Genomic DNA, 264,199 nt, shown 5'->3' on the forward strand with positions numbered 1-264,199 from the left:
TAGCATCTGAGAGAAGAGTGATGTACCCCTCAATGGTGAAAAGGATTTTACAGTGAATACAAAAACGTATTTTTTTGTATATTTCATGGAGGAACAGCTAATAAAAATTAAAGTGATACTAAAGTCTTGTTTTTTTTATAGGTAAAACATGTTATACTTACCTGCCCTGCAGGCCCGGATTGGCTAATCGGGAGCACCGGGAGGATTCCCGGTGAGCTGGTCGGCATTTTTGGCCGCGAGGGCCGCTGTCATGGCAGTGGGTTGATGCTGTCCCTAGGCTGCCTGCACTCACAGCAGCCCCACTCTTTTTTTATTTATTATATAACCACAGCGGCCCCATATCTCCCGGGGTGTCAAAGACCTGTGACCCGAGTGTTCGGCTCAGGTTATCCCGGGTCAGCCGTCACCTTCCAGCGGGCGGCGCTCGGCCAGTAGTAGGTAAGTTTTGCCGTGTCTCTCTCTGTTTGCAGCAGCAGCGTGTGCAGTGTGAGGACAGGAGAGACCGGCTGGATCCCGGGCTGTGTGTGTGAGAGTGTGTGCAGGTCCTCTCCTCTCCCTGGCCGCCGCCCTCCCTCCTCACCATGGACTATGACTTCAAGCTGAAGCTGGCAGGAGAGCGGGTGGAGGACCTGTGTTCAAAGCCAAGAGGAAAGATGGGTGAGTGACTGAGGGCCCTGATCAGGCCCGGGGGCCCCTGGTGAGCCATGGACGGGCCTGACCCGTGTGCAGGGGGCCACACTGAGCCCCAGGAAGGGGGAGTGGTAGAAGGACATCTCCATATTTTTTCAAATATACCCCATCATTATATATACACAATTCTCCATAATTATCCATACCCCATTCTATGTATAACACCCCATCATTATAGCTACACCCCACTATACATACATCAAATTATGCCCCACCATACCCATTATACCACATAGTTTATTATATATATATATACACACACACACACACACCCACTATAGAAAAACACCCCATAATAATATATATATATATATATATATATATATATATATATATATATATACACACCAATACACATAACACCCCATGATTATATGTATCCTACTATATACATTATACCCCACTATATAACTAATATCCTGTAAGTATATCTACACCCCACTATATACATAACCCACAGTGATATATACCTCACTATATACATAATGCCCCATAGTGTGTGCCTGGGCATCAGGCTTTTATTTTTGTTTCCTACTATATACGTAATACCCCAATACCCCATGGTGTTCCTGGACATTAGGGGGGATATCGTATTATATATTTTCACACCACACGCATGCATACATTGCTATTCCGCAATATTTTTTTTTTTTTTTACATACTATCCTATAATTGGTTTGAACACAGAACTGGTATATATCCCTCTACATATTCATGATGCCCCATTGTGTGCCAAGACAGACAGACAGTGACAGAACTGGCATATATTATATATACCATTCCCTATAGTGTAACTGGGCACAGAGCTAGCATACTGTATATCCTACAATATTAGGATCTAGTGCCTTGTGGTGTACTTGGGACACACATCTGGGTAATATGTTCCATTATAGAATGCCCTTTATTGTGTCCGGGCACAATGGTTGCATATATCCTACAATACTGTGTATACATAATGCCAGTGGTGGGACTCAAAAATTTTAGTAACCAGTTCCGACATTCCCAGCAGAATGACCAGTGTGCCCCCTTTCAATGCACAGTGACCAGCGTGCCCCCTTTTAATGCAGAATGACCAGCGTGCCCCCTTTCAATGCACAGTGACCAGCGTGCCCCCTTTCAATGCAGAATGACCAGCATGCCCCCTTTCAATGCACAGTGACCAGCGTGCCCCCTTTTAATGCAGAATGACCAGCGTGCCCCCTTTCAATGCAGAATGACCAGCATGCCCCCTTTCAATGCACAGTGACCAGCGTGGCCCCCTTTCAATGCAGAATGACCAGCATGCCCCCTTTCAATGCACAGTGACCAGCGTGCCCCCTTTTAATGCAGAATGACCAGCGTGCCCCCTTTCAATGCAGAATGACCAGCATGCCCCCTTTCAATGCACAGTGACCAGTGTGCCCCCTTTCAATGCACAGTGACCAGCGTGCCCCCCTTTCAATGCACAGTGACCAGCGTGCCCCCCTTTTAATGCAGAGAGACCAGCGTGCCCCCTTTCAATGCAGAGAGACCAGCGTGCCCCCTTTCAATGCACAGTGACCAGCGTGCCCCCTTTCAATGCACAGTGACCAGCGTGCCCCCCTTTCAATGCAGAGAGACCAGCGTGCCCCCTTTCAATGCACAGTGACCAGCGTGCCCCCTTTCAATGCAGTGACCAGCGTGCCCCCTTTCAATGCCCAGTGACCAGCGTGCCCCCCTTTCAATGCAGAATGACCAGCATGCCCCCTTTCAATGCACAGTGACCAGCGTGCCCCCTTTCAATGCCCAGTGACCAACGTGCCCCCCTTTCAATGCAGAGAGACCAGCGTGCCCCCTTTCAATGCACAGTGACCAGCGCTGCGTGCCCCCCTTTCAATGCACAGTGACCACAGCATTGCCCCCAATCATTGCAGAGTGCCACAGCATTGCCCCCAATCATTGCAGAGTGCCCATAGCATTGTCCCCAATCATTGCAGAGTGCCCATAGCATTGTCCCCAATCATTGCAGAGTGCCACAGCATTGCCCCCAATCATTGCAAAGTGCCCACAGCATTGCCCCCAATGATCATTGCAGAGTGCCCACAGCATTGCCCCCAATGATCATTGCAGAGTGCCCACAGCATTGTCTCCAATCATTGCAGAGTGCCACAGCATTGCCCCCAATCATTGCAGAGCACCACAGCATTGCCCCCAATCATTGCAGTGCGCCACAGCATTGCCCCCAATGATCATTGCAGAGCGCCACAGCGTTGCCCCCAATCATTGCAGAGCGCCACAGCATTGCCCTCAATCATTGCAGAGTGCCACAGCATTGCCCCCAATCATTGCAGAGCGCCACAACATTGCCCCCAATAATTGCAGAGGGCCACAGCATTGCTCCCAATCATTGCAGAGCGCCACAGCATTGCCCCCAATGATCATTGCAGAGCGCCACAGCATTGTCCCCAATCATTGCAGAGCGCCCACAGCATTGCCCCCAATGATCATTTCAGAGCACCACAGCATTGCCCCCAATCATTGCAGAGCGCCCACAGCATTGCCCCCAATGATCATTGCAGAGCACCACAGCATTACCCGGAATCATTGCAGAGTGCCAGCGTTCCCCCCGCGAGACCCGTCTACTTACCTCACGGACGGTCATCACGGCAGCTTCTCTTCAGTCCCGGCTCCCCGCGTCTCCTCAGTCCTCCCGCCTCCTCGGCCAATGGCCTGCTCCCTGATTGGACAGGAGGAGGATCCTTGTGACAATAGCGAATTTTCATTCGCTATTGTCAAAGAATGGGCGGGCTCAGCCTCGGGGCGCACTGCTCTGCTGCTCCCTGGCCGCCAGCTTAGAGGGATCAGCCGGTTCTGCGAACTTGCAGAAAGTTTGCAACCGGTTCCATAGAACCGGTGCGAACCGGCTGAATCCCACCACTGCATAATGCCCCAAACTTGACACCGTGCTGGTGCGTACATACAGAATACTAATTCCTAAAGAAAATAGATTCTGATACTGTCCTGTTATTTACTGTTCTAATAAATCTTCACTGTGAAGCAAAACTTAGGCTACTGTATTTGCACTGAATTGGAAATGATGATATTTTCTGAAAAATACAATGAATTACAAGGCTGTAGAGAACGGTGCGCCATTGCAAACTTATATGCTGAGGTTTTTAATTACATTGTTTTAATATAGTCAGTCGTGAACTAAAGTGGGCCGGTCTAAGGCATGAAACTCCAGGGCTGAAAATGAATCCCACTCCGGCCCTGCTGCCCTGTGTAGTGGTTTGGCACAGAGCAGCCCAGATCCTCCTCTTCTCGGGTCCCTCTACGATGCTCCTGGCCCTGCACTCCTGCTGAGTGTCCCCACAGCAGGAAACTTGCTATGGGGGCACCAAAGCCGAGCCGCAGCTCCCTGTGTCCATTCAGACGCAGAGCCCCGGCAAAGCCCCGATCCCTCCTTTACCTCATTGGCTGACTGACAGCAGCGGGAGCCAATGGTGCTGCGCTGCTGTCACAGCCAATGAGAAGGGAAGTCCCAGGCAGCTGAGACACTCCTGCAACGTCGCTGGATCTAGCTGGACCTCAGGTAAGTTTTAGGGGGGCTGCTGCACATAGGAGGATTTTTATCTCAAGGCATAGATTGCATTAGGATAAAAAACCTTCTGCCTTTACAACTCCTTTAACCACTTGCCGACCGCCGCACGACTATCTACGTCGGCGGTCAGCCCCTCACAGGCAAAGTGACGTAGGGCTACGTCACTAGCTTGTGAGGGTCTAGGGAGCGAGCGCGCGCCGCCGGAGGCGCGCTCCCGCGTGGTCACGGACCCCCCCGCGCATGTGACCGGCGGACCCGATGTCCGCCGGTCACTCTGCGATCGGCGGGGGAGAGGGAGAAAGTCAGGCGGCTTGTGTAAACAAGCTGCCTGTCATTCTCCCCTGTGTATGAAGGATGATCATACGGTTCTACTATGTAGAACTGTTGATCACTCTTCATACATCTGAAGCCACAGCCAATCACAGTAGAAAGCACGCCCCTAGGGACACACATAGCCCCTCCCTTTCAAAAAAAGTTAACCCCTTCACTGCCAGTGTATTTTTACAGTAACAGTGCATATGTATAGCACTGATTACTGTAGAAATGTCACTGGTAACCCCAAAAGTGTCAAAAATTTCAGTCAAGGGTCCGATCTGTCTGCCGCAATGTCGCAGTACCGCAAAAAAATCGCAGATCGCCGCCATTACGCGTTAAAAAAAAACAACAAAAATGACATAAATCTTTCCCTTTCTTAGTAAACGCGATAACTTTTGCGCAAACCAATAAAAATACGCTTTTTGCGATTTTTTTTTACCAAACATAGGTAGCATAAAACAAATTGGCCGAAAATGTAAAAAAATTTTGATTTTTACATTTTTTTTTGGGGAATTTCATATAAAAATATGTAAAAAATATTGCTATTTTTGCAAAATTGACGCTCTTTTTTTGTTTATAGTGCATGATCAAAAAATTGCACAGGTGATCAAATACCATCAAAAGAAAGCTCTGTTTGTGGGAAAAAAAGGACGTCAAATTCGTTTAGGTACAGCGTCGCACGACCGCGCAATTGTCCGTTAAAGTCACGCAGTGCCGAATCGCAAAATACCCCCTGGTCGTTTAGCAGCCAAATCCCCTGGGGCTTAAGTGGTTAAAGCGGAGTTCCGCCTCCCCCTCCAAAAATTAAAAGTCAGCAGCTACACATACTCCTTGTGCCAGATTCTGATCCCAGTGGGCCCCCCTTCCCCACATGCTGGCATCTGTTGTCACTCTTTCAATCAGAAAGGTCCATAGTAACCCTTTTGACAAGAGCAAATGATTTATCCACCAAAGGTTCCTTTTGATCCTGATGGGGATCTTTACCTTTGCTTCTAGGGTTTTTGGATTGTCATCCCAAACCTTCAGCAGGAAACTCTGGAGTGGCCTGAAATGGAGCCTTGCCCATTGAATGGCTGGCATAGTTGAGGTTAGGGTCCCTAGGGTTGACATAACCTTTTCTGACCGACAACTCCTGATTTGTCTGTAGCATAGATACTACATTCTGGATTTTGTTCTTCTCTTCTGGAAGGAAGATTCTATGCTCCATAGATTTTAACTGGTGACCCAGAAACTATACTAGCTGAGCTGGAGTGAAGTTTGACTTTTGAAGGTTCACATTCCAACCCAGGGTTTCCAAGTGACTGCGGGCTTTGTCCAGGTCTTCTTGCAATCTTTCCCTGGAAGGAGCAAAGAAGAGGAGGGCGTCCAGATATGGGATTACTGAGACTCCTTGAATGTGGAGAGGAGCAAGGCCTTCTGCCATTACCTTAGTGAAAATCCGAGGGGCAGATAAAAGGCCGAAAGGGAGGGCTTTGAATGGTAGATGCAGCACTTCTTTCCTCATATCCACTGCCAACCTCAGGGATTTCTGGGACTGAGGGGCTATAGGAATATGTATGTAAGCATCTATTAAATCGATGGCCATGAAGCACCCTTTGGTCAACAGATTTCTGACAGTGAAGATTGAGTCCGTTCGAAATCTTCTGTAAAGGACTGACCTGTTCAACAGTTTTGGGTTGAGGATGAGATGAAAACTTCCTGGTGGCTTCCTTACCAGAAAAATATGGAATAGAATCCCTGTCATTCTTCTGGTGATACTTGACTCACAACCCCCTGTCCTTTAACAGGTCCTTCATAGCCAGGGCTTTTGTTGTGTCCTTTGGGAGGTTTGTGACAAAATATCTTTCTGAAGATCCGAAAATTCTATTTGGTATTCCTGTTACAGTATGGCTGAAATATATTGATTTTCTGTCACAGCTGCCCAGCAGGGGAGGAATTTTTGAAGTCTTCCTACCAGAGGCAACAAATTGTCATTGTGTTTTGTTAGCTAATGTAGGAGTATGAAAAAGACACTTCCTTTTCCTTTAACCCTCTGCGCTGACCAATTCTTCCTTTTCCCTTGGGGCTTGCTATCTTGCTCGTGAGCCCTTTGAGGTTGAAAAAGCCGTTTAGTTGGTTGTTTTCTCTTCTTAACAGGGAATGATCTCTTTTTGTCGGCTGTCCTATCTAAAACCGAGTTTAAATCAGGACCGACCAGCAGATCCCCCATAAATGGAAAACCACAAAGCTTGCTTTTGGATGCTGCATTCACCTGGCCAGGTCTTCAATCAAAGAGCCCTTCTGGCTGAGTTAGCAAAGGCTGCAGATCTTTCTGTCATCCTTACGGATTCTGCTGATGCATCCACAATGTAGGCTATAGGCTACAGCTATTGACAGACTGGAAAAAGAATCAAGGATCTCTTGTTTGGGTGAATATGCAATAATATGCGTTTTGAGTTGATTCATCCAGATTTCTAGATACGCAAGTAGTCGTCATAGCTGGCTTGAGATTGCCTATGATGGATTGCTAACCTTTTTTAGGTTGTTGATCCATCCTTTTGTCCATGGGATCTTTTAGTATTCCCATGTCCTCAAATGCCAGGTCAGTTGACCCAGAAACTTGGGAAAAAGCTGCATCTAGCTTAGGTACTTTATTCCAAAGTGCCTCTGGGTCTTCATTAAAAGGAAACCTCTATTTATGGGACTTTGGGAAAAGTGTTCTCTCTGGTTCTGCCCATTCGTTTTTAATGGCCTTAGAGATAACAATGTATATAAAAGGTGCGACCTTTAGGCTCCCCCAGACCTGCATACATCCGATCATGCAGAGACAATTTTTTCTCTTCTCCCAAGCCCAAAGTAGCAAACTGCTTTCAACAAACCATCAACCTGATCTAAACACAGCTTGTATTTTGGGGGTATATCTTCTACCCCTTCCTCCTCTTCTACATCCAAATCTTCTTTAGAATGAGAGGGGGAAAGTCCCTCTTGGGTAGGAGGACCTCTCTCAACCTCCACCATAGGGTGTAACTGTGAGCCGTGAGAGGATTGTGAGGTAGATGGCTGACTTAAGGGTGGATTTGTTAGCGAAGAGCAAAGGGATTGAATTGTAGCATCCAGCTCTTTTTTATGTGATTAAATCTCTGCATGCAGTAGAAGCTTCCTTTTAACCAGGGAATTAATGCATGTCTGGCATAGTGTTTTCTTCCAACCTTCAGGTAGCTTTGCTTTGCATGAAGGGCATTTCTTTTTAGTCGTCAGGTCAGAGTTCTTAGTCTGTCATAATGAGAGAAAAAAACAAAAAACCCATCCCAGGGAGTCAACCATTTCTCATCAGGGTCACCCCAGGTGCACAGGAAGCATAAACAAAACTCCAAGTGCCCAGCGAGGCCCCCACCCACCAGGGGGGAAAAGAAAGGAGGAGAGAGACCCCAGAGTAATCAAGGCAAGATACACAATCCACCTCTTACCTGGGCCCTGCTGGTGCCTGTCCCACTTGCTGCCACGACCACGTCCATAGCGGTGTTGCAGTGTCGACACGTGGCTAGGAACAATGGTTCCAGACTCCAATAGCGCCCTGCGCCGGACCGGAACTGTGCACCAGCTCTGTTCCTCCCCTCTCCCCCTGCTATTTCCTGGTGGAAGTGACACCTCGTGCCTGCTCCACGAGCGTTGCCCCTCACCAGATACCTCACTTCCGTATGGGAGAGTAACTACTAGAATCCAAAAAAATGGTGGTGGCACCTGTACAAACAGACTGGTGGGCGGGACTAAGAAAAAAAGGAAGTCCAAAGCCGGTGTCTGCTGCTGCCAAGGAGCAGTGTTCATCTGAGCAGTACAGGCTCCCCTGAACACCGAAGGAGAAGGAGCCCAGTCAAACAACAACTCATGCGGTATGGGAGGAACGGCTCTCTAAGAAAACAGTAGGTATGGTGGAGCAGGAAGCCTGGTCTCTTAGGACAGCACCTAAGAGCTCCTGACTCCCCACCAGGTGTTCCTCTGCCGGAGGAAACACAAAATCTAATCAGCTGTGGGGAGAAGCCTCCCTTTAAAAGTTTGGTGGAAGTGGCGTTTCCTTTTGGCAAGTGGGAGGTGAAATCTCTCAAGGTGCTGTCCTGAAAGACGTTAAGGGACAGAGTGGTTTTGTCACCAGTTGTGCTTTAGATAAATAGAACTCCAGAATCAACCAGAAAACACATTGCTGCTCAAATACCATGCAAAACAGTTGCTTCTTATTCAAGAATTTCCCAGTCCAGCACTTCAAATCAGGTGCCCTTGCATGTGTACTGACATGAGAGCCAAACGAGAGCAGAATGAGAAGTGACAGCCAGGATGGGGGGTTTCCAGTTTTTTTTGTAAATTAAGTCACAGATCAAATGAGACTTTGTGACATGCTTCGACCTAGAACGGCCAAGCAGCAATAAAACGTGCCACTGCACCCATCAATTTCACTAATTTTAGGCCTCATGCACACTGGATGTTTTTACAGCTGCTGTTTTTGGCGTCGGACATTTTTTTCTTCAGCCAGTGAACTCCCCAGCATGTTCTCCTATGTGTCCATGCACACATAGGGTGTTATCAGCAGTTTTTGGCAGAGGTTTTTTCTGAACCCCAGAACTAGTGGGTTGTGAGGGGAGTTTTTCAGCTATAAAAACGCTCTAACTCTAAAAGCTGAAAAACATCAAAAAACGCTGAAAAGCACGGCTATTCAGCGTTTATTAACGTTTTTGAGTCAAAACCTTTTGTGGAAGTATAGTTTTACTAAAAAAAAAAAAAAAAAAAAAAAAAAAAGCTAAAAACCTCTACTGCAAAACAGCTTGAAAACTCCTTCTACAGCTTTCTACTGGCGTTTTGATAACGTCCAGTATGCATGAGGCCTGAAGCCCCATACACACGTACAGATCGTTGGCTGAACGATCGGCCGTCTTTTGTCCCCGGGCTGTCGTGTCCGCTGAAAAGTGCAAAAGACTGCACACTAATTTTGTCGGCCAACAACAGCCGACTGCAGAAGTGATGTCATGTGATGGTTAACTTTCCCTGTGTTTTTTCTTTTCTGAGCATGCCCAGTCTTGCAAATCTGCTGTCTGTCGGCCGAATTCTGTACTGACTGACGAACAATCGGCCGCTCTGGTGTCGGCATACAAAAATTTTAATGCTTGCACGACAGATTCTGTTCGGCCGAAAGTGCGCTGTCGGCTGTCGGAAGCATCATACTAACAAGCCGCAAATCGGCCGATCGGTCGGCGGCCGAATCTTTTCGGCCGACAATCTGCACGTGTGTACGGGCCTTAACACTGCACTCCTCAATTTCACTAATTGAGAGAACAAACTCAATAAAGCGAAAGCTTCTGTTGTTTGGGTGTATTAGCAACAGACAGAAAGCAATCTTACAGGATTCCTTCTTTTAGAGAGGGCATAACATCCACATCTGGTAATGGCTATGCATAAAGGTTCTGGCTGAACCAGAGAAGCTCGGCCATGTATGTGTTGAATGTAGAAGCAGAGGGAGAGGGAGGAATAGACGTTAGTGGTCCCCAGCTGAGACAGCAGTTTGCTTGCACATGTATAACAACTCCTATTCTACCTGTCTAAGTTGTTATGGCAAAACAAAATAAATCGACGTATTAAGATCCAAATATAATGCCCCAAATGTACTACAGTACCAAATGAAATAGTTGTAGCAATGCTCTGGCCAGTGCTGTGTCCACACAAAATACTGCAGTAAATTCTGGAAAGAGACTCCACTGACTCCAGAGAACATTAGATTCAATACCTGCATCTGGGTTGGTGCTGTAGTTTAGAAACACCCTCAAACATGAAGTCCAAAAACAGCCTTACTAGTTGAGCGAAGGACAGACCTTTAAAGTATTTACCTGACTGCTAGATGGCATTCACCTCAGGGAAAACCATGAGATTGTGGTCGGTTTACTCAGGGCTGAAGGTGTTGGCTGCACTAGCAGAGTCTCCTCTCCCTGTGCAGCTTGTCCAAAGGAGGAACAATTTCACCTCAACTTGACACATGAAGGTTGGAGATCTGCTAATTTGTGCTTTGAGTTTCTGTATTGCCGTGCATGCCGTCTACTGATTAGGGCTGCATCATTAAAGTGTCACTGTGACAGGAGTCACTTTGGTTGGGGGGCCTGTGGCACACAGCTTACCTAAGAGAGTTTGTGAAATCCCTCTCTAAGCCCCCTAGGCCCCTCTTATGTTTAAGTAACCTTGTGTCTATTAAGGACACAGGGTGACCCAGAAATGATGGACAGGTACTTAATGGACACTGAGAATATGGTTTGGATTACTTCCACTGGGACCTGCAATATTGATCAACCATATATCTCAAGAAACATATGAAGACTGCTTCACAGTCAGACTCATAGCAGATGCCAATATCATCAGCTCAACCACCTGTCTTCCACACATTGTTGAATATGCTGATTTACTCACCTGTCATCTACTGTGGGTTCTGTTTACACTTATGATAATGTGCATTGTACTTCAGGAGCTCGAGGACAGCAGTCTGATAGTTAATTGTCTCCGGTTGATTGCATCATTGTCATCTATTAGTTACTGGTGGAAAAGTAGAATACAGTTTGTGTTGGATGTTCCTTAGATATGCTAATTATATTTCTGTACACAATTTCATCTGCATATGATATTGTAATCAGAAACCTGACCTGGTGTGGTAATTTGATCAGTAGGGGGAGGTTTCCCTGTGCTGTATATATTGTGTGTGAGACTGTTCAAAAAGATTGTTGTTGGTTATACAAGCTAAGTTCTGTCTAGTTTTGTATGGGGGGCGGATAGAATATCTGATATCTATGTTCAAGACTGATCGAAGCTGTGTTCTGACAGAAGCCTACAAACACAGTGTGGGTCACGGTTCCGTTACATTGGTGGCAAGCGGTGGGATGCATCCTGCAGTCTGGGACATCCAAACCTCCACTGGGACCCAAGGTTCGGATAGCAGAAGAGGAGAGGTACAGATACCAGCTGCCATGGAAGAGGCATTCGGAAGGAGGTTGCGAGAGAAATGCGGATACAGCACAGGGGACCAGTGTCAGGGCAGGTCCTGCTAGGATAGTATGATTCAATTGGCTTAGAACAATTTGCAGCGACACCAGGGAAAAATCCTCCCCTCCATCAAGGAAAGGTGCTGGTCGCAGTATGGATTGCAGGTGCTGTTTTTGGGAGATAAACCGCACAAGGAGCATACAGCTGAGTTAAGCTGGTCTGGGAAGAGATGCTATTGGAAGAGAGCTAGAGCCCTCCGGTGGCATGTATCCCAAGCATGCCCAACAGAAGGCTTTGGCTATGGCAGCCTGGGACTGTTGTAGGGGAGGCTATCAGGGGACCCTAACTTTGGGAGCAATTTGGAGTGGTGGTTAAGAGGAAATTTTGGATTACAGAGAAGAGATCCTAAACATCTCGGAAGTGTTCTGGGCACTGGAAGATATGGAGTTTCTGGCTGTTCAGGAATGGGAGCTGGAGATGGCCTACAGACAGCTGCTGGACTCTGCTCAGTGCCAGGGCTGGGCTCCCCTTGCCTGGGAATATACAGAAGTAATAGCTGACAGTCCAGAAATCCTGACTGAAGAATAGACAATGTGGCACGGTAACCGTGTGCTTTGCGCACCTGTACCCACAGCTATGGAAGTGGAGCTCTTACAGCAGATGTTCCTGCACAGGACAATCTTGGATGAAAGAATGCATCGGTCAAGCAGCTGGATAAAGGTACAGGAGATGGAGCAGCCAGCTCATCTTCCCAGCTGCAGTTTAAGGGCTTGGGAGAAGAGGAAGCCGTCCTCATTTCCCAGCCATGGATCACAGATTTAATTGACTTTTCATCGAAAGGTGATGAGTCCCCTGCCAAAGTGTTGGAGCTGGGCCCAAGGGCCACCTGCCCGTGCCCTAAACTTTTAGCAATTCCACAGACTGGGGATTTAATAGACATTACTGCTGAGGAAGAACAATCCAGTGAACCTACAGCAGAATAGCGGGCTTCCAGGCATTGCGCTACTGACCTCTGCCTGCAACAATTGGTGACCCAGGAAGATGTGTGCAAAGGCCACTGACTTTTCAGTTTACTTCCCTGCGGAACAGCTGGCATCAGAGCCTAACATCACTGAGCTTTGCCCAACACCAACAGCAGCTTCAGCCTCCCTGAGAGAAAAGGCAGCTTACCTGTACAGAAAGGAAACCCTCTTTCGATCGGGACTTTATGGCAACACAACATAGTTTTAGGCCAAGAAAGGTCTATTGAGACAAAATTTCATAAAAATTCTTGATTTAAGAAAACAGTATCAAAATAATATCATACATCACATAAATTCATTAGCAAGAGTACATGTAGAAAAGTAATACATGCTGAGTTGCTAGTCAGTGGTAAAACATTCCAACGCGTTTCTAGATATAATGTATATGTATCTTCATCAGGGACTTGTAATACCAGTTCTGAAAACTACAACAGGCAATGAGCTACAAACTTTTCAAAAATAGATGTGAAAATCATATATACAGAAAAAGAAGAAAAGTACAAAAAAAAAAATACCATATAGCAAGAATACAGTGTGTATATATATATATATATATATATATATATATATATATATATATATATATATATATATATATAGCAATGTGCACCAAGTATCCCAGTTCGGTCCCAGTCATACCTGTAGCCCTCAGGTTGAACAGGACCATCCACCACCGCCTATTGATGCAAGGGCCAAAAATAGTAGGGAAAAGAGCCTCCTCTTGGAATGGATATCTGCATGAAAATATATATGCATATACATATCTAATGTTGCACATATGGAACCATACATGCTGCTCTCATGCCACTATACCTTACCTCTCTTTAAAGAGGGGGGCAAAAAGGAGGGCTGTTCTTAGAAGTGTCCTGTCGGTACTTGTGGTTCTGTGTGTATTCCCAGGGACTTCCTTCAAAACAAAGAAAGAAGGGGGAAGAGAAAGAGACCCATTGGAGACTACTATTTTAGTACTTGAAAGTATATAAGGAGGTAAAGGGCAGCCATTCACTCACCATGTAAGACAGGGGAGGCTTAAACTTACTATTCCTATAGCCGAGGGAGAGGTGAAAAGTTCACCTGTCTGAACTAAATCCGTCCTTTCGCCAAATAACCAGCCGTGTTGCACGTCTGGGGGATGTATGCTCCCGGCGTCTTAAATACACTGAGCATGCACGGGGCGCTGGTATGTTAAGGGCGTGAGGACATCATCTCCGCCTGGGATTGCCAGCAGGGACGACCGCTGACCAAAGTTTGGCCCAGGCCTCCACCGCCAGAGGGATTACTAGCGATGGCTCCCTGGGGACACCTCCTCTCCAGATTGTATTGGCGGAAAGATGTCGCGCAGGCTGACAGGGAAAGTGGACCCATATAAAATGAGAAACCACTATTAACCTCAATCCATCCACTCCCAGAGTCCGGAAATAAGGAAGACATATATCCATATATATATATACATACATACACACACATACACACACACACACACACACACACACACATATATATATATATATATATATATATATATATCACACACATATACACACACACACTGTATATTTGCTTTATGGTATTTTTTGTATATTATTTTGTGTAATTTTTTTTTTTTTGTACTTTTCTTCTTTTTGTGTTTATATATGATTTTCACATCTATTTTTGAAAAGTTTGTAGCTCATTGCCTGTTGTACTTTTCAGAAGTGGTATTACAAGTCCCTAAAGAAGATACATATACATTATATCTCGAAACACGTTGGAACGTTTACCACTGACTAGCAACTCAGCATGTATTACAAACTTTTCTACATATACTCATGCTAATGAATTTATATGTGATGTATGATATTATTCTGGTACTGTTTTCCTATATATAGAATTTTTATGAAATTTTGTCTCAATAAAAATACAAGGAATTTTTACAATAAACCTTTCTTGGCCTAAAACTATGTTGTGTTCGTTGCCATAAAGTCCAGATCCAAAGAGGGTTTTCTTTCTGTACAAGTTAATAGGGATGAAGGCAACCTCCATACCCCCCTCTATGTGGATAAGTCTATAAAAAAGGCAGCTGACCTTCTGCTACACCACTGACAGGGACATGGGATTTCCTGCCAGAAAAATCTGAGGAGGTACAAGAAACGTCTCCAGCTGAAGCGCTGACAACTGGACAGAGGGTTCAAGACCTCTGCCCCACACATGCAGCAGTTCCGGAGGCCCAGTGTGAGAAGGGAGAGGAGGTTGTTGTCCTCCCTCCCCCCCAACAGTCAGTCAGAGCGGAGGAAACTGTCTTCCCTCCCCAGCCAGGATCTGGGAGACGGTACCAGAGAAAGGTTGTCCCAACAGCCAGATGAGGGTAAGGAAGATGGAACAGCTGACTCCCCCTCCCAGCAGCAGGCGGCACCCCAGAATGACGACACCAACCCTGCAGAAGAGCTGGCAAGAGCAGAGTGCAGCTGGCCTCTGCCCTCAACTAACAAATAATGGCTTTCCTGATAAAAATGGATGGGACTACAATCTCCACTTGTACACCGCAGAGATGCTGGACAGTCGGCCCAGATCCCCAATGGCCTGACAAAGTGAACCCCACCACCCTGTCTTCTCTCCAGGCTGAAAGGACTCCCAGGAGAAGATCCAAGTTCACACTTCTCCCCAGCAGCGGGTATGTTCTACGAGAGAGGCAGAGGTTGTGTAGGTGAGTAATGCTCTGTTCGGGACACTTTGTTTGGGGTACTGTGTGGGTACAGACATTGAGGGACGGGAACTACAGACTAACTTCGAAGTCAACCCGTTTGGGGTCTCATCCTGTGGTAATCTCCTTCCAAAAGGGAAGAGATGTGACGGGAGTCACTTTGGTTGGGGGGCCCGTGGAACACAGCTTACCTAAGAGAGGTTTGGAAATCACTCTCTCAGCCCACTAGGCCCCTCTTGTGTGTAAGTCACCCTGTGTCTATTAGGGACACAAGGTGACCAAGGAAATGATGGACAGGTACCTAATGGACATTGAGAATATGGTTTGGATTACTTCCAATGGGACAGTAATATTTATCAACCGAATATCTCAAGAAACATTCACACAGTCAGACTCCTAGCAGATGCTAATATCATCAGCTCAACCACCTGTCTTCCACACATTGTTGAATATGCTGATATGTAGATTGTCATCTACTGTGGGTTCTGTGTTTACACTTATGATAATGTATATTGTACTACAGGAGCTCGAGGACAGCAGTTAATTGGCTCAGGTTGATTGAATCATTGTCATCTATTAGTTACTGGTCGAAAAGCAGAATACAGTTTGTGTTAATTGTTCCTTAGATATGTTAATTATATTTCTGTACAAAGTTTCATCTGCATATGATAATGTAATCGGGCACCTGCCCTTGCTGGTAATTTGATCAGGAGGGGGATGTTTCCCTGTGCTGCGTATATTGTGTGTGAGACTGTTCAATAAAGTTGTTGTTCCCTCTAGTTTTGTATGGGGGGTGGCTAGAATGTCTGATATCTTTGTTCAAGACTGAAGGAATCGTTGTTCTGACGGAAGCCCACAAACACAGTGTGGGTCGCGATTCCGTTACAGTCACTAAACCCACATAATAGAAAACTATCAGTAAATGCTGTATTACATGCTGTTCATACTCAGTCACTATGAGATTCGTTTTCTGTATTATGCAAAAAAATGGGGACTAGTTCAGCCAGGGATTTTTGAAGCTGTGGTGGCAACTCTGCACATGCAATTTTTTCCAGTGAGTTTCTATGCTGAGCATTTCCTCCCTATCACATCTGAGCAGCCCATGTGACTATAGGGACTAGGGATGTGCCAATTCTGTTTTTTTTTTTTTTTTCTCGGCAAGTACAGATGCTTTCGGTCAAGTACTCACCGATAACGAGTACCGATACTTTGTGGTGAGATTTGCGTCAATACAAAAGAACTGCAGGGGATGAAAAAGCTTGGCTAGGGAATGAGCTGCAAAAAGAGCCTGCTGGTTAGATGCAAGTGTAAGAGAGAAGGGGAGACCGTGGGGGGGGGGGGGGATTGGTGGAAACGAACCGGAACAGTATGTGAAAGGGGGGGGGTTCACGAGAGTGGGATGAGCCTGCCGGGGAGGGGGGGGGGCAGGACAGCTGCAGAGAAAATTTAGAGTGCTGTCAGCTGGATGGGGAGTGAACTGTCAGATGAGCCTGCTGGCTGTGCAAGTGTTCAATCAACAGAGCCGGCAACGACCACTGCACCCGGAAATTACAGCTGCCGTCAGGGCTCATCACTGCCGGCCGGGGGAAACGCTAGAAGAGGGCAGAAGTATTCCACTAGAGCTGGCGGTATCGGATTAAGCATTGGAGCATTTGCATGAGTACAAGTACTCGTCCAAAGGGGCATGACACAGCTTGTGACTGGCAAAAATCTGCCCTTGCAATGCTTTTATCACACCGTGCTATTTCTACAAAATAATAAAGAAGTTATTTCAAACACCTAGTTTTGACCATTTAAAACAGCTTGATATTAAATTTTTTTTTTTTATTCATGTGACCAGCAGCAGATGACTAGAAGGTCCTGCTTATGTTTTTCTGCAGACAGGCTGGGAAAGAGCTGGGTCCTGTGAGCTGTACAGGAAAAAAGTACTTCGATTTTTTTTTATTTTTTGTTAAATTAATTACAGCGCCATCATCCACATACAGAAATAGAAGGGAAAAATGTAAAATAAAGCGTGTTTAGTAAGTGCAGCTTAAAAAGGAAAGGAGGGAGAAAAAAATTGTTCAGGCAAAACACCCCCCCAAAAAAAAAACAACAGGTCCTAGACTGGCCCAAAATCCAAGTAGGAGCCTTTTCCGTATATATCCTGAGATAAAAATAAACAGTAGGGTTGCCCCGTATGGCCAACTTGCAAATGACAAAGTATAAAGCTAGGCCAGAAGCAAAAGAATTGTAACTCCATTACAAAATGATCAATCGGCTACAGTTTCTTCTGTAGCAAATGCCACCTTATATATTAATATCAAACAGAGGAAAAACCTCAAAACAGCACAAGCCTCCTAGGTGCCCACAACAAGTGTTCAGAGTTGGGGACAAGAACACCGCCACAGCCTTGGATCGTTAACATTAGATACAGTTGTGTTCAAAATAGTAGCAGTCCAACATCACTAACCAGGAAAATGAGTGTTTTTGGTATAAATTATATTTCTACATGGCAAAAAATTTACTAAAAGTAGTGAAGTAGTAGTGTAATAGAGTAATATAAAAACAACAGACCCTATAGTCATGACATGCATGCGGCTGATTCTGTGTATTTGAATCATTAATTGAAAGGAGCGTGTTCAAAATAGTAGTATAGCGATCAATTAGTGATTTCATTAAGTCTGTGAAAAAACAGGTGTCAAACCGGTGGCCCTTATTAATGGATGAAGGCAGCAAATGTTGTACATGCTGGGTATAGTGCATTTCTCTCTAAAAATCTCAGTAAAATGGGTTGTTCCAGACATTGCTCAGAAAAACACAGTACTTTGAATAACCGCTTGCCGACCGTCGCACGACTATTTACTGCGGCAGTCAGCCCCCTACAGTCAAACCGACGTAGGGCTACGTCGCTCGCCTACGAGCCTCTAGGGGGCGAGCGCGCGCCGCTGGAGGCACGCTCCCGCCCCCCGCTCGTTCACTGACATCCCCGCGCGAGTGACCAATCCATCAAATGGATTGAAGAATAGCCAAAATGGCAAAGACTCAGACAATGATCAACTCCAGGGTGATCAAGGAGGTCTAAAGATACCTGTGAGTACTGGAACAATTAGAAGATGCCTATGTGAAGCCAAGCTACTGGCAAGAAGACCCTGCAAAGTCCCATTGTTGAAAAAACTATGTGCTGAAGAGATTACAATTTGCCAAAGAACACATTGACTGGCCTAAAATGGCGCAACATTTTGTGGACTGATGAAAGCAAGATTGTCCTTTTTGGGACTAGGAGACACAAGCCACATTACACCGTGAAGCATGGTGGCACAAGCTTTAGGATAAGGGAATGCCTCTGACATTACAGTGTGGGCCTAATTATCGCATACCAGGGACCATGGATCAGTTTGAAAACGTCAAAATACTTGAAGAGGTCATGCTGCCTTATGCGGAAGAGGAAATGCCCTTGAAATTGATATTTCAACAAGAGAATGACACCAAACACACCAGTAAGCAAGCAGCATCTTGGTTCCAGACCAACAAGATTAATGTTATGGAGTGGCCAGCCCAATCCTCGGGCCTTAATCCAATAGAAATCTTGTGGGGTGACATCAGAAATGCTGTCTCTGTGGTAAAACCAAGAAATGCAGAAGAATTGTAGAATGTAGTGCAATCATCCTGGGCTGGAATACCTTTTTAACGCCATGCAACACAGTTGTTCTCAGAAACAGTGGTTATTAAACAAAAAAATTAGTTCAGGGATTCACAGGAAAGCTAAATCTTCAAGCATTTTTTTCAGTTTATACAGTAAATATTTGAATTTCTAAAGAAAAATGCACACACTACTGTTTTTTGGAAAAGCCAATATTTTGTTTTCTTCACTTTCTGTAAAGTAATAACAAATTTGAACCATTTTTCTTCAGGTTTTCATTTGCAATAGACTGTGCAGTGTTCCCAATGCATTTTTGTGTATGGAAATAAAAACCATTATAAGCATTTTGAGCTTTACTCACTTTTTTAAACACGCTATTATTAACACAACTGTATATTGGACTAACCTGATGAGTGCACAATTCTATGCAAACTAGACACATACTGGTAACACTGCCAACTGTAGGAACACCAGAGAAAGAACACCAGTATACTCAATGAACTGGTAAATCTTGTCAGAAAAAAACTTCCAAAAATTCAGGACTGTTCCAAAGAGAGAACACCAGTATACCAAAAGTGGAACGGCTTATAACTTATCTCTCCTTTAATGGACCAACGGTCCTCACTAACATATTCCAGGTGCCGAGCTGTGGCTATCTTCATTGGCCAGCGCAGGATGACATCGCTCAGTCATCCCGTCACACATGATATGTGCCAGAATGTAAACAGAGCTGTTTAGTTGACATTCTAAAGTATACTGCAAGCAGGCACTTTATTTTACTGCAGAATGACATTGCAAGTTACATAGTTAGTCAGGTTAAAAAAAGACAAGTCCATGTGGCTTAACCAATAAAAAAACAAAAAAAAAAAACAGTAATGAAAACTCAACCATACAATCCCATATACACAACCCTATAACCACAGTTGATCCAGAGGAAGGCGAAAAAACCCCAGCAAAGCATGATCCAATTTGCTACAGCAGGGGAAAAAATTCCTTCCTGATCCCCCGAGAGGCAATCGGATATTCCCTGGATCAACCTTACCTATAAATATTAGTACCCACTTATATTAAGGACATCCAGGAAAGAATCCAGGCCTTTTTTAAAGAAATCTAGTGAGCTAGCCAGAACCACCTCGGGGGGGGGGGGGGAGGGGGGGGGGTTGGTTGTGGAGTCTATTCCACATTTTCACAGCTTTTACGGTGAAGAAACCTTTACGTATTTGGAGACTAAATCGGTTTTCCTCTAGACGTAAAGAGTGCCCCCTTGTCCTCTGTGCTGACCTTAAAGTTAACAGCTCAACACCAAGTTCACTATATGGACCCTTTATGTATTTATACATGTTGATCATATGCCCCCCTCAAACTCCTCTTCTCAAGAGAGAATAAATTCAGTTGCTCTTATCTTTTCTCATAGCGGAGCTCCTCCATGTCTCTTATCAGTTTGGTTGCCCTTCTCTGCACTATCTCCAATTCCCCGATATCCTTTTTAAGAACTGGTGCCCAAAACTGAACTCCATATTCCAGATGAGGTCTTAGTAATGATTTGTACAGGGGCAAAATTATATCTCTCTCTCTGTAGTCCATGCCTCTATTAATACAAGGAAGGACTTTGCTTGCTTTGGAAACCGCAGCTTGGCATTGCATGCTATTATTAAGCTTAGGATCTACCAGAACACGCAGAACTCCGCTATGGATTCCCCCAGTTCTACTCCCCCTAGTATGTATGCTGCATGCACATTCTTAGCCCCCAAGTGCATAACTTTACATTTATCAACATTAAACCTCATTTGCCCAATGAAACAGTGCATTCAGTGCAGTCAGCTTGTAAGTTGGACACATCCTGTAAAGAAGTTATTCCACTGCAAAGCTTGGTGTCATCTGCAAAGACTGAAATGGTACTTTTAATCTCAGACCCTATGTCATTTATAAAGATATTAAAAAGTATGGGTGCCAACACTGAACCTTGGGGTACACCACTGATAACCTTAGACCATTCTGAGTAAGAATCATTAACCACTACTCTCTGAATCTTTTAGCCAATTTTCTATCCACTTGCAAACTGATCTTTCTAAGCCTGTAGACTTTACCTTACACATTAGCCGTGTTTTGGGAACTGTGTCAAACGCTTTTGCAAAATCCAAGTATACTACGTCCACAGCCACCCCTCTGTCCAAGGGTTTACTTACCGCCTCATAAAAATAAATCAGGTTTCTTCTGCAGTAAATAGCCATCCTGCTCATAGTTTTTAATCAGGGGACCTTAGGTTCCGCTTTAATGAACTGAGAAAACCTGTGCTGACTGGAAAGACTTCCAGGATTTCAGAATAAGGCCTGAATCCAACAGCAGCTGTTGATGGTAGAAAAATCATAGCTGAAGAAAAAACGTTCACTCTCCCGATGACACTAGTGAAAAACTGAAGCATGCTGGTAGTTGGCAGGGCTATCCAGTGCTGGCCTACTGTTTGTTTACCAGTGTCAATTTCTCCTGTAGGTAGCAGTAAAACCTAAAGATTGAGGATTTCCTCTATGCCTCAGTGGACAAGAAAACAAACATGATTTTCTGTACTTCTTGCAAAATCTTATGGTCAATTGAAGGAAACAGAAAAACAGATAATTGGCAGTTTTTTGGTAAAGCAGTACTATGGGGGTGAACAAAGATAGCAAGGAGCAGGACCAATGTTCCTCAATGGAAACCAAGAAATAGATTTTGCACTACTTACAAATATCCAATATTCTCTCATATTTATTGAGGGATACAGGAATTAGGATACAGTCAAGATGTTTAAAAGCAGTGGTGGACAACATAGCATAAAAACATTACAGGTCTCACTAGGAAGATTGGGACCCTCGGCAGCCCAGGAGCTGCCAGGAAGGACCACTGCTCAAATCTGAACGAATAAGGTGAACCCCCCTACCAGATAAGAAAACTGGACAAGGTGACAGAAGGTAAAGCAGGGAGAATCAAGCCTGATGCTCAACACCAGGATGAAAGGGGTCACTGCCAAAGGGAAATGACTAAACATGGAAGGAACACGAAACCTAAGCGAGAAGCTGAACAACCAGAACCCATCAAAAATAGTTGGGCCAATAAACTCTCAAAGCTTCATCACTGGACTGTCATCACTCATGGGACTTTCATTGAGGACTATATTTTGATTCTCTATATATTGTATTTACCACTATTTTATGTTAGCGTGGCAATTTTGTATTTTGAATAAAATATGTATAGAGGAGATGCGTTCCTGCATTCGACTGTTTCCAAGTCTTTTATAGAACAAGGTTTTTTTAACATGTACGCAATAAAATAATTGTTTTTCACATAGAAATTTGTGTCTCATGCCGTGCCTTCACAGTCCATCCTATATTTGTACAAGTATTCTTGTTTGTTCTTTCTCTGATGTGCAACTAAGTTTTGAGTGCCAAACATTTACAGCTCGGACCTTACCTTTCTGTATAGTCACAATCGATTCCGTGGCATTCAGAAAACTTGGAGACTGGTGTCTCTAGAATGATCCTTCATGGATTTAAAAAGGCTCACCACACATTTATCCCCTTTGAACTTTAGGAAAAGATGTTAGACAAGGATGGTTGTGTTTGGGACAGAAAAACGTGCGTATGTACCCTGACTATTCCTGCTGTACCACACTAGCAAACAAATGACCAATGACAGGGAAAAGCTCCTCTATCCCCACCCCCTGGCTCAGCCCACATTGCCACTTTTCCCTTTCCCTAATGAGAGTCATAAAGAGAGGCCAGATATATAACCCCTACAAATTCCCCCAGCGCTGAACCTCCCTGGAAGATGCAAACACTACTACAAACAAGATGACAGAAGTGCTGATGAAGTGGATTTTTAAAAACTACCAACCCCCACAATCGTCTTTATACAGACCACCATTTTTTCTAAAACATCACATGCATTAGAAGAAATAAGACAACATTTTTAAAAATATTACATTTGTTTACTCACAGACTTGTTAAAACTTTGAATGTTTTATATACATTATTTTATACGGTTAACATAATTAAGCAACAATATATATTATGGCCCTTGATAACAGCCTATTATATGCAAGAAAACTCTTTAAACAGCAAATATGGCGTACGTTTTATTCTATTTACAATACATTTGTTATAAATATAATACATCATCATTTATGGAAAAGCAGACTTTTAATCATACTGATGTAATCAACTCAAATTTTAAAGTTATGTAATAAAGCGAATAACTCAACTTGAAAGACAATGTAATGGAAGTGTAAAATAGTGCATTCAGTACTGAGATGAATTAAACTGTTAACAAATGCAATGCAAACGTCCATTAGATTTAGCTTTTGTCTACACACAGAGTGAATTTAAATTTTAAAACACTCCCAAATAAAGTCTAGCTGCATCTCCGGGGGGAAAAAAAGCTGTGAAACCAAAAGTGCAAATGACATATCTTACATGAAGGTGTGCAAGGACACTACACAGTTTGAAAGAAAGGATAATGCTTTAAGCACATGGTAACCAAATTAAACATTTTAATTTAGTACAAGGAACCTTTTACTTCCTTGGCAATATTTAAAATGAGTTAACTGTACAAAGCAGGGAAGTGATGTATCAGTTCCAAGTGTCTTGCATAAAGAAATATTATTCAACAGTCTTCATGAAATTCCTATGGGATCTCTGGTGCACTAGATACCGTAGAGGAAAAAGCGGTTAGTCCCAAGCTATGGGAAATCTAATGGTACACTTCCTCCAATCCTTAGTTGTAGATCACTCAGACATTATTGATGACAATTAGTGCTGGCATCGAGTTTTGTTGATTGGTTTCAAAGAGTGTAACTTGGTTGGCCAGCTTTGCAAACACTCTTGGCGTCCCAAGATTGTAGATTCCAGAGTGCACAAAACACGCTTTCAGATGCAGACCGAACACTTCGTGGCTTTTCAGCAGAAGTTTGTACTGAGTTTGTCCCAACCAGGTGAAAGATCCATGAATTTCTAATGCTTCAGGACTGTAAATCAAGTTAAGAATAATTAATAGGACCCTTTGTAATTAGGGGGAAAAAAAACAAAAAACTTATCTAAACGTTAGCTTTCTATCCACAATGTTCCTTGTGCGGAACTGATCTTAAAGAACAAGTAACCTTAACAAGAAGTTCTGCTGCTGGTAATTTTGAATACTTTAGTATGCTCAACCATTACCAATTTAGATTTTTTAGAATGTAAACTATAAAACATATATAGTTTTTTTGTTTTGTATTCTAGTAAATCAAGACAACTAAACACAAAACCCAAGTTTTGCTTAAAAAACCCTGTTGAATAAATTAAAGTGATTCTAAAGGCAAAAGTTTTTATTCTTAACCAGTTCTGGACCAGAAGGATTTGCCCCCTTAATGACCATGCCATTTTTTGCGGTTCAAGCACTGCGCTATTTTAACAAACAATTGCGCGGTTATGCAACGCTATACCTAAATAAAATCAATGTCCTTTTTTTCCCCACAACAAGGCTTTCTTTTGGTGGTATTTGATCACCTCTGCGACTTTATTTTCTGACTTATAAAACTAAAAAAAAGCAACAATTCTGAAAAAAAAAATGCTATGTAACATTCCCCAAAAAAATGTTTAAAAATCATTTTTTTTCATTCTTTAAGGACAATTTGAATTCTGCTATTTTTGTTAACCAAAAAATCGCAGTAAGCGTATTTGGATTGGTTTGCGCAAAAGTTATCGCGTCTACAAACTAGGGGAAAGATTTTTTTATCATTTTTATTTTTTTGAATAGTAATGGCGGCGATCTGTGATTTTTAGCGGGACTGCGACATTGTGACAGACAGTTTGGACCCCTGACATTTTTGTCACTTTTGGGGGGACCAGTGACATTACTACAGTAATCAGTGCTAAAAATATGCACAGTTACTGTAATAATGACACTGGCAGAAAAGGGGTTAACCTATGGGGTGATCAAAGGCTTAAATGTGAGCCTAGGGGAGTGTTTTTAAACTATGGAGGGAAGGACTTGTGAAATGATCATAGGGACCTGTGATCCTATATAGAAGGATCACAAGCACTCTATGATCATTTTAGAGAGAACAGTCAGCTGTGTTTACAACAGCTGACTGTCTTCTCTCTCAGCGGGGAGCGATCGCGGGTGCAGGTACAGGTTCAGCGATTCGCGCAGCCGAGCTAGCCTGCAGCAGTATATACGCGGCGGGTGGTCGGGTGGTTGGCTGGCAAGGGGTTAAAATAATAAAAAAAAAAGGTTATACTTACCCGCTCTGTGCAACAATATTGCACAGAGCCGTTCCTAACCTCTTCTGTGGTGGTCCCCTGTCCACTCCTTTCTGCAGGCTCCCCCATAGTAAGCAGCGTACTAAGGGAACACCAGTGTGAGAATGCAGTCGATCGTACTGTGTGCGTCCACAGACACACAAGGTAACTCGGCCATGCCGCTACGCCCCAACTGCTGCCTGTGTCTCCTGTGAGCACTGGATCCTGGTTTTAAAGGCTCAAGACTTTCTACCTTCATGCATTCTATGCCCCCAGCCCCCCTAATATGCAAATGAGCTCCCTCTCTTCCAGTGATGTGCATGAGAGCTGAGCTTTTCCTGGGTCTCTCATTCCTCATTGGCTCAGACAGCAGCAGGAGCTGTTGGCTCCAGCCAATCACAGCCACTGAGCCAATGAGGACGGCGCATGGGGGGGGGGGGCAAGGCCCAGCAGCAGCTCTGTGTGTCTTAGGAAAGCTTAGAATGGGGCTTGGGAGCTAGCTAGCATGCACCAGTGCCCCCAAAGCAAATAGCTTGCTATTGGGGGCATTGGTTGAAGAGGAGGAGCCAAGTGTGCCAGCAGGGGACCTGAAAAAGAGGAGGATTGGGGCTGCTCTGTGCAAAACCATTACACAAAGCAGGAAAATGTAACATGGAAGCAAAGATCCCACTGCTCAGAGGTGAGTCGGTCAGGCTGTACAATCCAAGCTGTGTAATCACCAGGGTGGGATGTACGCCCTGTCACTGCTGCAGAATGAAGATGAAAAAAAAAAAAAATCAGATGGCTGCACTCACACAAAACTATGGAATTCGGCTTTATTCAAATGATCGATAAAAGCATTGGTGGATGAGCATTCAGACAGGAGAGGAATAGGTTGACGCGTTTCACACGATAAACATGCTTTGTCAAAACTAAGTAAATATAACATGTTTGTTATTATACAGAAAAATTTTTTTGCCTTTAATGCCAGAAATGCATAAAGGCATTACAGAAAAAAAAAATGCCCAAAAACTTTTGGCTTTAATACCTTCAGAACCAATTTAACTGCAATTTTGTTTTAAATCATTAATCTCCTTCCCCTACCTCCACTCTTTATTGCCTTCAAAAAAGTAGAGGCGGGTGCCTATACTGTAATGCATATGTGCAGAGCCTTGCTCATAGAAATCGATAGCACAGTGTACTTAAGTAAACATAGACCTAGGTATTTATCCCCTCTATTTATTTCAACAGCTATAATATAGAAGTCTGGCCCCATTACTAATCTGAACACTGCCTGAAACCGAGTAGGCTGGGACACAAACCGCAGAGCTTCTGCATCTGTGTTCTCCATCAGGGAAAAGGAGATTCCTGACAATTTGATACAAAGAAACGCTATAAGGTAATGATTCGTCAGAAACTAAACCTGTGTGTTTTATAAATACGTATTTGACTTATCTTTTGTTCCTCTGGTAAAGTAAATCTGGTAATATGTAAGTCTTAATAACATATTTCTGTTTTTTGCTCCCTTGTTAGTCTGTTAAATTTACATTGACAGTGCTGTCCTGTGCAGTAGTATCTCAATTATCTTATTTTGTCTCTTTTTCATCCAATTTAGTTTAGCTGGATTACAGAACATCTCCATGTAATGGAGATTAGGAGTTATAGATGCTCTGAAGTCTTAACACACTACCTGTTCTAGGGAGACAACACTGCCACTTCCATAGATACAGTACAGTGAGTTAGTGTTGTCATCCTAGGAAAGGAAGTGTGTTACTGGTAGGATCAGGGAGCAAATATAAATGAAAGCCTTAAAAAGAAACCAAATGCAGCCACCAGATATAAAAGTATGGGTAAACTGCAGGATATTACATTTTTGTTTTTGGGTTTAGATACACTTTAATGCACAATTATAGTAACCCTTCCCAAAAAGGCATTAAATAAAACAGTAAAACGCTTACCCTGTGGTTTTGTGTCTTAGATCAATTATTACATCAACTTCTGCCTGAGAGCTATTGGTGAGCACAAGCGTGACTGGAACTAAACAAAGACTGTAGAGACAGACAAACCAAAAATCCAGATGAATAAAATGGCACAGAGGCTTTGTGGTAAATATAATCTGTACCAATTAAAATGCATTACATGTCTTTATACAGGATAATCATATAGGTGATCAATAAATTAGTGATATAATGCATACATTATAAAGCTAGCTCTGGTAACTTTGAAGTGGAACAAACACAGGCTGTATGTGTATGCTCTTTGATCACCCACATCTTCTGACTGTTTAAAGCAGAACTAAACAGAACTATGCCTTAAAAAAAAAAAAAAAAGAAGAGTGGGTAGTTTTTTTTATTGTGGGAAACATTACAAGGGGAATTGATTAAAACTGGAGCATGGAAACCAATTCGCTTACACCTTTCATTTTTCAAAGCTTAAAATGATTGAAAAGGGTATTTATTTTTTTTTATTAGGCCCCATTCACACAGCTTTAAAAAAAAAAAAAAAATCGTGATTTTTGACTTACCATAAAATCCATATCTCTGAAGTTCATTGACAGCTCCTCATCTTCTTGACTACATGAGCCCCTCCTCAACCCCTAGTGCTGATCCCCGGGTATTTCTCTTCCTGATCACTGCACGGTGTGTAGTTAGTTTGGTGCATTACGTTTTTTTGTGGGGTTCTCTCTTCCTCTCTGCTGTAGCAGCGGTAGTGTCCTGTGCTAGGTCTTGTGCCACCAGTGCGGTGGGGATTGTCCCTTGCAGTGTGATACACTTATTTTGTGTGGGTTCCCCTCTCCATTAATGAAATCCCTGGAGCTTATTTCACCCCGTTCCCCTCTTAGAGGCTGCCAGGCCCTCTGGGTCCCGACAACTGACTGCACTGTTGGCGGTCCTGGAGTCCTTGGTGTCCAGGGTAGATTTGGTCCTGGAAAAACTTGCTAGCAAAAAGCGCCCCCGCCCCCCCCTTCACCTGCATCCTCTGTCTGATCAGATCCTGAATCTTATTTGGCTGCCGCGGATGCGAGTTGTCCTTCTGGGTCTGCATCCACACACCCTGTAAATACGATTCCTCTGCTCCTCTAGTCGAGCATGAAAAGGCGCTAGTGGATGTGCTGATGTATCAGTGCAGGAAAACTTAAAGATAGGGGATGCAACTAACGCAGCATCAGAGGCACGGATCACCTTTGGCACCCACAGGTCCTCCAAGGCGGCGAAGGAGTTTCCCCTTTCCCGCTTTTTTTGAAAATATTGTCACAAAACAGAGGGGGTGTCCAAAACACACTTTTAATCCCTAAGCGTTTTGCAATCTGGAACCCTTATGAGGATTCCCTCCTTAAAAACTGGATTTTTTACATACCGTAAAATCCTTTTCTCTGAAGTTCATTGTCAGACGTAGCTTCATATTTTCTTGACCATTGGGTTATGCTCCTCCCTTCAGGAATAGGACACAAGGCAGGAAAAAGCTTTCACCACGCCTATGGGGCTGTCCCTGTAGGTATAGCCCCAAACACTCTGCTACAGTTTCGCTTCAAGCAGTGTTTAGAGAACAACCCCATTCCACTCATAATCCATTCATAGGGGCGGGGGCTACGTCGGTCAATGAACTTCAGAGAAAGGATTTTACAGTAAGTAAAAAATCCAGTTTTCTCTATCGTTCATTGACAGACACAGCTTCATAGCTTCTTGACTATTGGGATTTCCCAAAGCAGTATTTGCATGAGGGGTGGGAAAAACAACACAAAGAAGAACGCAATTCCCCAAAGGCTAAATGTAGCCAACAAGGTAACAAGGAGCTCAAACTGGAAAAACAGGAGCTCACCTAGAAAAAAAAAAAACATACACCCTCAAAGAGAAAAAAGTTCTCTTTTAAACAGCAGCCTGCAAAACCTTGCGGCAAAATGAGGCATCCGAAGATGCCAACACATCTCCCTTGTAGAATTTTGTAAACGTGTGTACTGATGACCTATTTGCCGCTTTGCAAACTTGCATCACTGACGCCTGATGGCGAAAAGTCCAAGAGGCACTCAGCGCTCTAGTAGACTGCGCCTTCACTGGGTAAGGAGGAACCTGACCCTTCAGTGAATAAGCCTGAATCACCATCCCCCTGATCCAACTGGATATGGTCTCAGAAGACGCAGCCAATCGTTTGAGGTCCTTCGGTAAGGACAAAAAGAGTCTGATTTCCTGAAAGATTCAGTAGCCGCCAGGTAAACTCTAATTAATCATTGCAATGATTAAGCACTATTGTGTGAAACGCGTCTCTGCTGATCGGTGTGTTGCCCTGCAAGTCTAGTGTCGGATCTTTTATTTTTCAATAAATACGTTTTCCTGCTACTGGAAGTGCCACATCTCCTTTCTTATTGATCGTCCAGCTACCCCAGTTCCGAAATCCCCCATTGGCACAGTAATGCCAACATCGGAGTCAGCACCTTGGTAAAGACCCTGGGGGCGGAGGCTAGACCAAAGGGTAACGCCGCAAATTGATAATGCTCCTCTCCTATAGTGAAGTGGAGAAAATGCTGGTGCCCAGCGTAGATTTGGATGTATAGACATGCGTCCTTGATATCTATGGAGGCCAAAAACTCTCCCTGGTGTAGGGATGCCACTACCGTGGAAATGTACTCCATTCAAAACCTCTGTACCCACAAAGTGGTTCAAAGCTTTGAGGTCCAGGATTGGACGCACTTTGCCTTCCTTCCTGGGCACAGTAAACAGGTTTGTATAAAACCCTCAAAAACCCTTTGCACCAGCAGCTCTTGTACCGCCTCTTGGAGATCCCTGAAATGGTCTGGAGATAGGCGCAGATTGAACAGGAAGAACCTGTCCGACTGTCAAGACTGGAATTCGATCTTGTACCCTGATCGGATCAGTTTGTGAATCCATTTGTTCTGAAACAAGGAAGTCCATGGTCCTGGAAAGAAGCGAAGATGTCCCCCCACCCCAGAATCGTGTGAGGGCGCCCCTTATGCAGACGAGGTTTACCTGACCATGTCTTCTTGGAACTCCCAGAAGACGTGAATGGCTTATCTTTTTCCTACAACCCGGAGGTACGAAAAAGCCGCCTAGGAGCAGTAAAAGAAGTCCCCCGTCTAGCACATGGTGCCTTGCCCCTTAGAGGATTGAGGGAGAAGAGTACTCTTCCCACACGCAAGGCCTTTGATCAACTCATCCAGGGAGGATCCAAACAACCTGTCCACCGTAAAGGGAAGGTAAGAAAGAGCCTTTTTGGAAGCCTGGTCCGTAGACCAGCTTTTTAGCCACACCATGCGTCTAATAGCAATCCCCACCGCTGACACTCTGGCTACCAGAGGAGCCGCATCCAGGGACGCATCACATAAATTACAGAAGTGCTAGAGTCATTTGATCCAAGAGCTCAATCAGCCCCGGGAAGAGCTGTTCCATTTCCAAGACACCTTTTAGTAACGTCACCCATTCAGTGGCGGTCTGCTTTTCCGCACATCGGCTGAGGAGGACATGTCCTCTTCGCCATCAGAATGTGATGACACAGAGCCACCAGGGTGGGGTGTTTCTGCGGCAGCCACATCTGCCTCTGAATCTGAAAATACAACGGAGGGAGGCGAAGGCAAAGGCGCTTACGGCTAGTGTTAAAAAGTAACACTAGGCTTTCCAAAACTGCTGTAAAAGCTGACAGGGGCTGCGACCCAGAAGGTTCCGCAGTCGCACTGAGGGGGTTTGTAGGTGAAATTTTTTCCTGGGACTCCACTAAATTTAAAGAGATGTAGTGTCACTTTAAAAAAGTTGTAAAAACACGATCGCACCGCTGCGCTGGTGGCACAGTAAGTCCCAGCCTAACAGTCTGTTAGCAGTGTGTGTGAGGAAACCCACAAGAGACCCCAAAAAACATTACCAAACCGATCAGGAGGCTTGCAGGAACGAACTGTACAGCAGAAAGAACGATCTGATACAGGAAGTGAAAGCACCTGGGTCGTGCCTAGAGTGTCTGATGCCTGCCTATGCTGTCCAGCACCATGAATCACGAGAAAATGGTCGCCCAATGCATTCCTATAGGGAAGATTAGAAAATGGCTGCCCATACATTACAATGAGGGATTCCGATATTAATGCAGGGCAAGTCTACAGCAAAATGGTGGCCCCCATGCAGTCTCCAGGACCTCCCGTAGGACCCCCCCCAGAGAAAACGCCCCCCCCCCCCCAGAACAGTCGCAGCAGCCGCAATATAGCCGCCCCTCAAAAGGCAGGAACCTGTTATGGGGGGGGGGGGACAGCTAAGGGGGGGCATGGTATACCTGAGAGGCCGGGGGAACTGAGGGATACCAGAGGGTCCGACTATTCCATGGAGGGGGCCCACGTCCACCCCGAGACTACCAGAGAATTGGGGGGACACTTACTCACCATACCACGGAATCAGGTGGGCCCCACTCTAAACAGACTACCTCCCACCCGGGATGGGGGTGCTGCCAGCCAAGGGTTACGCTGCGACTCAGGACGTTCTATATCATTTGCGTCCCAGCGAGATGGTCAACTCGCGGGCTTGTCCCCATCCATCAGGGCTCTGTCGTGGCGAGCCCTAGTGCTGGACTATACCCTGCTCACACTCGCTGGCCAAGCTGGGAGACCTTAAGGATCTAGAATATCCAGTCCTAAACCCAGCCGGCTGTTGCTTGTAGTCCTCCAGGAACTCTACTTAAGAATAAATTACAAAAAAAGGTTCCTAAAAAATAACAGCTAAGTCCGAAGTAACAGCAGGGAACTAGGTCCTACACCTAAACTAGGCAGAAACAAACTGAGGGCTGCACCAGAGTGTGTGGGGTTATGCCTGCAGGGACAGTCCCATAGGCGTGGTGAAAGCCTTTTCCTGCCTAGTGTCCTATTCCTGAAGGGAGGAGCATAACTCAATGGTAATCACTGGTTTCCAGAAACATGGACCTTCCTGATACAGAACAAGTGGGTCCACAAAGTCATTCGGTCCGGCTACAAGATCGAGTTTCGGTCTTATCCTCAGGAAACATTCTTCCCTTCCAACCTGCGCTTGACCCCTGATCGTTTAGGGGATCTCTTTTGAGCAGTGCAAGACTTGCATTTCAAGGGGTGATTGTTTGAGTTCCAATGATGTTTTTAAGGTTTTTACTCTAACCTGTTTACAGTTCCCAGGAAGGAAGGCAAGGTCGTCCAAATTCTGCACCTCAAGGCGCTAAACTGCTTTGTGCAAGTACAGAAGTTCCGAATGGAGTCCATTTGCACGGTAGTGGCATCCCTACACCAGGGGGGATTTCCTCGCTTCCATCGACGTTAAAGATGCCTACCTTCACATCCCAATGTGTGCCGGCCACCAGGGCTTCCTCTGCTTTGCCGTGGGCGAGGGGCATTATCAGTTTGTGGCGTTACCCTTTGGTCTCACCTCTGCTCCTTGGGTCTTCACAAAAATTTAGGCCCCGGTGCTAGCATTGTTGCGTCAGCGGGGGAACGCGGTACTGGGGTACCTGGATGATATGCTTTTGCAAGCAGTCTCCGACTGCTCTTCTGGACAACTTGGAGATTACTCTGCAAACTCTGCGTGATTTTGGTTGGATTCTGAATCTTCAGAAGTCTGCTCTAGTTCCGTCCACCAGTCTGGACTATCTGGGTCTGACTCTGCACTCGGCCTCAGCCAGGATGCATCTTCTCTGGAAAAACTCCAGAAATTGCAGGAGGCAATTCAGCTTCTGCTGTCCAGCAGACGGTCATCTCTTCGGACTTGCATTCGGGTGCTGGGTCTGATGGTGTCTACCTTTGAGGAGGTTCCGTTTGCTCAGTTCCACACGCGATCTCTGCAAAGAGAGATCCTGGCAAAATGGAACATGAATCCTCAGTCTCTAGACAATCTGATCCTGTTGAGCCGGAGTACGAGAAGGTCCCTGGTTTGGTGGCTTTGTTCTCTGGCACTTTGTCAGGGAAAATCTTTTCTTCTCCTTTACTGGACGGTCATCCCCATGAATGCCAGCCTGTCCGAGTGGGGAGGCGTCCTCAGCACGGATTGTGCTCAGGGGGGGTCTGGACTCAGGAAGAGTTAAGGCTACCGATCAATGCACTGGAACTCCAAGCTATCATACTCCTACACTGCAAAAAACATACACTACACTCAGATCCATTGCACAGAATCCAAACGTTTGAGTCTGAGGACATGTATATACACGTAAGCCAAAGAAAAAAAATGACAGGATAATTGTTATGCATTCTATTTACTGATCATTACACAGGAACTTTTGTTCCTGATCATTATGTTTTTTTACGGCAGTGTTACAGCTGTGTTGAATAGGCCTAAAATAAAAAAACAAAAACAAAAAAAAAAAAAAAGGTTATACTAACCTGCTTTGTGCAAAGGTACTGCACAGAGCAATCCCTAATCTTCTCTTTTTCTGTCCCCCATCAGCGCTTACTGATCCTCATTGCCGCAGGTGCCCCCTCAGCAAGCCAGGTGCTAAGGGCAGCCGTGCGGGTGTATTCCCAAGCCGGGCTGTGTGCATCCATATACACAAACACACACAGCACCGGCAAGCCATGCCCCCGCTTCACTATCATAAGCTCCTGCTGCTCTCAGTGTCTCCTGTGAGACCAGGAAGAGGGGAGTGGTGCTGCAGCCGGGACAGCGCTGGATCAGGTCAAGTAAATGCTTAAGGATGGGGTGGGTAGATAGGGTAGTGGGGAGTTTTTTCTTTTTTTTTTTTATCTTAACCAATTTAAAACTAGCCCCTTTCATACTTCATAAAAACTGTATTTTTTGCTAGAAATTTACTTAGAACCTTATTGCTTTATTGAGATTTCTACATCCATTTTGCTTATGTGGATGCAGGAGTCTGTCAGTTTTTTTTTTTAGTTTCTTTTTTTTAGCAAAAGCAGAGCCCATACCCTAAATACTAAGCAACTGCAAAGCTATTGTTGTGGTCAGTCCTGATGGTTTGTTATTGCACAACTCGAACACTGGCACATGTGTAATATAATTCATGCAAGGAGGAAAAGATTTGTTTTGAACAATGAAACAAAGGTCTAAGTGTCTTTTGAGATAATCTGCAAAAGTTTTTGTAGAAAACATTTACAGTCACGCTTCTGAATGATTTAAGTCTGTAGAATTACAAGTAGTAGGAGAATCTTTGATCCCAGAGTTTGAATTTCAATAGTTGCCTACGTTATTGCAGGCATTAACTCGGGGTAGAGGTCACTCAGTTTTTGTTAAAAGTTGACAGAACATATATAATTGTGACATAAGACATTTTGTGATAATTAGTTTTAAAGGCAAAAAAAATGTGTCTCTAAACTTCTAACCAGCCAGAGCGGATTGTCCTAATAAAAAAAAATGTAAATGTTGCTCATTTGTAGCTATGATAACTAGGGCACGCACTTTATTTGTACAGAACAGAAATGTAAGTTTCTGTTCATGTGATTGGCTTATTGTGTTTACCAATGATTTTTCTCGTGCTACAACATTGGTACTGATCATGAGACTACAGGAGACAGATTATTCTTCGCAAAAATGAAGAAGTGAATGTAGGGCAGATAAAGAGTCCAGACAAACAGCAAGAGGTGGGCTCCTGCAGTGACACTTGCCAACATCATTGTACAGTATAAAACCGTTATGGAGAAATCAATTTTCTGGAGTTTCATTTTACAATAACAAATATCACTTAGGCCCACTCTGAACAGAATTGTAAGGCTATTTTCACACTGCTCTGCTTCAAAAACGCATATGTGCATTTTGCATTCATTTCAATGGGGAGGTGCGGACCCACAACAGACTGATGTGAAGTGCTCCATAGGATAGAATGGTCATACATTTTTCTTTTGCTTTAAGTAAGACAAAAAGGGAAGAAAAACTGATCAGTGTGAAAGAAGCTTTAAGTGGTAAGAATTCCAAACTGTGGCACCTAGGAAAGTCGTCGTGAGCTAAGCACACCAAGAACAATTATTTCACAAACCTTTTTTGGTGGAACGGATGATTAAAAGATTCGGGGTAGTGAAGGCTTGTTTTTATTAGATTGGAAAGCTGCTCTGGTGATGGACGCACTGGTGCAGTTGTATTCTCAGACCTGTTAAATTTTAACAGTACCATCTCCGGCTGTTCCTATATGAACAGTTATAAAAGAACAAAGAGGATATGTTTATCAGCTATCAAGGCTCAAAACGAAATTTGGGGAAACAATAGGACCTAGGAAAACATGAAAGAATCACCTGTTTTTGAGGGAATGACATTGCTTCAGTTCCAACAGCATGTAAAGTCACATGATGTTGACCTTCCAAAATTAATTGCTTGTTATCTTCAATAACATATGCCTGAAAGATAAAATGAAGGCAAAGATGTCATGTTGGTGCTATGACCAGAGGCAGGGTACCCTGGACCAGTGCTTTTTAAAGGGTCAGCACATTTTAAAGTGTAAACCTGGGAAATACAAAATGATGAATACATGTAATCTACATATAGGCTGTTTTAATGAAAAGTGCATGTCAAAGCAAGCAGTCAATCTAAAGATACAGAAAGCAAAGTTAATATAAATATATTGATTTTAAATAGTGTGTGTAGTGTGTGTCAAACAAGGCTACCCTGAAAAAGACATCATCTGGATTGGAGCATGTGCTGCCCATTCCACACACAAATACACCCCATACCATCAGAGATGAAAGCTTTTGAACTGAGTGCTGATAATAAGTTGGAAGGTTCCTCTCCTCTTTATTCAGGAGGACTGCTTGCCAATGTTTAAACTGAGAAAATGTAGCATTTGCAAAAAAAAAAAAAAAAAAAGGAAAGTTATGGCAGCAACATGTCTCCAAAAAGTTGGGGCAAGGCAATGTTTACCATGGTGTACATCCCCTCTTCTTTGTAAACGTCAGGGAACTGAGACTAGTTGCTGGAGTTTTGGGAAAGGAATGTTGTCCTATTCTTGCCTGGTATAGGATTCTAACTGCTCAACAGTTCTGGTTCTTCTTTGTCATATTTTTCATTTCAAGATGCAACAAATATTTCCAAATGTTGAAAGGTCTGGACTGCAGGCAGGCCAGTTAAGCACCTGGACTCTTCTACTACGAAGCCCGTGCTGTTATCATAGATGCAGTACACAATTTAGTATTGTCCTGCTGAAACATTCAGGGCCTACCCTGGAAAAGACATCGTCTGGATTGGAGCATGTTCTGCTCTTAAACCTGGATATAACTTTTAGCATTGATGGTGCCTTTCAGACCATTTTAAATGAGCTTTGGCCCAGAGAAGATGGCAGTGTTTCTGGATCATGTTCAGATATGGCTTATTTTTTGCATGATAGAGCTTTAATTTGCATTTTTGGATGGCAAATTGAACTATGTTCACAGACAGTGATTTTTTGAAGTATTTCTAAGCCCATGCAGCGATGTCCATCACAGAATCAGGCGGTTTTTATTTTTAGTGCTGTCTAAGGGCAAGAGGATCACAGGCATCCAATATTGCATTTTGGCCTTGTCCTTTGCACACAAAGATTTCTCCTGAGTTTCAGAATTTTTTGATATTATGAACTGTAGATGATGATATATTTAAAGTCTTTGCAATTTTTTACGTTGAGGAACATTATTTTGAAATTTTTAGATGCAGCTTTTCACAGATTAGTAAACCTCAGCCCATCTAAGATGCACAATTTATACCCAATCATAGTACTGACCCGTTGCCAATTAACCTAATTAGTTGCAAAGTGCTCTTCCAGCAATTCCTTGTTAAGAGGGACTGGAATCTTTAGAACAACGTAAAGAAATCATAATTAGACCAGCAGATAAGGGTGGAGGGGTCATATTTATGAACAAGGAGTTTTACCATGCACAATTACAGGAAATGCTGGGTAACAATACTACGTATGTTCAGTTACCCTGTGACCCAACGCCTGGATTTAAAAAAGATCTTAAGGCATTGGTTGACCAAGGCTTTAAGAGTCGGGTATTGACAAAAAAAGAAAATAATTATCTTGTCCCCAGTTCTTGCCGGATACCCATAATCTATACGCTGGCTAAGATTCATAAGGACCCTAGTTGCCCTCCACCTCGCCCGATAGTCAATGGTATTGGGTCGGTAAATGCAAGACTTGGTCAGTACTAAGACACCTTCTTGCAGCCGTGTGTCCTTTCTCCTAAGGTATTTTTGAGGGACACCAAAGACCTGCTGTTGAGGTTGGATGATGTGTCCTTGAGGGACGACTCAACCGCTTTCTTAGTGACGGCGGACGTGTCGTCCCTCTATACTATCATCCAACATGATGACGCCCTCTTGGCCCTTAATTGGGCCTTGAGCAATCGTGATGAAGTACCGCATGAACAAAAGGTCTTCATCCAGAGGGCCCTAGACTTTTGTCTGGGCCATAATTATTTCTGGTACCAGAATAGGTTTTACAGCCAGAGAACAGGTGTCGCTATGGGCGCCAAATTTGCCCCCAGTCTTGCCAATATATTTATGGCTGAATGGGAGGACAAATTTGTATTTAATGTCAATAGACCTGCATTAAAATACTAATCGCAGGTTTATTGATGATATCTTTGTTTGGGATGGTCCTGAATCCTCGTTGAGAGAATTTATGAATCACCTCAACACCAATCAGAATATTATCAAATTAGACTTTCTGTGGAGTCAGGAGGCAATACATTTTTTGGATGTTGTCATTTGAAGGCAGGATACCAAGTTCACCACTAAAGTGCATTTTAAGCCAACTGATAGAGACAATTGAGTACTGTCCGTAATACTTTTTTATTTGCACTAACATACAATTTTTCAGGACAAGCTTTTGGGGTATGTCCCCTTCATCAAGAGTACTGCTTGGATCTTGATGAAGGGGACATACCCCAAAAGCTTGTCCTGAAAAATTGTATGTTAGTGCAAATAAAAAAAGTATCACGGACAGTACTCAATTGTCTCTGTTGCAAGTGCTCTAATATGGCTACAATGACCTCAAGCAAGCCAACTGATAGAAATGGCTATCTATCAGTTCAGAGTGGCCATCATCCCACTTGGCTTAAAAATATTCCTCGTGGCCAATTTATGAGGGTCAGACGGAATTGCACTTCTGAGGATGACTTTGTGGCCCAATCAGGGATATTGAAGGATAGATTAGTGATGAAGGGCTATAAAGGGGAAGTTTTGGATAAAGAAATTAAGAGAAAATTGGAGGCCCCAAGGCCTTTGTGTTTGGGGAGTAGAAAGAATGCGATTAAGAATCAATCTGGGAATATGAAGGAGTAGAGTTTCCTCTCAGATTACTCAGAGGATTATACGAGAGTCAAATCTATTTTTAGGAAACATTGGCCCATCCTATGCATGGACAGGACTTTGGGGCCTGTTCTACCAAAGACACCTTCCTTTATTTACAGGAGGGCACCGAATTTTGAGACAAAATTGTCAAAAAGATTCTGGACCCTCCAAATACCGCCTTCTTCCCTAATAGAAGAGGATTTCACGCTTGTGGTAGGTGTAGATCCTGCTACTTTACTAAATCCAATTTGAAAAAACAGGAGGAGTTCCACATCCCGGCTATCAAGAAATCATTTAAAATTAAAAACCTCATATCATGTGAATCGACACATGTCGTTTATGCACTTATGTGCCCCTGCAATTTGCTGTATATTGGGCACACCAAGAGAACTGTGTAGCAAAGGGTAGGGGAACATATAAGCAATATTTTAAAGGGGAAGAAGGAACACAGTGTATCTGCACACTTAAGGCAATTTCACCAACGGGACCCGAGGGGCCTGCACTTTTGGGGAGTGGAGCGTGTTTCCCCCTCATGGAGAGGTGCTAACTAGGTAAGAGAGCTCTCCAAGTGTGAGACCAAGTGGATCTTTCTGACCCAGTCTCTTGATTTAGTGGGCCTCAATATAGAACTGGATTCTGCACTGCTTCTGCTACTAGTGATTCCTAATAGTAGTCAGTGTGCAGTTGTGGTAGGATGGGAACTGTGCAATTGTGCCCGGTTCCTTCCTGTTACTTTATACTTTTAGTGATATTTCCGTTTTGTTTTAATTTTTTAATGTAATGTCTCATTAGTTTTGGGATTGTTTTATATATGGGGGATGGGTGTTACTCATTATTCAAGGTTTACTTGAATCCCTTAATCTCCTAGTTTATCCAGAGGGTGACCCCATTGTGATTTGTGTGGTTACCTTTTTAAAAAAATTTAATTTCTCTAGCGCTCATCGACAGACGTAGTCCTCGGTGATACACCACCTTCGGGTTATGTTACCTCCGCAGGAGCAGGACTAGACAGGAAATTAAAAAGCTTCTGGCCACACCCTAGGGGCAGTCCCAGAGGGTATATCCTCTCTCTCTCTGCCTCAGCAAATCAGTTATTTTCTGTCTAGTTAGGAGTAAGGACCTAGACACCTTGGTGGGATCTTAGGTCCTGGCAAGAATTTTTTCTTAAAGGATTTTTTTTAGACAGCTTTTTTCTCCAGTGTTCCTGTGAGATCTTCAAGCAAGAAAGCTGAACTGGGCGACGGGCTGGATGTTGAGATCCGGTGGTCACCCCAGTTCAGCCTACGAGCGCGTGCAGGCCATAGCTCCGCGCTGGGTCGGCCGCGACAAAGTCCCATTAAAGGACTGTCCACGCGAGTTAAACGTCTCGCCGAAACGCCAAAGACCATGAGTCACGGCGTCCGTATCGGTCGACAGCCCTCCCGCCCCGGTGGAGAGGGGTACTGTCAGGAGTTGGTGCCCGCCTGGTTCCGGTATGGTGAGTAGTATGTTCCCCCTTTTTCCCGGACGGGTTTTGTGGTGAACGCGGGCCCCTCTCTGTATGGTAAGAAAGAGTCCTTTCTATCCTATAACATGTCACAAATCCTCCTACTTTGAGTGTGATTTATGTGTGCAAAGCCAGGAGGCTTGGCTTGGGAGCTAACAATCTATTGTATACATGTTTTAAAGATGTAATCTGTGGCATTCTGGGAATCTTATGGGTTAAGTATAAGCTACCTACCAGTCAGAAGCCACGGACATGTAGACTGCCTTCCAAATCAGATCTCCAGCTATTAGCAGGCCTCCCGAACGGCCACGCGGTCCGCCAGGGCCGGTACCGCCAACCACGCCATATCCCCATGCAGAAGAGTGTTGTGTGCCCTGCAGGACACCGCTATTCAGTTTAGGCCGCCGCCATTTTTTTTGCTGGATCGCACGAGCCGCCATTTTGGCGTAGCCTCGTGTCTCCAGCATGGGGGCGGCCATGTTTGAGGTGATCCTACACCTCGTGGAGCTTGGGGGAGGCGCCGGAAGGCCTGCAGAGGGGCGGAGCCGCCTCCTTTCTTCCTGGGCAGCCAGCCAAAAGACTTCCTGTTTGTCAAGACAGCGCTGTAAGCTGTTGCAGTTTAACTCTGAGCATCAAGTGGTGAGCCTGGGGGTCTATCTCTCTCTCTCTCGATCGATAGGGATCCCTAAGCAGGTAACACTAAGGGGCTTTTTTGTGGCGCTGGGGGTCAGAAGAAAAAAAAAAAAAAAAAGTTTTTCTCTTTACTTTTGAATTATATTATCCAGGAAGTAACTGGAGTTATTATGGACCCTGCCACACATATTCCCCCACCTGTTTCCCTCGAGGGGGCCTCGGGACCCGCCGGTGCACAGAGTATAGAGCAATTACAGAGCAATTTTGGAGTCTATGGTGGCTCGGGTGGAGGCGGCCTGTCAGGGACGGGGGTCAAGGAAGCGACCCCCGCCTACCCCTATACCATCTGACACCTCTGACTCAGATTCAGAGATGGTCACGGCAGTTGCAGGTTCCTCTGCAAGGGCTGTTATCCCAGGTAAAGCCCCCTCAGACAGTGAGGAGGACGCTTCTTCTCTTGCTATAATTCAGGAAGAAGCATTGGTGGACGCACTAGTTGTGGCAGTGCAAGAAACCTTAAAACTTGAGGCTTTACCGGCAGAGGCAACTGAAACAGAGAGGCCTTTTGGGACTAATAAGCCCATCAAGACGGCGAAGGCTTTTCCTGTACCTAAATGTTTTGGTAATCAGATTAAAGGAGAATGGGAGCATTCTAAACGTACCTTTACTATTTCCAAGCGTATTGCTAGACGCTATCCGTTTGAGGAATCCATCATTAAGAAATGGACGGTACCACCAGTGGTGGATCCGCCTATTTCCAGGCTGAATAAAGCCACGGTTATTCCAGTGGAGGACACTTCGTCCTTTAAGGATCCGGTGGATCGAAAGATAGAAGCAGAGTCCCGCACTATCTTTTCTCTGATAGGGTCAGCATTTAGACCAGTAATCGTTATTGGTCTAGTTTCCCAGACACTTACGGAATGGGCGAAGATGGTACGCCAAGATCTTAGGGGAAAAGATATTCCCCAGGAGACATCTGATTTGATGGAACAGATCATACAAGGGCTACGGTTTATCTGTGACGCAGCCTTGGACACTACTCCCCTATTAGGGCATGCATCTAAGTTAGCAGTGATCCTCAGACGTGTGCTGTGGTTAAAATGCTGGTCAGCTGACCTAGGTTCCAAAAAGACCTTGACCAATCTCCCCTTTCAGGGGAATCGTCTATTTGGAGCCAACCTAGATGAAATCATTAAGGATGCCACTGGGGGCAAGAGCACTTTTTTGCCACAGGCTGCAAAAGCTAAGGGACCTCGCAACAAGCGAGGACCTTTCTTTATCGCCCATAAAGGGCGCCCGGCTGGTACTAGCGGGAAAGGCAAGACTCCTCCAGGAGGGTTCAAGAAGGGGACCAACCCAGCCAAACCCGAAGCAAAGGAGTACACAGCCTGAAGGTGCGCCCCCACCCGGTTTCAGGGTGGGGGGACGTTTTCACCGGTATTCAGGACATTAGATCGAGCATCAACCACTACTACCGGTGCGATTCTTCCCTTCCAACATTTAAGTACCACAGGAAGCGGTAGTTACCGTTCCCTGAAAAGATCTTTTCCTTTACCTTTTCCTAAGATTAAGTCCCGATACCTCACAGGAATCGGATCTGGTTGACCAGATAGGCCAAGTAGCCTCTAGTCGGGTGACTTCGGTCCCTGAGGTTCAACCAGAAAAGATCACCTTTCCTGATAACTATCAGGTATCTGATAAATGTGTGGGAACAGTAAACGACCAGACTTTCTCGGATGGTCGGGGCCAGATACCTCTAGGGACGCCTGGTTCAGATCCAATCAGCGCCAGTGGTCCTAGAAATTCTAGGCTGGCCTCCTCAAGCCGGCCTGGCCGACTTGGACATGTTAGTCGCAGACGTTCCGTGGGAACTTCGTCTCAGGGAGTGTCTGTGGTCTCAAGGACCAATTTACCTTCGTGCTTTACAGTCGCTGGTTTTAATGGCCTAGCCATTGAGACCCAAGTACTGAAGGACAGAGGTTTGTCTACTTCAGTCATTCCTACCCTTATTAAAGCAAGGAAAGCGACTTCCAGCAAAGTCTATTATCACACATGGAAGACTTATATTGCGTGGTGCGAATCTTTAGGATTTCCTCCACGTACCTATTCGGTGACTCGAATATTGGCCTTTTTGCAACAAGGGGTTGAGCAGAAGCTAGCCTTGAGCACCATCAAGGGTCAAGTTTCAGCATTAGCAATCTTCTTTCAGAAGCCTTTAGCTACCAAATCCTTGGTGCGGAATTTCATCCAGGGGGTGCGGCACCTGGCTCCTCCAGTCCGCGCGCCCTTACCGCCCTGGGATCTTAATTTGGTTTTGTCGGTTCTACAGAAACCTCCCTTTGAAAACATCAGGGAGATTCCCTTGCTTACTCTATCCCAGAAGGTGGCCTTCTTGGTGGCTATTACTTCTGCTCGCAGGGTGTCAGAACTGGCTGCATTATCATGCCAGTCACCATACCTAGTGATTCATAGGGATAAGGTAGTACTTCATCCTAAGCCATCTTTTCTTCCCAAGGTGGTTTCAGATTTTCATCTGAATGAAGATATTGTACTACCTTCCTTGTGTCCTCAGCCCAAGCATCATCGGGAACATGCGTTGCATTCCTTAGAGGTGGTTCGGGCAATCAGGGTATACCTGAAAGCTACGGAATCATTCCGTAAGACGGATTCACTTTTTGTGATCACGGATGGCCCCAGAAAGGGTTTGCCTGCATCTGCCGCGACCATTGCCAAATGGATTAGACAAACGGTGGTACAGGCTTATTCTATTAAGGGTCAGAGTCCTCCGTTCCCTGTTAGGGCGCACTCCACTCGAGCGCTCAGTACTTCCTGGGCCTTTCGCCATCAGGCGTCAGTGGTCCAGGTATGTAAGGCGGCCACCTGGTCGTCGGTACATACATTTACAAAATTCTATAAAATTGATGTGACGGCATCGGCGGATGCCTCATTTGGCCGCAAGGTTTTGCAGGCCGCAATTTGAGGAAAAAAATTTGTTTTCTCTTTTTTTGGTTGAGTCTCATCATTAAGGATGAGCATTGTAAACTTCTAGTTGGCACCGGTTGGGCTTTCTAGATTGGGATTTGATTTCCATTTTCCCACCCCTCAGTTGTGATACTGCTCTGGGACGTCCCGAAGGTGGTGTATCACCGAGGACTACGTCTGTCGATGAGCGCTAGAGAAAAATGGATTTTTGTAAAATCTTACCGTAAAATCCTTTTCTCTTAGCTCATCGACAGACGTAGTCCCCGCCCCTCTATTTTGGAGTTGGGTTGGGTTAAATTCTCTAAGCACTGCTTTTTCACATAACTGATTTGCTGAGGCAGAGAGAGAGAGGATATACCCTCTGGGACTGCCCCTAGGGTGTGGCCAGAAGCTTTTTAATTTCCTGTCTAGTCCTGCTCCTGCGGAGGTAACATAACCCGAAGGTGGTGTATCACCGAGGACTACGTCTGTCGATGAGCTAAGAGAAAAGGATTTTACGGTAAGATTTTACAAAAATCCATTTTCTTGTAACTTTTATTTTTATATTGTTTGGATTCACTTAGTATGTGAACTTGATGGATTAGGTTTGCTTATTGCACAATCCAGCCCTGGTGCATGTATGAGTGGACAGTAGAAACTATGGTGTTATTGCGATATTTTTTTGTACTTTATATAGCCAGCTACCCCTTTAAATTATTATTTAAGATGTCACTTGCCTATTGTTAAGTTAAACTGATAATGGGTGGCGATAGTTTGCAGTGGCAGAGTACAGCTAATAGTCCCCTTACTATGCCCATGATTTATTTACATGGGGCTTACTTCAATTATTAACTCCAACTGGTCTGCCCTCTAGTGGTGCTGTGATCTGAATAGGATCTGTTGTGCACTGGCAGAGGACGGGTTAAATAAGCAGTTGGTTAGTAGATGTCCGCTCATACTAGCAGCGCTATGTGTATCGATCAGCTGTGCTTGGATTGAGCGAGCGGCCGGTTTCTGCCTGATTTGTTTGAGGCGGTGACTGGCCACTATAAATTGGATTGCTGTGCCGTCTAGGTCACGCCCCCAATGACGAAGTTGGAAGTGACGAAACGCGTCGGGGGATGACCAAACAGCATCCATAGTTACTGTGACAGTGGTGGAGGAACATCCGGAGGAACTTGTACTACAGTGTGGAGCCTGGAACTAGCGTCCGAAGGGTGCCCACCTTGCCAGCTGTATCTTTGTGCATGTTAATCATCAGTTTCAAGTGAGTGCAATGTGTTTAAGTTGTGTGAAAATAAAGGAAAATTAAACGTTATTGCACTAGTGGAGGTTATTTTATTTCCACATGTACCGGAGTATGGCCCCGTTTCCACTAGTGCGACTTGTTGTGCGTCTTGACACATGTCAAGTCGCATGACAAGTCAAAACCTATTAATTTCAATTAGGACCGTTCTAACTGCTGCGACTCAAGATGCAGCGACTTCAGAAAAGGTTTTTGCACGACTTCAGTGAGACTTGTCCCTCATAGAAGGAAGTCGCACTGAAGTCCCCAGAAGTAGTTGCAAACAAGTCGCACTACAAAGTCGCACTTGAAATCACGCGACTTTGTAGGCGCATTAGTGGAAACATAGCCTAACACAGCCCTGTTTTGGGAGACTGAGGTTTGATGCTGCTGAGATCTCTGCAATCTATGCCCTCTAGGCTTGTTCACGAGAGTATGTAAGCATCTCCTTTTGGTGAGTGTGGAATTCAGGCATTCCCCCGACACGTTGGTGGTGGAGAGTGGGTGATCCTCATAATATCACGTCCATCAATACTCCTGGGATTAAGTGCACATTTTATTCAAGCTCATGGACTTTACACGGACTGAGGATGATGGTTTATGATTTTTTTTGGATTATATGTTTTTAGTCATTCTTTGAGGTCCATGTTCCACATATGCTTATTAATATTTATGTGGTGGTGAGGCGGTTTCCACCATCCCTGTGCTACTGAAATTTGTTTGATATATTGTATTACGGTATCATTTACCAAATTTCTCTTTTTGTAATTCCTTGTTAGTACTATTTATTTTGCCAGCTTTTTGGTTCGCTATCTCAAATTTTTTTTTAGATCTGTTGCTACCATAAATTTCTAAATTGCCTTATTTTTTTCTTAAAAGGGTACATTTTCTCAGCTTAAACATTTGAAATGTTGAAGGGTTGAGGATTAGAGTCATTATTCTCACCAATAAAAAAAGTATATCTTAACAGCATAACTCTAAAGCTTGAGGATGGCCAAGGTATAAATGTTACTGGGATATAAAATAAGAGATGGAGTGGCGCTAGATCCTTGAAAAAATAAACAAAGCAGAAAAAACATTGGTGATTAACTCATATTAGTGCAAAAAAACAGTGCATCCAAAAGTCCCAGAGATTGTGGTTCACAATGCTTTTGTCTAGGTTTTAAAGTTTAATTATTTTTGTGTCACATATTGAGAGTTCACATCAATATCTTCACAGTTTAGATTTATTCAAGGCGCCACTCAATCTCTTATTTATACTTGATTATATATGTTGGGACACTACAGGTGTTGGCAGTTTGAATCCATCTATTATTCATAGGATATTATTTTGATACACATTTGTTGAAGGTATCACAATTTTCTTTCTATTTTGACACATTTTTACAGGGTAGCACACAAGTTTTTTCACCTTTCAACCAATAAATGTTAATGTTCTATGTTTCCTTAATTCATGGCTACCTAATATTCTAGTATGAGAATTTCTAAGGGGCTAAACACACTAAAATTTATAAAGGATTGTTTATACTGACATTTATAAATATACATTTTATACCACATTTACTGACTAAAATTGTATCCATTTTGCATTTCCTGGCTCTGCGTCGAGCCATCAAGACTGCGGGTCATTTCCGCCCCCTTGACTACTATAGGACATTCCTGAACAGAAGCATAAAAGACAGGCAAGTAACTGGTACAGGTGTTCATAGTTCATCCTCGTTGGTGACTCGTGGTAGAAGGTCCTCTTGTTGGGGGTAGTTCCCCTGAGATTGGACACTCCCTGTGCCGGAATATGGTAGTGGCATATCATGCTGAAAGCCTTTTTTACTGTATATGCGGCGGCGGCGATCCTGGGCTCTCTCTCCCATCTTTCTGCTTTTCGGTTGGGCATGATTATGGCGACAAAGCGTGCGTTTCACACAGGTTAGAGGCCTCCCATCTAAAAACCAGCTCCCATTGGTGAAGTGGGCTGGCTGGGCGGCGCTCACCACTTCACCTTCTGGGTTCTCCAGCTCTCCTGCATTCAACCAGGAGCAAGGTGGGGCATGACATCATCGCTCTGCTTCTAAATGGCCGATTCCTAGGAATCTGATTTGGCTGGGGAGCGGTTGGCTCTCATTGGAGGAGGAATGGGGGCTTCTTTTTAAAACGCCGGTCATTTTTTTATGCTGCTGCTGCCCTGGCTGTCACCTGGTCCCATGCTGGGGAGTTTTTATCAGCCTGGGTGCCGGGTGTAGCCTCTGCTTTACTTCCTCCCCTCCTTTCTTCCAGCACTTCTGTGACTGTCTAGTGTGGCTGCTTTGGACTAATCTCCATCCTTGTTCTGCTGTGTTCTGGTGAGCTCTATGTTTCCCTAGGCCTTTTTTTTTTTGTTATGTTAAATCTTCTTGGTTCTTATTCTTCCTCTTAGCCCAGGATGAGCTTGCGGGCTCCCGAGGATGAGGCACTGAAGCCTACAGAAAGGTAGGGACGTCCTCGTGCATTCCTGTTGTGGTGCTTGTATTCCTGATTGGTATTTAGCAGTCCTTATTGCAAGGGGAAACGCTCTTCACACAGGCCGCAAGAGTGTGATATTTTCGTCTAGTGGACATTGTTCCCTGTCTCTCCGATCTTGTCATTCCAAAGCAAAGTTCAAGCAACGTCATATGCGCCGGCCCGCCTTCCAGGCATCGCCAAATGGGCTCGTCCATTATTTAGAGGCCGGTCGCTCCTAGTGGCTCAATTTTGTAAGTCATGCTTCAGGGAGGCCTCTCAAAGCAGCCATGTAGTGAATGAGGATATCAAGCTATATATTTATAGCTTGATATCCTCATTGCCGACCGCCAGCCGCACATATACTGTGGCAGGCTGGCTCAGCAGCAGGTATGACGATTTGTGGGAGCGCTCCTGGGGGGCAAGCACGTGCCGTCGGCGGCATGCGCCCACTCCCACTGGGCAGTGGGGATGCCGATCCACGGGACCGGCCCCCCAAATTGCCACCGGGCACCCGCGATCGCTTCCCGCTGAGCGAGAACGACGGTCTGCTGTTGTAAACACAGCAGACAATTGTTCTCTCTGAAATGATCACAGAGCGCCTGTGATCCACCTATATAGGATTACAGGTCTCTGTGTTAATTTCACAAGTACCTCCCCCGTTTTTTTTTTTTTTACTAAAAATACATAGCAGAATACAAATTGGCCTACAAGGATGAAAAAAATGTATTTTTACATTTTTTTTGGGAATGTTACATAGCAAAAAGTGAAAAATATATATATTTTTTTTTAAGAATTGTCACTTTTTTTGCTTATAGAGAAAAAAATAAAAAACAAAACAAAACAAAAAAAAAATATTGCACAGGTGATCAAAAACCACCAAAAGAAAGCTTTATTTGGGGGGGGGGGGAAGGACATCAATTTTATTTAGGTACAGCAGCAGCGCAATTGTCTGTTAAAGTAACGCAGTGCCGAATAGCAAAAAATTGCCTGGTCATTCAGGGGGCCAATCCTTCCGGTCCAGAAGTGGTTAAGGAAGCTGTACAGGAAAGTGTGATGAGTCTCTTGCCTACTTCTTCCAGAAAGGATAAGCTCATGCACCAGCAGGAAGAAGGGTCACCAAAACCAGTTGTCAGTGGTTTGGATGCAGACTCTAGCAGCGGAAGATGAGATGGAGTTGGTTTTCTTTTGATTTTTCCGTGGCTCCCGCTTTCATTTCTGCAGTTAAGCAGGCTATCTAGCGGGAGGAGGATACTTCGGTCTCTAAGGATCATAGGAAATACTATCCTAACTTGAAGAGGGATCTTCCCAAGTTTCCTTTTATGGAGGAAATAAAGGAACTGATGGAGGAGGATGGTCTTCGATTATGGAGTCAGTGTTAAACTCACATCTGGATGAAGAGGCAATATATTCTAGTCTTCAGGGTCTCAAGTTGTCTGCAGAGTTCATGGCAGAAGTAGCTGTAGATATGGTAAGATTCACTTATTATGGCACATTCTGTCACTGCCAGACGGGCCTTCTGGTTTAAGCACTGGTCCGTGGAGTCTGCCTTGAAGCAGGGCCTATGTTTTATTTAATTTACAGGGGGGGACACTCTTTGTAAAAATTCTGGAGGATGTGATCTGTCGGGTGACTGGAGGGAAATCTGGCCTTCTTCCCCAGGATCAGAAGCATCGAACGCAGCCCTTTTCTGCAAATAGGTCTTGAGAACAGTTCAAAGACGAGAGAGCCTATCGTCCAGGTAGAGAGTTTAACAGCTTTACATGGCGTCCACGGAACTCCTTTATGGATTGGACAAAGTCCAAGGCCTCTAAACATTCCAAAACAGCAACCAAGTCCTTCTAGTTTGCCCACCCAGGTTTTGCCAGTGGGGGAAAGACTACCTCTTTATGGCTAGATCTGGGGGGAAAGAGTATCAGATGCATGGGTCTTGAAAGTGATTCGCATAGGGCTTTGCTTTCACTTTGAAAGTCCACCTCCAACAAGGTTGTCTCAACAAGAATCCCCATATCTTCGGAAAAGCGAAAATCGCTAGAATTATACATTGCAGAATTGCTAAGTCTGCAGGCCGTTATTCCGTTACCAAGGTCGGAAGAGGGAATTTATTCCCCTTTGTTTCTCGTTCAGAAATCGTGAGGCAAGTGACGCCCGTTTTTTACCTCAAACACCTGAACTCTTTTCTCAAGCAGCAAACCTTTTGCATGGAATCAATTAAAACCAAATCCTCGGTGGTGCGGAAAGGTGATAGAATGACATCCATAGATCTCGAGAACGCCTATTTTTCATATTCCGGTGACCAGGGCTCATCAACGATTTCTCAGGTTTGAGTTCAAAGGCAACTTTTTCCAGTTCAGATGTCTACCCTTTGGCCTCAGTTCGGCCCCAAGAACCTTTTTGAAGGTTCGAGTGATGGGTATTGCCTTCTTTTGCGAGAAGGGCATTTTCAGATTACATTATTTAGACCAGGGGTGGGGAACCTTTTTTCTGCCAAAGGCCATTTGGGTATTTATAAAATAATTCGGGGGCTGTACAAAATTATCAACTTAAAAATATGCCTGTTATATTTGGTCAAACGTTTAATTAAATCACCCCTAATATGATGGCTGCAACTGCTTCTCTTTGGTGAGGTGTGTGATGTTAGCTGGTATTGATGATGTTGCTACTTGCAACTGGTTTTCCAGGTTTGCGTCGGTCAGTCTGGAGTGCAGTCGACTCTTTGTGGTGGTATGTTTTGAAAAGAACTGCTGGCGGGTACTGCTGGTGGGTATAGCTGACTGGTACTCTGCTGTGGGTACTGCTGGCTCAGGCTGGTACTGTGCTGCTGGTACTGCTGTGGGTATTTCTGGCTCAGACGGGTACTGCTGGCTCAGGCTGGTACTGCTGTGGGTACTGCTGGCTGGTATTGCTGTGGGTACTGGTGGCTCTGGCTGGTACTGTGCTGGCTGGTAATGCTGGCTGGTACTGTTGTGGGTACTGCTGACTCTGGCTGGTACTGCTGTGGGTACTGCTGGTCTGGCTGGTTCTGCTGTGGGTATTGCTGGTTCTGGTTGGTACTGCTGGTTCTGACTGGTACTGTTGTTAGTACGGTTGGCTCTGGCTGGTACCGTTGTGAGTTCTGCTGGTTCTGGCTGGTACTGCTGGCTCTGGCTGGTACTGATGTGAGTACTGCTGACTCTGGCTGGTACTGCTGGTTCTGGCTGGTACTGCTGTGAGTACTGCTGGCTCTGGCTGGTACTGCAGTGAGTACTGCTGGCTCTGGCTGGTACTGCAGTGAGTACTGCTGGCTCTGGCTGGTACTGCAGTGAGTACTGCTGGCTCTGGCTGGTACTGCAGTGAGTACTGCTGGCTCTGGCTGGTACTGCAGTGAGTACTGCTGGCTCTGGCTGGTACTGCAGTGAGTACTGCTGGCTCTGGCTGGTACTGCAGTGAGTACTGCTGGCTCTGGCTGGTACTGCAGTGAGTACTGCTGGCTCTGGCTGGTACTGCAGTGAGTACTGCTGGCTCTGGCTGGTACTGCAGTGAGTACTGCTGGCTCTGGCTGGTACTGCAGTGAGTACTGCTGGCTCTGGCTGGTACTGCTGGCTCTGGCTGGTACTGCTGTGAGTACTGCTGGATCTGGCTGGTACTGCTGTGAGTACTGCTGGCTCTGGCTGGTACTGCTGTGTGTGCTGCTGGTGGGAAATGCTGGCTAGGAGAAGCGTAGCGCCGCCACGCAGGAGGAAGAGGCGATGTTTCCTGTATTGGTCACAGGTGGAGTGCATTTGATATCACTCGGCCTGTGACTCACTCAGACTGTTAGGATAGAGCCGGAACTATACAGGAAGCATCAGCTCTGTTCTGACAGATCAGCTGAGAGACAGACCCAACTGCATGGGGGGCCGGGCCAGATGACTTTGCGGGCCGCATACGGGCCCTCGGGTCGTAGGTTCTCCACCACTAATTTAGATGATATCCTTGTTTTGGCGCAGTCCATGAAACTTCTCGTGAATCACCATGAGTCCTATAAGCCCTGGCAGTATTCGGATGGTTGATAAATAAGGAAAAAACTCATTCCATTTCAGAACTTCATTTACCTGGGTATGGCTTTTGACACAGTCCAGTACAAGATTTTTGTTCCAGAGGACAAGGTGGATTGAGTCCGTGCAGAGGCCGTGGAAATAAGGTCTTTAACCGTGGTCACAGTTCGCCAGGTACCTCCATTTTTCTCCCAATTCTTCTATCCACAAGCTCTAGCCCAAGACGGTTTCAAGCAAGTTTAATTGTTTCTGCCAATTGCTCTGATCCTCAGGTCATTACTAAAGATCATGGAAGGAGGAGTGCCAGCTATTATGATAGCTCCATTCTGGCCGAGGAAGCCATGGTTTCCCCTTCTTCCTTTTATGTCACCTGGTGGCGTGTCCTCCAATCAGACTGCCTCTAGCCAGAGACCTTCTCCTTTGCAACAGCCACACTCACCCCAACCCAGCCTGCCTGGCCTAGACTGTGTGGGACAAACTGCAAGACCTAAACCTCTCTGACTCAGTAATGTCCCCCGTGTTATCAGCCAGGAAGGATTCTACCAAAACCACTTATTACAGAGTTTGGCAGAGATTTGAAGCCTTGTCTGTTCAACGGGGGTTTTCTTTCCGTTCCCCCACAGTGGCTAATATACCGGACTTCCTACAGTCCGGCCTTGACGCAGGACTAAGCTACAACACCCTTAAAGTTCAGGTGTCAGGGCTTTCAGTCCTTACTGATACACCATTGTCAAAGGAGTCTCTGGTGGTCTGGGTTCCTCCAGGCAGCAATCAAAACTAGCCCATCTATTCGCCCCATCTTTCCAAAATGGGATTTGCCATTGGTTTTGAGTGGGTTGCTGAAGTCACCCTTCTTGCTGGATTCAGACAGTCCATTATGGTACCTCACTTTGAGGACAGTATTTTTACCAGCCTTAACCTCGGCTAGATGAGTCTCAGACATTGCGACTTTCTGCTGCAAAGAACCATACTGCACCTACTTCCCGGAGCGTGGTGTGCGGCCTTCCCCGAGTTTCCTTCCTAAAGTCTCCTGAGATTTCCATTTATATTGGGAATCAGTCCTTCCGGCCTTTTCACCTTCTCCACCAGACTTGGAAGAGCATAGATTGTCTAGCCTAGATATGAAATCTCTACATTAAATGTATTTGGCCAGGACTGAGCTGTTCCGGGAGACGGATGCTCGCTTTGTATTCCCAAAGGGACCTAGGATGAGGATGAGGATGAGGATGGGCATGCCGCCCCCCCCCCCCCCCAAAATGTAATCTCTACAAGGATAGTAAAGTCCATTTAAACAGCAAACTCCCAGATAGGCCTCTTCCCCCCCCTCAGGAGATCCAGGCACACTCCACAAGAGCAGTCTCATTCTTGTGGGCAGCTTGGTCCAAGATATCAGGAGACGTGGTCTGTAGAGCAGCGAGTTGCAAGTCCCCTAATACCTTCATAAAGCACTATAAGCTGGATGGCGTCTCGTCCCGATACGCTCAGATGGGGGCTTCTGTGTTCTCTACGGCCCTGTCAAGATTTTAAATATTTTCTGTAGCAGCACCTGGTGTCTATGTCTTTTTCCCTCCCTGGGTTTTGTTAATTAAGTCTCGCAGTCTCGATGGCATGGCACAGTGCCAGGAATATGGAAAATCGTTACCAATACTTACTGTAATTTTCCTTTCCTGGCTCTGTGTCATGCCAGGAAAGGAAAATTACAGTAAGTATTGGTAACAATTTGCTGTTGTTTTGATGTAAAGTACTGAAAACAAGATCAAACTTCCAAAGTTATCACAGAAGCCCTCCATTTTGTTGCTTACCTTCCACAAAACAATTAAATGGAGATTAACTTCACTGCACTTTTGTATCAACCTGACTGCTTCATCAGGGGTTGATTTTGCAGGCCCATCTGTATGCGAATGCGTTTTTTTCTTAAAATGAACCAGGCAACTATGGAAAAAGAAGTCTGCGCATGGGGTGGTCGAACTAATTATCTGCAAAACATAATTTCAAACAAGGTTTAGGTTTTACATTTTTTCTAAAGAAATCAGAAACAAGATATCAAAATAGTAAGAAAAGCAGGTGGTATTAACATAGCTGAGAAGAGTATACCTTGCACTTCTAGTAACACTGGTACAGATGCTAGCAGTGATCTGAAAGTGGATGTAAACCAGAATCATGAAATTTTACCTGTAGGGTTTACTTCTCTCTCTCCAAAGCACCTGTGATTTTCTGCTGCCCAGTTCCTCTGTTATCAGCATGATAACTTCTGACAGGTTCTCTGACACTGGAGATTAAAGCAGCTGAAAATTTGTGTTGGAGTGGGTGCTATAAATAGATTAGTAAAGAGCTGGTCTATTCACAGCACAGCTCTGCAAGTATCTTCGTTCTTCTGCCTATGTAGAGGGGAGGTGTGTGCCTTTCCCCCAATTAGCTGTATGCCAGGACTCCACTCCCACAGCTGAAACAGGAAGAACAAATTCAACACGATGTGCACTTTCTAAAGAATATAGCAAGCTGAAGACAGCAGATATAAGTTAAACTTATGTAGTGAGATTTGTTTCATCCCTCTGTATCATCTTCACTGGGTATATGTGGGGGTTTACATCCACTTTAATCTTGAAGCAACATTAGCTTCTATATACCACTAAGATTTCAGTGCCTAGTGCTCAGCATTGAAGCTCTTGGCCCCAAAAAACCAAGGAGAACAGCAATAAACATGAGCAGCCAGAGCTGGGTATGCTAATGAGATGATTACAACAATAAAGTCACAGTGAGATAAATTAGATGATGAATTAACCTGCCAATATCCACCAAATCATTAGCTTTAGCTGAACATGGGGTGAGGTGATTTAAAGGAAATCTGGAAATCCTGTTTGTTCAGGAGTGCTCAAAAAGCCATTAGGCTTTTCTGGCACGAAGATGGGAACTTCAAAACTAGCACCAGTACTGTAGCTATAATTCTCCATGGGAGCTACTGGATTTCAGCCATCAGAAGTCAGCCTGAGAAATAATAGGAGCCATTTACAGGAGAAATGTACTGTACTGGGTGAGAGGATGGCCAAAAAGTTAGAGGGGCTTTTAAACTAGGGAATGGGGGGGAGGGTACAGATGTAGAATTAGCCAGTGGAAAGCAAGTTTCAGAGGGCAGAAATGGGGGCATTAGCGGTAGGGTGTTCGGAGCTCCAAAACCCAGGGTGGGTACGGGGAAAAATGAAGAGAGCAGCCTAAAAACATCAAATGAGGATAAATGTAACCGATCAAAATTACGAGGCTTGTATACCAATGCCAGAAGCCTGGCCAACAAGATAGGGGAGCTGGAGCTGCTGATGTTTGAGGAGGACTTAGATTTTGTGGGGATAACTGAGACTTGGTTTGACAGCTCTCATGACTGGATGGCGACCATTCAGGGGTATTCCCTTTATCGCAGAGATAGAGAGGGTAAAAAAGGGGGAGGGGTATGTCTGTATATTAAGAACAGTATACAGGTAAATATGAGGGACGATAATAATGATGGAGCTATGGATGAGGCAGAATCCCTATGGGTAGAGCTTCAAAGGGAAGGCACGGTGGGGAAGGTAATATTGGGCATATGCTATAGGCCCCCCAGGGAGGAGGGTGAGGCGGACCTCATGTTACAGATAGGATTGGCAGCAAGGATGGGAAATGTCATTATAATGGGGGACTTTAATTATCCAGATATAGACTGGGCAGAAGGCAGAAGGAACCGCGCACTCAGCCAAGGCTCGGCAGTTCCTAAATGTTTTGCAGGACAATTTCATGGGTCAGATGGTGAATGCACCGACAAGAAACAATGCGGTACTTGACCTACTGATTACCAACAATACAGACCTGCTCACGGATATAGAAATACGGGACAACTGAATTTCAAAAGAGCCAATTTCCCTAAACTGCGCTCGCTGCTAGAAAATATCAAATGGGATAGAACCCTGGGAACAAAGAACACGGAGGAAAAATGGGAGTGCTTCAAGAGCATACTTAACAAGGGGGTGGGCCAGTGCATTCCACAGGGAAATAAATTTAAAAGAGCAAAACTAAACCCTGGGTGGCTAAACTCCAACATCAAAAAATACAAGACTGAGGGGTCATTGGCAGCATTTAAGCACTACAAAGAGTGTAATAAGAAATGTAAAGACGAAATCAGGGCGGCTAAAATAGAACACGAGAGACATATAGCAGAGGAGAGTAAAAAGAACCCCAAGAAGTTCTTTAAGTATATAAACAGTAGGAAGGCGAGGCCAGAGCACATTGGCCCCATAAAAGATGATAAAGGAAAAATGACCACTGAGGACAGAGAAAAGGCGGAAGTGTAAAATAATTTCTTTTCTTCAGTCTTCACAAAGGAATCGGGGGGCTACACGAACCTTGCTTGTAAGGCCGAACTAAATAATACACCTCAGGAAGTGCCGCCATGGCTAACAGAGGATAGACTTAGAGCTAAACTAGAGAAACTTAACATAAATAAATCCCCGGGACCGGATGGCTTGCACCCGAGGGTTCTTAATGAGCTCAGCCAGGTGATTGCCAGACCATTATTCTTGATCTTTAAGGATAGTTTACAGACGGGTATGGTGCCAGCTGATTGGAAAAAAGCCAACGTGGTACCAATATTTAAAAAGGGGCCGAGATATATCCCGGGTAACTATAGGCCGGTCAGCCTAACATCAGTAGTCTGCAAGATTTTGGAGGGGATGTTAAGGGACCACATACAAGACTTTAGTAATGAAAACGGTATTATAAGTAGTAATCAGCATGAATTCATGAAAAATCGTTTGTGCCAAACCAATCTATTAACCTTCTACGATGAAGTGAGCTGCCACCTAGATAAAGGAAAGCCTGTGGATGTGGTGTATCTGGACTTTGCAAAGGCCTTTGACACCGTTCCCCACAAACGCTTACTGTACAAACTAAGGAAGGTAGGTATGGACCATAAGGTGAGTACCTGGATAGAGAACTGGCTCCAGGGGAGAGTACAGAGGGTGGTGATTAATGGGGAGTACTCAGATTGGGCGGGTGTGGAAAGTGGGGTCCCCCATGCTTCTGTCCTGGGACCAATCCTGTTTAATTTATTCATAAATTATCTGGAGGAGGGGATATCGAGTACAATCTCAGTATTTGCAGATGATACTAAATTAGGCATGCCAATATCTTCTATGCAGGATGTGGAAACCTTACAAGCGGACCTGAACAAAATAACGGGGTGGGCAACTACATGGCAGATGAGATTTAATGTTGAAAAATGTAAAGTAATGCGCTTGGGGGCCAGAAACCAGAAAGCAAGCTACTCACTAGGGGGGGAACCTCTGGGTGAGTCTAGGATGGAAAAGGACTTGAGGGTACTGGTAGACAACAGGCTTGGCAGTGGCATGCAATGCCAAGCCGCCGCAAGCAAAGCCAACAGAATACTGGGTTGTATAAAAAAGGGGATTCACTCCAGAAATAAAGAGATTATTCTCCCGCTCTACAAGACTCTGGTCCGGCCACATCTGGAGTATGCTGTCCAGTTCTGGGCACCGGTCCTCAGGAAGGATGTGCTGGAACTGGAGAAAGTCCAGAGAAGGGCAACAAAAATAATTAGGGGAATGGAGGGCATCAGCTATGAGGAAAGACTACAAGCACTGAACCTATTCTCTCTGGAGAAGAGACGATTGAGGGGGGATATGATATCACAAATACTGTACTGGCGACCCGAGCATAAGGAACAAACTATTCAGAGAAAGGAGATACAATAAGACACGTGGCCACTCACTAAAACTTGAGGAAAGGCGGTTTAACCTTAAAGTGCGTAAGGGGTTCTTCACTGTAAGAGAGGTAAGGATGTGGAATTCTCTTCCACAAGCAGTCGTATCAGCAGGGAGCATTGATAGTTTCAAAAAACTATTAGATGGACACCTTAAAGACCACAACATACAGGGGTATACAATGTACGGTTAAAAGCAAACACACACACACATCATAGGTTGAACTGGATGGACTGATGTCTTTTTTCAACCTCACTAACTATGTAACTATGTAATGTACAACATGGAGGGGGACCCCAAGAAAAATAGGATTTTTGTACTTACCGTAAAATCCTTTTCCTTTGGGTTCAATGGCAGACACCGCGCTCCATATTCAAAACCATAGGGTTATATTGCCCCCTACAGGAGTAGGAAACTAGGCAAAAAAAAAAAAAGACTTGGGGATGTATACCAGCTAGGACTACCAGTAGGCATAGCCCTCTCTGCTATGGGCTCTCAGTTTAGTAACAAGCAGTGTCTGAAGTATCAAAACTCCATAGAGGGGTGGGTGCTGTGTCTGCAAATGAACTCAGAGAAATGTATTTTACGGTAAATACAAAAATCCTATTAACTCTTTCGTTCATTGACAGACACTGCGTTCCATATTCAGAACCATAGGGACGGCTCCAAGCAGTGCCAAAAACATGAGGGGTGGGACAAAAAAAATCCCAAGGCTAAACACAAGAAACCAACCAGGTAACAGGAGCTCAACAAAAGACTGGAGGCCAACCTGAACAATACACCTCCAAGAGGGAACAGCAGCCTGCAAAACCTTGCGGACAAAAGAAGCAATTGCAGATGCCAAAAAATCCACTTTGTAGAACTTAGTGAAAGTGTGCACCGACTACCAAGTGGCAACCTTACAAACCTGTGCCACTGAGGCCTGATGATGGAAGGCCCAAGAAGCACTAACTGCCCAGGTAGAGTGCGCTGTTACAGAAAAAAGGAGGAACCTGACAATTCAAAATGGGTGTATTTGCACGCGGCTATGTTTTGCTATTTAGTATAAGACTACAAAACGTACAAAGCGGATCGCTCACACCTATACGCACTCTCTAAACGTGTATGAATGTGCAAAATTATATTCAAAAGTGGTGCTGCGCTCCCAGGAAAGAGTGTTTTTTTATTTAGTGTTTAATAAACTAGTTCTTCTAAAAGATAAAGCACTATGTCCAGCTTTCTCTCTTTATTATTTGGGCGTATGGAGATAAGTGTAAGAAAAGGAGGTTTCTAAACTCAAGATTGCCACCAAAAAAGAGTGAAACAGCATAAAACAGATCCCCAGAGAGGGACAAAGGCGCATATAGACCATTGGTTGGTCTTATCCCCCTAGGTGAGGGCATTATCAATAATGTATGTGGATGACTTGAGCACATAGTGGTGAATACTAATTAAGGAAGCAGTCATTTGGATAGGTGAACACAAACCTGTTTTTTTATGAAAGATTGAGCATATGCAAGCGAATTCAAACCAAAGGACACTTTATGGACTGATGCATTGTTTGTTTTGTTTATGTTATATATGGTTTAATATGATATGCTGACTCTGAAATTTGCTATGCAAACAAATTTAAAGGGATACTAGCACATTAGCATTTGGTAGCGCGGCACCACTTTTTAATATAAAGGAGGAACCTGACCCTTGATAGAATAGGCCTGAGTCTGCCTGATCTATCTGGAAATGATCACAGAAGAAGTGGACAGCCCCTTTCTAAGCCCATCCTTTATCAAACAGTGAGGCTGACCTTCAAAAAGACTCGCCTGAACCACATCCAGGCATGCAACACAAATTTCTTTGGGATGAGCAGGCCTGAGACACAAAGAAGGCAACATAATGTCTTTATTCAAATGGATGGGGCCCTGCGATACCGGAAGTGAGTTGAATACGAGCTCGCCGCTCGTGGATGCTACATTTGTCTACTTGGTTTTAAAAGAGTACCTTTGTTACCTTAAATAAATCATCCTAAAAACGTACTACACCATGGAGTCTATTTCCACATTTAATACGAAGCGAACCGGACACTAAAGAGAAAAGGCATCAAAAAGGAATCACACATACCCTGAATGTATAAAAATTGTCTACAACAAAGAAAGACCTGTAATGCTGTTACTTTACAGCAGTAAGGCGAGCGGCTTGCACACCCTTAGGTGTATGTTGCACTGAAGATTTGCATGGTTTATCTCTGATCCACTAGGTGCTGTCACTAAGCTTGCAGTTTGGATTCAGAGCCTGCTGACACTAAAGACTGTTATAATAATTAAATTAATTTATTATCTGTTATTGACATCTGTATATTTCTCACTCACAACTTCATAACATTTGAAGGACACTTTTAACATAATGTATTAGTTTTTATCATTCGTTTGGTTTTATTTACTTGATGTATATTTATCACGGTTTTAATTTTTATTATTTCACAAGTTTTTACATTACACCAGCCCTGCAGCTCAACATTCCTTTCCTATTTGTTAGCTATGGCTTTGCTATTTCTATGTTTGCCAGCTGCTTGGGTGATCCCTAATATTTCCCTTTGGAGATAAGTGATGCAAGACTCTTGTGCTAATACGCACTAAGGAATGCATAGCTAGGGGTCGCTGAGAGAAGACTGCCAAGGCAGACACCTGGCCCCTGATGGTACTAAAGTTCAACTTCTGCTCAACACCTCATTGGAGGAAGGTCAAAATACGAGCCACCGAAAAGGAACGAGGGTGAACATCAATCGACTCACACCACAAAATGTACTCTTTCCACGGACAATTGTAAATCTTTCTAGAGGTAGACTTCCTAGTCTTCAGCATTGACGGAATCATCAACCAAAGCAAACCTCTATCCCTCAGCAACTTGCTTTCAACAGCCAGGCCATCAAAGCCAGCGATTGTAAAGCAGGATGGAAGATGGGCCCTTGGGACAGCAGGTCCTTCCCTAGAGGCAGCCTCAAAAGGGACATCAGCAACCAAGCACACTGGGTCAGCGTATCAAGACAGGCAAGGCCACCAGAATGACCGGAATTCCTTCTTTCTCAATCCTGTGGGGAAGCCTCGGAAGAAGCTTGAGAAGAGGGAAGGCGTAGATTGGATGATACTGGCCGCACAGGGCCAACAGAGCGCCTCTAGCGTCCGTCAGAGGATCCTGTGACCTTGCCACACACCTTGGTATCTCTCTGTTGAGCCATGATGCCAGCAGGCCCAACTTGGGGGTGCCCCACCGCAGCCTTATCTGATGAAACACGTCCAGATGAACTAATCGCTCTCCCCACTGGAGAATGCCAGCTCCCCAGAGCCGCCAACACACTTTTTTTTCCGCCCTGGTGGTAGACAAACCATCACCATGGCATTGTCTGACTATATATGTACTGGGAACCCCCAGGGCTGATCCATCCAGTGATCCAGGTGCAGCCTGATACCCTGAAGTTCCAAGACATTGATTGGCAGTCTTGATTCTTCCAGCGTCCAACAACCCTGAGCTGAGCTCAGCCCCAGGATACCTCCCCACCTAGACAGACTGGCATCCATCGTGACCACTGTCCATTACTAGGGGAGAAAAGACTTGCCCTGCCGAAGAGTCAGAGAGCGAAGCCACCAGACCAGGGAATGCCTGGTTTCCCAGGTCAACTGCATCGGATTGTCCAGAGACATTGGACACTTGTCCCATTTCACCAGGATCTCCCTCTGGAGGGACCTTGTATGGAACCGTGCAAACGGGACCGCCTCGAAAGTAGATCCCATCAGGCCCAGCACTTGCATCCAAGTCCAGAGGGAGGACCTTCTGCGGGACAGCAACAGATGAATCGCAGAATGCAACTTCTGGAGTTCTTACAGAGGAAACACTTTGGCCAGAGCTGAATCCAGAGTCAGACCCAGATAATCCAATTTCCTGGACAGGTTCAGGGAAAACTTCTGGTAGTTTAGAAGCCAACCAAACTCCTTCAAGGTCTGAATAGTGATCTCCACATCATGCTGATGAGGACTCCGCTCGCAAGAGGTCGTCGTCCAAGAAGTCCAGCACAGCAATCCCCCATTGACGTAGCAACGGCAAAACTGAGGCCAACACCTTTGTGAAGACGCAAGGAGTGGAGGCGACACCAAAGGGTAACTCCACAAACTGATAGTGCTCCTCTCCCACAACAAAGCAGAGGAAATGCTGGTGTCGGGAACACATTGGAATGTGCAATGATGTCGATAGAGGCTTGGAAATCACCCTGATGCAGGGATGGCACCACCGTGCGTATGGACTCCATTCTGAATTTTTGTACTTGCACAAAACAATTTAGGGCCTTGAGGTCCAGAATCTTACGAACCTTCCCCTCCCTTCTTTGGGCCCATAAACAGGTTTGAATAAAAACCTTAAAACTTTACCGGAACAATCACACCCTGAAGCAATAGGTCCGGAACTGCCCTGAAGTGGGCTTGCAGCCGGGCTGGAGACAGACGCATGTTGGAGGGAAAGAACCTTTCCGGAGGGCAAGTATGAAACTATCTTGTAACCGGACAGAATTACTTTGTGGACCCATTTGTCGTTCACCAAGAAGGACCACGAGCCCAGAAACCAACAAAGACGTCCCCCCACCCCAGGTATGGGCGCACCCTCATGCTGAAGGGGCCTTGTCCGCGAGTCTAGAGAATCCCGCTCTCTGCTTGCCAGACAAGAGCCACTTGGAACCTCCCGAGGAGGGCTTGAAAGGTTTCGAACCCTTGTCAATGGACCCTGAGGTCGAAAAAAAAAAATTTGTGTGCCAAGAAAAAAGGGCCGCGCCTGCGACAAGGCTCTATTCCCTTCCCAGATTGTGGAAGAAAAGTGCTCTTCCCCCGTGAGACTCTTAATGATGTCACCCAGAGTAGCCCCAAAAAGGTGATCGCCTTGAAAGGGCAAATCCGTAATCGCCTTTTTTTTTTTTTTTTTTTTTTTTTTTTTAGAGGTTTGGTCCGCAGGCCAACACTTAAGCCACAACACACACCTAAGCACCACTGCTGAAACAGATAGCTTCAAAATCAAAGGGGCAGTGTTCAGAGAGGCATCGCAGACAAACTACAGCCTCTAAATCAACTGGTCCCCCAACTTAACAAAAGGCAGGGAGAATCTGCTCACCCCCCCAGATCAAGGCGCAGAAGTTTAACCCACTCAGTTTTTGCGACACCAGGGCAATGGCCAGGACCAGCCATAGTGCCGAACCAGCAATAGTGAACATATTGTGGGCCACAGACTCCTCTTTTCTATCAGCCGGATCTTTAGAGGCTGGGGGGGAAATGGCACTAAGATGGCAACAGGGACTACATTAAACAGAGGGGGGCCTGGGGGGAAAGGGAAACAGTAAGGCCCAAACCTCCCAGGGGGTGCCAGCGTCCACCCCCCACCACATTCAAGGGGAGAGGGGAGACAGCTTACTCACCATACTACAGAACCAAGCAGACACCACTCAAGACAGAACTCCTCACCACCGAAATGGGGGGCTGTCAGCCAGGAGGAATGCTGCGACTCGGGCCAAGATTCGGTCAAATTCAACCTCACGGGGCATTTAACTCGCAGGCCAGCCCCCATCCAGTGGGGATTTGTCACATCCGACATAGCGCAAAGCTCTGGTCTGAGCGTGCTCGCTGGCCAGAGTAGGGGGACCACTGGATCCAACTATCCAGACCCTCACCCAGCACAGCAGTTGATTGTAGATCTCACAGCAGAAAAAAAAAAAAACAGGAGAAAAAAATTAAATTTCAAAGAAAAAAATTGCCAGATCCAAAGATACTGGCAGGGAGCTAGGTCCTTACTCCTGACTAGGCAGAAAACAACTGAAGGCCTATAGCGGGGGGGGGGGGGGGGGGTGTATACCAGCTAGAACTGCCCATAGGCGTAGCCAACTTTTTTTCTGCCTAGTGTCCTACTCCTGTAGGGGGCGATATAACCCTATAGTTCTGAATATGAAGCTCTGTGTCCGTCAATGAACGAAAGAGAAACAGGATTTTTGTTATTCTGGGATAATCCCTATATGGTGGCGCCATCCCTTTTTAAACACATCTTTTAGAAAACTGCTAATTGCACATTTTAGAACAAAGATAATGCATAATAATCATACTGTATATGCTATAGCCAAGAGAGCGAGTAAAATAAATCAACCATACCTGTTCACCTCCAAAGACAATGTCCCCAAACGTGTATCTGTCTAATAATTTCCCATCATCTAAAGTAATCATATAGAGGCAAAGAAAGTTGTTAACATTTACACATGGTCAAAAGCATAGCTAATTATTTGCACCAACTAAGAATATCCAAGTAGTGATTTGTAATCTTTACCTAGGGAGGAGAATTTGCATCGAACAGCTTTGAAGCACATTTTGGCCCTTTCTCTGCCGCTTAGTTTAGTGTCTAAAAAGGAAATTAAAGTATTGAATTACTTTCCTTTACATTCAAAAAGTCATAGGGTTCAGTTATGTAATCTTTAAATCCAATTTATATTTATTCCATTCAAACCCTTTAATTTAATTAGCACTATGTATAGGCAGAGTAAACCTTTTCCTCCTGCACTCTATTTTAGGCTAGAACAGAGACAATTTACAGCTGACCTTCGGGAAGATAACGAAAAGGACACCTAATGCTGTTATCTATGCAAGAAAATAAATCTACAAATGTATTTTTCCTTTTAGGTACATGAGTCTCTACCTAAAAATTATGATTTAAACTTCTCTTTTTAGCACCTTTAACAATTCCTCTATGTGTCTTTATCATCAGAGAAGTTATCAAACTTTCTTCAGAGGAAGTAACTTGGACTACAACTCTACACCAGCACAATGAAGCGTACTATGGCCTCATGCACACAGGAAATTTATAAAGTGTCTAAAGCTTTTTAAGGACGTGAAGCTCTTGGGAGTTAAACCATTTCATTGGCCAGAATAAATGATTCTGCCCATTGAAATAAATTATTGCTCAAGCACTAGTTTTTAGGCGCGTTTAGCAGCTTTTAGTAGTTTCAAGCGTTTTTTCTGCCCAAACTCTGCTGCTCCTGGATGCACTGCTGGTGTTTTTTTTTCCCTGATTCAACAGCCTCTAAAAGCTCCTGCCACTACACCCTAATAAAAGCCTATGTGTGCATGGACACGTAGAATAACAGAGGGGCGTTAAGAGGCAGGAAAAAAAAAACGTCAGACGCCCCTAGCAGCAGCTGTAAAAATGTCCAATCTGAAGACGCCTTAGAACTAAAGTATAACTAAAAGACAGAACTTTTTTTTTTTTTGTTTGTTTTGCATGGAGTGGAGAGGGATTAGAGCACCTGTTAGTTTTTATTGCTGCCTGTGCCCCCATTAGGAGATTCACCCTCTCTCTTTGTCCTGATTACCATTATCATTGTAAGTGAAAGTAAAAGAAAATTCCATATTTTGGATTGTCCCCAGAAAAGTAATAGAGGGGAAATCTTCCAATAAGGACACTATTTCTGGTGACCTTGGGGTCCCCAAGGCATTCCCTTAATTTGCAGGGATTTCCTGTCACTTCCTGTTTCCAAAAGGATACAGATAGTGGGAAAAGAAAAATCTAAGAGGGGTTATAACATCTTCCCTGGCTCAATCCAAAATGACAAAAAAAAAAAGGTTTTGCCTATAGTTCTACTTTAAGAAGAAGCTCGGGATTGGTTTTAATTTGGGTTCTGGAGAATAATCAGGAAGGAAGCTGTCAATCCTGCCCACTGCCACCCAACTTATTGCGGCCAGGGCATTCCCTACTCTGTGCCTGTGCTTACACAAAAGGGGTGGGGTTGCTCCTGAAATTATTGAACTAATATGGCTCCCTTATCCCATAAATCTATGTGAATACTCAGTGTACTATATATTTATACTGTACACACACACATATACTTAAATACACACACACACAGACATAAAATATAAAACACTTCTATATAGGTGATACCACAATCCCTACATCCGTGCATATCGGAGGACACTGCAATCACAGAGCATGCATGCCACGAACACAGGAGGCCATCATATGTCGGCCTCTCAGAACTAGCCGCCGCGCAGTAGCCATCATTTGGCTATAGCGCAGTCAGCAAGTGATAAGGCACATAACGGGGCATACCGCACAATCATCATATTTGGTATGGGGGCTATAGTCTACAAACAAGTATGCCAATTAGGGTTGCCACCTCATCCCTTTAAACCAGGACACACAATTACACAGTTTCTGCAGCTGATTAAGGTGGTAACTGAACTCACTTAGTGCCTTATCTGCATTATATTAGCCTGAGAACCTGTGTAGGGCATATGTGTCCTGGTTTAAAAGGGATGAGGTGGCAACCCTAATGCCAATGACATACGTAACATATGGCTGCAACAACCACTTTGCCAGAGAATGTGGGAAACACTTTTCAGTACATTGATAGTGAAGGAGACAGAGACCAGTGGTCTCTTAAAGAGACAGACACCGGGTGTTTACTAATGGGAAGACAACCTACCAGAGAAAGATTCCAGGAAGAAAGCTAATTTAAACCTAATTACTTAAGTGATACGACTAGTATTTGGGGAATGGCATGACTGCTGAGCTTGGCTGGGAGCTGCCTAAAGTATTGTACTTCATGCAGGATATCAAAGTATGGGTTCTGTGTAATAACAAAAGAAGTAGTGTTTGAATCATTCCTATACATCTCTGCATTGCATATAAAGATTACACCCTTGTTCATGAAGTTGGCTTTAATGTTTAATTGAGCGTTTGCTGACCACCCTTATTAGGGGGTCAAAGGCATTCCAGTAAGCCTTGTGTGAGAGAGACTGGTGTCACCTTGGGAATCCTATGAGTCTTTTCATCTCCATCACATATAATGACAATAAAACAGTGCTTACACCTAAAGCAGTAATAAACAGTGTAAACAAAGTGTTCATGTGCATTGATTATTATTTTCATACCCACAATAAAGTGCTTAGAGTGGTACAATATAGAAGTGCAATGGTGTTCCAAGTAATCCACAAAAATTACATAACATGCATCAGTGCTTCAAAAATGTCCATAAATATACAAAAGTGCTTGGAAGTGAGAAAAGTGCTAGAGTGCTTCAGCGCAATGAGGCAGTGCGGGATGTGTCCCTCCCCTCCTGTGTCCCCACTCCCCGAAACAATGGACCCTCAGCTTTTCATTCTGAGGGTCAAAGAAGCTTTGAGCATGGAAAGGATCTTTGTTCCACCTGTAGGATGCATTTTTTTCAGCGAGTGGGGACACAGGAGGGGAGTGACACACCCCACACCGCCTGATTGAGCTGAAGCACTTTTTTTTTCTATATTATATTATACCACTCTAAGCATTTTATTGTGGGTATGAAAATAAATTTTTTTGCACATGAACACTGTATTACACCATTTATTTCTGCTTTACGTGTAAGCGCTGTTTTATTGCCATTATATATTTCTGAGTTTTTACTTAGTGAACAGCAGCTACACTTTTTATAATATTATCAATAGTTTTTACATAGCTTGGGTTTAATATTAATTTAACCACATCTCCATCACAGCTTGTGGGACTTCATTTTGACTGTTCTTAACGATCACTTCTTTTCTCTGTCTTAGGGCAATTTATGAACACTTCTTTTTGTTTTGTCTGTTTATGTCATTGATTTCACTGTACAAAACGTATTGGTCATTTTACATTAATGATAGTGTCACAATTATTTTGAATCACTTCATTATGTTGTAATTTTTTGTTGCTTCAAAAGGACATAGATGACAGTAGATTCGCTCCAATGATTGGTTTACACTAATTACTTATGTGTTCGGTCCGTTATGGGAGGTGAGCGCATAAAAGCATAGGTGGTGGGAACCATTGGCATGCAGGTGTGGATTGATAAGATCATTGAGCATGGAGTAGAGGAAGACACTGTTTGGATAAATAAAGAATTTATGGGACTTTTTGCACTTATGTAGGGATTGTGGTTTCACCTATACAGAAGGGTTTTATATTTTGTATGTATATACATTGTACAAGGAGTATTCTCATAGATGTATGGGATAAGAAAGCGCCACATGATATTTTGTTCATTGATATGTCTGTGGAAACGAGAATACATAACAATGTGAGCAGCACCCTTGTAGTTTAAATTGTAATTTAGTCAATCAGATTCCTCCCCCCCCGAGGGGATCACTAGTATCACACAAAGGTTTAGTATTTTGGAGGGTTTTCACTGTATTCAGATTTATTTAGAGTGGTAGCTCAGAAGTTTTACTAGCCTTACATATTAGGTCAATGAGAATAGTCGTTTTATTACGGTTTGAAAATTATGAACATATAAGAATAGCAAGTTAAGCAAAAAGGAGAATGACTAGAAAAAACAACCTTTGTCTGCAGCGGGATTTACAGACTTTTGCAGTTTCCAGTTCTTACTGCTGCTTGACACTTGAACGATATGAAATTCTTTCACACCCGCTTCACTCTAGAATGAAAATAATAATCAATCAAGTAAACCAAGAGTAAAAAATACCTCCACATCTACAGAAGCCAGACAGCACTACAAATTGGCTTTGTGAATACCTACTTTCCTTAAAGTAGATGTAAACTTGATTCATGAAATTTGACCTAGGCACATACAGTATCTCACAAAAGTGAGTACACCGCTCACATTTTTGTAAATATTTTATTACATCTTTTCATTTGACAACACTGAAGAAATGACACTTTGCTACAATGTAAAGTAGTGAGCGTACAGCTTGTATAACAATGTAAATTTGCTGTAACCTCAAAATAACTCACAAAAACACACAGCCATTACTGTCTAAACCGTTGGCAACAAAAGGGAGTGAAAATGTCCAATTTAGGCTCAAAGTATTAATATTTTGTGTGGCCACCATTATTTTCCAGCACTGCCTTAACCCTCTTGGGCATGGAGTTCACTAGAGCTTCACAGGTTGCCACTGGAGTCCTCTTCCACTTCTCCATGACGACATCAAGGAGCTGGTGGAAGTTAGAGACCTTGTGCTCCTCCACCTTCCGTTTGAGGTTGCACCACAGATGCTTAATAGGGTTTAGGTCTGGAGACGTGCTTGGCCAGTTCATCACCTTGGGGTTGTTATGTTGGAATACTGCCCTGCGGCCCAGTCTCCAAAAGGAAGGGATCATGCTCTGCTTTAGAATGTCACAGTACATGTTGGCATTCGTGGTTCCCTTAATGAACTGTAGCTCCCCAGTGACTGCAGCACTCATGCAGCCCCAGACAATGACACTCCCACCACCATGTTTAAGTATAGGCAAAACACACTTGTCTTTGTACTTCTCACCTGGTTGCCCCCACACACGCCTGACACCATCTGAATCAAATAAGTTTATCTTGGTCTATCAGACCACAGGACATGGTTCCAGTAGTCCATGTCCTTAGTCTTCAGCAAACTTTGCGGGCTTTCTTGCGCATCATCTTTAGAAGAGGCTTCCTTCTGGGACGACAGCCATGCAGACCAATTTGATGCAGTGTGCGGCGTATGGTCTGAGCACTGACACGCTGATCCCCCACCCCTTCAACCTCTGCAGCAATGCTGGCAGCACTCATACCTCTATTTCCCAAAGACAACCTCTGGATATGACACAGAGCACGTGCACTCAACTTCTTTGGTTGACCATGGCGAGGCCTGTTCTGAGTGGAACCTGTCCTGTTAAACTGCTGTATGGTCTTGGCCACCGTGCTGCAGTTCAGTTTCAGGGTCTTGGCAAGCTTCATGTAGAGCAACAATTCTTTTTGCAGATCCTCAGATAGTTCTTTGCCATGAGGTGCCATGCTGAACTTCCAGTGACCAGTAAGGGAGAGTGAGCGATAACACCAAATTTAACACACCTGCTCCCCATTCACACCTGAGACGTTGTAACACTAAGTAGGGATAGACCGATATGGTTTTTTCAAGGCCGATACTTTGGTCACAATGTATCGGTATCGGCCGATATGGGCAGATATTTTGTACATTTAAAGTTTTGAAAAATAAAGACAATTTTTGAAACAAATCTGGTACTGAACATGTTAATTTTTGTTTAATGCTTAATGGCTGGCTTGCTGGCACCCTATGGTGGGTGGCTGGCTTGCTGGCACCCTGTGGTGGGTGGCTGAATGGCTGGCTGGCACAGGGCCTGTGGGTGGACGGCTGGCTGGCACAGGGCCTGTGGGTGGGCGGCTGGCTGGCACAGGGCCTGTGGGTGGGCGGCTGGCTGGCACAGGGCCTGTGGGTGGGCGGCTGGCTGGCACAGGGCCTGTGGGTGGGCGGCTGGCTGGTACAGGGCCTGTGGGTGGGCGGCTGGCTGTCACAGGGCCTGTGGGTGGGCGGCTGGCTGGTACAGGGCCTGTGGGTGGGCGGCTGGCTGGTACAGGGCCTGTGGGTGGCTGGCTGGCTGGTACAGGGCCTGTGGGTGGCTGGCTGGCTGGTACAGGGCCTGTGGGTGGCTGGCTGGCTCGCTGGTACAGGGCCTGTGGGTGGCTGGCTGGCTCGCTGGTACAGGGCCTGTGGGTGGCTGGCTGGCTCGCTGGTACAGGGCCTGTGGGTGGGTGGCTGGCTCGCTGGTACAGGGCCTGTGGGTGGGTGGCTGGTACAGGGCTGTGGATGTGGGTGGGTGGCTGGCACCGGGCTGCTGTGGGTGGGTGTATGACTGTGATACAATCCCTCGAGACTAGTCCTGACTCCAGATGAGGCTGTCCAAGGCAAGGGAGGTGGCCTAAGAATGCAGAATGACGTCACAAAAATATCGGTAATATCGGCCAGTTCCGGGGCGGATACCAATATATCGGGGGAAAGTGCATATTGGCCCCCAACATATTGGCCTTGCCGATAATCAGTCTATCCCTACTACTGAGTGACATAACACCGGGGAGGGAAAGTGGCTATTTGGGCCCAATTTGGACATTTTTACTTACTAGGGGCGTACTCACTTTTGTTGTTAGCGGTTTAGAAATGAATGGCTGCGTGTTGAGTTATTTTGAGGGGACAGCACATTTAAACTGTTATATAAGCTGTACACTTACTACTTTACATTGTAGCAAAGTGTCATTTCTTCAGTGTTGTCACATGAAAAGGTATAATAAAATATTTACAAAAATGTGAGGGTTGTACTCACTTTTGTGAGATACTGTATATCTGCTTGTGTTTTTTTTTATCTCTCTCCAAAGCACTAAGTCTGGTGGCTTCTCCTGCTCTGTTCTTCTGTTATGATAACTTTTGACAAGTTCTCCTCAATTGAGAAAACAACTAGGCTGAATTTTGTGTTGGGTGGGTGCTATAAATAGATTAGCCGAGAGCTGGTCTATCCAGAGCACATTCCTTCCTCCCTCTGCCTATGTGGAGCGGGGGTGTGTGCCTTTCCTCCAATCAGCTGTCACACAGTGTTTGCAATGACTACACTCCCAGTGCTGAACAGGAAGGGAAAATTTCTAACACAATGTGCACTTTCTAAAGAACATAGCAAGCTGAAGACAGAAGATATGCATGTAAAACTTGTGTAGGGAGATTTGTTTCATCTCTGTGTATCATCTGAGGCTGTTCACTTCACTGGTTATATATGTGAGGGTTTACATCCACTTTAAAGTTGCTATTTGAATAAGCAGAAGCAGGCAAGCCTCCCTCTGCTCCTTTTATTTGGACCAAGGAACACGCTGCTCTGGGGATATGTGGTGTCATGTGAGGAAATGCCAGAAATAGACTAAACCTGCGTGGCTTTATGGGTACAAGGGATGATTTGAGATTTTGCATTTCAATTACTAAAAGCTGATACAATGTTCATGTTGCAAGTGAAATTGCACTCCGCAAGGAAACTTTTCCCAGATCTTAGTGAATTCAATTTACATACATGATGGGATGATTAGTCAGAAAAGCTTCAGTTAATTTGCCAAGTTAAAAGAAAATAACAAAATTATATCTGTACTTACTTAATAAATTAGAGTTTGGCAGCCAGCACCAAGAGGTTTGATTATACACCAGCAATACATGTTTAAAACAAAGGGTGCAGCGCCAGCAAAAAGTCCCAAAAACACTATACAATTGACACACATTGCAACTGGCAAAGATGTTGAAGGAAATCCCTACACCGACTGAAGTGAGAAGAGTGCACACGTCAACCCAGTGGAAAAAAGGGGGGGCAATCCTGCTTACCAGATGGTGTTGACACTTAAGGTCAATATCTGCATGTAAGAAGCCAAGATTGCATGGATCCGGAATTGACAATGGCATCTACCTCCAGTTTAGTGATGTTATCCCTGATAAGAGAGTACCTAGTGTCAATGGCCATCATCCCGGTAAGTAGAAAAAAGGAGGGTACCCCCAATTGTTTGGGACTGTGAATGCCACTTGACACTAAAAAATGCAACTAAGGAGTAAAATATCAAAACTTTATTTTATACAAAGAACACAGATTGTCAATACAGCCAATATACAATTGGTAAGCGAAACAAGTTAAAATTGCATGCAAGGACAGATCACCCTCAACATTGAAGACTCCCTGGTACAAATGGTGAGGAGAACCGGAAAGGACCCTATGCGTTTTGGGTATATACCCTTCTTCAGGGGTCAGCCAGAGTTCAGAACATGAGATGTGCCATTGGGATCATCATATAGATGGGGATGAGCTGTCAATTAAAAATGGTAAGTATACCGATAGGAGGAAATGCCTAATTTCCAATACGCATAATTTAATGGGAAAGTGTACCAAAAGAGGTAAAAGATGGCCGCAGTGCCGTGAGCCAATGGGTGCCACAATGATCCACAGAAGATCCAATAGGGACAGCCCCAATGAAGTCCTTACAGAGGTAAATGGAGGGATATTATAGACCTGCAATAGGCGAGTAGTTGCATGGCAAGAGGTCATGCGATGTGGAATGTGGGTATTGGCCCGGTATACAAAGTATTTTAGAGTATAAGTATCTGTAGAGGCTGGCATTTCCAGCACGGACTACAGATACTTATACTCTAAAATATTTTGTACACCGGGCCAATACCCACATTCCACATCGCATGACCTCTTGCCATGCAACAACTCGCCTATTACAGGTCTATAATATCCCTCTATATACCTCTGTAAGGACTTCACTGAGGCTGTCCCTATTGGATATTCTGTGGATCATTGTGGCACCCATTGGCTCACGGCACTGCGGCCATCTTTTACCTCTTTTGGTACACTTGCCCATTAAATTATGCGTATTGGAAATTAGGCATTTCCTCCTATCGGTATACTTACCGTTTTTAATTGACAGCTCATCCCCATGTATATGATGACCCCAATGGCACATCTCGTGTTCTGAACTCTGGCTGACCCCTGAAGAAGGGTATATACCCAAAATACAAAGGTTCCTTTCCGGTTCTCCTCACCATTTGTACCTGGGAGTCTTCCATGTTGAGGGTGATCTGTCCTTGCATGCAATTTTAACTTGTTTCGCTTACCAATTGTATATTGGCTGTATTGACAATCTGTGTTCTTTGTATAAAATAAAGTTTTGATATTTTACTCCTTAGTTGCATTTTTTAGTGTCAAGTGGCCTTCACAGTCCCAAACAATTGGGGGTACCCTCCTTTTTTCTACTTACCGGAATGATGGCTATTGATACTAGGTACTAGGTGATGAGACAACAAATCTCCTCTATAATTTGAGGGTCAACACCATCAGATAAGCAGGATTGTCCCCTTTTTTTTTGCACATGACGGGATGGTCAGGAGAGCTTCAGTTAATTTGCTAAGCTAAAAGAAAAAAACAAAATTATATCTGAGCTTAGTTAACAAATTTGAGTTTGGCAGCCAGCACCACTGTGGTGACGTGTGCACTATTCTCACTTAATTCGGTGTGGGGATTTCCTTCAACATCTTTGCCAGTAGCAATGTGTGGACTTTATATATATAGTGTTTATGGGACTTTTTGCTGGCGTTGCACCCTTTATTTTAAATTTGCTAAGCTAAACACCTGATTTTTATTTGTTACATTTAGCATAACTAAAAAAACAAAAAGAAAAATCACTGCCTATATTTTATTTGATCTTTTCTTTAAACTCCAAAATTAAAGTTTTCCTCTGCTACAAGAGGTGATGCTTACCATGATTAACTCTGTCTGTAGTATTCTGTCAGAAATCATTACAAATTGTAAACCTCATTTGAACACTGTCTGTTTGAAAAAGGGTTAAATATCTAAAAGCTAAGTTTGCTAGTATTTGTTAACCTTCTGTAGGTTTTGTTTTCAAAGCTTTCTTTGTTTCAAAAAGTTTTCTTTGTTTTAGAGCCCATTCAGACAGGGGGCGACACGACTTGCTGGGGCGACCTGTGAAGTTGCGGTGCACAGCGTGCACCGCGACCTCGGCTCGACATGCACGGACTTCATATAATTGAAGTCAATGCAAGTCGCCTCCAGGTCACCCCAAAGTAGTACAGGACCCTTTTTCTAAGTCGGAATGACTTGTGTTGCTCCTATTAGAACAGGTCATGTGCTAATCAATGGCAGGCGACCGACCGCGACTTGTCAGTCGACCAAGTCGCCTGACAAGTCGCGTTGGTGTGAATGGACCCTTAAAGTGATGTCCGATATTCTGGATTTGTAGCTGTAAACATAGAAACATAGAATGTGTCGGCAGATAAGAACCAGTTGGCCCATCTAGTCTGCCCAATATAGCTTAATCCTATGAATAGTCCCTGGCCCTATCTTATATGAAGGATAGCCTTATGCCTATCCCATGCATGCTTAAACTCCTTCACTGTATTTGCAGATGCCACTTCTGCAGGAAGGTTATTCCATGCATCCACTACTCTCTCAGTAAAGTAATACTTCCTCATATTACTTTTAAACCTTTGCCCCTCTAATTTAAAACTGTGTCCTCTTGTGGTAGTTTTTCTTCTTTTAAATATGCTCTCCTCCTTTACCGAGTTGATTCCCTTTATGTATTTAAAAGTTTCTATCATATCCCCTCTGTCTCTTCTTTCTTCCAAGCTATACATGTTAAGGTCCTTTAACCTTTCCTGGTAAGTTTTTTCCTGCAATCCATGTACTAGTTTAGTAGCTCTTCTCTGAACTCTCTCTAGAGTATCTATATACTTCTGGAGATATGGCCTCCAGTACTGCGCACAATACTCCAAGTGAGGTCTCACCAGTGTTCTGTACAGCGGCATAAGCACTTCTCTCTTTCTACTGCTTATACCTCTCCCTATACATCCAAGCATTCTGCTGGCATTTCGTGCTGCTCTATTACATTGTCTTCCCACCTTTAAGTCTTCTGAAATAATTACTCCTAAATCCCTTTCCTCAGATACTGAGGTCAGGACTGTGTCAAATATTCTATATTCTGCCCTTGGGTTTTTACGCCCCAGGTGCATTATCTTGCACTTATCCACATTAAATTTCAGTTGCCAGAGTTCTGACCATTCTTCTAGTTTTCCTAAATCCTTTTCCATTTGGCGTTTCCCTCCAGGAACATCAACCCTGTTACATACCTTTGTGTCATCAGCAAAAAGACAAACCTTACCATCGAGGCCTTTTGCAATATCACTTATGAAGATATTAAACAAAATTGGTCCCAGTACAGATCCCTGAGGTACCCCACTGGTAACATGACCTTGTTCTGAATGTTCTCCATTGACTACAACCCTCTGTTGTCTGTCACTCAGCCACTGCCTAATCCACTCAACAATATGGGAGTCCATGCTCAATGACTGCAGTTTATTGATAAGTCTTCTATGTGGGACAGTGTTAAAAGCCTTACTAAAATCTAGATATGCAATGTCTACTGCACCTCCACCGTCTATTATTTTAGTCACCCAGTCAAAAAAATCTATAAGATTTGTTTGACAAGATCTCCCTGAAGTAAACCCATGTTGTTTTTCATCTTGCAATCCATGGGATTTAAGATGTACCACAATCCTATCCTTTAATAGGGTTTCCATTAATTTGCCTACTATTGATGTCAGACTCACTGGTCTATAGTTGCTCAATTCCTCCCTACTACCTTTCTTGTGAATGGGCACGACATTTGCCAATTTCCAATCTTCCGGGACGACTCCTGTTACTAAAGATTGGTTAAATAAATCTGTTAATGGTTTTGCCAGCTCACCACTAAGCTCTTTTAATAATTTTGGGTGTATCTCATGAGGACCCCGTGACTTATTTGTCTTCACTTTAGACAGCAATCTTAGAACTTCTTCCTCTGTAAAGACACATGCATCAAACGATTCATTAGTCATCCTTTCAAGTGGAGGTCCTTCTCCTTTTTCTTCTGTAAAAACTGAACAGAAGTATTCATTAAGGCAGTCGGCTAGCCCTTTATTCTCTTCTACATACCTTCGGTCCTTTGTTTTTAATTTAGTTATTCCTTGTTTTAATTTCCTTTTTTCATTTATATATCTGAAGAATGTCTTATCCCCCTTTTTCATAGACTGAGCTAGTTTTTCTTCTGCCTGCGCTCTAGAAGTTCTTATAACTTGCTTGGCCTCTTTCTGCCTAATCTTGTAGATTTCCTCATCTTCATTGCTCTGGGTTTTTTTATAATTACAAAATGCTAGCTTTTTATTTTTAATGATTTTGGCCACTTCTGCTGAGTACCACAGTGGTCTCTTCCTTTTTTTGCTTTTACTGACAAGTCTAATGCAATTTTCTGTTGCCTTCAATAATGCACCTTTTAAGTAGTCCCATGTCTCCTGGACTCCATGTAATCCGTTCCAGTCTGATAAGGACTCATTTATGACTAATTTCATTTCTGAAAAGTCTGTTTTTCTAAAAACTAAAACTTTTGTTTTTGTGTGGTGTGACTCTTTCACAGTTCTTATATTAAACCACACTGACTGGTGATCACTAGATCCCAAGGTTTCGCCTACAATGACATATACTGAATCCCCATTTGTGAATACCAAATCCAAAATGGCCTCCCTCCGGGTTGGCTCCTCAACCACTTGTTGCAGAGACAACCCCAGTAGGGAATTTAGAATATCTGTACTCCTGGTAGAACTTGCTATTTTGGTTTTCCAGTTTATATCTGGAAGATTGAAATCTCCCATAATGATAACTTCTCCTTTCATTGTCATTTTAGCTATTTCTTCAACTAGTAGATCATCTAGTCCTTTAACTTGACCAGGTGGTCTATATATCACACCTACACGAGTTACTGCATGATTAGCAAACCGCAACGTAACCCAAACTGACTATGTTGGCCTCACCAACTTGTATTAGGTTAGATTTAATGCTATCTTTCACATACAGGGCCACTCCTCCTCCTTTCTTGCCTTCTCTGTCTCTTCTGTATAAAGAGTACCCTGGTATGGTTATGTCCCAGTTATTTCTTTCATTAAACCATGTCTCCGTAACAGCCACTAAATCTACATTCTCAGATGCCATTATTGACCCAAGTTCAATAAAAAGGTTGTAGGTTTTTTTAACTCCATTTTTTTTTTTCAGTTTCTTTTTGTGCCCCACCAGCTACATTTTCCAGATTGTATATCCTCCTTTTTTAGTATTGGGCACAGCGACAGTCTCCAAACACACCCTTTTATATTCTATATAAAAGTGGAGTTTCCCCTCTAGCATATAATGCAGAAACTCAGTATGGCCCTCCTCTGTCAGCAGGGACAGATGGAATTTCCTCGTATTTCAAATTGTTCAGAGTAGATCTGTCTGAGGCCGGCACAAAACACCTAAAAAGGTGAGAATGTTTTAAAAACGTATTTATTTTCTTTTAGGTTCGCTATGTGAATGTAGACTGAAACATATAGTGGCAAATTTACAGTAAAATTAGAAATCCACTTTAAAACACCAGTGTGTTTTGGCACTATATGGTGTCTTCTCTGAAGACAAGTTGTTTGGTGCGAATCATGTAAAGAAAGTGACCCCTTTTTATAAAACGGATGGTAGCATCACCATTATAAAAAAAAAAAAAAAAAAGGAAGCGCAAGAATTTTCCAAGATCCAAAATGTAATGTTTAATACACTGAATATTTACATTGAATTGTCGTTCTCTCTCTCCATCCACACCTACACCCCCCCCCCCCCAAGTCTAAGGAGATTTTTCAGACTCTTGAGATCATGCAAACTTCAAACACATTTGATTTACAAACTTGAAACGAAGCAGCAACAAAATCAAGTGTTCACCCCCAAAAAAGTGGGCCAGTGTATAGTTGCTTACCATGTGCATGTTCTCCACATCTACAAATACAAGCATATTGCCAGCTTTGCTTTCTTCATCTTCCAGTGCATTACTCCTAGAGACAGACGCCCGCACATTCAGTGACTTACTGGTACATATAACCGCAGTATGCCTTAAGACACGATGTCTAAAAAAAGGAACATAATAAATTAAAAAAATTTGAAGACTTTCAAAACCTTCTCTATATATGTGACTACGAATACATAATTAGAAACTATTTCTGTGCACATCAGAAGTAAACTATGACTCCTACTACTGGGTAACATAGCATGCAGATACCGCCGCACACTGTATTCAAGTCCAATGTAAGGTGAATGAAAAACTTGCTTCAGCTCAGATCCTAGCCTATCGGTCACGCTCCTCTGACATGTTTCACCCATTGGGCCTAATTGTACTGCTACCACTGGCCTACTGTTCATAGAGGTCTACTACTGGCCTACTGTTCATAGAGGTCTACTAACTACTGGCCTACTGTTTGTAGAGGTCTACCAACTACTGGCCTACTGTCGAAAGAGGTCTACTAACTACTGGCCTACTGTTCATAGAGGTCTACTAACTACTGGCCTTCTGTTCGTAGAGGTCTACTACTGGCCTACTGTTCGTAGAGGTCTACTACTGGCCTACTGTTCTTAGAGGTCTACTACTGGCCTACTGTTCGTAGAGGTCTACTACTGGCCTACTGTTCGTAGAGGTCTACTACTGGCCTACTGTTCGTAGAGGTCTACTACTGGCCTACTGTTCGTAGAGGTCTACTACTGGCCTACTGTTCGTAGAGGTCTACTACTGGCCTACTGTTCGTAGAGGTCTACTACTGGCCTACTGTTCGTAGAGGTCTACTACTGGCCTACTGTTCGTAGAGGTCTACTACTGGCCTACTGTTCGTAGAGGTCTACTACTGGCCTACTGTTCGTAGAGGTCTACTACTGGCCTACTGTTCGTAGAGGTCTACTACTGGCCTACTGTTCGTAGAGGTCTACTACTGGCCTACTGTTCGTAGAGGCCTACTACTGGCCTACTGTTCGTAGAGGCCTACTACTGGCCTACTGTTCGTAGAGGCCTACTACTGGCCTACTGTTCGTAGAGGCCTACTACTGGCCTACTGTTCGTAGAGGCCTACTACTGAGTTTTTAGGTCACTGATCTTGTCGCAGCAAAAAAAAATAATATTTAAAGCATATCTAAAACAAAAATGTAATGTATTGCAGCTTACCAATCCTTAAATGTGGTGGCTGCAAGTATTTTCTTTTTTCCTTTATTTTCACCTGGTGATGCTGTCAGTAAAATCTGCTATTTTTCAACTTCTTTTAACAGACCAAGCTGTCCAGCAAAAGTGACAGTTTGAGGGTTGAGACAAACCATTTAACATTAACAGGGGTGCTTACAGTGGTCAGATTTTCTTCATTTAGTTAAAATCTTTATCCCAAAAGGGAAAAAAAAAAAATGGATTTTTGTAAGATCTTACCGTAAAATCCTTTTCTCTTAAGCTCATTGACAGACGTAGTCTTCTTGATTCTCAAGAGCTGGGTTATGTTGTCTCCGCAGGAGTAGGACTAGGCAGAAAGACAAAACGTTCTGGCTCCACCCTAGGGGCAGTCCCTGAGGGTATATCCTCCCTCTCTCTGCTACAGGGAATCAGTTCTGTTTTAAAGCAGTACAGAGAATTTAACCCAACCCAACTCAATGATAGAGGGGCGGGTACTACGTCTGTCAATGAGCTTAAGAGAAAAGGATTTTACGGTAAGATCTTACAAAAATCCATTTTTCTCTATCGCTCATTGACAGACGTAGTCTTCTTGATTCTCAAGAGCTGGGACATCCAGAAGCAGTGCCACAAAATGAGGGGTGGGATTGACAGAATCAAAATCCAATCTAGAAGGCCCAACCGGAGCCAACCAGAAGTATCAAAGGACTCATCGAGTAAACAGATGAGACCTACCCCACAAATCCTCGAGGTAGACCAACAGTCTCCTCAAACAGTGGCCTGCAGGAACCTTGCAGCCAGAAGAGGCATCTGACGATGCCATCACATAAACCTTATACAATATTGTAAAGGTATGAACCGACTACTAAACAGTCGCCTTGAAAACCTGAACCACTGACGCCTGATGGCGGAAGGTCCAGGAAACTCTAAGCGCCCGAGTAGAATGCGCCTTAACAGGGAACGGGGGATCCCGACCCTTAGATAAAATAAGCCTATACCACCGTCTGTCTGATCCATCTAAAGATGGTCGCAGCAGAACAGGCAACCCCTTCTTAGGGCCATCCGTGATCACAAACAGTGAATCCGTCTTACAAATTGAATCCGTAGTATTCAAGTATATCCTGATCGCCCGAACTACATCCAAGGAATGCCATGCAATTCTCGAGGATGATTGGGCTAAGGACATAGGAAGGACAATACACTGTCCTTAATCAATGAAAACTTTTAAACCACCTTAGAAGGAAGGATGGATTCGGATGAAGAACAACCTTATCCCTATGAACCACCAGATCTGGGGAACAACAGGATAATGCAGCCAGTTCTGACACCCTGCGTGCAGAAGTGATAGCCACCAAGAAGACCACCTTCTGGGATAAAGTAAGCAAGGGAATCTCCCTGATATTTTCAAAGGGAGGTGTCTGAAGAACCGACAGCACCAAATTAAGATCCCAGGATGGTAACGGCGCGTGCACTGGCAGAGCCAGGTGTCGCACCCCCTGGATGAAATTCCGCACCAAGGAATGAGTAGACAAAAGCTTCTGAAAGAAGATAGCAAATGCTGAAACCAGACCCTTGATAACACTCAAGGCCAGCTTCTGCTCAACTCCCTGTTGCAGAAAGCCAATATTCGGACTACCGAATAAAGATGTAGATGGAACCCAAGGGATTCACATCACCTAATATAAGACTTCCATGTACGATGATAATCTTTCTGGAAGTCGCTTTCCTTGTTTTAACTAGAGTAGGAATAACTGAAGCTGACAATCCCTTGTCCTTCTGCACCTGGGTCTCAATAACCAGGCCGTTAAAAACCAGCGATCGTAAAGCAGGATGGAAGATCGGTCCCTGAGACAGTAGATCCTCCCTGAGAGGAAGTCTCCACGGGACGTCCGCCATCAGTCTGACCAAGTCGGCGTAACAAGCACGACGAGGCCAATCCGGAGCTGCCAGGATTACTGGAATTCCTTCCTCCTCTATCCTGCGAAGAAGTCTTGGCAGTAACCCAAGAGGAGGGAAGGCATACATTAGCTGGTATTGCCCCCACGGGGCGATCAGTGCGTCTGCGGTTTCTGCTAGAGGATCGCGGGAGCGAGCCACGAATCTCTGAACTTTCCTGTTGAATCGAGATGCCAACAGATCCATATCCGGGGTGCCCCATCGTAGGCACAACTGGTGGAAAACGTCTGGATGGAGGGACCATTCCCCCTGATCCAGGGTCTGACGGCTGAGATAATCTGCCTGCCAATTCTCCACCCCCGGAATGAACACCGCAGAGATTGCTGGAACAAATCGTTCCGCCCAGCGAAGAATGCAAGCCACTTCTTTGGCCTGCTCGGACACTCTTGGTGCCCCCCTGGTGATTGACATAAGCCACGGCCGTGGCGTTGTCCGACTGGATCCGAACCGGGCTGCCCTGGAGCTGCTCGGTCCAGTGAATCAGACAAAGTCTGATCGCTCTCAGTTCCAATACATTTATCGGTAACCTGGATTCTTCCGGGGACCAAAGTCCCTGGACAGATAACTGATCGAGAATTCCTCCCCATCCGGATAGACTGGCATCCGTGGTCACTGTCGTCCAATATATTGGCAGAAATGACTTTCCCTGGCTGAGCATCGGAGACCGAAGCCACCAGACCAGAGACTCTCTGGTCTGTTTGCTCAATCGGATCTGATTGCCCAGGGATTCCGGATTCCGATTCCATCTGAGAGGAATCTCTTGCTGAAGAATTCGGGTATGGGACTGGGCAAATGGGACTGCTTCGAAGGAAGCCACCATCAACCCCAGACCCCTCATGCAAGTCCGAAGGGAAGACCAGCTGTTGGTGGACTGCTGATTGAATCTTTCGGAGTTTCCCTACCGGAAGAAAAAACTCTTGTCCTGACTGTGTCTAGAATTAGACCCAGATATTCGAGCCTCTGGGTGGGAACCAGAAATGACTTTTGCTGGTTCACCAGCCACCCGAATTCCTGTAAAGAAATCATAGTAATTTCTACGTCTTGTAGCAAGGTCTGAGGAGACTCTGCATGAAGCAGGAGATCGTCTAGGTAACCTAGAATCGATATGCCTCTTTGGCGCAGAAGTGCCAACATTGGGGCCAACACCTTCGTGAAGACCCGCTGAGCCGTGGCGAGACCGAAAGGTAACGCCACAAACTGATAGTGGTTCTCTTCTACGGAAAAACGTAGAAACCGCAGATGTCCTGCGAAAATGGGAATGTGAAAATATGCGTCCTAGATGTCTATGGACGCTAGGACATCCCCTGGATGCAGAAAGGCTGCTACTGTGCGAATGGACTCCATTCTGAATCTTCTTATGAAGACAAAAGAATTGAGTGCCCTTAAGTCCAGAATTGGACGCACTTAGCCCTCTTTCCTGGGTATTGTAAATAGGTTTGAATAAAACCCTTGAAACCGTTCTGTCCAAGGAACGTGGACTACCACTCCTTGTTGTAGTAAATCTGTGACTGCTCTCCGCAGATCTTCTAAACGATCTGAGGATAGTCGGATATTGGAAGGGAAGAATCGCGCCGGTGGGAGAGATCGAAACTCGATCTTGTACCCTGACCTTATGATTTCGCAGACCCATTTGTCCGGGATTCTGGAAAGCCATGGATCCGGGACCCGGCGAAGACGTCCCCCCACCCCAGTTATGGGTGGGGGCGCACCTTCAGGCTTTGGACGGTTTATCTTCAGGTCTGGAGGGGGCGGGCTTTTGATTTAATCGTCAGTGGGGTGCTGGAGGATCCCGCAGACCCCTCGAGGGGATCCGGAGGAGATACATGAGTGGCAGGGTCCATGTTAATTCAGGACACCTTTGCCAGAAAACACAAAAAAACTTTTTTTTTTTTTTTAAATAAAAAATACCTTTTTTTTTTTTTTTTTTTTTTATGTGTCTCCCCCTAGCGCAATAGCGCCCCTCAGAGTACCTGCTTCTCGATCCCACAGAGAGAGAGAGAGGGACCCCCAAGGCTCACCAACCGATGCAGTGAAGTTTCCAACCAACTGCAGTCAGCGTCTGTCTTTACAGACTGGAAGGAGCTGTTGCTTTTTCCCGGGTAGAAGGACGTGGCTCCGCCCCCTGTGTACGCCTTCCGGCGTTTCCCAGCTCTCCACGAGGTAGCTGGGCTCACAAAACATGGCCGCCCCCATAGAAGAGACATAAGACTCCAAAAACATGGCGGCCGGCGTGACCTGAGGACATACATGCATTCGGTCTACGGCAAAATGGCGGCGGACCGCCGAAATCGTTTTCCCAGCACATCCACCTGCATCTCTGCTAAGAGGCGATATATGGATCTACAGAAGATACACTACACATAAGGTAGGATTATACCTCCTATGTCTGCTGTAATGTTACAGTCTGCTGGGTAGAGTGTTAGCTCTTGAACCAAGTCCACTTCCCACAAAACACATGCTGTATTACAAGGGGGACTTGTAAGTGTCAGATATATACTGACCATATATGGAGGGGCCCATAATACATACTGCCTCATAATGAGGAAAAAAGGGAACGTTTACTCACCATACCGAACCGATAGGCACCCTCTCTTCACAATACCCTCTCCACCGGGGTGGGGGTTTGTGGACGCCTCGACTCTCTGGTACCTGGCGTCCAAGCAAGACTTTTAACTCGCAAAGTCAGTCCCTTCACTGGGACTCCGTCGCGGCCGACCCAGCGCGGAGCTCTGGCCTGCACGCGCTCGTAGGCAGAAACCGGGGTGACCACTGGATCTCAACATCCAGCCCGTCGCCCGGCCCCGCATACTTACTTGAATATGTCGCGGCCGACCAAGCGCAATGCCATGGTCTGCGCGCGCTCGTAGGCCGGCTGGGGTGACCACAAGTGTCGCCCAGTCCGGCATTTTTGCTTGAAGATCTCACAGGAAAAAAACACTGGAGAAAACTACCTAAAAAATGTCTTTTTCTTAAAGAAAAAAAAGTCTTGCCAGGACCAAAAGATCCCAGCAAGGAACTTAGGTCCTTACTCCTGACTAGACAGAAAAAAACTGATTCCCTGTAGCAGAGAGAGGGAGGATATACCCTCAGGGACTGCCCCTAGGGTGGAGCCAGAACGTTTTGTCTTTCTGCCTAGTCCTACTCCTGCGGAGACAACATAACCCAGCTCTTGAGAATCAAGAAGACTACGTCTGTCAATGAGCGATAGAGAAAAAACTGTTGCTGTGCTGTGACTGCTTAAAAGGTGTTAACCAGAGTCTAGCTTTACTAGTCCATCTGACATTATCCATTCCAGAAAATGCTGCTGTCCAAATGGGTCTTAGTTGCTCCTCCATAGTCAGAGGAGCCGCCAAAAGACAAGAAGCATGTTACTGGCTGGATCACTGGGTGAAAATAAAGGAAAAAAAGCCTAAAAAGAGAAAAAAAAAAAAAAACTTATGCAGCAACAACATCTAAGGGTTGAAAAGCTGCAAAGTTTTGTCTAGTTTCCTGGCTCCCCAAATCTAAGGGCAAACAGCATGCAATCCTTGACTTGGTTGGTCAATATATTTCAGAAAGCTCTGACCTGGAGACATTTACAGAACACACACTCAAAGTAGCAAGCCCCTGATTAAAATACATTTTTCAGACCTACAGACTACAAATGCCAAAAATGACTGAACCTGAAAAAAAAAAAATATCAGGTGATGTTGCTGATCCACTAAAATTCTACTCAATGTAAGGAACGAAAAGAAGGTACTGGTCAGGGTAATGAAGGATATTTAAAAGAAATGGTAATAACATTTTGAAAACCTTCAATTCTGCTTAAAGTTGTTTTTCTAAGACCACCAACTAAATGAAATGCACAATTGCTATTCACAAGCCAGATGCTAAAATCTCAGTCACACCAAGAATTCTGTGAAAGACTTGGATATTTATTTTAAGCGTTAAAGCGGAGTTCCACCCTGGTTATACATTTTTTTACAAAAATACCCCCAGGACAGTCAGGGCTAGCACATTCCACAATGGCTAGCCTCTGATCTGTCCCGGGTTGCACTTACCTTTCAGGAGATATACTTACCTTGAAATTGTCTTCTCCAGCGCTACCATCTCAGGTGTGGGCAGCTTGAAGCCAGCACGATCCTCTTCCGCGTCCTCTTCGGTCCTCTTCCTCCTTCTTCGGTCCCACGATGCACTGCACCGGCCCAGACGTCACTTCCGGGTCGCGCGCGTCATCCCTCCACAGCTTCTGGGCATGCCCAGAAGCTGTTTAGAAGGGGATGACGCGCGCGCCCCGGAACTGACGTCGGGGCCGGTGCAGGCGCAATGATTCCTGGGAGCTATGACGTTCAGCTCCCAGGAATCATTGCAAAAGCCAGGAAGTGACGAATCGCCGTGGCCGCCGAGGGGAGGAAGAAGGAAGTAAGGTGAGTATATTTTCTCTAAAAGGTAAGTGAAAAAAAAAAAAAAATTGCGATTATCCATTTGTTTTTCAGGTGACCGGGAGCGAGAAGATGGAGGTAAGTATAAATTTCGGGTGGAACTCCGCTTTAAGAACTAGCAACAATTATTTGCTAATCACGCTCTCCCCTTCAATAATGCCCTCTGTATTCAATAGTTACATTCTCTTACATCTATACCTCACCCTAGTAAACACCGTCTTACCTATGGAATTAAGTGAATAACATTTAATACAATATTTTCACTTTGCAGTGCAGTCTAGTAGTTCCCCTCAAAAGCGCCTGCTTCTTAATTACACTTTAACCACTTAAAGGCCAGGCCTTTTCTGGCACTTGTTTACAAGTTTAAATCAGAATTTTTTTGCCAGAAAATTACTTCTAACCCCCAAGCATTACAATATTATTTATATATATATATATAAAACCCAGACACCCTAGGGAATTAAATGGCGATTGTTGCAATTTATTTATTTGCGTAGAAGATTTTCAAATGCAATTTTTTAGGGAAAAAATACACTTTAATGAGTTTTCGAAAAAACAAAACAATATATACATCACAATTTTTTTTTGTCAAATATGAACGATGATGTTACACAGAGTAAACCGATACCCAACATGTCTTGGGTATCTATTTACCCGGCGTAAATAGGAATGGAGACAAACTATGGTACTTAAAATCTCCATAGACAACACTTAATTTTTTTTACAGGTTTAGAGTTACAGAGGAGGCCTAGCACTAGAATTATTGTTCTCTAACATTCGCAGCGATACCTCACGTGTACGTTCACTTTTGCATGCAAGCACGGAGGGTTGGGGGCGCTTTAAATTTTTCTCTTATTTATTTTTACACTGTCCCTTTCTTTTTTTTTTATCACTTTTATTCCTATAATGACAGGTCCTCTTTATGGAGTGATCTAGGTTCCCTCCCATCACTTCTGAAAGCGTTCCAGTGGGTCATGAGCCGCTTTGACCCCTTTCATAAAAGCCAGCCACCAGCTGAAAAAAAAAAAATAAAGATACCCGGGTTATGGCTGATAGCTTTAGCCTTAACCCCGGTAAATCACTTGCAAACCACATTATATATTTACATATTGCGGTCAGCGAGTGGTTAAAAAAAAAAGTTAAAATAAAACGTAAATATTGGCAATGTTGAAGGGAACATCTAGGACTGGTATTGCGCTCAAACAGTACCCTAAAAATCAACCTTTTGTCTGGAATTCCTCAAAAATAGCAGTGCAGTTTCTAGGTATGCGAGTGTGCCTAGGCACTCCTGTGAATCCAAGTTTATAGCTGTATATCTTCCGTGTGGAGTTCTATGGCACTGACTCGTTTCAGAAGAATCAGAGTGAGATTTGGTAATGTCAATACTGCGCCACTCACTGCCCTTTTCCATCTGCTTGTCTTTATTTTTATTCACAATTATGAATGTTTTGATTTTAATTTCTGTCAAGTCTATTTCGATTTGTGTTTTTATGCAAGCAGATTTGTGTCAGGTTTGGAGTAATTAGGTGGCTAATTGAACAGGGTTGTTTCACCTTGGGTGAGCATTTAAATGTTGGCCTCCCATTACACACTTTGTAGTGAACAAGCATGTAGCAGTCCTGTGAAACACGTCTAATGTCCTACCCTGCTGTACCTTGTACCACTTATGTGAATAAAGGAACTTTTCCTTTTCTTTATTGGATTCCGTGGTTGTGTGCGACCATTTTCTTCTTTCTTGCTTCTCCTGGTGGCGAGCCGAGGTTCAGCACCCACCTTGAATAATGGACTTTGACTAGCCTGATCGGTGTCATCTCTCTTCATTATTAGGGGGGAGTAGCCTAGATTGCTGGCGGGGAACCTAAGAAGAGAAAGACCGGAGCTGCTCTGTGCAAAATAATTGCAAAGAGAAAGTACACTGCCCAAAAAAATTAAAGGGACACTTTTTAACCACTTAACGTCTGCTCACATTGCTGCTACTACGTCGCTAGACTCCTCCCCTGTAGGCGGCGCTCGCCCGCTGTTTTCAGTCACAGTGGTAGTCGGGCCAGGGGAGGAGCGGCGGCGATCGCCGCTGCTCTTCCACGATCGTCGGGGAATCTAGTTTGGAGATCCGCCCGCCTGTGTAGACAGAGCGGGCGGATCTCCTAAGTGACAGGGAGTGACAGATCGCAGTGTTCAGGCATAGCTGAACATCCGATCTGTCCCTGACTCACTCAGTCACCTCCCCCCACATACGTCAGTAAGCACCAGGCATACATTAACCCCTCCCTCTCCAATAAAATTAACCCCTTCCCTGCCAGTGTCATTTTTACAGTAACAGTGCATATATATAGCACTGATTACTGCAGTAATGTCACTGGTACCCCCAAAAGTGTCAAAAATGTGAGTCAAGGGTCCGATCTGTCCGCCGCAATGTCGCAGTCCCGCAAAAAAAAAAAAAATAAAAAAAAAAATAAAAAAAAAAATCGCAGATCGCCGCCATTACTCGTTAAAAAAAAAAAAAGACAAAAATCTTTCCCTTAGTTAGTAAACGCAATAACTTTTACGCAAACCAATCAAAATACACTTATTGTGATTTTTTATACTAAACATAGGTAGCAGAAAACAAATTGGCCAAAAATTAAAAAAAATTTTCATTTTTACATTTTTTTTGGGGGGGAATTTCATATAAAAAAAATGTGAAAAATATTGTTATTTTTTCAAAATAAAACGCTCTTTTTTTGTTTATAGCGCAAAAGGTAAAAATCGCACAGGTGATCAAATACCACCAAAAGAAAGCTCTGTTTGTGGGGAAAAAAAGGACATAATTTTGTTTGGGTACAGCGTCGCACAACCGCGCAATTGTCCGTTAAAGTTGCACAGCGCCGAATCGCAAAAAGTGGCCCAGACGTAAGACAGCAAAATCCTCTAGTGGTAAAGTGGTTAAAGTATAGCATCAAATCAATAAAACTCCTGGGATATTGATATGGTCAGTTAATATGAAGAGGGGGTTGTTAATTTCAGCTGCTTTGGTGGTAATGAAACAAACTGGTGCACTAGATGGGCAACAATGAGGCAACCTCCAAAAGAGGAATGGTTTTACAGGTGCAGGCAGGCCACTGACATTTTTTTCCCTACACATTATTTCTGACTGTTATTCACTAGTTTTGCATTTGGCTAGCGTCAGTGTCACTACTGGTAGCATGAGACGATACCTGGACCCTATAAAAGTTGCACAGGCAGTCCAACTTCTCCAGGATGGCACATCAATACGTGCCATTGCCAGAAGTTTTTCTGTGTCTTCCAGCACAGTCAGAAGAGCATGAAGGAAATTCCAGGAGACAGGCAGCTATACTCTAGGAGTGCGGGACAGGGCTGTAGAAGGTCCTTAACCCATCAGGACCAGTATCTGCTCCTTTGTGCAATGAGAGACAGGATGAGCACTGCCAGAGCCCTACAAAATTACCTCCAGCAGGCCACTGGTGTGATTGTCTCTGACCAATTAATCAAAATCAGACTTCATGAGGGTGGCTTGAGGTACCAACGTCCTCTACTGGGCCCTGTGTGCTCTCCCTTCCCGGCACTGTGGAGCTGGATTGGCATTTTCCATTGAACACCAGAATTGGCAGGTCCACCACTGGTACCCTGTGCTTTTCACAGATGAGAGCAGGTTCACCCTAAGCACATGTGACAGACATGAAAGGGTCTGGAGAAACAGTGGAGAACGTTATGCTGCCTATAACATTTTTCAGCATGACCGGTTTGGTGGTGGGTCAATAATGGTCTGGGGAGGCATATCCATGGAGGGACGCAAAGACCTCTATGGGCTAGACCAGCCTTTTTCAACCAGGGTGCCCAGGCACCCTGGTGTGCCCTGATGTTCCTTCAGGGGTGCCTTGGCAAAATGCCTAAAAATTGCCCAAAAATTGTATACGAGTGGATGAAGTCTGCCGTTTTAGTTACACTAAAGCTGGATACACTATACAATTTCCATTCGATTTTTTTCCTTTAGATTTCCCAAAACCATATAATATAAGGTCAAACCTAAACACTTTAAATTTGTATGCAATCAGGCAAGCCTTTGTACTACATAGTTGAAGGTAAATCTAAAAGGAAATCTAACAACAAAAGTTGTATAGTGTGTATAAAGCTTAAGTCACAGGTTTGCATCATCAGTTGATAAGGAGGATGTCAGTCACCTGCATAGCATCCTTGTTTGACCCTCCCTTGCCCCCTCTCCATTAGGGTTGGCTTCACATTAGCTGAGTGATGAAGAAAAACATTGGAATACTAGTCAGTACCAGTTTGCAAAAGTATATTTGCTTTGGAAGAAGTAATCACCTCTGTTAGGTGTCTTACTTGGACTTGTGGATGTTGCTGCATTATGTAAAACTATTAGAAAAGATTCTACATTTTAGAATGGGGTACCTCTAGACTGTCCATAATTTTTAAAGGGTGCTTCGTGATTGTCCAAAGTTTTTAAAGGGGGTCTTGACTGAAAAAAGGTTGAGAAACACCGGGCTAGACAATGGCACCCTGACTGCCATTAGGTATTGGGATAAAATCCTTGGACCCATTGTCAGACCCTACGTTGGTGCAGTGGGTCATGGGTTCCTCCTGGTGCACGACAATGCCGGTCTCATGTGGAGAGGGTATGCAGCCAGCTCCTGGAGGATAAAGGAATTGATGCTATTGAATGGCCCCCACACTCGTCTGAGCTAAATCAAATAGAACACCTCTGGGACATTATGTTTTGGTCCATTGGATGCCGCCTGGTTGCACCTCAGTCTGTTCAGCAGCTCAGTGATGCCCTTGTGCAGACCTGGGAGGAAATACACCATGACACTTTCAGTCATCCCATTAGAAGCATGTCGAAACTTTGTCAGGCATGCATACAAGCATGTGGGGGCCATACTAACTACTGAGCACCATTTTGAGTTGCTGCAATGAAATTTCAGCAAAATTGACTAGTCTGCTGCATCATTTTTTCCACTTTGATTTTCGGGGTGTCTGAGTTCAGCCCTCTGTAGGTGGATAATTTTAATTTCCTTAAAACAATGTGGAAACCTTTCATTCCCAACACATTACCCAGTCCATATCAGTATAGATATCCAGCATTATATTTTTTCCCCCCATTGAGAGATGTGCTTTCAAATGGTTTCTTTAATTTTTTTGAGCAGCGTATAATAGGATTTTTATTTAAAAAAAAAAATGTTTAGGTTTATAACTTTTTAGGCCCACTGCAGTAGATGTGCCAGTGCTGAAGCTATCTCTAGAATATGTAAAACTTCTGAACTTTACAAAAGAAACCCTATCTGAGCTCTTGTACAAATATGTTACCCCACTTAGCTATCCTGTTTCCCAGGGGTTACATTTTTGCTTCATCATAGCTTGTAAGGCTCCACTGATACTGTTCCTTTGGTATTTACATTTTTCGACAGAACTTGTACCCAGCCTCTAAATATATTGCAAGTTTGGAATTAGAAAGAAAGTGTCATGAAGCAAAGTCTGACTTCCATGTTTTCTACCAGTACAGCCCTGCATTACATTGTTATCAGCACTGCCCCCCCCCCCCTCTATAACACCAAGTGACATGAACACACGCAAGCTGCTCATACTTCTGATGATGTACAGTACATAATACAGCTATGAAGAAGGCTAAATCCCACCCCAGTTTGCAAACCAACAAGACTGATTTAGTAAAACCCTGGAGCATGCGCACTTTGCAAAGAGATTTTTTTAGCTTCCCTGATTCACAAAGTCAAGTAATGTTTAACTTTGCCAAGTGAACATGCTCTACTTTTTTACCAAGTCTGCCCCCTTTGCTTGACCAGAAACAAGAGTTGCTTGATTGTATTATTAAAAAACTGAGGAACGCCTAATGAACTCCCTGCATATTGGGCTTGAATGGTCACGATGCAAAGCTGTCCAGGTGGTTAATCCCAAAAGGACAGCTCTCCTCACTCCTAAGTCCTAAATGACAGATTTGAAGAACTATGCTAGTTTACTTTAGGGATATTAGCTGGTCACCCAGACACATTTTACAGATTACTGTGCCAAGGTAATGAGTGGAATTCACCTAACTCACCCAAAACATGAAGAACTACCCAATATATCATGTACTGAGAGCAAGAGTAGTGGACAGAACAGTTCAGAGGCGTACAAAATTGCCCTCAAGCCTTTAAACAGTGCACCTATTTTGAAAAGTAACAGGATGACACAGGCAGAGCAAAAGGGACAGGACACCTCCTGCAGGGCACCCCAGGCGCCAGGTCGCTAATTCTAGTCGCCAATGCCACCTGGCGCCCGTGGTTTGTCGAGCCCTGATTTACTCTGTAAGGTTGATTTACTAAAACTGGAGTGTGCAAAATCTGGTGCAGCGGTGCATGCTAACCAATCAGATTCTAATTTCTGTTTGTTTAATTAAGCTTTGACAAAATAACTGTACCAGATTTTGCACTCTCCAACTTTAGTAAATCAACCCCAATATCTCTATGGAAAAAAAAAAAGGGATTTTTGTACTTACTGCAAAATCTTCTTCTCTAAGTTCATCGACGGACACAGCGCTCAATAAATCATAACTACTGGGTTATATTGCCTCCTCCAGGAGTAGGACTTGGCAGAACAAAAAACACCTGGCTATGCCCACGGCCATCCTCAGCTTGGTATTTAACCTCCCCTCTCTGCTCTAGGTTTAGTAGCAAGCAGTATTAGAAGTATCCGAACTCAATAGAGAGGTGGGTGCTGTGTCCGTCGATTAACTCAGAGAAATGGATTTTACGGTAAGTACAAAAAAATGGGATTTTTGAATTACCATAAAATCCATTTCTCTGATGTTCATTGACGGACACCGCTCCTGATATTCTTAATTATTGGGTTATACTGCCCCCCTACAGGAGTAGGACACTAGGTAGAAAAAAAGTCTGGCTACGCCTATGGGCAGTCCCAGGGGATATACTCCCTCTCTGTGCTATAGGTACTCAGTTTTGTTACAAGCAGTGTCAGAAGATACAACTCCACAGAGGGGTGAGTGCTGTGTCCATCAAAGAACATGGATTTTACAGTAAGTCAAAAATCTAATTTTCTCTTTCATTCATTGACGGACACAGCTCCTGATCTTCCCAAAGCAGTGTTAAACATGATGGGTTGGAACAGCAAAAAATAAATTCCGAAGGTTAACTATAGCCAACCAGGTAAACAGTAGCTCAACCTGAACAAAATAATACACCCTCAAAGAGGACCAGGCACTCTAAACAGCAGCCTGCAAAACCTTGCTGCCAAAGGAAGCATCCGCAGATGCCAACACATCAACTTTATAGAATTTTGTGAAAGTGTGCACCGACGACCAGGTGGCCTCCCTGAAAACCTACGTCACCGACGCCTAAAGACGGAAAGCCCAGGAGGCACTGAGCGCCCGAGAAGAATGTGCCGTGATAGGAAAAGGAGGAAACTGACCAGTGACCCTTGATGGAATAGGCCTGAATCACCGTCTGTCTGAACAATCTTGAAATGGTCGCAGAGGAAGCAGAAAATCCTTTCTGAGGCCCATCCATAAGCACAAATAGTGAGTCTGACTTCCAAAAAGACTCTGTAGCTGCCACGTACACCCTAATTGCCCGGACCACATCCAAGGCATGCAAAACTATTTCCTTTGGATGTTTTGGCCTGGGGCACAGGGAAGACAATTTAAATGAAAATCAGAGACAACCTTTAGAAGGAACGATGGACAAGGACGAAGAACCACCTCATCTCTGTGACCCACCAATTAAGGTGAACGACAGGATAACGTCGCCAATTCCGACACCCTGCGCACAGAAGTGATAGCCACCAAGAAGGCCACCTTCTGGGTTAGCAGGGGAATCTTCTAAAGGTTCTCAAAAGGAGACTTCTGAAGGACTGAGAGCACCAAATTGAGGTCCCAAGGCGGCAATGGAGACCGCACTGGAGGGGCCAAGTGCCTAACTCCCTGAAGAAAAGTACGCACCACGAAGTGCGTGGCCAAAGGCCATTGAAAGAAGACAACTAAGGGTGACACCTGATCCTTGATAGTACTCAAGGCCAGTTTCCGCTCAGCCCCCCCCCCCCCCCCAATTGAAGAAAGGTCAAGATCTGAGCCACTGAGAAAGAGCGAGGATGAACTCAGAGATTCACACCATGCAATGTAAGACTTACAAGTACGATGGTAGATCTTCCTTCCTAGCTGAAAACAAACATGGCCGCCATGCATTGAGCAAAATAGCAGCACCATAATACTCCCAGGAACCCAGGAGGAATCCCTAGGCCTCAGGGACAGGCCCAGGCAGAAGCCCCCACCAGGTACCACCCCACCCCCCCTGCAAAGCTGATCATCCAGTCGCCAAAACAGCTACTCACCAAACCAGGAACCAGACGGGCACCGCTTCAGACAGACCACCTCGCCATCGAAATAGGTGGGGGGGGGGGGGGCTGTGGGCCAGGAGGAACGCTGTGACTTGGGCCAAGACCTAGTTGTATGTGACCTCCTGACGCATTAAACTGGAAGGCCAGCCCCCATCCGGTGGGGCTATAGGGAGGCTGACCTAGCGCAGAGTTGTGTCGCTGGCCAGACTGGGGTGACCACTGGATCTAGATTGTCCAGCTCGTCCCCCAGTCCGGCAGTTGATTGTAGATCTCACAGGAAAAAAACAGGAGAAAATTTTCTATCTAAAAAGAAAAATATTGCCAGGACCAGAGATCCCAGCAAGGAACTAGGTCCTTACTCCTGACTAGGCAGAACAAAAACTGAGTACCTATAGCAGAGAGAGGGAGTATATCCCCTGGGACTGCCCATAGGCATAGCCAGACACTTTTTCTACCTAGTGTCCTACTCCTGCAGGGGGCAGTATAACCCAATGGGAATAACAGGAGCTATGTCAGTCAATGAAGGAAGGAGAAAATTGGATTTTTGTAAGATCTTACCGTAAAATCCTTTTCTCTTAGCTCATTGACAGACGTAGTCTTCTTGATTCACAAGAACTGGGTTATGTTGTCTCCGCAGGAGTAGGACTAGGCAGAAAGAAAAAACGTTCTGGCTCCACCCTAGGGGCAGTCCCAGAGGGTATATCCTCCCTCTCTCTGCTACAAGGCATCAGTTCTGTCACAAAGCAGCAACAGAGAATTTAACCCAACCCAACTCAATGATAGAGGGGCGGGTACTACGTCTGTCAATGAGCTAAGAGAAAAGGATTTTACTGTGAGATCTTACAAAAATCCGATTTTCTCTGTCGCTCATTGACAGACGTAGTCTTCTTGATTCACAAGAACTGGGACATCCAGAAGCAGTGCCACAAATGAGGGGTGGGATTGACAGAAATCAAAATCCAATCTAGAAGGCCCAACCGGAGCCAACCAGAAGTATCAAAGGACTCATCGAGTAAACAGATGAGACCTACCCCACAAATCCTCGAGGTAGACCAACAGTCTCCTCAAACAGTGGCCTGCAGGAACCTTGCGGCCAGAAGAGGCATCTGACGATGCCATCACATAAACCTTATACAATATTGTAAAGGTATGAACCGACGACCAAACAGTCGCCTTGAAAACCTGAACCACTGACGCCTGAAGGCGGAAGGTCCAGGAAACTAAGCGCCCGAGTAGAATGCGCCTTAACAGGGAACGGGGGATCCCGACCCTTAGATAGAATAAGCCTATACCAACGTCTGTCTGATCCATCTAAAGATGGTCGCGGCAGAAACAGGCAACCCCTTCTTAGGGCCATCCGTGATCACAAACAGTGAATCCGTCTTACAAATTGAATCCGTAGTATTCAAATAGATCCTGATCCCCCGAACTACATCCAAGGAATGCCATGCAAATTCTCGAGGATGATTGGGCTAAGGACATAGGAAGGACAATACACTGTCCTCATTCAATGAAACTTTGAAACCACCTTAGGAAGGAAGGATGGATTCGGATGAACAACCTTATCCCTATGAACCACCAGATCTGGGGAACAACAGGATAATGCAGCCAGTTCTGACACCCTGCGTGCAGAAGTGATAGCCACCAAGAAGGCCACCTTCTGGGATAAAATAAGCAAGGGAATCTCCCTGATATTTTCAAAGGGAGGTGTCTGAAGAACCGACAGCACCAAATTAAGATCCCAGGATGGTAACGGCGCGTGCACTGGCGGAGCCAGGTGTCGCACCCCCTGTATGAAATTCGCACCAAGGAATAAGTAGCCAAAGGCTTCTGAAAGAAGATAGCAAATGCTGAAACCAGAGCTTGATAACACTCAAGGCCAGCTTCTGCTCAACTCCCTGTTGCAGAAAAGCCAATATTCGGGCTACCGAATACAGATGTAGATGGAACCCAAGGGATTCACACCACACAATATAAGACTTCCATGTACGATGTTAATCTTTCTGGAAGTCGCTTTCCTTGTTTTAACTAGAGTAGGAATAACTGAAGCTGACAATCCCTTGTCCTTCAGCACCTGGGTCTCAATAACCAGGCCGTTTAAAAACCAGCGATCGTAAAGCAGGATGGAAGATCGGTCCCTGAGACAGTAGATCCTCCCTGAGAGGAAGTCTCCACGGGACGTCCGCCACCAGTCTGACCAAGTCGGCATATCAAGCTCGACGAGGCCAGTCCAGAGCTACCAGGATTACTGGAATTCCTTCCTCCTCTATCCTGCGAAGAAGTCTTGGCAGTACAGTAAACCCCCCTCCATTGCGGGGGTTACGTTCCGGACCCAGCCGCGAAAAGTGAAATTCCGCGAAATAGAAAAACCCTATTAAAATGCATTGTAGGCATGTTTTTTTACTGTCACTGTACGTGTAGAAGCATTTTAAGGTCTTTAAACACACTTTTAAAACAATAGAAACTCATTTAAACACATAAAAGATACTTAGAGACAGAGCAAGAGCTATGAAAAACACAAAAATATTTCATTTTTAATGATTTATATAGTAAAATAACATTACAAAAAAAACCGCGAATTACCGGGACCGCAAAAACCGAACCGCGATGTAGCGGGGGTTTACTGTAACCCAAGAGGAGGGAAGGCATACATTAGCTGGTATTGCCCCCACGGGGTGATCAGAGCTTCTGCGGTCTCTGCTAGAGGATCGCGGGAGCGAGCCACGAATCTCTGTACTTTTTCTGTTGAATCGTGATGCCAACAGATCCACATCCGGGGTGCCCCAACGTAGGCACAACTGGTAGAAAACTTCTGGATGGAGGGACCATTCCCCCTGATCCGGAGTCTGACGGCTGAGATAATATGCCTGCCAATTTTCCACCCCCGGAATGAACACCGCAGAGATAGCTGGAACAAATCGTTCCGCCCAGCGAAGAATGCAAGCCACTTCCTTGGCCGCTCGGACACTCTTGGTGCCCCCCCTGGTGATTGACATAAGCCACGGCCGTGGTGTTGTCCAACTGGATCCGAACCGGGCTGCCCTGGAGCTGCTCGGTCCAGTGAATCAGACAAAGTCTGATCGCTCTCAGTTCCAACACATTTATCGGTAACCTGGATTCTTCTGGGGACCAAAGTCCCTGAACGGATAACAGACCGAGAATTCCTCCCCATCCGGATAGGCTGGCATCCGTGGTCACTATCGTCCAATATATTGGCAGAAATGACTTTCCCTGGCTGAGCATCGGAGACCGAAGCCACCAGACCAGAGACTCTCTGGTCTGTTTGCTCAATCGGATCCGATTGTCCAGGGATTCCGGATTCCGATTCCATCTGAGAAGAATCTCTTGCTGAAGAATTCGGGTATGGGACTGGGCAAATGGGACTGCTTCGAAGGAAGCCACCATCAACCCCTTTTATTGTCTACAGCATCTGTACGCCTGAGAACCACTGCTGAAACTGATGCTCGCGCCAAAAATGGAGTGGCGTCTAACGCCGCATCACACACAAACTGTAACCCCTGTATCATCTGTTCCAACAAATCTGATACCGCCTGGGGGACCTCTTCTAAGTCCCGGCGTAACCATTTGGTCCATTCGGTTACAGTCTGCAAAACCAGCCCAATAGCAATTATTGGTCTGAAAGCTGATCCAATCAAGGAAAAACGTGGTGCGAGACATAGTTTCTATCTTGCGATCCACCGGATCTTTTAAAAGACGGAGCGTCTTCTAATGGAATAACCGTGGCTTATTCAATCTAGCAATTGGTGAATCCACCACAGGTGGTTCTATCCATTTCTTAATGAGGGTTTCCTCAAACGGATAATGTCTGTTAATGCGTTTGGAAATAGCAGAAGTGCGTTTTGGCAGACTCCATTCTTCTTTGATTGGATTGCCCAAACATTTGGGCAATGGAAAAAACCTTCGCCACTTTGATGCGTTTTTTAGTCCTAAAAGGGGATTTCAGTTTCAGCTATTTCCGATGGAGTACCCTGTAATCTTAAGGTTTCTTGAACAGATACAATGAGTGCGTTTACCAACGCTTCCTCTCGGGCTATGGCTGATGCCGAAACATCCTCCTCACTGTCTGAAGAGACAGTACCCGAGCCACCAATCCCAGATGAGGTACCTGCAACTGCAGAAATAGGCTCAGATTCTGAATCCGAAGTTTCAGATAATATGGGGTTAGGCGGGGGCTTGCGCCCTGTCCCTGACAAGCCACTTCCACCCGGGACACAAAAGTTTCCATAATAGCTGACAATGATTCAATTGTCAGTGGGGTGCTGGAGGATCCTGCAGACCCCTCGAAGGGATCTGGTGGAGATACATGAGTGGCAGGGTCCATGTTAATCCAGGACACTTTGCCAGTAAAAAAGAAAAAACATCTTTTTTTTTTTAAATAAAAAATACCTCTTTTTTTTTTTTAATGTGTATCCCCCTAGCGCAATAGCGCCCCTCAGAGTACCTGCTTCTCGATCCCCACAGAGAGAGAGAGAGACCCTCAAGGCTCACCACCCGATGCAGAGAAGTTTCCAACCAACTGCAGTCAGCGTCTGTCTTTTACAGACTGGAAAGAGCTGTGTTAGTTTTCCCGGGTAGAAGGACGTGGCTCCGCCCCCTGTGTACGCCTTCCGGCGTTCCCAGCTCTCCACGAGGTAGCTGGGCTCATCAAACATGGCCGCCCCCATACAGGAGACAATAGACTCCAAAAACATGGCGGCCGGCGTGACCTGAGGACATTCATGCACCCGGTCTACGGCAAAATGGCGGCGGACTGCCGAAATCGTTTTTCCCAGCACATCCACCTGCATCTCTGCTAAATGGCGGTTTATCGATCTGCAGGAGGTACACTACAATTAAGGTAGGATTATACCTCCTATGTCTGCTGTAATACTACAGTCTGCTGGGTAGAGTGTTAGCTCTCAAACCAAGTCCACTTCCCACCAAACACATGCTGTATTTACAAGGGGGACTTTTAGTGTCAGACAGATACTGACCATGTATGGAGGGGCCCATAATTCATACTGCCTCATAACGAGGAAAAAAGGGAACGTTTACTCACCATACCGAACCGACAGGCACCCTCTCTTCACAATACCCTCTCCACCGGGGTGGGGGGTTGTGGACCACTCCGGACGCCTCCACTCTCTGGTTCCTGGCGTCCAAGCGAGACTTTTAACTTGCAAGGTCAGTCCCTCCAATGGGACTCCGTCGCGGCCGACCCAGCGCGGAGCTCTGGTCTGCACGCGCTCGTAGGCAGAAACCGGGGTGACCACTGGATCTCAACATCCAGCCCGTCGCCCGGCCCCGCATACTTACTTGAATGTGTCGCGGCCGACCAAGCGCAATGCAATGGTCTGCGCGCGCTCGTAGGCCGGCTGGGGTGACCACTAGTGTCGCCCAGTCCGGCATATTTGCTTGAAGATCTCACAGGAAAAAACACTGGAGAAAACTACCTAAAAAAAAAATCTTGCCAGGACCAGAGATCCCAGCAAGGAACTTAGGTCCTTACTCCTGACTAGACAGAAAAAAACTGATGCCTTGTAGCAGAGAGAGGGAGGATATACCCTCTGGGACTGCCCCTAGGGTGGAGCCAGAACAATTTTTCTTTCTGCCTAGTCCTACTCCTGCGGAGACAACATAACCCAGTTCTTGTGAATCAAGAAGACTACGTCTGTCAATGAGCGACAGAGAAATGCCATTTTCTCTTTCATTCGATGGACACAGTGCTCCATAAATCATAACTACTGGGACGTCCAAAAGTAGTGCCAAAAGGAATATGAGGTGTGGAGAAATTACCTAAGGCTAAACATAAGAGCCCATAACCAGGACACAGTAGCCTATCTGAAAAATAAAAGTTTAAAGAAAAACACCTCTCAAGAGGGAACAGCCCCTCTTAAACAGCAGCCTGCAAAACTCTGCGGCCAAAAGAAGCAACCGCAGATGCCAAAGTATCTACCCTACAGAATTTTGTGAAGGTATGCACCGACGACCAAATGGCCTCCTTGCAAACTTGCGATATTGATGCCTAATGACGGAAGGCCCAAGAAGCACTCAGCGCCCGAGTAGAATGCGCCGTGACAAGGAAAGGTGGAACCTGACCTTTAATGGAATAGGCCTGAGTCACCGTCTTGTCTGATCCATCTGGAGATGGTAGCCGAAGATGCCAGCCTTTTTCTTGGTCCGTCCGTAACTACAAAAAGCGAGTCAGACCTCCGAAAGGACTAAGTAGCTGCCAAATACACCGAACCACATCCAAGGTATGCAAAGCAAATTTCTTGGGATGAGCAGGCTTGGGACACAAGGAAGGCAACACAATGCCCTCATTCAAATGGAAGTCAGCAACAACTTGGGCAGGAACAATGGACAGGGACGAAGAACCACTTTATCCCTATGGACCATTAATAGGGACTGCGACAGAATAATGCTGCCAATTCTGATACCCTGCAGGCCGAGGTAATACCCACCAAGATGTCACCTTCTGAGATAAAATAGGCAAGGGAATCTCCCAAATATTCTTAAATGGAAGTTTCTGGAAAACTGAAAGTACTAAATTTAAATCCCATGACGGCAAAAGAGTCTGTACAGGTGGAGCCACAGGTCGAACCCCCTGAACGAAGGTACGAACTAAAGAGTGCGTGGCTAGGGTCGCTGAAAGAAGGTTGCCAGGGCAGACATCTGGCCTTGTTGGTACTCAAGGCCAACTTCAAATCAACGACCCGTTGAAGAAAGGTTAAGATCCGAGCCACAGAAAAGGATCGAGGATGAGCGCCAATTGACTCACAACAATGGACAGCACAGGAGCTGTATCCAAAGCTGCATCACAAATAAACTGCAGCCCACGGACCAACTGGTCCGCCAAATTAACATAAGCAGCGGGTATCCACTTGCCCCCCAGGCCCTGTTGCAAAAGCGTGATCCATTCTGTTAGGGTTTGAGACACCAGGGCTGAGGCAAAGACTGGCCGCAATGTCGAACCAGCCAAAGGTAAACATGCTGCGTGCCACAGCCTCCGCTTTCCTGTTAGCCATGTCCTTTAAGGACGGGGATTCCTCTACTGGGATCATGTTAGCTTTGTTCAACCTGGAAACAGGAGGGTCCACCAATGGTGGACTAGTCCACTTTAACCACTTGTCAACCAGGCACTTTCACCCCCTTCCTGCCCAGGCCAATTTTCAGCTTTCAGCGCTCTCACGCTTTGAATGACAATTGCGCGGTCATGCTACACTGTACCCATATGAAATTTTTATCATTTTTTTTCACACAAATAGAGCTTTCTTTTGGTGGTAAATTTTGAAAATACATTTTTCTCCTACACTGATGTGCGCTGATGAGGCGGCACTGATAGGCTGCACTGATGGGCACTAATGAGGTAGCACTTATGGGCACTGATGAGGAGGTACTAATATGCCGCACTGATGAGGAGGTACTAATATGCCGCACTGATAGGTGGCACTGATAGGCGGCACTGATGAGCACCGATAGGTGGCACTGCTGGGCACTGAGGCGGCACTGATGGGCACTGAGAGGCAGCACTGCTGGACACAGAGGCGGCACTGCCTGACACTGACGGGTGGCAATGATGAGCACTGATGTGCGGCACTGATGAGCAGCACCATCAGTGCTCACACTCAGTGCCCATAGTGCTGCTAGTCAGTGCCCATCAGTGCCTAGATGAGCAGGCACTGACTGGCAGCACTATGGGCACTGATGGGGGGCACTGATGGCGGGCACTGTGGGCACTTATTTTATTTACCTCTTTTGTAATCAGGGCACTGGTGATCAGTGCCCTGATTACATTTTTCTTTGTCCCCTAAGCGCTGATCGGCTCTGCTCCTTCCTCACACGCAGTCTCTGTGTGAGGAAGGAGAGCTGGCGATGAGGGATGATCTCATATGTTTAAATATGAGATCATCTCTCATTGCACGGTTCGATCACGTGGTAAATGGCCACTGTGATTGGCCATTTACCACGATCTGTGATCCAAGGGACACGGCCGACACAGATTTTTCCCCGATGCGCGCTCGCGGGATCGCGCGGGGAGCGTGTTACTGGGAGGCTGTTTAAAGACGGCCTCCCGGAAATTAGAGCCCGCACTGTAGCCGTCTTTCGGCTATAGCACGGGCCGGAAGTAGTTAAAAGTGACTCCTCAAAAGGGTAACATACAGCAAAACGTTTTTGAGACCACAAAGGGTTATTTTGGTTGTTCCCATTCCTAACAGGAAAACCTGTCAAAATAAGGCACATAAGGAAACACCTTTGGAGTATGAAGTAACTTATGCGTACCAAACGACACAGCCACGTCCGTGGTTACATCAGCCGCATCCTCCATTTTTAAAGTCTCACACGCTGCAGTGATAAGTGCGTCTACCAGCACTGCGACCATGGAGGAATCATCCACACTATCGGATGGATATGGGGGTGTGATATTAAGCCCCCCTGGATGGGCCGTGTCCAGAGCAGCATCAGGCCCAGAATCAGAGGAGTCAGACTGAGCAGGGAAAGGTCGGGGATGCTTCCTCTTGGGCATTTGCCCACCTGCCACTTCCACCTGGGACATTGCGGACTGCAGAACCACCATCAGTGCAGCCATGGGAAGCTGGGGTTCCGAGGGACCTGCCATCTCCATGAGGGGGTCAGTGGGGGAGATGTGACCCTAAGGCTCCTTAAGGAAAGGAAGACCGTGCAGTACAAAAACAATCTTTTAGCACCACTAAAGGATTCCCCCAAGGCTCAGGGTACCCATTAGCAGAGAGAGAGAGATAACAGGGACCCCCAGGGGACTCACCCTACCAATCGGAGGAGCGCAGAGAATTCAGACCCAGCATCACCATGGACGCCATCCCTGTTCATATGTCCCGGGCACAGGAAGAGGAAACTGAGGAGGAAGAGGAGGAGCCTTGGAATCCCCACAAAGCCAGGCCCCCGTGAAATCAGGCTACACTACACAAACATGGCCGCCAGCTGAAGATCAGCCAGACTAAGGGAAAATGGCCACCACCCGCTACAGCATGCCGCCAGGATCTTCCCTGTGCCCTCTGCAACCGGATTCCCTCCTGAAGGTTGGGGGAGATTCCGCTGCGCACTCTGCACCAGTCTCTGCACCGGGACCCCCCCTGCGCTATACCCACACTGCAAACAGTGGGGCATGCACCTAGGGGTCTCCTACACTGGAACCCCGCTAGACTACCAGGGCATGACACACTATACCAGGACCCTTACAGAGTGAGGATAGCGGGGGAGACCCCAGGGGTCTCGGGGTGCATCCTCTGTCCTGGGACCCCCACCAGACTCCAGGTCCAGACAGTGGGGAAAGCGAGTGGGGGAAGCGCAGCTCATTGAGGGATTTTTAAGGAATGGAGGAGGGTACCTGCAGGCAGATCCGACCGTCCCTGGAGGTTGCCCGCATCCACCCCAAAAAAACACCAAAAGGGGAGAGTGGGTAAACCTCCGGACAGAATCCTGGCCACCGAAGTAGGGGAGCTGTCGGCCAAGGGTTCGCTGCGACTCAGACCAAAGCCTCTGTCTGTGAGAATATGTCATCACAGCCGACCTAGCGCATAGCTGCGGTCTGCACGCGCTCGTTTGCTGGGCTGGGGGGACCACTGGATCTAGAATAACCAGCCCGTTGCCCAGCCTGGCAAGTGATTGTAGATCTCCCAGGAGAAAAAAAACAAAAAAAGATGTAAGGAAGGAGAAAAAAAAATTGCTAGGACCAGAGATCCCAGCCGGGAGCCTAGGTCCTTACTCCTGACTAGACAGATTAAAAAACTGATTACCTGAAGCAGGGAGGGGGGGTTATATACCAAACTGAGGATGGCCCATGGGCGTTGCCAGGTGTTTTTTGTTCAGCCTAGTCCTACTCCTGGAGGGGGCAATATAACCCAGTAGTTACGATTTATGGAGCGCTGTGTCCGTCGATGAACGAAAGAGAAAATACGTTTTAGAATAACAATATTGAGCTTCGCCAAGTCTAGAAGTATTAAATGTAAAAGTCACATGTACAGAAAAGCAGGGTGTGTATGTGACAGACTGAGTGATTGTAAACAATCACCTTGTAAAACAACCCATTCAGTTTAAGACAGAAATAAAAAGGCAAAACACTTTTGTATAGATACGGCAAAAAAAAAACACCAGGGATTTCACATAAGGAAGCATTACAAACAGAACAGGATACGCTTTCATACAAGTACAAGTGTTGGGGTAACAAACGCTTTACGTGTATCACATAATGTGAACATGTAACTACTTTACAAGAGTTAGGCTGGCCATAGATTATGCCATTTTCTTTCCTTCAACCATAGGTTGAAGAAATGAAAATTGCTTGAGGGAATCCCTCATGCTACGCTATTGTATTCTGGCATTCAATACAATGATCACTGCTGGTGGCTATACATTAAAAACATGCCCCACAGGCTGGTTATAGTGAAGTCAATGATTGACTTCACTACAAACAGCCTGCCCATAGATATATTGAAATTCAGCCAGGTCTTGCTAAACCAGCCAAACTTCAACCCATCTATGGCTGGCTTTTATGCAGCAGCAGGATTTGAAAATAGCTTGATGAGGTTTACAAAAAAGATGCCCTGCGTACGGAGTACTCCACATAAAATACATAAACACGCATGCTGGCACCAATTCACTGTAATTGCAACTAGTTTATCCTTTTTAAGTAATAAACAGGGTAACATGATATGGCTGATTACTTAGAAAATCTGGAACCTACCGCATTTTTGATTGTTTTTCTGTGCTTTCATAGTAGAACAAGAAATTTATCTCATGAACTCCTTCTTGATCAGGTCCTCTTAACCACAGCGGGAGCTGTACTGATGCACCAGGAGCTAAAACAGAGTCTGTGAGTGGAATTTCTACAACCTCTGGCTGTTTCCCACTACCAAAACCAAAGTCCACTGGAGTAACAGATGATGTCAACACAGAGCACCCAGAGGTAGAGTCTGTAACAACAGTTTTATAGGCACTGCAGTTCACTGAGGCTGCAGGACTTAGTGGTGTTAGTGCTTCTGTATTGCTTCCAAATGTAAAGAACTCAGGCCTCTTGGACACAACCCTGAGCCCTGTCAGTGGGCACTTGCTTACATTCACAAATTCCACGTGCGCTTTTCTGATTTCTCCACACAGTAGACCCGTAGGAAAATTGATAAAAAACACCTGTTGGGGGAAAAAATACTTGTAAATGCCAACATTAATAATCAAAGTACCATTAAAGTAAACCTTCCTCCTAAAGCATAACTTCTGGAAAAAAAAAAAAGTTTTGCCTGATGCGGAGTGGTACCACTGACAGGTTTTCAGTGCCATTTGTGACCCCACATTAGGGAGATTCAACTTTCTCTTTTTGCCCTCATCGCCTTGCCACTGGGAGTGAAAGCAAGAGGAAATCCAAAATTGAGCTGCCACCAGAACAGGAATAGAAGGGAAATCTTTCAATGGGAACACTTATCTCCGTCACTACTGATAGTGGAGGGAAATCTACCTATTGAAACATACTGCAAAAAAAAAAAAAAAAAGACACTGGTTTTAACTGTCCCCTACTTTATCCATAATAAAAAAAATTGTATATATGCACTCACTGTAAAATCCTTTCGACAAAGCCCATTAAGGAGCACACTTGATAATAAGAAACCTAGAGTTATACTGTCGCCTACAGACAAAATGGACTCTAGGCACTTAGAAAACTGAAGGTCGGTCACTTATGGCTATAAACCCTACCACAACATACCTGTTGAGCAGTACCAAGCTCTCAGAAAAGGATTTTTAGGGTGAGTAAAAAAACTTTAAATATGTCTATTGCCCATTGAGGGACACAGCTTGATAGTACGAAACCTGGGCACATCCAAAAAGCAGTCCAAACAGAAGGATAGACACATCCAAACAACACATGCTAACCATTCCAATAAGAAAAAAAACCACAAACAAAAATGAAGCCATGTGCATTAATGTGCTGCTTGCATAACCTATTGACTAAAAAAAAATATCTGCAGAGGCAGCTACATCGACATTGTAGACCTTAAAGAACATATGTACAGGCGACCAGGTCAGAGTTTATAGAAGGGAGACACAGACGATGTGACAAAAAAAAGAAAGACTATGAAACACTAACTGCCCTAGTGGGGTGAGCTTTAACGGGAAAAGAGACGCTTCTCTTACAGTCCAAAAGCCTGTAAAATAACATCTATTCCACTTATAAATGGTTGATCTAGAAGCTGAATAAACCTAATTTACAACCACATGGAATAACAGAAAGGAAAATCAGTCTGTAAAAGCAGCAGTGGCAGAAAAGTAAAACCTGACAACCTTCACCACATCCAGGTAATGAAAAGAGATCTTGCATTCAATTCTCCCAAATTTATCCAGATTTTTAACCACTTAAGCCCCAGGCCTATTTGACACTTTTTGTTTACAAGTTAAAATCAGTATTTTTTCCTAGAAAACTACTTTGACCCGCCAAAAACATTATATATATATATTTATATATATATATATATATATATATATATATATAAATATATATATATATATATATATATATATATATATATATATATATAAATATATTTTTTTTTTTTTTTAGCAAAGACTCTGGAGAATAAAATGGCGGTCATTGCAATATTTTTTGTCAGGCGGTATTTGCGCAGCGGTCTTTAAAACGCCATTTTTTTGGGGAAAAATTACGAAAATTCACATTTCACTGCATTTAAAAAAACTAAACAGTAAAGTTAGCCTAATTTTTTTTTTTATATTGTGAATGATGATGTCATGCTGAGTAAATAGATACCCAACATGTTACGGTTTAAAATTGCGCACACCCGTGGAATGGCGACAAACTACGGTCAATAGAAATCTCAATAGGCGACGTTTTAAAAATTTTTAATGGTTACCAGTTTAGAGTTAGAGTGTAGCTCTTTTTTTTTTAAATTACTCAAGCTCTGGCGATCGCGGCGATACCTCACATGTGTGGTTTGAACAGTGATTTCATTTGCGGCTCGACTTCCATATACGTTTTCTTTCGTGCGCGGGCAAACAGCGACGGGGGGCGGCTAAAATTTTTTTTTTTTTAACTTTATCACAGGTTTTTTTTTTTTTTTAAATCTGATCACTTTTATTGCTGTCACAAGCAATGTAAACATCCCTTGTGACAGCAATATGCAGTGACAGGTACTCTTTATGGAGGGATCGGGGGTCTAAAAGTCCCTAGACCCCTCCACTCCACTTCCATGTATTCAAAACGCCGAAAACTGCATTTTTGAATACACTTGTTTTTTTAATCTGCCGCCTTTAGCAGCAGAGTAACCCGGACGTGACGTCATGGATGCTGCCTCCGGGTTACATCAGACCCGATCGAAGCCGCATCTGTGCCGGCTGGTTGCTCGGGTCTCCCGGTGGGACCCGCGGAAGGCGGCGGGAGGGGGCCGCATCAGTCTTTACCGCCGGAAAGCCGACCGCCAGCTCTAAACAACGGTATCGGGTATCTACCTAGAGGCATCATCCCAGTATAACCCTGCAAAGTCAGCCGACGTAAATATGCTTTACCTTGCGGTAAGTGGTTAATGTCATCAAGTCAGGACGAGTGGTGCTGCTAAACTGACAATGCAATCCTGCCTGATTATCAAGAGAAAAGCAGCTGGAAATACCCCCAAAAAACATGAAGTAAACAGCATAGCTTTCTGACATAACCATTGTTACAATGCTTGCTTATTAGAATTAGCATTCCAGTTTACAATCTGCTTCCTAAAGCAAATCTTTAAAATGTTCGATTACAATTTTATGTTTTTGGAGTGGAAAATTTAATCTACTATGCTTCGCCATGTGTCCTCAGATGAAAGCACATTTTGTTTTTTTTTTCATAACTGCAGAAAAATAACCTTCAAGTTCTTATTACGTTTTTATCTTTCGCAGACTACTGTGATTTATTATTGAGTGCAGAGATGAATCAGTGCTTCATCATCACCCTAGATTCTCTCACTTCTAAGTACTAAACTCACCTCCAATAAAGGCATCTGTGGGACTATTATTGGATCTAAGCGACGATCAGGCCCATACTGAATGGAGGTTTTCTCTTCCTTTGTACCATTTAATCGAGGGCCTTGAATTTCTAAGTCCTGTCGTCCTCTCACTGACATTCCATTAGAAATAAATTTTCCTAAAAAGATAAAACAAAAAGCCACGTTCGATATACTGATATTCTACAGTCACATAATATCTTCTCTACCTCGTGGGATCCTGCATAACATTAAATGTAATTATTCAGCGAAAGTAGAGCTCTACTTAAGTCACCCATAGATGGTTTGCATCTCGGCCAGTTCAGCAGGGCCCGGTCAAGATTCGAACTGTGTATGGGAAAGCTTATCGAACCCAAGTTGATCAATCAACTTGGGTACAACCAGCCTATCAGATTTTACATGCGATTACTGCTAACAGTTATTATAGCCGCTAGCAGTAATCACTGTGTTCTCCTGGCAGGGATGGCTCCTACCGCCAGGAGAACACAATGGCTCAGCGGGAGGGAGCTCCTCCCAATCAACACTGACTGCGTTGATGGAGGAATCAAGCGATTCTTTCCAACATGGTGGTTGCAGGAAAGAAAATCTCTCCATATATGGCTGTTTTTAGTGTAGGTTTACTAAAGCACAGCAACAATGACCTAACCTTTTAAGTGGTCCCCCAGCAGGAGATCAAAACAACAAGGCAGCTTTTTTTTCTATTAGGCACAAACATTCATAGCACAATTTAAAAGATAAGGATGTAACCAATAAAGCCTCAGGTTGCACCAGCCCCATATCATTTAATATCTGAAGAAATATCAACTTGCTAGGTTTTTCTATTATTTTTTGCTGCTAAGTGATTACCCTTAAAATTTGTGTCGTTTCATCTTCATTACCTTGCTCCCAAAACAAGAAAAAGATACAAGAACAAGATAGTAGTGGGGTACTGGCACAAAGTGCCATTCAAAAATTGTCCTCATGTGAAGAGGTATCACATTAGACAGTACAATTCTAGCTAAAAAGGAAAATAAAATCCAAATCCATGAAAGAATTTGCCAGATTTAGGCATCAACAGTAACCACAAAAATTCTAATTCTTAGACATAAAAGATTAGGAAACAATATACTCACCAGCCGGTACACTGTTCAGAGGGTTAACACCATCCAAGTTCGCACTTTGAATGGTGCTCAGATTGTAAACAATCCCAAGAATATGGAGCTCCCCGGTTTGAAGAGGAAACAATTTTAATCGAGCCTATGAAGGCAAACAATTCCAAGAAGTAAACGATTAAACATGTGACCGATATTTAATGTACAGTACATATTGCACACACTTTGCATGGAAATTTGTTTTACCCATTTAATTTTTACTACATTTGTTTGCTATGCAAGCTATATTCATCAATCTATAATATTAGACTCACGCTTTTAGTTTCTTCACTGTTGATTAAAAATTCACATATATCTTCTGTGCCAATGACATCACTGAAATGCTTTCCCTAAAAGACAAAACATTAAATTTGAGAATAAGGATTGAGCAGAACAATGCACACCAAAAAAGCCAATACGCTAATGTAAGGCTATCAATGTGGATACAGCAATTACACTGGGGTAACATAACATCTTTTTTTCAGTACGGCTGTGCTAATTATCTAATGTAGCTACTGAGAACTAGAAAATTGCTTCCACTAGGGCCTTGGAAAAAACTGAATGTTTTGGACTTTTAATCTTTTTATAAAACTATTCTGAACACCTGTGTTCTAAAAGTTTATCCCTAAATGCACAGGGCACTAAACGCTGATACTTCTTTGACAGGCTGCCTGCCCTGCAGCAGGGCTGGACATTTCACCTGTCCCTCCCAGGCATACTAAGCATTGAGAGACACACTGCAGCGGGAGGGCCCTGTGTAAAAGGGGCCTAATAAATCTGAAATTCTAACGTGTTCCTGCAAAGGGAGCTTAGGCCACAGCAAATGGCACCAAGTTTAAAATTAAAATTCCCAATAACAAAAATAGACATTTATAACTAAGTGTAACTGAGCAAAAAAAACCTGGTAATACTACCTTTGATAGCAGATCTTTGTCATTGCTGATTGCCTCTTTGAGTTCCTCATTTTTATTACTAAAGTCTTTTGGCTGAAATTTCCACAGGAGAGATAAATCAGTCAATAAAAGGGGAACCTTCAGAGGGTTCTTGAAAGACACCTCCACAGTTATTGGCTCTGTTAGGAGAGAAATAAGTATCATTAGACGTCACCTGAGAAGTGAAACTAAATACAAGATGTTGTCACCACTACAGCTTCAATTCCCAAACCCAACAATACTCATTTTTAAACTATTGTGCAGGCCTGGAAACATTTTATACTGTGTTTAGTATACACCCTCTCACATTTTTGTAAATATTTTATTATATCTTTTTATGTGACAACACTGAAGAAATGACACTTTGCTACAATGTAAAGTAGTGAGTGTACAGCTTGTATAACGGTGTAAATTTGCTGTCCCCTCAAAATAACTCAAAACACAGCCATTAATGTCTAAACCGCTGACAACAAAAGTGAGTACACCCCTAAGTCAAAATGTCCAAATTGGGCCCAGAGTGTGGCCACCATGATTTTCAAGCCCTCACAAGTTGCCACTGGAGTCCTTTACCACTCCTCCATGAAGAAATCACAGAGCTGGTAGATGTTAGAGACCTTGCACTCCTCCACCTTCTGTTTGAGGATGCCCCACAGATGTTCAATAGGGTTTAGGTCTGGAGATATGCTTGGCCAGTCCATCACCTTTCTTGGAGTTGTGTCCAATCTTGGAGTTGTGTTTGGGGTCGTTATGTTGGAATACTGCCCTGCGGTATTCAGTATGTCAAAGTACATGTTGGCATTCATGGTTCCCCCAATGAACTGTAGCTCCCATGACCATGACACCCCCACCACCAGGCTTGAGTGTAGGCAAGACACACTTGTCTTTCTATTCCTCACCTGGTTGCAGCCACAAACGCTTAACACCATCTGAACCAAATAAGTTTATTTTGGTCTCATCAGACCACAGGACATGGTTCCAGTAATCCACATCCTTAGCCTATTTGTCTTCAGCAAACTGTTTGCAGGCTTTCCTGTGCATCATCTTTAAAATAGGCTTCCATCTGGGATTACAGCCATGCAGACCAATTTGATGCAGTGTGCAGCGTATGGTCTGAGCACTGACAGGCAATGCTGGCAGCACTCATATGTCTATTTCCCAAAGACAACCTCTGGATAGGACGCTGAGCACATGCACTTAACTTCTTTGGTCGAGCATGGCGAGGCCTGTTCTGAGAGGAAACTGTCCTGTTAAACAGCTTTATGGTCTTAGCCACCATGCTGCAGCTCAGTTTCAGGGTCTGAGCAGTCTTCTTATAGCCTAGGCCATCTTTATTTAGAGCAACAATTCTTTTTTTCAGATCCTTTAGAGAGTTCTTTGCCATGAGGTGCCATGTTGAACTTCCTAGAAAATTACTGCGAACCTCCAAATATTATATATTTTTAAAGAAGGGGCACAGGAGAATAAAATAGTGGGTGTTGCCTTTCACTGTAAAAGTGATCACATGGCTGTATAGCCAAATCAGATCAGTTTTATTAAAAAAGAGAATTGCCTGCTAAAAAAAAAAAAACAAAACACACACTAAGATCATGAGCAACCATGATCCTGGTATAACCACCTCAATACAAGGCTGAATATATAATGTACGACGTAATGAGGTGGTCGAGAAATAAACCCACAAAAAAATATGTCACTTACAGAGAACGTCCAGTTATCTTGTAAAGGCCCATAAAGGAAAAAATAAAGCGAGCCACAAAATTAAAAAAATGTAAAAAACACATATACAATTTTCTTAGGTTTAACAACTTCAATATAGTGCATGGGTCTACCCGTGTGGAAAATGATTAACCAGATAGTTTAAGTAAGCCCTTTGCATAGTTGCGGGTATATAAAAAGAGAAGAGTGTACAGACAATATCATCTAATTGCAGTATTTGCAGGAAATTTTACAGAAAAAAAAAAAAACAGCTTCATAATATGCAAATGTCAAGTTACCTTGTACAACAGCCAAAGGGAATTTGGAGTTATCTGAAATGCCACTTAAGCAATACTGTGTTGGTTGGAAGTGGAGCGGGAGGACACCTCTATTGACAACAGCTACCACTTGTTCCTCTAGCTCTTTCCATTGATGTGAGGACTCGCTGTCATACTCTTGGTCAAGACTCACATGAGTAGCAGCTTGTTTTTCACCTAGGATAATAGAAATATCAACCTTTGCACATTCAACAAATCTTCAACTACACCAGTTACTATTATTACTATCATTTGCATTTCAAGTCTCAACGTTTTCAGGCCGTCTATGACCTACCTTGGTGGTATTTATAAATGGCTTCACTCAATAAAATTGTAGCTATGTTCACTATGAATACCCAATCATGTGCAGATGAAATGAACAATAATTGTACTTATTACTGGAGTGGTAAAATGAATTGAATCTCAATTTCTTTAGTAAATCAGCCTCATTAAGACATTGTATGAATATACAAAAAGCATGCTCATGTAAATACAAAATGTATCACATTAAGCTTCTCAATACAGTTCCCTATGCATTATTTATTTTCAGGTATTTATATAGTGGCATAGTTGTACATACTATACATTCACATCAATTCTTGCCCTCAAGGAGCTTAACATCTAAGGTCCCTATCTAGCATGTGCACACACATACTAGGGTCAATTTAAACAGGTGCCAATTAACCTACCAGCATATCTGTGGAGTGTAGGAGGAAATCCACACAATCACAGATAGAACATGCAAACTCAGTGCAGGCAGTGTCCTGACCAGGATTCAAACCAAGGACTTCAGTGCTGCAAGGCAGAAGTGCTACCCGCTAACCCCTTTTCTTTAGAGATACAATTTCTACATATACTTAAAGGGGTTGTAAACCACTGGCCTTTTTTTTTTTTTGGGACCCTGCAAGGAAAAGCCATAATGTGCTAGTATGCATTGCATACTAGCACAATATGTAAAAATGTACCCTAAAACAAATCCCCCCAGCACCGAGAAGTCAGCACTGCAGGGGTTCCCATCTTCATCCGTCTTGCTTCCGGGTTCGCGGAATCTGGCTCTGCGACATGCACGTGGGAGCTACCGTTAACGGGTGGCCATTCACTGGCTGCATGTAATGTAAATATCTCATAAACGGTGCATGTTTAGTATATATTTACAACTAACCATGTGTAAGCCTTATTATTCTAGGCTTACCTATAGGGAAAAAGAAAAAGATGGAAGTTGATATCCACTTAAAAAGCAGGTCATAATGTTTAAGCCCTTGAGTACAAATGCTCTCTATCGGGAGGCAGTTTTCACACTCCTACTCACAAGAACTCTAAAGTTTCAACAGGTCATTTTGTGGGAAGTTCTAGCAATGAGAACGGCAGTGGTCATTAATAACAGGACAACATTAAAATCCCCTACAGCAGGTTGGGGAAAAAAAAAAAAAAAACCTGACTGCTGGGGGGGGGGGCACGAGGACTGCATTTGAGAAACCCTGCCCTAAGTAAAAATAGCCAACTTTTTAAACTCTCTATGAATAAACGGTTAATAAAAAGAGATAAGTATGTAACTGGGGAATTTAGCAATTCTAAAGGAGAAAATTAAGAAACTGCGGCAGGCTGGCTCAGCTGCGCAAATCGCCGTAACCAAACGTCGCTCCTCAGGAGCGAGCATCGGGTTGCGTGCAGTGATTCGCGAGAGGGGAAGTTGATCTGTGGGGCCGGTCAGCTGCGATTTCCGCCGGGCACCCGCGATCACTCCCCGGGAAGACAGAGCAGGGGTCTGCCGTTGAAACACAACAGGCATCTACCTCACCCCAACAGACATGAGACCAAAAATGTCCAGACTTTGCAACAGTCATGTGGGTTGTCTGAGGTAGATTTAGCAGCAGAGACAGAGATTTGAGACCAGATTTATTTTTTATACAGTGGGTATATAAAATAATCACCCCCCTTCAACCACTTAAGGACCAAGCCTATTACTGACCTTTGTTGTTTACAAAGTAAAATCTGTATTTTTTACTAGAAAATCAAACCCCAAATATTTTATATATATTTTTTTAGCAAAGACACTGGATAATAAAATGGCAGTTGTTGCAATATTTTAGGTCACACAGCTCAGTGGTCATTTAAATGCAATTTTTTGGGGAAAAAATACACTTCACTGAATTAAAAAAAAAAAACAAAACAGTATTGTTAGCCCAATTTTTTGTATATTGCGAAAGATGATGTTATGCCGAGTAAATAAATACCCAATATGTTAAGGTTTAAAACTGCGCACACTCGTAGAAAGGCAACAAACTACGGTACTTTAAAATCTCCATAAGTGGCGCTTTTTTCATAACATTGTAACGGTTACCAGTTTAGAGGAGTTACAGAGGAGGTCTTTTGCTAGTATTGCTCTCGCTCTGACTATCACGGCAATACCTCACGTGTGATTTGAACAATGTTTACATTTGCGGGCGTGACTTTGGTGCGCGAGCACGCCTGGACGGGGGCGTTTAAAAAAATAAAAAAATAAAATAAAAAATTCTCTTATTTATTAATTTATTTGTTTTTTACACTGTCCCTTTAAAATAAAAATCTGAATCCTTTTATTGCTGTCACAAGGAATGTAAACATACCTTGTGACAGTAATAGGCAGTGACAGGTACTCTTTATGGAGGGATCGGGGGTCTAATAGACCCCCAACCCCTACACTGCACTTATAAGTATTCAAAATGCCAAAATCTGCATGTTTGAATACCTTGGATTTTTTTTAAATTGGCGCCGTTGGCAGCCTACTAAACCGGAAAGGACGTCACTTCCAGGTTACTACATCGGAGACCCGATCAAAGCCGATTACGGTTTTGTTCAGGACTCTGGCCAGCCGGCACACAAGCCAGCTGGTGGCTCAGGTCTCCCGGTGGGACGGGAGACAAAGTCAGGGCAGTCGAAGGTGGCTGGAGAGGGGACGTCCTCTTCTGCTCCTTGTGATAATGGCCGATTGGCTGCTTAACTGCATCAGTTGTTATCTGAAAGCCAACCACCAGCTCTAAAAACGGTACCGAGGTGAAGCCTGTAGCTGCAGGCATTACCCTGGTCTAACTACTTCAACAAAATGACGTATAGATTTTGTTGCTTTGCAGCCTCAAATTAATACAGACACAGCTTTTGTTTTAATTAAGCTGCATTAACAGAATCACTGAGTTGGAAAAAGGATCACACCCTTCCTAAAAATGCCACTCCTCAAGAGAGGCCACATGCAGTCAGGATGGAGCTTTGCCAAAACATACCCATATGAATACATTGAATATATTGGCCTCAACACCAAACGATATGTCTGGCAGAAATCCAATACAACTCACTATACAAATACCATTCCTACAATAAAGCATGGAGGTTGTAATATCCTGTTATGGGGGTGTTTCTCTGCAGCAGAGACTGGAGCACTTGCCAAGATAAAAGGAATAATGGATGGGGCAAAATACCATCAAATTCTTGAGGAAAACCTGCTGCCCTCTACCAGAAAGTTGTCAATAGGAAAGTTTTGGTTCCAACTTGACAATGACCCAAAGCACACAGCAAAAATGACCACACAGTGGTTAAAGGAGAAAAAGGTGAAAGTCCTTGCATGGCATAGTCAAAGACCAGACTTCAACCCCATTGAAAATCTGTGGAATGACTTGAAGACTGCAATCCACAAACGGTCATCTTTAAATTTAACCAAACTTGAGCACTTCTGCAAAGAAGAGTGGGCAAATATTGCAAAGTCCAGATGTGCAAAGTAAGTAGAGACCTATCCCAACAGACTAAAGGCTGTAATTAAAACAAAAGGTGGTTCAACAAAATACTAACACAAGGGGGGGGGGGGGGTGATCCTTTTTCCAACTCAGTGACTTCATCTTTGAATTTTTTTTTCTGACATGTTGGTGTTCTAGCTTTCACTTGGAGGTTACAAGTTGAGAAAATTCAGCTGGATAAAGCAAAAAAATGTGTGTCTTCATTTCAGGCTGCAAAGCAACAAAATTTGATCATTTTAAAGGAGTGATTATTTTCTATACCCACTGTATAAAGCCATGAATTAATCAGGTCATGAAAGAACATTCTCGGTTGTCTTTACAGACCTCACTTTCTGAAAATGCTAGCTGCTTGATTGTCATGCTGAAACTTTGGCTTTGAGTACTTTTTGTGTCCTTTAGACCCCTATCACATGAGCATGCCCGTGAGGAAAATTCATGGTTCGGGAGGGTTTCAATACACCTCAACTGCCTGTCAAAACCTGGCAATGGCTGCCAGTATCCACATTGTTGTCGTCATGATGCTGTGCATAAAAAAAAAAATATGATATCATAATCGCTAGGCTATCCTGCCTGCCAATGCGCCCCACAAAAGTCACTGTGGCCTCACTGCAACTGAGTCCAATGGAGCCAATTGTGGCTCAGTAAAGCAGAATTCCAGTTTGAAATCCCTCTTCAAAACAGGCATTTTGAATATCCCGGATATAAAACATAAGTAAAAAAATGTATCAACGCAAAAGCCAGTAAAAACCTACAATATAGCAGCTGGACACTATAGGTCAAAATACTGAAAACCAGTATTTTGACCTATGACACAATAAAAGTGCACTGCTGATGTGTCCAGTACTGCACTTTTATTGTATTTCATTTTGAATATCCCCCCTGATTGCCGGTTAAACGCGGGTCAGCTGCAGCAGACAATGCAATTCACCATGGCTATGCCCATTTGAAAGGAGCCTAGTACAGAACAAATGCTGAGAGAAATTCTGTTACTTATGTTTCTCTCATCACAGGTGTACTTTTTTTTTTTTCTTTTTTTTTATTAAGGAAAACATCCATGCATTTTGAACTACTGGTCACTGCCTCTTTCATTTATGTTACTTGCGTAGATGAAATGTGATTGTTTGTGTTCCTTCACTCTGCTCATTGCACTCTTACAATGTATAAAGTGTCTTGCAGAAAAAAATATTATATATTATATTATATATATATATACACATACACACACACACACACAAAAGAAACCGGTCAACCTTTCGTTACTTTGTCTTTCTGTAAAGAATTCCAGTGACGCACATACAGTGAAAAATTAAACACCTACGCATGTTATACTTGTCATTTTATAATCTTCACAAAAAGAATTATCTAATTACTGCATCCTTGACACACAAGCATTAGAAAGTGTAGCAGAATGGATGGACATATACACAGTAGCCAGGCATTTGCTATGCTGCTATGTAATCAGCAACATTGTAATGCTAATGGTGTAAAGGCATGCATTAACATTTTTCACACAAGGTGGCCTACTGTATGATTACAGTTAGTTTCTGTTTTCTATAGAAAATTATTCTGAAATAAAGCTGAAACTCTAGAGAGCAAAGTAATGAAAATGAAGACTATCTAGAGAGCAAAGTAAGCAAGGCAAGCCATAGATTAACCAATTGTCTTTCCTTCAACCACAGAGAATTATTCAATTCCTCCCTCTGCGCTATTGTATTATGACAGCAGGAGGTTGCACATCGAACAAAAAAACAGGATGGTTGTACAGAAGTCCTGCTGAACCGTCAGAATTTTGTTCCATCCATGGATGGTTAAAAGTGGTAATAAACACTACCACTGCATGGACAGCATAATTAATTGGCCGATTACGGTATTGTTTTGATCAATCGAATAAAAAAAACTAAAAAAAGTGTGGTGTATAATTTATAGTTAATATGTAAAGTTTAAAAAAAAAAAGACGTTATTTTTAAATATCTCTATGCAGTGGTAAAGTGGTAAATATAAATAACCAGCTATATGGTTGGGGAACAAATTATCGAATCCACTCTGAGAATAACGGAAGTGATATATATATATATATATATATACACACACATATACATACACACACACACACACACACACACACACACACATATACACACACACACATACTATTAAAAGGTTGAATCTGGTACATATCAGACTTCAAGATCAAAATTTTAATTTAAAGAAAAAAAAAAAAACAAGACCTAAAACGCAGTTTTGCAGATTTTCAGACAGGATTTTAATATAATATTATGCATGACAAACTCCCTTGTCATAGGCAAGGCCTAATGTCACTTATGCTGGCTGTACAACACATTTTTCCCTTCAAAAATGTAATTTTAAGAACGTTTGTTCGATTTTCTAATCATTACTGGGGTCAAATTGACAAAGTGACAGGGAAATTCAAAGGAGCAGAATAGAAAATGTTTCTCGATCAAAAACAGTTTTTGACAGTGTCTGTGGTTTTCATTCAGATATGACATTCATTTTAAAATAAATGTTAATAACAAGTCAAATTTTTGACCGGAATTTGTCTCATCCAAAAAACCAATAGGTGCATGGCCAGTATAAAATATTTAGTAGCAGCAGGATGATTTTTGTTTAACCTGTCACGATGGGGTTAAAAAAAAAAACACAAACAGCAGATAATCACTACTATAAGGTGTTAATTCATATCATATACAGTATATATAAAAGTAATTATACCCAGGTAGGCTTTACAGGGTACTGAGAGGCAGACATGAAGCTTTATGAAGGGTGGATATAACAGAATTTTTGTAAAATCTTACCTGTAAAATTCCTTTCTCTGAGTCCTCCGACAGTCGCCGCCTCTCCATATTCGTCACAATGGGGTAATTGACCTTTGCTCCGTAGGAGTAGCTAGGCAACAGAATATGTCAATATTAAAGCTTTTAGCATATCCCACCCCCAGGGGGTGGTCCCCTCAGTCAATACCCTCCTGCTTCCTGTTCCATACCTCAGTTTCAGTAGAATAGCAGTAGAGTACACAAACAAACCCCAAAAGAGGGGCGGGGGCGGCGACTGTCGGAGGACTCAGAGAAAGGAATTTTACAGGTAAGATTTTACAAAAATTCAGTTTTCTCTTACGTCCTCCGACAGTCGCCGCCTCTCCATATTCGTCACAATGGGGACGTCCCAAAGCAGTGTAAGCATGAGGGGTGGGAAACTCAGCCCGATGATGACAGGCCCAAGACTTACTCAGAGATCTGGTAGAGTGCGCCTTCACAGGCATAGGAGGGACTTTCCCCTTCAAAGCATATGCCTGCTCAATGGTCTGTCTGATCCATTTGGCGATGGTAGAAGCCGACCCCGCCATGCCCTTCCGAGGTCCCTCAGGAAGGACAAAGAGAGAATCCGTCTTGCGAAAGGATTTTGTCGAATTCAGGTAAACCCTGATCGCCCAAACAACATCCAAGGAATGTAAGGCCACCTCCTTCGGATGCTTAGGCTCCGCGCAAAGTGAAGGCAAGACAATGTCCTCACTGAGGTGAAATTCCGAAATCCTTTTCGGAAGAAAAGAAGGATTAGGTCGCAAGACCACCTTATCCAAGTGGAGTACCAGATACGGAGAAGTGCAGGACAAAGCTGCCAGCTCCGAAACTCTGCGAGCCAAAGTGATCGCCACCAAAAAGGCGACCTTCTTGGACAACAGAGGCAACGAGATCTCCCTGATCTTTTCAAAAGGAGCATGTTGTAACATGGACAGAACAAGGTTCAAGTCGCACGGAGGCAAAGGCTCCCTCCGAGGAGGGACCAGGTGCCGCACCCCTTGAACAAAAGGTGCCAACCAGAGAATTAGACGCCACAGGGCGTTTAAAAAGAACGGCCAGAGCAGAAATCTGACCCTTAATCGTGGCCAACGCCAAACGCTGGTCCACGCCTGTTTGAAGGAAAGCCAACACTCTCGATACCGAGTATGAGCGAGGGGAATACCCCCTGGACTCACACCAGGCAAAATAGGCCTTCCAAGTACGGTAGTATATCTTCCCCGAAGAGGCCTTTCTAGCATTGATCAAAGTATGAATGACCTCCGGAGAGAGACCCCTATCCTTCAGGACCTTGGTTTCAACAGCCAGGCCGTCAAAGCCAGCGACTGTAAAGCAGGATGGAATATCGGTCCTTGAGACAGAAGATCTTCCCGAAGAGGCAGACGCCATGGAGCGTCGACCGCCAGATTCACGAGGTCTGCGTACCAAGACCAGCGGGGCCAGTCTGGCGTCACCAGAATCACCATTTTTGGTTCCGAGGACAACCTGCGAAGGGACCGGGATAGCAACTGAATTGGTGGGAATGCATACATCAGTCGATACTGATGCCACGGAGCCACTAACGCGTCTGACGCGTCTGCCCAAGGATCACGCATCCTTGCCACGAACCTTTCCACCTTGTTGTTCAGACGAGACGCGAACAGGTCCACATCCGGAAGACCCCACTTCGTGCACAACATCTGGAAGACCTCCGGGTGGAGCGACCATTCTCCCTGGTCCAGAGTCTGGCGGCTCAGATAATCCGCCTGCCAGTTCTCCACCCCCGGAATGTGAACTGCCGTTATCGCCGGGACGTGCGTCTCGGCCCAAGACAGAATGTCGGCTACTTCCCGTGCCGCTCGGGCACTCCTGGTGCCCCCTTGGTGGTTGATGTAGGCCACCGCTGTGGCATTGTCCGTCTGCACCCGAACCGGACAGCCCTGAAGCATGTCCGTCCAACGTCGAAGGCAGAGATTTATCGCCCGCAATTCCAGAATGTTGATCGGAAGGGAGGATTCCCCCTCCGACCAAGTACCCTGGGCGGACAGAACGCCCAGAACGCCACCCCAGCCTGACAGGCTGTCATCCGTGGTGATCACCGTCCACGAAAGCAGACGAAAAAGACTTGCCCCCCCGACACCGCCGGGGACTGCAGCCACCACAGAAGATTCCTTCTCGTGCGAAGACTCAACGAGATCTGAAGATCCAGAGATTGTGGTCGCCCGTCCTACCTGGACAGGATCTCCGCCTGGAGACCCCTCGTGTGAAACTGGGCGAAGGGAATCGCCTCGAAGGCCGAGACCATCAAACCTAAACACCTCATGCCCGTCCGGAGGGATGAGTACGGAACGTCCCGAAGGGACCTGACTTCGTCCTGAAGTGTTTTGAGCTTGTCTTCCGGTAGGAAGACTTTCGCCTGAACAGAATCCAGAATCATACCCAGATAAGGAAGACGAACCGACGGGCACAGCGTCGATTTTGGGAAGTTTATCGTCCAACCAAACTCCTGCAGAGTCTGCATCGTGGCGGACAGGTCCTTCACCAGACCCTGACTGGTCGCAGGCCGAACCAAAATGTCGTCCAGATACCCCAGGATTGAGATACCCTGGGCTCTCAGTAAGGCCAGAACCGGTGCAAGCACCTTGGTGAAAACCCGCGGAGCCGAAGCGAGACCGAAGGGTAACGCCACGAATTGATAATGATCCTCCGCAATGGCGAATCGAAGGTACCTTTGGTGACCCTCGAAAATGGGGATGTGTAGGTACGCATCCTTCAAGTCGATGGAGGCCATGAATTCTCCAGGAACTAGAGCAGCCACCACTGAGCGCAGGGATTCCATGCGGAACTTGCGAACCCGCACAAAGCGGTTCAGAGCTTTCAAGTCCAGAATTGGACGTACCTTGCCCTCCTTTCTGGGCACAGTGAACAGATTTGAATAAAACCCCCGAAATCTGTCCCGATGAGGCACCGGAACCACCACTCCCTGAGCCCGCAGGTCCTGCACCGCCAGGTGCAGATCCCGCAAACGCTCCGGAGACAGTTGATGGTTTTAGGGAAAAAACCCGTTTGCCGGCCGAGACAGGAACTCGATCTTGTACCCGGACCGAACGATCTCCTGAACCCACCTGTCCCGAACGCGGGCCAGCCAGGGTTGAAGAAAACCGAGCAAACGTCCCCCCACCCCAGAACTGGGTGAGGGCGTCCCTTCAAATCGCGTTGTTATGGGCAGCGGACCCGGACTGGCTGGACTTCTGCTTACCTGCCCACGGTTTCTTTTGGGAGCCTTGACCCTTGAAGGGCTTGCCCTTATAGTGCGACCGAAAGGCACGAAAGGACCCCTGAGAGGGCCTAAACGGAGCCTGCTTCTTACCTTGAGCGCCCTTAGCCTTTTGAGATTGGGGCAAGAGCGTGCTCTTACCCCTAGAAATCCCCTTAATCAGCGTATCCAGTGAGTCGCCAAAAAGGCGAGATCCCGTATAGGGCAAATTAGCCAAAGTCTTGCAAGAAGATTGGTCCACAGACCAACATTTTAGCCAAATCAAACGGCGTGTCAACACCGCCACGCTGTGCACACGTGCAGCCAAAGGAATTACATCTAATTCTGCATCACACAAATACATGACACCCTGATGGATCTGATCCACCATAGCCAATGTTGTCGGCGGGGCAGAATCAGCCACCAGGACGCGCCTGAGTACTTGCGTCCAATCCGCGACAGCCTGAGCTGCCATAAGGGAAGCAAAAATAGCTTTTAGCATGGAACCGGTAACCGAGTAAGTATGGCGGGCAAGAGACTCCAGTCTCCTGTCCGTAGGTTCCCGAAGCACCGGGGTATCCTCTGTCGGAATCGCAGTGGATTTATTCAAAACCGCCACCGCGTGATCCACCGGAGGTGGAACACACCAGCGTTCATCAGTGGCGGGCGTGAAGGGATAACGCAGCTTGAACCTACTTGGCACAGCAAAAGGCTTTTTTTAGATTGCGCCATTGTTCACTAACAGCGCGCTGAAAATCCTCAGTGCAAGGAAAAACCTGCGACGTTTTGCGTCTCCGCTGTGTCCCATAAGAAGCCAGAACGGCAGGCGGACACGGTTCATCCTGTAAATGCAACGTTTGTTTGATAGAAGCAACCAATTCATCCATGATTGCAAGCTCTTCAGACGAGCCAGGGGGAGAATCATCAACCCCCTCAACCTCTGCATCCCCCTCCGACCCTGCAAAGTCCAGGGACGAACGGGACCCCGATAAGGGGACCCCAGCCATAGCAGCCCCATCACCATCGCCCTCTGAATCAGAGGAGATTGAAACTCTGGGCCGTTTAGTGGATTGAGCAGCCACAAGCATCTGCACCTGAGCAGCCAGGTTAGCCACAACTGTGGCCAAATCGCCCCCCTCAGGGGAAACAGCAGCAGCCCCTTGGCCTCCCAGTAAAGCGGGAGGAAATTTGCTTTCCTGAGAATCCATGCCCCCTAGAAGTGTGCAGGAGAAAAAAGGGTAACTGCCCCTTCAAAAGCGCAGCGAGCGCAGCCCACCGCTCACACACACCAGCACAAGTCGACCCCCACAGGGAAAAACTACAAACTCAGGCAAGGAACACAGGACTAAAGATGATAAAAACCTGGAGAGATCACTGCTGCTGTATCGATCGGTGTGCCCAGGGAAAAGGAAGTGATGCATCAGAAGCCGCTCCTATAAAGCCTATGGAAGGCTACAAAAAAATGGCCGCCGGGGGAGGAGGTAAATGCAGTGCTACATGAGGCCGGATCGATCGCCGCCAAAATGGCAGCGCTTGGCGCCAAAAACGCCGCTCCCAGCATACAGAAGAAGCCCTCATATGCCTGTAGCTATTAATAAAATGGTGGACCGCAGCAGCGGCCGCCGCATGTTGCACAAAACATGTACCACAGCATGCCCTACAACATACAGCATGTCACACAGAGAATCTCACAGTTGTAACACAGAACAGTGTATCACAGCCCCCCTCCTTGCAGCCCACAGCAGCATCCAGACAGGGAGCCCATTAGTGTGAACAGACATGCAGGGTTACACAGTCCCAGACTGACACCCACTAAACAGACAGGTCCCCACACAGAATACACTTACCTTCTGAACGGAGTGGGGAACCCGCACAAGCGATCAAGCCACTGCACATGGGACAGGGAGAGTCGCAGCCAGGACGCAGTAGAACTGCGGTGCGAAACAGCATGGCGTCCAGTGAGGTAGCCACCTCACCACAGCATCCCTGCAGCGAACAGGGATGGGTCGTTCACCAATGCCAGGAAAAAATACCTGACTGAACGCTCGATGGCAGGCTGGGAAGCCACTGGCCCACAACCTGCGACCAGGGGGGCCAGCCCGAGACCCAGCCCGCACGATCCTATTCATCAGAAGAACTAATGCTGACAAAAGTAACAGCTAAGTAAAGAGAGAGAAAAAAAAACTCAAATAAAATCAAACAGAAGATAAAGGCTGAGACAAAATGCCCCAGCACAGAAACAGCCAGCTAACTCCTGAAAGCTAGACAATGAAACTGAGGTATGGAACAGGAAGCAGGAGGGTATTGACTGAGGGGACCACCCCCTGGGGGTGAGATATGCTAAAAGCTTTAATATTGACATATTCTGCTGCCTAGCTACTCCTACGGAGCAAAGGTCAATTACCCCATTGTGACGAATATGGAGAGGCGGCGACTGTCGGAGGACGTAAGAGAAAAATATTTTATATAAAAGTAACACTAAAAGCTGAAACCTTTTTGCATGCATATGATTTATTTTTTTTTATTTTTTTAAAGCACAATACTGTTAAACTTTTACTTTACATTTAATTGTAATGCCTTATATTACCCCCAGTCTATCAGCCTCCAGCTTCTCTGGGTTCAGATGTAGATCTTCCCTGAACAAAGCCCTTAAAGGGGTTGTAAAGTAAGAAGGTTTTTTTTTTTTTCATCTTAATGCATTCTTTGCATTAATATAAAAAAAGCTTTCTGTGTGCAGCAGCTCCCCTCAGCCCCACTAATACACACCTGAGCCTCATCTCTTTCCAGTGATGTCCACGAGTGCCTCAGCCGTCCGGAACTCTCTCTCCTGATTGGCTGAAACACAGCAGCGGCGCCACTGGCACCCGCTGCTGTCAACAAGACTCAGTTAGCCAATCAGGTGGAAAGAGGTGCTGCTTGCTGTGGGGGCACACAACAGGAGGGAGGGGCCAGGAGCTTCAGCCAGGGACTCGAGAAGAGGAGGATTTGGGCTGCTCTGTGCAAAATTACTGCACAGGGGAGGCAAGTAGAACATATTTGTTATTGTAATATAAAAAAAAAAAAAATGAGACTTTACAATCACTTTAAAGTGATCGTAAACATTTGATTTATTCATTTTAAACCACATACATAACATGCTTATTTGCTCTGTGCAATGGTTTTGCTCAGAGCAGCCCTGATCCTCCTCTTCTGGGGTCCCACCAACTTCTCTGGTTGCTACTGCCTTCAGAGTGCCCCTATAGTAAGCCGCAAGGTATAGTATAAAGTGCCCCTTAACCACTTAAGCCCCGGAAGATTTTACCCCCTTCCTGACCAGGGCTTTATTGCGATTCGGCACTGCGTGACTTTAATGGACAATTGCGCGGTCGTGCGACGCTGTACCTAAAAGAATTTGACGTCCTTTTTTTCCCACAAACAGAGCTTTCTTTTGGTGGTATTTGATCACCTGTGCGATTTTTACTTTTGGCGCTATAAACAAAAAAAGAGCGTCAATTTTGCAAAAATAAGAATATTTTTCAAATTTTTTATATGAAATTCCCCCCAAAAAATTGTAAAAATCCAAATTTTTTAACATTTTTGGCCAATTTGTTTTCTGCTACAGATGTTTGCGTATTTTGATTGGTTTGCGCAAAAGTTGTTGCGTTTACTAAGGGAAAGATCTGTAATTTTTGGTGTTTTTTTTTCAACGCGTAATGGCGGCGATCTGCGATTTTTTTGCGGCATTGCCACATTGCGGCGGACAGATCGGACCCTTGATTGACATTTTTTACACTTTTGGGGTTACCAGTGAAATTACTGCAGTAATCAGTGCTATACATATGCACTGTTACTGCAAAATGACACTGGCAGGGAAGGGGTTAACTTTTTTGGGGAAGGAGGGGTTAAGTGTGTCCCTAGGGGCGTGCTTCTTACTGTGATTGGACATGGCTACTGGTGAAGGAACAGTGATCAACGGTCCTAAATAGTAAAACCGCATGATCACCATTCCTACACAGGGGAGAATGACAGGCGGCTTGTTTACATCAGCCGCCTGCCTTTCTCCCTTCACGGCGGACGATCGCGAGTGACCGGCGGACATCGGGTCCGCCGATCACACGCACGGACTTCCCAGGGAACGAGCCGGGGCGGGCGCGCGGTCGCCCGCTATTGGCTCACAAGGAAGTGACAGGCTAGTGACGTATCGGTACGTCACTTTGCCTGGCCGGGGCTGACCGCCGCAGTATATGTACTTGCGGCGGTCGGCAACCGGTTAAGCAAGTTAAAAAAAAATCTGCCTTTAGAATCACTCAATTCCTTATCTTGCCCAGGACTACATGTCCCATGAGGCATTGCTCCCCACATATTCACTAGTTCTCAGGCATTTACTGACATGTGGGGACAGTGTACTGAATTTCCTGATATGTAAACAAATAATGCATTCTCTATGCAGGCCAACATATTAATTGGCTGACCAAATAATTGTTTATGAAAATAGTTGACAACTATTTTCATATTCAATTATAAATGACTGTCAATTAGTTGTTTCAGCCCTAAGCATAATGCCATTCATTCAGAGTGCTGTTCCGCAAACGTGGCTCCCGTGCATATGGATGGGAGTGACGTCATCAAGGCTTGGGCATTCAAACAGACAGAGCCCACGAACCCAGAAGAAAGACCAGGTGAAGATGGAAGCCCTGCCAGTGTTAACAGTGTGGCACTGGAGGGCTTTATTTAAACATAAGTCTTTCATAGTGTTCTAGTATGTGATGCATACCAGCACAACATGGCATTTACTTGCAAAGGGATCGTTTTTTTTTTTTTACTGTAGAATTTACTACAGGTTTTGAAGCTTCACCTCTAGGAGGGACTGCATTTTGATATCAGTTTTAGAAAGGGTCAGGTTTACTTTAGAAGCAAACTACCCCCTTTACACCATCTAACTCCCATATGTAGGTTGTAATATGTAGTATGGTGCCAAGCAGTCCCCACCCTCACACTCGATCACCACACTCCAATCCACTGTCCATTCCTCCAGTTCTCCAAACGCCCATAACTTGATACGGACATGGAGCTGTAGGAAGAGTCTTCAGGGGTCTGACATTGCACAGGCAATCCACTGATCATGCTTGCAATGCTTAGCTAAATTCTTATGTCCTTATATACAGTAAGAAGATTCCCCCAAATCTCAAGCTGTTCCTTTGCTCTGTGGCTAGCCACGCGCAACAACCAGGAGCTCAGTCCTGCTCCACGTAGATATTAAGGTTCAAACAATGGACTGCACAATGACGTCACAAAGCCAACAAGTCTATTGATGATCAGCACATACGGCATCCCTCCACCTAAGGCGGATGGATGGAGTATGTGCTGTGCCTCAAACTTGTCCGATTTTTGCCAGATTTTTGTAACATCATTGGTGTGCAGCCCATTGTTTGAAGCTGAATGCACTATACACAGTCACAGATAATCACTCAACTACTTATAGAACAATGAAAGCACGCCCAATTGTAACCCTAAAGTCAAAATATGCATATAATAAATGTACCATTTCCACCAGTACTTCGTTTTACATGCCATTAGTCTTACTTACAAACTACATTATATAGAGAATTACCTTTCAGATTTGCCTCCCTCTACCTCCTACCTTTGGGTAGGGGAACGCTTTGTTTCTATATTTCATGATTGTTTACAGCAGACATTTAAAATCTTTCTAGTGCTTTGTTTCAGCTTGCAAGTGTAAGCGATTGTGACAGAACACATTCACATTGGAGACAAGCATCTTATATGCGTTGATTTTCTTCATTATGCTGGAAAAGACAAGGGTAATGCTTCCTATATAAAAATCAAAAAACGTGCTGCGCCAGAAGTGCACAAAAATAATTAGTGATTACATGAATCAACAAGTGTTATCAACAAAATATGGTGTCCATCATATGTGCTCTGATGAAACATAAATGTTCATATAAAGTGCTCCAAAGTAATGATTAGTATATCCAGGTGATGACAGGACAGCCTCAATCCCTTGTGAATCAAGCAGGAACCACCAGTGTGTGAACTCCCTCCACCAGTAAGATTGGCCTCTCACCTTGATACCAGACCCAAACGGGCCAGCATGAGCATATCAGGGGATAAACAGACTATCACAGGTAACCTCTCCAGCCTTCACCTCCGGGGGTCGCCAGGACATAAAATAAAGATAAAGCAAAGATCTAGTGCTCTCTGAATGTAAATAATGAGCTTTTATTGAGCATAAAGGGGTAACTCACATTTGTTGGGCACTCAGCCGTGCCTGCTATTATGGCATTCAGTGTTGGAGAGTAGCACCCGAGCGATCGGCGTCAGGCACGCAGGCTCCGCCTCCCTATACGCGTTACGCCTGGAGCGTGGGCTCCGTTTGGCTTCTTCGGTAGGGGTCTGACCTGTGATAGTCTGTTTATCCCCTGATATGCTCATGCTGGCCCGTTTGGGTCTGGTATCAAGGTGAGAGGCCAATCTTACTGGTGGAGGGAGTTCACACACTGGTGGTTCCTGCTTGATTCACAAGGGATTGAGGCTGTCCTGTCATCACCTGGATATACTAATCATTACTTTGGAGCACTTTATATGAACATTTATGTTTCATCAGAGCACATATGATGGACACCATATTTTGTTGATAACACTTGTTGATTCATGTAATCACTAATTATTTTTGTGCACTTCTGGCGCAGCACGTTTTTTGATTTTTATATAGGAAGCATTACCCTTGTCTTTTCCAGCATAATGAAGAAAATCAACGCATATAAGATGCTTGTCTCCAATGTGAATGTGTTCTGTCACAATCGCTTACACTTGCAAGCTGAAACAAAGCACTAGAAAGATTTTAAATGTCTGCTGTAAACAATCATGAAATATAGAAATTTTTGTGCACTTCTGGCGCAGCACGTTTTTTGATTTTTATGTTTTTGTTGTGAGGTGTGGACACAATTTGTGTATGCAGCCGGATTTATATATTGATTTATTCTAGCACATTTTATACACATTTGAATTTCACTTAGTCTTGCGCTGATAGTTTTTTCACTATAATGCTTCCTATATGTCTGTACAGCATTTTGGAAGCACTTTCGAAGGATTTGATTTTGCTTTTCTATGAATCAGGAAACAGTTAAAATAGCTATCTTATAACCGGAGTTACAAAAAAAAAAAGAAAAGCCTCTCAATTACTTGATAAAATGCACCACAAACCTGCGTCAACACTTGACAAGCACAAGTAAGTGCGAATACCATCTACACCTACTGTGTGCACGAACAAATGAAGCGGATCTACCAAATTACCTATGTCATGCTTTATATAGGTTAGATATTGACAAAGTAGAGGGTGGCTATATGACATTTGTAAAGTACAGAATGATTTCATAGCCTTCTAATAGATTTCTCTCCACAGTGACTCATTGTCTTGTTCAAACAGATGTCCTTTAGCATCAGTATATACTAACCTTCAGCAGGCCGCCTATCATGACCAAAAAAAACACGTGTGTCAGAGCTATTGATATATGGCAGCGGGAGTTGGGGTAAAGGACTTTCAGGAGATTGTTGACATACATTCTGAGAAAAAAAAAAAAAAAAAGACAAAACACAGAAATCATTCACAGGAAAAAGAAACCTACAAAAAATACCATAATACAAACATTTCTGGTGAGATGCTTTCAAACAACATTAAGTCCCGGTTCACATTTGTGAGATGCGGGAACGCTGTGAATATGCAGCGTGATCCCGCATCGCATCCGCACCCCTGGCAGTTCACACTGCCATATGCGATACACAGGGGGTGTCAAATAAAAGTTAATGACACCCCCAGTTGCGATCGCATATTGCAGTGCGATCTGCAAGTTCGCACAGAATCGGATCGCACTAGTGTGAACCACTTTGCGATCCGATTCTGCTGCAGATAAAAAAAAAGGGTCAGGTGCGTGTTTAGTGCGGATGCGGTGCGAATTCAGCCATACAAAGTGTAAGGCTGAAAATTGCACCGTACATGAGATCGCATGTAATTTAGGAGCAGTGTGCTCCTAATTACATGCGATCTCCATGATCGCACTAATGTGAACCGGGGCTTAGGCCTTATGCACACTGGGTGTTTTTCAGCAGCTTCTGTGAGCGTCTGGCGGTTTATGTGTTTTTTTTTTGTCTTACCTCTAAACACCCCTGCAAATTGTCAGTCTGTGTGTTCATGCTGCTGCCAGGAGGAAAGGCATCTAGGAGAGTTTGAAAATATCCAGTGTGCATGAGGCCTTAAAATGACAAACTTGCCCATGTAAGGCAAATCATTAAGCATAATCTTAATCCTAATTGCAAGCATAACACAATTATTTTATGAAGTCACAATCAATAGACCTCTTGCACACTGCAGCTTGAAAAAACTTAGTACAGCGTTTTTTTTTTTTTACTGATCTAAAATGTAGTCCTTTGTTTACAATGTGCTTGTTCACACACAGGTGCATAAACAAGCTCTGCTTATTCTTGAGCAAAAAAATTAATAAATATAAAAATCTGCTTTTCCAGTCGGTATTTTGAGCAAATATGGGCAAATGTGTGTATATCAGCATAAATAGGAATTCATTTTTCTTAGGAATTTATTGTACGCGTGAATGCGCAAATATGGGCATAAATGCATGAAAATACATACAAAACAAATGCCTGAAATTACATTCAGAAATGTTGATGCTCAAACATCAGTACCATGTGCAATAGATTTAATAGATGCAATAGAGGCCATATATATATATATATTTTTTTTTTTTTTCAAACTCTCATTTCTGTTGCTGTATTTTTACAGGGAAAGGATATCTAAACCCAAAAATAAAAATTTAATATTTTGAAATGTACCTATCCTTAAACGTGGTGGCTGTTTTCAATTTAAGTACATTTTTTACAAGTACAGAAAAATACCTGTTGATCTTGCCAGATATTCACTATGCTTGTAAATCCCTGTGCATTGGATCTGATGTCCATACAAACTACTGGTGTTTCCGGCCATCTTCTGTGAACTACAGAACACCTCACGTCTATGCAATGAAAAGCGAAGTTTGTAGTCCAAATAAGGAGTGCGGCCTACAGCAACATCATTACAGCTGCATTGATACAGTGCAGTGAGAGAGTGTTGTCAGTTCAGGACAGATGAAACGTTACTAGCAGGTAACCAGGAAAAAATAAATGAAAAATCCTGAAAAAAATAAAACTAAATGTAGCCACTACATCAATGGACTAATAAACTGCAATATATTACCATTTTGTTTTTGGGTTGTTTTCTATTCTCTTTACCAGAGTGCAAAAAAAAAAAACAGACATTTACCTTATACACATACAGATACTCCCGAAGAAAAGCCCCTTGCTGCAATGCTGGCTGCTTGCTATCATTAATCAAAATATGCCTGAAAGCAGAGACTGCATTGTCCAACTGGCGCAGTGTGACTGACTGACGACCAATGGTAAAGTTGATGTGGTCCTCCGCTAATGACCAACCTTTCCCTTTGTACACTTGCATTGCCTGACAATAACATCGCAGGGCGTGCTTTTTCTAAAAGAAAGCAGTAATACCTATTTTACTCCAAACAGCAGAATAAATATATACATTTAGATGTAAAAAAAAACACATACTATTCCTTCAATAAACAAGAGAAAACCAACGAAGAACAAAAAAGGTGCAAATAGACAAAATAGGCTTGAAACATGAAAATATGATTGTCCTCATAGTAATTGCTTTATTCCTCCTACATAAGGATTTCTTTGTTTTATAGAACAAACTGTTTACATTTTCAATTGCATTGTCCCCGTATCGTTTATTTGGAAATGTGCATATCTTAACCGATAGACGTGCTGTGGAAGTGAACAATCTCTGTAGTAGGCAGTGCTACTACAATGATTGCCACAATCTTCTGGGTCCTCTGAACAGCCAGGCACTTGCTCGGCACTGCTGCATCTCACGGAACACTTTGAATTTTGTCAACACAAAGCATTCTCTGATTGGACGAGGTGCAAAAGAGCTCTCCACTTTCTCCAATCAGACAATGTCTGTAAATAATGGAAAAAAAAAAAAAAAAAAAAAACGGAATTTTTGTAAAATCTTACCTGTAAAATTCCTTTCTCTGAGTCCTCCGACAGTCGCCGCCGCCTCTAAGTCATCACTGTTGGGTATTGACTTCCGCTCCGCAGGAGTAGCTAGGCATAAAGACTTAGTCAAAAGAACAAAGGCATTTGCATATACACACCCATGGGGGCTGTCCCATCTGGTCAATACCCCCCTGCAGTGACCACTCCCAACTCAGTTTGGTAGCATAGCAGTAGGTAATAAGAACCCCAAAGAGGGGCGGGGGGGGGGGGCGACTGTCGGAGGACTCAGAGAAAGGAATTTTACAGGTAAGATTTTACAAAAATTCCATTTCTCTTACGTCCTCCAACAGTCGCCGCCGCCTCTAAGTCATCACTGTTGGGATGTCCCAAAGCAGTATAGACATGAGGGGTGGGAGACGCAACCGTAGAAAAGGCAACGCAGTACCCACATCAGAGAAAATAACCTTACATGCACAGTAAGAGAACCTGCAGGGCAACAGAAAACAATGCTCAACAGGAGCAACAGCCCAGGAAAGCAAACACCAACAGTCAGGGACCCATAACAAAACAAGGGTCCTTCATGGCACTGCCGCACTGAGGACCTTGCGGCCAAAGGAGGCATCAGCTGATGCCAGAACATCTACTTCGTAGAATTTGGAAAAAAGTGTGCACAGACGACCAAGTCGCAGCCTTGCACACCTGGGCCGCCGAAGCCCGATGCCAATAGGCCCAAAACGCACTCACAGATCAGGTAGAGTGCGCCTTAACAGGGAAGGGTGGAACCCGTTCCTTCAAAGCACAAGTCTGTTCAATGGTCTGTCTGATCCATTTGGCAATAGTCGCTGCGGACGCAGCCAAGCCCTTCCGAGGTCCCTCAGGAAAGACAAAGAGGGAATCCCTCTTTCGAAAGGATTCCGTAGACGACAGGTAAACCTCCTTAGGATGCTTAGGCTTCGCACAAAGCGAAGGCAGGACAATGTCCTCATTAATGTGGAACTCAGAGACCACCTTGGGAAGAAAGGAGGGATGCAGACGCAAGACCACCTTATCCCGGCGAATCACCAAGTACGGAGAACGGCAAGATAACGCTGCCAGTTCAGACACCCTGCGAGCCTGAAGTGATCGCCACCAAAAAGGCAACCTTCTTAGACAGCAGAGGCAACAATATATCCCGAATGTTTTCAAAGGGAGCACGCTGTAACACGGACAGAACCAAGTTCAAGTCCCATGGAGATAAGGGCTCCTTCCTGGGAGGAGCCAAATGTCGCACACCTTGAATGAAGGTGCGAACCAGTGAATGAGACGCCACAGGGCGATGGAAAAGAATAGCCAGTGCGGACACTTGGCATTTTATCGTGTCCAGCGCCAGGCGCTGGTCCACCCCCGACTGGAGGAAAGCCAACACTCTCAACACCGAGTACGAGCGAGGGGAGAACCCCCTGGACTCACACCAGGCAAAATAAGCCTTCCCGGTACGGCAATATATTTTACCAGAGGAAGTCTTCCTAGCCTTGACAAGGGTAGAGATGACCTCAGGGGAGAGACCCCTGTCCTTCAGGACCTGGGTCTCAACAGCCAGGCCGTTAAAGCCAGCGACTGTAAAGCAGGATGGAAGATCGGACCCTGAGATAGGAGATCTTCCCGCATTGGTAGGCGCCACGGAGGCGCCCCTGCCAGGTGAACAACGTCGGCGTACTAGGACCGGCGTGGCCAGTCCGACGCCACCAGAATCACCAGATGCGGTTCCGAGGCTAACCTGCGGAGGAACCTGGATAGCAACCGAATCGGAGGAAAGGCATACATCAGACGATACTGATGCTAAGGGGCCACTAACGCATCCGAGGCGTCCGCCAGCGGATAGCGCGTTCTTGCCACAAATCTTTCCACCTTTCGGTTTAGCCAAGATGCGAACAGATCCACGTCCGGGGATCCCCACTTCGCACACAGCATGTAAAAGACCTCCGGATGTAGGGACCATTCCCCCTGGTCCAGGGTCTGGCGGTTCAGATAGTCGGCCTGCCAGTTCCCCACACCCGGAAAGTGAACTGCCGAGATCCCCGAAACATAAGTCCCGGCCCAAGACAGAATGGCAGACACCTCCCGGGCCGCCCGAGCACTCCTGGTGCTCCCTTAGTGGTTGATGTAAGCCACCGCGGTAGCATTGTCCGTCTGTACCCGAACAGGACGGCCCCGAAGGCATTCCGACTACTGGAAGAAATAGAGTTTTATCACTCGCAATTCCAGCACATATATCGGGAGGGAGGACTCCTCCTCCGATCAAGTGCCCTGGGCAGACAAGTTGCCCAGCACTCCACCCCAGCCCGACAGGCTGGCATCCGTGGTAGTCACCGTCCACACCAACGGACGGAAGGGCATACCTTCCGACACTGTCAGGGACTGGAGCCACCACAGAAGAGCCAATCTAGTCTGACGACTCAAGGAGACACTCAGTTCCAGGGACTGAGGCAGGCTGTCCCACCTGGCCAGGATCTCCGCCTGGAGAGCCCGCGTGTGAAACTGAGCAAAGGGTAACGAGGACGGGTCGTCCCTGAGGGACCTGAGCTTGTCCTGCAAGGTCCGGAGCTTGTCCTCCGGCAAGAATACCTTTGCCTGAGCAGAGTCCAGAATCATTCCCAGATAGGGAAGACGAACCGATGGAGCCAAAGTCGATTTTCGAACGATGATGGTGCATCTGAACTCCAGTAGCGTCTGCAAATCGCGCAAACGTCCCCCCACCCCTGAAACGGGTGAGGGCGCCCCTTCATGCAGAGTCGGACTGACTCGCCGAGTCGGCATTGCCTGACTCTTGCTTACCTGCCCCGGGCTCCTCCTGGCTGCCCAGGGTCTGGAAGGGCTTGCCCTTTGATTGGTTACGAAAGGCACGAACGGACCCCTGAGTGGATCGAGACGCAGAACCCCGCTTGCCCCGAAAGGACTTGTTCTTCAGGTTCTGGGGCAGCAAAGTGCTCTTGCCCCCTGTGACGCCTTTCACCAGGGTATCCAACGCCTCGCCAAAAAGGCGAGAACCAGCATAGGGAAAATCAGCAACTGTTTTCCGCGAGGACTGGTCAGCCGACCAACTCTTCAGCCATATCAGTCGCCGGTTAAGCATCGAGACACTAGAGAGGCGTGCTACTAAAGGGGCCTCATTTAAGGCCGCATCACACAAATACATGATTCCTTGGTGGATTTGATCCACCATTTTCAGCCGGGCAGGCGGAACATCATCAGACACGAGGCTGCTCCTAAGCACCTTTGTCCAATCAACCACCAGCCAAAACGGACGCGAAAACGGGTCTGAGCAACGAGCCCACCACCGTATAGGAACGGCGGGCCAGAGACTCCAACCGCCGGTCCGTGGGATCCCGGAAAACCAGGGTATCCTCAGAAGGAACCAAGGTAGCCTTGTTTAACACGGCCACAGTGTGATCTACCTGTGGAGGCATACACCATCGTGATTCCGTAGCCGGTGCAAAGGGATAAAGCAACTTGAGCCGACTAGGTACCAGGAATGGACGTTTTAACGTGCGCCACATTTCATTAACAGTGTAATGAAACTCAGCCGGGCAGGGAAAAACCTGCGCTGACTTGCGGGTCCTGTGCTTCCCAAATGAGGACACAACGCCCGGAGGACTGGGCTCATCCTCCAACTGTAGTGTTTCCTTAACAGAAACAATTAATTCATCCATGGTCGCCCGCTCTTCAGGCGACCCCGGGGAGGAGGTATCAACCCCTTCCACCTCTGCCTCCCCCTCAGACCCCAGCGGGTCCAAAGATGAGAGAGACCCTGAAAAGGGCACGCTCGCAGCAGCAGCAGCAGCCATATCACTATCTGAATCAGAGGAGAGAGACAATCTGGGCCTCTTTTTAGCAGCACGTCCAGCCATCAGCATTTCCATATTGGACACCAAGGTCGCCACTACAGCGGCCAAATCAGGTCTCAGAGGGGCCACAGGGGAACTGGGGACCCCCACCAGAGCTGGGGGGAATTTGCTGTCCTGAGAATCCATTGCTCAAGGTCACAAAACAACAGTGCAAGAAAGTTCGTACTGCCCAATTAAGACTGCTGCGGAGTGCGCAGCCCACCGCTACAGCTACAGTGACAAAGACCCCCAAACAGGAGAAGAAAAAACTGAGCCAGAAGCGACAATACAGAAAGATATTGAGAGCAATAACCTGCAGAGCCCCGCAGAGTGTTGCACCCATGTCCTGCTTCAGAGCAAAAGGAAGTGCTGCTAGAGTAGGCTGAACTTATAGGCTGCATGACTCAGGGAAAATGGCTGCCCCATAGGATTGCATGGAAGGCTCCGCCAAAATGGCCGCCGGACATGACGATCGTTCTGCTACTGCAAAATGGCGGCGAATAGCGCCAAAAACAGCATGTACATTGCCCATAGAGAAGCCAAACATGCCTGCCCATACTTAGAATGGCGGACCGCGCGGATTCACCCCGCTGCGGCCGACACACACACAGTCTGCACCCCCAACCAGCACCGAAGTGACACAGGGAAGGGGACCCCCAAAAACATACAGCACCGCAGCGCATGCACAAGCGGTCCCCGCAGGGACTGCATCAGGGAGTCACACAGGCACAGACATGGGGGACACACAGCAACACAGGACTGCCACCCCAGACAGAGGCCCCACACAGAAGTACTTACCTGTACCAGATGGTGTGGGGAGCCTCTATGAACGGAAAGCCGCTGTCCTCATCTGACAGGGAGTGCCGTTTGCCAGGGACATTACACTGCAGCATCGCAGATGTGTCCTGTGAGGTAGCGAGCAGGGATGGGTCGTTCATAGTGCCAGGACGAACCACGGCTGAACGCTCGATGGCGGGCTGGGGGTCCATCTGACCCTCTGCCCTGGAGAACCAGGGCGGTCAGTCCGAATCCCAGCACCGCATGATCAATCTTCTTCCGAAGAGTCGACTAAAACTAAAGCTGACAAAATAAACAGCTAGTAAAGTAAGAAAAAAACTGACATTTTCAAAGAAAATTGAATAAAAAAAAAAAAAAAAAGAAGATTAGATAGGCTTAGACTGTAGCCCCAGCACAGGGAAGCCTAACTACTCCTGATGCTAGGCAGAATGAAACTGGGTTGGGAGTGGTCACTGCAGGGGGGTATTGACCAGAAGGGACAGCCCCCATGGGTGTGTATATGCAAATGCCTTTGTTCTTTTGACTAAGTCTTTATGCCTAGCTACTCCTGCGGAGCGGAAGTCAATACCCAACAGTGATGACTTAGAGGCGGCGGCGACTGACTGTCAAGGTGCTCTGTCAATGGCGAGAAGGCATTTGGGCAGCTGTTTGGCACAGGATCCAGAAGACTAGGTCTCAATACTACCCTTTCCTTGAGTAAAATCAAACAGGACTCTTTACAGCAGGAGTAGGAAACCTTTCAGAGGTTGAGATCTACCTGGTACCCAATTTTGAGGAGGGGGGGGCGTAGTGTTGGGGGGGGAGTGGCCTTTAAAAAAAACCCAAAAAACGAGGCCCCAAAAAAGACACGACATAAAGAACAGTGTTATCACAGTAGTATACTCTGTCTCCCCCTTCACATCACTTATCAACCCCCCCACAATAGTGGCCTCTGCCCCCCCCCCCCCCCCCCCCACACACACACACACACACACACAACAGTGCCCTCTGCCCCCCTTCACATCACCATCTCTTTCACTGTAGTAGTGTCCTCTGCTAATTTGCCCCCCCTGCACTGCATCCCCTCCCCCACTGTAGTGTCCACTTCCCCATTCGCATCACCCCCACTGTAGTGTCGGCTGCCCCTCTTTTGCCAAATCTCTCCTCAGTGCTGGAGTTGTCTCAACCAAGAGGGCACTTGCCTACAAATCTTTTGGGCCTGCCCAGTTTTGAAGTATTTTGGAAACAGGTGTGCGACCTGGTCTACAAACGAACTAACGTTCAGCTGGGTGATGAGCCAGCAGCCTACCTGTTACATCTGGCTCCCATGTCATCCATAGGATATAAATGCTGTTTCACCATCCACCTACTCAATGCAACCAAGGCCTGTATTTGGCTATTTTGGCGGCCGATGGTCCCACCCTCTACAGGGGGTTTGGCTCTGTAAAATCAGTGAAATTTGTACAATGGAAGAGAATTTGGCATCTGCCAAACATAGAAAAGAACAATTTCTCAAAACGTGGTTTGCGTATACCTTCTCTGCAAGTCATACCGCTAATCTAGATTGTTGAACTCTTTTTTGGATTCTGTACTGCTCTGGCCCAGAGGAGAGGGAAGGGAAACTGTGGTCTTTGTTATGATGCTGGAGGTTCTTCCAGCAGGCCCTGTCCCTTGAAAATAACCCCAAAATCGCCCCACCCTCCCAACCCAGTTTTTTTGTTCCCCTAGAACAGACCAACTCCAGAGCTCTATGGAAGTGAGGGGAGACCCTGCTCTACCTTGCGCACCCTATATCATATCAACCATGACATTTACAGCTGTTCACACTTACTGGGGCAAAACCCAATTAGTTATTGATCTGCTACTAGAGCTGCACGATTCTGGATAAAATGAGAATCACAATTCTTTTGCTTAGACTAAAGATAATGATTCTCTCACGATTCTGGGCGTAACAGCTTTTACATTATACAAAAAAATTGGGCTAACTTTACGGTTTCATTTTTTTTTTTTAATTCATTAAAGTGTAATTTTTCTCAAAAAACTACATTTGAAAGTGGATTTTTTCAAATGTAATTTTTCTCAAAAAACTACATTTGAAAGTGGATTAGGCAGTGGCTGAGTGACAGACAAATTGTTGAGTGGATTAGGCAGTGGCTGAGTGACAGACAACAGAGGGTTGTAGTCAATGGAGAACATTCAGAACAAGGTCATGTTACCAGTGGGGTACCTCAGGGATCTGTACTGGGACCAATTTTGTTTAATATCTTCATAAGTGATATTGCAAAAGGCCTCGATGGTAAGGTTTGTCTTTTTGCTGATGACACAAAGATATGTAACAGGGTTGATGTTCCTGGAGGGAAACGCCAAATGGAAAAGGATTTAGGAAAACTAGAAGAATGGTCAGAACTCTGGCAACTGAAATTTAATGTGGATAAGTGCAAGATAATGCACCTGGGACGTAAAAACCCAAGGGCAGAATATAGAATATTTGACACAGTCCTGACCTCAGTATCTGAGGAAAGGGATTTAGGAGTAATTATTTCAGAAGATTTAAAAGGTGGGAAGACAATGTAATAGAGCAGCACGAAATGCCAGCAGAATGCTTGGATGTATAGGGAGAGGTATAAGCAGTAGAAAGAGAGAAGTGCTTATGCCGCTGTACAGAACACTGGTGAGACCTCACTTGGAGTATTGTGCGCAGTACTGGAGGCCATATCTCCAGAAGGATATAGATACTCTAGAGAGAGTTCAGAGAAGAGCTACTAAACTAGTACATGGATTGCAGGAAAAAACTTACCAGGAAAGGTTAAAGGACCTTAATATGTATAGCTTGGAAGAAAGAAGAGACAGAGGGGATATGATAGAAACTTTTAAATACATAAAGGGAATCAACTCGGTAAAGGAGGAGAGCATATTTAAAAGAAGAAAAACTACCACAAGAGGACACAGTTTTAAATTAGAGGGGCAAAGGTTTAAAAGTAATATGAGGAAGTATTACTTTACTGAGAGAGTAGTGGATGCATGGAATAACCTTCCTGCAGAAGTGGCATCTGCAAATACAGTGAAGGAGTTTAAGCATGCATGGGATAGGCATAAGGCTATCCTTCATATAAGATAGGGCCAGGGACTATTCATAGGATTCAGATATATTGGGCAGACTAGATGGGCCAAATGGTTCTTATCTGCCGACACATTCTATGTTTCTATGTTTCTACTAAAGACTTTTGCGCAAATACAGTTACATTTACTTACAGTCGGATGTTCCTTTGATCTAAAGCCGTGGTTCTCAAACAGGGTTCCGTGGAACCCTAGGGTTCCTCCAGAGGTTGCTAGGGGTTCCTCCTTGAGCAATGATAAATTTCTGCCTCTCAGATAAGTTCCCCTGACACCATTGATCTTTTTAGCAATATGGAAGAAGGTAATTCTTCCCAATGTCCTCAAGTCTAAGGAGCATTCATCTCACTGACCAGCACACTAATGTATCAGGAGTTGTAAATATAGTCATTTTTAGCAGGGGTTCCCGGATACTTGAAAATTATTTCAAGGGTTCCTCTGTGTTAAAAAGGTTGAGAAAGGCTGATCTAAAGGAACGAAATGATACATTGCAAAGAATTGTGTTTATAGTTATCTAGAAGCCTTAACAAGATTTAGGGCCGGTTCACACTTGTGCGATGCGGGAAGGCTGCGAATTCGCAGCCTGTTCCCGCATCGCATCCGCACAAGAGGCAGTTCACACTGCCATATGTGATATGCAGGGGGTGTCAATTAAATGTTAACGACACCCCCAGTTTGATCGCATATCGCAGTGCGATCTGACAGTTCGCACAGGATCGGATCGCACAAGTGTGAACTACTGTGCGATCCGATCCTGATGCGGCTGAAAAAATGCCTCCTGTGCGTCTTTGGTGCGGGTGCAGTGCGAATTTCAGCCATACAAAGTGTATGGCTGAATTTGCATCCGCACAGGAGATCACATGTAATGAAGGAGCAGTGCGCTACGAATTACATGCGATCTCCGCAGCTGCACATATGTGAACCGGCACTGATAAACATTTTCGGGAGGCTCTTTTTTTTGACAGCTCTGAGTGAGCAGAGAACAGCTCTGTAAGAATCAAGGACATTGTCGTGGACATGCCATTTTAAGATCGTGTGGGGGTGAATCGAGATTGTGATATTTTAACGATTAATCCTGCAGCTCTATCTGCAACCATCAAAAATGAGTTGTATATATGACATTTTACATTTTATTGGTTCTCGTTCCTGTTTCTGCTCTTTTTACATGCAGATTTATGCCTATGCTGTATATACCAGCCTTTTCAGCTCACTGTATGCTGTTTTACTTTTTGCTTGTCCTACACTTGGTATTGTGAAAACCATAATTAAAGAATGAAAAAAAAAAAAAAAAAAAAAAAAAAAACCTTGCCTTTTTGTCAAGAACATTTGAACTTATGAACAGTTTTACAATAACACATTAAGCACAAGACTTGATTTTTGTTTTGGACAGAGACACAAACAGCAACAAAACAAATTTATAATAAAGTGGATTGGGATTAGAATTTATCAAAATGTTTTTACAGCTGTCCATACCTTCATGTCCCAAAGAAAAGTACCCCCCCCCCCCTCCATTTCTCATCTCAGTATCATAAGGACAGAAGTTAGGAGAAATCTTGCAAACAGGGTCACAGACAGAAATATAAATCTCTGAAATTTGAACTCTTAATCCCTTTTTCAAAAAGTAAACATAAAAATAGTTGGATTTCCACAAATTAAACAATAATGCATATTTTCGTTTTTTGTTAAGGAATTTCTAAAATCAGAAAATTAACATGTACTCACCTGGCCTGCTTTACTAAAACGATGGCCTGCTAGTATCATATGGAAAGCAAACTTCCTCACCATAGGACTCTTCATGTTAATGAAGCAATGAGCAGCTTGTTCAAGAAGTAGTGCACTCCGCAAATCAGAGTCCTGTGGCCATAAAAAGTTACTGTTTTTAAAAAAACACCAATCAACACAAAACAAAAATTAGTCTACTAAACAAATAAGAATCTGCAAAGTCTTTATGTTCATACTAAGGATAATAAGAAACCTTTTTAAAATATGCTTCGTTACTTTTCTTACATTTTTGGTAGGCATAACTTTTAGCCCCCGTTGACATAGGGGCGATCCGACTTCGGGTGGCGACCTCCGAGATCGCAGTGCGAGCAGCGCGCCGCGACCTCGGAGCGGCCGCCACGGACTTCATAACATTGAAGTCTATGGCGGTCGCCTCCTGGTCGCCCCAAAGAAGCTCCGGACCCTTTTTCTAGGTCGGAGCGACTTGTGTCGCTCCTATTAGAACGGGTCCGCAGCTTCCCTATGGAAGGCGACCTGCGGCGACCTGTGAGGCGACCAGGTCGCCTCACAGGTCGCCTCTATGTGAACGGGGGGTTAAGACATATAGAATGCAACATTAACAGAAACGCGAAGGAGGTAAAACTAAACTCCAACTTTCTTTTCAATAGAACTGAATGGAGCAACGTGTGCTTGGTGGGCGTAGCCATGTGTTTTCTGTGCGGGTTGCGTAAGCAAGCATGCATGAGTGACCTCTTAGCAAGCAGCAGTTGGGGAAGAGAGGAGGATCGGGGTTGCTCTCTGCAAAGCCATTACAGAGGACAGGGAAATAGAACATTTGTTATTTAACCACTTAAAGTTTTACCCCCTTAATGACCAGGCCATTTTTTTGCGATACGGCACTGCGTTACTTTAACTGATAATTGTGCGGTCGTGCGACGCTGTACCCAAATAAAATGCTTTTCTTCCCCACAAATAGATCTTTCTTTTGGTGGTATTTGATCACTTCTGTAGTTTTTATTTTTTTCCCTATAAACAAAAAGAGCGACAATTCTGAAAAAAAAATATAATAATATTTTTTACTTTCTGCTTTAAAACATATCCAATAACAAAATATTAAAAATCTATTTTTTTTTTCTACTAGTAATGGCAGCAATCAGCAATTTTTTGCCGGACTGACAATGCGGCAGACAGATCGGACACCTGACACTTTTAGGGGGACCAGTGACAATACTACAATAATCAGTGCTAAAAATTTGCACTGTTACTGTACTAATGACACTGGCAGGGAAGGGGTTAACAACAGGGGCGATCAAAGGGTTATGGGTGCTCCTAGGGAGTGCTTTCTAACTGTGTGGGGGATGTACTCAATAGATGAACACAGAGACCTGCGTTACTAAGTAGTACAAACACAGGATCCCTGTGTTTATCTGTGACAGAATGGTGGTCTGCCTTGTTAACATAGGGAGCGAAGAACCTGCTGATTGGCTCCCCCTCTGGCCAATTGGCATGCATGCACCCCTACTGTCTATTACACTAAGCGACATACAGGTGTGTCTTTTCGTGTAATAGAGCTGACCTACCGCCGTAAAACTACGGTGGCTGGTCAGCAAGTGGTTAAAAAAATAAATTGCCTTTGGAATCACGAATGCTTTGTCGAAGGTTCCACTTCCTGCTTCTCCCCTACTCACTGCAGAGAGGAATGGAGTGTGGGTAGTGATAACAATTCCATTCCTCCCCTTTCACCACCCACATGAAGGCCCAGAAACACCCACAGTAACCCTTAGACCCACCCACATCAACCCACACAGCTGGTACAATTGACTTCTATAGCCTGCCCTGATACTACAGAGGATCATGGGACATGAACTATCAGGACTGGTAAAGGAAAGACACAGTAAGTCAAAGAAGTTTGAAATTCAGCCAAGAAGAGGAGTGACATCACAGAATCAGAAATCTGCTTTATACAGCGCTAAGTGAAGTAAGTTGTACACAAACTGGCAGTGGGGTTGTGATTCATTTACATGTACAATGCATCAGTTTTGGGGAGGAAAAGCTGAAGTTCTTCTTTAAAAGATGGTAAAATCTTTTTTTTTTTCCTTTTTTAAATTAAAATAATAAACAGGTTTATGCTTACCTGCTCTGTGCAATTGTATTGCAGCACAGAGCGGCCACTAATCTCCTCTTCTGGGGTCCCCTGCCAGTGATCTGGGCTCCTCCTCTTCTGTTCCTGCCACCTACTAGAAAGCCGCTTGTGTTTTGTATTTTCCATCTACTTTAACAGAATCGAATTTAACTTTTACATACCTCACTTGTAAGACGAATTAAAAGGGCGGCAGAGTCTGAATACTTTCCTTGGCTTTTTAAAATTTCAGCACTTAGTAAGACACACCGTTCTGCCAGAACCATACTCCTACAGTAAAAGAAAACATTTACATTTCAGTAAATAACGAACAAGATGTCAAACTTCAGATTTGTTTGCATTTCTGTAATGGAATATGCAAAGCATAAGCAAATATTACAGACCCTTTTGCCATTGGGGCCACCAACTAGGACAGAAAGAAATAATTTATGCCAATACAAATATGTGCAGCTAGTAGTAGTTAGTCACACACAACTTGCTTTTTTACACTTAGCCCCGCTGATGGTCCGCTCTCTTGAAAAATCAAACCAAGCCGCTGGATTGCTTTTACAAGCAGCGCAAGGAGACACCCTACACCCGAGTGGCCAGCTGGCGCTTTCACTGGCTGATCACAGAGATGGAACTGCTCTGTCTACTTCTATGATATTTGATACAGGAAGTGATGAGCACACATCACTTCCAGTTTCCCCGACATAATTTTTAAAAATGGAAAGCATTTGGTCACACTGGTCTTGGTGTAATCAAATGCTTTTAAGGGCAGAGAAGGGATCTGGGGTCTTATTGACCCCAGATCTCTCCATAAAAAGTACCTGTCACTGCCTATTGCAATCACAAGGGAGGTTTACATTCATTGTGGCAACAATATAAGTGATAACAAAAAAAATTTCAGCAACAGTGTAAAAATCAACAACCAACATTTTTTTAAGCACCCCAAACCCCCCTGCTAACAGGCAAAGGCGAACGCATGCCGAGGTCCCGCACCGCATGCAAACAGCGATTGTCCCACATGTGAGGTATCACCGCAAATGTCAGATCATGGGCAGTACTTCTAGTACTAGACCTCCTCTGTAAATCTCTGTAAAGTGGTAACCTGTAAGGCTTTTAAAGCTTCGCTTATGGATAGTAAAATGTATGTTATTTGTTGTCATTGCACAGGCATGTACAATTTTAGTTTCAATAAATTTTTAATTAAGTTAAATTTCAAACAGAAATATGAAACCCATCGGGCCAACAGTTGCACATATAATTACCTATCAGAAAACCTTTTACAAGGTTAATAGAGAAAAAAGTATAGAGGGTGGGGGGGGGGGGGGGGGGGAAGAGAGAGGAAAAGAGCAGGAGGTAGGGTGCCGGTACGACTGATAAAGGTAACAAACAACAGATCGCAATTCTAAAGCGTGACATGTTTGGTGTCTATTTACTCAGCGTAACAATGTTTTATATTTTACCTAAAAATTGGGCCATGCATCGTTTTCTGCATTAAAATGAAAAAAAAAAAAAAAAAACTTTGACTTACCGTAAAATCTATTACTCTGATGTTCATTGACGGACACAGCTCCCGTCATTCTTGATCATTGGGTTATACTGCGCCCTACAGGAGTAGGACTCCTAGGCAGAGAAAAACTCCTGGCTACACCCAAGGGCAGTCCCAGGGGGTATACTTTCTCTCCCTGCTAAAGTCACTCAGTTTTGTTACAAGCAGTGTCAGGAGAATTATACCTCCCCAGAGGGTTGGGTGCTGTGTCCATCAATAAACATCAGAGAAATAGATTTTATGGCAAGTCAAAAATCCCATTTTCTCTTTTGTTCATTGAGGGACACAGCTCCTGCCATTCTTGACTATTGGGACGTCCCAAAGCAGTGTTAAACATAAGGGGGTGAGAAAACAGCAAGAAAATTCCCAAGGCTAAACATTAGCCACCCAGGCAACAGGGATCAACCAAAACAACTGGAGCCTACCTGAAACAAACAACACACAATCAAAAAGGATCAGGTCCTCTTAAAAACAGCAGCCTGCAAAACCTTGCGGCCAAAGGAAGCATCCGCAGATTGCAACACATCCACTTTATAAAACTTTGTAAAAGTGTGCACCGACGACCAGGTAGCCACCTTGCAAACCTGCGTCACTTACGCCTGATGACAGAAGGCCCTAAGCACCCTAGTAGAGTTCGCCTTAACAGGGAAATGAGGCACCTACTCCTGATGGAACAGGCCTGAACCACCATCTGTCTGATCCATCTGGAAATGGTCGCAGAGGAAGCGGACAACCATTTCTGAGGCCCATCCATAAGCACAAATAGTGAGTCTGACTTCCAAAAAGACTCCGTCCGAGGTCCATTCGTGACCACAAATCAAGAGTGACTTCCTGAAAACTTCCTGGGACAGAGGGAAGGCAACACTAAGTCTTCATTCAAATGAAAGTCAGAGACCACCTTAGGAAGGAAAAACGGACAGGGGCGTAGCACCACCTTACCCTTGTGAATCACCAGACAAGGTGGACAGTATAACGCTCGCCTGTTCCGACGCCCTGCGCGCAGAGGTGATACCCACCAAAAAGGCCACCTGCTGGGACAGCGTAAGCAGGGGAATCTCCAGAATATTTTCAAAGGGAAGTTTCTGTAGAGCTGAAAGCACCAAATTGTGATCCCAAGGCAGCAACAGAGGCCGCGCTGGAGTGATCAAATGTCGGACATCCTAAAGAAAGATACGCACCAGGGAGTGTGTGGCCAAAGGTCGTTGGAAGAAGACCGCCAAAGCTGACACCTGGCCCTTGATGGTACTCAAAGCCAACTTCTGTTCAACCCACCGTTGAAGGAAGGTTAAGATCAAGAAGGAGCGAGGATGCACCCTAAAAGACTCACACCACCCAATGTACGTCTTCCACATACGGCGGTAGATCTTCTTTGAAGGAGATTTCCTACCTTTTAACAACGTAGGAATCACAGACTCAGAAAAACCTCTATCCTTTAGCACCTGGCATTCAACAGCCAAGCCGTCAAAGCCAGCGACTGTAAAGCAGGATGGAAGAGCAGTCCTTGGGACAGCAGATCCTCCCTGAGAGGAAGCTTCCAAGGAACGCCAGATCGGCGTACCAAGCCTGGCGAGGCTAGTCCGGGGTAGACATATGCCGGTTTTCGGTAATTCGATATATCGCGGTATTGCATAGCCACGGTATTGTTATTGTGGCATTTTTAAAATACCGAGTTTCTCTGTCAAGTCTGCCTGACTTGTGAATTGATACATTTCAGTGAGCTGGATGACTCATTCACTCACACAGCTAACCCCTTTCAGCATTAAGTCTCCCAGTAACTATAAACAAAAATGATTACATTTGTATCTTTTCCTTCCCTCTGCCAGGGAGAAAGGAAGTTTAACCTCTTAAAGACTGGACCTTTCTCTGACACTTGTTGCTTGCAAGTTAAAATCAGTTTTTTTTTTGCTAGAAAAGTACTTAGAACCCCCAAACATTTTATATATTTTTTTAGCAGAGACCCTACAGAAAAAAATGGCGATTGTTGTAATATATTATGTCACACTGTATTTGCGCAGCAGTCTTTCAAACGCAATGATTAGACTTTAATGAATAAAAAAAAAAAAACGTAACAGTAAAGTTATCCCAATTTTTTTTTTTGTTACACAGAGAATCGTGATCTTTATTCCAAGCTAAAAAATCGTGATTCTCATTTTGGCCAGAATCGTGCAGCTCTAATAAATATATATATATATATATATATATATATATATATATATATATACACACACGCATAGCAGCCCACATTACATTATTATATAGCCATCAAGCAGTGTCTACAAAAAATGCAGAAAGCTTGCCAGAGCAGGAACTGCAGGTTAGTCGCATGGTGCAAAAGCAGGATGGATTTCAAGGCCACTGAATTTTAAAAAAATGCTGCATGCACCTTTTTCTGCGGAAAATGAGGGCATAGCAGCCCAAATCAGTGGGCTGCTATGCCTGTGCAAATGTGGGCCGCCAACCCGCATACATGTGAACCACCAACCCGCATACATGTGAACCGCCAACCCGCATACATGTGAACCAGGCCTAAAGCAATAGTAAAGTCATTTATAAACAACACCTCCTTCAGGTTTAACCACTTCTTGACCACAAGGATTTGCCCTCTTAATGACCAGGCCATCGGATCGGAGCCGAGCGCCAGGACCAGTTATCACCAGTTAGGCCAGACACTGCTTGATGACCTATTTTAGGCTTGGTTCACAGAGTCTGTACTGACTGACTATATAATAATGTGCATAAGTGAACCAAAGCCCCTAAATTCAGCAATGAAATTGAAGTGAGGTGGAAATTTAATAATTTAAATTTAATAATAGAATACCGTGATAATACCGTATACCGTGGCAAAACCTTAATCAATTAATCGCAGCATGAAAATCTGATACCGTCACAAGCCTAGTCCGGGGCCACTAAGATGACCAGAATCTCTTCTGCCTCGATCCTGCACAGGAGTCTGGGCAGAAGCTTGAGAGGAGGGAAGGAGTATATCAGACGATACTGACCCCACGGGACCATCAGCGCGTCTGTGGCGTCTGCCAGTGGATCCCTTGATGGAGCCACAAATCTATGCACCTTTCTGTTGAGCCGAGACGCCAACAGATCCACCTCAGGAGCGCCCCACCAAAGCTGATGAAACAACTCTGGATGGAGGGACCACTCCGAGGTTCAACACCTGCCGATTGAGGTAGTCCGCCTGCCAATTTTCCACCACGGGAATGTGTATGGCGGAGAGGGCTGGAACTAATCGTTCTGCCCCACCTTAGAATGCCAGCTACCTCCAGAGCCACCAGGGCACTTCTTGTGCCCCCTTGGTGATTGACATAAGCCACAGTTGTGGCATTTTCAGATTGAATGCACACTGGGCATCCCTGAATACGAACTGTCCAAGGATCCAGACACAGAAAGAGAGCGAAGTCACCATATCAGGGACTCCATTGTTCCCTGACTCAGCCAGATCTGATTGTCCAGAGACTGCGGAGTCTTGTCCCACTTGGTTAGAATCTCCCTTTGCAGGGACCTCGTATGAAACTGTGCAAACGGAGCCACCTCAAAAAGGTAGATACCATCAGGCCCAGCACCTGCATGCTGGAGGGATGACCATCAGTTGGACAACAGGGGACGAATTGCAGCCTGCAATTCTTGGAGTTTGTCCAGACAAAGGACCACTCTGGCTACGGCCGATTTCAGAGTCAGGCCCAAATAGTTCAGCTTTGTGGATGGAACCAGGGAAGACTTCTGAAAATTCAGAATCCAGCCAAACGCCGGCAGAGTTCTTATTGTGATTTCCAGGATCTCCACCAGAGCAGAAGGAGATCGTCCAAGTAGCCCAGTACTGCGATCCCCGGTTGGCGTAGCAGGACTAACACCGGAACCAACACTTTTGTGTAGACCCGACGAGCAGAGGTGAGCTCAAAGGGCGCCACAAACCGATAATGCTCCTCTCCCACAGCAAAGCGAAGAAAACGCTGGTCACCCGAATAGGGGTGAGGGCGCACCTTCATGCAGAAGGAGCCTTGTTCGCAGGTCTGGAGAAGCCCGCTCTCGGCTTGCCAGACCGGTTCGTATGGATCAGCCAGAGGAAGTCCTGAAAAGCTTCAAGTCCTTCTCAGTCCCCCCTGAGGAGCAAAAAAAAAAAAAACTTCTAACGAGCCGAGAAGGAAGGTCCACATCTACAACGAGGTTCCTTGCTCTTAGTAGCCTGTGGAAGAAAGGTACTCTTCCCCCCCTGTAAAACCTTCAATGATGTCATCTAGGGTAGCTCCAAACAGGCGATCTCCTTGACAGGGAATAGATCAATTAAGGTCTTTTTAGAAGTCTGATCTGCAGACCAGCATTTAATCAAAACGTCATGCCGAAGACCCTCGCCAAAACAAGGAGGCGAGCCATCAGAGGGGCTGCATCCAAAGAGGCGTCACAGATAAACTGCAGCCACTGAACCAGCTGGTCCGCCAGCGCAGCATAGGCAGGGGGGGAGCCGTTTTCCCTCCAGGTCACAGCATAGTAGCTTAGCCCACTCGGTCAGAGGGCTATGGTAAATACAGACCTCATTGCCGAACCACAGGGGTAACGCCTAGTAAAGTGCTTAGGAACCCCCGCAGGGACGCTTTGGTCGTCCCCACTCTGTTGCAACAATTCTGTCAAAATAAGCAGGGAAAGGAAACACCTTTACCTCTCTGGATGACTTGAGTGCCAAAGGGTACCTACGCCTACGTCGCAGCTTCAGCTGCGCCCTCCTTCATGGTCTCACACACAGATACAATCCGTGCATCCACCAGTGCCTTTTCATGCCCGGTCGCAGACGTGTAGGAATCACTCTCTCTATCAGAGGATTCCAAGCACATGGTCGCAGACCCAGAAGGGGACCCATGTCCGCAGCGGCCAAATCAAATTCAGGATCTGATGAGACAGAAGAGGCAGGGGAATGCGGGGGGCTTTTTACTAGCACGTCGCCCGCAAGCCGCTTCCACCCGACACACAAGGGACTCCAGGACCACCGTCAGTGCATGGATGGTTGGTTTGAACCCGGAGGGCCCCACAGCCCTAGAGAGGGGATGATGTGGGGAAATGTGCATCAAAAACTCCATGAGTCACCAGGGGGACCCCATAAAAAAGTGTCACACACTGCTAAGGGACGATCCCCACCGCGCTGGCAGCACCACCCGGTTGCCAATCACAAGGCACAGTGCGCTTCTCAGCAGAGAGGGAGAGGACCCCACCAGACTCACCACCCGCAACCACCAGGAGAATCTGCATTACACGTGCGTCGATCTGGAAGCTAAACGATCCAGGAGTAAACACCAGGGAAGAAGGAGGGGCTCCCACCACCGAAGAGTCCACCCACAGGGCTCAGCTGTCATGGCCACCGCTATTTGCAATGCAAACCACAAAAAATGGCCGCCGGACTACACAAACATGGCCGCCATGTATAGAGATACACAGGCTACAACAAAATGGCGGTGCCATGAGGTATACAGGGACCCAGACCTCAAAGACAGATCCAGGCAGGACAGGGGACCCTGGCAGGAGCCCCCACCAGGTACACACCCCCTCCTACGCAAAGTCGAACGTCCCAGCGTCAGCCATCCCAAGGAGGGGCCCATGTCCTCCCCAAGACCCTTCAGGGACAGAGGGGGGAAGGCTACTCACCATACCAGGAGCCAGGTGGGCACTGCCCCAGACAGATCTTCCTCTCTATTAAAATGGGGGCGGTCGACCAGGAGGAATGCTGCGTCTCAGGCCGGGACCCGGTTGTATGCGACCTCACGAGACATTTAACTCGCAGGGCCAGCCCCTGTCAAGTGGGGCTATGTAGCGGCCATCCTAGTGCGGAGCTGAGGTCTGCGTGCACTCACTGGCCAGACTGGGGTGAACACTGGATCTAGATTATGCAGCCCGTCTCCCAGGATCTCACAAGAAAAATTCAGGAGGAAAAAATTGGATATTTGTAAGAACTTACCGTAAAATCCTTTTCTCTGAGTCCTCCGACAGACGCAGCTCTTTGTGGTGTTCCTTCACGAATGGGTAATGCGCCATCTACAGGAGTAGAATAGGCAGTGAAAGCTTTTCACTAGACACGCCTATAGGGGCTGTCCCTCATGACATTACCCCAGACACACCGTGCTCACTAATCAGTTTCGTAGCAAGCAGTGAAAGAAAACACCACCAACCCCAAAAATAGAGGGGCGGGAGCTGCATCTGTCAGAGGATTCAGAGAAAAAGGATTTTACAGTAAGTTCTTCCAAAAATCCAATTTCTCTTACGTCCTCTGACAGACGCAGCTCTTCAATGTTTCTTCACGAATGGGACATCCCAAAGCAGTGTAGGCATGAGGGGTATACGCAACCAAAAAAACAGTTAACTAAATTTCCAAGGCAAAATAACAGCCAATCGGGCAACAAAAGCCTCAACCAACACTAACAGGAGCTTAGCCCAAAACAAAATTTCACTTCCGAAAGAGAAAACCAAGTCTCTTCGCAAACAGCAGCCTGCAAAACTTTGCGGCCAAAAAGGAAGAATCTGAGGATGTCATTAAAACAATCTTGTAGAATTTTGTAAAAAGTGTGAACAGGCGACCAAGTCGCTGCTTTACACACCCGAGCAACAGAAGCCTAAAGGCAAAAGCCCAAGAGGCACTCAGTGGTCTAGTAGAATGTGCCCTCAGGGAAAGGAGGAACCTGACCGTTCAAAATCATAGGCCCGAACTACAGCCTGTCTGATCCATATTGATATGGTTGAAGGAGATACAGCCGAACCCGCACGGGATCCCTCCGGAAGGCAAACAGAGAATCAGATGTCCGAAAGGATGCCGTGGCTGACAGGTAAACCCTGATCGCCAGAACCATATCCAGTGAATGCAAAGCAAATTCCTAGGGATGCTCGAACTTAGCACAGAGCGAAGGCAACACAATATCTTTATTAAAGGTGGAAAGCCAACACCACCTCAGGGAGAAAAGATTGGTTAGGTCGTAGAACAGTCGTTAACCCTATGAACGACCATTTATGGCGAACGGCAAGGCAGAGCCTCCAACTCAGACACCCTGCAAGCAGAGGTGATAGCCACAAAAGGCAACAAATGCAGAGAGATTCCTCTGACACTGGCAAAGGGAGACCGTTAAAGAACGGACAGAAACAAATACAGATCGCACAGAGGTAAAAGGCGATCTCCTCAGCGGAGCCAGATGACACACCCCTAGAATAAGGGTGAAAATCAAGGAGTTAGTCGCCAAGGGACGTTGGAAGGAAAATGGCTAAGGCCGACACCTGACCATTGATCGTGCCGTGCCCAAAGTCAAACATCGCTCCACACTTTCCTGCAAGAAGGCCAAGACCCTCGCCACCGAAAAAGAGCGAGGAAGCAACCCTTACGACTCACATAAGGTAATATACATCTGCCAAGTAGGATGATAAAGCATCCCGGAAGTCGCCTACCTGGCCTCAACAAGGTAGGAACCACAAAATCTGAGAGATCCTTGACTCTCAACACCTGGCCTTCAACAGCCATGCCGTTAAGGCCAGTGACCGTAAGCAGGATGGAAGATTGGCCCTTGAGACAGCAGATCCCCTCTCAGAGGCAGTCGCCAGGAAGCTTGACGACCTATGAACAAGGTCTGCGTACCAAGACCGGAGAGGCCAGTCTGGGGCCACCAGAAACACCTGCACCACCTCCACAGCCAACCTGCGGAGGAGCCTGGACAACAGATGTACAGGTGGGAAGGCACAAATCAGCCTGCCCCAAGGCATCACCAATTCGTCCGTGGCGGCGGCCAGAGGATCTCGAGCCCTGGACACAAACCGCCCTACCGTTTAGTGGGATGCAAACAGATACACCTCTGGAGTACCACATCGGGCACACAGGAGACGAAAAACCCCGCATGCAGGGATCATTCCCCCTGATCCAGAACCTGACGACTCCGGTAATCTGCCTGCCAGTTCTCCACTCCTGGAAGTGAACTGCGGAGAGAGCCAGAACGCGAGTTTTGGGCCAAGACAGAAACCCTCCTACTTATTTGGCCGCCCGGGCACACATGGTGCCCCCAAAAGAGTGTCCAGCACTCCACCCCAGCCCGCCAGGCTGGCATCCGTGGCGACCACCATCCACAACAGAGGCAGAAAAGACCCACCCTGGCCCAGAGCGGGCAACACAAGCCACCACGAGAGCCCCGACCTCGTGAGATGGCTCAGACATATCCTCCTGTCCAAGGACTGTGGATCTCTGAGCCACTCGACAAGAACCTCCACTGTAGAGGTCACGTGTGAAATCGAGGAAACGGGGGGAGCGCAGACTTCTGGAAAGTGATGGTCCACCCAGACGCCCAAAGGGTCTGAACCATGAATTACAGGTCGCCCCACAGGGTTTGGCGACAACCCGCTTTTAACAGGAGATAGTCCAGATAATCGAGGAACCCAAACCCTGTGTGCGGGAATAAAGCCAACACTAAGGTCAAAACCCTGGTGAAGACCCAGGGTTTCCGGGCACTGTGAACAGGTTTGAATAAAAAATCCCCTTTAAGCGAACAGGAGGAATGCCCAAGGACTAAAAACCCCCTTACTGTGCCAGAACCTGGAGCAGCCACCGCTATGCAAGCTGTCTTCAGCAAGTGAAACTCTGGGAGGAAGTGACCGAACATCACTAGAGGCCGAACCCACTTAACTACAATAACATGGTGCCATAGAAAAGTATAGGAAAGCACAGGGAATATGGCCGCCGCCCATATAGCATGGCCTGCCCACACTTAAGAAGTCGCCAAACACTCAGCAAGGCAAGGAAAATGGCTGCTGCCCTTAAACTGATGCAGCCTGATGCCCACACCCAAAATGACGGCCGAAAACGATGTCAAGCGTTCAGGAGCCCAGAGAATGAGTCTACCGTGGAAATTCACTTCAGAGGACCCCCCCAGGACAAGGTAACAGCTTCACACCCCCCAGGCATCAGATGCCGCTATAGCGCCCCCAGTGGGAGCGGGGAGGGCAGGACTTGTCCTGACAGGCCATACGATCTTTCAGAGAGCACAGCCCTGTTATACCCAGGAGTGGGCAAACATCACCCCCACAGATAACTGTCCCAGGGACACAGGCAGCATCACTCACCATACCATGGACCGTGGGGCTCTGCTCCAAGGCAGTTCGCCTCTCACCCGGGGTGGGTGTGCTCCCAGCCAAAGAGGGGTACGGTGCAACTCAGTGCGTTCCAGGTTGATGCGTCCAGGCGAAGCATCTGCTCACAGGCTCGTACCCATCCGTCGGGGCTCTGTCATGGCGAGGCCTGAGCGGACCACAACCTGCTCACGCTCGTAGGCCAGGCTGGGAGACCGTAAGGATCTAGATTATCCAGTGCGAAACCTCAGCCCGGCTGTCGCTTCTAGTTCACCAGGAGGATCCCCCTGACACTAGCTTGCGAGTGAGTAAAGAAAAAAAAACACAAACATTTCTCAGAATAAAATAAAAACTGAGACTGGAGTCCCAGCAGGGAACCTAGGTCCTACTTCTAACACTAGGCAGCAAGAAACTGATTAGTGAGTATGGTGTGTCTGGGGTAATGTCATGAGGGACAGCCCCTATAGGCATGTCTACTGAAAAGCTTTCACTGCCTAGTCTACTCCTGTAGATGGCACATTACCCATTCGTGAAGAAATATTAAAGAGCTGCGTCTGTCAGCGGACGTAAGAGAAAATCTTCTATCTAAAAAATGTTGCCTGGGCCAAAGATCCCAGCAAGTAACTCGCTCCTTACTTCTGACAAGGCAGAAAAAAAAACTGAGTGACTATAGCAGGGAGAGGGACTATACCCCCTGAGACTGCTCATGGGTGTAGCCAGAAGTTTTTTTCTGCCTAGTGTCCTACTCCTTAGGGGGCAGTATAACCCAATGGTCAAGAATGACAGGTGCTGTGTCCGTCAAAGAACGAAAGAGAAAAAGTGATTTTTTTTTCCAAACAAAATTGCGTTTAAAAAAAAGAGCTAAATAACGTGTGAGAAAGTGCAACACCCACCAATTTATTCTCTGTAATGTTTGGGGGTTCTAAGAAATTTTCTAGCAAAAAATAAACATTAAAAGTTTAAGTCACCATAAAGCCCCAAACATTCCTAAAAGTACTTTTGCCTAATGAAGAAAAAAGGGACAAGTAGATTGGGACCACAATTTAGTCCCTTAGACAAGTTGTTCCACACCCCTGAACTTGACTTGTCCATTAATGGTGAAGATGTCTGCTGCTTATTCAAGCAGCTTCCTTGGCTTTTGTGTATCAGAACATACCATAGCATTTATAGACACACAGGTAACCCAGTCACCCTTATCTGAACACCATATCAAACCCTTTGGGTCTAAGTAAATACCTAAGCACTAATCTGGTTGTTGCATATAAATATAGGGAAAAGCTGCAAGGTAAATCAAGGAGACTTTGTAAGGCCCCTTTTATGTGTGGAGGACCTGCTCAGCAGGGAATCTGTCCGCTGATACCTGTTGAGCAGGCAGATGGCTCCACTTTTGCAAAGTGGACACAGACAAAGCCCACTGTCCTCAATGGGCGGTTGGATGTAAGCCTCTTAAAGAAAATGCTATTTTTGCAAGTTTTTATTGAATATACAAATCAATAGATTTTTAAAGAGCCATATGGCCTGTGAAGGCCCAAATTACTCACCTATGGGCAATACATTTTTGTTCTAATGGGACTGGAATTTTGTAATCAGCTTGTTAAGTTCCACAGAAGTGACTTCACTGGCACACTAAGTATGAAGAACTCAAGTACTGCTCTCTGGCAATCATATTCAAATAGGTTTTGGATAGTAAAAAATAGTAAGTAGTAACAAATGTTTTCAAATACTATTTACAAACTACAATACCCAGCAGGTCTTTAAGGCCCTTTTCACACCAGCGGACCAATCGGATCCGCCTGTCCGTTTTTCAGGCAGAGCCGACTGGACCACCAATTCTTCTTTATGGGGCAGCGGATGTCAGCAAACATGTGTCAGCTGCCACCTGCCCGCACGCGTTCCGGTTTGCTAAAAACAGACAGATGGGGATACGTTTGTCATTCGTCTGCCGGATCAGACGACAATCAAGATGGAAACAGACATGCAGTTTATTTCCATCAGACTGCCTCATAGAGAACAGCGAGCCGTGTCCGCTCTGCATAGCGAAGTGGACTCAGACCTGTCATCCGACTGCTCAGATGGGATCAGCAGAGAGATCCCCCAGTAAACAGGCAGATCTGCTTGGACGGATTCCGCCCCATGTGAAAGGGGCCTAAAGCATTTATTTATGCTTGTCACCCAATGCTACATTTTTCAAATTAGGAACTTGTACATTTTCTGTTGCTCAAACCTAAGAAATAAATTATGTGATATGTAGAAGCATTCTCTCAAAAAAGTAATCGACTAAGTATTATACCACACTTAGAGCAGACAGTTTGAATGTGTATTTATCTACACAAAGGAGTCTTACATGACCAGCAAAGTGATATTCTTACTTGCATATATCTCTGTATGTCTGTATTGCTGTGTCCATGTAATGAGCAGGGTATGGTCTGGGAGCACCAGGCTGTAGAAAAGCAGACACTGCAGCCATTTCCTGGAATACATGCACACGTGACAAGTTAAACACAATTGACAGAGGGGAAACAAAGCAGGAAACATGATCTGAATTATCTAAGACCGGAAAAGAAAAATAAATTGCAAAACGTCATATTCTATTAATCCAAAATAATTTATATCAAGGGCTACTAAAATAGTCAGTACAGTGCAGTACATACCAGAGCCCCTGCAGCATAAAGCATTGCCTGGTCACCTAGAAAGTCCTTTTTTGCAGTGTGATAGCAGCTGTATGCCAGATCATAATGCTGCACCAGAAAACACAGATCAGCCATTTTCCTTATCTGTAGTTCGGGTGCCTCAGGTGGATATCTGAAACAAATACAAAACACTTCAATTGGAAGGGTGGGGCCTTTCAAAATGCTTAGACATAGACCAGGTTATAGGGATGTAAAAACAGTTCAGTGTATTAAGAGTGAAGTTATCATGACAGCCTGTAATAACAAGTTTACTGCAAACCCCATTAAAAGATAACTTGGGTAAAATAAAAGAGCAACTTGCTCATTAATGACTAAATGCATTAAAAAGTGAAAATCGGCAATGTTTTACTAACACATAACTTTTGCTTCTCCTTCCTCATTTGTACAAATCAAAGAACAGTATCTTAGCTGGCATAGGCCTTATTTAAAGAGGAATTGAAGTCTGGAAGCTGTGCCCAAAAAAAAGGTAAACATAGGACAAAAGACTAGTCACCAGTATCTGTTCTTTCTCAATGTGGACATTGGTAAAGGCAGGGGTTTGCTTCCTCACGCCACCACCTCTAAGAACAGAGCAGGACAGTAAAGACATCCCCAAATTTAAAAGGACTAGCAGTCACACAAAGCAGTTCCCTTCTGCTGTTGGATCCACTTAAAAGATTATTCCAGACATGGTATATTTTTTACATAGATACATTGGTTGGCCTTTGACAGCACTGTAAAGCAATCCAGATCACTATCCCAAAACAGCTGACCACAGAAAACGTTACCAAGATCATGGCTGTAGCTGATCTTGTAATATCCACTTGTTGACAGAACATTTATATACATTTGTCGGTCAGCAAGTGGTTAAGAGATGTTTTTCTTTTATTTGTGGGCAGTAGGGCACAAGACTACAATCCTGCTGCCTGTCTAAGTGACACCTCATCGTTGTTAACTGTAGACAGGTATACAAGTGTTGCAGTGCACTGCTGTTCATTTTGAATGGCACGCCAACTCATACAGTATAAGCAGTAAAAATAGATGCTATAATGCACTGCAGAACATGGATGTTTTTGAGTTGTCAAAAAAAAAAAAAAAAGGTGATGTATCTTTTGCACACCAAAAGCCTTTTTAAATGAAACACAACCTTAACAGAACATGCCTCAATGCACAAAAACATGAACACGTCTTAAATAAATACAGCAAAAAGCTGTAGATCACAGGCGTGCAGTTCATTCTGCACCCATTTTTGTGACCCGTTTTCAGCACACAGCGGGCTGAAGCAGGGGGGAGTGATGCTGCATCCACCTAGGTGAATGTGAATCTTTTTTTATTTTTTATTTTGTTTTTTTTTAGGTGAATATGAAAAAAGGTAGTCGTAGCCGAGTGGTTAAGGCGATGGACTAGAAATCCATTGGGGTCTCCCCACGCAGGTTCAAATCCTGCCGACTGCACCCTTGTCAAATGTGTGGTGTACCTTCCGTAGTGCGAATTGTGAATCTTAAAAAAAACAAACCTACATACACACATCTCTTTTAATAGGCACCAATAGTTTAATAAATATGGCATGAGTGTATTGAATTCAATCAATCAGACTACATCCAAAAACCTAAAGAAACCTGAAGCACTTATTACACCTGCCTAAGGATTTGTGATTTGATTTAACCACTTTTGAGTCACACAGTCCTTCCACAATACATAGCAAGGGAGATTGCTCTACTATTACTTGGTTCAGCCTCAGAACTTGCTGGATCACCTACTCGCTTTCCCATACCTAGGCTGATCAGAAAGGGGGTGACAAGAATCTAGAAAATTAAACCAGGAAACGGGGATGTTGCATGCCTGGCTATGCAGCGTGGCAGAAGTGTGTCAATCACAAAACTGGCTAAGCAAGATTACAAACCCTTTGAATGCAAGCTTATGTCATGCCTCAAGCATACAGTTTAGAATGTTAAATTTGTCTTTGGATTCACCTAGTAGTCAAAGTGTGCAACCCCACATTAATTAATAAGTGGTAGAAAAAATTTGATTTTTGTACTAACGTAAAATCCATTTCTTTCGTTCATTGATGGACACAGTGCTCCATAAATCATAACTACTAGGTTATAGTGCCTCCTCCAGTAGTAGGACTAGGCAGAACAAAAAACACCCAGCTACGCCCCTGGGTGGTATATAACCCCCTCCCCTGTTTGTTTATCACACCAGCACTTTGTTACTGTCACTTTATTGATTGCACATATCACTTTATGCTCACCATTTATGTGTTTACTTTTTATCTCCAATTTATATATCAACGTATAGATTTTTTAAATTTTTTATCACGTTTCTATATAGATTTATTCACAGTGTTTTACATCTAATTGCACATTAGTATTTTTTTTATCCCTTCCATATTAGTGTATTTTTACCTTTTAATAGGCAGCGCCATTTTACCTCGTTTTACTCTTTTACTATCGGATATAGCCCTTTGGACTATATTTTGGGGTGGGCTGCAGCCTTACTCACATCCATTAGCGCGGAATTTTTATCTCTTTTAGAATTAGAATCAGACCTAGGTAAATCAATTCCCTGGTCAACGATAGGGGGGACCTTAGGTAGTTCGGACATTACCTGAACCTTTGCAGTAATTAAATCCGCAGGAGACGACTCGGGACCTAAAAAACCTGAAAAGAACAAACTTTGTCCCCCTTTCTGTGTACCCCAAAAGAAACAAGGCCCTAAATTAGCGAAGATGTCCTCCCACCCTGATAATGGGTGAAGGCAGACCTTTATGCTTAAGGGGACTTGTCTGCAGGTCCGGAGAAGCAAGCTCTAGGCTTACCAGGCCAAGGTTGCCTGGAACCTTCCAGGGAAGATTTGAAAGATCCATTTCCCTTATTCTCAGACCCCAGAAGCACAAAATAATTTTCTATGTGCTGAGAAGGAAGGCCCCCGTCTGCGACAAGGCTCCTTCCCTTTTCTGGATTGTTGCAGGAAGGATACTCCCCCCCCCCCCCCGTGATACCCTTCATGATGTCATCCAGGGTAGCCCCAAACAGGCTATCACCTTGAAAGGGCAGATCAATGAGACCTTTCTTGGAGGCTTGGTGTGTGGACCAATTCTTAAGCCACAGCACACGCCTAATCACCATCAATGAAACAAGGTTTGGACAGGACAGGACAGGTATCCAAAGCTGCATCACAAATAAAATGCAGCCCATGGACCAACTGGTTTGCTAAATCAACATAAGCAGCGGGGACCTGCTCACCCCCCAGGCCCTGGCGCAAAAGTTTGGCCCATTCAGTTAGGGTCTGAGACACCAGGGCTGAGGCAAAGACTGGCCGTAATGCCGAACCAGCCACAGTAAACATGCTGCGTGCCACAGCCTCCGCTTTCCTTTCAGGCGGATCCTTAAAAAGGACAGGGATTCCTCTACTGGGATCATGATTGCTTTATTCAATCTGAAAACAGGAGAGTCCACCATTGGTGAACTAGTCCACTTTTTTTGAAGTGACTCCTCAAAACGGTAACGTACAGCAAACGTTTGGGGACCACAAAGGGTAATTTTGGTTGTTCCCATTCCTTACAGGAAAACCTGTCAAAATAAGGCACATAAGGAAACACCTTTGGACTACGAGGTGACTTATGCGTACCAAATGACACAGCCACGTCCGTGGCTACATCAGCCGCATCCTCAATTGTTAAAGTCCCACACACTGCAGTGATCAGTGCATCTACAAGCGCTTTATCATTCGCTGCTATGATCATGGACGAATCATCTTCACTATCGGACGGATCAGGGGATGTAATATTAAGTCCCCCTGGACGAGCCACGTCCACGACGGCATCAGGCTCAGAATCAGATAAGACAGACTGAGCAGGGTAAGGCTTCCTCCTGGGCCTTTGCCCACACGCCACTTCCACTCAGGACACTAAGGACTTCAGGACCGCCGTCAGCGACACCATGGGAAGCTGGGGTTCCGAGGGACCTGCCACCTCCATGAGGGGGTCAGTGTGGGAGATGTGACCCTGAGACTCCATAAAGAAAGAAGACCTTGTAGTACAAAAACGATCTTTTGGCACCACTTATAAGATCCCCTCAAGGCTCAGGGCACCCATCGGCAGAGAGAGTGATAACGGGAACCCCCGAGGACTCACCCTACTGACCAGAGGAGAGCCGAGAAATTGAATCCAGCATCATCAACGCCATTCCTGTTCATATGTCCCAGGCACAGGAAGAGGAAGAGGAGGAACTTCGGCATTCCCACGAGGCTTCAGTCGTCTCCAGCGTCTCCCAGATTAAGGGAAAATGGTCCCCGTGACATCATCGTGCTACACAAACATGGCCGCCAACCGGAGACAAGCCAGACTAAGTGAAAATTGCCACCATCAGCTACAAACGCTGAACAATGCTGCCAGGATCTTCCCTGCGCCCTCTGCAACGCTGCACTCTCTGCAAGGGGACCCATCCGAAGGTAGGACACATGTTAGGGGAGACTCATCTGCGCACTCTGAACCAGTCTGTGCACTAGGACCCCCCCCCCTGCACTATATCCACACTGCAAACATTAGGTTTTGCACATAGGAGTCTCCTACACTGGGACCCCTTCAGTCTACCAGGACAGGACACACACTATCCCAGGACCCTTACAGAGTAGGGATAGTGGGGGAGACCCCAAGTGTCTCCACTGCATTCTCTTCCCTGGGACCCCCTCCAGACTCTGGGACCAGACAGGGGGAAAGGGAGTGGAGGAAGCCCAGCTCACTGAGAGATTTAAGGATGGAAGGAGGGAACCTGCAGGCAGGTCTAACTGTCCCTGGGTTACCTGCGTCCACCACAAAAAAATGCCAGAAGGGGGGAGGGGGTACTGTACGTACCCTTCCATGGTGCAGGTAATGCTCCAGACAGAATCCTCGCCACTGAAGTAGGTGTCAGCCAAGGGACCACAACCAAGGGACCGCTGCGACTCAGACCCAAGCCCGGTCGTATATGACCATGCAAGACTTAACTCACGGGCCAGCCTCTGTCAATGAACTTGCTTGCTAGCGTTTTACCCTATAAAGGTTTCCACCCTCCGATCATGCCTCACTCCAACAAGAAGTAGTCGCATGCTTCCTGAGAAGCCTAGGCTCCATGTAAGAAACAGCTGCAAGGCCTGACCCAGTGGAGAGCCTCATCTATGTCTTTTCTAAGTAGCAGCAATGTTGGCAAGAACCAGATCTCCCACAAACTTCACTAACAGAATACACTATTGTTATATTTAATGTATTCATACTGCATGCTTTTTTCTACAAGTTGCCAGATTCACCACACTCTTAATAAAGCCTCAGAAACTGTTCACACAGTCAGGTTTATTGGAGGATAGAAAGAGTTTAGCTGCATGCCCAGAACAACCTATACATTTGTTCCAACAGTGTATGCAGCTGTTTGCCTGCATTTCTGCTTAAAAAAAAAAAAAAAAAAAAAAAACATTTTGCAACAAACAGTACAATCTATACTTACAATAATCCTGAGGTATTCTTTAGTTCATTAATGCTTTTCTCTGGTACTTTACTACCACTGAACCATTTCTTTGTGGCAGAAAACAGTGATCGACTCAGTCCCTTCCTGGATATTAACTGGAATAAAAAAAAAAAATGCATTTACAGAAACTGTCATTACAATGTCATATTACTTCTGGTAAGCAAGAAAAAGAAAATTAAAAAAGCATGTAATCACATTTCTAACAAAGTATAATACTTTTTTAGGGTGACCTGTGTTGCCAGAAAAAAATTTGGATTTGAACCTGTACTGCAAACCAACAACCATTGTTTACTGGCTCAAAAAAGAGATTCCCATTTATAGGGTTTAAAAGGAAAAAGAATTGAGATGTTAAAGTGATTGTAAGGTCATTTTTACAGGGGTGTGTGGACTTTTTATATCTACTGTATATATACACACACATTTCTTTTTAGATGGTTCAATAATTTTTTATTATATACCGCACTATTCTGTTAATAATCAACTTCATGACATGGAGAACTAAATCGCTTATACCGCACAATGCAATGTGCTATACTGTCATTGTTATTCTGTGTATATATGAATTGCAATACGTTATCGATATTTAACATGCATGTACAAACTGTTATGTGTCATGCCACTTACTGTTTTAGAGATAAAACATATATACTTTTTACATGCTTACAAACCTTCTAGTTATGCCACACACATCTCATTTAAAGTCCCACAACTCCCTCGTTGTTGCCTATAGATATAGGGATGGAGGCGTATACATTCCCATAAGTTTCATTTAAAGTCGCAATAATCCCCTTTAGTTTACAACCACTTTAATCTGATTCCTCCTGTATTGAATTGTATTGTAACTGTACTGTCTGCCTTCATGTTGTGCAAACTGTTGGAGCTATAGAAAATCCTGTATAGAATTAATAATAATAATTAAGACTTTAAAAAGAAAGACTGTCCTGCAGTCCTGTTAGACTATGCAGAGGCCCCTAGAGATGGAGGGCTTGCAGTTTCCAATCCCAACTTAACCTGCGTCCAAACTTTCTCATCATCACCACTGAATTTTCTCTGAATTTCTAAACGTATTCAATTTACACGAAGCCACCAATTCTCCGATTCTTATACAGTCCAAAGGTTATGTGTGACACAACCCTGAGACAAACTTCTAACTCAGGTCTTAAAGATTGGCAGGCTATGTTAGATAAAACACAGATTATGCATTTTAACAAGCAAACACCCATATTGAACACCCCCAACTTCCTGAATGCCCACATTCCAATATCTGGTTCAGACTACCCTGGGTCACACCATTGAGGGTAATATGCTTTAAAAACCCTTTCACAATTGCAAACCAAATTTCAGCTACCAAACTAAATGCTATTCTGAGATTTTCTGCTCTGACATGCAGCTCAGCCACAAGTCTCGCCTCTCCCAACATAACTACCCAACAACTCTAAAGATTTCTTGGCAACCCAAATTGAAATCTACGTTGTATTGTTATTTACAGAATCCAACAGCCCTCAGATCCCAGTGGGACAAGGCCCAGATAGCCTACAAAAGAAAAAGTTCCATAAGATTGTCAGCTGAACATATACATCTTCAAATATTACATTGCACCCACTTGTCAGCCATCTCTTTCCAGAATTAGACCCTCTTATTGTCCCCTATGCCCCAAATGCCCCTTTGGATCCAGGCCCTGCCACTTACTATCTCCCACTGGAGGACTGAAGTTAATATAACTTTACCATTCAATTAGCTTATAAAACACAGGGGATGCCCATCTAGATATAGAAATTTGGCCCTACACAACTGGTGGAACTGTTCAGTACTCACTCAATTTTGGTCTACTCTTACTAGGCTTCTCTCTTCTATAAATCCCTTTTACGGCAGATGGTTCTATTGGGATTGCATATAGATACCTGTCCCCAGAACTCCCACATCATCATGTATTTAAAGCCTCATGCCTATCTATTGCTAGAAACTGGAAAGCCCTGCACCCTCCTGCCATTTTGGAATTGATTTTAAGCTTAAACAACCATTGTTTGATGGAACATACTTTATGTATGCTAGGGCTCATCTTCAAATTCCAACATTTCAAAAACAATGGGAACTTTGGCTCAAATACCCCAAATGAATAAACCTTCCATGACTCATTGGATTTTCTCTATATCCACACCAAATATGAACACCCTTTGTATTTTGCCTTTACAATATGTCACTGCTAGTTTATGGATCTAATCTCCCTTCCCTTTTACATCCAGCATCCCCCTAACCACTCATTTAGAAGTGTCCTACCAAGCTGTAGCTTACCAATTTTGGATGTCTTTATCCTACAGTTAAATTTTCCCTCTGGAATATTGTACTTTCATGACCTATAGTGCACCCAGAAAGTATTCACAGCGCTTCTTTTTTTCCCCACATTTTAGGTTACAGCCTTATTCCAAAATGAATTAAAGTCATTACTTTCCTCAAAATTCTACAAACAATACCCTAAAATGACATGAAAGAAGTTTGAAATCTTTGCAAATTTATTAAAAAAAAAAAATGAAAACAAATCACATGTACATAAGTATTCACAGCCCTTGCCGTGACACTCAAAATTGAGCTCAGGCAAATCCTTTTTTTCCCACTGATCATCCTTGAGATGTTTCTTATTGGAGTCCACCTGTGGTAAATTTAGTTGATTGGACGTTATTTGGAAAGGCACACACGTCTATATAAGGTCCCACAGTTAACAGTCAGGGCACAAACCAAGCCATGCAGTTCAAGTAATTGTAGACCTCCGAGACAGGATTGTATCAAGGCAAAGATCTGGGAAGGGTACAGAATGATTTCTGCAGTATTGAAGGTCCCAATGAGCACAGTGCCCTCCATCATCCATAAATGGAAAATGTTTGGAAGCACCAGGACTCTTCCTAGAGCGGGCCCCCCGGCTAAATGAAACTATCGGGGGAGAAGAGCCTTGGTCAGGGAAGTGACCAAGAACCCAATGGTCACTCTGAAAGAGCTCCAGCGTTTCTCTGTGGAGAGAGGATAACCTTCTAGAACAACCATCTCTGCAGCACTCCACCAATCAGGCCTGTATAGTAGAGTGGCCAGACGGAAGCCACTCATCAGTAAAAGGCACATGACAGCCTTGCCAAAAGGCACCTGAAGGACTCTCAGACCATGAGAAACAAAATTCTCTGGTCTGATGCAACAAAGATTGAACTCTTTGGCCTGAAAGCGTGATGTCTGGAGGAGACCAGGCACTGCTCATCAACCTGGCGAACACCATCCCTACACCGAAGTAAGGTGGTGGCAGCATCATGCTGTGGGGATGTTTTTTCAGCGGCAGGAACTGAGAGACTAGTCAGGATCAAGGGAAAGATGAATGCAGCAACATACAGAGACATCCTTGATGAAAACCTGCTCCAGACCTCCGACTAGGGCAAAGGTTTATCTTCCAACAGGACAACGACCCCAAGCACACACCCAGCCCAGACTTGAACACGATTGAACATCTCTGGAGAGATCTGAAAATGGCTGTGCACGGATGAAGAATCGGAGAAACTGCCCAAAAATAGGAGTGCCAAACTTGTAGCATCATACTCAAAGACTTGAGGCTGTAATTGGTGCCAAAGGTGCTTCAACAAAGTATTGAGCAAAGGCTGTAAATAAGGTTGTAACATACCAAAATGTGGAAAAAGTGAAGTGCTGTGAATACTTTCCAGATGCACTGTATGTACCTTCTGTATTTCTAGGTTTTGCTTATGGCACACATTCATGACAAGCTATTGTACCAGCTCTTACTTTGTACTATTGAAAATTCAAAACAAACTAAGTGGAAAAAAAATAAAAATATTGGGACAATGGATCTCCAAGGCTTCTGCTGGCAATCCACTACCAAACTTCCTGGGTTTGGAATGTACCTTCATAGGTTTAGAGTGCACCTTCCCAACACCTTGTCAGGTCCTTTACCTTCCAGCTCCGGCGTCAACCTAAAAAGAGTAATATTTGCAGAAAAACCCCATGCAAAAAGGAACAGGAATCTGCAATAAGCTGACCTGATCGTTAAGCTGACGTACAGTCTTTTCTATATGAGGTATGAGTCCACGGAATGTAAATTCCTGTATGAACTGCCTAATGCGATCATGATCAGTAAGAGTCAAACAACTGCCATGGGGAGTTCCTGTTGCGGTCTTCTTCGTTTCACTGACTGAACTCTGCATTTTTCCATTATCCAGTTCATCAAAGCTACCTCCAGCATCATTGATCTGGTCAAGTGGATGGGTCTTAAAATGGTTTGATAAACCCTCTGTAATAAAGGTAAAAACATCATATAAAGCAAACAAATATAAAATTACAGTGTATTAAGGGGCTTATGTAAGAAACTGAAAAAAATATGCAACTGCTGAAAACTGGGGAATGTTTTATACTACAAAAAGTTTATACTTCTATTTAAACTGAAAAACTCCTTGAAATGACAGATTAAAGAAAAGACATGCACACTGCTTGCAAATTGTGACCATTATATATGTTTTGCAGATACAAATTGCTAACATATTATGCTAGGTGGCTTATATTGTATTGTGTGACAGCACATTTTCTACAAGAGGTTCCACCTAAGTTGTTGCTCATCGCATACTGTAGATTACATTACATACATCAACCTGTATGTTTTGTTTTCTCAATCCTCAAACTTAATTGATTTAAGGTCATGTTATATGCTGTGAGGGGCTTCTCGGAGGGCAAAACAAAGTCTCAATTTCAATTGCAGAAAGCCCTAGTCGTTTCTAGAGGAAATACATGCCCCATCCTTGAAAGATCTTGAAACCCCAAAAAACTATTTTGTGCACAATTTAATGCACTCTATATGTTTACATTTAGGTAGGATTAACAGCAGCGTTATTCTTCTTTGACATGCCTTGGGTGAAGGCACCCAATTTACTTTGCATGGGCCTTTAAACAGCATTAAACCCAAAAGCAAATATTATACTGCAGTTTACACATTTTTAGATGTGAGGGCTATACTCGTATTCTTTTTAGGCTTTCTTTCTTCTATTCTCATGTGGTGATCCAGCCAGCAAGCCTGTAGTTTTTCAAAAGTGCAAGCTCTCCAGCAGAATGTATCAGTTTACATTGATGAGACAAACCAATTAACACTGGCAAGGGTAATTAAAACGTTTAGATTCTATTTATTCATGCAAAACCTTTATTCCCAAAAGGAAAAAACTGTTTGCTGAAGCGAATGAGCTGGCTTCAATTTGTTAGTGCATTTAAATTTGCCAATTCATTTAACACTACCCTCCCTCCAAGACTGACAATGCTGCTGTCTGCTGTACCTTCTGTGCTCATTCATCCAGAGTTGTCCCTCTCTAATACAGGTGTTTTACTGACCAAATCAGATGAAAAACAGACAGAGGAAAAAAACTGATGCAGCCACCACATCTAATGGATTGGTAAGCTATAATATATTACATTTGTGGTTATGGATTTAACCACTTGCCTACTGGGCACTTTAACCCCCTTCCTGCCCAGGCCAATTTTCAGCTTTCAGCGCTGTCTCACTTTGATTGCCAATTGCGCGATCATGCAACACTGTATCTAAACAACATTTTTTTATTTTTTTTTTGATTAATAGAGCTTTCTTTTGGTGGTATTTAATCACCACTAGGGTTTTATTTTTTGCTGGACAAACTAAAAAAGGTCAAACATTTTGAAAAAAAAAAAAAAGTTTTAGTTTTTGTCATAAACATTTTGTAAATAAGTAATTTTTCTCCTTCACTAATGTACACTGATAAGACACTGACTGACAGCACTGGTGGGCACTGTTGGGGCTGCACTGATGATCAGTGCCCCGATTACCAGTGTAGATGTCCCCTGTGTAGATTTGCTAGTTATCAGCTTTCCTCTCCTCACATGCTATCAGTGTGTGGAGGATTGCCCATAACCAGCAAATCCTGTTTACATTGTGATCAGCTGTGATTGGACACAGCTGATCATATGGTGAAGAGCGGCCATGATCACTGCCAATGCACGCCGACAGTGGGAGCACAGGACGTCGTCATATGACGGCCTCCCGGCAAAGTGTGACAGTGCTGTAGCTGTAATTTGGCTATAGCACGGCCATAAAGAGGTTAATACCACTTTGAAGAACCTCAACACACAAAATGCACCTGTATTGCGTCAAGGAAACAACACCAAAATGCACATATACCATGCAGTAAAACATGTATTTTAACAGCTTCCCACCAGGCCAATGTACATAAACGACCAGGTGGGAGTACGTCCCTCAGAATGGAATGCCGCACTGTGATGCGATCCTGTGATGGCTGTGATCTTCGGACACAGCCAAGCATAGGTCGGGATATGGGCGCTGTGATGGCCCTATGGATCATGTGATGACTGTGTCCAACCACAGCCTTCAATGTGAAAAGAGACACACATTGTCAATCAGCTCTCAGTGTGGGGAGGGAGCCGGACTAGTGGGGGAAGCTGCAGCCTGTGCTGACAGCTCTTTCAGTAAGAGATAATTTTACACAGACTGCAGCCGCCCCCACACATAGTAAACCAAGCGCCAATGTCCCTGCCCCATGAGCATTTGTCAAAGTATCCCCATGTGCATCTGTACAAGTGCACAAAACATCTGTCAAAGTGTATGTGTCCCATCAACATCTGTACCAGTGCACAAAACATCTGCAATCATGCAATAATGTTTTATTGCAACATCAACCAGTGGACAAGTGAACAAAAACATGCAAAGGGGAACGTTGGATCTGTACGCATACATAAACCGAGATTGCACCACACATGTGAGGTATCACCACGAACGTCAGAGCAAGAGCAATAACTTTAGCAGACCTCCTGTGTAACTCTAAATGGTATCCAATAAAGGCTTATAAAGCATCACATATGGAGGTTTTTAAATACCAAATTTTGGCGCCATTTCACAAGTGTGCACAATTTCAAAGCGTGACATTTTTGGTATCTATTTACCCGGGGCAGCACCAGGCTTCATATTTTACCAAAAACGTGGGTATTATATTGTCTGTGTGTGTATTACAAGTAATTAAAATGTAGTTACATTATTGCATGTAAAATTGCATTTAAAAAAATGCTGAGCAAATACCGTGTGACATAAAAATTTGCAAAACCCGCCATTTTATTCTCTAGAGCCTCTGCTACCAAAATATATAATGTTTGGGGGTTCCAAGTAATTTTCTAGCACAAATACTGATTTTTTACTTGTAAACAAAAAGTGTCAAAAGCACTGGTCTTAAAGTAGATAATGCCTTAAGCTGCTCCTTGGATGTTGCGCTTCTCAATGTGGCTAGGCTGAAAGTGTCTCACAGGTGGTATCGTCATACTCAGGACAAGTAGCAGAATGCGTTTTAGGGTGTAGTTGCATGTATGCCGTGTGTGAGAGGACATCAATAGTATGTAAATTACAGGAAGGGATAATAAGGGACTTTATCCAAGAATTTGCTAAGGACAACAGTATCATCAGCAGTAATCAGCACGGGTTTACAAAAGGACGTTCTTGCTAAATCAATCTGTTAACATTTTAAGAGGAGGTGAGCTGTGAGCTAGATAGGGGGAGACCTGTGGATGTGGTGTATCTGGATTTTGCTAAGACATTTGATACAGTTCCCCACAAATGCTAAATCTACAAACTAAGGTCTTCAGTCATCAACCACATGGTTTGTTCTTGGATAGGAAAAACTGGGTACAGGGGCGTGTCCAAAAGGGTGGTCATCAATAACGCGTACTCAGACTGGTCTGGAGTGGTAAGTGGGGTCCCCCAAGGCTCAGGCCTGGTACCAATTTTGTTCAATGTATTCATAAATAACAGAGGACAGGGTCATTAGCTCAATCTCAGTTTTTGCGGATGACGCAAAAAATAGGCAGGGCAATAACTTCCCATCAAGATACAGAAATCTTACAGAACGACCTGGACAAAATAACAGAGTGGACAACTACATGGCATATGAGGTTTAATGTGGAGAAATGTAAGGTATTTCCCTTGGGGGCTAAAAGCAAATGCAAAATACGCTCTGGGGGGGGAACCTCTGGGGAATCAAGAATGGAGAAAGATCTGGGAGTCTTAGTGGAAGATAGACTAAGCAATAGCATGCAATGTCAAGCTGCAGCTGCCAAAGCTGGCAGAATATTAGCATGCATAAGGAAAGGGATATATTCCACAGATAAAGCTATACAATGCTACCACTTTATAAAACCATGGTCCGGCCACATCTGGAGTATTCTGTCCAGCTCTGGTCACCAATCCTCAAAAGGGATGTGCTGGAACTGGAGAGAGTCAAAAGTAGGGCAACTAAACTAATTAGGGCATTGGAGGGCATTAGTTATGAGGAGCGTTTGCAAGCGCTTCATTTATTCTCCCTGGGGAAGAGACGCCTGAGAGGGGAAATGCTAACGATTTACAAATACCTCAATGGTGATCTCAGTATAGGTATAGGACACATGGCCACAAAATGAGATTAGAGGAGAGGCGGTTTAACCTTAAGCTACGTAAGGGTTTTTTCACTAAAGGCGGTAAGATTGTGGAACTCTCTTCAACAATTGGTGGTAACTGCGGGGAGTATGGCTACTTTTAAAAGACTCTTGGACATGCATCTCAAAGATCACAACATTCAGGGTTCAAGGATCAAGCAGCAAGCATATGACCACCAGTGGGGGCCCCTGTATAATGTGCAGATTTGTGCGCTTGTCAGGGATAGGTTTGCTCTGTGAAGTCAATATAGTTTTGATATCTATCTGCCTCTATGTAGGGATACATGCTCATGTCTTTCTACTGTGCCTGATCACCATACTGGAAACAGCACTGCTCTTTCCCTGCAGATAGCCTCCCATATATGGGAACAGTAGTATAATCCTATTAGGCATTGTTCTCTGAGCTTTGCTGAACAGGATTCACGCCCATGGTAGTGGCGGGAATACATGCACGAGTTTGCTCAGAGCAGCGTTTACGGTTCTACACGCTAGTGCTGCACAATTCTGGATAAAATGAGAATTTTTTTGCTTACAAAAAAGATCTCGATTCTCTAACAATTCTCTGTGTAACATCATCTATTACATTATACAAAAAACTGGGCTAACTTTACAATTCAGTTTTTTTTTTTTAATTCATTAAAAGGTGTATTTTTTCCCAAAAAACTGCATTTGGAAGACTTTTGCGCAAATACAGCAGTGTGACATAAAAGATTGCAACGATCGCCCATTTTTTTTCTCTATGGTCTCTGCTAAATATAGATTTATTTATAAATAAAAGTGAGTACACCCCTTACATTTTTGTAAATATTTTATTCTATCTTTTCATGTGACAACACTGAAGAAATGACACTTTGCTACAATGTAAAGTAGTGAGTGTACAGCTTGTGTAACAGTGTAAATTTGCTGTCACCTCAAAATAACTCAACACACAGCCATTGTCTAAACCGCTGGCAACAAAAGTGAGTACACCCCATAGTGATAAGGTCCAAATTGGCCCAAAGTGTCAATATTTTTTGTGCCACCATTATTTTCCAGCACTGCCTTAACCCTCTTGGGCATGGAGTTCAACAGAGCTTCACAGGTTGCCACTGGAGTCCTCTTCCACTCCTCCATGATGACATCACAGAGCTGGTGGATATTGGGAGACCTTGCGCACCTCCACCTTCCATTTGAGGATGTTTGTTTGTGTTCGTAATGGAGTTTGTTTGTGTTCGTAATGGAGGTGTGTTTGGGGTCGTTATGTTGGAATACTGCCCTACGGCCCAGTTTCTGAAGGGAGGGGATCATGCTCTGCTTCAGTATGTCACAGTACATGTTGGCATTCCTGGTTCCCTCAATGAACTGTAGCTCCCCAGTGCCGGCAGCACTCATGCAGACCCAGACCATGACACTTCCACCACCATGCCTGACTGTAGGCAAGACACATTTGTCTTTGTACTCACCTGGTTGCAGACACACACGCTTGACACCATCTGAACCAAAAAGGTTTATCTTGGTCTCATCAGACCACAGGACATGGTTCTCATCAGATCACAGGGCATGGTTCCAGTAATCCATGTCCTTAGTCTGCTTGTCTTCAGCAAACTGTTTGCGGGCTTTCTTGTGCATCATCTTAAGAAGAGGCTTCTTTCTGGGATGACAGCCATGCAGACCAATTTGATGCAGTGTGCGGCGTATGGTCTGAGCACTGACAAGCTGACCCCCCACCCCTTCAACCTCTGCAGCAATGATGGCAACACTTATGCGTCTATTTCCCAAAGACAACACCTGGATATGTCGCTGAGCACGTGCACTCAACTTCTGCTGAGTGGAACCTGTCCTATTAAACCACTGTATGGTCTTGGCCACCATGCTGCAGCTCAGTTTCAGGGTCTTGGCAATCATCTTATAGCCTAGGCTATCTTTATGTAGAGCAACAATTCTTTTTTTCAGACCCTCAGAGAGTTCTTTGCCATGAGGTGCCATGTTGAACTTCCAGTGACCAGTATGAGAGAGTGATAACATCAAATTTAACACATCTGCTCCCCATTCACACTTGAGACCTTGTAACACTAACAAGTCACATGACACCGGGGAGAGAAAATGGCTAATTGGGCCCAATTTGGACATTTTCACTTAGGGGTGTACTCATTTTTGTTGCCAGTGGTTTAGACAATAATGACTGTGTTGAGTTATTTTGAGGGGACAGCAAATTTAGACTGTTATACAAGCTGTACACTCACTACATTGTAGCAAAGTGTCTTTTCTTCAGTGTTGTCACATGAAAAGATAGAATAGAATATTTACAAAAATGTAAAGGGGTGTACTCATTTTTGTGAGAGAATATATATAAAATGTGTGTGTGTGTGTGTGTGTGTGTGTGTGTGTGTGTGTGTGTGATGTTTGGGGGTTCCAAGTAATTTTCTAGCAAAAAATACTGATTTTAACTTGTAAGCAATTAGTGTCAGAAAAAGGCTTAGTCTGTAAGAGGTTAAACTACCCTCCTTTACCGACAGAAGTTCATTCCTTTGATCTAAAAGAACAAAATTATACCTTGTAACATTGCGTTTATAGTTATCTAGCAGCCTTAAAGAGGAAGTAAACCCTCCTCTGACACTTTTACCTATAGGTAAGCCTATGATAAGGCTTACCTCTAGGTACTGTAAATATCTCCTAAACATGTACCGTTTAGGAGATATTTACCTTACATGCAGCCAGTGACGTCACTGGCGCATGCGCTCTGAAGGAATGGCCGCTGGTGCCGTTTCTTCAGAGACCCGTGCCGTGACTGTTGTTTCCCGCGCGCGTGCGCGGGAGTGATGTCACCGCGTGTCCGGCCAATCAGATGGCCGGATGCCGCGATCCCGGAAGACGGGCGACTGGACATGTCTCCCGTCATAGAGGTGAGCGGACGGCACAGCTCTGCTCTGTAAGTGTTAAGGAAATGCCGTATTAAGATCGTGAGGGGGGGGGGGGGTTATTCGAGATCGCGACTTTTCAACAATTATATAAATATCACTCCCTTTATAGAAGTTCTTTAACCACTTGCCGACCAGCCGCCGTAGTTCTACTGCGGCAGTTCGGCTCTATTACGCGAAACAGTGTACACCACTTATGTCGTTTCATGTAGCAGTTAGTGGGGTCACGCACAGATTGGCTAGAGGGGGAGCCAATCAGCGGGTCCGGCTCCCTATGGAGACAGAACGGAGGTCTGCCAATGTAAACACAGCAGACCGCTGTTCTGTGAGTTATGAACACAGGGATCCTGTGTTCCTCCCATTTAGGAACACAGGTCTCTGTGTTCATCCAGTGAATACAACCCCCACACAGTTAGAAAGCATCCCCTAGGCACACGCTCAACGCCCTCGGTGTTAACCCCTTCTCTGCCAGTGTCCTTAGTACAGTAACAGTGCATATTTTTAGCACTGATTACTGTAGCAATGTCAACGGTCCCCCTAAAAGTGTCAGTTAAGTGTCCGATCTGTCCACCGCAATGTCGCAGTCCCGCTAAAAATCGCTGATCGCCACCATTACTACTAAAAAAATAAAAATAAATAAAAATGAAAAACCTTTCACCTAGTTTGTAGACGCGATAACTTTTGCGCAAACCAATCAATATACACTTATCAGGATTTTTTTTTACCAAAAATATGTAGCAGAATATATATTGGCCTAAAATAATGAAAAAAAATCGGATTTTTGTAAGATCTTACCGTAAAATCCTTTTCTCTTAGCTCATTGACAGACGTAGTCTTCTTGATTCACAAGAACTGGGTTATGTTGTCTCCGCAGGAGTAGGACTAGGCAGAAAGAAAAAACGTTCTGGCTCCACCCTAGGGGCAGTCCCAGAGGGTATATCCTCTTCCTGTCTGCTACAGAGAATCAGTTCTGTCACAAAGCAGCAACAGAGAATTTAACCCAACCCAACTCAATGATAGAGGGGCGGGTACTACGTCTGTCAATGAGCTAAGAGAAAAGGATTTTACGGTAAGATCTTACAAAAATCCGATTTTCTCTGTCGCTCATTGACAGACGTAGTCTTCTTGATTCACAAGAACTGGGACATCCAGAAGCAGTGCCACAAATGAGGGGTGGGATTGACAGAAATCAAAATCCAATCTAGAAGGCCCAACCGGAGCCAACCAGAAGTATCAAAGGACTCATCGAGTAAACAGATGAGACCTACCCCACAAATCCTCGAGGTAGACCAACGGTCTCCTCAAACAGTGGCCTGCAGGAACCTTGCGGCCAGAAGAGGCATCTGACGATGCCATCACATAAACCTTATACAATATTGTAAAGGTATGAACCGACGACTAAACAGTCGCCTTGAAAACCTGAACCACTGACGCCTGATGGTGGAAGGTCCAGGAAACTCTAAGCGCCCGAGTAGAATGCGCCTTAACAGGGAACGGGGGATCCCGACCCTTAGATAAAATAAGCCTATACCACCGTCTGTCTGATCCATCTAAAGATGGTCGCAGCAGAACAGGCAACCCCTTCTTAGGGCCATCCGTGATCACAAACAGTGAATCCGTCTTACAAATTGAATCCGTAGTATTCAAATATATCCTGATCGCCCGAACTACATCCAAGGAATGCCATGCAAATTCTCGAGGATGATTGGGCTAAGGACATAGGAAGGACAATACACTGTCCTTATTCAATGAAACTTTGAAACCACCTTAGGAAGGAAGGATGGATTCGGATGAAGAACAACCTTATCCCTATGAACCACCAGATCTGGGGAACAACAGGATAATGCAGCCAGTTCTGACACCCTGCGTGCAGAAGTGATAGCCACCAAGAAGGCCACCTTCTGGGATAAAGTAAGCAAGGGAATCTCCCTGATATTTTCAAAGGGAGGTGTCTGAAGAACCGACAGCACCAAATTAAGATCCCAGGATGGTAACGGCGCGTGCACTGGCGGAGCCAGGTGTCGCACCCCCTGGATGAAATTCCGCACCAAGGAATGAGTAGCCAAAGGCTTCTGAAAGAAGATAGCAAATGCTGAAACCAGACCCTTGATAACACTCAAGGCCAGCTTCTGCTCAACTCCCTGTTGCAGAAAAGCCAATATTCGGGCTACCGAATAAAGATGTAGATGGAACCCAAGGGATTCACACCACACAATATAAGACTTCCATGTACGATGATAATCTTTCTGGAAGTCGCTTTCCTTGTTTTAACTAGAGTAGGAATAACTGAAGCTGACAATCCCTTGTCCTTCAGCACCTGGGTCTCAATAACCAGGCCGTTTAAAACCAGCGATCGTAAAGCAGGATGGAAGATCGGTCCCTGAGACAGTAGATCCTCCCTGAGAGGAAGTCTCCACGGGACGTCCGCCACCAGTCTGACCAAGTCGGCGTATCAAGCTCGACGAGGCCAGTCCGGAGCTACCAGGATTACTGGAATTCCTTCCTCCTCTATCCTGTGAAGAAGTCTTGGCAGTAACCCAAGAGGAGGGAAGGCATACATTAGCTGGTATTGCCCCCACGGGGTGACCAGTGCGTCTGCGGTCTCTGCTAGAGGATCGCGGGAGCGAGCCACGAATCTCTGTACTTTTCTGTTGAATCGTGATGCCCACAGATCCACATCCGGGGTGCCCCAACGTAGGCACAACTGGTGGAAAACTTCTGGATGGAGGGACCATTCCCCCTGATCCGGAGTCTGACGGCTGAGATAATCTGCCTGCCAATTTTCCACCCTCAGAATGAACACCGCAGAGATAGCTGGAACAAATCGTTCCGCCCAGCGAAGAATGCAAGCCACTTCCTCGGCCGCTCGGACACTCTTGGTGCCCCCCTGGTGATTGACATAAGCCACGGCCGTGGCGTTGTCCAACTGGATCCGAACTGGGCTGCCCTGGAGCTGCTCGGTCCAGTGAATCAGACAAAGTCTGATCGCTCCCAGTTCCAACACATTTATCGGTAACCTGGATTCTTCCGGGGACCAAAGTCCCTGAACGGATAACAGACCGAGAATTCCTCCCTATCCGGATAGGCTGGCATCCGTGGTCACTATCGTCCAATATATTGGCAGAAATGACTTTCCCTGGCTGAGTATCGGAGACTGAAGCCACCAGACCAGAGACTCTCTGGTCTGTTTGCTCAATCGGATCCGATAGTCCAGAGATTCCGGATTCCGATTCCATCTGAGAAGAATCTCTTGCTGAAGAATTCGGGTATGGGACTGGGCAAATGGGACTGCTTCGAAGGAAGCCACCATCAACCCCAGAATCCTCATGCAAGTCCGAAGGGAAGACCAGCTGTTGGATAGTAACAACTGAACTGCTGATTGAATCTTCCGGAGTTTCCCTACCGGAAGGAAAACTCTTGTCCTGAACGTGTCTAGAATTAGACCCAGATATTCGAGCCTCTGGGTGGGAACCAGAAATGACTTTTGCTGGTTCACCAGCCACCCGAATTCCTGTAAAGAAATTATAGTAATTTCTAGGTCTTGTAGCAGGGTCTGAGGAGACTCTGCATGAAGCAGGAGATCGTCTAGGTAACCTAGAATCGATATGCCTCTTTGGCGCAGTAGTGCCAACATTTGGGCCAACACCTTCGTGAAGACCCGAGGAGCCGTGGCGAGACCAAAAGGTAACGCCACAAACTGATAGTGGTTCTCTTCTACGGAAAAACGTAGAAACCGCTGATGTCCTGCGAAAAATGGGAATGTGAAGATAGGCGTCCTAGATTCTATGGACGCTAGGACATCCCCTGAATGGAGGAAGGCTGCTACTGTGCGAATGGATTCCATTTTGAATTTTCTTATGTTGAGAAAGGAATTGAGTGCCCTTAAGTCCAGAATTGGACGCACTTTGCCCTCTTTCCTGAGTATTGTAAATAGGTCTGAATAAAACCCTTGAAAAAACGTTCTGTCCAAGGAACGTGGACTACCACTCCTTGTTGTAGTAAATCCGTGACTGCTCTCCGCAGATCTTCTAAACGATCCGGGGATAGTCGGATATTGGAAGGGAAGAATGGCGCCGGTGGGAGAGATCGAAACTCGATCTTGTACCCTGATCTTATGATTTCGCAAACCCACTTGTCCGGGATTCTGGAAAGCCATGGATCCGGGAACCGGCGAAGACGTTACCCCACCCCAATTATGGGTGGGGGCGCACCTTCAGGCTTTGGTCGACTTATCTTCAGGTCTGGAGGGGGCGGGCTTTTGCTTGCCCGACCAACGTCCCCTGAAGCCTCCTGAAGGAGCTTTGGAGGACTTAATTTTTTCACCCGCGGGGCGAAAAAACTTTTTGTGAGCAGAGAAAGAAGGCCCTCGTCTTTGACGAGTTCCTTTACCCTTAGCATTTTGCGGTAAAAAGGTGCTCTTTCCACCCGTGAGATCCTTAATGATCTCATCTAAGTTGGCTCCAAATAAACGCTCTCCTAAAAAGGGGATATTAGCCAATGCTTTTTTGGAACCTTGGTCGGCTAACCAACCTTTTAGCCACAGTGTACGCCTGAGAACCACTGCTGAAACTGATGCTCACGCAAAAAATGGAGAGGCGTCTAACGCCGCATCACACACAAACTGTAACCCCTGTATCATCTGTTCCAACGAATCTGATACCGCCTGGGGGACCTCTTCTAAGTCCCGGCGTAACCATTTGGTCCATTCGGTTACAGTCTGCAAAACCAGCCCAATAGCAATTATTGGTCTGAAAGCTGATCCAATCAAGGAAAACGTGGTGCGAGACATAGTTTCTATCTTGCGATCCACCGGATCTTTTAAAAGACGGAGCGTCTTCTAATGGAATAACCGTGGCTTTATTCAATCTAGCAATTGGGGAATCCACCACAGGTGGTTCTGTCCATTTCTTAATGAGGGTTTCCTCAAACGGATAACGTCTGTTAATGCGTTTAGAAATAGCAGAAGTGCGTTTTGGCAGACTCCATTCTTCTTTGATTGGATTGCCCAAACATTTGGGCAATGGAAAAACCTTCGCCACTTTGATGCGTTTTTTAGTCCCAAAAGGGGATTTCAGTTTCAGCTATTTCCGATGGAGTACCCTGTAATCTTAAGGTTTCTTGAACAGATACAATGAGTGCGTTTACCAACGCTTCCTCTCGGGCTATGGCTGATGCCGAAACTTCCTCCTCACTGTCTGAAGAGACAGTACCCGAGACACCAATCCCAGATGAGGTACCTGCAACTGCAGAAAAAGGCTCAGATTCTGAATCCGAAGTTTCAGATAATATGGGGTTAGGCGGGGGCTTGCGCCCTGTCCCTGACAAGCCACTTCCACCCGGGACACAAAAGTTTCCATAATAGCTGACAATGATTCAATTGTCAGTGGGGTGCTGGAGGATCCTGCAGACCCCTCGAAGGGATCTGGTGAAGATACATGAGTGGCAGGGTCCATGTTAATCCAGGACACTTTGCCAGTAAAAAAGAAAAAACATCTTTTTTTTTTTTTTAAATAAAAAATACCTCTTTTTTTTTTTTTTTTTTTTTTATGTGTATCCCCCTAGCGCAATAGCGCCCCTCAGAGTACCTGCTTCTTGATCCCCACAGAGAGAGAGAGGGACCCTCAAAGCTCACCACCCGATGCAGAGAAGTTTCCAACCAACTGCAGTCAGCGTTTGTCTTTACAGACTGGAAAGAGCTGTGTTCGTTTTCCCGGGTAGAAAGGAAGTGGCTCCGCCCCCTGTGTACGCCTTCCGGCGTTCCCAGCTCTCCACGAGGTTAGCTGGGCTATTCAAACATGGCCGCCCCCATACAGGAGACAATAGACTCCAAAAACATGGCGGCCGGCGTGACCGGAGGACATTCATGCACCTGGTCTACAGCAAAATGGCGGCGGATTGCCGAAATATCGTTTTTCCCAGCACATCCACCTGCATATCTGCTAAATGGCGGTTTATCGATCTGCAGGAAGTCTACTACAATTAAGGTAGGATTATACCTCCTATGTCTGCTGCAATACTGCAGTCTGCTGGGTAGAGTGTTAACTCCCAAACCAAGTCCACCTGCCCACCAAACACATGCTGTATTTACAAGGGGGGACTTTTAGTGTCAGACAGATACTGACCATGTATGGAGGGGCCCATATTCCAAACTGCCTCATAACGAGGAAAAAGGAAACATTTACTCACCATACCGAACCGACAGGCACCCTCTCTTCACAATACCCTCTCCACCGGGGTGGGGGGTTGTGGACCACTCCGGACGCCTCGACTCTCTGGTTCCTGGCGTCCAAGCGAGACTTTTAACTCGCAAGGTCAGTCCCTCCAATGGGACTCCGTCGCGGCCGACCCAGCGCGGAGCTCTGGTCTGCACGCGCTCGTAGGCAGAAACCGGGGTGACCACTGGATCTCAACATCCAGCCCGTCGCCCGGCCCCGCATACTTACTTGAATGTGTCGCGGCCGACCAAGCGCAATGCAATGGTCTGCGCGCGCTCGTAGGCCGGCTGGGGTGACCACTAGTGTCGCCCAGTCCGGCATATTTGCTTGAAGATCTCACAGGAAAAAACACTGGAGAAAACTACCTAAAAAAATATTTTTTCTAAAAAAATCTTGCCAGGACCAGAGATCCCAGCAAGGAACTTAGGTCCTTACTCCTGACTAGACAGAAAAAAACTGATTCTCTGTAGCAGACAGGAAGAGGATATACCCTCTGGGACTGCCCCTAGGGTGGAGCCAGAACGTTTTTTCTTTCTGCCTAGTCCTACTCCTGCGGAGACAACATAACCCAGTTCTTGTGAATCAAGAAGACTACGTCTGTCAATGAGCGACAGAGAAATTTAGATTTTTACATTTTTTTTTTCTTAATGTTTTTGGCAGAAAGTAAAAAAATATTGTCTCTCAGAATTGTCGCTTTTTTGTTGTTTATAGAACACAAAAAAAAAAAAAAACGCAGAGGTGATCAAATACCACCAAACGAAAGCTCTATTTGTGGGGAAAAAAAAAACATCAATTTTATTTGGATACAGTGTCATATGACTGCGCAATTTTCAGTTAAAATAACACAGTGCCATTTTGCAAAAATTGGCCTGGTCATTAAGGGTATAAAACCTTTTCGATCCTTAAGTGATTAAACTAGAGAGACATCGCATTCAAACGTTTACATTCAAAACTAAACTTTTTTTTATATACTGCAACCTTTCACAGAGTGTTCCAAGCCATCCACAGAAATGACATGGTCTGAATTCTTGTTTGGTAAAGCAGTACTGGAACTATCTTCATACAAATCCTAGAAAAAAAAAAATATATATTTATATACTGTATATATAAATAGGGTTTAATATGGAACAAGGCATCAAAAACATTGTGACGGTATTTAACACCACATTCACACCTGTGAATTGGCCTGACACTGTTTACATGTGAGAACACCAGTGTGGAGATCCTGGCGACTAGCCGCGGGATAGAGCCCCATGGGAGGCAATGGGAGGCTGCCGGCTTCTGTAGCTACTTTCAACCAGCCGCAAGTAATTGTTATACAGCAATCACCAGCCAGTGATTGGCCGTGGACTCAAGATGGTCTGCTGGGGTTCTCAAAGTTAAATAATGTCAGGCAAATTCGCAAGTGTCAACTAGGGAAATCCTGTCATAGACTTTTACAAAAGCTGAGAACTATCAATAGCTCTGATAAGTGACAAGGTGAAAAGAGTAATGTTATCCATTAAGGGTAGACATACATAACAGTCAGATGCAATGGCTGGCCATCTCCGAGGGGGGGGGGGGGGCTGGGGGGGGTTCTAATTAACGAGACTTTGTTGAAAGAGTTACTTGTCAAAAAGAGTTCTTCCTTACAGTATACGTATAACTGCACTATACATGGCAATATTAAACAAGTCCCATGATTTGCTAGCTTCAACAAATTAGACAGAAAGTTAGAATTACAGATTCTAGCAACTCAAACATGCATCGGACATGCCTAAGTGGTCAAGTAACTTGTACATCAATACATATGGAATCAAATCAAGCCAATATAAAAAGCAGTAATGATGGGCATTGTGTAAGGTTTCTTGTGGCCATCCTCCAGTCTTTTCAGCAGGGAAGGATCGTGGCAATATCGCACATGTGTGGTGCGAACACCGTTTACATATGTGGGCGCGACTTACATATGTATTCGCTTCCACCGCGAGAGCACGGAGGAATGGGACATTTTACATTTTTTTAATTTTTACACTGTCCCTTTACTTTATTTATTGTTTTATAAATTGTATTCCTACTATAAAGGAATATAAACATCCCTTGTAATAGAAATAAGCATGACAGATCCTCTTTATAGAGAGAACTGGGGTAAAAAAAAAAAAGACCACAGATCATTTACCTTAAAAAAAAAAAAAAAGTTGATGTCCGAGAACCTGAAGTAAAGTCAGGGGCAGCTCCGTTCCTCTAAGGGCATAGACCCAAATGAGGGTCATCTTGCCCTCACTTGACTTCCTGCCTGGCTATCTGCCAGACTGGAGATCACTTCCGGGTTTACAGACTGCTCCGTTAAACCCGGAAACAACCGGGAAGCACTATAAGCCACCTATAAAAGTGATACCGTAGTGAATCCACCACCGGAATCACTTATCTGAAAGCGGCCGCCTAAAGGAAAAAAAAAAAAAACGATAGCGGGGTTATGGCAGCTAGCTGCTGCTGCCATAACCCCAGTATTTAAATGTCAAAAACATGACGTACATTTACAGTTAAGCGGTCGGCAAGTAGTTAAGGACGCTCTCACCCTGACCAGTTTTACTTCTGTTACCTTACCACAAGCGGAAGAAAAATTTCCAATCATTCCTAAGGAGCTCTTCACACTGGTCATTTGCTTTTTTAAAAGTCCTGCCCATGCTGCATTTTTTGGTGCAGTTAAAAAAAAAACAACAAAAAAAACGCAACATAAAACACACTTCCCCCACTAAAATTAATGGAAAAAGCATAAACATGAAAAAAAAAAAAAAAAAAAAAGATGAAAAATGCATCCGCGGCTGTGTCTTTGGTGCTTTTTTTGGAGTCATGTGTCGTTTTTTCACAGGTGCAAAATGCACCGAAAATGTGGTAAAAACCTATATGCGTTTTTGCAACGGAGCAGTGCGAAAGCAGCCAAAGGTGAACTCTTTGGGGAAAAAAGTTAATCATGTTGGAGAAAAACCTTGCAGTGAAGGGGTCCCTCTGATGTGCACACCAATGCAGCACATTGGTGTAAACTAAACCCCTAGACTATAAGGCAAATTACATTGTTCTTGTGTTGGGATGGAAACGTGGCTTACCACTGCTAGTGTGAACGAGCCCTCCAATGTAATATTTTACTGAAATAAAGCATATTCATAAAAATATGACATTTTGACTACTAGCTTAGTAATTCTGACTGAGCACTGGCGCTTTCATCCTTCATGTTTTCTTCCTTAGTTTCCAACTGCAGAGAAAGTCATTGTGAAAAATAGACATTTCCTGCTGTTCTGGGGCATTATCAGCCCAAGCTGATAATGTTCGACACATCTTCTATAGGGGTCAGCAGCTTTAATTCACCACTAGGTCTGGGTTTGTTGACTGCTCAGGATCTGGGTGCCTTGGATATGTGGGTTGGATAGAGGTGTATGGTCTGCGACTATGTTGGCTAATGGCGTTTTTCCACTGCATGGAACCGAACGGTTCGGCTCGCTTTTGTGCTTTTCCACTGCTGTTACCACATGGTACGGTGTTGGAACGGTTCAGTACGGTACGGCGGCGCTTTTCCACTACATGGAACCGAACAGTACGGCTCGCTTAAACATTACCACCTTAGTTGTGGTTCCAACAGGGCCATACCGGTACCATATCCCACAATCCTTTGCATGCAGCCTTGACTGTTTGTCACTACTAGCCACTGATTGGTCAGAGAATCATTGTTATCCCACCCACTTTACTTTAGTGGAAAAGCAAACCGTACCGAACCGTTCCAACACCGTACCATGCGGTACATTGCAGTGGAAAACCAACAGAGCCAAGTGGAGCCGAGCCGATACTTGCAGTGGAAAAATGCTATTATATTACGTGTACTGGTATTTAATCAACACAATGAATTAAGACCAAGAAGGTGCATGACATCCCCTGGGCTTATCTCTATTAATTTACATCTGATAGTTTTATTGCATTCCCAGAAGACAGCCTGTATTTCTGGAGCCCAATGCTGATGCTTCAGGTCTAAGCATCTTCAACAATAGAGTCAGTGCTGCCTTGAAAACCTACTTGGTAGTGCATGGTGTTTTTCTGGATGTACTGGCTCCAGGGATCGGGTATTTGCTCATCTGTTCCTTTAAGAGATGTTCTTGAATTAATCTTCAGCAAGTAGCATCCTTGAGTCCCATACCTTTGTATCATTTCTTCATATATTGAATCAGCCCTTCGGAAAAACAGACAATAGTAAAAACAGAAGAAAGACATGACAAATCAAAGGCCCATTACGAGTACCATTTCCCAAGAAAATATCACTATTGAGGCTTCCATCGATGGGCTTTGGGCTTGTGTTGATGTAATTTGACATAAAATATTTAGAATTCATTGACAGGTACATTTGACCTTTTAAAATCAAAAGGTGCTGGGCCTCACATAAATTACACTATACCATCAATTAAACCAAGTTTGCATTTCCCAGTTTTAGTATATGAACTCCAATGTCTACACACATCCAAAAAAATGAAAAAGGTCATCAATAACTATTATAAAGTCACACTAACCAGTTCGGCTCCAGAGCATTTTTTTTATTTTTTTGAATACAAGTAAAAATCGTACTTATTGGCAATAAAATTACTCCCAGAACATTATATATTTTCTGCAGCGGCACTGTAGAATAAAAAGGTGATACTTGCTAATTTTTTAGGTCACATGAGATTTAAACAAAATGTTTATTATACACAAATTTTCAGGAAAAAAATATATCAAAAATTCATTTTAGTGCAATAACACACACTATAAAACCTAGTTTTGGATAAAATATAAAAGATGAGGTCGCACGAAGTAAATGGATGCCAAACATTCTATATCTTAACAGTGCCTGCACCCGCATCTCCATAGGTGACGCTTTAAAAGCGTTTATAGCTCATCAGTTTACAGTTACCTAGGAGGCTTTTGTGCTAGAATTATTGTTCTCACTCTGACATTTGCGACGATATATCACACATGTAGTGCGACTGCGGTTTACATGCACGTGCGCATCCTGGGCTTGCATCTGTGCAGGTGTGTGTGGGGCAACGGGGGTTGTAGCAAAAAAAGTTTTTACATTTTATTATAATTTTAATATTTAAAACTTTTTTTCTTTTATTTATTTATTTTTACTTGATTGCTATCACAAGGGGTTTATAAACTCCTATGTGATAGCATTGGGAAGATGACAGGTACTCTTTATGGAGACATTAGGGGTCCAATAGACCCCAATGTCTCCCCTGCCTATCAGATCATCTAACCAAGCACAGCTTGGCATGGTTAGATGTGTCCCCTGGATGAACTGGCCAGGACATGGTGGATCTGAACCCGGAAGCGACTTCAAGGCATGGACTTGCCTTGGTCTCACAACGATCTCTCTCCCCTAGCTGGCGGATGTTTTCCTGGACTCCAGTAAGAGCAGAGAGCCTGGGAACTGGTTAAATTAAACAAAGATCCCTTCGTAAGTAATAGATTAATATCAACAAAATTGCAACTCACCTTTTCTCATCACCACTACTGACATCATGCAGCAGAACATAATACTTTAGAGTGTTGGGTGTAAACCACTTAGGATAGTTATAGTCATTACTGTGTTGAATCCGATGCTGCTCTTGAGATAACTTGAGAAACTGCTCCACAGGTTCTGGTTCATGTGAAGAAACTACTAACATACCTGAACAGTTTGTTAAGTAAACACTTGAAGCTGAAATGTAATCTGCTTACATTCTGCCTTCCATTGTCCCCCCCCCCCCCCGCATCATCATGCGAAATAAACATTTTAAATAAAACGGCTCTGTTTTCATTGCATGCATTATTTTAGACTCCGTAAATCAACACTGGGTCTCTGATTTTCTATGTAATATATGAAATTAATGGCTGGTGGGAAAGACCATCCGGGTACTGTACAAACATAACTGCACCCTGCCTCAGTGCTGCTCTCAAGAGCCTTGCACTTTGATGCAAGCACTGGGCTGGCTCCTGGGGGAAGTTATTCATATATCAATTCCTTTACAGGTGGATGTCAGTATAGGGAAGTCACCATGTTGCCTTGTGAAAGACTCTCCAAAGCCCTAAAATGTAAGTTTCTTATACCTTATGTGATGCCTTCTTCACAAAAAACATAGAATAAACACATTTACTTTGAGGGCTGGTGACTTTGCATTTCTGAGTCAGTTGGAATGAACATTCCTAGGAAGGCTGCATTATCAAGCAGTTGGCTATAGGAAAGGCCTGCACGTGATGCTGAATTTTCACATTTGAATGATCTAAAATCTAAATGAAAGAGACAAGCCAGGAACAAGCAAGGAACAATAAGGCTGGGGAGGAAGAGCTTGATAATACTGGAAGTCCTCCAGCCAGAAAAGACTTGAGGTGGGCTCCGTCTGACTTACTGCATCTTCCAATGTAAACTATCAAAGCTCACAGAGTGCAGTGAAGTTAAGTAGGCAATTTTAGTACAGGAGGAGTGTGTACAACCGAGTAAGACTGGAGAACACGTTTAACAACTTTCATTTTATTTAGCAATACTGTATTTATCAAATCGCTGAGGCGGGTAAGTTCTAGGGATCCACCGATTATCGGCAAAGGCGATATATCGAGGGCCGCACTTTCCCCGATATATCGGTATCGGCCCGGAACTGGCCGATATTGCTGATATTTTTGTGACGTCATTCTGCTTTCTTAGGCCGCCTCCCTCACCTTGGACAGCCTCATCTGGAGTCGGGACTAGTCTCGTGGGAGTGCATCACAGCCATACACCCACCCACAGCAGCCCAGTGCCAGCCAGTCACCCACACCCACAGACCCTGTACCAGCCAGCCAGCCACAAGCACTGTACCAGCCAGCAACCCAGAGGCCCTGTACCAGTCAGCCACCCACAAGACCTGTACCTGCTAGCCACAGGCACTGTACCAGCCAGCCAGCCACCCACCCACAGCCCCTGTGCCAGCTACCCACCCACCACAGGATGCCAGCCAGCCAGCCACCACAGGGTGCCAGCCAGCCAGCCACAGGCCCTGTACCAGCCAGCCACAGGCCCTGTGCCAGCCAGCCACAGGCCCTGTGCCAGCCAGCCACAGGCCCTGTGCCAGCCAGCCACCCACCACAGGGTGCCAGCCAGCCAGCCACACACCACCACAGGGTACCAGCCAGCCAGCCACACACCATCACAGGGTGCCAGCAAGCCAGCCACACACCAGAGGGTGCCAGACAGCCAGCCACCTACCCACCACAGGGTGCCAGCCAGCCACCCACCACAGGGTGCCAGCCAGCCACCCACCACAGGGTGCCAGCCAGCCACCCACCACAGGGTGCCAGACAGCCAGCCAGCCACCCACCACAGGGTGCCAGACAGCCAGCCAGCCACCCACCACAGGGTGCCAATTGAGCTGACTGTTTCGGGTCAAGGTCTCTGTACAGTTGGGTCTCTTGTTTTTCGGTCCGCCAGTATCCAGGCAGAAATGAAAAAAATTGAACAAAGTTCAAAAGGTGGGACTTTATATGAGGCTCTGCCCATGGGGCTAGATGCCTCCATCCCTGGTCATGTATATATAGGGGACAAAAAAAAAAAAAAGAAAATAAAACTAGTAAAAGAGGTACACTGGGCAATGGGCTTTATAACAAAGGTAATAAGATAAAATCGTAATGTAGTATTGAACTCACAGTAAATTATTGCAGATTGGTACAAACAGCCCAAACAGGCAATGGGCTGTTTGTACCAATCTACAATAATTTACAGTGAGTTCAATACTACATTACGATTTTATCTTATTACCTTTGTTATAAAGCCCATTGCCCAATGTACCTCTTTTACTAATTTTATTTTATTTTTTTTGTCCCCTATATATAGTATCCAGGCAGAGTTAGCACATTTAGCGCTAAAAATGTTTTTGTTTAGTTTGTGTGGTTTTTCGGTTTTGGTGTGAGTTGGCTCACGCTCATTTTGCAGCCCATAAGGGTTTCTCCTCCGCTGGGGTGGGTACCCCTGTTATCACATTGACCTCCCACGGCTTCACAAAACCCTGACACTTTACGGTGATGTGTTGGCATATTCAGGGCTATAACCAAGTTCAAACGGCTTAAATGTTTCAATAAGTCAAACTTCATGCCCCACATTTTATTATTGTAAGAGACATCTCATGAGTAGCAAAACTCTTGCTCTCAAAAGAAAAAACGTGGGTGCAGAGTACTTTTCACGCTGCACACTTAATTTTTTCTAGAAGGGTCTCAGTCCCCATCAGTAAGTCTCTTCCTTGTGTCATTGAAGGTGTCCACACTGACCCCTGTAGGAATTGATAAGCTTAAAACACATAAGAGGGGTTGCAATAAGACACCAGAAGTGTCCAAGCTTGAAATGCCCTGAATATATGAACATACATTTTTCTCTCCCTTCGGACACAATACAGATTGGGACATCAATTGTTTTATTGACAAAAAAATTACTTAGATTGCTTTAAGAAGAGATAGTGGTTTTTAGATTTACTTTTTGCACTAGGTTGCTAGGGACTGTCTTTTATTCAGCAGGTCCATAAATATTAGGACATCGACACAATTCTAATATGTTTGGCTCTATACACCACCACAATGGATTTGAAACACCTTTCACCCGATTTGGATGTAAATACCCTCAAATTAAAGCTGAAAGTCTGCAGTTAAAGCATATCTTATTTGTTTTTCATTTTAAATCCATTATAGAGCCATAAAGATTAGAATTCTGTTGTGTCGATCTCCCAATATTTATGGACTGACTGAATATTTTCACTTTATTGTAATCAAATCTGTGAATTCAATTATTTTAACTGTGTAAGTAGCAGATCAAAAATTATTTTCCTATTGATCTTCAGTAACCAACCTAGTTTTTTCCTTTTTGTTTTTCTTTTAAATTAACCACTTATGGACCGCCCCACGCAGATAAACTGTGGCAGGACGGCCCTTCTGCACAAAATAACGTACCTGTGCTTGGTTTTGTGCACCGGGTCTGGGACGGGCGCGCGTGTGCCACCAGCGACCCGCTCCCGAGCCAATCAGCGGGTCTGGTGGACGCGACAGCCAAGACCTGCGGATCTTCCACAGGAGAGGCAGAATGGTGGTCTGCCTATGTAAACAAGAGAGACCGCCATTCTGTCAGAAAGGAATATGGAGACCTTGTGCTTCTGCTAAGCAGAAACACGGATCTCGGTCTTCCTCCAGCCAAGCCACCCCCCACATACAGTAGTTAGAAAACACTCCCTAGGAGCACACTTAACCCTTTGATCGCCCCTGATGTTAACCACTTCCCTGCAAGTGTCATAAGTACAGCAAGAGTGCATTTTTTTTAGCACTGATCACTATATTAGTGTCAATGGTCCCCAAAAAAGTGCCAAAAGTGTCAGGTGCCCAATTTGTCCACCCCAATATAGCAGTCCCACTAAATTGATGAATAAATTAGGTTTCATAGCATAAAAGTAAAAAAATACATATATATTTTTTTTTTTTGGGTACAGCGTTGCATGTTCGCGCAATTGTCAGTTAAAGTAACGCAGTGCCATGTCACAAAAAACGGATTGGTCATGAAGGGGGGTAAACCTTCTGGGGCTGAAGTGTTTAAACAATGTCACCCACATTTCATATGGTGGAACCAGATTGTTTTGGGGACACCGCGGTATACATCTTAATGGGCTGTGTTTGCTGGTCAGTAATGATTCAAGGCTGTATCTTCGATATAGTTTTTTCAGGGCCGATAAAGATTTTTCGGCCGCCTTTCAGGCCGACATCCAATACATTTAAAGTGGGCTGGCACCCCGCTATGGGAGGGCGGCTGGTTGGTAGTGTCCTCTCTGGTACAGGTTCCGCTGTTCCATGGGGTGCACCATCCAAGGCGAGGGAGGCTGCGGCCTTTGCCCTATTCAGGCAGAAGCCAGGACTCATGCAGACTGTCAGAATGCTTGCAGAACCGGTGCGCAACACACGTAATGACGGCATGTGCATGCGCCGTGCGCCTCCGCACACTGGGCCTGCGGTGCACTGCAAACCCTTGGAGTCCTGGATTCTTCTACCTGCAGAGGACTGTATTTACTGTTGTGGACTTATTTTTCCCTATATGGTTTGTTTTTACTCAATAAGTTTTTTGGCGCTACACATTTGTTTTTGTTTTTATTGTTCATATAAGCTGGGTATACTGCTTGTCTGTGCCAGCGGCCATTGTACTATTACTCAGAGACATACATTTATTCTTTCAGATCTTTCAGCATAGGCTATGGCTGCTGACCTTACAGAGACCTAGCGATGGTAATACCCCTCCTGTATAACTTATTTTTGCTATTTTACTCTGTAGAAAACCTCCTCTCATATAGACCTAGCTTCAAAGTGATAAAAAAAAAAAAAAACACAAGACTTTACAAACAACATGTTATACTTACCTCCTCTGTGCAGTGGTTTGGCAAAAGGCAGCCTGGATTCTCCTCTTCTCGGGTTCCTCTTTGCTGCTCCTTGACCCTCCCTCCTGTCGAGTGCCCCCACAGCAAGCAGCTTGCTATGGTGCACCTGAGCCAAGTTGCAGCTCCGTGTGTCCATTCAAACACGAAGCTGCCATTGGGCCCTGCCCCCTCTCTCTCCTGACTGGCTAACGGACTTTGACAGCAGTGGATGCAAATGGCACCGCTGCTCAGTCTCAGCCAATTCCGGATGGCCGAGGCACTGGTGGACATTGCTGGACAAAGATGGGGCTCAGGTAAGTATTAGGGGGTGCTGGGACGGCGGCTACACACAAAAGGCTTTCTATCTTAATGCAAAGAATGCATTATAAAAAACCTGACTTAACAACTCCTTTAACTAATCCCTCTCTCCTAGCCTGTGGGGTGCATTTAAGGCATTTACCAGGGGTCAGTATAGTTTGTTCATAGCAGCTATTAGGTCTCAACAAGCCTGTTACACAGCACCCACAAAAAGGGGTGGATGCACAGGCTGCCACCTACGCATCCTCCCCTACTGCTATTAATTTTGACCTACTTACGTCTGTGAAGAGAGAGTTGTATTTACATCTGGCGGAGGTCGGTGATTAATGTCCTGATGTGATTATGTCATTAATGTGTAGAAATTAATTTCATTTTCATGGTCAGCTCCAATTTTATATTTACATTTGGTGACACTGCATGCAGTTTATCACTTCCCAAACAAAAAAATAAATCAGACTGAAAAGGATACAGGCTAAATAGTGGTTTAAGAATTCATGATCCGAGGCTGGCATGGACTGGAAAAAACTCTCTCTGTAGGACTCAAACCATGGCGTAGTTGCTGAAAATATAAAAATATCCACATAAAGACCTCGCATTAAATGTCTTAACATTCGAAGAGATAAGGACATTAGGAATGTGTGAATACAAAATAAAGCTGGGTATAAACTGGTGGATTTCTGAACATTTGTACAAAAACTTTCAGTACATTTGATGACCTGATGAATGTCATTTGAAAGTATTTCAAAATGTAATTTGCTTTTATTATTGGATGTAGAAGGGGTTTTTGATCTCTATGACCCTATGTGTAGTCGGGTTTGCCGTCGTCCCTGGTTGAGTATTGTATCGGTTTGTTGGTACCTCAGGCCAATAAGAAGTGGGACTTTTAAGGCAGGTATGGAGTATACGAGAAAGTACAAGCAAAAATTGCTAATAATAACTAAATAATAATAATGATAATAATAATAATAATTGTTTAATTCTTAAAACATATGTACAGTGAAGTACAGTTGCGTGAAAGGGTTATAGACCCTTGTGAAGTTGTGTAATAGGAGGAGGGTTAGTGACATGTGAGAAATAGTGACTTTTGAGGGTATATCTCTGTCTTTCCCTGCTGTTAAGCTTGGGTGGTTCAGATCAGAGGTGTCTCCTATATCCTACGCGTTTCGGCCCTTAAATGGGCCTTTTTCAAGGTTGATTGTCACTATTTCTGTTGGTAAAATGCAGATTTTTGTTAAATATTTTTAAGTATCACCACTTTTGTGAATTAAATAATAGTGGTGAATTTTTCAAAATAGTACATACATATTGTTTTCTTTGAATCCTTGTGTGTTGAAATGGCTCCCTCTTTAGCACAGCGAGAACCATGCGGTTTCCTGAAAAAATATATATATATATATATATATATATATATATATATATATATATATATATATATATATATATATATATATGTATGGGATTCAGCTACAAAGTTGATAGTGGTTCTACAAGTATGTTGTTGAACTTACATGAGCCGTGTCTCATATCTGGGGTAGATCATGTGAATCTCCCCTGGTGGTTAGTTTTTGGTTCCGGTGCGTATGAAACCGGTTCTTGGCAAGGATGTCCTTGTGCCTTTAAATGGTGCAGTTCTATATGAGACAGGTACATGTATGGGGAAATTTATATATGTAATGCAATAATGCAGTATATAACGTTTTTAGGTTTTTTACCTTCATTATCAATTTGCAACAAATGTAGTCCCATGCGGTTTCCAGCTGGGTCACACTTAAAGAGAGGGAGAAAAGACTCCTTCAGTAATGTGCCTCCTTTTCAGGGTTGAGTAAGTGGTAAGGGTGGTGTTTAAAAACTTACATTTTTCTGTGCGCCGCTCTTTGTCCTCTCCCATCCCCATTCGGTTGGGGAATGAGAGAGGCAGTGGTTCCCCGGCCTTTTATCAGACTCGCGCATGCGCTGTGAGCGCCGCACGTCTGAAACCAGATTACATACAGCTGGTGTGTGTCTCTGGTGCGCCTGCGTCCTATGGACGAGTGCGCTTCCAGTTTCCACCGCTGTTGCTCACTGGCGCGGCCGCCGACACGGAGAGGACACAGGTTACAGACTGGCAGAGTCTGAGGGGCCGATGTCGCTGGCTGTTACGTTGTGCCTGTAAGAAGCCCCTAGGAAGGAAAACAGTGGGAGATCCTCCCAGGGGCTTACCGTGCCGGGTGTGCTATAAGTATGTGGAGATTTTTCAAGCAAGGATTCAGTACATGGCATAAGTGCATTATAATTTGAAAACAAGAGATATATAAAAAAGGAAAAAACAGGAGAAAAAAAAAAAAAAAAACATTCCATATAATTAATTGCAGTTTTAATAGCAGTATAATAGGTAGTCAGGTTAAAGGGAAAGGAGGGGGAATTTTCCGGTTATATCCCTATTGGAAAGGAATGGGGAAAGTCTGTTAGATCGGTCTTCTTGAAGCTTAGGGAATCTAAAAGGGAAATTCGCATTCGTGTCATGTCTTTTTATCTCCAACTCGTGTTTTTGATAAAAGATATGTATATACAGGTCCTTCTCAAAAAATTAGCATATTGTGATAAAGTTCATTATTTTCTGTAATGTACTGATAAACATTAGACTTTCATATATTTTAGATTCATTACACACAATTGAAGTAGTGCAAGCCTTTTATTGTTATAATATTGATGATTTTGGCATACAGCTCATGAAAAACCAAAATACCTATCTCAAAAAATTAGCATATTTCATCCGACCAATAAAAAAAAAAGTGTTTTTAATACAAAAAAAGTCAACCTTCAAATAATTATGTTCAGTTATGCACTCAATACTTGGTCGGGAATCCTTTTGCAGAAATGACTGCTTCAATGCGCCGTGGCATGGAGGCAATCAGCCTGTGGCACTGCTGAGGTGTTATGGAGGCCCAGGATGCTTCGATAGCGGCCTTGAGCTCATCCAGAGTGTTGGGTCTTGCGTCTCTCAACTTTCTCTTCACAACATCCCACAGATTCTCTATGGGGTTCAGGTCAGGAGAGTTGGCAGGCCAATTGAGCACAGTAATACCATGGTCAGTAAACCATTTACCAGTGGTTTTGGCACTGTGAGCAGGTGTCAGGTCGTGCTGAAAAATGAAATCTTCATCTCCATAAAGCTTTTCAGCAGATGGAAGCATGAAGTGCTCCAAAATCTCCTGATAGCTAGCTGCATTGACCCTGCCCTTGATAAAACACAGTGGACCAACACCAGCAGCTGACATGGCACCCCAGACCATCACTGACTGTGGGTACTTGACACTGGACTTCAGGCATTTTGGCATTTCCCTCTCCCCAGTCTTCCTCCAGACTCTGGCACCTTGATTTCCGAATGACATGCAAAATTTGCTTTCATCCGAAAAAAGTACTTTGGACCACTGAGCAACAGTCCAGTGCTGCTTCTCTGTAGCCCAGGTCAGGCGCTTCTGCCGCTGTTTCTGGTTCAAAAGTGGCTTGACCTGTGGAATGCGGCACCTGTAGCCCATTTCCTGCACACGCCTGTACACGGTGGCTCTAGATGTTTCTACTCCAGACTCCCCAAGGTCTGGAATCGGTCCTTCTCCACAATCTTCCTCAGGGTCCGGTCACCTCTTCTTGTTGTGCAGCGTTTTCTGCCACACTTTTTCCTTCCCACAGACTTCCCACTGAGGTGCCTTGATACAGCACTCTGGGAACAGCCTATTCGTTCAGAAATTTCTTTCTGTGTTTTACCCTCTTGCTTGAGGGTGTCAATGATTGCCTTCTGGACAGCAGTCAGGTCGGCAGTCTTACCCATGATTGCGCTTTTGAGTAATGAGTTTTTAAAAGCCTCAGGAATCTTTTGCAGGTGTTTAGAGTTAATTAGTTGATTCAGATGATTAGGTTAATCGCTCATGATATGCTCATGATACCTTTTCATGATATGCTAATTTTTTGAGATAGGAATTTTGGTTTTTCATGAGCTGTATGCCAAAATCATCAATATTAAAACAATAAAAGGCTTGCACTACTTCAGTTGTGTGTAATGAATCTAAAATATATGAAAGTCTAATGTTTATCAGTACATTACAGAAAATAATGAACTTTATCACAATATGCTAATTTTTTGAGAAGGACCTGTATATATATATGTATCTTTGGACGAGTTTTGTTGTGAATGGATTGGATGGTGTGATGGAGAATGATTATGAGTATGGGGTGTGTCAATGATTGCTTCATTGTATTCTATCCCTTCGTAGCGAGGTTTGTGTAGGTGATGTTTTTTTGAACAAGAGTTTTTGTGAATGGACTTTCTCACAGTTTTGTCATTTTTCATTTTTTGGTGAAGGTTTCTTATTCTAATCCGTTTTCCCTGATGAGAAACCTTCTAAAAAGGGGGCATAGCTTTCTGCTTCATTTAGGCCTGGAAAGGTGGTTGCGTTGAGACGTTTGATCCATCTCATCTCTAATTGAAGCAGGGTTTTGTTCCAATCGCCCCCCCTCCTCGGGATGTGGATCCGTTCTAGGGCCATGAAGGATATTTTTGGCATCTTATGGGCGTGTTTATAGGCCACGTGTCGACCCAGTGGTAGGTGAAAGTTACACATTTCCATTGAATTTACGTGTTTGTTGATCCTCTTTCCGAATTCCTGTCTGGTTTTACCTATGTAAAATGCATTACATTCGCATCTCATCATATACACCACGCCTTTAGTCCGACAATTGGTGAAGTGTTTGGGTTCAAATGTTTCTCCATTCGGTAGAGTAGTTTTAGTGCATTTTCTTATGACTTTGCACTGGTCACATGACCCACATGGGTATGTGCCTTTTGTCTTACATGGGTCTTTGCGTGTACCTTCTTTAAACTCGCTATGAACTAGTCCTTGTTTGACAGATCCTGCCTTTCTGTATGTGATTGGCGGGTGGTCCGTGAGGAAGTCTTTCACTGTTGGGTCCTCTTTCAAAATTGCCCAATGTTTTTCCAAAATTGCTTTGATTTTTTTATTTTCGTTGGTATATCTTAAAATGATTCGCGTTTTTTGGTCGGGTTGTTTGGGATCCTGGGATGGTTTTTTAAATAGTAACTCTTGTCTTTCCTTGGAGTTGGCCTTGTTGTAGGCTTTCCTTAGTGAGGTTTTGGTATAACCTCTTTCCATCAGTCTTGTGGTGAGTGCATCAGCTTCTTTTTTGTATTTTTCTTTTTTAGTGCAATTCCTTTTAATCCTTAAGTATTGGCTGTAAGGTATGGCCTTTTTTAGTGGGGGTGGGTGAAAGCTCGTGGCATGTAGAATTGAATTGCCTGCAGTTTCCTTCCTATAGAGTGTGGTTTGTATACGTCCATCGTGTTCCTTGTAAATCCATGTATCAAGGAATGGAACTTTCTTGTCACTGTAATTTAAGGTGAAATACATATTGTATGTGTTGTTGTTTAATGCATTTTTTAGATCCTTGATTTGGTTTTCTGGTCCTGTCCACACTATCAGAATATCGTCTATGTATCGTTGCCATAGAAGTATGTTATCAGTTAGCCAAGCATTTTCTTCTTTGATGAGGAAGTCTTCTTCCCACTCTCCTAGATATAAATTGGCGTAGGTGGGGGCACAGCTTGTGCCCATCGCCACCCCGCAGGTTTGAAGGTAGTAACGACCATCGAAGAGAGTGGGAAGAAGACTTCCTCATCAAAGAAGAAAATGCTTGGCTAACTGATAACATACTTCTATGGCAACGATACATAGACGATATTCTGATAGTGTGGACAGGACCAGAAAACCAAATCAAGGATCTAAAAAATGCATTAAACAACAACACATACAATATGTATTTCACCTTAAATTACAGTGACAAGAAAGTTCCATTCCTTGATACATGGATTTACAAGGAACACGATGGACGTATACAAACCACACTCTATAGGAAGGAAACTGCAGGCAATTCAATTCTACATGCCACGAGCTTTCACCCACCCCATCTAAAAAAAGCCATACCTTACAGCCAATACTTAAGGATTAAAAGGAATTGCACTAAAAAAGAAAAATACAAAAAAGAAGCTGATGCACTCACCACAAGACTGATGGAAAGAGGTTATACCAAAACCTCACTAAGGAAAGCCTACAACAAGGTCAACTCCAAGGAAAGACAAGAGTTACTATTTAAAAAACCATCCCAGGATCCCAAACAACCCGACCAAAAAACGCGAATCATTTTAAGATATACCAACGAAAATAAAAAAATCAAAGCAATTTTGGAAAAACATTGGGCAATTTTGAAAGAGGACCCAACAGTGAAAGACTTCCTCACGGACCACCCGCCAATCACATACAGAAAGGCAGGATCTGTCAAACAAGGACTAGTTCATAGCGAGTTTAAAGAAGGTACACGCAAAGACCCATGTAAGACAAAAGGCACATACCCATGTGGGTCATGTGACCAGTGCAAAGTCATAAGAAAATGCACTAAAACTACTCTACCGAATGGAGAAACATTTGAACCCAAACACTTCACCAATTGTCGGACTAAAGGCGTGGTGTATATGATGAGATGCGAATGTAATGCATTTTACATAGGTAAAACCAGACAGGAATTCGGAAAGAGGATCAACAAACACGTAAATTCAATGGAAATGTGTAACTTTCACCTACCACTGGGTCGACACGTGGCCTATAAACACGCCCATAAGATGCCAAAAATATCCTTCATGGCCCTAGAATGGATCCACATCCCGAGGAGGGGGGGCGATTGGAACAAAACCCTGCTTCAATTAGAGATGAGATGGATCAAACGTCTCAACGCAACCACCTTTCCAGGCCTAAATGAAGCAGAAAGCTATGCCCCCTTTTTAGAAGGTTTCTCATCAGGGAAAACGGATTAGAATAAGAAACCTTCACCAAAAAATGAAAAATGACAAAACTGTGAGAAAGTCCATTCACAAAAACTCTTGTTCAAAAAAACATCACCTACACAAACCTCGCTACGAAGGGATAGAATACAATGAAGCAATCATTGACACACCCCATACTCATAATCATTCTCCATCACACCATCCAATCCATTCACAAAAAAACTCGTCCAAAGATACATATATATATATATATATATATATATATATATATACATATCTTTTATCAAAAACACGAGTTGGAGATAAAAAGACATGACACGAATGCGAATTTCCCTTTTAGATTCCCTAAGCTTCGAGAAGACCGATCTAACAGACTTTCCCCATTCCTTTCCAATAGGGATATAACCGGAAAATTCCCCCTCCTTTCCCTTTAACCTGACTACCTATTATACTGCTATTAAAACTGCAATTAATTATATGGAATGTTTTTTTTTTTCTCCTGTTTTTTCCTTTTTTATATATCTCTTGTTTTCAAATTATAATGCACTTATGCCATGTACTGAATCCTTGCTTGAAAAATCTCCACATACTTATAGCACACCCGGCACGGTAAGCCCCTGGGAGGATCTCCCACTGTTTTCCTTCCTAGGGGCTTCTTACAGGCACAACGTAACAGCCAGCGACATCGGCCCCTCAGACTCTGCCAGTCTGTAACCTGTGTCCTCTCCGTGTCGGCGGCCGCGCCAGTGAGCAACAGCGGTGGAAACTGGAAGCGCACTCGTCCATAGGACGCAGGCGCACCAGAGACACACACCAGCTGTATGTAATCTGGTTTCAGACGTGCGGCGCTCACAGCGCATGCGCGAGTCTGATAAAAGGCCGGGGAACCACTGCCTCTCTCATTCCCCAACCGAATGGGGATGGGAGAGGACAAAGAGCGGCGCACAGAAAAATGTAAGTTTTTAAACACCACCCTTACCACTTACTCAACCCTGAAAAGGAGGCACATTACTGAAGGAGTCTTTTCTCCCTCTCTTTAAGTTTGACCCAGCTGGAAACCGCATGGGACTACATTTGTTGCAAATTGATAATGAAGGTAAAAAACCTAAAAACGTTATATACTGCATATACTGCATTATTGCATTACATATATAAATTTCCCCATACATGTACCTGTCTCATATAGAACTGCACCATTTAAAGGCACAAGGACATCCTTGCCAAGAACCGGTTTCATACGCACCGGAACCAAAAACTAACCACCAGGGGAGATTCACATGATCTACCCCAGATATGAGACACGGCTCATGTAAGTTCAACAACATACTTGTAGAACCACTATCAACTTTGTAGCTGAATCCCATACATACATACATATATATATATATATATATATATATATTTTTTTTTTTTTTTTCAGGAAACCGCATGGTTCTCGCTGTGCTAAAGAGGGAGCCATTTCAACACACAAGGATTCAAAGAAAACAATATGTATGTACTATTTTGAAAAATTCACCACTATTATTTAATTCACAAAAGTGGTGATACTTAAAAATATTTAACAAAAATCTGCATTTTACCAACAGAAATAGTGACAATCAACCTTGAAAAAGGCCCATTTAAGGGCCGAAACGCGTAGGATATAGGAGACACCTCTGATCTGAACCACCCAAGCTTAACAGCAGGGAAAGACAGAGATATACCCTCAAAAGTCACTATTTCTCACATGTCACTAACCCTCCTCCTATTACACAACTTCACAAGGGTCTATAACCCTTTCACGCAACTGTACTTCACTGTACATATGTTTTAAGAATTAAACAATTATTATTATTATCATTATTATTATTTAGTTATTATTAGCAATTTTTGCTTGTACTTTCTCGTATACTCCATACCTGCCTTAAAAGTCCCACTTCTTATTGGCCTGAGGTACCAACAAACCGATACAATTTATTATTGGATGTAGGAGTGAATGGATTTTACTGAACAAAAACCACATTTACAGTTAGAAATTTGTTTATTCAAGAAAATTTTTTATTTTTGCCCCTCAAATTTTCTTGTCACTGAGGTTAAAAAAAAAAACAAAAATCGATTCAACCCCACTAACAACTAGAAAATCAAACAAACACGCTTATAAAAAAAATTCAAATTAAAATCTACTAGTATATAACCAGCTTAAGTGGATTAAAAAGACTAATTGACCAGATAAACAAACACTGCAAAATGTGGAACATTTGTTGTAATGGTGCAAAAATAAAAAGCAAAACAAAAAACAACAAAGGAAAACAAACAAGGAAATCTGTATTATCCAACATATAATCAAGTCACCATGGTTAGCAGTACTGAGTAAATATAACATGCCTAATTTGATAATTATTTTACAAAATACCAAAAAACAGAGTGGGATAACAGGCAAATCAGATGGTAGTAATCATATAGTTTGTTTTTTTTTTTGTTTTTTTTTTAAGCAAACAGTTCACTATATTTACAATGAAGCCATAGTCTAAAAGATTTTGACTCTAAAGCCCCTTGCATATGGGGGCATCTAGCTGGTGTGTGTCATTGTGGCATTTTAGTGTGTCCAGGAGGCACAAGTGCAGAGTCCAGCCTCGCTGGCTGCATTCCCAGCATTCATCACTCATCGCATTGGTCCCTAAACAAGAGCACAACTTGGTAGAGCGGTCAGCCCCGTCATGCTATAGACTGACAGGCTGTAGACAGTGGGGTTGGACATTGCACCTGTGCCTCCTGAGCACACTAAAAGGTGGAAAAGCATGCACAGCAGCTAGATACCCCCATGTGCATTATCAATGTGTGGGGAAAACAGCAGGTATTAGGCGATGTTTAGAGAGCATTGATAAAAACTGTAAATCTCCCTTGTCTATACATTTTCACTTGTAGTTCGGGTCCCTTCACAAGTCAGTTTCCTGTAGTAAAATGCTTGCATATACTGCATGAAAAAGGCATTTTACATAAAAATCCTACTCAAGAGTATGTGGCTAGTTCACATCTATGTGTTGAAACGCAAAAAACTTTTTCTTTTGTATTTTTAATGCATATAAGCACAGCCACGAATGAAAAAGGCGCAAAAAACGCATCAATGTGAACAAGGGCTTAGAGAGTCGCATTTCAGTCCGACTTTGGGGGCGACTTGAAAGACATCTGTGCGGGTTCATGAACAGATGTCTATTGAAGTCACCCTTGAAATCGCCAAAAGTAGTACAGGCACTACTTTTGGAAATCGGTGCAGCTCCGCACCAATTGGGACAGTGCCTTTGCCGGCAATAGGCTGCTATTTGACCTGTCAAATCGCATGTCAAATTGCCCCGATGTGAACGGGGGCTAAGAGGATACAGGCAGGAAAAATAATGGAACAGATGTGATAAACAGTTTTGTCTTTACATACATGTTACATGAATATAGGGGGCTTCTGTTTGGAAATAAATAAAAATGATATCTTCTTTAAATGTGATGAAACAAAAAAAAAAAAAAGCAAGATAGGGGGAAAAAACGAAATATGTATGACTATACATTAATCTATATATTTATTTTTTAATTCCTTCACATTTGTCTGCTCTACTCTACAAACATCTGACAAAAAAAAAAAAAAAAGAAGAACCACATTCGTACAGCATAGTAGTTGCGATTTGTCTGAGTTATAGGACTGGTATTACTTAAAAGAAAAATGTTACCTGTCAAAAGCAGGCACCTGCTTCCCCCCAAAAGGTGCCAAATGTGGCCGCAAAGGGGGGGAGGCAAACAAATAGAGCTTCCCATTTTTTGAGGAGCTCCGTTAAAAGCTACTCATGTGAACACAAGGAAAAGTCTCAGGTTTCACTACTATTGGCCTACTTTAGAGGAAGTTCACCTTTTGGGAAAAAATTAGGGATGCACCGAAATTTCGGCCACCAAAATTATTGGCCGAAAATGAGCCTCTCTCATTTCGGCCGATAATGGGTTAACATGGCCGCCGTGGGGAAGGAGGAGGGCGCAGCGCAGGGCAGGTTTTAAAAGTCCCGCCTCTGGCCGGCCGTCTGCCTCTCAATGACGTCCCTACTACGATCTGTGCATTAATGAATGGACATACCAGGCGGGGGGGGGGGCGGGGCGAGCGGCCGCTATAGATAGAACTATGTGATCCTTCCCTGTCAGCTCAGCACGACTATGTGTGAATCAGAACAGAACAGAACTGACCTGACACCTGGCGGGGGGCGGGGGGAGCGGCCGCTATTAGCTGTAACTATGTGAGAGCTTCACTTCACTGACAGGCATGTATCTCCGCTGACATGGAAGTGAAGCTCTCACATAGTTACAGCTAATAGCCTAACCTTTGTTGCAGATTCCTACCTTTTGTTATTCTGAAGAAACCCTTGTTTGTTCCTCTTGTTTGTTCCGACTGGGTCTAATGGGAGTGGTTTCAAAATTATCTATCAGCTGTGCAGCTGCAGAGCACTAATGAGGAAAGCTATTGGGCCTGCATACCTTTAGACGTGTTCCTATTGGGAGTATCTCACCAAAAATGACATTTTTGCTGCAGGGGATGCCTGAAATCTGACTTGAATCTTAGGTAGACTTCTGGGAAAATTGGTGAGCTAATTACACAAGAATGAGGTTTCTGGGGTGTGTGTTCTGTGTACAGAACAACTCCAGGTAGCCTTATTGCATTGCATTTTCAAAAAATAACAGCGGCTGCAGATTGAAAAGGAAAATCGGATTTTTGACTTAAAATCCATTTCGCAGATGTTCATTGACTGACACCGCTACCGATTCTTTTTAACCATTAGGTTATACTGCCTCCAGGAGTAGGACACTATGCAGGAAAAAGTCTGACTATGCCTATGGGCAGTCCCAGGGGGCATACACCCAATCTCAGCTATAGGCACTCCGTTAAGGTTACAAGCAGTGTCAGAAGAAAGCCAACTCCACAGAGGGGTGGGTGCTGTGTCCGTCAATGAACATCAGAGAAATGGATTTTACAGCAAGTCAAAAATCCGATATTCTCTTACGTTCATTGACGGACCCAGCTCCTGATTCTTCCGAACCACTGGGATGTCCCAAAGCAGTGTTAAACATGAGGGGTGGGAAAACATCAGAAAAACATTCCCAAGGCTAACCATAGCCAACCAGTTAACAGAGCTCAACCATAAACAACTGGAGCTCACCTGAAAAACAATACACCCTCAAAGAGGACCAGGTCCTCTAAACAGCAGCCAGCAAAACCTTGCGACAAAAGAAGCATCCGCAGATGCCAACACAACCACTTTAGAAAAAAATAAAAACTTTGTAAAAGTGTGCACCGAGGACCAGAAAGCCACCTTGCAAACCTGCGTCACTGACGCTTAAAGACCGAAAGCCAGGAGACACTAAGCGCCCTAGTAGAGTGCACCTAAACAGGTAAAGGAGGAACCTGACCCCTGACGCAATAGGCCTGAACCACCATCTGATCCATCTGGAAATGGTCGCAGAAGAAGCGGACAGCCTTTTGTGAGACCCGTCCGTGAGCACAAAGAGAGTCTGACTTCCTAAAAGACTCCGTAGCAGTCAGGTACACCCGAACTGCCCAGACCACATCCGAGACATGCAAGGTAATTTCCTTCAGATGTTTAGGCCTGGGACACAGGGACAGCAGCACAATGTCTGCATTCAAATGACAGTCAGTGACCACCATAGGAAGGAATGACGGACAGAGGCAAAGCACCACCTTATTCTTGTGAACCACCATAAGGTGAATGACAGGATAACGCCGTCCATTCCGACACTCTGCATGCAGAGGTGATAGCCCCCAAAGAATGCCACCTTCTATGGCGGCGTAGCAGGGAACCCCCTGAATATTTTCAAAGAGAAGCTTTGCAGAGCGGAAAGCACCACAATAAGATTCCAGGGTGGCAACAGAGCCCGCACTGAAGGAACCAAATGTCGGACACCCTGATTAAAAGGTTGTTGCCAAAGGTCGTTGGAAAAAGACTGCTAAAACCCGATACCTGGCCCTTAATACTCAAGGCCAATTTCTGTTCATTCCCTCGTTGAAGGAAGGTTAAGATCCGATCCACTGAGAAGGAGCGAGGATGAACCCCAAGAGACTCACACAACGCAATGTACAACTTCCAAGTACAATGGTAGATCTTCCTAGATGCAGATTTTCTAGCTTTTATTAGCGTAGGAATAACTGATTCAAACAAACCTCCATCCTTCAGCACCTGGCGTTTATTATTTTGCCCCTGTACAAATCATTAGTAAAACCTCATCTGGAATATGAAGTTCAGTTTTGGGCACCAGTTCTTAAAAAGGATATCGGGGAACTGGAGAAAGTGCAGAGAAGGGCAACTAAACTAATAAAAAGGCATGGAGGAGCTCAGCTATGAGAAAAGATTAGAGGAACTGAATTTATTCTCTCTTGAGAAGAGGAGATTAAGGGGGGATATGATGAACATGTAGAAATACATAGAGGGGTCCATATAGTGAACTTGGGGTTGAGTTGTTCACTTTAAGGTCAACACAGAGGACAAGGGGGCACTCTTTATGTCTAGAGGAAAACAGATTGTCTGCAAATACGGAAAGGTTTCTTCACCGTAAGAGCTGTGAAAATGTGGAATAGACTCCCTCCAGAGGTGGTTCTGGCTAGCTCACTAGATTGTTTTAAAAAAGGTCTGGATTATTTCCTGGGTGTACTTAATATACAGTAAGTGGGCACTAAAATTCTTTAGGTAAGGTTGATCCAGGAAATATCAGATTGCCTTTCGGGGGATCAGGAAGGAATTTATTTCCCCTGCCGTAGCAAATTGGATCATGCTTTGCTGGGTTTTTTTGCCTTCCTCTGGATCAACTGCGGGTATAGGATTGTGTATATGGGATTGTATGGTTGGGTTTTCAATATGTTTTTTTTTTTTTTTTGGTTGAACCAGATGGACTTGTGTCTTTTTTCAACCTGACTATGTAACTATGTAGCAACTGAAAAGCAGGGTGGAAGATTAGTCCTTGGAACAGCAGATCCTCCCTGAGAGGAAGTCCCCAAGGAGCATTGGCGACCAGCCGTACCAGATCAACATACTAAGACCAGCGAGGCCATTCCGGGAGCCACTAGAATGATCTGAATCCCTTCTGCCTGAATCCTGCACAGGAGTTGTGGCAGAAGTTTGAGAGGGCTGGAACGAATCAGGCAGCCCACCTTAGAATTCCGGCTACTTAGAGAGCCACCAGGACACTTCTTGTGCCCCCTTGGTGATTGACAGACCACGGCTGTGGCATTTTCCAAAAGAATTCATACCGGACATCCCTGAAGAGGACTATCCAATGAGCTACACCAAGTCTGATCGCTCGAAGTTCCAGTACACTAAATCGGCAGTCTGGGCTCTGCCAGAGTCCAGACCCCCTGAGCATGTCTGTGCTGAGGACGCCTCCGCACGAGGACAGGCTGGCATCTGTGGAGACAACTGTCAAGTACAGGGGGGGGGAGAAGGAAATTTCCCTGTCGAAGTGCCAGAGAGCGAAGCCACCGCTATAGACCGTGGATCCTCGACCCATTTCACCTGAATCTCTTTAGCAGAGATGTTGTGTGGAACTATGCAAACAGACCGCCTTGAGGTGGACACCATCAAGCCCAGCACGTGCATGCAAGCCTGGAGCGATGACTGTCTGCTGAACAACAGAAGCTGAAATGCTTCCTGCAATGTCTGGAGTTTTTCCCGAAGAAGAAACGCTCTGGCTGAGGCCGAGTCCAGAGTTAGACCCAGATAGTCCAGTTTTTGTGGACAGAACCAAAGCAGACTCCTAAATGTTCAGGATACTGGAACAATCTCCAATAGTCCATCAAAACAGTCGGAGACTCCGCTCGCAGAAGAAGATAGTCAAGGTACCCCAGTACCACAATCCCCCTCTGGCTCAAACAATGCCAGCACCAGGGCCAACACTCCTGTGAAGTCTCAAGGTGCGGAGGTAAGTCCAAAGGTCAGCGCCACAAACTGATAATGCTCCGCGTCCACGGCAAAATGGAGGAAGCGCTGGCAACCAGCACATATTAGAATTTGCAGGTAGGCGTTCTTTAAGTCGATAGAAGCAAGAAGAAATCCACTTAAAGTAGGGAAGCCACTACCATGTGAATGGACTCTATGCAGAACTTCTGTATGCGCACAAAGCAGCTTAGCGTCTTAAGGTCCAGAATTGGACATACCTTGCCTTCCTTCCTGGGGACTGTAAAGAGGTTTGAGTAAAAAAACCCTGAAAATGTTCCAAAGTCGGAACCGGAACAATCACCTTGAAGTAACAAGTCTTGCACTGCCCCAAAGAGACCCTGGAAGCGATCTGGGGACAAAAAACGCAGGCTGGAAGGGAAAAACCTTTCCGGGAGAACAAGACCGAACTGGATCTCGTAGCCTGACTGAATAACTTCGTGGACCCACTTGTCCTGTGCCAGGGAGGTCCATGGATCCGGAAACCAACGAAGACACCCCCCCACACCAGATACGGGTGAGGGTGCCGCTTCATGCAGAGGCAGCCTTGTCCGCAGGTCTGGAAGGGCCCGCTCGTGGCTTGCCAGACCAGGTCCTCTTGAAGGTTTCTGGTGGAAGCCCTGACTTTTGATCCCTTATCTTGAGACCCTGAGAGATGAAAAAGCCGCTTAGGAGCAGAGGAGAATGGTCCACGTCTATGACAGGGCTCCTTGCGAGACCCTTAACGATGTCATCCCAGGAACCTCCAAAAAGGCGATCCCCTACAAGAAAAGGCCTTCTTAGAAGTCTAGTCTGCAGACCAGCATTTCAGCCAGACAAAACGCAGGATTGCTGCTGATACAGACAACCTAGAAATCAAAGGAGCCACATCCAAAGAGGCATTACAGACAAACTGTAGCCCCTGGACCAACCGACCTGCCAGCCCTGCAAAGACAGGAGGAAGCTGCTCCCCCTCCAGGTCCCGGCGTAAAAGCTTAGCCCACTCGGTCAGAGTTTGCGACACCAGGGCAACAGTAATTACTGGCCTAATTGCCGAACCAGCCAAAGCGCACATATGGAGGGCCAGAGCATCTGCCCTCTTATTAGCTGGACCTGTAACGGTCAGGGACTCCTCAACTGGGATGAAGGTAACCGGCGAGTCCACTACAGGTGGGACTGAGTACCTTTAATGCAGAAAATCCTCATAAGGATACCGCAAGCAAAAAATGCCTAGCAACCACTGCATTTTAGACAACCCCACTGTTTTGTGACAAGTTGTCAAGATAAGCGGAAAGAGGAACACTCTCGCCGCTTTAGAGGGCCTGTGGGTGCCAAAAGGAACCGGTAATTACCATGCGGCATTAGCCGCAAACTCCATTTTTAAAGTTTCACGCACTGGCAAAAACAGTTCCATCCACCAGCGCCTATTTAAGCGCGGGTAGAAGAGCAGAGGAATCATCCTCACTATCGGAGCACTCAGGGTGCGTGGACGCAGACTCAGTATGGTTGCTATATACGGAGCTCACCCCGAAAACATAATCGGGGAGGCCATTGCCTACGATCCTTCAAGGGGACGCCGACCAAGGGTCCACAAATGAAACGCCTATTGGACCCCGCAAAAAACAAGGGGGTCCCCTCCGAGCCCTCCATAGAAGATATAATAGGACATGCCCCCTTAAAGGGGGCTGCCAGCCGTGACGCGGAGGCAGGGTACATGCACTAAAACAAGGCAGGTGCACCACACAATAATGGCAGCAAGACTGTCATTAACAATGAAGCGCCCCAACAGTGCCACCCGGACCAAGGGAGGTGCCAAGCTGACCATATGGCTCAGGAGGCCGCGGCCTAACTTTTTGTGGGAGCCCAGCCACAATTGCACGCATCTTTAGCCCAGCAGAAGCCCAAAGGAAGAGTGGGGGCTTCAGCTACATGTACTAGTGGCTGGGGGGGGGGGGGAGGGAGGGGAACCTGGCGACCATCCCAGGGAGGGGATCACATCCACCCCAAAACCCTCCAGGGGTAGGGGGAGGAAAGCTACTTACTGCACCAGGTACAGGGTGGGCACTGCTCCGGACAGGACACTGCTCCATCTTAATGTGGGTGCTGTTGGCAAGGAGGAAACGCTGCGACTCAGGCCGAAGCCAGTTCATATGCGTCCTCGTGGGACTTTAACTCGCAGGCCAGCCCCCGTTCAGAGGGGCTATGTCGCCGCCGGCCTAGCGCGGAGCTGCAGTCTGTACGCACTTGCTGGCCGGACTGGGGCGACCCTAAGGACCTATATTATCCTCAGGGAGTACTAGGCCCATACTCCTGACTAGGCAGAAACAAAACGGAGTGCCTATAGCTGAGAGTGGGAGTATACCCCCTGGGACTGCCCATAGGCGTAGACAAGCTTTTTCCTGCCTAGTATAACCCAAAAGTTAAAGTGGAGTTCCACCCATTTTCGTAACTTTAGATCTATGTAATCCCCTTTAAAACGACTTTTACCAATGGAAACTTTTTTTTTTTTGCTAGTAAATACCTTAATTTCTGCTTTATTCCTCCTCTCCTCACTTCCGGGTCCGATCGGCGATGACGTCATTCGGCGATTTGCAGTGTGTGCTGGGATGTATTCCATTCCAGAAATCTCGCAGTATTACCAAGGAGCTGAGCTGTACTGTGTGTATTCAGGCTGTGACCTGCCCCGCCTCCGCCCCGCCGCCTCTCAGTGAGTTGTACTGTATGCATTGTATTCAGGACGTGCTCTGCCCCGCCTCCGCCTCGCCTCCTCTCAGTGAGGATATGCTTTCAGTCCTCGCTCACTGAGAGGAGGCGGGGCAGAGAACGGCCTGAATACAATGCATACAGTACAACTCACTGAGAGGAGGTGGGGCGGAGGCGGGGCAGGTCACGGCCTGAATACGCACAGTACAGCTCAGCTCCTTGGTAATACTGCGAGATTTCTGGAATGGAATACATCCCAGCACACACTGCGAATCGCCGAATGACGTAATCACCGATCGGACCCGGAAGTGAGGAGAGGAGGAATAAATCAAAAATGAAGGTATTTACTAGCAAAAAAAAAAAAAGTTTCCATTGGTAAAAGTCGTTTTAAAGGGGATTACATACATCTATGTAATCCAACCTATTAAAAATGGGTGGAACTCCGCTTAAGTAGAATCAGGAGCTGTGTCCTTCAATGAACGAAAGAGAAAAGGTAATTTTTAATAACATTAAATTACAATATGACTTGTGTCGCAATTCTATACGCTATATTTTTTCTTTATTTGCTCTTTATCCCCCACTAAAGTTGTTACCCTTTAAAAACTACTTTTGCTGGGTATTTACAAAGACTGTTTGTTTAAGGGCAGCTTATAAAGATAGAAAACGGAATTTTTGTAAAATCTTACCTGTAAAATTCCTTTCTCTGAGTCCTCCGACAGTCGCCGCCTCTTCTTATTCGTCACATATGGGGTATTAGACTTTGCTCCGAAGGAGTAGCTAGGCAACAGAATATGTTAACATTAAAGCTTTTAACATATCCCACCCTCAAGGGGTGGTCCCCTCAGTCAATACCCTCCTACTTCCTGCAACCATATCTCAGTTTTAGTGGAATAGCAGTAGAGTATACAACCAAACCCCAAAAGAGGGGCGGGGCGGCGACTGTCGGAGGACTCAGAGAAAGGAATTTTACAGGTAAGATTTTACAAAAATTCCGTTTTCTCTTACGTCCTCCGACAGTCGCCGCCTCTTCTTATTCGTCACATATGGGGACGTCCCAAAGCAGTGCAAACATGAGGGGTGGGAAACGCATCCGCGCCGAAAGGCAAACGCAGTCTCCGCATCAAAGAAAGGAACCTTACCAAAGGAAGGAACCCAGCTGGGCAACAGGAAAAAAACAGGTGCTCAACAGGAGCAACAACCCAGGAAAAGACAAATAACCAGGGGATAAAAAACTTATCCCAACAGCCAGTGGTCCCCACAAGGGACCCTAGGGAACCGCCGCACTAAGAACCTTGCGGCCAAAGGAAGCATCCGCCGATGCCTGAACATCTACTTTGTAGAATTTTGTGAAAAAGTGCACGGTCGACCAAGTCGCCGCCTTACACACCTGGGCTACAGAAGCCCCATGACGACAGGCCCAAGACGTACTCAGAGATCTAGTAGAGTGCGCCTTCACAGGCACAGGGGGAACCTTCCCCTGCAAAGCATAGGCCTGTTCAATGGTCTGCCTGATCCATTCGGCGATGGTAGAAGCCGACGCCGCCATGCCCTTCCGAGGACCCTCTGGAAGAACAAACAAGGAATCCGTCTTTCGAAAAGACTCAGTCGATTTAAGGTAAACCCTTATCGCTCGAACAACATCCAAAGAATGTAATCTCACCTCCTTTGGATGTTTAGGCTTCGCGCACAGCGAAGGCAAGACAAAATCCTCATTAAGATGGAATTCCGAAACTCGTTTCGGAAGAAAAGAAGGATTAGGTCGCAAGACCACCTTATCCAAATGAACAACCAGATACGGAGACTTGCAGGACAAAGCTGCCAGCTCCGACACTCTGCGAGCCGAAGTGATAGCCACCAAAAAGGCGACCTTTTTTGGACAACATAGACAACGAGATCTCCCTGATCTGTTCAAAAGGAGCACGTTGCAACACAGATAGAACGAGATTCATGTCCCAAGGGGGCAGAGGATCCCTCCTAGGAGGAACCAGATGCCGCACACCCTGAACAAAAGTGCCAACCAAGGAGTTGGAAGCCACGGGACGTTGAAACAGAACGGCCAGCGCAGACACCTGACCCTTTATCGTAGCCAGCGCCAAACGATGATCGACACCCATTTGAAGGAAGGACAGCACCCGGGAAACCGAGTACGTGCGGGGAGAAAAGCCCCTGGACTCACACCAAGCAAAATAGGCCTTCCAAGTACGGTAATAAACCTTCCCTGAGGAAGACTTCCTCGCGTTGATCAAGGTATGAACGACCTCTGGGGAGAGACCCTTCTCCCTCAGGACCTCGGTCTCAACAGCCAGGCCGTCAAAGCCAGCGACTGTAAAGCAGGATGGTATATCGGTCCTTGAGACAGGAGATCGTCTCGAAGAGGCAGACGCCACGGGGCGTCGACCGCCAGATTCACGAGGTCTGCGTACCAGGACCGGCGAGGCCAGTCCGGTGCCACAAGAATCACCGTGCTGCGTTCCGAGTGTAACCTGCGAAGGAACCTGGACAGCAACTGAATCGGTGGAAACGCATACATCAGCCTGTACTGATGCCACGGGGCCACTAACGCGTCCGACGCGTCTGCCCGAGGGTCGCGCGTCCTTGCCACGAACCTTCTCACCTTGTTGAGACGAGACGCGAACAGATCCACATCTGGAAGACCCCACTTCGCGCACAACATCTGGAAGACAGCCGGGTGGAGAGACCATTCCCCCTGATCCAGGGTCTGGCGACTCAGATAGTCCGCCTGCCAGTTCTCCACCCCCGGAATGTGAACCGCCGTTATCGCCGGGACATGAGCCTCGGCCCAGGACAGAATGTCGGCCACTTCTCGAGCCGCTCGGGCACTCCTGGTGCCCCCTTGGTGGTTGATGTAGGCCACCGCTGTGGCATTGTCCGTCTGCACCCGAACCGGGCAGCCCTGCAGCCGGTCCGTCCAGCGATGAAGACAGAGATTTATCGCACGCAATTCCAGAATGTTGATCGGAAGGGAGGACTCCCCCTCCGACCAAGTCCCCTGGGCGGACAGAACGCCCAGAACACCACCCCAGCCCGACAGGCTGGCATCCGTGGTGATTACCGTCCACGAGATAGGACGAAACGACTTGCCCCCGGACACCATCGGGGACTGGAGCCACCACAGAAGGTCTCTTCTGGTGCGATGACTCAACGAGATTTGAAGATCCAGAGATTGAGGTCGCCCGTCCCACATGGACAGGATCTCCGCTTGGAGACCCCGCGTGTGAAACTGGGCGAAGGGAATCGCCTCGAAGGCCGAGACCATCAATCCCAGACATCTCATGCACGTCCGCAGAGACGAGTGCGGAACGTCCCTGAGGGACCTGACTTCCTCCTGAAGAGTTCTGAGTTTGTCATCCGGCAGGAAGACCTTCGCCTGCACCGAGTCCAGAATCATTCCCAGGTAGGGAAGACGAACCGATGGACTCAGCGTCGACTTTGGAAAATTTATCGTCCAACCAAACTCCTGCAGAGTTTGCATCGTGACAGACAGGTCCTTCTCCAGACCCTGGCTGGTCGCAGACCGAACCAGAATGTCGTCCAGATACCCCAGGACAGAAATGCCCTGGGCCCTCAACAATGCCAGAACCGGTGCAAGCACCTTGGTGAAGACCCGCGGAGCCGAGGCGAGACCAAAAGGCAACGCCACGAACTGGTAGTGATCCTCCGCAATGGCAAATCTAAGGTACCTCTGGTGACCCTCGAAAATGGGGATGTGAAGATACGCATCCTTCAAATCGATGGAGGCCATGAATTCCCCCGGAACCAAGGCAGCCACCACCGACCGCAGGGATTCCATGCGGAACTTGCGAACCCGCACAGAGCGGTTCAGAGACTTCAAGTCCAGAATTGGACGAACCTTGCCCTCCTTTCTGGGCACGGTGAACAGATTGGAATAAAACCCCCGAAATCTGTCCCGATGAGGCACCGGAACTACCACTCCCTGAGCCCTCAGGTCCCGCACCGCCAGGTGCAGGTCCCGTAAACGCTCTAGAGACAGTTGAAGATTTGAGGGAAAAAATCTGCTCTCCGGCCGAGAGAGAAACTCGATCTTGTAACCAGATCGAACGATCTCCTGAACCCATCTGTCCCGCACGCGGGCCAACCAGGGCTGAAGAAAACCGAGCAAGCGTCCCCCCACCCCAAAACTGGGTGAGGGCGCCCCTTCAGGCCGCACTGTTATGGGCTGCGGATCCGGATTGACCGGACTTCTGTTTACCAGACCAGGGCTTCTTCTGAGAGCCTTGACCTTTGAACGGTTTGCCCTTGTAGTGCGACCGAAAGGCACGAAAGGACCCCTGAGGGGGCCGAAAATTAGCATGCTTCTTCCCAGAAGCCCCCTTAGCCTTAGGGAAATGGGGCAAGAGAGTGCTCTTACCTCCGGTGATCCCCTTAATCAACACATCCTAGGACTCCCCAAAAAGGCAAGACCCATCATAAGGCAGATTGGCTAAGGTCTTACGTGAAGACTGGTCCACCGACCAACATTTCAACCAAACCAGGCGGCGAGACAACACCGCCACACTGTGCACACGTGCAGCCAACGGAACTAGGTCCAAGTCCGCATCACACAGATACATGACACCCTGGTGGATTTGATCCACCATATTCAGGGTCGCCGGCGAGGCCGAATCGGCCACTAGGACGCGCCTAAGCATCTGCGTCCAACTTGCAATCGCCTGGGCCGCCATGAGAGAAGCAAACAGAGCCTTAAGCATAGAACCCGTAACAGAATAAGTATGACGGGCAAGAGACTCCAATCTCCTATCCGTGGCATCACGGAACACAGGGGAATCCTCTGCAGGAATCGCAGTGGATTTGTTTAAAACCGCAATTGCGTGATCATCTGGGGGAGGCACACACCACCTTTCATCAGTGGAAGGCGAGAAAGGATAACGCAGCTTGAACCTACTAGGTACAGCAAAAGGCTTGCGCAGATTGCGCCATTGTTCCTTAACAGCGCGCTGAAAATCATCATTGCAGGGAAAAACCTGCGGCGTCCTGCGTTTTCTCTGCGTCCCATAAGCCGCCAAGGCAGCGGGGGGACACACTTCATCCTGCAAACGCAGCGTTTGCTTTATGGAAGCAATCAATTCATCCATGATTGCAAGCTCTTCAGGCGAGCCAGGGGGAGAATTATCAACCCCTTCAACTTCAGCCTCCACCTCGGACCCCACTAGATCCAGGGAGGAGCGGGACCCCGATAAGGAGGCCCCCGCCATAACAGCCCCATCACCTTCACCCTCAGAATCAGAGGAAAGAGCAACTCTGGGTCTTTTAGTAGATTGAGCAGCCACCAGCATCTGCACCTGAGCAGCAAGGCCAGCCACAATAGAGGCTAAATCCCCCCTGGGGGGGAAACAGCGGTCCCCTGGCTTTCCACCAAGGCGGTAGGAAATTTGCCCTCCTGAGAATCCATTGCCCCTATAACAAATGCCGGATAATAAAGGGTTAACTGCCCCTTTAACAAGCGCGGCGAGCGCAGCCCACCGCACCACACACAAGCACAATGAGACCCCCACAGGGACAATAAAACTGACACAGGCAATGGATAGGAAGGATATAACCTGAGGAGACCCTCGCCGCTGCTGCTGCCGCCTCGATCGGTGTTCCTGGAGAAGAGGAAGTGATGCTGCCAGGGCGCTCTATGAAAGCCTATGGGAGGCTACAAGAAAATGGCCGCCATGCATGTAGAACATGCGGCCGGAGCGAGTGTAGGCAAAATGGCGCCGTTTGGCGCTGAAACCGCCGCTCCACAGTACAGTAAAACACACATGTCATCCATGTATAAAACAACATGTGAGATCGCCGCAGCGATCGCTGTATAGTGCCCAAACATGCCACAAAACATGCCTCACAGCACACAGCCTCACACACTGACAAGGCTGACACACACAGTGTCACACAGCTCCCCCCCCCCCCCCCCTTTGCAGCCCACAGCATGCAGCCGAGAGATAGGGAGACAAACAGTGTGAATAGAGGCAGGTTACACAGTCCCAGACTGACACCCCCCCAGACAGGCAGGTCCCCACATAGATACATTTACCTCACAATGGCGTGGGGGACCCGCACAGGCGAACAAGCCGCTGCACATGAGGCAGGGAGAGTCGCATACAAGACGCACAGAATGGGGGTTAAGAAACCGCACAGCGTCCAGTGAGGTAGCCACCTCACCAATCATCCCTGCACCGAACAGGGATGGGTCGTTCACTGTGCCAGGAGCGTTACCTGGCTGAACGCTCGATGGCAGGCTGGGAAGCCACTGACCCACAACCTGCGACCAGGGGGATCAGCCCGAGACCCAGCCTGCATGATCCTCTTCATCCGAAGAACTAACTAACGCTGACAAAAAGAACAGCTAAGTAAAGGTAGAGAGAAAACTCAAACAAAAAATCAAAAAAGAAGAAAGAGTCTGGGGCACAAAGCCCCAGCACAGAGAGAGCCAGCCACTCCTGACAAGCTAGACATTAAAACTGAGATATGGTTGCAGGAAGTAGGAGGGTATTGACTGAGGGGACCACCCCTTGAGGGTGGGATATGTTAAAAGCTTTAATGTTAACATATTCTGTTGCCTAGCTACTCCTACGGAGCAAAGTCTAATACCCCATATGTGACGAATAAGAAGAGGCGGCGACTGTCGGAGGACGTAAGAGAAATATAGGCGCTGTTACTGCTGACTTTTTGACGTAAATGCAAGCTCCAGGGCTGTCAATCGCATTCTTTTTTCATCATTTGGGGAGTCACTGACCCTGAATATGACTGAAGTAAGCAAAGTTAAAGGGCACCTGCTTCACACATTTTTGTTCTTGGTGAGTGACTTAATTAGTAAACAAAAGTTCATAAAGTGCATATCAACCAAAAACTGAACCCGGAAAAGCCGACAGCCTAGAGATGACGTCACAGGGAAACATGGCGGTGCAGGACAGAGCAGCTTTCTTAAAGGATAAGCTCACCTATGGAACATTTTACATGTTCCATCCATTTTAGGGTGGAACATGTGACATGTTCCTGCATCTACACCTTCTTCCCCCTCACCACCCTACCCAGTAATAGCAGGCAGGGGGATCTTTACCCTGCACCTGCCATCACAATTTGAAAACCGCACAGCTGTGCAGGGTTCTGCCCACACAGCCATGTCATTCAATCGGTCGGGGGATCTTCTCCCTGAACCTGCTGTCACAATTTGACAACAGTGCAGCCGTGCTGTGCGCCCACACAGCCACGTCATTCGTTCACAGTTACTGGTGAATGAATAGACTACAAGTACCATCATCCTTTGCAGCTGACGACTTGTAAATCTCAATGAACTCTGAGGGCACTGGAGAGCATACTCATAGTTAATTGATCTTCCTGCTCTCAGATAACTGCCTGCCTGTATTGGAGGTACGGGAAGACAGTATCCTGAAAGACAGCAGGACCCAGATATTGCACTTGCGATCTGCTGATCATGGGTGCAATGTTTTGCAGGCTCCTTAGAGAAAAAAATAAATGTAGTTTTTTTCACCTCACAAAAAGAAAGGATTTGCATTTATTAATTTTTTTTTTTTTTTTTTTTTTTCAAAAAGTGAACATAGCCTTTTAATGATGCAGGCAGAAATGAAAGTATTTTAGTAGTGATTGTGTAAAAGTTTAAACCTCCAGTTATAATTGCCATCTTTGGCTCCGTTATGGAGATTCTCTCCAAATTCATATGTAGTTACTGAATGAGGAAGTGATGGTAAATCTCTCCAGCAGGCATACAGACAGCAGAAATCCCCAAAAACTTCCAATCATTTTGTCTGAAGTTCCATTGTTTAGGTCTTCCAAAGCCCCGGATGGCAAAACTGGGGTCTCTTGACAAGGCCATTAAGATATCAACTCTTTCACTGCAGAACACCACGATTTGGAGACTAAAGAGGTGGAATAGGGGACTACCATTTGACTTTATAAAGGCAATTACAATTCGGAGAAGCCAAGTAATAAACAAAGCCATCTTCATAGTGCATACTGCTTGGTTATCAAGGTTTAACTATTGCTCTAGAAAGATACTTTAACTACTTTATTTGCCACAAAAAAAAAATTGCAGCTGTGGAATTTTCTTCTTGGACTGCTGAAATAAACCCTGCGATTGGAAGACATGAGCACCTGTTGGAGGACAGTATTCAGTCAACTCACTCATCTGTATCTGAAAGGGAGGGTCCCCAGAGCAAGCAGTAGAAGTGCAAAGGAAGGAGAAAGCAGATGTGATTAGTAATCCAGGGGCCTAGAGCCTGTTGGATTAAATACATGGTGATCCACCTAAACGCCGGTTCCGATAAGTTTGTTGGTTGAGAAACTGTGTAAAGAGCCACACATATCCTTGTGATAGGTGGGGCTACATTTTGATTAGTATAATTACATATCTGAATTTATTAGTTACCATTGTTTGAGCACAGGTTTCACTTTAGATCTATGAGTAGTGTTCTACCTCTACAAGCACCCTGATTGACTGATCCCAAGAATTCATCAACCCAAACAATCAGCACACTTCCTCAAAAAGTTAGGTCTGAGATCAGTGGTGCATTCTTACTGCAAAAATATTCACAATTAGGCCAGGTACACACTATGAGAAAATCAGACAAAACGGACGTCTAATTTTCCATGAAGGTGCGTATCATGATGTAACCAACAATGGTATTAACTTCTACGTTGATGATGTGTTTTCTATATCCATACTCATGTGTTACAATTTTACTGACACCAAGGCCATAAGGCTATTTAAAAAACAACCAAGACACATGTACATCTATAAAAATATTAAATAGAAAACAAACAAAATTACAAAATGCAACAAACATTAGCAGCACATTTTCAGAATGCAAGGTTAGTAGAATTACAGAAAAATTTCAGATCATAGATAACCATCACCAGAAATTGTTGTTGACATTTGAATTGACGACAATTAGGAAAATACACAACTAGATCAGGGGGTAGGTAGCTAGATAGTCCTAGTACAATGGTAAGGGGGAGAATAAGAGGACTGGAAATGAATGAGGATTAGGGAGTCATTGTTTTTAGCTCTAGTTGTAATACTACCTGAATAATACTTGGACTTGTTGAGCTCCATCAATGTGTCTTTCCAATTATTGTACCAAGGGACACTAGCTTTAAGAGAGCGATCTGACAGAGAGAATATGGCATTATTTAACCAAATAAAATAAACATTACTTTAATCAAGGGGTGTAAATATGTCCTAAACATTTCAAAATTATACACGGTAGATGTAATTGCATTGAGATAGTGTTTTATATCCATTGTTGATGATGCATTCTATTTTAATAAAAAAATCCATTAAAATCATCAAAGCAGAGGTAAACTTACAAATTAAAAAAAGAGAAGCATGGACTTTAAAAAAACAAACATTTTTACTCACCTAGGTGGAGGCAAAAAATCGATCTGATGCTGAGTCTGTCCCCCTCGGCTCTGCAGTAAGAACTGAGAGATCAAACACCCCTGATCGTTCAGTTCTCCTCTTCGCTCCGAGCAGAGAGCCGTGACTGTCTCCGGCTCTCTGCTCTGCCCCTTCAGAGCCCACTGGAGCACTGAACTTTAGAGGGGACAGGAGGGACTGGCTCAGACTCTCAGCGGATCACAGAGACGGATGCAGGTGCTGTTCCATATGGTCAGGATCTTTTCAGAGCCTGAAACGGCTGAGTGACAGCAACCGACAGCGGTCACATTTAAAAAACTCACCTTACATATGTATCACATACTACAAAAGGTAGTGAGCAATTCAGGAGAACAAATTCCATTACTTTTTACTTACAGTTTTTCTTATTGAGGTTGGAAAGTGGCACAGCAGTGCAGCTGCTGCTAATTTCTTGCCATCCTTTCAAGCATTTGAACTACGCTGTGCAATGGATAGAGGGTCAGCCCCCCCCCCCCCAGGCACTCTTGTGATCGCCTAATATTCTTTTTAGCCCATAGCCATAGAGAAGGGCCAATATAGTGCCAGGGGAGTGGCGTAGCCTGCTGAAGTGGTTGTAAACCTCTGACATGAAAAGTGAACAAAGCATATCCTTCTATAGTGTGAACCTGCATCAATCCAAAGCACTGTCCGTTTTCTGTCTGCAGTCTCATTCCTCTGCTATCTGCATGAGTCATTTATGAAAGGCTATGCCGACTTCAAGGGATGGAGAGGACGGGGAAGGAAGTCTCCAGCACACAGCTTGTAACTGACAGCCTTAGCTGTGCATGTTTCCTATGAGACTGTGTAGAAGGTGGTGTCCATTCTTTCCACTCAGGTCTCAGATCACACTCAGCTCTCCTCTCTGAATTGTGCAGTGTATGACATCAGATTCCCTTCCTTTCTGGAAGTTCAGAAAAACTGGGTAAATTCTGGACTTTAAACAAACGTAGGGAACTGATGGATGCAGATATTCAGGTACAACTTGTAGGAGGATTGGTTTCATCTCTGTGTATCACAAGAGTGTATCACATTTCAGCGAGTGAGTATATTCATTTATTACAGATACTTATATAGCGCCATTAATTTACGCAGAGCTTTACATATATATTGTTTATGTAAGGGTTTGCAACCACTTTAGGGTTCTTTCACACAGAGCCCCTCCACTCCGCCCACGGATCCCTTGCTGAACGGGACGATTGTTAGGTTTGTTTTTTTACATCCATGGCTATTCAAATTATGCCTGGTGGACATGGGCAGACCTATGATTGCTATATAGGTGGCCAGATGCAAATTGACTTGTGTCCTTTTACATCAGGCTATGTTTGATCGGTCCCGTTTAGGTCCAGAAAAATGGAAAATAATGCAGTACTTTTCCATTTTTCTTTCAGGTCTGGACAGATTTCGAGGTAGGCAGGTGTAAATAGACACAAGTCCGTTCACATCAGACTGCCCATAGAGCTGCATGGAGCTCCAATTAGGTCTACCTGAAAAGCTGAAAGACAGACTTGATCATGAAGTCCATATAAAAGGGCCCTTAACCTGGTGAACCTGGTGAGCAAACTTTTATGCTGTGTAGAGTGGGGTGTTTACTTCCACTTGAATGAAGAGCATTTAAAGTGAACCATCAGCATGGCCAAACTATTAGACTGACATCATATGGCGATTGCAGATACTTTATTTGCAGAGAAAGCAATTCATGTACATCAAAGGTAAACCAAAACTGGATGCATCATGTATGCAAATATTTTTAAATGAAGACCACATCAGATCTATAGGAAAGCCTTACCCCAAAATGTAAACAGCATGCGTAAATGGCCTACACAGTAAAGCTTGCTATACACATTTCATCTTTTTCCATTTAGCCAGCAGGTTGAAGGAAAAAAAAAAAAAAAGCAAAATAGATTTTCCACATTTTTTTATATGAAATTCCCCCAAAAAAATGTTAAAAATCAAAATATTTTAACATTTTCAGCCAATTTGTTTTATGCTACATATGTTTGGTAAAAATCGCAACAAGCGTATTTTGATTGGTTTGCGCAAAAGTTATCGCGTTTACTAACAAAGGGAAGGATTTTTGTCATTTTTGGTATTTTTTTTTTAACGAGTAATGGCAGCTATCTGCGTTTTTTTTTTTTTTTTGCGAGACTTTTGGGGTTACCAGTGACATTACTGCAGTAATCAGTGCTATACATATGCACTGTTACTGTAAAAATGACACTGGCAGGGAAGGGGTTAACTGTATTGGAGAGGGAGGAGTTAAGTGTGTCCTAGGGGCGTGTTTCTAACTGTGATGGGACATGTCTACTATTGTAAAAACAGAGATCAACGGTTCTACATAGTAGAACCGTCTGATCTCCATTTTTACACAGGGGAGAATGACAGGCGGCTTGTTTACATTAGCCGCCCACCTTTCTCCCTCTCTACCGACGATCGCCGAGTGACCGGCGGACATCGGGTCCGCTGGTCACACGCACTGACTCCTTAGTGAACGCCCGCTATTGGCTCACAAGCCGGTGACAGGCTAGTGACATATATATATATATATATACGTCACTTTGCCTGGCCGGGGCTGACCACCGCAGTATATGTACTTGCGGCGGTCGGCAAGTGGTTAACAAGTAGTACAAACTATTTTTTGCTGTATATTTTCAGTGGATATGCAGGTGAAATTCATGAATCTTTTTAAAAACATTTCTGTAGTTCTGTATAGTTAAAATTATAGATTTGTTTTACAAGCACATATATATTTGTTTTCCATCATTGCCAGCACAATGGCTGAAATTATAAATCAGGCTGACGGGAAGAAGAGCTAAAAGACACAAAATTCTGTTTGCAGTCTCTCCTATCTATGGATCAAACAGTGTCATATTTCACATATTGGTTGTGTATTTGTTAGGTCATTTTTTGGTGTATAGTTCAAAGGTTTTGGGGAATGCCTTTTTTTGTTGTTGGCTTTCTGTATTTGGAATTTGACTTTCCTGGACCTCGGACTGAATGGAAAATTGGTAAGTGGACTTTCAAGTTTACATTTGAGTACCCCTGGTCTAGATGTACAAATGTACACACAAATAAGAAGCTCCCAGGATGCACATACAAAGGCATGTTTATGTCGCCTTGTTACGGTCCTCCTCTTAGGGCACATCAGCATCCTACCAGATTGACAGGTTCACTATTCTACTAGTTTAAATGCGAATACACAAAATAAACTTAAAAGTAGAAAACAAGTATGCAAAGTAACTTTATAAAACAAATATGCCACCGATCTTAAAACATAAGGTATACTGGTAACCTTCAGCTTTTCTACGAATATATACCAAGCCTACACAAAACTCACCAAATCCAAATGGTAAGCAAAAGAAACACAAAAATATTAAAATTTCATGAAGCAAATTTAGCTGCCATTTACAACTAACTGAAAGAAAACAATTATACATGCAAGAAGGAAAAACATAAAAAAATAAAATAATAATAATAATTCCTCCCAGCCATTAGAATTTTGAATTTAGTCAGTATGTGCAAAATGTGTTTATGTCATCTTTAGGACTTCATATGGGACATTTCAAATTATAGTACACAGCTTTGTCATGCCCACCATTGCATCACAGCCTTACTATATTACAAATCCCCTAGCAGCAGATGTTTACTAAGCGCTCCTTAACCATTTCAATACCGGGCACTTTCACAACCTTCCTGCCCAGGCCAATTTTCAGCTTTCTTTTGGTGGTATTTAATCACCACTGGGTTTATTTTTTCTAAATAGACAAAAAAAAAAAAATGCGTTTTTCTTAATTTCTGTTCGAAAATTTAGCAAATAAATAATATTTCTTCATACATTTAGGCCAAACTGTACACTGCTACATAACCCAAATCAGTGTATATTATTTAGTCTGTAGGAAAGTTATAGAGTCCACAAACTATGGTGTATAGAATCTGAAAATTGATCAATCCTGATGTACTGACGGCTTATCTCATTTCTTGAGGCCCGAAATAGCCAGGACAGTACATATACCCCAAAATTACTCCTTTTTGGAAAGTAGGCAGCCCCATGTATTTAGTAAGAGGCTTGGCAAGTTTTTTGAAGTAGAAATTTCTGGTCACAAATCTTTGGAAAAGAAATTAAAAGTTTTTCCACAATTTTGTTTTTACATACTGTCATCAGTGCAGTACTGCGTCATCATATAACTGGTGTGGCGGCAATCAGGGACACTGACAGGTGACAGTATGTAAACACTTTTTTCAATTTGTGAATTTTTTTTCCTTTTTTAAATAATATGTGACCAAAGCAATACACAGTGTTACCATAGTTAACACTGTACTACTCTAGGAAATAATCAGGATTTTTTTTTTTTACAAATTTTTCTTATACCAGTGAATTTGATTGGTGTAAGCAACCATTTTTACTGAATGAAATTGAATAATTCGGTGTGTTTTATTGTGATTAGCCACAGCTAAATCACATGGTACAGATAGGCTGTGATTGGCCCTGTCTGTACCACGTGATCACTTTGACCAATCACAGCTAGCAACACAATTGTACACCATGACATGAATCAAAGCCATTCATTTTTTACAATTGTCATGTGATCTGCCTTGACTAGTCACAGCAATCACATGGTACTGACACACTGATCAGTCATCGGCTGTGTCTGATGGATATAGCTGGTGACCGATCACGCTGAAGTGTGGCTCCACAGCCATGTGTGAGGCACGTTCCGGTAGAACGTCTTAACATCCACCCAGCCATCATTTGACAATAGGCTGGGCAGGAAGTGGTTAAAGCGGTTCTAAAGTCAGAACATGTTTTACCCAAATACATTCTCTGCATTATATCCCAATACTTGCTGTGCACCCCCCCCCCCCCCTCTAAACACCTACCCGGCCTCCTCTACCGATCCAGCGCTGCCCAATCTGCAGCAGCTATTTTCCTCTATTCTTGCTTTTACAGGACACGTGGAGACCAGTGGTAGCCATGGGTTCCTGCTGCTGTCAGTCAAATCTTGTGAATAGAGAACAGAGGGTGTGGCTGAGCCATGTTGGTGTGTCTATGGACGTACAGTTTGCTGAGGGGGAATTCGTAGGAAGGGGAGGACAGTGCCGATGGGAGAATGCAGAAGAGGAGAAAAGGGAACTGAGCAATACCAGCGGGATTTCTGGTCTGACGTCACTTCCTACATTGTGGAACAAATGCTGGATCCCAGGAGAAAGTGAAGCAGAGGCTATTTGTACTATATATGCGGCTGGCTGGCTTATTGTGGTGCCAGTTTTACAAAGGTTTTTAAATAGAGAGGAATTTGATGATGTATGCCCTGGTTTGTGTCCTCTATTGTCCATGAGCCATAAAGATATATTATATGGGTGACTGGCGCCATCCAGTGGAGAAGTTAAGGTGGTTGGAGGATTCTGGAAGAGATCTGCATTTTTGACAAAAGCACTGTTTTGGCCTTCCTTTACAACACACACGCACACCATTAACCTTGAGAAGTGTGACACTTTGAATGGACACGACTGAAGCGATTATCATGGACACCTTGGGGTTGATTTATTAAAACTGTGCAAAACGAAAGTGCAAAATCTGGTGCAGCTCTGCATGGTAGCCAATCAGCTTCTAACTTGAGATTGTTCAATTAAGCTTTAACAAAAACTTGGAAGCTGACGGAATTCTATGCAGAGCTGCATCCAATTTTGCACTCTCCAGTTTTGAAAAATCACCCCAGTTTTTGCAATATAAAGCACTTTATTAAGTATAATAGAGCACAATTGTGATTAGTCAGTCACAGTTGGTTGGAATTCGGTGCACTCTTTGAATTGTTTTAAGAAATACTGTGCTGGTCATATTCAAATGAAGTTGGGATAAGGTGTGTTGATAATACATTAGACCTAGCAGCTAGATTGTGGGGGGGGGGGGTCAATCTCTGAATTAATTTTGGAATATATGATTTTAGGCAGGAGTATTTTAAAGGCTGTACTTTCTAGTTTAAATTAAGAGTGTATAAGGTTTAATTGCACAACTGCACAGTGTGCGCAACAAAATAATAAAAACTGCACCTCCAGAACAAGTCCTTCTCTGACGAGTTATGTCGGGCAGTCATTTCCGTTTACTCACTTTGCTGGGGACAACCTTTTTACCAGACAGCAAGTAATGAAACTCTTTAACAGCAACCCTTTTTTTTTAAAGTTACGTTTAATGAAAACCTACCTGCTGGTCTAAAGTCTTTTCACATGTTCAGACCCATCAGTCCAGATCCATCTGTTGGATTTTCAGGCAGATCTGGAATGGAAGCTCTATGAAGTCCATGGGCAGGCAGAGTTAAACGAAGTGAGTATGTTTACATCCGGTCCAAAAAAAAGAAAAGAAATAACGAAAAAAGGTCTGTCTTTTTCTGTATTTCTGGACCTAAATGTGATGAATTTGAGGTAGTTGTATGTAAATGGACACGTCTGTTTACATGTGCCTGCCTATGGGCCTAGCATTGGTATGTTAAGTCAGGAAGAAGAAAACAAACACGGAACAAAACATCCATACTGTTAGGCTGCTCGAAATGGACAAGGACCAAGTTTAAGGGGCCTAATGATTAACAAAGGACTGCTTAGCTCTGATTGGTAATAGAAACCCTCAACTGTGCAGTAAATCGCTTCTTTATCTCTGCCTTTACTGCCTGTTCGCTCCTTCCCTCCAAGAAACCCCATCTGTTGGCCCAATGCACAGGCTTAGGTCATCAGCACTGGTCTAGTTTGTGTGATTGCCCCACCCTCTCTGCTGTGAGCACACTTTGCAGTCGGGGGGGTTTGTTTTTTTCCAGGCAGTGTCAATGCCACTGCCCCTCCGACATGCATACATAGTGACTGCACTTGTCTAGAGCAAGAGAATGTTGACAAGTACTGTCAAGCAAAAAGAAGGAAGGATCTTTTCATCTCCTGCTAAGCAGTATGGTCAGACAGCGCAGGGGGGGCACCGTCAACCATGCTAGCTCAGCATCCACACTAGCTATCCAAACAGGACAACGTACTACCTGATATGAAAATGAAGGAAAATCTCTAAGTGAGCCTCAGATAGCAGTAATACCTCACAGGGGTTCTACCTTTTAAACAGACTTTGACCACAGATGTGTTTTCAGGCTCGTGCATTAGTTGTAATAAATGCTATTTTTACATTTTCTCAGCCTCTAAAATGCACTTTTATGTTAGGCCATTCATACAGAGGCATTTACAGGCTTATTAGGAGAGGATCTTTTGGGCAGAAAAAGAGCTTGAGGCGTCTAAACATTCATTGCAATGGCCAGAAAAAAAAAAATATTTTCTGGCCAATAAAATGAATGCCAAAATGCTTGATGTGCCTAAACGCTTTTGCAAAATGCAGTTTAGGTGCATTCTTTAAGAGCTGGGATAGGCATGTATACCGCAGCCTCTCTCAACTAGGGTTTCGAGAAACAGTTTCTTCCCGAGGTTGCTAGTAGTTTTGCGAGCAATAAACAATGGAGAAAAGATCCCCAAGCAAAGCTGACCAACAGAAGGGCAATTTTCCACTATCATATCAGTGCTGACCATTAATGTTAACGCACACCACAGTTTTCACTGTTTTTATGGTTTTGATGTTATTTATTTTTAAGTTAAGTTTATTACTGAAAAAAAAATGTTGCATACAGAAGGTGGGTGTTAAGGCATATTTATGGTCACAATGTAAATTCATATATTAATTTCCACATTTTCTAGCCTACTTCTATTAATATAAACGTGAACGATCTTGAAGTTTGTAAACTTACTTCGTGATGCCCCTACACATTAATGTTAAATTCTGTATTCACGAAAGCCTGTAAGTTGCACTCCTGCAACACAGAATTCACAGACCTGCCTCTGAGCTACAAAGGCGCTGAGAGGAGAAGGTGGAATCAGTACAGGAATCACTGCTTACAGGCAAGAAGGTGCCATGGGATACTGCATGAAGTCCTTAGAAATGGAAAATAAACAGCAGAGGAGAAGCTGCAAAACTTGCAGGAATCCAAGAAGACAGGCAGCAATCACAACATGAAAGGAGATTCCTTATAAAGGAATGTCAAATACTATTTGTATGGCTATTACATCGCTGAAGTTATAAAATGAAAGTGTGTGCTGTGACCCCAGATATCCTTTAACCGCTTGCCGACTGCTCACAGTATATTTACTGCGGCAGTCGGCCCCTCACAGGCAGAGTGACGTAGGTCTACGTCGCTCGCCTGTGAGGCTCTGGGGAGCGAGCGCGCGCCCGCGGAGGCGCGCTCCCGCTCCCGCGCGGTCACGGAACCCCCCGCGCGTGTGACCAGCGGACCCGATGTCCGCCGGTCACTCGGCGATCGGCGGGGGAGAAGGAGAATGTCAGGCAGCATGTGTAAACAAGCCACCTGTCATTCTCCTCGCTGTAAAAACACTGATCACTCGGATCTAGTATGTAGATCCGTTGATCAGTGTCCTTACAGCTAGAGCCACAGCCAATCACAGTAAGAATCACGCCCCTAGGGACACACACAGCCCCTCCCTCCCAAATAAAGTTAACCCCTTCACTACCAAGGCAATTTTACAGTAACAGTGCATATATATAGCACTGATTACTGTAGAAATGTCACTGGTAACCCCAAAAGTGTCAAAAATGTCAGTCAAGGGTCCGATCTGTCCGCCCCAATGTCGCAGTACCGCAAAAAAAAAAAAAAAAACGCAGATCGCCGCCATTACACGTTAAAAAAAAAAAAACACCAAAAATGACAGAAATCTTTCCCTTTGTTAGTAAACGCGATAACTTTTGCGCAAACCAATCAAAATACGCTTTTTGCGATTTTTTTTACCAAACATAGGTAGCATAAAACAAATTGGCCGAAAATTTAAAAAAATTTTGATTTTTACATTTTTTTTGGGGGGAATTTCATATAAAAAAAATGTGAAAAAATATTGCTATTTTTGCAAAATGTACGCTCTTTTTTTGTTTATAGCGCAAAAAGTAAAAATCGCACGGGTGATCAAATACCACCAAAAGAAAGCTCTGTTTGTGGGAAAAAAAGGACGCCAAATTTGTTTAGATACAGCGTCGCATGACCGCGCAATTGTCTGTTAAAGTCACGCAGTGCCGAATCGCAAAATACCCTCTGGTCGTTTAGCAGGAAAATCCTCCGGGGCTTAAGTGGTTAACAATGATCTGGCCTAGGTGTTACTTATTGTACAAATTACTGATCATGCTAATTAATCGTGAGCTGTAATCATTTTTGACAGGGGTTCCCCGTGATCTTAAAATAGTTTCAAGCATTCCTCAGGAGTAAAAAAAAGGTTTAGAAAGGCTCATCTATAAACACATTCAACATCACTTGGTGTTGTACTGAGAAACATTTGAACACAATCTGCCCTTAAGCTCGGTTCACACTGGGGTGGCACGACTCTGTACTACTTCGGGGGCGACTTGTGCATTCCCATGCACCATGACTTCGGAGCGACTTGGATGGACTTCACATAATGGAAGTTTATGCAAGTCGCTCCGAGGTCGCCCCGAAGTAGTACAGGACCCTTTTTCTAAAGTCGGAGCGACTTGTGTCGCTTCTATTATAACGGGTCCTGTAGCAGTCAATGGACCGCGAGGGAGCGCGACTTGTCAGGCTGACAAGTCGCGCTAGTGTGAATCGAGTCTAATACCAAAGCATAATAAAAGTATACAATATATGTATTCTTCAGCACACCAGAAAAGAACACATTTTCATGCAGTGCAAAAAATGCAGCATGCTAAAAACATTCCTACACCACAACAAAAGGCAAAAGGATTGCACCACATTTTGTGTTTTTACATGCTTCCAAAAACACATGGAAAAGCAGGTCATACAAACCGAGGAAGGTTTTTTCTTTGTTTGCATTTTTTATTATTTCACATATAGTGAATGCCATATAGTACAATATGACAAACTAGCAGAGGGGCACTTTCTTCAGTCTCTTAATGAGACTTTACTACCACTTTTAAATATTGAAAAGTATCACTTTCCTATTGTTAAACTGCTGCAGTTTCCCAAAAGTTTTGACCTGGCATAGAGGATGTGAACTGTCTGGATTGTGGGTGCAATGTTCAGGTCTACAGACAATTCCTCCAGCTGTGGGTTTGTACCGAGATACAGAAGTCCAGTCTTTGGGCTGGAGGAAGTATCAATGGACTACAAGTGCAGTGACATCAAAGCTCTTGTGCTCCATTGAGATTTACAAGTCCTTCTGTCGCAGAGATAGGTGGAACCTGTAGCGTCCCCATTCATATATTTGGGCAGCGCTTCAAACAAAACTGCGCCAAATAACCACTTCCCGCCCAAAGACATCATAGGGCATCCTGGACTTTGAGTGGGGATATCTGAATGATGCCTGCAGCTCTTTTTCTGCCCACAATTCCCTGTCATATAAAAACAATCATAGCGTCTTTTATTTTATTTTTTTTAACAGACCGCGCCGCCATCTGGTGCTTCTAACGGCTCACCCGTACGATGTTACACCCTAAATACGTAACATGCAGTGAATTCTCCTTTAAGTTAATTTATACATCCTGATTAACCTGACTGGTTTATTTAAACATTTACTGCTCTACATCTATCAGAGCTACAATTTCAGCACGAGTGCAATTTTTTTTTAAAACCTGACAGTATACCGCTTTGAGGGGTTCTACTGTCATCTAAAAAGGACAACTGAATAATGGGAACCCCATTCATATTATTACACAATGCATAGTATAATGTCTAGACAGCTACTTTGCTCAATTGCTAAATGTGATAAAGAACCTGCCTACAATACAGTTCTACACAAAAGCACAGAAAATGTTTGAATTTATGAAATGTATAACAGGGAGTCCCAGCATCAAAAAGCAATGCAATTGAATGCCAACATCCACTAAAATATAAAAATTTCCAAAAGAAGGTAAACAAGATTGATGTCTTACAAAACTATGGCCTAACTAACACTGCCCACCTAGCCTACCATACAGAGGTAGGGGGCTGTTCACGTGCTGCAGCATTTTGCGCTGCAGCAAATTTAACTTGGTAAGTTAAAGAGGAAGTAAGCCCTCCTCTACAACTTTTACCTATAGGTAAGCCTATGATAGCCTATGATAAGGCTTACCTATAGGTACTGTAAATATCTCCTAAACATGTACCGTTTAGGAGATATTTACCTTACATGCAGCCAGTGACGTCACTGGTGCATGCGCTCTGAAGGAACGGCCGCTCGTGCCGTTCCTTCAGAGTGCCGTGCCTGTCGGCTCTCGCGCGCGCGGGAGTGACGTCACCGCGGCTCCGGCCAATCAGATGGCCGGATGCCGCGATCCCGGAAGACAGGCGACTGGACATGTCGCTCGTCATAGAGGTGAGTGAGCGGCACGGCGGGGGCACGTTCTAAGGTAAGTATTGCATAATGAGCTAGTATGCGATGCATACTAGCTCATTATGTCTTTCTCTTGCAGGGTGAAAAAAAAAAAAATGCGAGTTTACAACCTCTTTAAGAATAACAGGTGGCACCATCTGTCAAACTCGCCTATTCAAGTAAATGGAGCCACCCTGCAAATGACAGTCAAATGTCTGGTTCATAACTGCTCTACATTAGTCCCAATGAAAACTGCCATTCAATCGCTTTTCAGAGAATGAGCAAGTATGAACTTACCCTTTTACCAGTCATGGTAAACCATCATGCCAACTACTAGAATTCACAGAAAACCAAAATATAGCTATGACTTAATGGTGTAAAGTTCTTCAGGTAGAACCTGAACTCTACCTGGTTCACAATGGCATACAATAGATGAAGCGCCTACATTGCACATTGTGGAGCTTGCCTTACAACAAAAACACACAACATCCAGACACCAAGCCACACAAGGATTTTCATAGTCTATGGAGAGTAGCAGCGCTTGACGCTTTTTCCTATATATATATATATATGGCAAAAGATAACCGGACTTCATCACAGGTTACTTTTATGTCTGTATAAACGAAATTGTACAATATATAAAATGACACCCATGTAATTTTCAGAATTAGGAACCTGTGTTGGAGCTGAAAGAAGAAGAGCCACACTCAGCACAAAGATTAAACCCAACTCAAGCCAAAATGCTTTCCTTTGCTTTGAGTGGAAATGGAAAAAAAAAAAACTGTCAGATTATTATTACTATGTGTGTCCCCATTTCCTCTGCCAGTTACAGGGGGAAAGAGACCTTCAAAAAGGGAAACATCTCTAATGGGAGAAGATATTAGCTGAGTAAGTCAGATTTATATTCCTTCATGGCATGTCACCCCCACAGGAAGCAGGAAGTGATAGGAAATCTTTCCAAAAAAAGATAGCAATAAAACCCGAGTGACATACGACATCTTTCCTATTGTGTCCAAATAGTAAACATTTTAGGCTGAAGTCAAGATTTATTGCTTTGAAAAAAGGGAAAACTGCAAACAAAACACCTAGCATGTTGTATATTAATTGCCAACAGAGCTCCATGCTTACCACTAATATTAAGGTCATAATCGCCAGCAGTAATCACATTTGGTACCAAACTTTCAGCAGGTTGGCTGGATGAGACAACATCATTCAGAAGTTTGCGGATTGCTGCTTGTAAAGGTGCTTGAGTAACAATGTTGTTGACAGTAATTTTTAGGTTTTTTATGACATGAAGCTGATTGTTGGGATCCCGCATATGAACTGAAAAGAAAAATAGAAATAGCCCTTTAACATTTTATACAGCATTGAAAAGGGACATGTATATATATTTTGCTTGTTTATTGAAAAGGGACAGCAGTAGAACAATCATGTGGAAGTAATCCAAAAACATGGGAATAGTACAGAAGAAACACTGCGCCATAGGGATAAGAGAAAAATATCAGAATGGAAAATTAAGCTGATCAGCAAAGATGTTTTCCAAGGTGCCCCGAGAAAATGAAATGGAGAAATGTAACCAGGTACTAATGATCTCAGAATCCTGCACCCTATTATGTTGGGAGGAATACAAAGAAAGTATTACATCTGGAACCAAAGTATATCTATTTACACGTCTCCAGGATTTGGGGCTGAAGTTCTACCTAAATGATAGTTGGGTAGATAACCTTCATACCCCAGCTATGGTGACACTACAAATCCCATCATGCATCTGCCTCTTGGGTGTTATGCCTGAGTTAGTTTTGGGCAGGAAGCCTGCAGTGGGTGGAGCCTGCTGAATCCCTCCCACAGCTCTGCTTAGGCTATTTCTACACAGTCATGTCACTGCTTTTACAAGGTAATATCTGGGTGTGCAAACTAATATGGTACACAAAGTGGATTTATATGTTTTGTGGCTATTGAAAAATATATTTTAATGAAACTTTTTGTGCCTAGAGTTTAGCTTCAGGCCTCTTTCACAGTTGTGTGACTTGGGGCTGCAAAGTCGCATGACAAGTCAGATTTCTAAAAAGTGCTGTTCATATCTGTGCGACTTCCAGTCGCAACAACTTCAAAGCAGTCCCTTCACTACTTTGGTCCAACTTTGATGCATTTTGAAGTCCATAGACATCGGCATTGCTTCAAGTCCAGTCAAAATTGTGACAAAATCACGCAACTTTTAGGTCACACAAGTGTGAAAGGGGCCCTAAAGTGAATGTAAACCGTATATATATATATATATATATATATATATATATATATATATATATATACACAGTGGGTACGGAAAGTATTCAGACCCCCTTAAATTTTTCACTCTTTGTTATATTGCAGCCATTTGCTAAAATCATTTAAGTTCATTCTTCTTCCTCATGAATGTACACATAGCACCCCATACTGACAGAAAAACACAGAATTGTTGACATTGTTGCAGATTTATTAAAAAAGAAAAACTGAAATATCACATGGTCCTAAGTATTCAGACCCTTTGCTCAGTATTTAGTAGAAGCCCCTTTTGATCTAATACAGCCAGGAGTCTTTTTGGGAAAGATGCAACAAGTCTTTCACACCTGGATTTGGGGATCCTCTGCAATTCCTCCTTGCAGATCCTCTCCAGTTCTGTCAGGTTGGATGGTAAACGTTGGTGGACAGCCATTTTTAGGTCTCTCCAGAGATGCTCAATTGGGTTTAAGTCAGGGCTCTGGCTGGGCCATTCAAGAACAGTCACGGAGTTGTTGTGAAGCCACTCCTTCGTTATTTTAGCTGTGTGCTTAGAGTCATTGTCTTGTTGGAAGGTAAACCTTCGGCCCAGTCTGAGGTCCAGAGCACTCTGGAGAAGGTTTTTGTCCAGGATATCCCTGTACTTGGCCGCATTCATCTTTCCCTCGATTGCAACCAGTCGTCCTGTCCCTGCAGCTGAAAAACACCCCCACAGCATGATGCTGCCACCACCATGCTTCACTGTTGGGACTGTATTGGACAGGTGATGAGCAGTGCCTGGTTTTCTCCACACATACCGCTTAGAATTAAGGCCAAAAAGTTCTATTTTGGTCTCATCAGACCAGAGAATCTTATTTCTCACCATCTTGGAGTCCTTCAGGTGTTTTTTTTAGCAAACTCCATGCGGGCTTTCATGTGTCTTACACTGAGGAGAGGCTTCCGTCGGGCCACTCTGCCATAAAGCCCCGAATGGTGGAGGGCTGCAGTGATGGTTGACTTTCTACAATTTTCTCCCATCTCCTGACTGCATCTCTGGAGCTCAGCCACAGTGATCTTTTGGTTCTTCTTTACCTCTCTCACCAAGGCTCTTCTCCCCCGATAGCTCAGTTTGGCCGGACGGCCAGCTCTAGGAAGAGTTCTGGTCGTCCCAAACGTCTTCTATTTGAGGATTATGGAGGACACTGTGCTCTTAGGAACCTTAAGTGCAGCAGAAATCTTTTTGTAACCTTGGCCAGATCTGTGCCTTGCCACAATTCTGTCTCTGAGCTCTTCAGGCAGTTCCTTTGACCTCATGATTCTCATTTGCTCTGACATGCATTGTGATCTGGAAGGTCTTATATAGACAGGTGTGGCTTTCCTAATCAAGTCCAATCAGTATAATCAAACACAGCTGGACTCAAATGAAGGTGTAGAACCATCTCAAGGATGATCAGAAGAAATAGAAAGCACCTGAGTTAAATATATGAGTGTCACAGCAAAGGGTCTGAATACTTAGGACCATGTGATATTTCAGTTTTTCTTTTTTAATAAATCTGCAACAATGTCAACAATTCTGTGTTTTTCTGTCAGTATGGGGTGCTATGTGTACATTCATGAGGAAGAAGAATGAACCTAAATGATTTTAGCAAATGGCTGCAATATAACAAAGAGTGAAAAATTTAAGGGGGTCTGAATACTTTCCGTACCCACTGTATATATAATATATATACACACACACACCCAGTGAGGTGACTGCCCTCAGGCGATACACAGATTAAAAAAATCCACCTACATAAGGCCTCTTTCATACTTGTACGACTTTCCAACGTTGCAGCGACTTTGGGTGCAACTTTGGATGGGTGCAACCTGGATATGACTTTGGCTTTGACCAGTTTTAATGGAAAACTGTTGCACACAAGTTGCATTGTAGAATATTCAGGTATGACTTTCATGCAACTTCTTTAGGGAAAACATTAAAGTCTATGGCTCTCAAGTTGCATGAAAGTTGGACCAAAGTAGTGCATGAACTACTTTGAAGTTGCTGCAACTTTAAGTTGCGCATATATGAATTGGCATCATTGGAAAACATGATGAACGGCATGCAGTGCAACTCTGATGTCCAAAGTTGCATGACAAGTTGCACAAGTGTGAAAGGGGTCCAGTGTCGTCATTCCCCTACATACATTTAAAGTGCAGAGTTTATACAAGATCTCTCAGCTCTGAAAAGCAGGGGGCGGAGAGCTGAACTTAGATCAATGAGGAAAGCTCTGAGAGATGATTGGAGAGAAGGGACCCATCTCCCCCTCCCCCCTTCACACAGCACACAGGAACAGCTAAAGCTGTCAATCAGCTGTGCCCCCGTCACTATTTTTCTTATGCTTTTAGAAGAGGAACAAAGAAGTGGACAGAAATGACACTTAGTGGATTGAGACAAGTACACTCTTTAGAGCATGGGTGCTCAACCTGTGGCCCTCCAGCTGTAGCTGGAACAACAATTCCCATCATGTCTCTGACTTTTAAAGACAAGCATGTAACTGTCAGCGCAAAAAAAGCAAGGGGATTTCCAGTCACTACTTACCAACCAGCCATTGACCAACCAAATTAACCGGTCTAACAGTATGCGTTTAAAACAGGGGTTTAGTTAAACACATTTGCAAATACATGCGTAAGCTGCAGGCCACAGCAAGGCACCCTGATATCTGCAGACCCTAAATCTACCTTTAAAGAGTCTCCACAGTGAGAGCACATGTAATCTTAAAGCGGTAGTATCCCGCTTTTTTACACTTTTACCTACAGGTAAGCCTATAATAAGGCTTACCTGTAGGTACAAATAATATCTCCTAAACCGGCACGGTTTTGGAGATATTTACAGTGCATGCAGCCGCTCGCGCGAGCGGCGTATGCGCTCTGAAGGTCTGGGGGACCTTCAATTATGTTTGCCGGAGCTTGCCGGAAAAAAATTTTTTTTTTTTTTTTTTTTTTTTATAGGGTTTACAACCGCTTTAATGGATAGATGGAGGACAGTTGACTGGAGGGAGCCCACCCCTCCTTAAAGGGGCAGAATCACACTGAATACCCAGCACATTGCACAATGTCAGGAAAGGTGTCAGTGCGTTGCCTGACCAATATAAACGAGTCCTCCATCTGCAGATATCAGGGTGCCTTGCTGTGGCCTGCAGCTTACACATGTATTTGCAGGTTAATTTGGTTGGTCGCTGGCTGGTTGGTAAGTAGTGAGGGAAATCCCATTACCTTTTTGATCTGCGTCTGCCCTTCCAGTGCTCCTTACTATCAAGACCAGTTATAGGTGGGGAGGTGACCACTTTTTGTATCGGTCAGCAGTTTGCAACACCTCTTTGGACTTGTAGTTCCGCAACAGCTGGAGGGCCACAGGTTGAGCACCCATGCTAGAGGGATATACTTTGTTCATATTTCATGTTTGAGGCTTACAACCACTTTAAAGCGGAACTAAACTGTCCTATCTCTTTCAGCCAAGGAAGCTGCCATCTTCGCCTATGTTTGATCTGCAACTGCCATGATGCTGTACATGTGATCAGTTATGATGGTTAGACAATTTGGTTGAACTTGAGAGAACCAGCAAATGTGACAGTTAGTATTCCCAGCATGTAAGGAATAAAACAGCTTCTTTTTCCTTTTTAAAAACTGTTACACCGATGGGTTTAGTTTCACTTTCAAAATTAAAAAACAAAAAGGGACACAGGGGAGTGAAGTTACTTTTAACTGAAAGCTCTGATGTGTCCCAATATAGGCACAGTGGAAGCACACTTTATACAGAATGCAGTGACATCAAACCTAGGGCACCTCACTGCAGAACTATAAGCAAATCCAATCATTACAGTCTGTAATTAGGATTAACATAGCAATTATTGTACATGAGTCCCACCTGTAACATCTATTACATGTTTATCCTGCTAGTACATCCATTAGGTTTCCCTTCCTTTAGCATAGTGACAAGCCAGGGTTTTTTTTTTTTTGCAGTGAAATCACGCAGCGTTGTCACCATGTGGACGGGGTGGTTTTTGGACATATCGGGTTTAAAAGAGATCCTGTAATTACCAACAAACCTTCCAAACAGACATATCTAAAAAAGAGTGAATACCTACCTCTCCCACAACACAGCGCCCCTCATGAGAAATCCCTGGCTGAAGTCGGCTGGAAAACCAATAGTTCTGGGAGTGTTGGTCTCCTGCAGATCTCTCTAGATCCTTCCATCAACCTTCATGCAGGACCTTCTTCCTGTAATGCCATGGAGGTCAGCAGGGGAAACCGCCCAGCCTTGCAGGGGACCAGAATGACTGTCTGTCCCGGAAGTGTCTGTTTCCCACTGGACTACAGCCAGAAATTTCAGGTGAGCAGAGCACCGTTCTGGTGGCACGGGCAGTGGGAGAGGTGTTCACTTCTTTTCCAGGTATACCTGTTTGGAATGTTTACGGTCAATAACAAGGTCACTTTTACTGCTCTGCAGTACCCGGTAACTCTTTTTCTAAGAAGTCTTCCAGGGCAGCATTTTAGAGATAGGCTCCTTCCACCTGAAAAACACAATAGTCCACCATTATAAAAATTTCAGTCACACCAGTGTGCCTCAGTAATAGTCTAGCACCAAAGGAACCCTCAGTAAGCCTGTGAATCTGCAAAACCGTTTTGTATTGTTGTTGAGGGTGGGAACGGAGTGTTGCCCTGGAAGACTGCTTAGAAAAAGAGTTACCAGGTACCTAACTCTGCTTTCTCTAATCGTCTTCCAGAGCAGCATCTGAGAGGGTGTATCATGCAATACTTACTAGGGAAGGGATTAAATTCTGGAGCACCTTGAGACCGAATGTCTGGTCCTGACTAGACAGCTGGTGGATCCCATCCCATCTTGCAAAGGTATTGAAGCTCAACCATGTCGCTGCCCTGCAGATCTGCTCCGGTGTTGCCCCGGCCCTTTCTGTGCTTGAGGATGCCCAAGCTCTTATTGATTGGGCTTTGACTTGGTAAGCTGCCTGAATAGCAAGCTTTATCCATCTGGCTATCATACTTTGAGCCTGTTTTCATTTGTTGACTCCTACGTGGAGAACGAATAGTGTGGTTATTTTTCGCCAATCCTTAGTCCAAGGTAAATTATAAGAATTTTCCATACATCTAGCATGTATCACTTTTAATGCTATCCATTCAACGTGGAAGGAAAAATATAACCACATCCTGTGTTCTGTGGAACATTGAAAAAACTTTAGGTAGAAAAGCTTGGTCTGGGGTGAGGATTATTTTATCTGTCTGAATCAGACAATAAGGTTCTATCATAGATAGAGCCTGTATTTTGCCAACTCTTCTCGCTGACACAAGCACCACTAGGAGTACTGTTTTTAGTGTAAGGTATTTATCAGAGCATTCTTCCCATGGTTAAAAGGGTGTAGAGAGATCACATGTTGGGCTTCTGGTGAACTTCGCGGGTCCGGTTCTTATTAAATGAGAGAAAGAATGTTCTTATGAAGGGGGTCTTCTGCCAGCCTGATATCTAGACAGGAAGAAAGGGACGCCACTTGGACCTTCAAAGTTTTATGGGAAATGCTCTTGTCTGCTGCTTCTTGTAAGAAATCTAAGATTTCTGGAATAGTCCCCTTGTCCGGGTCTCTTTTGCTCCCGTACCAGAAGACAAACTTTTTTTCTCACTCTCGTAGATGGCTCTGGTTACAGGTTTTCTGCTGAACTATCACCTTGTTCGGCAAACCCTTCCGCTGTAACCTCACCCTTTTTAGGAACCAGGCCGAGAGCTTTAGGACCTTGTGGTTTGAGTGGTTGACTGGCCCCCGTGTTAGGAGGTCCGCCATGTCTGGAAGCAATAGATATGGTCGAACATTGAGATTCTTCAAATATCTGAACCATGGTCTCTGGGGCCATCGGGGTGCAATAAGTATTACTATTGCCCTTTCTTCCCTGATCTTTTGTACTACCTTTGGTATTGGTGCAGTTGGAGGGAATGCATAACACAACTGGTATGCCCAATTTTGGTTGAACGCATCTAGACCGACATTTCCCTCTGTGGGGTTCAGAGAGAAGAATTTTGGGAGTTTCGTTTTTATTTTTATTTTTGACACAAACAGATCCACCTCAGGTACCTCCCAGGTTTGAGTAATCACGAGAAGGTTGTTTCTCTGTATTATGGCTTTTCAATTTAAGAAGTCTGCCAGCATGTTGTTGGTTCCTTTCAGATGTATGGCAGAGAAGGACCTGATGTTTCCTCTGGGCCACAAGTCATCTCTGTCAGACTCATTAGACGAGTCAATTTTGTTCCCCCTTCTCTGTTCAGGTATGCCATCATTGTGGTGTTGCCTGACTGAATCCAGACATCTGCATCCTGAATAGCCGGTTGGAATGCTCCTAGCGCCTCCTTTACGGCTTTTAATCGCTCATGCTTGAGGATGCTTGGTACCAAATCGGGGTTCCATTTTCCTTGTATGCAACGGTCCCCCATTACGCGCCTCCCATCTCAGAGTGCTGGCGTCGGTAGTGATCCGCACCGGATCGGATTGAGTCCATCTGCGTCCCTTGACGTAAAACGGTGGGTTGAGCAACCATCGGAGCGCTCTTTTGAATGAACGAGGAACCAAAGTATTTGTCTCTAGGGATGGGTTGCCATCAGACCAGGATATGTTTTTCTAGAGGCCTCATATGGAGCTGTGCCCAGGTGATGGCTGGAATTGAGGATGTCATTAGTCCCAACACTGCTATGCCCCACCTGATGGTCATTATTTGGCTCCTATCATAGATACTATTGCCTCCGTGATTTTCTCAACCTTTTCCTCCGTTAGGAGAATCTTTGTTATTTTGGCATCCAGTATGTAGCCCAAGTATATGACTCTCTGGCTTGGAGTTAATTATGATTTTTCTTTGTTCACAATCCATCCAAGGCTTTGTAGGAAAGATGCTTTTGTGTAGATTGGCCTCCAGGCTGTCTGCTGATTCGGCGACGAACAGTAGATCATCTAGGTATGGCACTACACCTATGCCTTGCTGTCTTAGGTTTCTCAGGGCTTCTGCCATTATTTTCGATAAAATCCTGGGCGCCAAAGAGATGCCAAAATGTAGAGCTGTGTACTGCATATGTAGAGTGGTAGCCAGGCCTTGGACGGCAAAGCTTACGTTTTTTGATGGCTCTTTTTTTTTTTTTTTTTTTTTTAAATCGGCACACGTAAATATGCTCAAAAGGTAGAGCTGTATGTAACAAATCAATTTTTGTTTTAGTAGTTTCTCTAGTGCAGGTAAAAAAGCAAAGGTCGCTAATTTGCCCCCCACATGGAGACCGTCATTACTTTTTGTTTCTTGGAATGGAAGGCTTGAGGATAAAATCTCCCTTGCCTTTTTTGTTTTGTTGTGTCCATCGCTTCCTTTGTCCTTATCGTGCAAGGAAAGCTCTGCTACTTTTTGCTCTTTGATGCCCAGTGTATCTGCTATTGCTCTCAGCAAACTGTCCGCGTCTTCCGAAGGAAAAAAGGGTGCCTTCTGATGCTGGATCTTCATCATCTGAGTCCGAGCATAGGCCGTCTTCGGATTCTGAGCGATGCGACTAGGTTTCCTGCTCCGCTAGGTCCACCTCTTCCCCACTGCACAAGGGGATGGATGGCTTACTGGAAGACGGGGTATTGGTGTGGTTGATACTAGCTGGAATCTCCAGTTTTTCTATAGCCGAACGTAGTGGCCCGAAAGTACTTTTTATTTCCTTTTTAAAAGAGTTGAGCATGTCTTTAAAGGAGCCCCTGTGAATACTGGGCCACCATTTTGTTGATGCTTTTTTGGAATAAGGTTTTTTTACATTCTGGGAGGAAACCTGTGACCGCAAGAGGCGCATGCCTTGCTACTGGTCTTTGCCCTTTTCTCTTCTAGGGTCTTTGTCTGTAAATAAGCACAAAGGTCTCAGTGAGACGGGCAGCTGTCATACATAAACATAAGTAACACTTTGTAGTGAGGTAAAGAGAGGAAACTCGAGTGCTCCGGCTTACCTTGGAGCTGTCCTGACAAGCAGGATCTGCAGGGCAGAGTGGAGAAGCATCCGATATTGTCAGCCTCTGAAAAAAACCTCTGCATAGGGGCTTTTTAACTGCTTCCTGCTGCAGCCCCACCCCCAGCTGACCCCATGCAGGTTGGTGGACATACCTGCATTGCCATCTGCTTTCCTGGTGTGTTGCTTTAGGGAAGAGAGTCCATCTGCCTTTTTCCCCCATTTTTCCTTTTTTCTTTCTTGTTTTTTAAAAATTGCAACAACGCCTGGAAATTACAAGAGCAGAAGTGCCCCACTCTGTCGTCCAGCTCTGGGGCTTTTGCCTTCACCAAGATGACTGCGGACCAGAAGTGCCACGGGGCTCCGGAAATTATGCCGCCATCTTCCTACTCCAGCAGCGTGGATCGGCTGTTCAGTGATGAGGCTGTCAGCCAGGGGGGAAGCTCGTGGTAAGCCGAAGCCCTTAAGATGCTGGTGACTGAACAGCTGGCTTGACTCCAGGTTCAGTGATCTTTTGGGGGAATGCCATCGACATATAGTGCAGCTAAGGGGCTGGTTGCATACCCCTAAGTAGGGGTTAAGCCTCAGGCGGGGGGCCAGCTTGCCCTGAGTTGCTGCCTATGACCTGCACAACCTAAAGCTCGCTGAGCTGGATGGGAGTCTCCTGCAATTAGCACAGAGGCCGGAGAAAAAAAAGAAATGTCTGCAGCTCCTGTGGATCCTGAGGAAACACAAACTGAGGCACACAGATGTGACTGACATTTTTATAATGGTGGACTATTGTGTTTCCTGTTTCAGGTGGGAGGAGCCTATCTCTTAGATGCTGACCTGGAAGACGATTAGAGAAAGATCATACATTTGGAAAAAAAACAGTTTAGCCCAGAATGTATTCTGCTACATATTTTTGGAAAAATTATCTCAATAAGTGTATATTGATTGGTTTATGTGAAAGTTATAGTGTCTAAAAACTATAGTCTATATACTGGAAATGTTTTTTTTCTATATACCAGTAATGACGGCGATCAACCACTTACAGTAGGACTGTGATAGTGCAGCGGCCAATCTGACATCAACTGACACTTTGTGGGCACTGGCTAACTGACATCACTATTGATACTAATACAGAGGTCAGTGCTAAAAATATACACTGTATTAATGACACTGGCTGGGAAGGAGGTTAACATCCGGGGCGAACAAGGCCTTAATTGTATGCCTAGCAAGTGCTAATGTGTTTATGGTGTGTTGCCTTTACTACAGATCTATTTATTTCCTCTCTCTGCTTAGCAGGTAAAAGAAACAAAGTGATCGCCCCCTCTGTATAGAGCCCTGTGTTTACAAACACAGAGCTCTTGGCTGTGATCTGACAGCCAATCAGCAGGTCCCAGCCATGAATCATTGGCTGGGATCTGTTGATGAACTCTTGCTGTGACAAATCACAGGGGGGATAGGCGGCGGGGGTGCACCCCAAACCTGAAATCAGACAGGGAAATACCAGTACATTGCAGTGCCTGCAGCCGCTGCCCCGTCGCAGTAAAAGTACTGTGGCGGGTCAGCAAGTAGTTAAATAAGCAACTCCAGTCAACACTTTTAAAGCAGTCAAAGAAACTATGTCTGAGGTCATTCCTGTGTCTGTGCCACCACTACATAAATACCTCATTGAGGGCAAGATGTAAAAAACAGTATGTAGATGAAGCATGCGCAGAATGACCTTGTCCTTAAATCCCTTGAACAACTAAAGGCCGAGGTCATCCTACACAATCGCTGCATGCTTGTAAATGTGAGCACCAACATCTACACGCATATAGCATAAAATACTGTCAGAATCAGACAGTGGATGTAGATTTTTCTAGATTTGGATTACATAGTTTGAGGTGGTTGCAGCCCTATTAGTGCACTTGCAAAAAAAAAAAAAAAACAATTGAATACTTATTTTATTTGCACTAATATCTAGAGATGCATCCAACGTGTGCAGCTCTACTAACATCCCAACTTCAGGGCAAGCTTTCGGGGTGTACCCCATTCTTTAATGTCCAAGAGTACTGCTTGGACCTTTAAGAAGGGGGTACAACCCCCCCCCACCAAAGCTTGTCCTGAAAAATTGGATGTTAAAGTGAAATTAAAAAAAGGAATCATGGACAGTACTCAATTGATTTGTTTTATGTAGCTAAATACTGTGGCCCATAATGGAGCAGTGTGAATGTGTACAATAGTGCTGTGTATGGATTGTAAACACAACATATTGTATGCCTGTGTGCATCAGCCAAGGGCTCATATACAAATGTGGCTATAGCGCCACCCTTCTGAAAAGCAATCAAGTGGTCACAGTGGACTGCATTTAACCACTTACCGCATACTAACGTACCCGTACGTCGGGTAACTTTGCGGGGTTATACCGGGATGATGCCTCTAGCTAGAGGCATCATCCCGATACCGTGGTTTGAAGCCGACGGTCGGCTTTCCGTCGGTAAGGACCGATGCGGCTCGGGAGCCGCTCGATCGTTACCCGGGTCAGCGGGAGGGGACGTCCCCCCCCCCCTCCAGCCGCCTTCCGTGGCTTTGCTCGGGGCTCCCGTCCCACCGGGAGCCCCGAGCACCCAGCCGGCACATCCGCCGGCTGGATGGAGTCCCGATGAATGCCGGAAACGGCATCGATCGGGTCTCCGATGGCGTAACCCGGAGGCGGCGTCCATGACGTCACTTCCGGGTTAATATGCTGCAAAAGGCGGCAAATTTGAAAAACGGCTGTATGCAAAAACGCAGTTTTCAGCGTTTTGCATACAGGGAAGTGTAGTGGAGGGGTCTAGGGTCTTTTAGACCATCGATCCCTCCATAAAGTGTACCTGTCACTATATATTGGTGTCACAAGGGATGTTTACATTGCTTGTGACAGCAATAAAAGTGATCAGATTTATTTTTTTTTTTAAAAAAAGAAAAAATAAATAGGAAAAAAAAAAAAATTTAGCCGCCCCCGTCACCATTAGCTCGCGCACAAAAAAAAACGTATACGCAAGTCGAGCCGCGAATGAAATCGCTGTTCAAACCACACATGTGAGGTATCGCCGCGGTCGCCAGAGCGTGGGCAATAATTAAAAAAAAAAGAGCTACACTCTAACTCTAAACTGGTAACCGTTAAATAAATTTAAAGCGTCGCCGATTGAGATCTCTATTGACCGTAGTTTGTCGCCATCCCACGGGGGGGCACAATTTTAAACCGTAACATGTTGGGTATCTATTTACTCGGCGTGACATCGTCTTTCACAATATACAAAAAAAATGGGCTAACTTTACTGTTTAGTATTTTTTAAATGCAGTGAAATGTGATTTTTCAAATTTTTTCCAAAAAAATGGCGTTTTAAAAAGACCGCTGCGCAAATACCGCGTGACAAAAAATTTTGAAATGACCGACATTTTATTCTCCAGAGTCTTTGCTAAAAAAATATATATAATGTTTGGGGGTTCTAAGTAGTTTTCTAGGAAAAAATACTGGTTTTAACTTGTAAACAAAAAGTGTCCGAAATAGGGCTGGGGCTTAAGTGGTTTAGAAGGAGCAGACTCTTCACCCTCAGCGTGCCAACCCACCTTGTCAGATGCAGGCTGCTTGTGGCATGTCCCTATTCACTTGAATAAGTTGCGGGCAGCGGGGGTACCACCTGCGGAAAGCGATGACCTTTTTCATTTTTGCTGCGCCGTGTGCAGCCCTGAGCGGCCTGGTTTAGGTGGGAGGTACAAGAAACTCACCCAAGTTCTACTGCAGTGTTGAGAGATATATTAACGGAGTGTCACATTCAATGCAAACCCATAAGGTCAAAGAGCCGGTGTAACGTTAGAAAAGCATACCCCGTGAAAATTGCATACCCACGTCACTTCCTGTGAGGAACCGCTGAGCAGCGTAGCAGTGCGCATGCTCACATCTCCGGATACGTCATTGAGGAGCTGACTAGTGCGCATGCTCGGAGGGTATGAAATTATCACGGTAGTGTGTGTAACATTACACCGCATCAGATGTTGCGGCGGTTGCATTAAAACAGCTCGGCTGCAATATAAGTAATCTCCGCTCCTACCCCTGTCACTTCCCTGATCTCGGCTAGTAAATATAAAAACGGCGGCGGGTCTATGAAATCTAAATGAACGGAGATCTCGGCTCAGTGATTTATCTTTTCATACACCCGCCGCCGCTTTTATATTTAGTAGCCCAGATCAGGGAAGTGACAGGGGTAGGAGCGGAGATGACTCATATTGCAGCCGAGCTGTTTTAATGTAACCGCCGCAACATCTGATGCGGTGTAACATTACACACACTACCGTGATAATTTCATACCCTCCGAGCATGCGCACTAGTCAGCTCCTCAGCTGTTCACTGACGTAGGTGCACCGGAAGTGACGAGGGTATGGATTTTTTATGGGTATTGTTTTTTCACGGAACACCGGCAACACAAATGCTTCTCATTATGAAACGTTATTCATGCACTACAGAAGTTGCAACATCACAAATGCTTATTTTTTTCATAGCATGTTACGATGTTGTAACTGCTGTAGCATGTGAATAAAGTATCAGACCGAGAAGCATTTGTATTGCCGGCTCCGACCTTATGGATTTGTTCAGGTTGGAGGTAAAAGGCGTTATAACTGTGGCTCAATCGCCTGCTGAGGCTGCCCGGGGTGAATGAGCCCTAATTGTGACTGTGACTGGACAGCTTGGTCCGCAGGAAGCGTGGAGACCAATGTAAACAAAGGCATCAGAAATACAAGGAATTCATATAGTGAATACATGTCCCATCATTGGTCACCACAGTGATCCCAAAAAAACACACCGCTGACTCTGACCTCTGACCCTCTGATGTCAGTGCCTGATCGTAGGACCACTGCCAGTGACTATGAACACACACAGGTACCCCCCCCCTCCATGTTGTAGGATGGCATTCCTCCTCCTCATCACTGTGTACACCCCTTCCATGCAGATGACAGCCCCCCTCCCCCCTACCATGACACAGGACGGGGGACGCTGCACTCACCCTCCGTGCTGAGCCTGCAGAAAGGCCGGACCAGCTCACAGAAGGAAAGCTGGTTCTTCCTGGCCAGTTTCTCGGCCTCGTCACTGCACAGGGCCGCCACCTGAGGGATGAACGAGTCCTGGAGGAACTCCTGTACGGAGAGCAGGCACTGCGCCATTCCGGGCCTAGGCACCGGAGCCCGGCCTCCCCGTACACACCGACACTCTACACCCGGGAGTTAGGGCCTCAGCATGGCCTCGGTGACAGGAGAGAAGGGTCTCTGTGTAGTAGGGCTGGTGTACGGCGCCGCTTCCTCCTCCCTCAAACGCTCCGCCCCGCTCCCGTCAGCCGGTTTCAGCTGTCACGTGACTTCCGCGCCTGTCAGCAGAGCAGGATGAGGTGCGTTCCCGGGCGCCACCACGCGGCCATCCTAGGATACTACATACTACATAGTGTCACGGTTGACACATGATGCTGCGGATTGGGCTGTGCACAGAGTGTTCCATAGAGCAGCGGTGTCCGGTCTTTTTGGCACCAGGGACCTGTTTAATGACAGCCAATTTTCCCAGGGACAGCTCGGGAGATGTCCTCAGCACCCCTTCCCACCATACCTAGGATTGCCAATTCCTCCCTTTAATCCAGCACACATTTTAATAGAGTGGTATTGGATCACCAATGGGTTTTTTATTTTATGCATTTTAAATAAAAAAAAAAAAAAAATTACAAAAAAAAAACAATATTTTTTTTACTTTCTCCTACAAAACATACCTAATTAAAAAAATAAAATAAATCAAATGAATAAAAATCTAATTTCTTTATAAATTTAAGCCAAAATGTATTCTGCTACATGTCTTTTTTTATTAAATCATATTTTATTTAATTTTGCTTATAGTTACAAATATTTGCTACATATAAAACAAAAACACCAAACAAAGAAAATACAATGAAACAGAAAAAACAAACACAAAAGGCATACCCAACCATCAACGCAGTAGGCAAGTTAACCACTTCACCACCGGAGGATTTTGCTGTCTTACGTCCAGGCCACTTTTTGCGATTCGGCACTGCGAATTTAACTGACAATTGCGCGGTCATGCAACGCCGTACCCAAGCAAAATTTACGTCCTTTTTTTCCCACAAACAGAGCTTTCTTTTGGTGGTATTTGATCACCTGTGTGATTTTTACTTTTTGCGCTATAAACAAAAAAAAGAGCATAAATTTTGAAAGAATAACAATATTTTTCACATTTTTTATATGAAATTCCCCCCCAAAAAAATGTAAAAATCTAAATTTTTTATCATTTTAGGCCAATTTGTTTTCTGCTACATATTTTTGGTAAAAAAAATAGCAATAAGCGTATTTTGATTGGTTTGCGCAAAAGTTATTGCGGTTTTTTTTTAACGAGTAATGGCGGCGATCTGCAATTTTTTTTTTTGTGGGACTGCGACATTGCGGCGGACAGATCAGACCCTTGACTGACATTTTTGACACTTTTGGGGGTATCAGTGACATTACTACAGTAATCAGTGCTATAAATATGCATTGTATCTCATAAGAAATACATATATTAAGGAGAAGTCCACTTAAGGGCAATTTGCCTATGCGCCACGAACAGCGCACGCACAACAGTGACCTGAACTGGAGACTTTAGCACAGAGTGGTCAAATTAGCCTTAGCCAAATGGACATACATATGGATCCACTACAATATTAACATCTATAAACCTATTAGGCGTGCCTACTAGGGAACGAATGATTACCGATGGGGCCGATATTCACTTTTTTTGAAGTATCGGCCACAAACTTGCCGATATTACCGATATTTCTTTAAGTGGTTGTACCGGAGGGATGCCTGCGGCTAGAGGCATCACCCCAGTAACGTTGTTTAGAGCAAATACCGCTAAAGCTTGGGACTGCACTAGAGTAGGTGTATCAGAGACCCCAAATTACCACATCTTGCACATGCCAGGTTGAATTTTGGCCCAATAGTATTAGGGGCGCACCGATCCGACTTTTCTTGTCCCGAAACCGATATCTGGCATTGTGTATCTGCCGATACCGATCCGGAACTACACACATACACACAAAGCAAGCGGCTGCAGTACAGAGCAAAGCCACTGCTTCATGTGTATGGCTCCTCCATTCACAGGGGGAGTGCATCTGATATCACTCCGCCTGTGAGCCGGCCCCTATACAGGAAGTAGCGGCTCCCCTCCCATACTACTACTACACCAAGGGACGGCTGAGCCGGGACTCAGCAAAACCGGATCGGCCCGTGGATCGGCGGCTCCGTGCAAGTAAGGGAAGGCTGAGCCGGGACACAGCAAAACCGGATCGGCCCGTGGATCGGTTCACTTTACTGATCCCCGATTCAGCTATTGTGGCAGTATCGGCGCCGATATCCGATCCTAATATCGGATCAGTGCATCCCTAAAGAGTATACAGAAATTCTGGGGTCCTGTACACCCTATGAAGAATAAAAAACTGGGATAGCCTGTGTGACGGAGAGAGTTAGCCAAGGGGAAGGGCCCGAAGACTCGACTCACAAGCATGGTTTGAAACTGGCCCAATATTCTGATCCCATTTTGCCCTACAGGACAAGGGAAACCTATCCAAAAAGTTCCCCAATAAAGCCGAATAGGTAGCTGAAATAAGCCCTTCGTGGATATTGCTTTTAGCATTTTGTCCAACACTGGTGCCAAAAAAAAAAACCCACAGAGGAGGAGAATTGAGATTGCAGAGCATGACAGTACAGGGTTAGGGTTAGGGTTAACCCTAACCCGAACCCTAAGGGTTAAGGTTAGGGTTAACACAAGTATTGGTAAAACTACTTAGGGTTCATAAAAATTCTCTTGTCATCTGATCAAAAGGTTTAACTAAACCTGTTTCATATAGTATGGTTTCATGCCATATTTAAGGCATATTTTGGAAAGATAACGCATGCGAGATCTTAGGGAGAGTTTCTTTGTGAATTTCACTTTTTTTTTCAGAACTTTGTGTGTTTATTTTACCGCATGCTCAGTTGCAGTAAAATATTGCTTAGTAAATTGTGCCTATTATACTGTACTGTGAGATATGTATCGGAGGGAGCTATGATTTTGGGATTGTACTTGTTTGCTATTTTGGTTTCTTGCTTTCTCCTATGTCTGTTCTATTGTACTTGTTTGTTAACTTTTATTTTTTTTTTTACTTTTTATACAATTTATAAATTATTAATAAAGAAGAGATGGGCAAAAGCCCAGTGTGCATTATGCCTTAACATCTGCCGAACGTTTCTTGCAGCAACCAAATCAAAGCACTGCAATGAAAGTAATGTACACATACATTCACGTACATTTGTATTACCTATGCAAAGTATTTAGGAAGGGTTTGAAATGCATCCCAAATGGCTTTCATTAATGCCAATGTGATTGCATCCTTAGAGCGAAGGGAAAAGAGTTCACTTTTTAATGCTGGTTCACATTTGTACGATGCGGGAACGCTGCGAATATGCAGCGTGATCCCGCATCGCATCCGCACCTCTGGCAGTTCACACTGCCATATGCGATATGCAGGGGGTGTCAATTGAAAGTTAACGACACCCCCAGTTGCGATCGCATATCGCAGTGCGATCTGCAAGTTCGCACAGAATCGGATGGAACTAGTGTGAACCACTATGCGATCCGATTCTGCTGCGAATAAAAAAAAGCCTTGTGCGAGTTTAGTGCGGATGCAGTGCGAATTCAGCCATACAAAGTGTGTGGCTGAAATTCGCACCGCACATGAGATCGCATGTAATTTAGGAGCAGTGCGCTCTGAATTACATGCGATCTCCGCCATCGCACTAATGTGAACCGGGGCTTAAAGAGGAAGTAAAGTCAAAAAAAAAATCCGAGGAAAAAAAGCCCTGTAAAGAGAAAGGCATAATGAGCTAGTATGCATCGCATACTAGCTCATTATGTAGTACTTACCTTAAAACGAAGCCCCCGCCGTGCCGCCACCTCAGTGACAGGACGGCGACATGTCCTGCCGTCCCGCTTCCGGGTTCGCGTCCTCCGGCCATCTGATTGGCCGGAGGCGCGATTACATCACTCCCGCGCATGCGCGCGGGAGCGGCCGTTCACGGCACTGAGCTCTGAAGGAACGGCACGGGTGGCCGTTCCCTCAGAGCGCCTGCGCCGATGACGTCATCGGCAGTTTGCGCTGTAAATATCTCCTAAACGGTGAAAGTTTGGGAGATATTTATAGCACCTATAGGTAAGCCTTAATATAGGCTTACCTATAGGTAAAAGTTATACAAGAGGGTTTACAACCTCTTTAACCACTTTACCACCGGAGGATTTTGCTGTCTTCCGTCCAGGCCACTTTTTGCGATTCGGCGCTGTGCGACTTCAACTGACAATTGCGCGGTCGTGCGACGCCGTACCCAAACGAAATTTACGTCCTTTTTTTCTCACAAACAGAGCTTTCTTTTGGTGGTATTTGATCACCTGTGCGATTTTTACTTTTTGCGCTATAAACAAAAAAAGAGCGTTTATTTTGAAAAAATAACAATATTTTTAACATTTTTTTATATGAAATTCCCCCCAAAAAAGATGTAAAAACCAATTTTTTTAAAAATTTTTGGCCAATTTGTTTTATGCTACCTATGTTTGGTAAAAAAAATCGCAATAAGCGTATTTTGATTGGTTTGCGCAAAAGTTATTGCGTTTACTAACAAAGGGAAAGATTTCTGTCATTTTTGGTGGTTTTTTTTTAACGCGTAATGGCGGCGATCTGCGATTTTTTTTGCGGGACTGCGACATTGCGGCGGACAGACCGGACCCCTGACTGACATTTTTGACACTTCTGGGGGTACCAGTGACATTACTGCAGTAATCAGTGCTATAAATATGCACTGTTACTGTAAAAATGACACTGGCAGGGAAGGGGTTAATTTTATTGGAGAGGGAGGGGTTAATGTATGCCTGGTGCTTACTGACGTGTAGGGGGGGAGGTGACTATGTGATTCATGGACAGATCGGATGTCCAGCTATGCTGAACAGTCCGATCTGTCACTCCCTGTCACTATGGAGATCCGCCCGCTGTGTTTACACACAGCGGGCGGATCTCCAGACTCGATCCCCGACGATCGGGTAAGAGCAGCGGCGATCGCCGCTGCTCCTCCCCTGGCCCGACTCCCGCTGTGAATGAAAACAGCGGGAGCGAGCCTCCGGCGGCGCGCAAGCGCCGCCCAGAAGGGGGAGTGTCCAGTCACGTTAATACTACGTGGCTGGACGATAACGAACCACTCTGCCACAGTAGTATTACTGTGAGCGGTTGCAGAGTGGTTAAAGAAAGAAAAAATAAATAAATACCCATTGTTTTGCTGGTAAACATTAACATTTACTGTTTTGTTTTTTTTGGAGCCTGGAAAGCACTGCACCAGCAATCAGCAGATCACTGGTGCCATGCAGGACTCCTGCAGATTGTCTGTCAGTGTGAGCTGCCAGCCCATGGCATTGTATATGGGCAGCCAGTTTTACACTGACAAGAACAATTAATGAACTATCACATTGCTCAACAGCACTATGGCAGACCATTGAGAACTACAAGCCAACAGCAGCAAAGGCTGTCAGTACTTATAGTTTCCCATTAACAGAACTCTGTGAATGATTGATGCGGCTGGCTTATTTAGGATATACAGTATATGAATTATTAAGGGTTGCTGTCAGATATAGATAAGAAATATTGGTTACATTTATTAGTAGATGTTTTGTTGGAATTATATTTTTTGGTATCTGTAAAATACTCAGAATATGTTAATCGTCATGCTTTTTTCTATTAATGTTAAAAAGAATGGTTAAGTATCTTAACCACTTTCCCTCTGGTAGAATTACCCCCCCCCCTTCATGACCAGGCCATTTTTTGCAATACTGCACTGCGTTATTTTAACTGACAATTACGGGGTCATGCAACGCTGTACATAAATGAAACGCTGGGGCTGTGGGGTGGCCTGGTCCACTGCCTGGGGTGGGGGCAGGATGCTGTGCTGGCGATGGGGACGGAGGATGCGCTGCTGACAACTGGGCGATCGGCTGTGGGGGGGGCTGTACCTGGTGGGGGTTCCTGCCAGGGACCGCCTTCCTGCCTGTGCTGTTTTCTGAGGCCTAGGGATTTCTCCTGGGTCCCTGGGAGCCTCGTGGTGCCACGCAGGGCCGCCATTTTCTTGTAGCCTGTGTGCTTAATGCACGGCGGCCATGTTTGTGTAGTCCAGCAGCCATTTTTTGATAGTTTGCCATTGAAAATAGCGGCTGCCGTGACAGTGAAGCCCTCTGGGCAGCGATTTCATTGGTGGGAGCCCCTCCTCATCCCCTGGTGCTGACTCCTAGATCCTTTTATTTCCTGATCACTGTTCATGCAGTATAGATTCTCCTGATAGCTGTGGTGCCTGGTTTCTGCAGGGTGGGGAGTCTGGTGGGGTCCTCTCCCTCTCTGAGGATCAATTGATGCTCTGTAGCTGCCAATCGGGTGGGCTGCCAGAGCGTTGGGGGTTGTTTACTAGCAGTGTTACACTTTTTTGTGGGGTCCCCCTGGTGACTTGTGGAGTCTGTGGAGAACATCTCCCCACCTAAGCCCCTCGCTGAGGCTGCGGGGCCCTCTGGGTTCCATCCATCCATCGATGCACTGATGGCGTTCCTGGAGTCTTTGGTGTCCCAGACCGAGGGGGCTTTTGGGCGACGGGCTGGCAAAAAGCACCCCCTGCCTCTACTATCTCATCAAGTTTTGAATCTGATTCAGCCACCGCAGACGTGGGTCACCCTGCTGGGTCTGTGACCACATGCCCTGTATCCTTAGACAGTGAGGAGGATTCCTCCACTTCTGCAACTGCGTACGAAAAGGCGCTGGTGGACGCACTGATTGTAGCTGTGCATGAGACCTTTAAGATGGAGGATGCAGCTGAAACTGCTTCGGAGGCATTCACAAGCCATCCAGAGCGGAAAAGGTGTTCCCTTTCCCCTCCTATTTTGAGAATTGTCACTAAATAGTGGGGATGACCTAAGCATCCCCTTGAGGTCCCTAAGCGATTTTCCTAGGCGATACCCCTATGAGGAATCCCTTCTTAAGAAGTGGACTGTTCCATCGGTGGTGGATCCTCCGGTTTCCAGATTAAGCAAGGCAACCATGATTCCAGTTGAAGAGTCCCCAGCCTTTAAAGCGGAGTTTCGGGCACAGATGTCATTTTTCAATAAGCATACCCCCGGGACAGTCAGGGCTAGCACATTCCACAATGGCTAGCCTCTGATCTGTCCCAGTTCGCACTTACCTTTTAGAAGAAATACTTACTTATAAAATTTCTTCCACAGCGTTTCCATCTCTCTTGTGGGCAGCTGAAGCCGGCGCGGTCCTCTTCTGCGTCTTCTTCCGCGTCTTCTTCTCCCAGAATGCGCCGCACCGGCCCCTCTAGTCACTTGCGTCGCCCGGAAATGACGTGCGGGGCCGGTGCCGTCGCATTGATTCCTGGGAGCTATGACGTTCAGCTCCCAGGAATCATTGCGAGGCAGGAAGTGACGGGGTGAGCCGCGGCTCCGAGGGAGGAAGTACCCTGAGGTGAGTATTTACAATCTACAATTACAAGGTGAGTTTAAAAAAAAAAAAACCTAACTATCCAATTCCTTTTCAGGTTATCCAGAACTAGCGGACGGGCACAAAAAAAAAACATCGATTTTGTGCCCGGAACTCCGCTTTAAGGACCCGGTTGACAGGAAGGCGGAGGCTGTAGCCCGCAATATGTACACCCTGGCTGGTTTGGCACTGAGGCCGAAATTCACCATTGCCCTGGTGTGGCAGACTGACCGAATAGGCTAGGTTTTTGTGCCGTGACCTGGAGGGGGAATAGCTCCCCCCTGCCTTTGCTGAGCTGGGGGAACAGCTGGTCCAGGGGCTGCAGTTTATCTGTGATGTCTCTTTGGATCCACTAGTGGTTCCGCTCTCTGTTTTGACAGTTGTCCTTCAGGGGGTCTTTTGGCTCAAATGCTGGTCTGTGGACCAGACTTCTAAAAAGGCCTCCACGGATCTTCCCTTTCAAGGCGATCAACTGTTTAGTGCTACCCTGGATGACATCATTAAAGGTCTCACAGGGGGGAAGAGTACCTTTCTTCCGCAGGCTTCTAAGGGCAAGGACCCTCATTGTAGACGTGGGCCCTCCTTCTCGGCTCCTAAGAAGTTTTTTCGCCACTCAGGGTAAACTGACAAGGGATTGGAGCCATTTGGGGCCTCCTCTAAAGCAGTGTTTCTCAACTCCGGTCCTCAGGGCACACTAACAGGCCAGATTTTAAGTATTACCTTAGGGAGATGCAGACTAGAATACTGCAATCACTGAGTAGCAAATGAGATCACCTGTGATGTGTTTCAGTTTTCTTGCAAACCTGGCCTGTTAGTGTGCCCTGAGGACCGGAGTTGAGAAACACTGCTCTAGAGGATCCAAGCGAACTTGGTCTGACAAGTCATAAGCGGACTTCTCCACACCCGCGGACAAGGCCCCTTCAGCATCAAGGTGCGCCCTCACCCGTATTTGGGGTGGGGGGACATCTTCTCTGGTTTTTGGACCCCTGGACTCTCCTGGTACAAGTCAGGTGGGTCCACAAGGTCATTCGGTCTGGCTACAAGATCGGGTTTCATTCTTACCCTCCGGTAAGGATCTTCCTTCCATTGTGCCACTGTTCTTTTTGGGGCGGTTCCGACTTTGGAACGTTTTCAGGGGTTTTACTCAAACCTGTTTACAGTTCCCAGGTAGGAAGGCAAGATGCCTCCAGTTCTGGACCTTAAGGCGCTAAACTGCTTTGTGCGGGTGCAGAAGTTCAGAATGGAGTCCGTTTGCACGGTAGTGGCTGGGAGATTTTTCTTGCCTCCATCGACCTCAAGGACACTTGCCTTTACATTCCAATATGTGTCGGTCTCCAGCGCTTCCTCCGCTTTGCCAGTTTGTGGCATTACCCTTTTGGTCTCGCTTCTGCTCTTTGGGTCTTCAGGAAAGTGTTGGCCCCAGTGCTAGCATTGTTATGCCAATGGGGGATCACGGTACTGGGCTACTTGGATGACAACCTTCTGTGAGTGGATTCTCTTACTACTCTGGTGGAAAACCTGGAAATCACCATATGAGTTTGAGGGTGTTTGGCTGGATTCTAAATTTTCAGAAGCCTGCTCTGGTTGCGTTCACAAAGCTGGACTATCTGGGTCGAACTCTGGACTCAGCCTTAGGCAGAGTGCTCCGGATTTGCATGCGGGTGCTGGACCTGATGGTGTCTACCTTCGAGGCAGTTGTGTTTGCGCAGTTCCATACAAGGTCCCTGCAAGGGAGATTCTGGCCAAATGGTACAAGAATCCGCAGTCTCTGGACAATCTGGCTTATGTCAATCACCAGGGGGGCACAAGAAGTGTCCTGGCAGCTTTAGTGGTATCTGGCTTTCCAAGGTGGGGAGAATGGTTTGTTCCAGCCCTCTCTACCATATTCCTGGGGTGCAAAACTGGCAGGCGGATTACCTCAGTCGGCAGGCGTTGGACCAAGGGGAGTGGTCCCTTCATCTGGAGGTGTTTCATCAGTTGTGTCTCTGGTGGAGCATACCCGAGTTGGATCTGTTGGCGTTCCAGCTCAACAGAAAGGTGCAGAGGTTTGTGGCTCGGTCACAAGATCCTCTGGCAGACGCCATGGATGCGCTGATGGCCCCGTTGGGTCAGTATCGTCTGCTTTACGCCTTTCCTCCTCTCAAGCTTCTGCCAAGACTTCTATGCAGGATCGGTATTGGTATGTCGATCTGGTGCGGCTGGTCGCCGACGTTCCTTGGGAGCATCCTTTAGGGGAGGATCTACTGTCCCAAGGACCAATCTTCCATCCTGCTTTACAGTCGCTGGCTTTGACGGCTTGGCTGTTGAATGCCAGTTGCTGATGGATTGAGGTTTGTTGGCGTTGGTGATTCCAATGCTGTTAAAAGCTAGGAAATTTACTTCTAGGAAGATATACCATCATACGTGGAAGTCTCTTGGGGTTCATCGTCGCTCTTTTTTCCGTGGCTCGGATATTGATCTTCCTTCAATGGGGGGTTGAGCATAAACTAGCCTTGAGTACTATCAAGGGTCAGGTGTTGGCCTTAGCGGTCTTCTTTCAATGGCCCTTGGTCACATACTCCTTGGTGCGTACTTTTCTTCAGGGACCATTTCCAGATGGATTAGACAGACGGTGATTCAGGCCGATTCCATCATCATGGGTTAGGTCGCTCCTTTTCCCTGTCAAGGCGCACTGTACTCGGGCGCTTAGTGCCTCCTGGGCCTTCGTCATCAGGCATCAGTGACGCAGGTTTGCAAGGCAACCACCTGGTCGTCGGTGCACACTTTCACAAAGTTCTATAAAGTGGATGTGTTGGCATCTGCGGATTCTTCCAATATATATAATACCACTCTTACGTACACCAGTCAGGATATTGATGCATACTTGGAAGATTTAAGATTTTCTACTTTGTCACAGGAACAAGTAGCGATATTGGATGCAGACATTATGATGGATGACATTAGAAAAGCGGTGGCCTCCTTGGCAGCTGGAAAGGCATCTGGTCTGGATGGTTTACTGCAGATACTTGGACATCCTAGCACCTGTCCTAACGCAAATCTATTCCAAGGCATTTCAAGAGGGTAGACTGTTGTCATCTATGTATCCAGCTATGGTAGTATTTACACCTAAACCTGATAAGTACCCTACTGACTGCGCTTCTACTGACCGTCCAATTTTTTTACTCAATATAGACTCTAAGTTTCTTGCAAGAATTTTGGCCAAACTCCTTAATTCCGTAATTCTTAGTATTATTCATCCGGACTAATCTGGATTTATACCAGGAAAGTCCATGTCTATTAATAAGCGAAGGACAAAGCTAATTGTACATCTTAGAAAATACTTACCTGAGTATAGTCGTGTGTTGGCGGCAGACAAGACCAAAGCCTTTGACTCAATAGAATGGCCGTTCTTGCAGGCTGCATTACAGTCCTTTGGATTTGGTGTGAAATTTCAAAAGTAGGTTACTATTCTTTATGCAAACCACATGTCCCAATTATTGGTTAATGGTTTGCTGTCAGCTTCTATACCATTCTACAGTGGCACCCGACAGGGGTGTCCCCTGTCCCTATTATTATTTGCGGTGGCTATTGAGATGCTGGCACTATGATTCCGACATTCTGCCCTCATTACAGGTATTATGCTGGGTAATAGATCTGATATCATAGGCCTATATGCAGATGATCTTATTCTCTACTTGCAATATGCATCAACATCATTAAAGGCAGCCATGAAGATCCTAGACAGCTATGGTGCTTATTCTGGCCTTAGATACTTCTGGCCATCAATTGCCAGAAGTCAGCTCTAATGCCTCTTCATCCCCAAACATATTCCCGAGATGCAGCAGTTTGCCCTCTTAAAGTAGTGTCCTCATTTAAATATTTAGAAGTGATCATTACTCTCTCACAGACTCTTTGAACCATAATCTGAACCCCTTACTTCAAATGATTAAATTTAGGCTTAACATCTGGGCCAGGCTCCCTCTGTCAGTGGCAAGCAAAATTAACTTGATAAAGATGATTCTTTTTCCAAAATGTTTATATGTGACCTCTCATATATCAACGGAGGTGCATTAATTGTTTTTAAAACTTTAGATACACTATTTACATCATTCATATGGGCAAACAACAGAAGGAAGCTGAAAATATCTGTTCTACAGCAACCTAAGGCTGAAGCTGGCATGGCACTTCCTAATATGTACTACGACTTTTAAGCAGGGCAACTATGCCATTTGAATAACTGGCTGTCACCTGCTACCCCAGAGGTATTGAATCCTAACACTTGCTGATAGCTCTAGAGCAGGGGTCTCCAAAATATGGCCCTCCAGCTGTTCAGGAACTACAATTCCCATCATGCCTAGTCAATTCCTTATGGGACATGTAGTTCCGCAACAGCTGGAGGGCCGCTCTAGAGGCTCCTTTGTCTGCTTTGGGAAGGGAACGTATACCTTTTTTTAACTCTCTGGCACGTATGGTATGGAGGGAGGCTAAACATCTGGATAAGTTTGATGACACCTCATATCCTGAAATTCACTGATTTTTTTTTTTTTTTGTAAAATAGGGGTCTTGTTACACTACAGGACATATATACAGGGATTGTTATGGCCTCCTTCACAGATATACAGAGAAAATATGAACTCCCCCATACAGCTTTTATACATATCTCCAGTTGCGTCATGTTTTGCAAACCTAATTTGGTGTTACTAGCACTAAGTTTTCTCATTATCCACTGATTGATGTGTTAAGGTCACAGGGTCCTAAAGGTTTGATTTCTACCATCTACTTCCATTTATTGGTTACCTCGCCTAATACAAATCCCCTGGCCTGTTGAACCTGAACTTAGAGACTTTGTTCCACAGACTGCCATCACACATTTCGGTGTGCTGAATGGACTTTTCCATAGAACTTTTTCCCAGGAGGATATTGACAACGCCTGGCGGGTGTTGTGTTGCTTTAACCACTTTACCACCGGAGGATTTTGCTGTCTTCCGTCCAGGCCACTTTTTGCGATTCGGCGCTGTGCGACTTCAACTGACAATTGCGCAATCGTGCGACGCCGTACCCAAACGAAATTTACGTCCTTTTTTTCCCACAAACAGAGCTTTCTTTTGGTGGTATTTGATCACCTGTGCGATTTTTACTTTTTGCGCTATAAACAAAAAAAGAGCGTTTATTTTGAAAAAATAACAATATTTTTAACATTTTTTTATATGAAATTCCCCCCAAAAAAGATGTAAAAACCAATTTTTTTAAAAATTTTTGGCCAATTTGTTTTCTGCTACCTATGTTTGGTAAAAAAAATCGCAATAAGCGTATTTTGATTGGTTTGCGCAAAAGTTATTGCGTTTACTAACAAAGGGAAAGATTTCTGTCATTTTTGGTGTTTTTTTTTAACGCGTAATGGCGGCGATCTGCGATTTTTTTTTGCGGGACTGCGACATTGCGGCGGACAGATCGGACCCTTGACTGACATTTTTGACACTTTTGGGGGTACCAGTGACATTACTGCAGTAATCAGTGCTATATATATGCACTGTTACTGTAAAAATGACACTGGCAGGGAAGGGGTTAATTATTGGAGAGGGAGGGGTTAATGTATGCCTGGTGCTTACTGACGTGTGGGGGGGGAGGTGACTGAGTAAGTCATGGACAGATCGGATGTCCAGCTATGCTGAACAGTCCGATCTGTCACTCCCTGTCACTATGGAGATCCGCCCGCTGTGTTTACACACAGCGGGCGGATCTCCAGACTCGATCCCCGACGATCGGGTAAGAGCAGCGGCGATCGCCGCTGCTCCTCCCCTGGCCCGACTCCCGCTGTGAATGAAAACAGCGGGAGCGAGCCTCCGGCGGCGCGCAAGCGCCGCCCAGAAGGGGGAGTGTCTGACGACGTAGTACTACGTCGTCAGACGTTAACGAGCCACTCTGCCGCAGTAATATTACTGTGAGCAGTCGTAAAGTGGTTAAGGACGCTTTATGGTGCGGGAGAGGATGTCCATTGAGGACTGTCGCAGACTGGTTCACAGTCTGCTCAGAGACTATAACCTAAAGGATCTCATGGAGGAAGAGGAAGTCTAAAGATTTCCCCTTCCCCTACTCTCCCTTGTGTGTCTTTGTTTATTCAATAAAGCTTCGGGCTTCTGACTTCATTCTCCTCCCCTACCCCTCTTTTCCACCCCCCCCCCCCCCCCATCAGACCTGTTGCTTTTTTGAACGTAATATTGTTTGATAGTTGCAACGTATAGTTAACGATTTCTAGTTTTATGCTGTAGGGGTATTGCGGCATCATGCATGATGTGATGGCACGAGTATCCTTACTCCGCACAACACATCAGGCATTATACCGCAGAATGAATGTATTTTGAATGTATTTATTTGTATGATCGGAAATGTATTGTAATGTTGTGTATTTATGCGCTGCGTCGCAGTACAGGGGAGAATGTACCCCGACAAAGTATTGTTTTTTGTATATTCTTATGCAAATAAAGTATACATTTTCAACCAAAAAATACAAATCCCCTGGAGGTTCATAATAAATGGCAAACACTTATATCCGATCTGTCAGATGAGCACTGGGAGGAAGCATGTACCTCCCATTTAACCGTTTCACCGGCTATTAATAACAAGCTTATTCAATTATACATGGTACATCAGTCTTGCCTAACACAGGTAGGTTGCACGCGATGCATTGTATTCCAATGCCAGCATGTAATAGATGCACCTGCTGGTGTGCAGACTTTATTCATGTAATGTGGCTATGCCCTGTCATTGATGTATTCTGAAAACGGGTACTAGATAAATTGTCTAAACCTCTCGGTTCCTGTGCCATGTGATCCACGCATCTATTGGGTATATTAGATAAGGAACAATGGCCAAAATGTACTAGAATATTGCTGAAAGAAACGCTATTTCTAGCCTGAAAGGCAGTAGCGCCTAAGTGTAATCAATCATCAATGGTTTCAGATAGTAAATCAGATATTGCCTTATGAAAAATCATTTTTGAACATTGGGATTGTCCCAGCAAATACGACAAGATGTGGAAGGTCTGGCGCTCCTCCACTCTCACTACTTCTAATTTGTGACTGGTCTGTTTTCTACTTAAAATGTGTGAGAATCGGGAAATCTAGTTTTGTACTGGGAACAAAGTTATTATGTATCCAGGGTAATCTTTGCTTGATCAAAGGGTAATATGTAACTGTTCTTTATTGGGATTGGACGCTCAAGTATATACAAATGTGATTATGTACTTCTCATGTATTTGTGTACCAAACCTTATACTTCATGTTGAGCATGTTGGTTGTTGAACCAATAGGTTTTTCTATATCTGTCAATAAAAAAAATAAAAAAATATCTAGGGCGATCAAAAGGTTAGGTGTTTGCCTAACCACTGTTTGTGTTAACTATATGCTGTTTTTATTAAGGGATGTGCTGGATTTTATTCCCTGCTTTGCAGGGAAACACAATTCAGCACATCCCTACTGACAGAACAGATCTCTGCCTATGATGCTTCCGACAGCTGACAGCGAACAGAATCTGTCGTGCAAGCATTAAAATTTTTGTATGCCGACACCAGAACGGCCGATTGTTCGCCAGTCAGTACAGATTTCGGCCGACAGACAGCAGATTTGCAAGACTGGGCATGCTCAGAAAAGAAAAAACACAGGGAAAGTTAACCATCACATGACATCACTTCTGCAGTCGGCGGACAAAATTTGTGTGCAGTCTTTTGCACTTTTCAGCGGACAGGACAGCCCGGGGACAAAAGACGGCCGATCGGTCGGCCGACGATCGGTACGTGTGTACGGGGCTTTAGACTGGTAGAGAGGGGTAGGGAGGTCAGAACACCCATTATTGGCCTGCAGACTCCATAGCAAAAAACAAAAGACATCATTACAGAAAAGAGCCTTGAAGCTGATTCCAGCAACTTACTTAGAGCAGCCGCCTCCATTAGCAACCAAATCTTTCCCAGCAGTAGTCTCAATGATCCCATCTTGATGCTTTCCTAGGCTCTCCACAGGATCCTCACCCAGGACCTCATGTGGCACAGTGACTCTGGTACTTCATCTCAGACATCACCTGTTCCCAGCCAGGCTCCCAGATCACAAACCCCCAACACCAGGACACAATGGACAAGCAGACTTCTTCTGCTTCAAGCACACGTACAGGCTTCAGACTTCACGCCTATTCATTCGGCTGCTCCCATCCAAGGCCAGAGCTTTGGCAGAAGAGAGCGATCATTTGGCCATCCCCATATATTTATACTCTCCCCCAACATGCACCAGTGGCCATAAATCTCCTACTTTTTGACCAGCAGAAATATGAGCATTCATATGGCAGAGGTACCAGTGACACCTACTGGCAGAAGGGAGAAGCCACAGCTTCCTTGGGTTTAGGAAAAAATTAAGTAATCAAGTAGACTATAAATCAGCTAGGTTGTCTACCACCCATAAGAACAAAATTTGATTAGATGTGTTGGCTCCATTTGTTTCCTTTTTCTAGGTTTTTTTCCCCCTCTATTTTCCCCTAGGGATTTGACCAGTAACACCTGTCAGACACAAGAATTTTTTTTTTTATTCAACCCAAAAGACTGAACTAAAAAAAAAAATGAGATTGCTGTACGCACACAAGCGATGTTAGTGCGGTGATCGCCCCAGCTGGTTGCCAGCGCTGATTGGATGCCAGTCGGAAGCCAGGAAGAAGGGGCCAGAAGCAGCAACCAGGGACCCAAGAAGGAGAATCCAGGCTGCCCTGTGTGAAACCAACTGCTTCAAGGAGGTAAGTATAACATGCTTGTTATTTAAAAAAAAAAAAAAAACAAGACTTTACAATCAGTTTAACACACCTCCTGTACAGGGCCATCTTACTGAATGGGCATGCTGGGCAGTTGCCCGGGGGCCCCACTTGCCCAGGGGGCCCTACCTGCCCAGTGACCCAGCCCCCCCAGTCAAGCATTAGACCCAATTCCTGTGTGCATCCCGCTGCCGAACTTAGCCGGTGGCAAGCGCCTGTTGGCCCTGCACTGCTGTCAGTCCACTTGGGCCGTGGAGGGGGAGCCCACAACTGCAGGGATGCCTGTCCTCTGCAGAAACAGGCACACACAGGACAGCTGAGTCTGACTCCCATCCATGTGTGTTCACCGGACCCAGCCGCTAAAGCTTGGGAGCTGTCAATACCCTGGCACTGTTGTACTAATATATATCACTGTATTGATAATTTGCATTTTTATTCTCGTGGGTGATTGTGTAGGTGGGGCCCCAGTGCACTGCATTGCCCGGGGGCCTGTAATGCTCGTAAGATGGCACTGCTCCTGTATTAGAAAGCCTACACTTTGGATGAAGTAGCACAGGGTCCCCTTTGGACAGAGTATTGTTAATATGGGGGAGGGGAGCGTTATATGGACTATCAGATTTAGATGCGCTAACAGACTGAAGCCAAACTGCAGCAAACACTTTATAAGCAGTTGCAGCAACAGTCTTTTTCTTTCCTTTTAGAAATACAGATTTTACATAAACAAAAGCTGATCATTGTAAGCACCCATCAGTAGTAGATGGTTAATCCTACCCTCTAAGGCAGCTTACACATGATACTCCTGTTAGAGCATCTACGTTTTCTGGCGTAATTGTAATGCGCGCATTTTCACGCTTATGCACTCGCGTAAATGCGCGTAATTTCGCGCAAATTTATTCTAGCGTTCTTGATATGCAATTAGCATTTTGGCTCATTTGAGCGCATTCATGCGTATGTGCGCGTATTTGCGCATATTCACGCGCATCAGGCGTAAATTACTGACCAAAAATGCAGATTTTTCTATTTTGTTCTTACTGAAGAATACGCGGCGCTCATTTACGCGGCTGTGTGCATAGGGACATTAAGAATGAATGGGCTCTATTTTAGCTCATAAAAAAAAAAAAGCTGTACTTAAGCTGCAGTATGCAAGAGGCCTAGCTGCTACATCTGCAGGAGAACACGTCCTGTTGAAAAACAGCAGACTTACTGTCTGGATCACCAGGTAAAAATAAGGGACATAAAGCCTAAAAAGAAATCCAATGCAGCCATCACATCTAAGGATTCGTAAGCTGCAATAATAAATGTTGACTTTTGGCTTTAGGCTTCGTTTCCACTATTGCGACTTGACACATGTCAAGTCGCACAGCAAGTCAAAAGCCATTCATTTCAATTTGGCCCGTTTTCACTGCCGCGACTTGAGTTGCGGCGACTTCAAAAGTAGTTTGTGCACTACTTTTGGGCTGACTTCAGTGCGACTTCCTTCTATAATGAGGGACAAGTCTCACTGAAAGCCGCAAACAACTTTCACTACGAAGTCGCGCTAGAAGTAGCATGACTTCGTAGCCGCGATAGTGGAAACTGAGCCTTAATACTGCTTTAATTCCCCCCTATGCACTCAAAGCTTCAGTCCTTTCAGTTTAGGCCTTTGTTTAATCTGAGTTTGACATTCCTGTTCTCGGGAACAGTCACTTGGCTGGAGCTGAAGGACTGGTTTTGAAAATGATAATGATGCTGTATATGGTGACAGGTCAGGAATGTACCTATGCAGACAAGTTACTGAAATATCTACTTTAAATGAATTATATTCTATGTAAACCCTCAGGCTTCATGTACATGGACAGCTTGAGGCTTACAATATGTTCTAGTGAAAAATACCAACATTTTACTTGCCTGGGTAGTCACAGGGGAAGCACACATCTAGCCATAGAAGTAGATGGCTGCAGAGCCTGGACAAGGGGTGGGCAGGAGAGACAGCTGCCCTGGATGCTGCAGAGCAAGGGGGCAGAGAATGAACATAGGAATGAACACCCATTCTTCAGATTTGCATCCTTGCCCTGGGTACTGGATGGACCTGTCTCGGTACTGGATGGCTGTATTCAACTGTACTCAGTCACACACTGATGCTTTCACGCAGCGTGCACATGCGCCTATTATATCATTTGTGCATATGTATATTTTGTTAAATTTTTTTAACTTTAGATAGAGTGGAGGATTAAGCCTGGTACACTCTATTGGTTTTTTTTTTTCCATTCAACCCAGCGGGCCAGCTAGTTCTGGGACGCCGTCATATGATGGCGTGCCATGATTGTGCCCGGCGCACGCCCTCTGCAGGGAGTGGATGGCGCTCTTTGATTGCAGTGCCTGAAGGACACTGCTGATTGCAGATTGAGGTAAAGAGCCAATCAGTGGCTCTTTACCATGTCATCAGCTGAATCCAATCACAGCTGATTATGGATGTAAACAGAAGTCGATCATTGGCACTCCTTTCCTCATGCTGACAGCATGAGGAAAGGAGAAGAGAGACGATAACTGGCTTTTGTAAAAGGGACATCTACACTGATAATCAGGGCACTCATTGCTAACAGTGCCCACCAGAGCTGTCAATCCGTGTCCCCTATCAGTGCTGCCTATTAGTGCCCATCAGTGCAGCCTCATCAGCGCCCACCAGGGAAGGAGAAAAATTACCTGTTTGCAAAATCAAACTATGGAATACCTTTTTTAAAAATTGTCAGTATTTTTTTTTTTGCTTGTTTAGCAAAAATGTAAAAACCCAGTGGTGATGAAATACCACCAAAAGAAAGCTCTATTTATGTGAAAAAAATAATAAAAATGTCATATGAGAAATTGTCCTTCAAAGTGTTATAGCGCTAAAAGCTGAAAATTGTTCTGGGCAGGAAGGGGGTAAAAGTGCCCAGTAGGCAAGTGGTTAAAGTGGAACTTTAGTGAGAAAACGAAGTCCTGCTCGATCACTTCAGGATGACCCCTTTGCAGGTATAGCTATCGAAAACATGAAAAATAAGTGTCTATGCTGTTTAAAATCCAGTAATTCACTGTCTCACCCTTCTCTGTATATGCTCAGTTGCTTTCTATGTTTGGGCACTGCCAAATTTGTAGAGGGCGAACTGCTGACAGACCTAAAGTGTAATTAAATCCTTAACAGCCTAGGAAGCTGCTTCTGTTTGATCTGCAACTGCCATGGTGCTGCACATGTGATCAGTTATGACACCAGCCATTTGATGGTTTGACAGTTTGGTTCAGGACACAAGCAGATGTGACCGTTCCACTCCTGGAATGCCAGCATTGCTATCTATTCTCCTAAACCATTAAATCAATGAGTTTAGTCCCGCTTTATGATTTACTGCTGATCAGGGGCTCTGGGCTTCAGCAAAATGGCAGCCTTCAGCAAGAAGAAACAGGTACAATGCTGGAGGCAACTTACAGCACACACACATTTTGGTAGCATAATTATTAATGTGTGCTTTAAGATGACATTTTTTTAACAACATTCTACTAGCATATGGCCAGCTGACAGCTGTACTCCTTCTAAAATAAAAAAAAAGTTTTGCCTCTATTTGTACTTTACAGTTTTGAAGCCTTGACCATTAGGCACTCTTGCGCTGGTGCTTTGGGTTAGCATAGCCTTAAATTTAGCAGAATGTCATTTACAGTGATAGTTTTTTTTTTTTTTTTTTGCATACTTCTTTTGTCCAACTTTTGACCTGTTCAGCTGGCAGTAAAGTAAATTGCAAGGAGGTTGAAAGAGGCGCTACCTATAAAGTGCTAAAAGAATGGTGTATTAAACCAATGGTGAAAGCAGAAAATAGTGTAGATATAAATATAAATATAAAGTGCACAAGTGACAATGTTGCCCCAATAATCTGGGGAGGTGCTCAAATATTGTCCTAAGGTTAGACAATATACCGTGTATGAATGTAGTGCTAAGTGCAATAAATGAATAAACAAAAACAGTGATAAATTTATTCCAAATCAGAAATGATATGCAGTGCAGGCTCAAGTGGGGGTATGGTACTTCCACAGAGCTCCAAATAAATATATAGTAGGAGAATAAATAAATTAAATAAAGAATTTAGCTTGAAAAGTGCTAAGTGCAAAAAAATATAGCGAAGGAACTGTTAATGGAATATAAATCAAAAAAGGAGTTCCAATGAAAACGAAAAAAAGTGCATCCACCTGTGTGACCACTAGGTGTCACACCCTTCATACAACCTGCTGGTTTAAGAGTGACAATGTAGCGAAGCAGGTGAAATTTCCGGGGTTGCCTTCAATCCCAATGAGCAGGATTCGGGTTGTCTATATGCTCAAGCAAAGGAGAAGAAGCCCCATGATGCAATATATAAGTTCAGTACAAATGACAGAGACACGTAGTAACTCACAGTGTAGGCTGCTATAGATCAGCCTGCTAGCCGGGAAGCTTCCGGGTTCCACAGCCCGAGCTCCGAAAACGGGAAGTGGCGTATGACGTAATAGACTCCATCCTACGCGTTTCGTCAGAGGACGTCTGCTGGAGCAAAAAAAGTTTTTCCTCTATTTGTACTTTACAGTTTTGAAGCCTTGACCATTAGGCACTCTTGCGCTGGTGCTTTGGGTTAGAGGTGTTAGCATAGCCTTAAATTTAGCAGAATGTCATTTACAGTGATAGTTTGTTTTTTTTTTTTTTTGCATACTTCTTTTGTCCAACTTTTGACCTGTTCAACTGGCAGTAAGCCTTCCTAATGCAAGCTATTC

At 44.7% G+C, this 264,199-nt stretch overlaps 1 protein-coding gene across 2 annotated transcripts; it reads right to left on the reverse strand.

Annotated features, from left to right (window-relative positions):
- Window positions 1-22,902: 22,902 nt before the first annotated feature.
- Window positions 22,903-243,472, reverse strand: TRAPPC8 (trafficking protein particle complex subunit 8). 2 transcript variants are annotated; one of them, XM_082259742.1, is made up of 30 exons: window positions 243,128-243,472; window positions 229,013-229,207; window positions 216,172-216,255; window positions 190,115-190,204; window positions 184,433-184,607; window positions 182,981-183,134; window positions 179,918-180,008; window positions 165,381-165,631; window positions 161,332-161,447; window positions 155,831-155,981; window positions 155,549-155,649; window positions 142,720-142,825; window positions 140,416-140,547; window positions 130,182-130,406; window positions 128,326-128,434; window positions 111,045-111,239; window positions 109,036-109,193; window positions 108,397-108,471; window positions 108,104-108,227; window positions 106,974-107,131; window positions 103,700-104,142; window positions 77,021-77,168; window positions 67,249-67,345; window positions 63,232-63,303; window positions 63,060-63,118; window positions 52,969-53,142; window positions 35,289-35,390; window positions 35,036-35,181; window positions 27,064-27,153; window positions 22,903-23,871 (listed from the first exon to the last, which is right to left on the reverse strand). In XM_082259742.1, the coding sequence occupies exons 1-30, from the start codon at window positions 243,282-243,284 to the stop codon at window positions 23,637-23,639; spliced, it is 4,413 nt and encodes a 1,470-aa protein (XP_082115868.1). In that variant the 5' UTR covers window positions 243,285-243,472; the 3' UTR covers window positions 22,903-23,636. The 2 variants fall into 2 exon arrangements, with proteins under 2 accessions (XP_082115868.1, XP_082115869.1); XM_082259743.1 differs by lacking the exon at window positions 216,172-216,255.
- Between the last annotated feature and the right edge of the window lie 20,727 nt (window positions 243,473-264,199).

Source organism: Pelophylax lessonae, assembly GCF_965119305.1.
Source record: "Pelophylax lessonae genome assembly, chromosome: 5".
Lineage (NCBI taxonomy): Eukaryota > Metazoa > Chordata > Amphibia > Anura > Ranidae > Pelophylax > Pelophylax lessonae.

Bases quoted from the DNA above. Each gene is read 5' to 3' on its own strand.
- TRAPPC8 (XM_082259742.1), bottom strand. From the start codon at position 243,284: ATGGCGCAGTGCCTGCTCTCCGTACAGGAGTTCCTCCAGGACTCGTTC. The intron at 165,632-179,917 runs GTTGCAGTATAT...CCTTTATTACAG, and splicing joins CTTGGAACACTCTGTGAAAG to AGGGTTTATCAAACCATTTT. The intron at 161,448-165,380 runs GTCAGCTTATTG...TTTTTATTCCAG, and splicing joins TACGTCAGCTTAACGATCAG to TTAATATCCAGGAAGGGACT.